The sequence below is a fragment of the Papio anubis genome, chromosome 1 (assembly GCF_008728515.1).
Source record: "Papio anubis isolate 15944 chromosome 1, Panubis1.0, whole genome shotgun sequence".
Taxonomy (NCBI): domain Eukaryota; kingdom Metazoa; phylum Chordata; class Mammalia; order Primates; family Cercopithecidae; genus Papio; species Papio anubis.
In genome coordinates this window covers 163,441,300-163,661,885 of record NC_044976.1, presented here as the reverse complement: position 1 = coordinate 163,661,885, position 220,586 = coordinate 163,441,300, and the positions used below count along the sequence as shown (strand labels likewise).

The window sequence follows — 220,586 nt, the reverse complement described above, 5'->3', positions numbered from 1 at the left end:
TCTTATGCCTTCACATCCTTATAGCTTAGCTCACACTTATTATATATATATATACACACACACATATATATATCACTGTTTCTAAGTTTATAGCTTAGCTCCCCCATATATATATGACCCATATATGTATATTAGATACATATATATATCTCCCACAATTTCCTCATCCACTTGTTGATTGATGGGCATTTGGGCTGGTTCCATATTTTTGCAATTGCAAATTGTGCTGCTATAAACATGTGTGTGCAAGTATCTGTTTTGTATAATGACTCCTTTTCCTCTGGGTAGGTATACAGTAGTGGGATTGCTGGATCAAATGGTAGTTCTACTTTTAGTTCTTTAAGGAATCTCCACACTGTTTTCCATAGTGGTTGTACTAGTTTACATTCCCACTAGCAGTGTAAAAGTGCTCTCTTTTCTCTACAGCCCTACCAACATCTATTAGCTTCTGATTTTTGGACTATAGCTATTCTTGCAGGAGTAAGGTGGTATCGCATTGTGCTTTTCATTTGCAATTTCCCTGATAATTAGTGATGTTGAACATTTTTTCATATGTTTGCTGGCCATCTGTATATCTTCTGAGAACTGTCTTTTCATGTCCTTAGCCCACTTTTTGATGGGATTGGTTTCTTCTTGCTAATTTGATTTCCTTGTAGATTCTGGATATTAGTCATTTGTGGGATGTACAGATGGCGAAGATTTTCTCCCACTCTGTGGGTTTACTCTGTTTACTCTGCTGATTGTTTCTCTTGCTGGGCAGAAGTTTTTTAGTTTAATTAAATCCCATCTATTTATCTTTGTTTTTGTTGCACTTGCTTTTGGGTTCTTGGTCACAGAGCTGTTGCCTAAGCCAATGTCTAGGGGTTTTTCCGAAGTTATCTGCTAGAATTTTTATGGTTTCAGGCCTTAGATTTAAGTCCTCGATCCACCTTGAGTTGATTTTTGTATAAGGTGAGAAATGAGGATCCAGTTTCATTCTCTACATGTGGCTTGCCAATCACCCAGCACTATTTGTTGAATAGGGTGTCCTTTCCTCACTTTATGTTTTTGTTTGCTTCATTGAAGATAAGTAGGCTGTAAGTATTTGGCTTTATTTATGGGTTCCCTATTCTATCCAGTTGGTCTATGTGTCTATTTTTTATACCAGTACCATGGTGTTTGGTGACTATGGCTTTATAGTATAGTTTGAAGTCAGGTAATGTGATGCCTCCAGATTTGTTCTTTTTGCTTAGTTTTGCTTTGGCTATGTGGGCTCTTTTTTGATTCTATATGAATTTTAGGATTTTTTGTCTAGTTGTATGAAGAATGATGGTACTATTTTGATGGGAATTGCATTGAATTTGTAGATTGCTTTTGGCAGTATGATCATTTTCACAATATTGATTCCACCCATTCATGAGCATGGGATGTGTTTCAATTTGTTTGTGTCATCTATAATTTTTTTCAGCAGTGTTTTGTAGTTTTCCTTGTAGAAGTCTTTTACTTCCTTGGTTAGGTGTATTCCTAAGTATTTTATTTTATTTTTTGGCAGCTATTGTAAAAGGGGTTGAGCTCTTGATTTGATTCTTTGGTTGCTGCTGGTGTATAGCAGAGCTACTGATTTGTGTACACTAATTTTTGTATTCTGAAACTTTGCTGAATTCATTTATCAGTCCCAGGAGCTTTTTTGAAGGAGTCTTGTTAGTGTTTTCTAGGTATACAATCATATTATAAGCAAACAGCGACAGTTTGACTTCCCCTTTACCAATTCGGATGCCCTTTATTTCTTTCTGTTATCTGACTGCTCTGGCTAGGAATTCCAGTACTAAGCTGAATAGAAGTGGTGAGTGGGCATCCTTGTCTCATTCCAGTTCTCAGGGGGAATGCTTTCAACTTTTCCACATTCAGTATTATGATGGCTGTGAGTTTGTCATAGACGGCTTTTATTACATTAATGCATGTCCCTTCTATGCTGATTTTGCTGAAGGCTTTAATTATAGAGATTCTGGATTTTGTGACATGCTTTTTCTGTGTCTGTTGAGATGATCATGTGATTTTTTTGTTTATGTGCTGTATCACATTTATTGACTTGTGTATGTTAAACCATCCATTCCTGCATCCCTGGTATGAAACTCATTGATTCGGTGGATTATCTTTTTGATACGCTGTTGGATTTGGTTAGCTAGTATTTTGTTGAGGATTTTTCCATCTATGTTCATCAGAGATATTGACCTATAGTTTTCTTTTTTTTGTCGTGTCCTTTCCTGGTTTTGGTATTAAGGTGATACTGGCTTCATAGGACGATTTAGGGAGGATTCCCTCTTTATATTTGTGGAATAGTGTCAATAGGATTCATACCAATTCTTCTTTGAATGTCTGATATAATCCAGCTGTGGATCCATCTGGTCCCTTTTTGGATTTTTTGGTTGGCAATTTTTCAATCTCGCTGCTTGTTATTGGTCTGTTCAGAGTTTCTATTTCTTCCTGGTTTAATCTAGGAGGGTTGTATATTTCCAGGGTTTTATCCATCTCCTCCAGGTTTTCTAGTTTATGCATGTAAAGGCATTCACAGTAGCCTTGTATGATCTTTTGTATTTCTGTGGTATTGGTTGTAATATCTCTCATTTTGTTTCCAATTGAGGTTGTTTGGATCTTCTCTCTTGTTTTCTTGGTTTATCTCCCTAATGGTCTATCAATTTTATTTATCTCTTCAAGGAACCAGCTTTTTGTTTCATTTATCTTTTGTATTTTTTTGGTTTTAATTTCATTTAGTTCTGCTCTGATCTTTGTTATTTCTCTTCTTCTGCTGGGTTTGGGCTTGGCTTGTTCTTGTTTATTTATCTCCTTGGGGTGTGATCTTAGATTGTCTATTTGTGCTCTTTCAGACTTTTTGATGTATGCATTTGAGGCTATGAACTTTCCTCTTAGCACTGCCTTTGCTGTATCCCAGAGGGTTTGATAGATTCCGTCACTATTATCATTCAGTTCAAAGAAATGTAAATTTCCATCTTGATTTCATTGTTTACCCACTGATCATTCAGGAGCAGGTTACTTAATTTCCATGTGTTTGCATAGGTTCTGTGGGTTCCTTTTGGAGTTGACTTCCAATTTTATTCCACCATGGTCTGAGAGAGTACTTGGTATAATTTCAATTTTCTTAAATTTATTGAGACTTGTTTTGTGACCTTTTATGCTCTACCTTGGAGAAGATTCCATGTGCTGATGAATAAAATGTATATTCTGCAGTTGTTGGGTAGAATGTTCTGTATCTGTTAAGTCCATTTGTTCTAGGGTATAGTTTAAATCCATTGGTTTTTTGTTGACTTTCTGTCTTGATGACCTGTCTAATGCTGTCAGTGGAGTATTGAAGTCCCTACTATTATTGTGTTGCTGTCTCTCATTTCTTAGGACTAGTAGTAATTGTTTTATAAATTTAGGAGCTCCACTGTTAGGTGAATATATATTTAGGATTGTGATATTTTCCTGTTAGACAAGTCCTTTTATCATTATATAATGTTAATATATAATGTCTTTTAATATATGTTTTATATATAATGTTTATTTGTTTTTTTAACTGCTGTTGTCTTAAAGTTGGTTTTGTCTGATATAAGAATACCTGCTCTGCCTCACTTTAGGTGTCCATTTGCATGGAATAGCTTTTCCCACTCCCTTAACTTAAGTTTATGTGAATCCTTACGTGTTAAATGAGTCTCTTGAAGACAGCAGATACTTGGTTGGTGAATTCTTATCCTTTGGTTGGTGAATTCAAGCAATTCTCCTGTTTCAGCCTCCTGAGTAGCTGGGATTACAGGCATTCGCCACCATGACCTGCTAATTTTTTTTGTATTTTTAATAGAGATGTGGTTCACCACGCTGGTCTCGAACTCCTGACCTCGGCCTCCCACAGTGCTGAGATTACAACGTGAGCCGCAGCGCCTGGCCTTTTTTATTTTCAATGTTTTTCTTTAAGTCCAAATCTGTCTCATTGATAGAAATCACAATACAATTTGGAATGGTACAAAACTTCCAGCTAGGAACTTTGACATATTTGTGGGCCTGAATTGTTTCAGTGCCCCCTTGGCATGTGTTTACAGTGGCATAGTGTTTCTGGCTATTAGATAAAGTATAAAATAATACTTTCTATAACCACTTTAAAATTTCTGATATTAAATTTTTATCCGTTTACTCAGGTATTTGGAGTCTCCCTGTTTAAAATACTAGAAGTATTATTCAGTGTTTAAAGAAGAAAAAGGAAAAGAAAAAAAAACTAGTAGAACTTTCCCAAGACTTTATTATCCTGTGGGATAGACTGTTTCGGAAGTTAAATTCTCCTTCCTTGTTTCCCAACACATCTACTGGGATCTCTCTTAAAGGTGCGGTGACTAATCTTTTACCCTTGAAAAAAAATGATCATGTTAGTGAATGCTGACTCTGCCTTTCAGTTTCTTAGCCACAAATGTCATTTTGCTACTGTATCTGAAGCCATTGCTTTGACAGCTTCAAATTGTCTAGTACAGTGCACAGGAAGTTTTCTTGAATTATTGATAAATCTGCATAATTTAGGGAAGTAGAAAATGGCAACTCAGGAGAATTAACAGTTGTTCTAATCCTTTATTCGGGGATATGGCATTTTTACATGTGTTGCAGAGAAGGAAGATCTCATAACTAAATAGCTCATTTTATAGAAAGACTATTTATATAGGGAGACATAAAGGACATTTGGATGAGAAATCTTATTCATCAGTGTATGCCCTGGATACTTTGTACTTTATAGTGAGTATTCAACAAATATTTATTGAACACTCACTATAAAGTACATTTGTTGAACAATATGGCTCTATCTAGATATACATATATATATATATAGGGCTCTCTCTATATACAAATACTTATTGAACACTCACTATAAAGTACATTTGTTGAACAATATGGGTCTATCTATCTATCTATCTATCTATCTATATATGGCATTCTCTCTCTATAGACAGATAGATAGATATAGATAGATAGATAGAGAGCCATATTGCTTGCTTTCAATCTCAGCAGATCCCTAAAATTCAGTTTCAAGTTACGATGTCAGCAAAAGGAATGGAGCTTGATCTAATGTTCAAACTGTAAACTACCTCAAGGTAGTAGTTCATAAGATGTCTGAAAAATATTGAGTATTACTGTAATTCCTTCAAATATTTAAAATATTCTTAAATAGTCCTACATGAGGCCTTTTTGGCAATCTCATTCACAGTTTGAGCAAATAATGTGTTACCAACAACAGTTAGAATACTGAAGTGTGTTAGTCCATTTTCACACTGCTAGAAAGATACTACTTGAGACTAAGTAATTTATAAAGGAAAGAGGTTTAATTGGCTCATAGTTCCACATGGCTGGGGAGGCCTCAGGAAACTTTCAATCATGGTGGAAGGTGAAGAGGAAGCAAGGGCTGTCTTCACATGGAGGCAGGAGAGAGAAGAGTGAAAGTGCAGTAAAAACGGCCATTTATAAAACCATCAGTTCTCCTGAGAACTCCCTCACTATTGCAAGAACAGCATGGGGAAACCACCCCCATGATCCAATCGCCTCCCACCAAGTCTCTTCCTCCACATGTGGGCATTAAAATTCTAGATGAGATTTGGGTGGGGACACAGAGCCAAACCAGACATGAAGGTACCAATAATTTTCTTAAGAAAAATAGATACATTCAGTTATATTTTAGAATAACATCAATCACTCATTGACTTTCTGATAAGTGTTTTTGGAGCTGGAGGAAAAGCAATGGCTATAACAGCTAAGGATATAGTAATTGAACATAACCAATGCTTATCTAATCTGTGCTCCAGCATCTGAAAATGACTATCATTCATATGTTTGGTAATTATGACTTAAGGCAATATTTTTATCACAGGCAAAATTTACATATGTGTACATTTCAATATCTGGATATACTATTACTCTCTTCCCCCATGTCACAAAGGTGGACATCATCCCCAGAAGGGAAAAAAAATCTGGTCAAGACAGTGGTTTTGAACCTTTCTATGTATTATAACCACCTGGGAAGTCATCAAAAATGCGGATTTCTGGACTCCTAGGACCAATCTCTGAAATTTCATAGTCTTGGAGTTTGGCAATGATAGTTTTAAAAAGCTCTTCAGATGATCTGATACAGACCATCTTTTGAGAAATATTGATTCAAGGGACTACAGTTTTGCACAGTGAAACAAGTAACAAGATAAATGAGTATCTTTTATATATGTCTTATCAATGTGCTGTCTGGCATGTGTGTGTACATACAGAAGGTTCACGTGCATTCTTCCAATATCTGAAGATGATGTTATTAAGCCAATGCCAGTTGTACAAGCACTTAGCATGATAGTGGTAGAATTTATGGTGGTTCAAAATCATATTATTGAATGTTTTGAATGTTCTTTATATATCTTATTCTTTTTAACTCCCAGAGGACTTAACTTTATCCCTTAACACTTTATATCACCTGGAGTATGTCATACAAAGTGTCAGCCATAAGTAGTAACTCAATGAATATTAATTAGTAATGGTTCTTAACCTAGGTGGAACATTAAGATCACCTGGAAAACACTGAAAAGATACTAATGTCAAGGACACTCCCCAAACCAATGGAATCAGAATATCTGCAGATTGGGGTCTGGTACAGCCAGGGTTGAGAATCACTGAGCAATACACTTTCCCTAGATCTCGAGTGTTACCAATTGCATACATTCCAAATTTATATGATTGGGCTTATGAGTATATGTGTGTGTATGTGCATACGTGTTTACATGGGTTTTTTTCCTGCCAAAATTCATAATGACAGATATATAAAACACTATATTTTTTTCCTTTTCTTGGATGCATGAGGAGAGCGTTCTCCAATTTAGCCAAATATCTATTTGAAGTAAAAATTTTGGTCCAGAAACCATGCCTTACTTAACAGAATCTTAAAAGATCTTTCCTGAAATGCATACACTGTTTAAAATGAAATATTCACTGTTCAATTTAGAATTTAAGAAATTATAATTCTTTTTTTTTTTTTTTTTGAGATGGAGTCTTGCACTGTCACCCAGGCTGGAGTGCAGTGGCACGATCTCGGCTCACTGCAAGCTCCACCTCCCCGGTTCACACCATTCTCCTGCCTTAGCCTCCCAAGTAGCTGGGACTACAGGTGCCCACCACCATGCCTGGCTAATTTTTTGTACTTTTAATAGAGACGGGGTTTCACCATGTTAGCCAGGATGGTCTCGATCTCCTGACCTCATGATCCACCTGCCTCAGCCTCCCAAAGTCCTGGGATTACAGGCATGAGCCACCACGCCCAGCCAGAATTCATTGTTTTAATAACTGACATAATAATTGAATGAGTTTACTGATGAAAATATGATGACTTGAATAAAAATAAATATTAAATTAAGAACACAATGAACTATCACTAGCAAAAATCCTGGGATGGCATTCATTTAGCTAGCTGGAATTACAATTGTTTGTTATTTCCATCTGTTCTGGGCACACCCACTAGAGTGGCCAAAAATAAAAAGAATGAAAATATCAAACATTGGTTTGGATGTGGAGCAACATTGCTGGTAAGAGACACAAAACTGTACCTATTGTAAAATCCAGAATACATAACGCTAATTTATGGTGATAGAAACCATGTAGGATGAGGGAACTGGCTGGGAAGAAACTTTCTAGGCTGATGAAATCTATATTTTGGTTAAACCAATATACATATTTGTTAAAAATAATCAGTTATAATCTCCACAATAATAGTCTGTATAATTAATATTTGTACCTTTTTCTGTAAATAATCATATTTCAATATAGTACTCTTAGACATATTACGTGAATCAAGTTCTAACTATTTTATAAAGTAAAAAAGTAATTATCTCCAAGATTTTAAGACTGGGGAAAGCCAATACGTCTATTTTCTCTTTTATAATAATATTGATTGGGCACTCTACATTATCTCATTGAATACTTAGAAATGATTTGTGTTAAGTATCATTAAGCCTATTTTTGAGATGAGGAAACTAAGACTTGATGAATGTTCCAGGAGGCCATGAATTGGCTAGGAGGAGGAAGAAATGGAGCCCCTGATTTAATGGTCATGATATTTAGCAGCAGAGGTAGGCAGTAAATGTCATCCTTCGAGAACTCTCAGGCTAAAAAACTTCAGGATATTTTTCTGCTCGGGTCTGCTGCCTAGGCCAGGTGTAAGATGTCGTAGGGCTGTAGGTTCCCTCTGAGGCTTCTGGATTTGGGGAGGGTTCAGGAAACTCTCATCTTGTTCTCACTAGGTCATATTACCAAAGGCTTCAGTCTTATAAATGATTTTAAGTGTATGAAATTGCCTAAGTACTCCTGCAGAAGCAGCTTTTACATTTCGTCTGAATCTATCTGTTCCAAAAGTACACTCACTCTGAAAGCAGAGACTTGCAGGAGGTGCTGAGCACACAGAATGAAGAAGTGGGACAGTCTACCATCTTATTTAAGATGACAAATTACAATGGAAAACCAGTATATTGACTTGTGTAACTGAGAAGTCTACCGGAGTCTGACTTCAGGCATGGTACAATCGAAGGTCAGGAATCTGTCCTCCTCCAACTTTCAGCTCTTCTTCCTGTGCATCACGTTGTTTTCAGGCAGGCTTCTCTGGTTCTATGGCTGAGACGGCATTGAGGAGTTCTGGGGTTACAGTATATTCTTTCTGGATGGTTCCAACAAAACTCTTGGGGCCCACATTCATTGAGCTAGCTCGAATAACAATTATTTGTTATTCTCATCTATTTGAGGCATTTACTATTTTTCTCACTTCATCTGTTGGAAATGTGGAGGTATAGTGTGTCTCACCCTGCACTACTTGCTATCACTTGGAAGAGAGTCTGCTTGGCAACTATTATCATTTTGTTTTTTTCTTATATATGCTTCCTCATAATTAAGCTACACAGTCACTTGGCAGTGAAAGGTGCTTTATTCATAATGACCAAATTACTAGATGTGCTTTATGAAGTGTTATTTTTTCATTAAAGACTTTCCATTATTTCAGATTTTTAAAAATTTACTGAAACAATGAAATACAGCAAACATTGAGCTGTAAAGTATATAATTCTAAATAGAACAGCTTGTGCAAAAATAAGTAGACTCAATTTAACGCCTTACTCACATAATCCTTACAGAAAATTTATTTACAATTTGCATTTGAAACCCAGATTTTGATTAAAATGTTTGTTTCTCTTAAAGTGGATTCACTGTAATGTACCATTGTATCATAGTTCATTGATTCTAGTTCATTGAACATAAATTGCATTCTAACCTCACAGATGTTAAATGCTAAAAAAAAAATTGACTTAGAAACGATGAAACGTCGTATTTGCAGATTCCACTGGATTTGTAATGCATGAGAATAAGTTAATAATTATGTCTGGGGAAAGAAAGAAGGAAAGAAGGAAGGAAGGAAGGAGGAAGGGAAGAAGATTGTGGAGAGGGAGTAGGAAGGAAGGAAAGTAAAAAATAAAGCAGAAAAGAATAAACCACAGGCATAGTTCTGAGGTTTTCTTGGTGGAAAAGTTTTCCAACTTTTCTTTTCATGGATGGAAACTTTATTAGGTCAACAGCAATTTGGCTGCTCCCAAGTTAATGAAAATGAAGCCACTGAGTAGACATATACGTATTTCCAGGACTATGAGCTCCTGCATGCTTTTCTTCCATGTGTAAGGAAGGAAAAACAGATGTAGCTGCCTCAGGACTTCAGTGTAGGTGCTGTACCATGCTGGTTCCTTTATACCCTTCAGATATTACTTTAAATGTCACTTCCTCAGATAAGCATTCCTGGACTACCCTATCTAAACTATGTACCTTCTTATTATTTCCTCTTAGAGAAACTTATCCTTTGTTCTCTTCAGACTGTCTACTTATCCCCATAGGGGGCTCACTAAGTAGGCTTAGAGTGTAACTCATTTCCAAAAGCATATATAATTTGACAGAGATCTCAAAGATCGAAAAAACATTTAAGAACCAAAGGAATTAAAGTCTATGTGCAAGTTTCAGATCGAAAAACAAACACATGCACTAAGAGTTATTAACCTCAAAAACAGAAAACTCAAATTGTATCATTACTACATGATAGTAAATGAGAACAAAACTCTGTACCCAAGGCAATGAGAGTGAAGGAAACATGGAGGTCACCTTGACTTACCTACATGTTTCCCTGGTGCTGTACTGCTACTAAGTTATATGTAAGATTATGTGATGCTAGCCCATCTTCTTACTTCTGGACAGGTTACTTTTAAACCAAGCCAGAGAGATGAGCTGTATTCCTTTTAATATTTTATTAGAGAGGGTGAGAGCCTACCCTGCAAATTTAGGAACTCTTTCTTAGACTAAATTTGAAGCCATATCTTTTGTAAATTTTTAATGTAATGTTTCACTTTAAGACACTTTATTACACTGTTTTTACTGATGAAGGAGAGGGGTGAGTTTATTAGTACATAAGTTTGTTCTCCTCTTGCTATCACAGGACATTATATCTGGGAAAACACCCATGTAGTTTGTGATAGTTGGCACCTCTGTTCTCAACTTCAGTTCCACCATCTTTTTCCTTTGCATCAGTTACAATCTATCATCCTAGGTAAAATCCAGAGGGAAAAGACTCCTGAAATTCCACCCCAAAGCTGCACTGCCTTTAGAACTAATTCATGAGGTATTGCCTCATCATAGTGTGAACATCTCTACATATAGTAACTGATACAAGTTTCAGATGATATGTTTCAGATGATATGATTATTCTGACGATGATGATGTTTCAGATCATATGATTATTCTGACGTAATATAATCTCACGATGGGCGCAATGGCTCACTCCTGTAATCCCAGCACTTTGGGAGGCCAAGGTGGGTGGATCACCTGAGGTTGGGAGATTGAGACCACCCTGACCAACATGGAGAAACCCCGTCTCTATTAAAAATACAAAATTAGCCGGGTGTGGTGGCACATGCCTGTAATCCCAGCTATTCAGGAAGCTGAGGCAGGAGAATTGCTTGAACCCAGGAGGCGGAGGTTGCGGTGAGCTGGAGATTGCGTCATTGCACTCCAGCCTGCACAGCAAGAACGAAACTCCGTCTCAAAAAAAAAAAAAAAAAAAAAATATATATATATATATACACACACACACACACACACATATATATAATCTCTCTACATATTTATAGTTCAAGACAGCATGATAACCTCACTAATCATGTATTAATAATAAAGGTTTGGTTATGTAGCAACTACAGGCATGTATTTTTTAAAAAAATTATACAGGAAGTTAAAATTAACTGATACGACTTAGTTCATTTTCATTTTTCCAGTCATCTCTATTTACATTATATTTTCAAACATCCTATTGTAAAATAGTAAAACATACCTGACTGTACTCTTATATAGGAGTCATAGGATGTAGACCAGATAAAATACTAATTTCATTTAATTTAGAACATAAAGAAGTAATATTTTTGTTATTTACTTGTCTTCAGAAAAAAGTTATTTTTTTATCTTTCAATTTGAACAAGGAGAGGACAAATAAAAACAGAGGTTTAAACAGTTGCATATTTTGGTTGCTGAAATGGTACATTATATTAATATATATACACACATATATTTTAGAAACATATATAAACACCTTTATAATAATTTAAAGGCTCTACAGATTAAACATATTTTATGCAATAGGTAATAATTATGTAGTAATAAATAATACTGATTGGCAAACACAACAGTATTGTCCAATTACGATTGTTTGCAGTTTCCATGAAGTGACATTCTACTGTTTGTCTTCTACCACTTGAAAGAACAGATTATCCCATAAGCCTATAGATAAATATTGCCTGGCCTTCTCCAGTGCTTGAAGATTTATGAATTTAAAGGTTCTTGCCCTTACTTTTAAGGAAGAGGTGGCACTTCATGAAGTTTGTAATCATATCTCTTACTTTTTCCCCCAGATTCTCAAGCTTTGGAAATGACACTGTGTTAATTCTGGAAAATGTTGTTCCAGGTGCTCCTTCCTCTACACAATGCTAACATTTGCCTGGAAAAGTTGGAGGAGTGATTAAATAATTAAAATATCTCTATAATTTGAATCTTATCTAATGGTGATTCCATGGCAGAATTATGGAGAATGTCTAGGCTGTTTATGATTAACTAGGTTTGTTATTATAGTGTAGCGCCTGCTTTCAGCATGTCTTTGGATTCGATGTGGCATGATTCCAAATCCGTTTTTACTCACATCCTTCCTGCATTTTCAAATAGACGGAACATTAACACTGCAAGTGAATTGCTGAAGAAATAATTACTGAGATATTTTAAAGCGCACTTCTGCCATTAAGTGGAACAACTGAAAAAAGAAATGGAAGAGATATATGTTTTAAGCAATAAAAGCTTAAGTATGAACAAAGAGGGTTCAAAAGATGAAAGTAGTACTAATGCAACTTTTCACTTTTTATATTTTTTGGGATATACTTTTGGCTCTGTAGCCGAAGGATGGCCTCTGGATTTAACTATGAGGAAATACTAAAAGTAAACCGAAATACTTATAATCTTCTATTTTCTTTTCTATTAAGAAACAGACAATTGTTTCTAATGCTCAGACCTGAGTGGATCTGCTGCAACCCAAGACTGAACTGAGGAGCACGGAAGAGGGTATGTCAGAAGACAGAGAGAGAGAGAGAGGGAGGGAGAGAAGGAGGGAGGGAGGGAGAGAGAGAGAGAGAGAGAAAACAGAGAGATGATACAGGACTCTAAAATCTTTATATTTAGCTTTGTGAAATCACAATTAACATCTCTACCAGGTAGACACATGCACACATACCAAATACGCCAAAGAAACCTATAATTTAAAAAATTATCTTTGGGATTTGATTACTGTCTCACCACAGCTCTCTGTTAGTACAAGAAAATTGAAGGGTGCTTGTGAACACTCGTGACTGAAAATGCCACCATTGTTGAGGATATTAGGTTCTGTGAAATGGCTTCATGGTTTGGCTCCACATCAAGGATGGGGTGTGCAAGAATGAAAAGGGAAATAATTTCTGAATATATTTCCTTCATTGCTGTGACTTATTGCTTACTGCATATTGGCCCTTTGGCTTTTATACTATAAAAAAACATAAGTTCAGCTATATTCTGTTGGCCAAAGGAAATCATGACATAAACTGCTAGTTGTACTGTTTCTTTCCTGTTTTGCAACCAATATAAAATACTACATTTCTCTACATTAAAAATATACATAGTATATTGAAATGCTTCCTCAGTTTTATAACTACTATAAAAATAGCCAGGAAAAGCCACTGGCGGTAATGCCACTATTTTTAACCATGAACTGTATTCTCAAAATACCATAACTAGATAATTGGGACATAGGAGAGTTGTCTTTCTGTGATTTTGAATTCTAGGGATTTGATGTGAGAATAAATTTTAGGTTGATTTTATTGTTTTAATGGGAAGTTCATCTGCATGATCCATTAACAATGAAATGCAAGAGGCCATTAAAGGTGAAAAAGTAACTTTCCACTATTTTTCATGGGTGTTTTCAAAGTAAGATAAAGATTTATTTTCTGACACTGTACAGTGACCACAGCCAGGGCCAGAGAAAAGTGATCTCCCTTGAGTTGTCTGCAGTCTGCACTCTGACTTCCTCCTCTTGGCCCAGTTTAGTCCAGACATTTCAACAGCTTGACTAAGCCTCATCACCAGTTAGCTGCCAAATTCAGTGGCTGCCAATACCACTAGTAGCTTTTTAAATACACCTGTTGCCAGCACTATGTTTGAGTCAAGAAGGCTAGACCTTTCTGGTCTACCCCAGTGGCTAAGATCTCTTTCAAAGGAGAATTATTTTTAGTATTACCTCATCATTTTTCCTTAAGAAAATGTTTTTCTGGGAAACTTCTCTCCTTACAGAGAAATTGCATTTACACTGATCGCAGTACATAACATCCCATCTGGGTTAGCCTAGGGAGAAAGAGTTGTTTCAATAATTGATATTACCTCTAATTTTTAATTTTGTGGGGCCAGTAAGATATACGAACAATAAAACATAACAACTTGGTGTAATCTGAGAGGTTTCAAGTGTAACAATCAAAAACCACTTACAGCAAAGTTAATCTGATAGTTAACGGTATGTATTGCATGGTAATTAGGTATAAACACTAAGCAGTTCGTATAAAGGAGTATAATTAATGTGTTTCATGAAGCCAAACAAACATTTTTGGAGCAAGCTTGGTGGGGAGATGAATAGAAAAGCAGTTAAAGCTAGATTCTGCTCTAAAGATCCCTGGATCAGAGATCCTCTTTGGTCAGGTTTTTCTGGGTTTCCATTGGCATTTGCTCACAGCCAGGAGGCCAGTGGCCAGGAACAACTTTCCCTATCCACCACAAAGGTGATAAAAAGCTAAAGAGAAAAAGTGTGGTGGATTCAGATCTGACAACCTTCCCAACCTCTGAAACACTGTATGACTATTTAGCTCTAGCTTAGCAGTACTTTAAGGTGAAGAAATAGGACATATCAGAGCATTTCAATACTTTGGGCACCGTATAACCACTGATAAGGATTCTTCCTAGACAGTCTTTTCAGCTAGTAGGACTTCATGAGCTCATTTTGATCCATTTGACTATGAGTCAGTGTTCTCAAGGTGTATGTGTTTTGCTTTTACCAATGGAATACTTGGTCATAGATAATCTGTAGTTTATTAAAATACAAACACACCAAAAACACCAAACTGGCTGGGCACAGTGGCTCATGCCACTTTGGGAGGCCAAGGCGGGCAGATCATTTGAGTTCACGAGTTTGAGACCAGCCTGGTCAACATGGTGAAACGCTGTCTGTACTAAAAATACAAAAATTAGTCAGACGTGACAGCACATGCCTGTAATCCCAGCTACTCGGGAGGCTGAGGCAGGAGAATCACTTGAACCCGGGAGGCGGAGGTTGCAGTGAGCTGAGATCACGTCACTGTACTCCAGTCTGGGTGACAGAGCAAGATGTTGTCTCAAAAACAAACAAAACGAAAACAAAAACAAAAACAAAAAACCTTACACATACATCTGGTCTGAGGTTGACATGTCTTTACTCTGAGGATATCTGGTTATTTTTTTCCTGCAACATGTGCCTGTGTATGACGCAAGTGACACTGTTTCTATTTGACTGACAGATTTGGTGTGACCTGATAAAATGATCTGGTTCAAGTTCCAATTTCATTGACTTCATTCTTGCCTCCTTTCTTACCTGACATTCAATACATCAGCAAATTTTGTTTGCTCTTAGAGATGGAATCTCACCATTTTTACCACCTGTACTCTGGTCTGTCATCAATGTATTTTACCTGGATCATTACAATAGTCTTCTAACATCTACTTGCTCTTATGCTCAATCTGTTCTCCACTGTGTAGCTCTTCTCTCCCAACCCAAATCAGATTTGGTCACTCCTCCAATGGCTCTCTTTTTCCTTCAGAATAAATTTTAAAGGTTACAAGGTTTTACAACTATACCCTCCTTGTACTCTACTCCCTCTTCTGATTTAGTCAGCTGCTCTCCCACCGCTCACCGAATTCTAGCCTACAATGACCTCCTGCCTATTTCTCAAACATGCCAAGCCCACTTCCACTTAGGGTCTTTGCATTTGCTGATCCTTCTGTGTAAAATATTCTAACCCTGGGTAGCCAAATGGCTCATTTTCTCACTTCCTTAGTTCTCTGTTAAAATGTCAGAGAGATATTCCCAGACAAACATATTTAAAATAGCATCCTCCCTCCCCATGTCTCCTTACCCTGCTTTATTTTTCTATGACTCACCATCTGGCATAGTAGGTATTTATTGGCTTTTTTTTTTGGCCTTTCCCACTACAATATAAGCTCTATTGGAGCAGGCACTTTATATCTTGGTGAGCTGTTGTATCCTCATTCCTTAGAACATTGCCTAGCCCATTTACGAATACTTGTTGAGCCACATGAATCAAGGCCTCCTCTTGAGATCGTGAACATTTTCATTTATTTATTTATTTTTTTGAGACGGATTTTCGCTCTTTCACCCAGGCTGGAGTGAAGTAACACGATCACTGCTCACTGCAACCTCCTCCCCGCCTCGAGTTCAAGCGATTCTTCTGCCTCAGCCTCCCCAGTAGCTGGGAGTATAGGCGCCTGCCACCACGCTCGGCTAGTTTTTGTGTTTTTAGTAGAGACAGGGTTTCTCCATGTTGGCCAGGCTGGTCTTGAATTCCTGACCTCAGGTGATCCACCCCTACGTGGCCTCCCAAAATGCAAGTATTACAGCCGTGAGCCACCGCGCCCGGCCGTTTTTCTAAAAATAAACTTTCCAGATCTTAACTTCAAGGCTTTAACATTTTAAATGTTTGACCTATAACCTACTCATTCTTGGCTCTAATCTTTTTGGCAGGGAAGTTAAACTAGTGAGGCCTATGAACAACAGCAACCATTTAATGAGCATGTCTTATATGCCAAGCTTTGTGCTGAAGCACTTTGCTTTATCTCACTTAATTCTAACTATGGTCCTAGAGGCTGGTATTACAACTAATCTCCTTTTACAGAGGGTTACTGAGACTTGGAGAGGTTAAATAACTTGCAGCTAGGTTACAAAATTAATCACTGAGTTGAGATGAGAATTTAGGCATAGCCGACTCCATACTGCCTCCTAGCCGTCTCCTCCGGTAGTTCATGCCCTGTTACTTAAGTAGCGAAGTTGCTGGTGTCAAAGCATTCCTTTTGCAGTTTCCTGTACTAGGGTTCCGGGTGATTTTGCACATATTTATTTCAAAGATCCTCCGTACCACACCAGGGAGTTTACCTTTTGGAATGTTGTAAAAGCCACTGTCCTCTATGCTGGGACACTTTCATGCAACGTTTGCTTAGCCTAACTCAGGAAAACGCCTTTTGTTTTTGTTTTTTCTCATTTCCCTGCACTCCACATTAAACACAGAGGTAGTTTAAATCACCTGGTAAAAGAAGATGGGATCACAAACGCTGTGGTCCAGAAGAAAGGGAACCCATCAGTGTCTGTTACCGCTTGCAAGTGGGGGCACTTACATATAAAAGAAGAAAAAACAAGTTCTTAAAAAGCAGCGGACCCTGGGTTCGGTGGGAAGTTGGCCTGAAGCCGGGGAAGAGGGCTCAGGGGGCCAGACGCGGTGCCCCGCACCACGCTAGGCCTGACAACCGGAAGAGAGGGGCCCAGGCTCCAGTAGGGAAACCGCCGAGGCTTCCCACACTTCAAGGAGCGCCAGGGACGCAGGCGGGAAGCCTCCATCGGGCAGCCGGCCGGGACCCACGGCGCGGGGAGGGGCCGGCGCCCGCCCCGCCCCTCTCCTCGGGGATGCCGGGATGTTTACACTCCTGACAGCGGCGGCCGCAGAAGGAGGAGCGGGAGTCGCGGGAGGATGGGCCGCCGCTAGGTTCGCACTCCGGACGCGCCTCGCAGTGCGCAGGGTGGGTGCCCCGCGCCTGCAGCGTCCGCCGGGGCGGCGCGGCGGGAGGTGGCCGATCGGCTCCGGGCCTTGCAGCCTCAGCCCCCAGTCCAGCGTGCTTTCCGACGGCGGCGCCGCGCCGAGCCACCCGCCCGCCCAAGGTCCCTCGCGGGCGGGAGAACGGAAAACTCCCAACTTCCTGGTGAGTCGCTGCCCAGGGTTCAGGCGCCCGGACCGGCCAGCTCCTGCCGGGAGGAGCCGCCTGCGGGAGTCGGGCCGGGAGAGGGAGGTCGGGACCGCGCGGGGCGGCCTCCTGGATCCCCTCGCTAGGAGTAGGTGGGGCGGGGCGCGCCGCGCTCGAGACGGATGGGGGTTTCGGTCTTGTTCGTTGGCAGCGGTGGGAGGGGGCGGTAGGAAACTTCATACCTGGCACCGGCTCTGGAGGCCCGAGGCCGCCAAGGGCGCCGCGGTAACTAAGAAACTCAGCGGCCACTGCGGCGGCGGCAACAGGTCTTTGGTTCCAGGACCTGAGGAACTTAAGCGAAGTCCCGCCTCCCGGCGGATGCTCATTGGCGACGTCGGTTATTTATCTCTCGCGGATTGGTGAAGTCCATCTGTCAGGATTCGGCAGCAGCCTGACTTAGGAAAGTGAAGTGCGCTGGGAGAGAGTGGGTGGTGGGAGCCGGCAGATAGGGGAGAATTCGAAGTGGCCTCAGAAGTACAGGGAGCGTGAGAGGTCTGTTGGAGAATGAACTTGGAGAGACTCGGGATTACAAAATGTCGGAAAGAGGGATTGCGAGGCAATAGCGAACTTTGCTGGTGATGGTGGCAATGGAAAAGAAATTGAAAACTGAGGCCAAAGTCAGAAAAGGGGAGCCAAAGGAAAACAGAGAAAAGTGACAAGACCGTATGACCGCAGAACAGTGTAAGGAAGCGGGCACAACCTAGAGGATGCTGCCTTGAGAGCTAAAGAACTTCTGTTGCCTCCTTTACACTGTAGGCCTTCACTCCTAAAACCGCAGCATCCTCTAGTCTTGCACTGGGAGCTGACTGGGGTGGCGGAGAGATGATGTATTAGCCGATGAATCGTGTTCTCGCCTAGCTGTAGTCCTCATTGGGGAGAAATGCTAAAAATATACTTAGTTTACAGTAAGATACATGCTGCTGTCCTTGCGCAATTCTGGTGACTGAACTGAAAATCAGAAATACACAGAAATAAAATGGTTATTCTCCTTTGAGGTTAACGAGCTCAAGGATGCAATTGAAAACATCAAATTTCCATAGTTTGTAGAGCCTAATGTACCCATCGTAATTGGAACCACTGTTTCTAATTCCTCCTCCAAGGAATTTACAGTTTCAAGGGTATGCACACTCCCTCCAGGCGACAGCAGTATGTCTTGTCAGGTTGCATTAGAGAATTAAAAGTACAGAGTATGTGTGTTATAAATATGTTTTGTTCAGGACCTTAAGCTGCTGGTGGTGTGGTCGAAGAATGGCATAGTACTTGCACTAAAAAACTACAGAATGTTTGGGACAACCGGTCAAACCCTGAAAACGGTGAACAGTAAAACAAGAGATACAGTTAACCCTCCAATGCTTTGTGGCAAGTCTTGTTGAATGGCCGCTGAGTATTCTTGGTTTGTAACACTTGGTGATGGCCACGTGCTCTTGAAACAGTTAACTTAAAATTTCAGCAGTTATTTTAGTTCCAGAGCAAGGAATCTTCTCTCTTTCGGCGAGATCCAGTCCACAGCTTGCTTCACTCCTAAAACAGCGGCATCCTCTATTTGGTCTCGCACGGGGAGCTGGCTGGGGTAGGGGAGAGGTGTTGAAGCTTTGAAAAAGCTTTGCCTCTCGGAGGACTCAAGGGGCAGAAACTGTATGGGGCGAGAGGAAGGCCTGCGAAATAAAAAGGCAAAGGAACCCTTTGAGGAGGCTAGTTGCCTTTTCGGGGCCAGTGTGTGTGGGAGCTCGGGGACCCTCCCGGAGGTGCGGGCCTGAGATTCCGCTGGGTGGCGGGAGACTCCGCCCTCCAGAGGATTGACGGCCTTCGCAGCCAAAGCGCAGCGAGGAACTCGCGTTCGGGAGGGCGGATACTTCCTACTCCAGCCCGGGGCTCGGAGAAGGCCGCATTAGTTCTTTCTCCAGGGATGTGTGCCGAGGGACATTAGGCTGAGGGCTAGCCGGGAGAAATAAATACATAAAGGGGGAGGGGGCTTAAGTTTTCCCTGAGCCATCCTAGGTGTCCCGTTTCGTGTTTCGGCTGCACCTAGAACTTAACTAGTTCTACTGAAAGTTTATAGTAGATAAGAAGCGAAGTTGTTCAGCAGACTAAATATAGTCCATGTGACTGAGGGGGTTTTACTCTGCAATTATCTGAAAATGAAAACCACTAAATGTCAGAATCTAAATCGTTAGGCGTTTTCACAGCTTCTTGGGAATCTTTCCATGGTTAAAAATCTTACCAATTTAACAAGAATTTTATTTCCAAGCGTAGACTCATTTTATAGTCTAAACTACTATTTATTTATTTAGATAATACATGTAGCACCCACCATTCTTTTCCCTCTTTCATATTTTCCTGTCTGGACAAATTCGAGTTCGTTTCCATCCCAGTAAAACAGCATTTACCTCAAGATTGAGGAAAACACGTATGGTATGATGGCTGTGGACTAGTGGAGGAGGGGAGATTTGATGACTCTGTAGCTAACGTACCTGATTAATAAATTAAAAATCAGCATTGCATTGTAATGACCAGAAGTCCAGTGCAGTTACAGTTTGTGTAAATAAGTGCTTAACCTCATAACGACCCTATCGCCCCAAATCTTTCCTGGTGCTTGCAGTTGATAGTTTCGGGCTCTTATTGTAAACGTTTAAGTATTCTTTTTTTCCCCTCAATTACTGCGAATTTATTGAAATATAAACTTCTTTTTTTCACTTAAATATGTGGTCTGAGATGACATTAGAGACTTTTACGGTGTTTCCAGAACCAAACACTATTTTCCTAGCAACTATCTGATGTTGTAAGAATGTATCTCTGTAGTATTACAAACATCGCCACCATTCAGGGTACCTGAGAACTGGGCCTGAGAGCAGGGCCGGTAAGTGTTAGTGATTATGCACTTTTGGGCGGAAAAAAAAAGTTAAGTAGGTAATTCCAAAATTTCTTTCAGGTTTTGTTTCCCTTGATTTTTTTTTTAATAGGCTTTAGTATTTTAAAAATGCACAGTGTAGTATTTAAAAAAAGCACAGTGTAGCTGCAGCTGCAGCTGCACAGAACAGCACTCTGTCCTCATTCCCGGTTTCATTCACATTAAAATATTTACCCCTTCGAATAGTTGTTGGAAAATTACGAGGGTAGATATTTCAGTGCATCGTTTATAAAACATATCAAACTTAATGTACGACTTAAGGGTGTCTTGGAAATGACATGTATGATTACTGTTTGCTCAGTAATCATACTGAATTGTTTTGTCAGCACTTCAGCATTTATATAAATATATAGCAAGATGTTTTAAGACGCATTTCTTTACTCTTTTGAGACTTTTTCAATTTAATTCTCCCCCCCACCCATTTTTATAGGGAATATGGATGAATACTGTTTGGTTACATAATTATAATCAAATATATGTATTTGTAGAACATAATGGTAGTTCAGAAATTTTAAATTGATACAATTCAATCTCAGAGTTATAAAACTTCTAAACTGCTGAGTTCTCCTTTGGTAATTAATAGTTTGATTATTCCTAGGTGTTATGTATTTTCACAAATTTTCTTTTATTCTGAAGAAAACACTTAGAGAATATACTTCGTGCTTTTCAGTGGGCAGTGGGAATGAGGACGACAGATGATCATGAAGCGTTCCTTAATTAATATTTTTGAGCAGGGTAACTTCTTTTTTAACCTTTGTGAAAATAATTGCCCTGCCATACTATTTAGGTAATGAGGTTATACAGTGAGTGGTTTTGTTGTAATAGCTATCAAAGTGTTAAGCAGAACAATATATACATGAACAAAACTGATTTTAGCGGTCTATAAAAATGATTTAGAAATACGTGTTTTAGGTTATGTAATGGAAATAGGCCTTTTTGTAAATCTTGTTACTACTCTTCTGTTGGTAGTAGGTAAGGGCTACTTTTTCAGTCCAGTCTGCTTTTTTGTAGACTAGTGGTTCACAAATTTTTTCTCTGAAGGGTCACATAGTAAATATTTCTGGCTTTGTGAGCTCTGTGATTGCATCTGCTGCCATTGTAGCCAGATACAGTACCTGACCAAGTGGGCATAGGTGTGTTCAAATAAAACTTTATTTATACAAATAGGCTGGTAGCTTCCCCCTGCTCTAGAAGATAATACCAGAGGTCTAAATATGGTGCTATGCCATTGACGTTGGGTTGATATGGAATTTTCCACAACAGCGTTTTATATTTTGTTTTTGTCCTTATACTCTTGTGACAATTTGTTGATCTTCTACAGTTCCCTCAGAATAATGCCCAGCTATCCGTTTCCAAATTTTGTGTTTCATTTCAGAGTTTGTCAACATATGAACCTCTTTTAGGTTTATCCACCTTTTCAGGTTTCTTCACCATTCTTTGCTTCTGGGGGATCCCACTCCTATCCTGTGACATTGGATTAATGCCTCTCTGTGGCTCCCTGCTTCTTACTAAAGCGACATAGAATCTAATGTCAGTCATTTATCTTTACTAAATGAAAACTACTAGACAAAGAAACATACCAAAACTTACTCATCTGCTTCATTGTCTAGTAGTTTTTATTTTAAGCCTACTGGTATGACTACCTTTGTCTACTTTAGAGGAAATTTTTGACATGAGCAAGAGGGTAGGCAAATTTTTTTCTTTTTAGGAAACATTAACTTAGTCTTTCATAAAAGACTTCCCTCCCCACTCCACCCCCTCCCCCAGTAAAAAAAATACTGGAAAGAGCCTGTGCATTAGCAGAGGGCCTACAGTCAAGGCCTGGGGTAGAGGTACGTCTGACCTTTGCTCTGAAAAGAATAGGCTGTAGACTTACCTGGGTGTAGCTACTGAGCAGCATAGAGCAGAATGGAAAATGCAACAGCTTTGTAAAAATTACACAGTACACTTTCTCAGCTCTAGCCAGGAGTGGGTTTTGTGTGTGCTGGACTTTTGACCCCTTAGCCCTCGGGGAAGTCCAGGTAGGACCTGGGACAATGAGAATTCCAGTCTCTTCTCTTTATCTGATTCTGCTGCACATATGTTATCATTATCTGTGTTTGCCATTATGTGGAAAAGGCTAGGCACAAAACTCCAGGGTTGTCGTTGCCTACTTTATGACCTTGGTTGAGTTGCTTATTTTATTCAGACTGTAGTTGTCGCAACTCATAAAGTTGCTTTGAGGAGTAAATGAAAATATCTTTGTAAATGTGTGGTAGCAGGCCCAGTGTTAGTTTCATTTCACTTACCTCTCTGTTCTTAGGACCTTCACGGGTGGGAAACACATCTCCGGTTGTCAGTTTGTTCTGATGACAGGCCCTGTCACCCACTCTGTCTTGGCCCAGTTTTGTCTTAATGGTCTGCTTCCCACTTCTGCCATTCCCACTTCCTCTGCTTGAATTCTCCTTTTCCTTTGCCCTGTGATTTCCATATTAAAAATTTAATGGTTCCCACATTTGAGGTAGTTTTTATGATTTTCTTTGGAGGATGGGGAGAGCCAGCAATCCATAGTTTCTCAGACAGAAAAAGGCAGAAGAGGCTTGGGGGGGGGGGGGGGGTTATATTATGGACTACAAATAATGTGAGTTGCAAAAAGATCTTTAAATACAGATTCAAAAAAATGGCAAAATTAAAAATGTTCTTCCTAGCATGCTTAAAATTGTTTCTTTTTTTTAATTGTTGAAATATTTCCCCTATATCGTTATATTTACTTAGGCAAATTACTATACATTTTATTATGGTTATAATCATAACAAAGCCATATGTCCTTTATTATATTATGGTTGGAAAAACTGAATAGCTGTGTTTATGAAAAATTGTTATACTTCTAAAATGTAATGAATTCCTAATCTTGTATTGCCTTTACATCTAACTGCTGGACCATATAGTAAAATAATATGATACCAGGCACAGTGGCTCAAACCTGTAATCTCAGCACTTTGGAAGGCCAAGGTGGGAAGATTGCTTGAGACCTGGAGTTCAAGACCAGCCTGATCAACATAGTGAGACCCTGTCACTACAAAAAATTAAAAAAAATTAGTTGGGCTTGGTGGCACGCACGTGTAATCCCAGCTACTTGGGAGGCTAAGGCAGGAAGATTGCTTGGGCCTGGAGGATGGCTTGAAGCTAGGATTTTGAGGCTGCAGTGAACTGTGGTAATGCCACCGTACTCCAGCCTGGTGACAGAGTGAGTCCCTGTCTCTAAAAAAATAAAATAAAATAAAAATATAAAGACACCTAGAATAGGTCATTTGTTTTAGGCAAATAGTATATCTTTATTCCAAACAGTTTATTTCTAGGCGTGGTTTGTTAGTCAATAAATACATGTAAATTGAAAGGTCTTATATAAGAAGATTTTGCTCGGGGGAGGATTGGTTTATGGAACAACTTATTTCTTATTTTTCATGGCAACCTACAAATTGACTTCTTTGTTTTCATCACCGTCTTTGTTAGAATATGTTTAGAATAGTCTGGTGGTAGGTATGGTATTCAGTGAAAACTGCCATTTTTTTTCTATTTTCAAAATGCATTTAAAATGAAATTTTAATAAGGTATTTACTGTTAAGAAATATTTTTTAATGTTGAATGGCATACTGTTTTCACCCTCACTGTCTTATTGTATGACTTTGAGTATTTACAATATCAGCTGTTGGCTGGGCGCTGTGGCTGACACCTGTAATCCCAGTGCTTTGGAGACCGAGGTTGAGCGGATTGCTCGAGCCCAGGAGTTTGGGAACAGCCTGGGAAACATGGCAAAACCCCTTCTCTACTTAAAAATACAACAACAATAACAACAACAAATCAGCTGTCAATAAAGATTGTCTTTAGCTACATAGTTCTCCTGTTTACTCCTCTAATTTTTTTTTTTTTTTAAAGTGGAAAGGAATTTGTTACTGAACATTTAATAGTGTTTAATGGTTGTGAGGGAGTTTGAGCTTCCAGCAGAATATCCCAGTACCAGGACCCCAAGGGAGTTGCTGTCTCTTCTGTGATCAGAAGGCCACCAATCTAGGGCCATACAGCCACTGCTCTGATCAAGACACAGTTACAGTAAGAAAAATGCTGCTATTTGGGGGACCCTAGAACCATACCCTGCCCTATTATGGTCCTGGAAACAATGCTCTGGGCCCTGACTCTATACAGCCATTATTCAGAGAGATTGCAGGTTCTATTCTAGACCACTGCAATAAAGTGAATCTTGCAATAAAGCGAGTCAGATGAATTTTTTGGTTTCCAAGTGCATATGAAAGTTAGAGTTACACTATTCTGTAGTCTATAAAGTATGCAATAGCATTATGTCTAAAAATACACATAATTAAAAAATATTTTATTGCCAAAAAATGCTAATGATCATCTGAACCTTCAGCAGTTCGTAGTATTTTTGCTGGTGGAGGGTCTTGCCTCACTGTTGATAGCTGCTAAATGATCAAGGTGATGGTCGCTGAAGGCTGGTGGCTGTCGCATTTTCTTAAAATTAGCCATAAAGCTTGCCACATCAATTGACTCTTTCTTTCATGAAAGATTTCTCTGTAGCATATGATGCTGTTTGATAGCATTTTACCCAGAGTAGAACATCTTTTATAATTGGAGTCAATCCTCTCAAACCCTGCTGCTGCTTATAAGTTTATGGAATATTCTAAATACTATGTTGTCGTTTTAGCCATGTTCACAGCATTTTCATCAGGAGTAGATTCCATCTTAAGACATCACTTTCTTTGCTCACTTATAAAAAGCGACTCCTCATCCGTTAAACTTTTATCATGGGATTGTAGCAATTCAGTTATATCTTCAGGCTCACTTTTAATTCTAGTTCTCTTGCTGTTTCCACCATATTTGTAGTGACTTCCTTCACTGAAATCTTGAATCCCTCAAAGTCATCCCTGAGGGTTGGAATCAACTTCTTCCAAACTCCCATTGACATTGATATTTTGACTTCCTCCCATGAATGACAATTGTTTCTAATGGCATCTAGAATGGTGAATCCTTTTCAGAAGGTTTTCAGTTTGCTTTGCCCAGATCTATCAGATTGATCACTGTTTATGACAGCTATAGATTTAAGAAATGTATTTCTTATTCTTAGATAAGACTTGAAAGTGGATTATTCCTTGATCCATGGGCTGTAGAATGGATGTTGTGTCAGTAGGCATGAAAACAACATTAATCATCTTGTATATTTCCATCAGAGCTCTTGGTGACTAGGTACATTGTCAATTAGGAGTCATATTTTGAAAGAAATCTTTTTCTGAGCAGCCGGTCTCAACAGTGGGCTTAAAATGCTCAAAAAATCATGCTGTAAACCGATGTGCTGTTGCCCAGGTTTTGTTTTTCCACTTACAGCACACAGGCAGAGTAGATTTAGCATAATTGTTAAGGGCCCTAGAATTTTCAGGGGATGGTAAATGAGCATTGGGTTCACCAGCTGCATCAGCCCTTAATGAGAGCCTGTTCTTGAAGCTTTGAAGCCAGGCATTGACCTCTCTCTAGCTATAAAAGTCCTAGATGGCATCTTTTTCAAATAGAAGGCTGTTTTATCCATATTGGAAATCTGTTGTTTAGTGTAGCCACCTTTATCAATGATCTTAGCTAGATCTTCTGGATAACTTGCTGTAGCTTCTACTTCAGCAATTGCTGCTTCAGCTTGCATTTTTATATGATAGAGATGGCATATTTCCTTAGACTTCATGGACCAACTTCTGTTAACTCCATTTTTTCTTCTGCAGCTTTCTCACCACTCTCAGCCTTCACAGAGCTGAAGAGAATTAGTGCCTTGCCCTGGATTAGGCTTTGATTTAAGGAAATGTGACTGGTTTGATCTTCTATCCAGACCACTAAAACTTTCTCTGTCTCAGCAGTAAGGCTGTTTCACTTTCTTATTCATGTGTTCACTGAGTATCACTTTTTTCTTTGTCTTTTTATACAGATGTTTTACTTATTATAGAAGGTTTTAAACACATTCAAAATAAACAAAATAGTGTCATAGACCAGCTCCGAGCTTCAACAACCACTGATAATGTACCATTTTGGACTAGCACTTTGAATTTCCTTCGAGAACTTCTCTTTTGCATTCACAACTTGGCTGTTTGACTCCAGAGGCCTACCTTCTGACCTACTAGCTTCTGACCTGTCTTGACCTTTGACATGCCTTTCTCACTAAGCTTAATCATTTCCAGCTTTTGATTTAAAGTGAGAGATGGGTGACTCTTTCTTTCACTGGAACACTTGGAGGCCATTGTAGGGTTATTAATTGGCTTAATTTTCATTATTGTTGTGTCTCAGGGAATAGTGAGGCCCAAGGAGAGGGAGAGAGATGGGAACAGCTGGTGCAGTGAAGCAGTCAGAACATAACACCACGTATCATTAAGTTTACCGTTTTATTTGGACATGATTCATGGAGCCCCAAAACAAATCCAGTAGCATCAAAGATTGCTGATCACAGACCACCATAAAAGATATAATAATAGTGAAATAGTTTGAATTATTGCAAGAATATCCAAAATGTGACACAGATATGAAGTGAGCACATGCTATTGGAAAAATGACACTAACAGACTAACTTCACATAGGGTTGTCACAAACCTTCAGTTTATAAAAAACACAATGTGTGAAGCACAATAAAATGAGATAGGCCTTCATTAGTTTCCTGTAACTGCTGTATCAAATTATTACAAACTGGATGGTATAAAACGACAAATTTATTCTGTCACAGTTCTGCAGGCCAGAAGTCAGAAGTCAGGGTGTTGACAGTGCCGTGTTCTCTCTGAAGGCTTAAGGGAGAATGTGGCTCATGCCTTTCTCTTAGCTTCTGGTGTTGGCAGCAGTCCTTGTCTTTCCTTGGCTTGTAGACATATCACTCCATTCTCTGCCTCTGACATGCAGGTTCTTCCTATGTGTTCTCACTTGTGTCTCTTCTCTACTTATAAGGACATCCTCATGACCTCATCTCTGCTGCTTATCACTCTTACACTTAAAATTCAACAAGCAGAATCTATGCTTTTCTATTCAGATTCTTTACTTTGAAAATATTTTTCAAATTTCTGATGTTTTTGGTCTTAACAGCAGATTTTAAGATTGTGCGGGCGTTGTGTCTGAAAGATAAAGGCACCCGAGGCATCTTATATGATATGCACTCAGTAGCATGATAATGATAATCACAGGAGAGAAAATGCCACTTCAAGCAAGGTGAAAGAAAATAGTACATCTAAGTGTTAGTTTTAGTTCCTTCTCAACCAAACGGTCCCTTGTTACTGGACTGCTTAGGCTGTGTGCTGTTCTCACCATTTTTGGCATTTTTACAAAATTTCTCTCAACTGGGTGTGAAAGCTTACCACTTCCCTTGCTCCTGAGGTGTTTTTTTTTGCACACGGGCAAAAGCTCTTTGCCTTGCCACTTAGGGTTTTTGCCTCTAGTTACCATTACCTACCTGTGGTTCTCTATCTTGTTTCACAGCTCGACTGCACCAGACTTTCCTGTCTTGCATGTCTGGCCATGTTGGAAAGTGTTCAAGAACATTATGATGAGTAACCTGTTCCTTTTTCCATGACTGTCTTATTTCCATCTGGGACTTTGATAACAAGTGACAGGCACTTGAGTCCCTTCTAACTTCCCTCCTTGTCAGTAGATACAACCTTTGCGTCCAAGTGGTGATGCTCTTTATTCAAAAGCCTGTTTGACAATTTTAAAACTGTTTTCTACCAGCGATTTGTTTTCACCTTTTAAAAAAATTTGGAGTTTATAAACAGCACAAGCCCTTGTTGTTTATGACCATTTTCCCTTTCACTTTTATTTATTATAAGAAGATGCAGCTTGACATAGAAAGTTTTCAAATAGTGGGTCAAGTCCAGGTGTATTTTTTTTTTTATTTTTCAAATGCCAAACATAAGTTCTGACACTTAGTGTGAGCTAAATGTAATATATGTGGAACTCAGTTTAAGAATTGAGTGCCTGGTCTAGGGGAGAGTAATAATAGTGTGGTTAATGGTTCAGATAATATAAGAAGCACGGTCTGTAATGATGTACTAATGGTATCTGGTTAGAAAATATTGAGACTTTTGTCTCTTAGTGTGTGGTCCCTGGCAGGGCAGTACTACCATGCCTAGCCCCTTTTTTGTTTGTGTTATGGGTTGTCATCCCCAGAATGTCAGTATTTCCACATTTTCTAACTTTTGACTTTGTGGGGTATTTGCATATGCATTTTGAGAATGTTTGAAAGATGATACAGTTGACTGCACAGACTTGGTGTAAAGTCAGTTTCAAATCGAGCCGTCTCTGAACTTCAGAGGCATACTTGCCTGAAATTTGAGGATAGACCGTGTGATCTTTGGAGCCTTCTGGCAGCTGTAAGATGAGTGACTCTGTGATTACATTCCCTTTATAATTCGTCTTTTTGTTTCTTTATTTTTCTTCCCGTTTTCCTACTTGGTCTTATCAATTCACAGACCGAAGAAAGAGAAAATTGGGAGTTGTTGGTAGATAGCTGAAAGTGAGTGAAATGATTACAATTTAAAAAGGGACCACAGCAGATGTGAGGGAGAAAAACCTAGATAGCAGTGGCAATTTTAAGAGAGAGGTAATGGTTGGAATAAAGTAGGAGGAAGAAAAGAAACCTTTAAAAACAAAGGAGAGGACTATGCAGAACATATGGGAAAGGAATGTTGGGAAGTAGCTTTCTGTAATGTTTACTCATTTGAAAAGATTATTCTGAGATTTCTCTGTATTATAAAATTAGTATATAGGTTGCATAGTTGATTTATGTGCATAATTTATAGTTTAAAAGTAAAGTAGTCAGTACATACGGCTTAGCTTTATGTGCTAGTTTTTAAAAAAATCTACCTTATTTTGAGTGTTTGGTTATTAATGGATTATGGACATAACTGCTGCTCAGTAACTCCTTCATCTGCTGGAAGGAAGGTCAATTTTCAATCAATAGAAATAGGTAGGTAAATGAGATGCTTCTTATTTTGCTTGGAGGTGCCAGGTTTATTTGCCAACTTTCCACTGTTAGAAAGCACTTTGGATCACCACTATCAGATATTTAGATTTCTTTTTGAGTCTGGAAGATTGTATTTCTTATCAAAACAAATATCCAAGTTTATGCTTTAAAAATATTTTAGTTTTTATTAATTGCAGAATATGAGAATAAAGGAATGACCTAATGCTGTACCATGTTTCCTGACTCACATGTCTTCAGTGGTTCCTCTGCCACTAAATGGAACCCCACTTGATCCTGACCTGGCTTTCTAGATTATATGTTTCCTGTATATTCCCCTACATTTTAGTCACATCTAACAAGTTACTGATTTTTTTTCTTTCTTTTTTTTTTTTTTTTTTTTTTTTTTGAGACGGAGTCTCACTCTGCCGCCCAGGCTGGAATGCAGTGACGCAATCTCGGCTCACTGCAAGCTCCGCCTCCCGGGTTCACGCCATTCTCCTATTCTGCCTCAGCCTCCCGAGTGGCTGGGACCACAGGCGCCCGCCACCATGCCCGGCTAATTTTGTATATTTTTAGTAGAGACGGGGTTTCATCGTGTTAGCCAGGATGGTCTCCATCTCCTGACCTCATGATCTGCCCACCTTGGCCCCCCAAAGTGCTGGGATTACAGGTATGAGCCGCTGTGCCCAGCTGGGTTTTTATTTTTATTTTTTTTATAGAAAATTTTGTATCTTTTCTGGCTTCTCCAATCTATGCTTTTCTCACCGCTTTAAATGTCTGTTTTCCATACGTCACTGTTCAATCTCAGTGCATTAAAGTAGTATTTATCCTTTATGGCCCTGCTCAAGTACTATACAAAAAAATACAAATAAACCTCTTTCTTCTGCTTCTTTAAGCCTTTAGTACGTATTGAGTCTTGTTGTAGTTATACTTAGCTTCCTCTCTGGAGCATAAGCTTCTGGAAGGTGTGAATCATGTCCTGTACAGATTTGCGTTTTCTGTAGGGCCTAGGACCATTCTTGTCAGAACTTGCCATTTAAAGAATGGCAGATGACTGCTTCCCAGAGACTACACTTGACAGGAGGTCTAGGCAGGTCCTAGCAGTAAGAGAATGTCCAGAACAATTGAGCTGTTGGTTTCAGGGAAGGTCTAGGATGAATGCCAGGCACATGTCTCTGCAAGGCCCAGAGAAATGGTATGAAGGAGGTCTTACCGTTTGAAATAGGTAAAGATCTAATCTGCAAATGGTCACTCTCAGGATATTCAGGGATCTAGTCTGAGATGCTTGGTTTTATATCTGAATTCTGAATTCCAAGGTCTGAAAGATGTTAGAGTGGGTTGAGATAGGAATCAGGACTAGGAAAAGCGAGTGTGTCAGACATGAACTTGGTGTGAGTGGGGAGGAGTGTGGAGACCAGAGAGAGACCAATTTGGCAATTAAGTCTAAGTTAGAGGCTCAAGCAACAGGGAATAAAGTGAGAGATAAGTTCCTGGAGTTAAGACATGATATTAAAACATGACCAGCAGTTAGACTAAATTGACTTGAAGCTGATTTAGTAAGCTGTTCACTGAGTGTACTTTAATTTCCTTTCCTTAGGGCCCAGTTCCTTCCTAGTTCAAGTTAAGTGGTTTGGCTTTCTGTAAAGGGGTAGGAACCCTTTTACTCCTTAAAGGTATGGCTATCTATGTGCCAATTAATTCCATGTTCCAAGAATTCCCTCATTGAGAAAATGTTGCATTGAGTTAAATAAGGAAATAACTAGACAAATATTTGAGATTATTCCCTTCATAAGAATAATTACTAATTGTGAATTGATGGTTTGAATACCATGCTAAAGAGATTGAACCTCTTTTGTGAAGTGATTGTGAAGTTACTTGTACCTTTATGTTTTCAAAATTTGATGGTAATAGCAATAAAAGCTTTAGTGCTTTTATGATCTCTTTATTTGGTTGGTAGTTATGGCACATCAGAAACTCGCATCAAAATAGAATCAAGATTATTGTAAAGGGGACCTCAAAGGTAGATTTCTTAAAAAAAAAACAGTTTTTTTTATTTTCAAGATGGAATCTTGCTGTGTTGCTCAGGCTAGTCTCAAACTCTTGGCCTCAAGCTGTCCCCCCAACCTTAGCCTCCTGAAGTGTTGAGATTACAGGCGTGAGCCACTGTACCTGGCCAAAACATGTTAAGTTTGGTTTATGAGATACATGAAGGAATTAAGTTCAGACTTGAAAATTCATACTTCAGTGAGACTATAGTGTACTTAAAAATTACCGAGAAAAGGGCTTATGTCTTTTTTATAAATAGAACCCTCTGTAATGTCTTCTTTCTTTTTTTCCCCTTTAAATTTAAAATTGAGTTGAATTTATTTATGCTTTTTAATGTTTTTAAGAAATGCTTCTCTAGCCAGTTCTAAGCTTTTTTCCTTGCTTAAAGTCCTTCAGTTACTGCCTTCAGAATAATTTCTAACCACTTAGTCTCTTAAAAATATTTTATGAGATGGGTGCAGTGGCTCATGCCTGTAATCCCAGCACTTTGGGAGGCTGAGGTGGGCGGATCACGAGGTCAGGAGTTTGAGACCAGCCTGACCCACATGGTGAAACCCTGTCTCTATTAAAAATACAAAAATTAGCAGGGCATGGTGGCACACTCCTGTAATCCTAGCTACTCAAGAGGCTGAGGCAGGAGAATCGCTTGAACCCAGGAGGTGGAGGTTACGGTGAGCCGAGATTGTGCCACTGCACTTCAGCCTGGGTGACAGAGCAAGACTCCGTCTCAAAAAAGAAAAAAAAAAAAATCAAAAACCTTTATGATTTGGGCCTTGGTACTTTCCTCTGCTGAATCCCGTGCTCCTGTCTTAGGGCATTGGTTGTGGTTCCCTTGTTATTCCATGACTGAGTCTGAAATGTCCTTCCTCTTCTCCTTTGCCTGGTTAGCTCCCACATGTATTAAGACTTACCTTGAGTGTATTCTCTACAAGGCCTGCCTGACCCTGACAGCTTGCTTAAATAACCCTGACATCCTTCCTGTGAACTCTTATAGTAGCAGTACCCAGTGATGGTGTCTGTCATCATACTTGTTTCCTTATATTATAAAAGTCTGTTTCTGTGTGTCTCCTCTGGGAATCACTTGAGCGATCGGAATTGCCTTAGTTCTTTTTGTATTCCCAGCAGCTCTGTAGTAGACATATCAGTAATGCTGAAGAACAAAACAAAACAAAACATTAAACAAACTAAACAAAGCAAAACAAACAAACAAAAGAAACAAGTTAACGAATGAGCTGGAGAAGGTAAAGAGACAGGAGTCTAGGTTAGCCTGCAGTGTTTTGGCTGGGGTGTGGGTTGGTGCTCTGAATAGATGATACCAGCACTCTCTTCTCCCTCCCCTTCTCCGTGACCTTTGAGTAGCTGTGACTTTTTATTGAATTGAAATGAAATAAAGAAACTAGAAACTTAACTTTCTTGCAGATTCTTTGGACATTTAATTTTTGTCAGGGTGTTTCCTGCCTCGTTGAGGACAAGGATGCCTTTTCACCAGAGATAAAGAGCTCTGCTCTCTCCTTCCATTGGAATATTTTCTAATTCTTTTTTGATTTTGACTCTGTAGTCTTTCATAAGCAGTAGGAGCATGATCATGAGACTTAGGAAGAACAAACTTTGTCCCAATATAGTTTAAGAAATCTCATAGCTTGATACAGAATATGTTTGCAGCTGACCTTTACATACCATCTTGGTCCGAAGACAGTCAGATTGGTCTTCCCGTGTATATAGTGCCTACAAATCCCAGGAATATCAAAATTGTACAGATTCCTAGTTGCTGGCTAGAGAAGTGAGAGTTGAGATATTCTAAGATATAAGGAAATGCAGGTTTTGCCTTAGTTATATATAAAGTTGTCATCACAGAGTCTAGTGCTGAAGAGCAAAGGAGAAGAAATATTAACCACATCAGCTTAGAGTTTAGAGTCCTATTTAAGCAAAGCGTTTAGAATAACTCCCTCAATTCTTGATTAAATCTATATTGATCATAACTAAGTAACAGGTAACAGTCTTCTTTGTGTGGTGGTGAGAAGATGCATGTGTGATGCTGAGTTTGGAATATCATGGGATATGTAGGTGACACTGTCTAACAGGCAGTTGGTTATATATCTCGTGCTCAGCAGAGAGGTCTGGCCTGGAGTAAGAGCTCTGATGTCATCAATAGAGAGACTGATGTGTAACAGCAGAGGAGTCTGTCTGGAGAAGGTGTGTTGGGGGCCTTGTTCATTCTTTCCCACTTAAAAGTGCAGTTTTTTGGATGTGGTGGCTCATGTCTGTAATTCTACCACTTTGGGAGGCTGAAATGGGAGGATCGCTTGAGACTGGGAGTTCAAGACCAGCATGAGCAACATAGGGAGACCCTGTCTCAGCAAGAAATTAAAAAATTAGCCAGGGTCATGGTATGTGCCTGTAGTCCCAGCTTCTTGGGAGGCTGAGCTGGGAGGATTGCTTGAGCAAAGGAGTTTGAGGTTATAGTGAGCTATGATTGTGCCACTGTACTCTGGCCTGGGTGTCAAAGTGAGACTCTGTCTTTAAAACAAACAAACGAAAGAAAGGACAGCTTTTTTGAAAGGTAAATAAATACCCAGTGAATACGGGAGGAAACTAAAATTTAACTTGTTACTTGCTGCCTGATTTAAATATAATATGTGAGGTATTTTTCTTGTCAACATAAAATAATCTCATTTCCATTCTTAATCTGTTTTTAAAGCCTCTTAGTGTAGACCATCTTTATGACATTTTACCATTCTTTAGTTAGAATATGGAGTTTCACAGATTCAGAAGGTTTCTGAAAACAAAATTTAACTGACTGTCAATTATATAATTTCATTTTGAAAGCCTATAGTCAGTATTAATTAGATTTTCTTTTATTTGGTCAGAGTCCTTTATATTTAAAGTTTTTTTTTTTTAATAGAACATCCTAGATAGCTTCATCAGCATAACATTATGTTATTCCTACTTTTAATTTTTCTTATTCTTTGGATAGTATTTCCACAAAATCATAGTTTTACATGTAAGTGTGCCAGAGAAAGTACATTTGTTTCTGGTATATGTTTATGTATGTTAAAAGACATTCATACAGAGTTTGGCATGATTTTATAGTCTGTGCTCAAAAGAGCAAGAGAGAAATTACAAGATAGTGCAGGTCAGAATTGAAATAATTTGGCAGAGTTTGGTGAGAAAGTTTGCTTAGCAGCTGCCTGGGTTAACTTTGCACCATCCATTCAAACCATAGTTCAGTTCTGAGATATAAAAATATGTAACCAATTAAATTTAGTTTCCCAGAGGTAAATTTTAAAACATAAAATAGAACTTTGAATCTTGTAAGTACATTGAAACATCTTGTTGTTAAGTACAAGGATAGTTTTATGTAACTATGAGGCAGTGGCTTTTACATACTTGCTTTTTTCCTTCCTTTCTTAATTTTACCTTTTTGAAATCTTAATTTGCATTGACGTTTATGCTTGGTTAAAAAAAAAAAAAGAAACAAACTCAAATGTACAAGTATTATGCCTCTTTGTTTTTTGTGTACATAGGAGGGGGAGGAAGGCAATGAGTTTTCCAAGGAGTAAAGTAACAGAGTAAATTTTTGTTGCCAAACATTGATTGTGTCCTACTAACCTAATTATACATTAAATAGACTCTTGTTATGACTAACTCAGGTCCTAAGAATGCAGTCAGGGCTTACGTGGGGGTTAGTGAAAAAGTTCATTGCAGAGGACATCAGAAGACTTGAGTTAGAGTTAGTCATTGCTATACCACTGAGATCAAGGCCTCAGTTTCCTTGCCCAGTTTTTAGCAGCATCAAGAGGAGTAATGGATAGGAAAGTGTTCTTTTTTTTTTTTTTTTTTTTTGAGACAGGGTCTTGCTCTGTCACCCAGGCTGGAGTATTGTGGCAGGATCATACCACTGCAACCTCAACCTCCTGGTCTCAAGTGATCCTCCCACCTTACCTCCCGAGTAGCTAGGACCACAGGTGCGAACTACTGCAGTGGGCTACTGTTTTAATTTTTTGTAGAGATGGGGGTCTGACTGTGTTGTTTAGGCTGGTCTCAAACTCTGAGACTCAAGTGAGCCTACCACCGCGGCCTCCCAAAGTTCTGGGACTACAGGCATGAGTCATTGTACCATGCCTGACAGAAAAGCTTTTAAAACTACTTTATGGTTTATTGTAAACTGTAGTATCTAAAGAAGAGAGGATTTTGAAAGTTCAGGAATAATCAATGCATAGAACAGTGTCCATAATAGAGTAGGTATGCAAAATATATTTGTTAAATGAATAAATATGAGCAGTTGATAAGTCTTTCTATAAGGATTAAATGTAAAACCATGTGTTAATTTTGAAAATTCCATGAAATTTTTCTTTTATATAAATGCATTTTTCATTTTTGGTGTGTGATTTTTCTGTTATTGAGTACTTGTTACAGACCAAAGGCTTTTAAAAACAAATGACCTTACCATAAATAATTCATACTAATGAAAATATTTCCAAGTACTAGCCTGTATTACATAAGGCCTTATCAACTTCGTTATGATAGAATTCATACTATGAATTATTTAGTACAAGGAATTCAATAGAATGTTTTTTAAATCTGGTTTTAAAGATGGGGACAAGCTGTTTATCTTAGCTCTTTATGTCAGTTTGGTTGTCATGATTTTTCTAGTATTACAGCTGAATGATTAACTTAGTGAGTGTGTGCTTTTGCCAGACTTTAGTTGTTGCTATGTGACTAACTGAATGACATATAAAAACATAAGGGGAATTTGTAATAGCATTCTATGTCCACAGTTAACCTAAACAAATACAAAGTCTATCAAAGGCTTTTTGGACATACTTTAAAAGGGCTGAATAAGTATCACTTGTCTTTCACATGCTTGTAGGGAAACTCTTCTGTAAAGATAAGCAGAAGAAATAATACTGTCTTGCATTTGTGTGCTGCTTAAAACTCTTGAGAACTGTTAATAGTTTATTCTTCCAGCCATTCTTTTGCAGTAGAAAGTGCCCTGCTTTGATTTGTTGTTTCAGAGATAATGATGTAAGACCTTCCTCTGTCTTCTCATGCTATGTACTCATTATGAACCTTCCTTTAGAGGGGAGGGAACTGAGACACAGGGCGGATATGTTGTCTTTAATCGAAAGTACGTGCTCATGTGAATTTAAACTAAGGTTTCCTGATGGTTAGACCTGTAGTTTTTTAATCTTTTGTTTTGTTTTCTAACTATGTTTAGTTATTCAACAAATATTTATTGGATCTTCATGTGTGCTGACGGTATAAAAATGAAGAGCAAACAGATTCAGCTCTTGAGTAGTAGTTGCTAATATATAGGTAATGGGTAAGGCCTAAGATGGACAGGCAACTGATTCATTTAAATACATGAGACAAATGCTCAAAATAGGTATTTTTAAAAAGGCTACTTAAGTACCAAGCAAGGTTGACTAGGCCGACTAGCTGGGTTGAATATTTTAGTAAGATGCCATAGTCTGTGTCAGAGACACATAGGCATTTGGAGGAAGTATACATGGTTCACATTAAGGCCAGAGTATGGTACTTATGTGGGGGAAAGTAGCTGGCAAGTAAGGAGTGAGGCTGAGGAGATTGAGTTTTATTCATTAAAGGGTTTTAAGCGGGCTTATGACATAGATTTTCATCTTAGATTTATCATATATATATATAATGGGTATGTAGAATAAGAATTTCATTACTAACATCAGGAAGAGCAGTTAGTAGGTTTTAATAGTAGCAAAGATCATGAGGTTCTGGCATAAGCAGAGTGACGATGTTTGTGAGGTACAATTAGTAGGAGTTGAAGACTTATGTGGAGGTAAGGGAGTAAAAGTTTCTGGTATGACCTAGGGACCGTAGGGGATGACTGGATAACAGTGTAGGGGATGACTGGATGAAAATGCCATTCACTAAGAAAGGAAATACAGAGTAGAAACAGTTTACAGTGGTCAAGATTTTAGACATGTTAGGTTTGGGATATCAGGCAGAAAGATACAATAGAATTGGAAATGAGATTCTGGAGCTACAGGTTTATGAATCATCAGTATGTAGGAGGCAGGTTTTGTGCCAGCTGAAGATGGGTGATTATTGATTTAAATAACCAAGGGACTTAACCATTAAAGGAAACTTAAGCAAGAGAATCAGCAGACTTGTTTATTGATCGCAGAGCAAAGGATGCATTTTGTGTAGAAATGATAAAAATAGATAAAATAATTTCCTTATTATGCTCTTTATGTAGTGATTCACATTGCTAACTTGATTTACTTCAAGCAAGTATTAGATTAAGTAGTAGTACATAAACACACAGTTCTGAACCAATAATTGATGAAAGTAAATTACTGTTCTTCAGCCAAGAATTTGAAAGGATCAAAGTGTTCTCTTCAGTATCACAAAATGCCAGAAGTAATGAAACAGTTACTTCAGAGACCTAACAAAATCAAAGCAGAGGATTGTGGCTAAAAAAGGGCATACACAGCTGAATTATTGTTCATGTATGATGGCAATAGAATTTTTTTTTTTTAAATTTTCAACGTTCAGAGAAAATGTATCACATATGAACTCTTTAAAAGTTATTTGAAAATGTACTATTAAGAGTTTGGGAAAGGGACATGTTTATACAAAATCTTTGAGAAAAAAGCATTGAAATAAATTAAATGTAGAAGCAAGACTACACAGTTGTTTTGCAAGATGGGAAATAGTACAAAATGTCAGAATAACTTAAAAAGAGTGTGGTTATAAAACTTATAATCTGAGAACTGGGAATGAAGTGTTGGGTGAAAGGGGAGAGTGATGGTATGATCAATTCCTCAGCTAACCTTGGGTTCTGTGCCAGAAGAAGGATTTCAGTTTTACTTTGATAATGAACAAAAGTCTGGTTAAAGGAGGCCTTTAAACAACTTGGAATCACCATTAGTGGAATTAAGATGAGAAAAGATAACATGTTTGTTTTCTAAATGGCTAGACAAAAGCAAGCAAACATCGTCCATGTGGCAAAAGATGAAAAAAAAAAAAAAAAAGCAAGGAAACATACGAATTAAAAATATAAAAGGCAAGTGTCAATGAAACAATTTGTATATGTTATATTAAATTTCCCATTAAAAGAAGGACTCAGATTAAAGAGAGATCCTCAACTATGTGCTGCTTTCAAGAGATATTCTTAGAACAAATCAACCTAGAAAGATTAAAAATATAAAGGTAGCCAAGATTTATAGGGAAAATACATCAGAAAACACAGAGGAGTAGCAATATAAAATTTAAAGTAGCGTTTAATGAAGAAAATCCTAAATAAGAGAAAAATCAACTTTATAAATAGACTCAAGCCCTAATAACTAATAGACTAATGACTATGGAAGAATTAAAGTAATATGAGCTGCCTTCCCACTTAGATTTATAGTCCTGTTTTTAACATTTTTTACTTTTAAATTGAAATGAATGGGAATCTTTCAATTTATGCTCTTGATATTAATATCAAAGCCTGCCAAAATTTGACCCAAAGGATGATATGTTGGTCAAATATTGACCAGACTATGTTCAACAGATTACCAGACTTTTCCAAGATAATAGAAATTCTGTAGGAGAATTCTGTGGCTAGACAAGTTTGGAAAAATCTGCATCGGGTACTCTTTTGGGGTTTACGGTGCACTTTAGTGTAATTGGATCCCTGAGAAGTCTTACAGTAAAGAAACCAACTTGACTTTATTTTGCCCAGTATTTACAGATTCATTTGACCATGGACGCTCTGAGCCCTGCCATTTTTTTTTCTTTTGTCATGGAATACAGATTAACAACTCCTGGAATTCTAGTGTTTTAAAGAGCAGAGTTTCAAGAGCCCTTATCGATGTAGATGCACAAAACTTCAATAAAATTAAAACTAATGGTATAGTTAAAGAGTCATCATGACCAATAAAGGTTTATCTGAGCATATAAAGATGATATAATGGAAGAGATCTAGCTGTTTGATTGATTATCTCATTTGGGTTAGTAAGAAAATTTGTCAGATAAGCTTAGTAGAGCAGAAAAGCATTTGATATCATTTGATACCCCCCTCTTTTTTTATTTTATTTTTTTAAGGAAAAGCATCTTAAAAAATTGAGACTGTCATTTGATATGGAATATGGTCAATATAAAAACATACCGTGATTTCATATAAGTTTGTCCTTATTTCTTCTCAACTGCTATAATTTAAACTCATTGAATATAGGAAATATATTAATCTTTACATTTTCTGTTGCCAATTCTAATATAAGGCCTTTCATTTTTAGGCATTCTATACTATAGTGATTTCTTAAATGAAAACATTATTTGGAAACATATCCTCATGTAGTTTTCAAGTTACAGTGGATTTTAGGAAGGGTGTGTGCGTCTGTGTGTGTGTGTGTAAAACATTTTTTAAAAATGTAAAACATACATGGCTTTTCAAAACTTAGACATTCTTCATTATGGGCCTTTATGTTTGCTTAATTTTTTAATCCAGCAAGCCTTGAATTCTCTTAAGATGGATTTAAATTTGGTTTAACAGTTAAGTGACAGAGAATTCATAAAGATTCTTGAACAGTAAAGTGGTATAATACGCTAAAAAAAGATTATTTTTGGTATAGAGCAAGATCCATGAGGATGGCTCCAACAGACTAGAAGTGTTGATGTAGGAAAATCAAGGGACTTTAGAACCTGAGGCTGGCACAGACTCTTCAGGATGTGGTTGGATTTTGGGCTAAACAGTCTTTCTGTGGTCTTGAGGACTGCCTTTATAGTCTATGAAACCCTAGCCTTCAATTGTGGCTTTACAGAGTTTAAGAAAATTTTGTTCTTATGCAGGTTTCTGCAATCTTCCTGTTGCCAGGAAGAAGCTACAGTTACACAGGAGTGTGTGTGTGTGTGTATGTGTGCAGACATATGTGTGTAAACACACAAAGTAGACTGAACTTAATCTTGATTTATAGGAGTCAGGAAACCTGAATTTCTTTGCTTTCTCCTTGTGTAATTTTGGTTAAGTTGTGTAACTTCTTCCTTTGGAGCTTCTTGTCTGTAATCTGGAAATTATTTCCCACTCACTCCACTGTGATGTTTTGAGAAGATATCTGTGGAAACTTTTTGAAAAGTACAAAATGGTAAGTGTAAAATGTCAATAAAGCATATTGATGCTCATTTTGCTAGAAGAGTACATATAAACATAAAATTTAGAAACCTTAAAAATCACAGCCAGAGAGAATCATGATTTCTACTCCTCCCTTTTTCTGGGGGGGGTGGGTTTCAGTTAAAAGTAAACACTCAGTTTGTACTAATATTTAAAAGCCTTTGCATTATAGAGAAAGTTAATCAATAATGAAGTATCATAATTTAGAATCATTATTGTTACTAACATTTTATTCTTTATTCTAAAGTAATTTATTCAGGATGTGTGCTGAGACCTGTTATTTTAACTGTATAGCTAGATGAAAATATGAGAGAAGAGGTTTGGATGAGGTTTCTTTCCTTTGTAACAGTTTGCTTGAGGAATGGGTAGGCTTTTCCTCACTTGACAGATGGTATAGGAAGGGCATTGAGAAGCTTGCATTTGCTTGGTGGTGATAGTGACAGGGCTAGAATTCATAATTTCTGTTGTTGTTATTTAACACATTTTTCCCCTTTGGGTACAGCATTTTCTTGCTGATAATTTTGACCTTGTACTAATTTTTGATAATTATCATAATCTTTTAGGAAGGTAGTCCAATGATGTGTTGCTTTTGCTTGTGGAAGAATTACAGTGAGAACACACATGGAGTATTTTCAGTAAGAGGACATTTAATTTTTACTTTGAGAAAACAAATTCATAGCCTTATTAAATAAATTATGTTCATATAGTCATTTACTAAAAATAAAAGTGTGAATAAGTAATGGGCTTGTAGCTCACACATTTTTCAATGTTGATTTCTAATAGGAAAAACTGTCTACAAAATGCTTTATAAAATGATGCCTTAAATATACATTCATACTATGACTTATTTTCTAATGTAAGAGAGATATCTATATGGAAAAGGTCAAAATGGGACAAGTTATCAAACTGAGGTCACCCATTTTATATAGTTTTCCTATTAACTTTAAACACACGATAATTACCATGCTACTTTGATGAAATAACTAATTATAAATTGGACTCTTAGACCATAGCATCATCTTTAAATAGTTCAGAAAAACAGCAACAACAAATCCAGCAAAACTAAGCATTATCTTAGTTTTTCCATTAGGTCAGCCATATACTTGACATGTCACTCTAAGCAGATAAAAACTTCTTGGTATTTTTGATTTCAAATTAATTGATCATTCTTTTCAATAGTGCCCTTTTCCATGAAGATTCTTCAGTAAGGGTGTCTTAGGAGTTAATCATGCATTACTAGTGAGGCTCTGCTCTGGGTGGTAACTAATTCATAGCATCCCTAAGTTCCTGTCAGTAAACTCTCAATGTATACAGCATGACTTGATTATTTATTTCAGAAGACATTAGAATTGAGTAAACTTTTGAGACTGGGTGTCTGTCATGGAATCTAATACCTTCACTTAGTATTTGAAGTAACCAAGACTCAGTGATTGATTACACATTACACAACAAGTTATTGGTAAAGTGGGTTAAGACGTTTATCCTCTGTATCATATTCCAGTGCTTTTTCCCCCCATGTTATTTATGTCTGTGAGACTCTCCTCGATAACATTGATAAGATTATTGAAGTAAACCACAAAAAAATGAAGTTCTAAACTTGTAGTGTTGTATGACTTTTAGATTTCATGTAGTGCCATTACTGAAGAAATGATTATTTGAAAAATTTCACTGGATGATGGAGTAATCTATGAACACAATTTAAAATGTATTTTGTTAACATTTGACAGAGTAAAGCAAATCAGTTCTTTAAAAATGACATGTGAGGGTAATTGGTTGAATTGAAGGAGAGACTTCATTAAACTTTGTCAGTTAATGAAATAATTTCATTTGTTAGGATTCTGTTTTTTCTTGTTTTAATAGAAAAAAAGTGATACATATATAATTTAAAATGGCTTTATATATTTGATATGTTCAAATATGGGTGGATATTCTTCAGGTTTACCTCTGTTGATGGAAATACAGAGTGAAATAATAAAAAAGGTAGGCAACAGGGAGAAGCGAATAGCAGGGCATCAGAATAATCAACTTCTCAATAGTTGACTGTAATGAATATTTTTTACTTCAAGACTGTAAATCCAAGAATTAAAGATGTGGATAATGATGGTCAGCTTTCAGTTAGAAAGATGTTCTTGCACATACATTAATAATGTTTTCACCATTCTGGATTTGTCTCTTTTGTTTAGATCGTATATTAAATATTAAGTAGGTCTATTTGCTTCTGTGTCTAAATGGACAAGGGTGTTTTAATCTCTTAGGCCTTAAACTGGAGAGAGGGAGAATGGATGTGAATAAGAGAGAGAGAGAGAGAGTGTGTGTGTGTGTGTGTGTGTGTGTGTGTGTGCGCGCGCGCACGCGCGCACGCACATGTGAGAGAAAGAGAGATTGAGCTTTCCTTTTACAGCCCAAAACCATGATTATGGTTCACGACCTGGTGTTGGTTTTCTGGTTTTATTCTTGCTGCCAGGCCTGTGGCCATTGATTTCTACATGTATCAAAAGTAATTAATCTGGACAAAAAAATGCAGGGATTTTAGAATTGTTTTTTGGAAACATTACTTCTGTATTCCGGATTTTAGAAGCTGTTACTTTCAAACTCTTTGTTCTTTGTTTTATTCCGTGCTAACCATCTACTTATAATTTTTACATACTTTAATGGCTCAGTAAAATATATTACAACTGATTACAGTTATTTGTTGTACTCTGAGAAGGCTTATTATGGGGGAAAAAACTGTGTTGGATATAATGGGAGATTCAGAGGAATCTACTACGGACTTTGTTGTTAAGGACTTTATAATCCCAATTGATAGTAGTCATTAACAATATAAGAAGGGCCCTTAGTGCCACAAGAGTATACCATAGTATAGGCCTTCTACAGGGGCATCAAAGGAAGGGGATGTCTCCTTTGGTTTGAATGAGATCTCATGGAAGCATAGGGATTTGTGCTGGGCTTTGAGAAGAGTCCATTGTGGTAGGTGAAATTATAATAGGATTTCTGAAGCTCAAAAATGGGCTAGGTTGGCAGAAATAAGTGGGACATGAGGTTCTGATTCATTCTCTTTATAGCTGCCAAAATGGTGGTATTGTAAAATGAAAAATCAACCCTATAACTCCCATCTGAAAAACCAATCTTTAGAGATTACATTGGTAGCCTGAAACTTCAGATTTTTCTTGATTTTTCATGTGGCGATGTATCTGGAAGACGTTTCGGAATACTACTACATCACTAGGCTGTGAGCTCTGTATTGGAACCATTCTGATTACCTGCCTGGTTCAAAGAAGTTGTTTAGTAAATTTCCGTTGTATAGATAGGGGCCTGTAATTCCAGGCTAAGGAATTTATTGTGAAGATTGTGGAGAATCATCAGGAATGTTTTTTTAAAAAGACTGATACAGTGAAAGATACAATGAAAGAGGTATTCTAGGATGATTTAATTGCAGCCAATTGAGTATTATGCATGCTAGCCCTCTAAATGTTATACTTTGAAATGTTTCTGACTTATAATAAATAAACATTTATAGTTAATAATGTCCTAAACATGTGTGTTAGTCGGTTGATACAACAAATGTTCAAATTTCTGCTGCTTTTTTTGGACTCTACATTAGTATTTAGAGACAGTTTTTTACCAATTATTTTTAAGTTTATCAAGATGAAACAAGGTTAAGCAGGCATTATTTCATTCATTCAGCAAATATTTGCGTGCCTGCTATGTGCCTATGGTGTTCTGAGCATTGGAAGCACAGTGGTGATAAATATAGCATGTGACTCTAGGAGACATTTTTAATGGTCTAATGTCATTCATAATTCTGAAGCAGGTGAAGAAAATGTAAAAACAATTTTTTTTTCCTTTCCTTTATTCTGTTTTATCCTAACAAATATTGTAAGTGGAAATCTTGGAATGTAGGTGCCTGCCCTAGGCTTACCTGAACATTATGTATGTTGGTGGTATCTGGTCAATTTAATAGTTGGATGTTTATTTAACAACAGCTTTCTTTAAAATGATTTTATAATGAGATTTGTACATGCCAGATTTTGGAGTTTTTGAAGAATGTTTTGTTATTACTGCTGTATAGTGTGAAAATAGTAATTTTTCACACCATATTAGGTACCCTCGTAGTATGCAAGGAGTTGACTTTATTCACTGGGCAATTTTCACAAATGACAAACACATAAATAAATATATGCAATGTTTCGCTTATTCAGACACAATAATTCTTTATAGCAATTGGTTTATGATTCAGTGTGATTTTCCTTGAAGGAGTAGATTTACCGTTCTAAATTTTATCTCTTCAGTTGATTGGCTTGACTTCCTGTCAATCTGTTTGACAGACAAATTTTACATGGCTATTGTTGGAAAATTTAGAATATATTTTTTATTTTAAATAGTCAAACTGCTTACGTATTCATACAACTGTTTCATTTTTCTAGATCTTTCAAAGATCTAGGGAATTTATGACTGATGTTTGATTTAATAATTTTTAAATGAAATGGATTTGTGTTTAAGGCATGTTTACCAACATGAAAACACACATACACACAATGCAACAACCATGGCAACAACAGTAACAGCAAGATTACCCTTACTTCCGTTAATGAAATCACAATATATATTCTTTTAAGATGGGATCTTGCTGCATTGCCCAGGCTGGAGTCCAGTGGTGCCATCCTGGCTCACTGCAGCTTCAAACTCCAGGGCTAAAGTGATCCTCTTGCCTCAGCCTCCCAAATAGCTAGGACCAAAGTTGCACACCACTATGCCTGGCTAATTGAAATTTATTTATTTATTTATTTATTTATTTATTTATTTTGTTAGTTAGTTAGTTAGTAGAGATAAGGTCTTGCTGTGTTGCCCAGGCTGCTGTTGAACTTCTGGCTTCAAGCCATTTTCTTCTCTTGGGATCCCCCACAAAATATTTTTAACCAAAATAGAAAGGTAGTGATGATTTTTGGAGAGTCTTGTGGCAAGACAGTTTTGAAAGGTACTAGGAAAACTTATAGTAAAAACAGTGTCTTCACTGTTGTTTTTAGTATACAAGCGAGCATCTAATGTAGACACTGCTGGACACATTTTTATAGATACCTACTTTTCCTCTCTGAGGCACTTCTTTTACATAGTAGTCCGTGCTCTCTCTCTCTCTCTTTTTTTTTTTTTTTTTGGTCAGAAGAGAAGCTTTTTGCTTAGTGATTCTGTGTTTGAACTTTGTTCTTCATAAATAGTGTCCACCAGTTGAGATAAGCCAGATTTTCTGGCAGATACTTGTGTTTTTAAAGAAGCGTTTCCAATGATCGCTGTCTTCTTTTGTATGTTGTCCAAATTTGTGAAATTGCATAAGAAATATATATATATATATAAACTTTATATTCCTCTAGCAGGGAGCAAGTAAATTATCTCATGTCTAAAAAATGCCTCAGTAGGGCTTTATTGATAGATCTATGAAAGTCTTACTCTGACTTGTAGAACTACGTATCTAATTTAAGTTATGGTGTTCTAATATTTTAAAAATTAGAAATTTAAGAAATACCTTATTTTGACATATTGAAAGTTGCCAGCCACCTCTGACCATCCATGAAATGCAAGCTTTATAATGAGTGTGAGGACCAAACAGTACCTCCCATCTATAGGTAATGCTGCCTGGAATGCCTTCTCTGCCCCATTTTCTCTTCTTTCGATTTTATTAAAATTGGGGCAAGGAGTGCTGAGTACCAGGCTGGCGAGGAGTACTGAGAGCTATGATTTCATTAAAATCGAGAGAAGAGGAAATGAGACAGAGAAGGCATTATTTGTTCAGTTTGATTGGTGATTGGTTGCTGGTTTTCTTCCAGATTAGTTGTCATTTCTATTTTAGTTTCATCAGGCTGTACCAGTAGGCGCATTCTGAAATATTAAAAGTGAAAATGAAAATCTATAAATCATCTTTTTTGCTAAAACTCATACACATAGTCTTGGATCTAGAAGATAATCTTATCTCGAAGGAGCTATGTAATGCAAAGAAAGAGATAATATATGCTGCAGCCCTTAACTAGCTGGAAGATTTATGTTAGCAGATCACTTTTCTAATGGTCATATTACTTAACTTATGGCAAATATGTTTAGAACAGTAAAATGGTTGACAGAAATTATTTTTCCTTGTGAAAGGATGTATTTGAAATGATTTCTATAGCTACTGAAATATTTCTGCTTGCTTATTTTCTGTTTAGCAATGAATTCAAGTGATGTAAAGTCATATCGGTTATATGTGATGTATGGCAAAATAGAATATTGAATCCATTAAAATAAATATTTAGATTTATTGAACTTCCCTTTACCTTTGGAATTTCCTTTAAAGGTTTCAAAAGCTAGGATATTGTGTAAAGAGCAAAAGAGCAAGTTTTTGTTTGTTTTGTATTGTTATTTGCCAGTTATCCTACAGGATGGCAAGGAATGCTGAGACCTACTTTGTAGTTCTTTGACCTATTGAATTGCCTACATAACTAGCTACAGAAGTAGCTCAAAGATAGAGGATGGCTGGTGCATGTGTTGTTTGGCATATTTGGTAAGGATGTACAAGGATGTTTGGGGCCCATGACAGGCAGCCTTTCCTGACAGTCCAACCTTTGCCCATACACATTCTTGGTTGAACTCAAATTTTCATATGAGTGTACCACCCCATCAGCAATTCAGATTAGATATCCTGTCAGGTGCTGAGACAAAATTCATTCAGTTTATCTCATACAGCACTTGATGAGGACAATTATCAACAGAATGAGGCCAACCTGCAGTATTCACCTCAACCATGTACCTTAGGATTCTGGACTCAACAAATTGAGTAAAGTCCCAGAGAGTACTAGTAGGTCTTATTTCAGATAATCATTTAGCTCCCTTCCTTATGGGAAGTATGGATTGTTCCATCTGAGCAGCAGTATTAATTCATACATATCTTGGTCAGCCAGGATGTAGTTTAGGCCAGTATGTTACGCATTATGACTTGTGCAAAGGAGTTTTAAGCTGACCTGCTGATTTTCCAGAGTTTGCACAGCCCCATTGACTGTGGTAACTAAAGTTAAGGATAGATTTCTGACCATTTGCTCTATGGCATGAACTCCACTGTCAGGGAAAAGTACTTGCACTGCTATGTGGAACGAGAAGTCTGCATGTCCTCTGGGTAGTTTAGCCTAAATGAGGCACATGTTGTCTTCAATAACTAAACAGGCCAATTATGTGCCAGACTTCCCTTTTGGTAGGTGGGGGCTGTCTCAGGGCAGCCAGCATTGCTCCTGAGAATATGACTTGGATGGCTAGTCCCTATATCTCATCAGGATTAATGAACCACCCCTGGGCCCTCATGTGAGTCAGCATCTCTTCCAAAGCCATTGCCAAGAGAGAAGGGCTTGTTCCACATCTCAGCATTGATGCAAACAGCAGGAGAATTCAGGTACTCATGTGACTGCTCAGTAAGTCTGTTTTGGAACTTGAAGATAAACTGATCTTAATTTTCTGGTACCCAAGGAATTGAGAAAGAGACATTAGCTATATCCAGGATGGCATACCAGGTGTCATTAGTTTGTGCAGTTGATTCAGTCATGGCCACAATGTCTGGAACACCCAGAGCAACAGGGACAACAACTGAATTCAGTTGGTGAGAATCCACTGTAGGCTGCCAGCTCTCCTTAGTATCAGTATCTAAAAGAACCATACAAGTTTGCATTGCCACCCTGACCTTTCTTCCTGAAGCCTTCCCTGAGGGTGGAAAGACTTTGGCTGCATCTGTGGTCCCCTTTATCTTTAAAGGATAGCAAATCAGGGTACAAAGGTACAAGGTTTTGTAATGGAGGCAATGAAGGAGTAATTTATTCTAAGATTGCCATTCAGCTTCTTAGTTCCTCTAATAGAGGGGATTGATTTCCATGGAGGAATCTGGCTCTATAGAGCACTTCTGGTTTTAATCAGACTGCTTTGCTTTCGACCAGCTACCTGCTTCAGGGCTCCCATAGCTCAATTTCTGGCACCAGTTTTTTGAGTGCTGATCCCATCTGTATTTGCTTAGGGAATCCTTGTTTTAATAGTCATAGTCACATTGCCTTTTGGCTTTCCAAAAAGTCATTGTCTGTCTCAGCACACTGCTCGCTCTACCTTTTTTTGTTTTGTTTTGTTTTGTTTAGGTGGGAACCTGGATTTCATAGAGAATGCAAGGAATAACACAGTTTTAGAGGAAATGAGTAAGTAAGCCGATTGGCTTACCACAACTTCATAGGTGATAAAAGTAGATAAGACTTAGTGATCAAAGCCAGACAGTTTTTTAAAGCACAGCAAACAGCAGGAGTTTCAACATAGTAGTACCAGTTTTCTTGCCCACAAGTTCAGTGGAGAGAAGTGATGGCCCTGCATGGTGGTTATGCTTGCATGAGTGTGTGGCAGCTGAGGAACCCAGAGCTAAGGGCACAGTACTTTCTGTAGCAGCTAGCAGGCAAGCCTGACACCCTTGGCCAGGGAGTGAGCAGTTGTACTGAAGTCCCTGTAGTTATCTTGACCTGTGCGTGCCACTAGCTATATTAGAAAGGGCTTAGGGCAGAAGATACTTAGACCTTGTAGTTTTGTCTGCTTCTTGAGGCTGTGCTGCAACACTTGGCTCTCCTGATATATTATTATCAATATGAAACACCTAAAATATTATAAGAATAGGTATTTTTCAAATAATGTGCATGAAATAGTATAGTAATACTATATTCGAGTTCTGCTTTCAGAGTTAATAAAACACTTGTATAATTTATGTCACTAAGTCATCCTGACTACTTGGTGAAGTAGGCCAGGAAAGTTAATCATCTCCATTTTGGAGAAAAGAAAACTGATGCTCAGAGAGGGTAAGTGGCACATGGCAGATTATATGTGAAAGCGGTGCAACCAGGCATTGAACCTCATCTGTTTTCTTTTACTATCCTGAATCAAGTGTGCTTGAATGAGTAGAAAATGATGATTTGTAGGTTATGTATAATATTTACATATCTGAATATTTCAGTAAAATTGTTACTCTCTTGACACTTCAAAGTCCTAAGTTAACAGTTTGCTTAGAAAATACATTGGTGTTAAAATTTAGTTCAGTGCATGTGTGGCATATTAGATATTTTGAATATAAGTCTGAATTAAGATTTTACTGGTATTAGTGTCATATAGGAAAAGAGAGTGGAAAAGAATGCTATTTGAAAGGATTTTTTTAAAACGTTGTTATTTTTGCTTAATTTTGATGTCATAAGTCCCCAGTTGTATGAACCGACATCTTACAATTTGGTAAGTTATATTTAAAGCACAATTGAGAGAAAAAGTTGATATTTATTTGCATCTTTCAAGATAAAAGAACTAAAGATTCATTCTAACTCTGAGTGGTATGAACAGTAAGCAATAGGATACTACTAAGTAGAAGATCATAGTAATCAGGCTAGTGTTAGGTCAGACTTTCCATTATTAATCCTTCTTTTGGTATTTATAACTTTTGGTTGAAAATTCTTTCCAAGGAACAATTTGTATACAAATTTTCGGCCTGGGTTGAACAAATATGTCATGACCCACTTACAGGCCTCATGAAACATTTGGATTAATGTTAAGGGCTTTTAAGATGAAGGCAAATTTTATGTTTTAGAATATGTTTTCAAAGTATTTTTTCTTTTGGGACAAACAGCTTAAAGTTATTTTATTCATTCCTTCTGGGGCTGCTTTATTTTTAGTGTTAAACTCAGAATAGCTACCAAGCTTGAGTGATAAACTTAAAAAAGTTTTAAATTGTAATCATTATGAATCAAAACAGCATTTAATCTCAAGAAGGTGTTGGATGTGAATAAAGAATTTGTGTATTAATTGATTAAAAAGTTAAACTTATCTCCAGGTTTCAATGATATTTTTAAAAAGAGAGGAGGGTGATTATTTTGTGGCTACTTCATTATTTAATTTGTATTGTCATATAGGCAAATGTTAATGCAGCATCTTGAATAATTATTTCCTTTACTTTGAGTAATTTTATTTTGAAAAATGCTTGCATTTTATTTGAAACACATGAAACAGAAATATTTTAATGAAAATATTACTGCAGTGTTAAGTTTTCTGTTCTTGAAGATGTATAAAAAATACCTTATTTTATCTCCCTAACACTATCAGAGTTGCCATCAAAATCCACTGTGAAAACTTGTCATTTATTGCATATTAAAGCATTCATCTGGGAATGTGTTGTCAGTTTTCAGTCAGTTGCAACAAACAACAGACTTTTAGAGACTCCTCTAAATTTCAGCATGTCTCCATCTTCTTAATTCTATACCCCTGATATTTTCTCACACAACAAGTAAGCCAACCTAAACTGGCAGAGAGGTGGAATTTTTATGCCAGTATTTTTCTTTAATGCTTTTGGATGACTTAAGCTTTAAGACAATGAATGTTTGTTAAGAGTATACTGTTTTATGGACTTCTAGAATAAAAATACAGTTTTACTAAATAAAATTGAACAGAATCAGATATAGAGAAGCCATGATTCTCTGTGTATTTAGAGGATACTCTCTAAAGTCCCTTGTAACTATGAATTTAAAAATCTGTGACTCATTCTGGTCCTAGATCATTTGTTTGCATTCTTATAAATTCAAATGTATTTGTAATTAAGTAATTGTTAATAGAATTACAAATTGAGAAATTTAGTACCTTTTCCTAGGAATAGTTTGTTTCTTTTTTATTTCTACCATTTATTAGGAGAGTGGCCCTGAAAGAGAAGGATGATAATTTTTTTTGTTTTACTTCCAACAAATGGAATTTGTTATAATCATATTAGAATCTTGGCTTTTCTAAACCAGTAGAAGGATTTTGCTATGCTTCCTGTTAGATAAACAGTAAAGAGGTGGTCATGAGTTTTATATAGTATTTTGTTTAGTGCATTTGCTTTTATTTCATACTTTGATGTATTCATGGTATCATTTTATATTTTAGAGTGTTTTGAAACAGGTAGTAACATCAACACTTAAATTTACAAAATTTGTTTTTCTAACTCAGTAGATCAAACAGGGAAACTAACACATCAAGGAGTCCTAGGCCTGTAATCCCGCTGAGTCCTGGCAGAAGTGAAATGCTCTTTTCACTATGTGGCTATTACAGACTGTGCTGTCCTGAACATTTTTGTGTGTCTTTGTGCACATGTTAGAGTTTTTTGGGGGTATATACCTAGGAGAAGAATTGGTGGGTTGTAGGGACGTTGTCCTTCAAATATTTCTGCTTGTAGTATATGTGAGTTCCAGCTGTTCCATATCCTGGTTTTATTTTGACAGAATTTAATTTTTTTAGCCCATCTGATGAGTATGAAGTTGTATCCTGTGTTTAATTTGCATCTCCCTGATTTGTGATGAGATTCAGTATAGTTTCATATGCTCTTCTACAAATTACTTGTTAATGTCTTTTGCCAGTTAAAAAATTAGGTTGACTTTTGCTTATTGATTTTTTTCATAAATCCTAGATATGAATTCCGAAATAGTTGTATGCATTGTACGTATTCTTTTTATTTATCAATTGATTTATTGACTTTTCTTTGTACTTTTAAAATTACCTCTCTTGAGGAACAGATATTTCTAATTTTAATGTAATTGAATTTGTCAGTCTTTTTTTAATAGTTTGTAATAGTTGTCCTGAAGTGTATTTTTCTTTACGTAGATGTTATGAGGAAATACTTGTCTATTTTCTTCAAAAAGTTGTAAAGTTCTACTTTTCATATTTAGTTCTTTAATCCGCTCTATATAGTACAAGGTGGTAATCCTTTGTTTCTGTGTGTATACATGGGTGTATGTATTTATTGATTCAAAACAATTGATAACAAACTATCCTGATACCATTGATTGAATAGTGTATACTTCATCCACTTGCTTGTAATGCCACTTCTCTCAAGAGATTTTTCGTGCTTGAGTAGTTCCAGTGTTCTCCCTGTCTTTTTCTGCTTCAGTTGTACTTTCAATAAGCTTTGATATCTATTTAGGAAAGACCCTTTACTTTGGTAAGGGTTTTCAAAAATTTCTTGGCTATTTTTGGCCCCCTTTTTTCATATTTTAGAATTAATTATTTATATGTACAAATACACATACATTTTTTCCAGAAGTTGTTCATTTTATCTACATTTTCAGATTTACGGATGTAAAATTTATTTTTTTATATTCTTCCTTTCTTCCCGCCACATTTCTTATTTGGCTGGATTTGTAGTTATGCTCTTCTATAATTTTTTTTATGATTTATTTTTGCTTTCTCCCTTTTTTAATTGATCAGTCTCGCCATAGATTTGTCTATTTTTGTTAATTTTTAAAAAAATAACCAGCTTTTGGTTTTGTTGAATCTGTCTTTGTTTTCTATTTTCTCTATTTCTGCTGTTTGCTTTTTAATTTATTGGTGTGGTGTGGAAATTGATTAGATATGGGTGAGATAGGGTCGAATGAAAGATTACTCCAAGGTTTCTTTGGTAGGGACCAGGTAGATGGTGGTATTTACCAGCTGAAGTGGAAATAGTTGGAGGCAATTTGAGAGGAAGAGGTGTAGTACTTCTCAGCAAATGCAAAATAACTGAAATCATAATAAACAGTCTCTTAGATCACAGTCCAATGAAATTAGAATTGAAGATTAAGAAACACACCCCAAACCACAACTACACGGAAATCGAACAGCCTGCTCCTGAATGACTCCTGGGTAAATAATGAAATTAAGGCAGAAATCAAGAAGTTCTTTGAAACTAATGAGAACAGAGACAAAGTGTGAGAATCTCTGGGATGCAGCTAAAGCGGTGTTAAGAATGAACTTTATAGCAGTAAGTGCCCACATCAAAAAGCTAGAAAAATCTCAAATTGACAACCTAACATCACAACTAAGAGCACTAGATAACCAAGAGCAAACAAACCCCAAATCTATCAGAAGACAAGAAATAACCAAGATCAGAGCAGAACTGAAGGAGATAAGAGACATGAAAAACCCTTCAAAAAATCAGAGAATCCAGGAGCTGTTTTTTTTTTAATTAATAAAATAGACCGGTAGCTAAACTAATAAAGAAGAAAGGAGATAAGAATCAAATAGACACAGTCAAAAATAATAAGGGGGATATCACCACTGACACCACAGAAATATAAACAACCATCAGAGAATACTATAAACACCTCTATGTACATAAACTAGAAAATCTAGAAGAAATGGGTAAGTTACTGGATGCACACACCCTCTCAAGACTGAACCAGAAGAAGTTAGTCATTTAACCATATATTTAACCATATTATGACTACATGGTATTCCATGGTATATATGTACCACGTTTTCTTTATCCAGTCTACCAATAATGGTCATTTAGGTTGATTCTATGTCTTTGTTGTTGTGAATAGTGCTACAGTGAACATACAGGTCCATATGTCTTTATGACAGAACAATTTATATTGAAAATTGTGGTATATAACCAGTAATGGGATTGCTGGGTTGAATAGTATTTTTGGTTTTAGGTTTGAGGAATTGCCACAATGCTTTCCACAGTCGTTGAACTAATTTACACTTCCACTAACAGTGTATAAGTGTTCCTTTTTCTCCACAACCTTGCCAGTACCTGTTATGTTTTGACTTTTTAATAATAGCCATTCTGACTGGTGTGAGACGAAGGTATTGATATTTGATATTGACAGTGGAGAGTAGTGGGAAGAAGGGGGAAGACAAAAGGAGGTTTTTTCAGAAGTTTTAGTGGAAAGCTTTCTGGCTTGTCACCATCTATATTTCTGTGTTATTAAAAAAAATTCTGAATTGCTAGGACACTTGGGCATATGTTTACAATAATTGACGTATAAGTACCTTTCAGTAGACTAAAAAAAACAGGGAGTCGCTGGGCGCGGTGGCTCATGCCTGTAATCCCAGCACTTTGGGAGACTGAGTTGGGCGGATCACGAGGTCAGGAGATCGAGACCATCCTGGCTAACACGGTGAAACCCCGTCTCTAATAAAAATACAAAAAATTAGCCGGGCGAGGTGGTGGGTGCTTGTAGTCCCAGCTCCTCGGGAGGCTGACGCAGGAGAATGGTGTGAACCCAGGAGGCGGAGCTTACAGTGAGCCGAGATCACGCCACTGCACTCCAGCCTGGGCAACAGAGCGAGACTCTGTCTCAAAAAAAAAAAAGTAATAATAATAATTATCATAAAAAAAAAAAATGACAGAGTCGTCACCTTCTCCTAGGGCCTGGCACAGCTGAAACTTTTTAAATGCATTTGTGGAATCAACCCTTGACTCTCCACAAGAGAGAGTCTGTTTTGTCATGTACACATGATTTAAAAGGAATGTATTATGGATGCTCACTTTAGAGGATTCCAGAAAATGACCCATTTAACCATATATTCCCCATTGCCTTGAACTGTTTAATGTAAATAGAGAGCAAAGATTGACTTTTTAAATCAAATTTTAATTTGTCTTTGAAATTTAACCTGAATATGGGCCAGGTGCGGTAGCTCATGCCTGTAATACCAGAACTTTGGGAGGCCGAGACGGCCGGATCACCTGAGGTGAGGAGTTCAAGACCAGCCTGGCCAACATGGTGAAACTCCATCTCTACTAAAACAAATATACAAAAATTAGCCAGGTGTGGTGGTGCACATCTGTAATCCCAGATACTTGGGAGACTGAGGCAGGAGAATCGCTTGAACCTGGGAGGCAGAAGTTGCAGTGAGCTGAGATTGCGCCACTGAACTCCAGCCTTGATGACTGAGTGAGACTCCATCTCAAAAAGAAATTTAACCTGAATATGCACTAGTATTTTAAATGTATTATGATTTATATTAATTATAATTTAATAAATAGAAGACATTTATTAATCTATATTTAAGGAAGATAAGTAATTTTCTTCCAGTGGTCTGAGATATTTCTTTTAATAAAAGGTTATCTATAAATATATCTTCTCTTATTGTTCCTGCTACCAGAAGACATTTTTCTTTTCAGATTTTGGTCTTAGTATGACGATTAAGATAAAGTTAATACTTTATTAATTGAAAGTGAGTCAGACTCATCCATTCCTATATTCTAGGAAAATTGGAAAGTTTAATGTTATTAATTCTAAAGCTTGATGCTTCTGAGAAGCTCAAAAGGCATTATTGCTTATAGACCAGTATCTACAAAGCTGTATTTAAAAGTCAGGAAAGGGTCATCACAAGCTTATTTAGTGCAGCACCCAAGTAAAAGATGCACGAGAACAGAGTTCTCAGGTGACTTCTTGATGTTTTTGTAAATTATCTGTCTGGCTTCGGAATGAGAACTTATTTGTGGAAAATGTATTATTTACAGTTTGGAGTAAATGTTCATAGCAAAGTTACCCAGTTTGATGCTTTGTTGAAAGCCGGATTTAAGTTTAAATCTTGATTTCCCACTTGCTAGCTGTGTGACGTATCTGTTAGGAATGGATTTAGCTTTAAATAACAACTACAAAGGGTTTTATTTTTCTCACATAATGAGAAATCTTTTTCAGTGACAGTGATGCCAGGGCTGGAATGTCTGTGATTCTTTGACCTTTTTCTCATTAAAAAACCTGGCTACTTCAGCTTGAGGCATCATATCCACATGGTGGGCTGGGAGAAAAGAGGGAAGGTCTAAGGCAGCCTTTATCAGGACAAGAGACTTTTGCTTATAGCTTTGGCCAAATCTAGGTTACATGGTTAGGTCAAGCTGAAAGACTGGCTGGGAGATGAGTAATTAGTTTTTTAGTGTTTGAGGTAGAAGAATGCAAGGAAGAGTTTGGGAATGGATGTGGGGTTGGTCAGTCTACAGAGTCTGCCACAGTGACCGTGAGTGCCACTGGTAACCTGAATAAGCCTCACTTTTCTCTTGGATATAGTAATAGAACCACTGGGGGTGGGACTTGGACTTTTTGTTTACCACTGAATCTCTAGCATCTAACACAAGGCCTGGCAGATGTATTTTGTTGGTGAATTAATATATTAAGATTATTATGAGGATTATATGAGTATATAAGGCACTTGGCCCGGTACTTAGCACATAGTAGTATACAAATGGTATCTACTTTATTGTTTAAGCTAGGTACGAATATAAATTTCTACAATGTAATTATATTTGTTTTATTAGCCACTTACTGTATAATATTGAAGTTTCATTAGTTTCTTAGCAGTTAACATTTCTAATAAAGAATAGTTTTTGACTGGTGTGGTTTTTACCTACTATGTAGATACAGTGACAAAGATAGAGAAATAATTAATGTATGTGAATACCAATATAAGACACTGTGAAGTTTCCTAATAAAGCACTTTTCTTTGAAAATGTAGATTGAATATAATTGTTTTTCTAAGAAACATTTTTTCTTAGAAAATTTTCTTCAAAATGCAACAGACAAATAGTACATTACATATTTAAGTGTACAGCTCAGCAATTTTTTTTCAAATACTTGTTTTCAACATTTAGTTCATTATCTTCAAAAGATAGCTCCCCTGCCAAACTCATTAGCTATATGATCTATCCAAGCATTAAGAAGATGGCCATGCCATGGCAATCCTCTTCCCATTTTCCCTAGCCACTCAGGGCTGAACAGCAGGGTGAGGCTCAGGTGGGGGTAGGGGTGGGGAGCACAAGGGCTGCTTTCCCCTGTTACAACATGGCATCTGAAGCTCGATGGGAGAACAGAACTGGTGAGACTTGAAGGAAAGGTCCAGGGCCTGTATTCAGTCAGAGTCACTGATGGAAGAGGAGGAGGAATGCTTGCCATGCTTGTGGTGCTTGTGCATCTTTTTATGAGCTTTCTTCATTTTCTTCTGCATCTTCTCGTCCACTGTCACTCCTCGTCCGACCATGCCAGGAGCCAAGGGATTCACAGGAGGCATTCCAGGGGCAGGTGGTGGGTATGGAGGAGGATAGGGACCCAATGGTTAGCATCCTGGATACCGTAGCTGTGGTACAGGATGAGGGGACCCACCTGAGGGGAAAGCTGGATTGCCCTGGGGGAGGAAGAAAGGGGCCTGGGGGGAAAGGGTGTATTGATAGGTGGTGGGTGGGCGGGATTGGAACTTCCAGGGTACTTGATGTTGGGGGGATATGGATTTGGCCTGGCTGCCTGGCATTGGGATTCCACATGTTTAGGTGTGTCCTCCAGCCTTTCCACCACCTCCTAGGCTTGATGCATTCTCCTCAGCTCAATAAAGTTTTAGAAGGGAACCCCCCCATGTGGCCACACACTAGGTGAAAATGTAGGACATTATGAGCACTGTGGAAGCTTTCCTTGGGCTTCCTTCCCTTGATCCTGGTTACTAGTCTGGGGGCCAGGAGGGGATAAATCCTGATGGGGCCTGTGTGTCCTATGAGGTAGAAGCGTCTGTATTGTCTTCAGGTGAAGGAGGAGTGTGCCTCTTCTGCAGGCCCAAAGAGTTTAAGGTGATCTGGGTTTCAAGGTTTTCAAGCCTGTCGACCCACATGTCCCTATGTAAAGTCTCAGTCTTGGTTCTTCCCAGACAGGATCCTGTGCTTGGAATAGCAGATTTGCCAGGATTGAGTATTCAATGTTGGTATTCAGGGTTTTTTGGCGATTTGTTGCCCTGATAATTAAATCCTTGGCCTGATTCTCAGCTTTCTGCTTTCTAACTGTGAGAATCTCTTTCCATTCTACATAGAGGCTTTTTAACCTTTCACATGTCACCTCAAATGATTCTCAGTTTTTAATTCCCTCTCCCCACAATTTGTCAGTAGCCCCCAGCAGAAGCTGATTCTGTAGTCCTTGTAATTACTACTTCCTGTCAGCCTTTCAGATGCCTGAGATATTTCACCTCCCAGTAAATTTCCTTCAGTTGGTATCCTGTCCCACTTCGTGGCTGGTTAAAGTTTTAATAATTGCACTGCTGCTTATGCGAGGGGCTATCCATACTTCCACCTACCATCAGTAATGGGACTCCTCATTGCCAACCAGTGATGGAGCTGCAAATTCCCATGTTTGAGTCTGCTTTCTGGACCAGTTTAGTAGCAGCTGTCATTTAGCTGAATTCTCCAGGAAACAGATTTTGAGATGGAGATCTGCATATATGGTGTTTATTGTATAATGCTTTTGGGAAGAGCACCATGAGGGAAGCAAGACTGGATAGAAGAACCTGAACTGATGGTTGCAGTAGAGGTTTCAGCCAGTCCCCTGGGGGCATTCTGCAGCTATAATAGCCCTTCAGAAGTGGTGTAGACCTTTGTTCCTTCACATTGACCAGTCATTGGTGCAGCTGCTTAGAGAGAGACACAGGTGTGAGCCATCACTCCATGCAGCTTGGGGAATGAATGCCTTAGTCCTGGAGGGTGATCTGCACAGCACACGATAGTATCCACTGCAGATGCTTAGATACTGATTTTCAGATTTTCTTTGTTTTCTAGTGCAGACATTTAATTAATTAGTTAATTGTGTGGTTTAACTCCTCTCTCTATACTATACTTTTATATATATATAATAGATATATATATTGCTTACTCTGTTTGCTGCTGGAATTTTTATCCCCTTTTAGTACTATTAGTTTTTGCTTTATATATTCTGGCTATGTTATTTAAATATGGGATTGTTACATCTTGCTGACGTGTATCTATTATTTTTATGAAATATTCCTCTTCTAATCTTTTGGTCTTAAAAACTACTTTATCTAATATGTAGTTACACGGGCCTTCTTTTGGCCAGGGTCCACATAGTGTTTCTTTTTCATCTTTCAGGAAATCTTTTTATGTTCTAATATGTAAGACACGTCTTACAAGTAACTTAGAATTTTAAAAAAAATTAGTTGGATAATTTTTGTTTTTCGATTGGAGCTGTTTTTTCATTCTGTGTCATACTAATATATTTAGATTTAAATCTGTCATCTTATTTGTTTTCTATTGTTCCAACTGCTCTTTGTCCTATTTTGCCTTTCTTGCTCTCCTTTTAAAATTACTTAAATTTTTTGCTACCTCTTGCCCCATTACCCTGCTCTTTGTGCATTCATTCATTCTATTGGTGAACACGCTAGAGATTTCAATGCATCTTTGACCTATAAAAACCAATATTTAATTAGGACTTTTATTGTTTTGTGGACGGTGCATTTGTTTCTTTTATACATTTCAGATTTCTGAGAAATTCTCTGTATTTTCATCTAATTTATAGATCATATTAATCATAATGATTTTACTTTCTGATAATTCTAAAATCTGGTTCATATATCGGCCTATTTCTGTTGTTCTGCTCCTTATTTTGGTTTCTGTATCCAATTTCTTGGCCAGCTTGCTTTTTTTTTCTACTAGCATACCAGATATTGTGTATGAAAACTTGTTGAGGCTATAAATGGTACCACCATCTCCAGAGAAGAGTCAATATTTTTTATTATAAGTGTATCCCCTTTAAGTAGAGGCTGGTCTGTCTTCAGAGGTCTTGACTGAATGACGAGGGTGTTTACACAGACCTCTGCTCTTTGGTGCTTTCTTTTCTTTTTTCTTTCTTTCTTTCTTTTTTTTTTTTTTTTGGAGATGGGATGTTGCTCTGTTGCCTAGGCTGTAGTGCAGTGGCATGATCTTGACTCACTGCAACCTCTGCCCTCCTGGGTTCAAGTGATTCTCCTGCCTTAACCTCCTGAGTAGCTGGGACTACAGGCATGTGCTATCATACCCGGCTAATTTTTGTATTTTTAGTAGAGATGGGGTTTCACCATTGGCTAGGCTGGTCTCGAACTCCTGACTTCAGGTGATCTGCCTGCCTCGGCCTCCCAAAGTGTTGGGATTACAGGCATGAGCCACTTTGCCAGGCCCTTTGGTGCTTTCTATGCTCCAGTTTTGTCTCCCCAGCACTGAGTCTGGCTTTGCTTTTTATCCTGTTAGCAATGCTTTTGCTTTGGTTTCTTGGATTACTTGAGATATTACAGACTTAATGGGTGCCCTCTCTGTGGAGATTATGTGTTTATGCATGTTGGCTTGTTGAGATTTATAGGATTTTAGGTAGAGAGTGATTTTTGTGGTACATAGTGTGTGGAGTATATTTTCATTGTATATAATTACTTAATTTCTACTTTTTTTTTTTTTTTTTTTTAAGTGGAAGAGGGTGCTGTTTTTGTGTGTTGTGTTGACGGGGGGATAACAGAAGCATAAAATGAGTCCCACCAGAATTTACTCCATAGGTCATATCTAAATTTATACAGTGGTTGGCTGCAAAGTATTTCAGTTTTATTTTAGGATACACTGAATGGGTCTGTATTCTGTTTATCTCTTAAAATTGTTTTATTCATTTGAAAAGCCAGGAGTATATAGTGGTTATTTATTATATAAAATGTTATGTACTGTGCCTGTTTTTGTAAATAAAGTATTATTGGCACATAGTCACTTATGTCCCCTTATATATTTTTATGGCTGCTTTGCCGTTAGAGTTGAACAGTTGGAACAGAGAGCATTTGATGCCTGTGAAGCTTAAAATACTTACTGTCTGACCCTTTACCGAAAAGTTGCTGATTCCTGCTTTAGATAGCAAACTAAAGTGATTCAGTTCTTTTTATAGAATCCATCGTTAATATTCTAAGGAATTGGCTGTAGCTTAACAAATATGTCTTCTCTCTGTTCTTTCCTTTTGTCCTTATGTAATTTTTATGCTTTTCTGCTCCCATTTTCTTCTCTTTCTGGAACCTCACCCTGTTGATAGTCTTTTAGGAAAATCCAGGTGACACCAAGACACACTTGGAGTTTTTGTACCAGAGATTTGTAAGTACAGAGGAGGAGGCATGTCTTTCCGACATAGTGACCATAAACAAGGAACACTTGGAAGGTCACAGTCAAAGTTTAGTTAAAAATATAGCATATATCAAGATTGGTTTGAGAATTGGGGAACCCTTTGTTCAGCAAAGGCTCTTAAACTATGTGGCAATCACAAAGAGCACTGTAGTTTGGATTTAGCACTAAGCTAAAGTTTCATGTCTTAGGACAGTTTATTACAATCATTCATCTCAGGACATCTAGTCTGCTGACTGTTTTTGGCTTTACCTAAAAAGTCAGAGATACTTCAGCCACGTCTATTTCCAAACCAGAAATAACTCAGACGTAGCCTCAGCAGCACTAGAGATCCACATTAGCTACACTGGCTTAGGATTTAAATGTTCACAGGCATCAATCATCATATTAATGTTTCAGTGCTATTGTAGGTGTTGTCAGGAATATTAAAAAAAAAAAAAAATGTGACCCAGCCTTTCGTCACAAGGAGGACTGCAGAGGGCTGGTTTGGTGCTTTCCTCACTTTAGCAATTCCCTGTCAGTCATTGAGTAACTTGCCCAAAATCCTGGGTGGAAACTCATTACTGTTGGAAGTGTTATTTTTGGATGGGAGCAAATGATTGTAGCACCTCTGTAATGCTGTATGCACAGCCTCTCAGGCAGGTGGTATTCTGCTTCCATGTTCTCCCTTCCAGTTCGCTAGGGAGTGTTACCAGAAATCACAGTGGCTATGCTGGTGCTGCTTTTCCCAGAATCTCTCTGTATTAGTCTGTTCTGAAAAAGAGGTCTAATGGAATCACAGTTTCATGTGGCTAGGGAGTCCTTACAATCGTGGTGTAAGGTAAAAGGCATGTTTTACGTAGCAGCAGACAGGAGAAGGAGAGCCAAGGGAAAAGGGAAACCCTTTATAAAACCATCAGATTTCGTGAGACTTACTCACTACCATGAGAGCAACATGGGGGAGTCCACCCCCATGGTTCAGTTATTTCCCACTGGGTCCCTCGCACAACACATGGGAATTTCGGGAGCTATAATTCAAGATGAGATTTGGGTGGGGACACAGCCAAACCCTGTAACTCTCCCTTATCCCAAATGACTCTAGGGTCAGGGATGGGAAGGCTGGAGAAAAAAATGGAAACAATAATACATTGGGAAAACACCTTTCTACCACTTCTTTTCTTTTTGGCCTAGAATTGACGTATTTGAATTACAAATGCTTCTGGAGTAAAATAAAATACTGTGACGTTTTCATGAGTTCTCACATGGCGTTTGTAACCATCCTTCCTCACTGCCAGTAATTTCTAAAGTCTGTTAACCTTTGTGATTGGGATGTATTTATATAAAATTGAAGGGGGTGATGTATTTATATAAAATTGAAGGGGGTGAAATAGATGATATGTCACAAGTCTTTAGGTAGAGTGTCACATTAGTTACATCTCATGTTTGCTTAGGGCTGCATTTCTCAAACCTGGTGCTGAAACTATCCACTTGGAGCATCAGTTCCACTAAAGATTTTTTAAAGAAAAATCTTTTGTATAATGAAGAGGAGCATAAAAACAACTCTTCATCTTTAAAAGAAAAAGTAGATTTTGAATGAATTTCTTACTTACATGGACTTGCTTCTAGTTGCACCTCCAGGTACAGGAATAGACTTTATCTTCATTGCTCATGGAAAAGTTTGAGAAGCAATACATTAAGACAAACACACAAGAACTCTGATACTTTAATGTCTAGGAGAAGTAGAGAATTCTGTCTGTGGGGACATTGGTATCTATTCAGAGAAGGGAAGCTGGTTCTGTTGTGACTCAGACAATCTTATTGAATTTTGGAGAATAAAGCCCCTTTTCATCCAGTGAGGACTGTGAGAAGTAACATCATGTGTTTGAAAACAGTTCCTGATCAGTAAAAACAGGAGCAGTCATGACAGAAATAATAAAACTAACAGAATGAACCTCACCCCCACATCTAAAGCAGGGGCTGCTAATAATGAGAGCTCAGAAAAAGAGGCATTGGTTTGACCTGTGGCCTAGAAAGTGACACAGGTTGAATTCATTTGGGTTTTTTTGGTTTCCTTCCTTCCTGTTTGCTTTTGTAAAATATTTTTTCATAGATCCTTTTCGGGAAAGTAGTAATCTTTGTATTTTGAGGATACAATGGAAAACTTTAGAGATGAGAGGGGCCAGTTGCAGTGGCTCATGACCATATCCCAGCACTTTGGGAGCCTGATGTGGGAGGATGACTTGAGGCCAGGAGTTTGAGACTAGCCTCGGCAACATAGTGAGATCCTGCCTTTACAAAAAATATTCTTAAAAATTAGCTGAGCATGTGGCATGTGCCTTGTGATCCCAGCTACCCGGGAGGCTGGAGCGGGAGGATCTCTTGAGCCCAGGAGTTAGAGGCTGCAGTGAGCCATGATTGCACCACTGCACTCCAGCCCATGCGACAGAGTAAGACTCTGATACAAAAGAATAATACAAAAATAAAAAATAAATATGAGAGCAAGTCATAACACTTATTTTTTGCTGTGCTGTAATGTTGTCATAGCTCCTAAACTGGCATATGTTGAGATGCTTGATTTCTTTTTGTTTTTAAAGTTCAATAGGTTGCATCTGTGTTTGTTATTTTAAAAATGAAACTCAGGTATTTCACTTACAGATATTGGCTGAAATAACTATTCCAAACATTGCAATTTGAGGAATAAAACACATTTCATTATAGATTTGTAACTAATGTGATTTGAGATCTGTTTTAAAAAAGGAATGGGGAGATATTCAAGAGACATCCACGTGTGCCTGGGAGGGATGTTTGAGCTCCTTCCCAGTTTTCCTTGTTCTTTTAAAATGTAACATATAATAACAACAATATTAACAACAACTAAAATGCCCCAGTAATAGTCCAGGCCCCTGCTACTGGTGCTGCTCCCCTTCCTCCCTTCCTTCTTCTCCTACTTCCACTAAGTCATCATTCATTGTCTTTGAATAAAAGCCCCATTGCTTTTTTTGGGGATCCAATTTAGACTCAGAAAGGCACTGAGCATGAGCTGCATCTTTCATGTTCTTTGCCTGAGTCTAAAACAGCTTTATTAGTGGGGCCAAAAACAGTGGCAGTTTTGGCAGGCATTGCCAAGTGCGCATCACTTTCAGTGATACATCTGGATGCAAAGAACTAAACTGAAAATAGAGTGAACTCCTATTAAATGAAAATACTGTGTCAGTCTCAAACCTAACTGTGCATGATAATCATCTGTGTACCTTTTTATTTATTTTGAAATACAGAAATGTAGGTTCTATCAGACTTATCTAGTCATAATCAGGGGTGGAGGTGTTGGGTGGCCCAAGCAGCTATATTTAAAATAAAAAAAGCTCCACGGGTGATTCTGATAGCCAAGCACGGGTGTGAACTACTTGTTCATAGTACGCACTCAGGATTACCTGGCCCAAAATAATTAGGTTTAAATAACTGTATTTGCTCTGGGAGAAACAGATTTAATGTGTAATTAATAAATGAATTAATAAATGAAAAGTATTTACTCATGACATACACTGCACACTTTTTTTTTTTTTTTTTGCTTTCTCATACACATCCTAAAGTACAGGTTCGGATTTGAGCTAATCCTTTTGCCTGTTTAATAATGGTATATGCAGTCTATTTCTTATTAGGTTTGCAAAGTTATAGAGAGTAAGAACCAGGAAAAATATAAGTAAAAAGGCAGCTTACTATAGCATTTTTCCCTTTAAAGTCAGTTTTTAAAATGTATATATTTTTTAATGTTAGGAATATGAAACAGAAGTTTTTAGAAAGAGGAAAGTACCACGTCTCTTCCATTGTGTTAGAGTGGGTTTAGGGGGAAAGAGGGGGGAAAGAGAAGGGAAAGAAGAAAGTAAAATTTTAAGGATTTAGTAAGGATAATATGTTATCTGTTGTCTTATTTCATCAGTATAGGATTTGGGATTTGCTTAAACAAACAAAAGTAGTACCTTGTGTAATATTTTTAAAGACATCCACATTTTTGTGTTTTTGAGTTCTATTAATATGGCCCACTGGCTTTTGCAGTTTAAGTTTAAAAAAAAACTGTAACTTTAGTTTCAGAATTAAGTCTCAGAATTAAGTAATGAGGCAGAATCAAAATTTAGGTAACAGAGACTTCGAATTAAGTACATTCATTAGGGAGTGAGTTACAGTAATAGCCATAACACTGATTTCAATAAAAATCAGTGGATACGGGAAGTGATTGGTTGATATGTGCTCATTTCGTTTTGGGGTCAGTGGTCCCTTGTTTAAAGATTCTGTTTTATGTGCTACAAGCCTTTGTATTTAGAACTCTTAACATATCAATGTATAGTAAAGAAGAAGATAAAATTGAACCAGCAGGTATCAGCAAGAACCAAAATAAAAAACATTAATCCTGATTATCTCAAACTTTATTTTATTACTTTTTAGTGATGCTGCAGTGTAAAACAACTTTAAATTGATATTTTAGTAACACTTGCCTGCATTCTAATGTAGAATCTTCCTTTCTCAGTATATTGCCTTATTGGGAAATGATCAGATGTTTTGGAGAATATGTCTGAAATACAGCAACAACTCCAGAAAGATTTAAAGAAAAAGACAAGTGCTGTGAACTGTTTCTCATTTCAGTGCCTTGAAAAATTTTTTTATATAAATTATCCTATATCAATAAGCTTATATTTAACAGTTTTAGTATTTCTATGGTTATATGTTATACATTTTTCAGTATTCCATTCATATTGATTAGTTAATAACCATAGGCATTTTATAGAAATAGGAGTAGGAATTCATAAACAACTGTCCTCATAGTGGGCTTAATTTTCTGATGAAAATATGGCATTTATATGCTTTCAGCATACAATTTAAGATTTCATTTTAAGTCCATTCTACTTCAGTGAATAGTCAGGGGAAGGTAATGTCTACTTTTTCAAAGAATTGAAAGGTTCATTACATTTCTCAATTTGTCACAATTTTTATTAGAAATCCTATTACTTTTTTCTTCTTTCTCATTTGATGAATTGATGAAAATACAAATTCAGTAGGCAAATATGATATGCAATATTTTTGATAATCTTATTAGAGTAGGAAGCAATAAAATAATGAGTGACAGGAACATCACTGAGACCGCAAAGAAGGTATGTGATAATTCAGGCCAGTCTGAGATACTTTCATTCTCTCTGTTTTGTTTCTTATACCAAATAAAGACCTGCTATTTTACATTTATCCTTAACTTATTAAATCTAATGCTGCCCAACAATTTGATTCCTAGGTATTTACCAGAGTGTAGAGTGCATTAAAAACTTATGTGTGGACCTGTATGCAAATGTTTATAATGGCTTTATTCATAATTATCCTGAACTTGAAACAATGCAGACCCCCCTCAGTTGGAGAATGAATATTGAGATACGTCCATTCAATGGAGTAGTACTCAGCCATAAAAATGAACAAACTATAACGTTGATGAATCTGAAATGCACCATGCTAATTTCAAGAAGTCACATTCAAAAGGCTTCATTTATATGACATCCTAGAAAAAATAAAACTGTAGGGACAGAATACAGATTAGTAGTTGTCAAGGATTGGAGGAGGGTTTGACATTGAAAGGACACAGGAGACTTCTATGGGCTGATGGAACTGTTCTATATTTTGATTCTAGTGGTTGATTTCATTACTGAGTTTGTCAAACTTGTAGAAATTGTACATTAAAATGGCAATTTAATTGTATATAAGTTATACCTTAATTTAAAAAGTTCTAAAAATAAATATTAAGAAAGGTACATAGACTGAAAAATAAAAATGAAATAATGTTAATATACTTTTTCTTTTCCCAGACATCCTAATAGAACCCTTAGAACACTTTAACTTCATTTATCTCTCTATTTATGTATTGGTTTCATGTATTTCAATTTTAGATACATTTCTAACATGGCAATCACTTTTATCTATGTTTTCATATAGATGTTTAATTAAATTTGCCTTGTTGCCATGCTCTTCATTTAACATTTCTCCCTATATCTTTAGCCTTCTATCTGAGGTCATTTTGATTCTGCCTATTCTCTTTGCTATTTTGTGTTCATGTAGTCTTACTTGCTTGAGTGCCTGGCTCTTTTTCATGATGTATTGGATATTGTATGTGCAAAATTGTTTGTACAAATAATCTGGAGCCTAAGATATTATCTTCCTTCAGATAATTTTTACTTTTTGTCTGGGTAGCTGGGGGCAGGAGCTATCAGAAATCACTTTAATTTTAGGGTTTGAATAAATGTATGAAGTATAATGTGTTTTGTTTGTTTATTTTGGGACAGGGTCTTGCCCTGTCACCCAATCTGAAATGCAGTGGTACGATTGGTACTGCAACCTTGACCTCCCAAACTCATGCAATACTCCCACCTCAGCCTCCTGAGGAGCTGGGACCACAGGCACCTGCCACCACGCCCAGTTAATTATTTTTATTTTTAGTAGAGACCACGTCTCCCTATGTTGCCCAGACTGGTAATGCATTTATTAATTAAATGCATTAATAATATAATAATAATAGCAGCTTGATTGAGCTATTGCACAATGTGTGCATATTTCAGAATATGTATGATAAATATATACAGCTTTTGTCAATTAAGATAATTTTAGTATTTGAGATAATTTAATGCTGTGAGAAGGCTTGTTTATGATGTTTAAGGCTTTCGAAGTCCTTAGCCAAATCATAGGGATGTTCACGGTGGCCCTTGTTGAACTCTAGACTACAATTTCTGTTTCTCTGTTTCCAAGAGAGAAATGCCATACAGCCTCTTAGCATCTCAACTGCATTTCCGCAATCTGCATAACAGTCAGTGGAAAAAACATGCTTAGATGTTGGGTTCGCTTTTCTTGGCTTCCTTCAGCCCTTCAATACTCTGGACCGCTAATTTGTCTCTATTTCTTTAGCTCTGTGATGCATTAAAGCATATATATATATATACGCACACACAAGTATATATGCACACACATGTATACACATAATATACACATATGACACATATGTATGTGTATATATGTATACTTTTTTTTTTTGGTAAAACTGTCCTTGGAGAACTTGTCTGAACTATCTTGTCACTATGAACGCAAAGATTGCCTATACTCTTCCATACCCATATACACATACAAATGTGCTTTTCTTAAAAACAGTGTTAAGATAATTTTGTACAATTCATTATGCAAAGTGCTGTTTTTGATTTAATATATTCCAAATTCTTATTAGAATAATTCAGCAAATATTTATTTACTATATGTTTATCCCTGTTCCAAGCACTGTAGGGATAAAGTGATACATAAAAGAATTTCCTAACCTTATTTGGCTTATATTTTGGCAAGGTAGATAGCTTCAACAAATAACTATGCAATTAACTAAATGTAATTTTGATAATGATAAGAACAATATCTTTTGAGTACATAGAATATGGAAATTTGTTTTTGAGTCTTAGTTTTTCATTTCATATTATATTTCATACATTTTAAAATATCACTAAAACATTTAATTTTAATTTTTCTTTCTTTTACTTTCTCTCTCTCTCTCTCTCTTTTTTTTTTAATAACAAAGATGGAGTCTCGCTATGTTGCCCAGGCTGGTCGTGAATTCCTAGGCTCAAGCGATCCTCCTGCTTTGTCCTTCCAAAGTGCCTGGGATTACAGGTATGAGCTACCATGCCGGGTCTAATATTTATTTATATATATATTTATTTATTTATTTGGAGATGGAGTCTGTGTCACCCAGGCTGGAGTGCAGTGGCATGTTCTCGACTTAATGCAACCTCTGCCTCCTGGGTTCAAGCAATTCTCATGCCTCACCCTCCCTAGTAGCTGGGACTACAGGCGCCTGCCACCATTCCTGGCTATTTTTTGTACTTTAGTAGAGACAGGGTTTCACCGTGTTGCCTAGGCTGGTCTTGAACTCCTGAGCTCAGGCAATCTGCCTGCCTGGGCCTCCCAAGGTGCTAGGATTACAGCTCTGAACACCATGTCTGTCCTATTTTTATTTTTTTAGAGATAGGGTCCTACTCTGTCACTTAGGCTGGAGTTCAGTGGTGTTATCATAGCTTACCGTAACTTTAAATCCCTGGGTTCAAGTGATCCTCCTGCCTCACCTCCTGCAGTTATACCACTGCAGAAACAACTGGGGCTTCTCCCACAGGAGCTCGGCGTGGGTGCATCTGTGGACAGCCTTCCTGGAACACTTCAGGGTTACTCTATCCTCAGGAGGAGCACTCTACACATTCAGTCTTGTGTGAGAGGTAGAGTCACAACCCCTCTCTACATGGAACATCAGCATTCCTGCAGATGAAATGAGGTGCCTGTCTGATCTCAATAGCCAGAACACTGGTTTAGGAGTGTTACTGGGAGGTGGATCGCTTTCCTGCTGGCCTGGAAGGAGTGCTGTGGTGCCTTCCTTCTTTCCCCCGAAAGACATCAGTGGATTTCACTGAGCACTTCCCCAGCCACCTCTGTCAAGAGTGCGACCTCTGCCTACCATTGAGATATTGCCCACTGTTGGGATATTGCATTTATCACCTGCTTTAGCTACAGCCAGTTTTACCCATGGGCATGTCCTACTAGCCTGAAGCCTGAACTGTTCAACCCAGTGAATAAAATATTGGAGAAAACTTTTTTTAAAAATGCACACCATTGGGGACTGAAATAAGCTTCATGAGACCTCCGCTATTCTGGCCCCACAGGAGCCAGTGAATCTGCTCATACACCCAGCACATTGCTACTATAACCATCATCTGAGAAAGCCAGCATCTTGCACAAAGGTTCTCTGTAACCAAGGAATTCATACAGTCTTTGCTACTGAAAGCCCCCAGAGCTGAAGCTAGATGACAGTGAATTCACATCGTCATGGGGGAAATAAAACCCAATGAATAAAAAATAAAATACAAAAATAATTAGTAGAAATAGTTTACCCAGTTGAGAAGGAATCTGAAAAATAATTCTGGGAATATGAAAAAATAGGATTCTATAACACCCCTAGAAGATCACAGTAACTTTCCAGCAGTGGATCCAAATCAAGATGAGATCTTCGAAATACCAGGCAAAGAATTCAAAAGGTTGATTATTAAGTTACTCAAGGAACTATGAGAGAGAGATGCAAACCAACATAAGTTTTTAAAACTATTCTGGATATGGATGAAAATTTTCTGAAGAGATGGATATTTTAATGAAAAATCAATCAGAACTTCTTGAAAAGAAAGACACATTTAGGGAACTACAAAATGCAATGGAAAGTTTTAACAATAGACTAGACCAAGTAGAAGAAAGAATTTCAGAGCTTGAAGTCAAGGCTTTCAAATTAACGCAGTCATACAAAAATAAAGGACAAAGAATTAAGAGAAATGAACAAAAGGTCTCCAAGAAATATGGGATTATATAAAATGGCCAAACCTAAGAATTATAGGTATTTCTGAAGGAGAAGAAAAAACAAAGTTTGGAAAACCTATTTGAGGGAATAATTGAGGAAAACTTCTCTGGCCTTACTAGAGATTTAGAAATGTAAATACAAGAAACGCAGAGAACTCCTGGTAGACTTATTACAAGAGGAATATCATCAAAGCATATAGTCGTTAGGCTACCTAAAGTCAATTTGAAAGATAGAATTCTAACAATGGTAAGACAAAAACATCAGGCAACCTACAATGGAAGCCATATAAGATGAACAGCAGAGTTCTCAGCAGAAACCTTATAGGCCAGAAGGGATTGGGGTCCTATCTTTAGTCTCCATAAAAAGAATAATTGACAACCAAGAATTTTGTATTGAGCAAAACTAGTTTTTATTAATGAAGGACAAACAGTCTTTCTCAGACACACAAATGCTGAAGGAATTTGTCAATACTAGACCAGCCATGCAAGAAATTCTAAACGGAATTCTAAATCTTGAAACAAAAGGTTGATATACATGAGAATGGAAACCCCTGAAAGCATAAAATTCACAAGGCTTATAAAACAATAACAAAATGAAGAGAACAAAGTCACTAGGTAACAACATGATGACTGGAACAGTACCTCACATCTCAATATTAATATTAAATGTAAATGGTTTAAATGCTCCACATAAAACAAGCTTGTCCAATCCACATCCCATGCGCTACATGTGGTCTGGGATTGCTTTGAATGCAGCCCAACACAAATTCTTAAACTTTCTTAAAACATTATAAATATTTTTGCATTTTTATTTTATTTATTTTTATTTTGCTCATCAGCTATCGTTAGTTTATGGGTGACCCAAGACAATTCTTCTTCCGTTGTGGCCTAAGTAAGCCAAAAGATTGGCTTACTTAGCCAATCTTGGACACCTCTTACCTAAAAGATACAGACTGGCAGAATGGATACAAATCAAAAGCCAAATAAGTATTGTTTTCAGGAGACACGCCTAACACATAAGGATTCTTGTGGACTTAAGGTAAAGGAGTGGAAAAAGATATTTCATGCAAATGGAAACTAAAAGCAAGCAGGAATAGCTATTCTTATATCAGATAAAATAGTATTTAAAGCAATAACAGTAAAAAAAGAAAAGCATCATTATAGGATGATGAAAGGGATCAATTCAACAAGAAGATATAACAATCCTAAACAAATATGTACCCAACTCTGGAGTTCCCAGATCATAAAGCAATACCACTAGATTAAAGAAAAGAGGTAGCAACACAACAATAGTGGGGACTTTAACACTCCACTGACAGTACTAGACAGATCATTGAAGCAGAAATTCAACAAAGAAACACTGGACTTAAACAGCACTCTAGAAAAAATGAAGCTGCACTGTAAACGAGTGAACCTAATAGATATTCACAGAACATTCTACCCAAGAACTGCAGAATATACATTTTTCTCATCAGCACAAGGTATAACACATTCTCCAAGATAGATCATATGATAGACCACAAAATTTGAGTCTCAATAAATTTATAAAAGTAGAAATCACATCAAGTATATTCTCAGACCACAGACCACAGCAAAATAAAACTAGAAATCAATTCCAGAAGGAACCGTCAAATCTGTACAAATACATGGAAATTAAACAGTCTGCTTCTGAATGATTTTTGGGTTAACCATGAGATCAAGATGGAAATTTAAATACTCTTCAAAATGGATGATAACAGTGGCACAAGTTATCAAAATCTCCAGGATACAGCAAAGACAGTGTTAAGAGGAAAGTTTATAGTGCTAAATGTCTACATCAAAAAGTCTGAAAGATCACAAATTGACAACCCAATATCACACCTTCTTAGAGAAACAGGAACAAACCAAACCCAAGCTAGCAGAAGAAAAGAAGTAACAAAGATCAGGGCAGAACTAAATGAAATTGGAACAAACAAACAAACAAAAGTACAAAAGATAATGAAACAAAAAGCTGGTTACTTGAAAATATAAAATCGATAGGCCACTAGCTAGATTGACCAGGAAAAGAAGAGCGAAGATCCAAATAAGCTCAATTAAAAGTGAAACTGGAGACATTACAATCAATATCACAGAAATACAAAAGATCATTTGATATTACTATGAACACCTTATGTGCACAAACTAGAAAACCTAGAGGAAATTGATTAAATTCCTAGAAAAAGACAGCCCTCCTAGATTGAATCAGGAAGAAATAGAAATTCTGAACAGACCAATCTCAAGCAATGAGATTGAATCAGTCATTAAATAACCAAAAAACAACTGCCAAGAAAAATAAGCCCAGGGCCTCATAGATTCACAGACAAATTCTACCAGACATTCAAAGAAGAATTAGTACCCAGTGTACTGAAACTGTTTTCTAAAGATTGAGGAGGGAATCCTTCTTAACTCATTTTATGAAGCCAATGTCACCCTGATATCAAAGCCAGGAAAGGACATAACTGAAAAAGTAAACTATGGACCAGTATTTGTAAAACACAGATGCAAAACTCCTCAACAAAGTGTTAGCAAACCAAACTCAACAGCACATCAAAAATAAATAAGTAAGTAAATATATAAATAAATAAATAAATAAATAAATAAATAAATAAAAATTCACCATGATCAAGTGGGTTGCAGGGATGGTTCAACGCAGTAAGTCAATAAATAAGATTGATCACATGAACAGAATTGAAAACAAAACCATATAATCATCTCAGTAGATGCAGAAAAAGCATTTGATAAAAGCCAGCATCTCCTTATGATAAAAACCCTCAACAAACTAGGCATAAAGAAACATACCTCAAAATAATAAAAGCCATATATGATAAACCCACAGCCAACATCATTCTGAATGGGACAGAGTTGAAAGCATTCCCCCTAAGAACTGGAACAAGATAAGAATGCCTACTTTCACCACTTCTATTCAATATAGTACTTGAAGACTTAGCCAGAGCTATCAGGCAAGAGACGGAAATAAAGCACATCCAGATTGGAAAAGAGGAAGTCAAACTGTCTCTGTGTGCTGATTATATGATCTTATACCGGAAAACCCCAAAGACTTCTCCAAAACACTCCTAGATCTGATAAATGAATTAAGTATCAAGTTACAAAATCATTGTATAGGAATCAGTAACACTGCTATACACCAACAATGAACAGGCTAATAATTAAATGAAGGAGTCAATCCCTTTTACAATACCTACCTACAAAAAAAAAAAAAAAAAAAAAGCTCCAAGCCTAGGAATATACTTAACCAAGTAGGTGAAAGATCTCTACAAGGAGAACTACAAAACACTGCTGAAATAAACAAAACAAATGAAAATACATCCCATGCTCAGGGATTGAAAGAATCAATATTGTGAAAATGACCATACTGCCCAAAGCAGTCCTATGAAATTCCTATGAAAATACCAATATCATTTTCACAGAATTAGGAAAAACAATCCTCTAGTTTATATGGAACCAAAAAGCCCAAATAGCTAAAGCAGTCCTAAGACAAAAGCATAAGTCTGGAAGCATTACATTACCTGACTTCAAATCATACTACAAGGCTATAGTAATCCAAGCTACATGGTACTGGTATAAAAGTAGATGCAAAGACTAATGGAACAGAATAGCAAACCCCGAAATAAAGACAGACACTTACAATGAACTGATCTTCAACAAAGAATACAAAAACATAAATTGAGAAATGGACATCCTATTTGATTAATGGCGCTGGGAAAACTGGATAGCCACATGTAGAAAAATGAAACTGGATCCCTATCTCTCACCATATTACAAAAGTTAACTCAAAATGGATTAAAGATTTAAATCCGGCCGGGCACGGTGGCTCAAGCCTGTAATCCCAGCACTTTGGGAGGCCGAGACGGGCGGATCACGAGGTCAGGAGATCAAGACCATCCTGGCTAACACGGTGAAACCCCGTCTCTACTAAAAATACAAAAAACTAGCCGGGCGAGGTGGCGGGCGCCTGTAGTCCCAGCTACTCGGGAGGCTGAGGCAGGAGAATGGCGTAAACCCAGGAGGCGGAGCTTGCAGTGAGCTGAGATCTGGCCACTGCACTCCAGCCTGGGCGACAGAGCGAGACTCCGCCTCAAAAAAAAAAAAAAAAAAAAAGATTTAAATCCGAGACCTGAAACTGTAAAAATTCTAGAAGAAAACCTAAGGAAAACTCTTCTGGACATTGACCTAGGCAACGAATTTATGATGAAGACTCCAAAAACAACTTCAACTGCAACAAAATAAATAAATGGTACCAAATTAAATTTAAAAACTTCTATACAGCAAAAGAAATAATCATCAGAATAGACATCCTGTAGAATGGGAGAAAATATTTGCAAATTATGAACCCAAAAGGACCGATATGCAGAATATACAAAGAACTCAAATCAGCAAGAAAAAAAATGTAATTAAAAGATTAACAAAACAAAACAAAAAAACATGAATAGACATTTCTCAAAAGAAGATATACAAGTGGCCAACAAATATGAAAAAATTCCCAACATCACTTATTATCAGGGAAATGCAAATTAAAACCATAATGAGATGCCACCTTACCCCAGCCAGAATGGCCATTATTTTAAAAGTCATAGATTCTAGCATGGATGTGGTAAAAAAGGAACACTTACACACTGCTGGTGGGAATGTAAATCAGTACCACCTCTATGGAAAGCAGTATGGAAATATCTCAAAGAACTCAAAGTAAATCTATTTGATCTAGCAATTCCACTGATGGATGTCTACCCAAAGGAAAAGAAGTCAGTGTATCAAAAAGATACTTGCATGTATATGTTTATTACAGCACAATTTATAATTGCAAAGAAATGGAATCAACCCAAGTACCCCTCAGCTGATGAATGGATAAAGAAATGTGGTGTGCGTGTGTATATATGTTTTATATATATCTATATATTAAATTTATATATATTTACATAAACATGTTTATAATTAAGTTTATGTGTATTTTATATAATAATATATTAAAATGTGTGTATATATATGTGTATATGTGTGTGTGTGTGTGTGTGTGTGTAGAATACTACTCAGCTGTAACAATGAAATAATGTCTTTTGCAGCAACTTGGATGGAACTGGAGGGCATTATTCTAGATGAAGTAACTGAGGAATCAAAAATCAAATACTGCATGTTCTTACTTATAAGTAGGAGCCTAGTTATGGGTACACAAAGGCATACAGTGTGGGATAATGGACATTGGAGACTCAGAATGGGGAAGGGTGGGAGGGATGTGAGGGATGAAAAACTACTTTTTGGGTACAATATACACTACTCCAGTGGCAGGTGCATTAAAATCCTAGACTTCACCACTATATACACATTTTAAAACATTATTGTATAAAATATATAGAATTTTTATTTGTCAATTTAAATAGTTGAAACAATTCATGGTTTACATTTTTGGCAGTAATATCACAGAGGTGATGTTTTCTGCTCAGTGCATTGTATTTGGAGGCACATATCTGCATGTCCCATTACTGGTGATGTTAACTTTTGATTATTTGGCTAATGTGATGTCTGCCAGGCTCTCTACTATGAAATCACTCTTTTTCCCTTTGTAATTAATAATAATAATTGCATTAAAATGTTGTAATAAAAATAATTGTTTTTGGGGGGAGGGTGGGAAATACTGTGAGACACTGTAAAAACTTTGCTGCACTAGTCATCCATTGATGATTCTTGCCTGAATTAGTTATTTCTGTGATGACCAGGAAATACTGAATTTTAAATCCCAGTGTTCTTTCTTTATTAGGTGGCATTCTTTTGTAAGAAGTAGGTTCCCCCTTTTCACTATTTATTAATTTATATTGTTATCAGCTCATGGGTTCTTACTTTATTCAATGGATTTGTTACTCTCAAATTGTGCCAAATGTGGCTGACGGGAACCCATTCAAGCTGGCTTTTGTGTCTTTTTGACATGTCCACATTGTTCTTTGAATACTACCTTGTCTTTGGCACAACAAAACGTTTCAGGCTCAGCTTGTACTTTCTCACCCTGGGTCCTGGAACCAATTATTTCTCCAAAGAACCCTAATTCCTTTAAGTGGAGAAGGGCTTTAGACACCAAGGTTGGTAGTAGGTTAGTTTAATGTGTTTAACTATAAATGTTGAGACTGGGATACTAGAAACATTCATCGTTCTTTTCAAAGATCTGATAGTTATCCTAGTAGTTCTTAAAAACTCATTCATCATAACACAGAAATGTAAGAATGAGCTATCAACTCTAAACACTTATTTTTTTGTGTTGTCTGATATAGACATGTCACTTGCTTGATTATGGGAAGTACTGGATGACTCAGTTAAATGGAGGCAGGAAAGTGAGGTCAGGAATATTCCTGCTGAATGGTGACTTGGGGCCAAGAAAAATATTAGTTCTGGATTTGAGTGTTCAGACTCTGCCAAGTATCAGTCACCATAAAGTTTCCATGATACCCTTTCATTTTTTAGGTATCACATGTACATATAGCTCAATCAATAATTTTCCTTTGGATGGGAGTAGTGTTGCTATTTAAATATGATTGATTTTTTTGTTATTTATGAGCTGTAGTTGTAATCAATGAAGTGTCTTATTAATATTCTCAGAATATTTAAATGGTACATATAACTGGAAGGAATATTGAAGAGTTTATTAATAACCTTGAAGGTTGAAAAGGCACTTTATTTCAAGAAAAGGAAACTATTAAATAAGTTGGGACTAATATGCGTCAACTTTTTAGAATTCTGAAAAAAATCAGAAAACTAAAAACTTCTGAAGCTCTATTTGAAATCTCTTCAAATTGGTAAGCACATAGTTTGATATTTAAGATTTCATACTATGTCAATAATTCATTTTAGGGAAACTTTAATAGCATCATGGAATTATTACTTGGAAGCATAAAGAGGAAGTCTGTTTAAATAATCTTTGGAAACATAAAGAGGAAGTGCATTTAAACAAATAGAATCTATGGATATTCTTGGTTAAATTGGATTTACTTTACATTTTAAGTTAAAAGTTGAATTTGAAAGATTATGAGATTAACCGCTCTTTAAATCTTTCTTCATTAAGTATATATAGCATGAATAATTTTTCTTTGGTTTAACATTCTTTAATATGATTATTTGTTTTCTGCCTAAAGTCCAATTATAAAGTTTTTTTGACAAAAATTATGATCACAGGTAAAATGCACCAATGATTTTTCTTAAAAACATATTTTTAAGCCTCATTAAAAAAACTTTTGTATTGCATGTTTTAATGCTATATAATTGGCCAAGAATCAAATTAATGTTTTGAAATGTATATTGGTTTATTTTAGGTCAATTTCTGCAAAATAAATTTCAAAGATGAAATTCACTGAAGATGTCTATAGATGTAGATTAAAGCTTCTTGTTTTGATTAAGATTTTAGCTAAGGTAAATATGTTAGCTGTAGTTTTTCAATTCAAGTAATATTCAGGAAAAAGTATATACTTAGCATGATTTAATTTGCTGGTAATTATCTTAAAATTTTAGCTTTAGAAAAATTAACTTATTAAATATGGGAACTAGAAAAGGCATTATTTTCATTTAGGGAACTGTTACAATGTTATTGCAGTTTTTACATGAAGATAGTTATCTAGTATAATGTTATCTAGTATAGTGTCATTGAGGACTGTATTATTTGTAATATATACAGAATATTATACTTTGTTTAATAGTTTTCTTATCAGGGTCATATGAATTATGAAAATTCAATCCACTGGCAAACAGATCTGATGTCTTTAAACTAAATGGTTTTGTCATTTAATTAGCGTTTGTATCTGATATTCAGATTCCTAATTTTGTTCTTTTATTTTCCATAAAATATGTGACCATATGCAATAATAGGGTAAGAAGATTGTTTTACTTTAATGTGCATTGAGTTTCTGGATATATGTGAAAATATTTGTAGTACTTAAAATATTTGGGGTTACCATAATATGCTTAAGAGAACTTTTGTCAATCACACTAAAAAGCTTTAGGTGATAAACAACTAATTGGTTTGAGAATTTCAAGACAATATATTGAACTCCCCTTCCCCAAAGAAATTTTGAGTATTATAAAACTGTTCTGTATGGTTTTTCTCCTAATAACTTAGGTTTTTCTGTGTGAATCTCATTATGTATTTTGTCCTTCCTGACACCTGCCCTATGTTTATTTCCCCTCTATTACCTACTTTCGATGGTGGTACCACCACGTGCTGTTTCCCCCAAGCTAAAATCGTGGAATCATTTTTAACTTCCATTTTCCATCACCCACCATATCTAATCAGTCACAAGTCCTAAAAGTCAAAACAAGCAATGCTAACATCGATCCTTTATTCTCCATTTCCTTTCATGTTTTATTCATTCAGCGATGTTTATTGAGTGTCCATTATATGCCAGCTGCTTGCTGATGAGTACAGCAGGGAACAAAATGACAGTCTCATCCTCTGCTACTTATATCATAGCAGAGGAGATACACAATAAAAAAGTAAATAGTAAGACAATTACAAATTGTTATAATTCCTGTGCAGAAACTAAAGCGTGAAGATATGAATCAAGCAAGGGTCAGGGTGGGGGCAGGACATTACTTTGGCGAGGGCAGTTCGGATAGAGCTGATTTTGAACTAGCCATTCAGGGATTCTGGGCCTAGAGGATGGTAAATACAAAGGTCTGATGCCAGAAAGGATTTCACAGATTTCAAGAACAGAAAGGAGTTTAGTGCTGATGGAAGGCATTCATTAAGAGAGACTGGGCTGGTAATGTGGGAGAGGCAGGCAGGAGGTTACTTACAGAATTCTACTGTTCTTCAGAAAGGAGTTTGAATTTTATTCTAAGAACAATGAGAGTGTTATAATTTCATTTATGTTTCAAAATATCACTTTGGAGAGAATGGTAGAAAAGGAGAGATCAATTAGTAGGCCATTATGGTAGTCCCAGGTAGAGACATGATGATAACTTGTAGGGTAGTATTAGTGGTAATGGAGGAAGATGAACAAATTTCAGGTATATTTTGGAAGTAGAACAAATGATGCTTACTGATGTGTTGAACGTAGGGAGCAAGTTTCATTTTAAAATGTCCTTGATGAAGTGGTAAAAGAGTATTATTCTTATCAAATGTCAGCTTTTGAGTATATGTCTTTAATATGATATGTGAAATTGGAAGTGCGCTTAAAGTTCTACTGCAGCAAATCAAAGTTCTCAAGGAAAAGCATTTGTGCAGTTGTTTGAAGAGCAAGGTGAGTAGCTACTGTTTTCATGGAACACCATGTTTACTTGAAAGCAAGACAATATTCAGACAGACATTTCATAGATATTTTTAGGAAAACAAACTGCCTGTCCTTTAAAGGAAAACGACTGACATTATTTGTTGTTAATGATATTTGAACTTTTAAAGTGAAAATTAGAGTTATGGAAAACCTGTATTCATCAGTATGACCTTGACATCTTCTTGGTATTTAAAGATTTTTTGGATGAGATTAGTGGTGATCTTGACTAATGTGAGTTTTTAAATGGTATAATGAAATAGCCAACATTTAGAAGATCTGAATAACTCAGTGGACTAAAAATTTTCAGATGACCAATGTAAAAAATCTTGTATAATAAAGATCTATGCAAAGGGCAAGATAGACTATTGGATTTTAAGAGTATGAAGGTTCATAGAAATGATTTGAGTGTGCACACTGCAGTTTGGGAACCTACCACCTGACAAATTTGGTATAGTATGAAAGAAGAATATCTACAGTGATATAAAATGGTTATTAAAATACTTCTGTTTTTTTCACCTGTACATTTGTGGAAGGACAGATTTTTTAATATATATCCATGCGCCACATAATGATGCTTTATGGACTGCATATAAAACTTACGGTTTCTTAAGATTATAATGAAGATGAAAAATTCCTATTGCCTAGTGATATCATAGGTGTTGTAATGTTTGTAGTGCAATGCATTACCTTTTCCATGTTTAGATACACAAATACCAATGTGTTTCAGTTGTCTATGGTATTCAGTATAATAACATGCTATACAGGTTTGTAGCCTAAGAGCAATAGGTTATACCATATAGTCTAGCTGTGTAGTAGGTTATACCATCTAGGTTTGTGGAAGTACACTCCATGATGTTCATACAGTGACAAAATCAACTAAGAAGATATTTCTTAGCACATGTCCTCTTCATTGAGCAACATGTGTCTGTACTTCAACCAAAACAATGTGTCTCAACAGATTGAATGCAGAAACTTTTTCTATGAGGATAGACATTAAGTTTGCAAAATGTAAGACACTTCTTCCCTTCTAACTAACTTTTGGAAAATGTAGCTATTTATAAAATAGATAGATAGATAGATAGATAAAATGGGCTTATGCTATTGGTAAATAAATTAGTATGTATTTTTTAAATTTCTGAGTTTTAATTCCCAATATGGAGAATATAGATGGATTTAACCCACATAAACAAAAGGTCTTTAGAGACCTCAGGTAAAGAAATGTGGAGACCTAAAAGTTTGAGAATTGTGAGGCTGGGTCAATTGAGTAGATGGTGATGCATGTAGAAATAAAAAAAAGATTGGAGGAAAAGCAAGTTTTGTAGTGCATGAGAGGTGGAATCCTTTATTCCGGTGGAAACACCAAGTGGACAGTTAGATATAGGTATTTGTAGTTCAGAGCTCAGGATAGATACCTGCAGTGAAGATACAAATTTCAGAGTAACCATATAACAGTAGTATTCCAAGGCCATGATCCTGGCCAGTCATGGTGACTCACTCCTGAAATCCCAGCACTTTGGGAGGCTGAGGTGGGAGGATCACTTGAGCCTAGGAGTTCTAGACTAGCCTGGGCCACATAGTGTGACCCCATCTCTACAAAAAATAAAAAATAAAAAATTTAAATGACATTATCCTGGACGACTTGAAAAGTGTGTAGGTTAAAAAAAAAAAAAAAAAAAAAAAAGATTCAAGTTTTGGAGGACTCCAGCATGTATAAGTTAAATAGAAAAGGGAACTTAGAATAGCTAGGAGAGAAACCAGGAGGATGTGAAGAACAGAACATTCAGGAAAGTGGGTTAGTTGTGTTGACAGCTGGTGGAGGATGATTAAGAGGTACCTCATGGTAACTCTTGTCATCTCTTGTCTGTATTGGTGCAGTAGCCTGTTAACTGGCTTTCTTGCTTGTGGTTGTGCCCATCTGTCCTATTGCTAGAAAGATTGTCTTTCAAAGATAGTGAACTTCCCTCTCTTTCAGCTGCTTAAAACCTAACAATATCTCTCTCATTTCAAATGGATATCATAATTTTTTTTTCCATAAACTGACACTTGTGTATTTTTAGATTAATCTTTTGCTACTAATTCCCCACCCACTGTCTCCCACAACTCACCAACTTTAATTTGAAATTACTTTTAAATTGGTGTGTACTATACTTTTTACTGTTTTGATGTGTTCTTTCCTCTTCTCAGAATTCCTCTCTTCCCTAGCTCATCTTTTCCTATTAATTATTTAAAACCCAATTCAGGCAGCACCTTCTTTGGGGAGTGTTTTGTTTGTTTGTTTGAAGATTGGTTGCCAGATTTGTTAAATGTGATGATAGTTTTTTGGTCATTGATTTTATACTTAATTTGTAGCAATAATTACTTGATTTTTCTTGACATGCATGTATTCATTCATTCATTAAATAAATATTCCTTCAGCCACCTATTTTGTACCAGGTATTGATGTAAGCACTGGTGATACAGCTGTGGATGACACAAATGTGTCCCTGAAACATAGAACTTACAATCTGGAAGATTGAATGCATATTAAAATATGTTATATATTAAAGTATATTTTTCTTTCCATTTATGAAAGGATTAGTGGTACAAGATAAACTATTTGGTCTTCTGAGGACATAAGTAATGGTGTTAAATCAGTATGTAAACATTGACATATTCTATAATAACATTAAGAACCCACTGAAGGCTGGGTGTGGGGGCTCACCCCTGTAATGCCCGCACTTTGGGAGGCCAAGGCGGGTGGATCACCTGAGGTCAGGAGCTCCAGACCAGCCTGACCAACATGGTAAAACCCTATCTCTACTAAAAATACAAAATTTAGCTGGGTGTGGTGGCACATGCCTGTAATCCTAGCTACTTAAGAGGTTGAGGCAGGAGAATCACTTGAACCCAGGAGGCAGAGGTTTCAGTGAGCCACGATCACGCCACTGCACTCCAGCCTGGGCGGCAGAGCAAGATTGCGTCACATGGAATTATGTTAGATGTATTATGCAAATAATTTTTATTCATTGTACTTACTGTAATAGGTATATGTTTTCATCCATAGTTCCTGCATATAACTCCCATAATGCTGTTACAGCCTTTTGTTCTAATATTGGGGTGCCTCAGGGCTCAGAAGCAGGTCTCAGAAAACAATCTCTCTCTGTGACCTTCTCCTGCCCTCTCACCTGCTTCTTTCTCTCCCGAAGGAAGGGGTCTTCCCCCACCTTTCTGTCTTGGAGACAGCCATAAAGAAATTTTCTGACCTGCTCTGTCTGATCATTTCAGAAGGGGTTCTGTCCCATACTCTGGAGGAGGAATGCTGCACAAAGAGGCCAAGAAGAAGCTGAACAGACAGGCCTCGCTGGGTTTCCCCACTCAGTCTGTTAGTATTTGATCATAGCTTTTTTGTCCAGTCACATTTCTGTATGTTTGTCAATCATGCCTAGCCAATGAAATCTCCACAAAAGGCCCAAGCGGCCGGGTTCAGGGCGCTTCCGGATAACTGAACACATTGGAGGTTCCTGGAGTGTGTTGTGTCTGCAGAGGGCATGGAAGCTCTGCACCCCTTCCCCCATACTTGCCCATGCATCTCTCCATCCGTATGCTTTGTAATATTCTTTATAATAGACCAGTAAACGTATTTCCCTTCCGGAGGTCTGTGAGCCGCTCTGGCAAATAAACCCAAAGAGGGGGTCATGGGAACCCCAGCTTGAAGTGGGTTGGTCAGAAGTTCCAGAACTGATGGAAAGGGGGCGGTGGTCTTGTGGGACTGAGCCCTTAGCTTGTGGGATCTGGTGCTATCTCCAGGAAGATAGTGTTGGAATTGAATTGGAAGAAACCCAGCTAATGTCCACTGCAGAACTGATTATTTGCTTGATGTGTGGAGAGAAACCTCTACACATTTGGTCACAGAAGTCTTATTGTGATTGTTGTGGTGTGAGAGCAGAGGAAAAACACAGTTTGTGGTTTTTTTTCACTCTTTTTAAGTTTAAATTCAATATGAGAAATTTATTGAGACTTTTATTTCTGTGCAGAGGCTCCTTGACCTTCTTTATGAGGATACCGTAGAAGTGAGTTCTTTATGTAGACTTCTAGAGTAAAACACTTTAAGTTTCCTTGAGTTTTGTATTTCTTTTTTCATGATTTTATTTACTTAGATATTGTCACTTATCAGTAGCTCTAGCAAACCCACTTTATTATAACCTAGCACAGAATTTCTCAGAATGTCTTCTTTGGATCAGTCAGACTGAGGGATATTTTAAAATGTTACACAAAGAAAACAAAGCAAAGAAGAAAGTTAAAAAACTTTTACTAATTGCAGGCCTGCTTGGATCCTTTGCTATGTTATTCACTATGACTCTTCAAGAGAGATTCATATAAAAAATAGTATTTCATAGGGGTCTTTGACCAAGAAACTCTTTTCTTTTTTTTCATGGAATATCTTGTGAAACTGTCTGTGGGACACTAGGTATGAAATGCTGATTTTAATATTGGATTTCATACTAAAAGGTATTTGGATTCACTTTTAGAATTATCCTTCATCCTCCTCCCCTCCTTGAATCCCATACTGTATAAACATGATTATTTATCATGACCAAGTGGGGTTCATCCCAGAAATGAATACTGGTTTAATATTCAAAATTGAATCAACATAATTCAACATTTTAACAGATTAAAAAAGTAAAAACATGTAATAATTTCCATAGACGCAAAATTTTTTATAAAAATCTAACATCTATTCTTTGTAAAAACTTCCAGCAAACAATAGAAGGGAATTATCAACCTGATAAATCAGGGCATCTATAGAAAATGTATAGCTAACATAATACTGGTGACAGATTTAATACTTTTTTCCTAAGATTAAGAGCAAGGAAAGGATGTCTGCTCTCTACTTCTATTCATTGTACTGGAGGGTCTATCTATTGTAGTAAGGCAAAAAACTACAGAAAAAGCTACTTGGACTAATATGCAAGTTTAGGAATTTTGCAAGATACAGGGGCAATATGCAAAAATGTTTTATTCCTATACATTAATAACCATCAGAAAATTGAATTTAAAAACTCTACCATTTATAGTAGCATCAAAAAATATAAAACAGTAAATAATCTGAAAAGAGATGTGAAAGACCAGTATAATGAAACTGGAAGCCATATTGAAAGAAACTTAAAATAAATGAGATATTCTCTGTTCATGAGTTTGAAAACCCCATATTATTAACATGTCAGTTCTCCCCAAATTGATCTTTAAGGTTGATGTAATCCCAATCAAAATCTGAGCAGTTTTTTAGAAAATTGAAACAAGCAGATTGATTTTACAATTCGTATTAAAATCAGACATGTAATTAAGTAGATATCAAGACTTTATAATAAGCTATAGTAATTAATACTGTAGTTTTATATAGAGTAGTAATAGTACGTGTAGTATGTACACTATAGGGCAGTACTACACTGTATAGTGTAGTATTGGTGTTAGTGCAGATAGACCAGTGGAACAGCAAAGAAAGTGCAAATACATATATGTGTGTGTATATACGTGTGTGTATATATATAAACACATGATCATTTGGTATATGACAAAGATGACATAGCAGCAGTGCAGTGTGGTAAAGGATAATCTTTTCAATGTATCATTTGAGGTCAGTTGGATATCCGTAAAGAAAAACAAAGATTGACTTTGACTTATATCATTAAAAAAACTTAATTCCAGATGGTTTGTAGATCTAAATATTAAAGGTTATAAAAATAAACCTTACATTAGAAAATAATGTGAGAACTTAGAGTAGAAAAATAATTCATAAATAGTACACAAAGCATTAATCATAAAGAAAAAGATTAATTACTTAGACCACATTAAAATTATGAATTTCTTTTTTTTTTTTTTTTTTTTTTGAGACGGAGTCTAGCTCTGTAGCCCAGGCTGGAGTGCAGTGGTGCCATCTCGGCTCACTGCAAGCTCCCCCTCCCAGATTCACACCATTCTCCTGCCTCAGCCTCCCAAGTAGCTGGGACTACAGGTGCCCACCACCACGCCTGGCTAAGTTTTTTGTATTTTTAGTAGAGACGGGATTTCACGGTGTTAGACAGGATGATCTTGATCTCCTGACCTCCTGATCCACCCGCCTCAGCCCCACAAAATGCTGGGATGACAGGCGTGAGCCACTGCGCCCAGCCATGAATTTCTATTCATTAGTTCATGGAAAGACACCATTGGAAAGGTTTTAAAAAGACAAGTCACAGGGTAGAAGAAGAAATTTGTAATACAAATGAACCATGCCCAGAATATTTGTATTGGTTTTTAAAGAGTATGATGAAGTGAAGATGTGTTTTAGTTGTTCCATCAGTTAATCCCATTTAAAAGAGACCGTAGTTTTTTGAGTCTCAGATTTTAGTCATAAAGTAACATTTATAAAGAACCTAGAAACACGTAGTACTGAGTAGAATCGGTGCAAATGTAGTTCCTGGAGTGTAAGGGCTGTGCGTGATTAATATTTCAATTTTTGAGTCTTGTGCAATACCTGGCACGTAATTACCTTCAGCCTAGTTTACTGAATTAATGGATGAATGTTTTATAATTACAAAGTATGCATAAAAGAGGAGACACTCATATGAGGACTGGCCTTTGAAGTTTAAATTAAAAAAATCACAGTAAACAGTTGGATGAAAGAATAAAAGTACTAACATTTTTAGGATAAGGTGCATTTTAGGGATGTAAAACATTGAACTTTATAGGGAGCGTACTCTGATACTTCTAATAGTGGCTGGATAGAGGAAAGTATCTTTGATTTAAAAGGCGGAATGGAGAAGAAAGAATTTCATCTCAGGAAAGGGGATTTTCTAAGCACATAATGCTTTTGAAGAAGTGGAAATGGTTGAGACTGAATATTTGTGGGAGCTAACATTGCTTGGATTTAGCAAATGGCAGAAGAGTGTGGTGTATCTCAGTGAATTTTTGAAGCATCAGGTAAATTTAGTATTTGAATGCATGCGTCAGGCGTATGATAAATGATGTGAATTGGTAATGATTACATTATTTAAATTTCAACTTTACATTTTTGCAGAGTTCTAAAGTTCCTGTTACTTCAGACAATGGATGAGCAATCTCAAGGAATGCAAGGGCCGCCCATTCCTCAGTTCCAACCACAGGTAATTTATCCTAATTAAGGTGGGCAGAAGTATATATAATCTATGTTAAATATGTGTAAGCAAGTAGTACATTTACAGTTGCTTTAGGAAATAAAGTAGCACAAAAGTACTAATTTTGAGTTTCCAAGTTTTAATCAGCATTTTTTTTTTTGCTTTGTTTTTCAGTTTTGTTTATGGCTTTTAGGTATAATTGTTTTAGGTGTAATTAGTACACTTTTTAGATATAATTATTTAGGTGTAATATATTATTTATTTTTAATTGATACAGTACAATTGCACATATTTTTGGGGTGCAGTTTGCCATTTCGATAGAAATATTTATTTTAAAATATTGTTTGATAATGCTTAGTTCCTGTTGACAAACATGAAAACAAAAAGGCGGCTTTAGCTTTTAACTTTATTTGAATGACCTGTAAGCTCTGAACATTAGTATTAGGTTTAGGGAAGGAAGACAAAAAAAAAAAAAAAAAAAAGATGAGACTGCGCCTAAGTTTGGGAGTGCCAGTACATTTTGTGCCTGCCCCTGCTTTAGTGGGCTGATCTTGCCTTGCCCACAGCTGCCTTCCACGATGGTTACTTTTCTCTCCCTCTCACTTGTAGTGTATTTCTCCTGTGATATATTTGCTTGTTTCTTGTATTTAATAACATAAAATGAGGTGAAAAAATCTTTTAGTAAAAAATGTACATATATTCATTATTTAGCATCCTGCATTCAGTGTGAATGCTTGTCATAAAGCTAATGTGTAATGACATGTTTAAAATAACAGTCGCCACCCCATGTCAGGGCGATACCTCATTTTTATTGCTGTTGTTCCTGAAGACTATATTTCTCAGCTTGGTGTTTGAGGCATTCTACAATATGTCTCACGTATACTCTGCTAGCCTTGTCCCAGTTTTGTTTGGATAGTATTTATGAAAACATTTGGGCAATTGATAAGTGTTCTTTCACAAGAGTTCTGTAGTCAAATAGGTTTAAGAGACTTGGGGAAAACAGCAACTTTGTGGCAGTAGTTCCTCAGAGCCTTTCCTACACTAGTGTGCATTGTGAATGAATTTTGAAGAGTGGTATAGGCTTTAGTGTTTTCCAAACTTAATTTGTCTATGGAATCCTTTTTTTATTTTTAGTGCATCTGTTGACTTCTCGCAGAAGCACTGTTTAGAGAATAACCATCTATAAAAAAAGATCTTTTCTGCTTCTGTGACTTTGTTCATTTTGTACCCTCCATCTTCCCCTCCAATTTTCTAAAACCTGCCCGTCCTTTAAGAACCATCAACAAAGCCGTCTCTACCATAAAACTTTGTCTGATCCTCTGAAAGCAGTATCTTTCCTTGGAAATGTGGTGGTATCTTCTTTGCATCTCTCTTCTGGTATTTCTGATACTTTGGTGTCATTTTTATATGGGCATTTTTCTTATCTCTCTTACTAGATTAAAATCTCCTTGAGGGAAAGGACTGTGTCTTACTTACCTTGGATGCCCTGTGGTACTTTAGTTTCTCACATGTAGCAAGGGCTCAATAAGAATATGTATATGTAATTGAAACCAACCAGGGACTCAATGAAATGAGTCCTTTACTTAATTGCACTATTACATTGCTTTTCTTTGTTATACCTGTCTGAATTTTCTATATTGAGTAAAAAGACCCCTTAGCTTAAAGTAAGGCCGATATTTTAATTTCAAGAAGATTTTTTTTTTAAAGTCCCCATATATATTTATGTTATGGTCATAAATTATATTATCAAGATTATAATAAACATATCTATTAAATATAGACCTCTTAGGACTCATTTTACACACATATGCAAACATTATTGTTTCATATTATATTATTTCCAGCAAAGACAATAAAATAACACCTCTAAAAATTAGGTAGTTCATGTTTTGAGATTTTGAGATTCACAGTTTTTAACAACCTTCTGTTTCAAAGAGGAAAAAAATAAGCACTTTCATTTTTGCCTCCTACTGACTCACCAACCAGGAAAGGTCGGAGTGGCAGTAGGAGGGAAAAATAAAAGTGATTGTTTTCCTGTGAGACACTGGGCTGCCCCACAGTATAAATTTCAGAATTATAGAAGCGGTTCTGCATTGCTTTTCACACTGTTCCTTTCGTTTATGCCTCCTGCTGCTGCTCCTGTGTGGGTGGACCTCTTTCCCTGTTGGAAACAGGCAAGTGTCATCCAAGGTTCTAGCTGCCTTGTGGCAGGTGGGGGAAGGGAGATACATTTCTTTTTCCTCCTCTCTGCATTCACACTGATGGTGTGAGACAGTGAAAGAAAGATTACCTGACAAGAGCTTATAGGCATTATTGCTTATTAAGTCTTTGAAAAACGTTACTGCTCTCAGTAGCATTATTTTAGAAGACTGGGAAAGGACAGCCTCTGCTCAGCTTTGACAACCTTTTTTTGTTTTGTTCCACACCACTGACCTGAGTAATGGGGGTGATATGGCAACATCTGGTTAGCCCAGTGACTTCTTTCACTTTTGTAGTAGAAGTCTGGGCATAAACAGAAAACTAAGGAAGTCAGGTTTCTGAGTGTCAAATACCAATTCCCTGTTATAATTATAAGTGATATCTTGGCATATCCATTCTTTTTCTTGTTTCAAAGTGAATACTGTCACTCCATAATGCATAATATGTGGACTCATTTTTAGTACAGTATAAGTTCCTTTTGTTTTGTTTTAGAATGTGAGATTTATGTTTCTTTATTAATGTATTTTGAAATTTTTTCTATCGGCTCCACTCTTTCCCACCCTCCCTTTTTTTCCTCCTTTCTTCCTTTCTTGATTCTTTCCACTAGCATCTAGAAGGTATTGAAAGGATATTTTGACTAGATTCTGGTTCTGTATATTTTCATTGCCTTTGGACTCTTGTTTGTGGAACAGTGGATTTAGGTTTAAAAAAAAAAAAATTCAAATTATATAAAAGGTGGTGACTGGGAAATAGTAAAATTTTTACTCTTTACTATAAGACTAATTTTAAACAATGGAAGTTTACAATTAACATTTTGTGAGTATTTTGATTTATGGTTATTGGCTGAAGATGGCTATGGTAGAGTCACATTTTTTCCAAAATGTTAATTATAAACCAATTATAATCAGAGTACAATTTTAAGAATTTTTATGAGTTATTAGAAGGAGGATTAATTTTCATTGTGATGTGATCAGAGGCCTAGGTTATGTTTTTTTTAAATTTGAAGATAGTGTAATACTTTGGCTACTTACGATAGAGAAAAGACATGTCACTCAGATCTGTGGGTAGAAAAACAAATATTCCTTATTCTTACAGTGTGGAAAGTATGAAAATCTTACCTTGGAGTCTTGCAACTTAACCTGTAAGGTAGACTGACCATTCCTTTAAGCTTCATGGCAGTTCAGACTGTAATCCATTTACTATTTTGCATCTCTGTGAAGTGAATGTGGAGGGATGAAATAAAGTTTACCTTGAGTAGCATGTTCAGGGTAGTAATCAGGGTTCATTGTAGGCCAGCCAGAAAGAAAGTATCCCACCCTATTGGGTATGAATTTTAGTCTCCATAACTATATTACCTTCTTTTTTCTCTAGCTTATCTTCTGGAGTTACTTTCTTTGTGAAATAAGTGTCATTTAACTTGTTTCTTTTGGTCAACTGATTTTACCAACGTGTTTGTCATAGGCATTGAGCAGAGTGCTTCTATTTTTGGAAGTCTTTTCAGAAATTTAGATGTTACATTCTCCTAGTAACAGTTTCCTTCATTGAATAACTTTATTGATGGTACAGAATGAACAATAGCTTTTTTGAGGGAAGAGGACTCTTGCTGTAGGTTAAATTTATGGCCATGAAACTCAAGTAAAGCCTAATGCTGCTCAGCAATCATCCTTAACTCATCCACTCCCTACTTTCCTGGCACCAAACTCTCCCACTTGATATCTTTTCTGTCCTCAAACCTATAACATGTCCTTTCCTCATCCTAGCTCTAAGCTGATGCCCTTGCTCCTATTTTACTGAAGAAACTGAACCAGCCAGTCAGAAGAGAACCTCCACAGTCTCCTACCATAGTTATCCTCCTCCCAGAGTCTGTATTCACACCGTCTGCCTTTTCTGTTGTTACCAGATGAACTATCCACACTGCTCTCAAGGGCCAACCCTCCCTTGTGCACCCCTCTACTGAGTCTGTGCTACTATGCTATTATTTCTCCCCTCTAAACAACAAAATGAAACAAAAGAAAACCCCTTAAACAGTCTAAGTTACTCTTCCTTCCAGTTGTTGACCTATTTCTCCACTCCCTTTTATAGCAAAGTTCCCAGAAAGGTTTTTCTGTAGTTCAGTCTCCCATTTCTCCTTTCTCTCTAAAATCTACTCTAATTAAGCTCTCTACCCCATTGTGCCCCCTAAGCTGCTCCTGTCAAGTCAGTTACCTCTCCTGCTCCATCCAGTGCCAGTTTTCAGGCCTCATTTTACTTAGCAGCTGCATTTGGTAGACTTGATTATGCTCTCTTCTTTGAAACCTGTTCTTCACTTGGCTTCCAGGAATCTTGTTGTTTTCTTGTCTTAATGGTCCCTCTATTGATTTCTTCTCACCTTCTGAGAAGGTGACACTTAACAGTGGAGTGCCCCAAGGCTCAGTTCCTTAGAGCTCTTTTCTCTCTATATCCCTTACTTTGTGTTCTCTTCCAGTCTCATGATTCTATGCTGGTGACTCTTAAATTTGTATTTCAACCTGGACCTTTGCCCCAAATTCCAAACTCATATATCCATTTGCCTACTTGGCATCAAATTTGCATGTTTCAACCCTAATGTGGCCCAAACTGAACTCTAAATATTTCCTTCCAGACTGACAACCCACCATCTTCTCCTTCTCAGTAGGAAGTCTGTCATTCCAGTTGCTGAAGCTAAAACTCTTAGAGCCATTACTACCTTCCTCCTGTTTCTCTGATCTCATATTTAATGTTAGCATTCACCATAGGCCGAAGCTTTAAAATACATTTAGAATTTAAGCACTTCTTTTCTTCTCCACTGCTGCTACTCTGAAGTTACTTTAATCTTTCACCTATCTTATTGCAGTATCTTCCTAATTGATCTGTTTTCATCCTTGCTCCTTTCCCCTTTAATCTATTCCCAACACAGCAATATTTCAGTCACATCTGTTTAAAGCCTTTTAGTAGTTTCCCATTGGCTTGCTCATTCATCTTCTTCAAGTATATACTTTAATATCACCTTCTTGATCACTCAATGAAAATGGAACCTTCCCACTCACGCAGTATGTCCAACCTGCCATATTTTTCTCCATAGAATGTATCACCTTATCACTTATTTTGTTCATTATTTTTCTTCTCTTAGGTATAAGCTTTCTCACTAGTCCCAGCGTGGTACACATAGTAGTCCCAGAATGGTACACACAGTACGCATTCAATAAATATTTGTTGAGTGAACAACTTGGTTTCAAATCAACCTGTCCTCTTTCTTTATGAGCCCTGTTTTTAAAATGAGTATTAAAATATATAAATATCTTCAGAATTTGTCTTTCATTATACATGTAACCACTTTTTTTTATTATATATTTGTTTATTGCCTTTTTAGTGTCTTTGTGCTATATCCCCCTCCAGTAATATTTGTGGAATAAATGAATAAATTGTTAACAACCACTTTTACTCTCTGTCTCTGTCTTTCAGTAAAAGGCTTTTTCTCTCCATATTTAACTTTATCAGGTATAGCTGGTCGTACTCATAGGGAAGTAGGGGAGATGGGAGTATCTTTGACATTAATTAATTATCTTGCTCATGATAACATAGAAGAGATAATCAGTATTTTTGGTTACATCATTTGGATGTAATAATTATTATGCTGGTAATATAACTAATGACAATTAAATGCTACAAATACCAGGGTCTTATAAATTTAATTAGATAACTGGTTATATTTGGTCACTCATTTTTCTTACACAATAGTAAAATTTCCTCCTTTGATAAAAGGCCAGTTTTAATGATTAATGGCATGTTGTCTAAACTGATGTAAGTCTCTGACACTTAGGAAACTTTAGGAATAGATTACATTTTACATAGTTAAAAAATTTTAGGGAGATAATTTTCAAATAGGAAGAAGCACTAATAATTAGGTCTTGGTGGCACATATGGTGTTTTTTTGTTTATTTGCCTTTTTTGGTTTCCAGTGAAGTCTGTAGATAATATGACAGAAAGTCTGTAGAATACATGATAGAAAGGATGTTCTGGTTTGTGCAGTTTGGAGGTGGGTAACACCTTTTTAAAGATAAAAGATAATAGCATGAGCTTTATTGCTAAATAAAATTTGAAAGTTATTTTAAAGTTTTGTTAGTTTTAAATTTTGGAGAAATGCAACAATATAAAATATAAGGTAGTTTATTTAATTAAGTGGCTCTGGAAAATCACCAGTAAGAGATGAATTTGCAGTAACAATGAAAACCTTATTAATGGTGTTAATTATTGTAATTAATACTGGCTTGTATATTAAATCATTGATAACAATACCTCGAGGAATTATCAGGACATAATTTTCTCTCTGGGGAGACTATTGAGTTCATGCTGTGACTCTTCTAATTTCCCCAGAGAGGATTATCATCATAATGTTATCCTGAATTATCTTATTGCTCAGTAAATGTCCTTGCCTTCAAATTTAAAGCAAATTAAGAAATTAATTTAGTCCTGGGAAGTTACTGTTTAAGGAGTCTGCACCTGTGAAAATAAGAACCAGTGGCAAACGGAATGAATTTTGTTTTCAAACGAAAAGTATCTGTGTGAAGGAAACTCAGTAAACACAGACCAATATGTAGAAGTTAATCCCAATTAGTTAGTAAGATCTCTTGTTAATGTGATTAGAGTGTATTCACATTAAAAAAAGTTTGTTAATAAGAACCCAGAACAGTATACTGATTCTCTACTAGATTCTACTTAGAGCTTGTAGATAATAATAGTCATGCCCTATGTATTTTGGGCCTTTTACATTCATTTAGTTCTTTTAAATACATTAACGGAGTTAGTATTTATTCTTTACTTCATGGCGTTTCTATAAAAAGCTAAGAAAAAAAAAAAACCCCTTTGGACTCTACCTTTGAGAAACTCAGTGTCTGGAAGGAGAAATGTATATACATAGTTGACCCTGGAACAACAAGAGGGTAGTTTGTGCAGCTAAAAACCCATATAAAACTTTTGACTCCCTAAAAACTTAAGTATAAATAGCCTACTGTTGACTAGAAGCCTTATTGATAACAGAAACAGTCAATTAACACATGCTTTGTGTGTTTTGTCTATTATATAATGTATTCTTACAATAAACTACAGAAAAGGAAATGTTAATAAGGAAATCATAAAGAAGAGAAATGATAGTTAATATTCATTAAGTGGAAAGTAGATTTTCATCTTTATCCTCATTGTCTTTGCATTGGGTAGGCAGAGGAGAAGGAGAAGGAGAAAGAGAAGGGGTTTCTTGCTGTCTCAGGGAGGGGAGAAGTAGAAGAAAATCTACATATAAGTGGATCTGCACAGTTCAAACTTGTGTTGTTCAAGAGTCAGCTGTATAAACAAATAATTAAAAGTGTGTGTGATCCAGGACCCAACATGGTGCCTGAGTTTGTATGTGTCTTGATAGAGTTGAATGACTACTGTCAATTGCTACAGAAACAGAGGTAGAAGCCAATAAAGCTGCCTGAGCAAGTTGAAGATGATTCCTTAGAAGAGCTGACATGGAACTGAATCCCAAAGATGAGCTGTGGTTTGCTGGGTGTGAAAAAGGAAGTTATTCAGAAAGCATGAGAATAAGCAAGTGCAATGCCATGGGCATGAGGCCAGAGTTCACAGTGCACTTGGGAAATACATGGTGCAGCTGGTGGAGGGGGCCATAGCGAGGTGCAAAAGTGACTTGAAAAGCCTTCTGTCGTAGATAAGGCATCATTATCCTCATTTGATAGTGGAAGAAACAAAGTGGGGTTTTACTTCCATAAAAGTTGAAGGTCGTCTAAGTGACTCATCTCAAATCTAAAAGCCATTTTGTGCCACTTAGGAAAAAAAAAACCTGGGTCATTAAGGAACTTCAAGGAACTGAGACTCAGTTTACACTCCAAACTGAGAACAGCAAAACGTCAATTTAAGTGATTTTATTTGGTTTATATTTCATGCTGATTTGAATCTCAGTATTTTGCTGAGTTATTTTATTCCCAGTAACTTAAAACATATGGGACATAGAACATCATTCAATAAAGAGAATATAGCTATTTCCTAAAAATAGTTCTTTACTTGAGTGGGAACCCATTTGATGATACCATTTTTTATTTAAAGCCCCTAATTTAATGCTACCTACAGTGGAATGTAACTCAGCAAAATGAAGTGTGGCATTGACAACAATATACTATAATCGCTACCGAAGTATATATGTATGTATATATTACCTGCCTGATGATCTGCTAAAGGAGACCTCCTCTTATACAAGCTTATTTTTATACAAATTGCAGTGTGGCAGAGAGACCCAAGGGTAGTTGGAGATGTGCAGCTATGCTCCTTCTCATGTCAGCTTTCCACATCTACACTGGGTGACAGGACATGGGAGCAGATGAGACAAGCTGTCACTCACCCACATTGCCCTTTGAAGAAAGGCCATAGGGGGAAAAAGGTGCCGCAAATGGGCTGTGAAGTTTACATACACTGCCCACTGTTAAACAGATTACGTCTAATGAAGTGTCTAATGCTCAGGCCATATCAACCTAATCCTTGGTGGCAGTTCATCCCTCAACTGCCAAAAAACACCGCCCTCTGGCCCTCTTTCGCCACTCTGGCGGCCAAGCACAGGGAGGTGCCCAGTCTTAATAAACCAAGACAGTGTGTGATCTGACATGCAAATGTAGGTCATTGCATATGTAAATGTGTGATTACAAACCTGCATGCCAAAACACATTAGTGAGACTTTGCTCTCAGCATGCGGTTGTCACACTGCCTTAGCAGTTCACGCTAATATTTGTCAAGTTATTGTGCAGACAGAAGATGGAATTCCCAGTCAAATTTAAAGTATCTGAATCGTTTGATAGTGTTCCTTCTAACGATGAAGCTGTATTTTGCTGTTGAGATTGACAAATCTTCATTAAGTGAAAGAATGATCTCTGTGTATAAGAGAAGGATTTATACTTATTAGATGACACAGACTATTCTAGTGCGTCAGTATAAACAATTATTAGGCAATCATAGACAATTTAAAACATGTTTCCTTTAAAAAAAAACAAAAACCTTTATTTAAAGTTAAAAACGTAAAAAAAAAAAAGCCAAATATCCATTGGATATATTTGAGAAGTGGTACTTTGTGAGTTTCTTTGTTACATATATATCATTTTGTCACATTGACACTTAATTGTAAATTCAATGGCTATGAAAAGAAATCCATTTGCAAATGAACATCATGGCAAGTTATCTCCCTTTATATGATAATTTTATTTTTGTTCTATGTTTCTTAGTGTGATATGCTTTTTCATCTTCATTTTAAACACATTTCTATTCCATTTTTGTCTTTATTTTTTATTTTTTTTAGTCAAAAGACTTAACACTGAAAATATCTGTGGATCATCATGTAGGTTCCCGTAATATTGGGTCATATTAAAGGTGACTTTGCTTAATAACATGGCAGTGTGGCATAGGCTATACTTGGAAATCAACTAGACATTCACTTGGTTTGATGACATCTGCATTATGGGATTGGTGAGAGAATTGAATTTGATGGCATTTAAAGTCCTGATATACAGTGCCTGCTAAGTTGTGGGGACGAAAATGGGACTTTCTATCATTGTTGTAGTAATTATAACAATTATCTTATGGTTCTATATTTATGAAATGAATTTGAAATTTGAAACGTTTCTTGTACTCTCGTTGTTTTGCATATTTTAAAGGAAGCATGATCTTTTTCTTGACGGTATTTTGGGCTTCTAGAAGAAGAAAACAATGTACAAAAACAAATTATTGCTTCTTTTTTTAAAGAGAAAACATTGGATTTGAATTATAGTGACTTTGGCAGAATTTTACAGTTTTTGTTAGCATGATATATATAGTGAAATTAAAAGATAAAATGTACTAGGGGTTAATGCAAAGTTTGGCCCATACATCAATATAGCCTTCTGCGTAAGTCCGGGTTATGGGGCCATCAGCCATAATTATCAAAGGTTTCTTTGAAGGCCTAAGAGTTTAAGCTGAATGTAATGTGCTCACGAACCAGTGCCATCTTTGCATTAATAGGTCTTAAATATTCAGTCTCATTAGAGGGTGCACTAGCCTGGCCCCACAAGAATGTCATGTTTGGCTTGGAGAGTACAGAGGGGACTGTGGGTGTGAGGGGAATGGTAAAAGGCATGGAAGAGTGTGCTCATCAGTACTCCAGGAATCTTGAAAAGGCTCAGGCATGTCTAGCCAAAAAAGAGAAGATATAAGGGCAAGTGATAGTTAAAATAGGCTTTTTTTTTGTATTTTAAATAGCTAGAGATGCTAAAATGATTGCCATCAGGAATGTAAAAGGTAATATTCCAACTTTAGCAATAGACAGTGTCTGACTGTAGTAGATGTTCAGTTAGTGTTTACCCCATAACTTAATATTGAATGAATGAGCCCATGAACAAAAAAGTGAACAAAAGAACTAAGACAATCGGTAAAATTTATAACCTGAGTTTTGTCTCAAAATGGGGATGGCCACTGTGCCCCTGCCCCCAATATCTTATAATTTATTTCTCTCATAGCATAGTGAAGAGCCTCTTCTATGTATTTACTTAAGCCATTTGAGACAGAAATCATATCTCATTCATCTCTATTTCCCTAGCAGCCAGCATAGTGCGGTAGTAAACTTCTTGCCACTGGACATATTCTTTGCAGAAGTTAAATAACTGTCAGGAAGTTAAGTATTTCATGCATTAGTTGACAGTTTGGACTAAATGATTATATATTATTGTAAGGTCCATTTCAACTCAAAGATCTTTGCAAAAGAAAAGAAATATCAGAGAAATACTAGGTTGGGTGGGACAAGTTTATAGTCTGTGAACTAAAGACAAGTTCTAAGGAGTTCCTATCTAAAAGTTCATGTTGTATCCTTCTTCTTTAATTAACTTTTTCTTTTTAGGCTTTCCTATCTCACATAATATATATAAAAATATATATTTTATATATGTTCTAATGTATTCCTTGTTTATTCCCCTCACTAGAATGTAAGTTCCTCAGGTGCAGGAATTATTGTCTCTCTAGTCTGCTACTGTATCATCAGTGTGTAGGACAGTGCCTGGCATAAGTTCAATAAATATTTGTTGTTGAGTGAATGGATGTCTGCAAACTTACCCTAGGTGTCACCTACATATATGAAAATGATCAGTGATTGTGTGTATTGTGTGTATATTGTGTGATTGAAAATTTTTCTGACATTTTTAATTACAGAAGGCCTTACGACCGGATATGGGCTATAATACATTAGCCAACTTTCGAATAGAAAAGAAAATTGGTCGCGGACAATTTAGTGAAGTTTATAGAGCAGCCTGTCTCTTGGATGGAGTACCAGTAGCTTTAAAAAAAGTGCAGGTAAGATGATTTTAATTATGTAAATCAATGTAAAATTATACTATGTGAATTATAGATGATAAAAGTATATCCTGAATGATTGGGTACTGATAGCCTTAAGTTGAGAATGCTGGGAAAGAATGAACGCTGTATTTTAAAAGCCAGAATCAAGTGTAGTATAGAATGGAAATATTAGTTTTAACACTATTTCTAGGCTTTAAAAATTTAGCTGGTATTGAACCTCAAAAAGCTTTCACAACTCTAGATTTTAAGAGACAGATTTGAGTTATCACCATTACTTCTACCTGGACATTTAACTAGCTGTGGAATACTCACTGAAGTTCTACAGCTGTAGGCACTGTAGTCAGAAACTAGAGTCACAAAATGTACTGCCCAAAGTTAGTAAATGGAAGTTAAACTATACCAGCAAAAAAAAATGAAAGGAAAATGAAGTGAACTTTATTTACTTGGAAATAAAAACGAGGCAGATAAAATTAGAACATGGATACCTAACTTTAAAATCCCTTATTGTATTTGTCATTCTGGAATCAGATTTGCTCTGTAATCCAGACCCTTTTCTGTCTTCTTGAATTCATTTATCTTGCTCCAGCTCCTCTTTCCAAGTCCTGCCCTAACCCTGGAGTTGCAGTCCCACTGAGCTACCCTGGAATGCTCACTTGCCAGAGCCCTGTAAGTTTCACTTGCCCTAATGAGATCCTCTGGCCTAGAAAGTACTTGTCTTTCTGCCTTCCAGTGTGCATGACATCAAACAATAAATCACACAGTGACTCATACACTTTTACTTCCCTTTTTCAATTATGGTAATAGTTATTCTTCACACGTGCTACAGCCTATTTTGCTTTTCAAGTCTGTTATCTTTTTTCTGCAGAGACCTGTGAAATCTAAATGTCCTTTTTTTTTTCTTTAAACTTCTTAAGGTGATTAGTATACTTGTGACAGCCAATATAGAGATGAACAGTTTTAATTTACATTTAAAAATGAAACAGTAATGATTTATAAAAGGTTTTATATGGTGTATGTGTTAAATGTAAATAATAATAGAGATATCCCCGTGTCCACAAACCAGCTTAAGAAATAAATATTAAAAATATTTTCGACATGTGTGTGCCACTCCCTTCCCTCAGAGATAACCATATCCTGAATGTAATGTTTATCATTCCTTTGTTTTTCTTTATAGTTTTTCCTACACTAGTATGAACTTCTAAAATAAAATTGTTTACTTTTGTATTTTTTTTGAACTTTACATAAATGAAGCACGTTTTATATATGTATCTCACACACACACACACACACACACTCACAGAGCCTGCTTTTTTTCAGATAGCATCATGTTTGAGGAATTAGTCTGTGTTGGTGCGTGTGCCGTAGTTTATCCTTTTTGCTACTGTATAATATTCCCCTGTTCTTGTTGATTGCTGTTTAAGTTGTTTACAGTTATTTGCTATTACAAACAATGCTTCTCTGATATTCTCATGTCTTTCCTAGTATACACATACAAGAATTTCTCTCTTGTTTGTGCTTAAGAATGAAAATGATTGAGCCACAGGGGATGCATGTGTACTGCAAGTTAATGCCAAATTGTTTTCCAGAGTTGCACTGGTGTTAGTTTTCACCAGCAGCATATAAGAATTGCAGTCTTCTCTGTTTTCATATGCCACTCAGAGCTTAAGAAAACACAATATGGAATGTAGTTATTAGTGTTTATGAAAGAGATTACTTTTGGAACAATTATTCCCTTACAAAAGAACTCTTCGATTCATTTTTAAAATGTATTAAATTTGTACTATGATTTCTGAGCACCCAGGGAAATAAAAAAGAAACTAGTGGTATTATTCCTGCCCTCCAGGGGAAAAAGAGTCTATCTAGAACAATTTAATGTTAAACCCTGTGGCATGGGTTCCTGATTTAAATAAGAGTTCACAGAATGGAGATGTCAATTTGAGCTGTTGGAATTGGTGGAATTGGAACTTAAGCCAGGCTATAAATGTGAGCCCAGATTGTGGTGAGCATTGGAACCAGGCAGAGGAATTTGAACTGTAGGTAATTGAGGATGCACTGTGGACTCTCAAGTAGGGTAACAATCTTCAAAATACATTATTTTCAAAATAACATTTCAAGCTCAACATACAGAATAGACTGGAGAGAACATAGCTGCCAATCTGCCACAGGTTGTCAAGATGGGAGGATGGATGGATTGAGATACATTTGGAGGTCTCTGGGGACTCTTGGATCCCTTCTCTGAATCTGAGTGTGGAAAGGAGGGCTCAGTTCTGTCTCTAGTGATTATTCTTACATTACAGAACCTTCTTATTAGAAATAGAAAGAAAGAATGGAGGAGGGGGTGGAAGGAGGCAGAAAAAAAGCTCTTGCTGCATTTTTCTATTGATTGGAAATTTGGATAAGTGTGAGTTAATTTGCACAATTGTATTTCCCTTCAGTATTAATTGGATATTACCCTCTAGCTGCCTCTGTTTACGCTGTGATAAACCTCAAATTACTGCAGGAAGTTAAAGTTTATTCTTTTGGATTATCCCATTCCTTTCTGCTTTAGTGTTGATATTGTGACATCTTCTAGTTTAAACCTAACTGCTTCATAGAAGAGAGAAATGATATTGTGAAGATATTCTTTGCTTATTTATGAGGGAGCAGTGCCTTAAATCTTTGTAAGGAGAAATATATTTGCATTTTAAACATATTATTGATACTTGTGATGCATTACACTTGTGCTGATCAGGAAAACCTATGGTTCTTTCTTTTTAAAAAATCATTTCTGCAGCTTAAAATTAAAAAAAATTTAAAATATTGCTGACCAATGCTTTTCCTTTTGAAGAATGCTAACCTAACTCTTTACAAAAAGCCTTAAAGAATTACATATTGAATTTTTTCATGCCACTTTTTATTTTAAGGCTATATTACTTGTCTCAAGAACTGTATTACCGTTCCCAGGTCCACTAGACTCCTTGAATACTTCGGTTGAGTTCATAAGCTAAATTATTGGTTTTATCATTCATTTATCTGCTTACAAAGTTTTAATGAGATAACATCCAGAATCCTCAGCTTAGTTTTTAAGACCCTTCCCTACTTTGTGCCACTCCATTTAGTTCACTTATTCAGGGCCGTTAACAAAGGATGTGCTCAGCTCTGGCCATTTTACTGCAAGTTTACCTGTTACCTGTATGGGAAAGAAGAATGTGTGTGCTAAATGCATGTTACTTCTTGGAAATCATAAAGGGATCTGAGAGCCTACAGTATATGGCAACATTAACCAATCTTTTTGAAAATGTACCTGTATCCCGTCATGGTTCATTTGCAAAAAAATAAGATGGTGCCTTAACTAATAGAACAACTGTGAAATTCTCTGTACCAACTTTTTCTCTCTTGCCTCCTTCTTTAATGCTTCCCTTCCTGCTGATCATTGAATCCATTCCTCCAGTATTTATTGACCACCTAGTGTTTATTGGTCAGTGGATAAGGCTTTAGGAAAATTAAGATAAACATAATGAGACTCATGGGATTCTAGTGGGGTTACAACAAAGACACCACTAACATAATGAGATAGGCACTGTGATAGGAGCAGCCTTGAAGAGAACAGGTGTGAGGAGGAGCTTAGGAAAGGGGCTTCACAGAGTTTGTGAGCTGGCTCTCAAAACTTACGTTCTTTATGTTGGAAGATTATCAAAAACTTTTTTTGATCTGGTATATACAATCTCTTATATTTTGCTCATTGATTAGAGCTATAGGATTGAAGTTGGTTTTTATTTTATCAGTCTGACATAGTGTTACAGTAGGGTGAATTTTGGGTCTCTCTGTTTCTTAGTTCTTTGACCATAGTTACTCTCATTTTTAAATAATACGTGAGGTATTTTGATCCTTTGTTCATTAATGCTTAATTTCTCTGTGCTTGCTCTTAACTATATTTCTAGATAACACTATTTTACTGTGTGGCAGCCATTGTCAGTGAGAATTCTTTTAGGAAGAAAAGCTAAAAAGAAACTTTATGTATTTATACAAATAAACATAAAGTGATAATATTGTTCAGATTCACATTTTGATTCAGGTGATCTCAAAAAGTCTTCCCCAAAGTATTCTTTGATATTGAATGCTTACCTTTTATTTACTTACGTTTGCTAGTTGCTTTCAAGTATTTTTCAAGCAAATAACTTTTTAATTTCTTTTAATAAGTTACTTTTTTACCCATGTTAATTTTAGATTCTACATGTTTGCATATAATTAGAAATTAGGATTATATATGATCAGAAATTTGTGGACAATGATAGCACTTCCATAATATATAGACTGATTTTAATATATTCATAACCTCTGTGGCTCTGTATTCAGTCTCTTTTTCAGTGTTCATTGTGATTAACAAATTTATCTTGTAGCTTTTATGAACTTCATCATTTACTCTATAGACTTCCTTTCAAATTTCCAATTGTTATTTGAATAAATGAAAACTAAGCATTTGTAAGAATAATTCATAAATGACATTAAAAAATACAGAACAATTTAGTAAAATAATGTTAGTTTTTACTTGTCAAGGTGGAATAGGCTTTTATCTTAAAAATTAAAGCTTTTTAATTTTAATTACTTGTACTTGCAATCTTAAGCATTTCTAAGCGGATAAGAAACAGAAGATTTCCAGTTTTGTGGAATGTTTAACATTTTGGGATTAAACTGCTATATGGCAGACACAGTACTCGACACTAGGGACGCAATAGTGGGACACAATAATTAAATCCGACATTTTTGTGTGGGAAATAGACAATAAATCAAATAATTATAGCAAAAATAAATCAAATAATTATAGCCAAAAAGGAAATGACCATACTGTGTTATTAGAGACAAACTAGATGGAGGAGAGCATTTTAGATGGAGTGTGCAGCAAAGGCCTCTCTGACAATGTGAAATTTAAGCTGAGGTGGAGGATAAGGAGTCGGTCATCTGAAGAGTAGTGATAGGAAGGTTCCAGCTGTAGAGCCGGGCGCGGTGACTCATGCCTGTAATCCCAGTATTCTGGGGGGCCGAGGCGGGCGGATGACGAAGTCAAGAGATCAAGACCATCCTGGCCAACATGGTGAAACCCTATCTCTACTAAAAATACAAAAATTAGCTAGGTGTGGTGGCACACGCCTGTAGTCCCAGCTACTTGGAGGCTGAGGCAGGAGAATCGCTTGAACCTGGGAGGCGGAGTTTACAGTGAGCCGAGATCACACCACCGCACTCCAGCCTGGAGACAGAGCAAGACTCTGTCTCAAAAAACAAAAATGACAACAACAAAAACAACACCAAAAAATTTGCTTAGTATATATTTTTGAGTACTTTGTTTTCTGCATTTTAAATGGTCTTTCTTCTAACAATTTGACATATGCCCTTTTAAGGGGATATTTCTGTTAAGTTACTTGAAGGATTTTGTTTCCTTTTAAAGAAATCTAGTGTTAACCTTTTCAGTTTCATTAGCTATGAGTAATTTTGGCAAAATTTTAAGATGACAAAAGAAAACCTTTAAAATGATTCAGAGAATACCAAGAATTTATCAGTCATTACTTGCCTAACCACAGCTCATCCCTTGCTCTTACCAAGTATAAAATGAGTTTAAAAACCTGAAGAAGCTTTGGTAGAGCTGAGTGAAAATGCTGCCTCCTGAAGACTTGTTTGTACATATTATATGCAAAATATTCTTACAAAGTCCATATTTTCACCCAAGACATACTGCTTTTTCTTGCTCATAAAATCATCAGACAGCTTTGAATCTTTGTTTGGGAATGACGTAATCTAAATATTCATTATTTATTTTCGTCTTGACTTGTTGGCTAAGAGAAAAAGAAAGATACTTCTGTATTTCCAGTTAAGTGTATTTGACTCAGAATTTAGTTTTGCTTTAGATGTGCCAACAATGCTTATTTCTCCCTGCGTTTGAGGAGTGACTTTTGATATTATTGAAAATTCAGTTAAAAATAAAAGTCAATTGTAATTCTAAATTAATTTTTGTAGCTTGAATTAAAGATTTTCTATGTAGCATGTTTCTATCTTGATATGTTGTATCTCATTATGGTTTCCTAAAACTCATACATAAATTATTCATTCTCATCTCACTCACCCTCTTTTGTTTTTTAAAAATGTTCCACATCATAGAGACATTGATTACTGAGAGATTAGATACATATATGTCTCCAAGTTTGTGATTTTCTTCATTTTAATTACTGGTACTGTATGGGCATTATTCTTTCTCTGTCTCCTAAAACAAACAAACAAAAATACCAGGAATTCCATCAAGATCTAATATAGTTTTGTGCTTTCCAGTATATCTTTGAGTTATCTCAAATTCCTTGTAAATAGCATTTCCTGAGAAGGGCATCAGCATTCATGATGTGTCAAGAATCAGTTATTTCTCATGCCATTTTGATTTAAAGTGCAAGTAGTCTGTGAGTGTGTGTTTCATACCTATAACTAATACCAAGTTCAAAGTTTTCTATTTCCATTAGTGTTTGTTTTATTGTTTAACATGTTAATATAGTAATCCCTTTGGGGGAATGAATGGCATTTCTATGTGAAATTGCTAAATGTAAAGCTTATTCCTTCAATTCAAGAACTTTTGATTTTACATATATATGTGTATATATATGTGTGTGTGTATATATGTGTGTGTGTGTATATATATATATTTTCTGAATGGCATTACGCATTCCTGCTTATATAAATCAGTTATTGAGAGCCCTTCCAGCCAGCCATACTCACCCCCATTAAGGTTCTTACATCACTTTGAACAAGTAGCACTTACAATTTGCGTGTTAATTTTCTGTGTTGCTGTCTGCATTCTGCATCTGACACTGTGCATCTTGAAGGACTGCAAGATGGTTTTCTTATTTGTACCTGTAATAAAATCTGATAGTAAGGTGGCATTCAGCATGGATTTTTATATGTAGAAAGGGTGGACATTAACAGTTTAAGCTTGTCTGTACTCAGGATCAGGTTATTCATATTAATCATTTGTGTGTAGAGTTAAAACTATGATGCTCTTGGAGAAAATTTCCACAAGATTTTTCCTTCCTCCATAAATGGTGTCATATGGTATGTTCTTTAATGCTGGTATTTTTTTAACCCCTGCTATTGGTGTCCATTTATATCTTGCTCATTTTGTCAAAACTTGATGTATACAACAGCTTAATGTTTGCCAAAACATGTCTCACTAGATAGTTTATGTGAACTTCATGATAGTGATTTGCCACTCATAGTCCTTTCCTTCCCCCACCAACCCCAGCCCCTTTTCCTTTCCTTGCTGTTGTTTCATTGTGTTGCATTCTGTTCCATTCTGAAATCATGGTAGTTAACATGAGTTCACTGTGGCTGACATGGTTAGAATTACTGCTAATGGAGAAACAAGTTCTCTTCAATGTATGTACTGGCATACATATTTCTTCTTCTGTTATTTGATTAAGTGGGAGAAACCTTGATGTAATCTAGTCTGTCTCTCTTTGTAAACCATTAACTAAGTTAAGGCTTTATATTTTTTCAAATCTTAAACAGTATGCAGTGCTCAACTATTTTACATTAAAAGTTGCAGAACGTAAATTTGATACTTGAAGTTTTCATTAGAAGTAGTAGAACCAAAATAATGTTGGTGAAAAAGCATATATATAGTTTTATTTTTTATTTTATTTTATTTTTATTTTTAATTTTTTTTGAGACGCAGACTCACTCTGTCACCCAGGCTGGAGTGCAGTGGTGCAATCTGGGCTCACTGCAAGCTCTACCTCCCGGGTTCACGTCATTCTCCTGCCTCAGCCTCCAGAGTAGCTGGGACCATAGGCGCCAGCCACCCCGCCCAGCTAATTTTTTTTTTTTTGTATTTTTAGTAAAGATGGATTTTCACCATATTAGCCAGGATGGTCTCGATCTGCTGACCTCGTGATCCGCCAGCCTTGGCCTCCCTAAGTGCTGGGATTACAGGTGTGAGCCACTGTGCGCAGCCTGTGTATCATTTTATATACTGCTATTTTCACTATGTAAAAGCACATGCATTTGTACAAGAAATAGAAGGGACTGAGCCAAAGCTAAAATTCTTTAAGGCAGTGAGTTTATGGGTTTTATTTTTGCTTTATAATCTTATCTAATATCTTCATGGTTTTTTTTTAATTAAGAAAAATTAGAACTTTGTGTATCTTTGGATAGTAAGAATGATATCTAGAAAAAGTTGCCTCTCATAAGCTGTAATTATATACCCTTATTCCATATTTACCTTTATGCATTAGATATCTTTTGTTTCTGTCTGGTAGAACCTTGTAATTCTTTCAAGCTTCACCTCTAATGCTGCCCCCTCCCTACATGGGAGGAATTTCTTCCTTAGGTCTCTAATGCTACATTTTGTACACACATGTATTTTAATACTTCTTAGCTAGTTGTGTGTGCATTAGACTTCATGACAGCCTGGCTCATTGAGAAAACACTGACTGTGGAGCTAGAACAACCTGGCTTCAAGATTCTGTCATTTACTAGTTTTATGATCATAAGCATATTATTTAATATTTTTGAGCCTCAATCCTCATTTTGTTATTGTGGCCAGTACTACCTATCTTATAAGATTGCAGTGAATTTCAAAGCATCATGTGTAAAGAGGCCAGCCCTCTCTGCTGGTGTCTAATAACTACTTCTCTAATTAAAAAGACTTGGATTCTGCCACTCCTTTGACATCGTACCTTTTCTTGGAATGTTAGCTGGCTGAATCAGGAAGACTTGATCAAGCTGATTACTAAAAATGTCATTTTTTAAAATTTGTTATGTCACTAGAGTTTTAATCACCTTGCAGTACTGACTTAGATTTTTTTTTTCAGTCTCTAAGATATTGCTTTTTTAAATGTTATTTTCCACACACTTAGAACCTTGAGAGATTTGTGTTTTCAGAGACACATGAAATACCTTTTTGATTGTATTTTTTATTTTTATGTTTTTAATAGTAGGTTAATATTTTTCAACCTTTACTTCATTATCTTCCCTCCAAACTGCCTTTTTAGGCATTTCTTCCCAATTACCTCTACCCATGAAATTTTAATTCCACAAATACATCTGTTTATGTGCAATACTGTATGTGTATCTATACTTTATACTTAATAGAGTAAAATTTTGTTACCCTTCTCCTCAAAGAACCAAATTTCACCCCCTTGAAATGATAGCACCCTTGTCAAAAATGCATACATCAGACCTTTTAGACATGATTTGATGGAACAGATTAATAGTTCACTGCTTGGGTTCTAGACGGATAATTCTAAGAATGAATTCTGCTTGCTCTGTTGATTAGCTGTGTGACCTTTTGTCAGTCTCCTTAGCTTTCTAAAGCTTCTCTTCTTCATCTGTAAAATGGGAATACTACTATTATCATCCTCATAAGGTTGTGCAGTACATTTAGCATATATTAATTGCTCAACATGTATTAGCTATTACTTTATCATCTTAATAATCACAACTTTAATTTTGTTCTTTGGAACTTAAGACCTTAGTGTCAAAGGATATCTAACTGTTCTCTTTATCCATTTTTTAAATACTGACTGCTGAAAATGTAAGTGTTGTTGGTAACGTAAGATACCTGCAGACCTCCATAATAAATAAAAGCTAATCGGAAAGAAAATTCCTTAGTGTACATATAATTACATGTAGAGTATTAAAATGAATTTACATGATAGCTTGAACCATAGGTTATTATTTTATTAAATAATTATGGGTTCTATTTTTAGATATTTGATTTAATGGATGCCAAAGCACGTGCTGATTGCATCAAAGAAATAGATCTTCTTAAGGTAATTAATGAACTATTGACTCTTTTGAACATAACATTGTGATAAAAGTGATTTACTAAAATATCACACTTAAACACAAAAAGGTTTTTAAGACTTACACTACACTGATTTTCAAGTAATATTATGTAAGGTTGAATTTCAGTATATTGAAGAATATAGTTATTTTTTGGATTTATTGTTAAATAATATAATCAGAACATTTGGTAGGACCAGCTTTTTTTTTCTCATTTCAAACTAGGAAATAGATAAAACAGGCATAAAACATTGAAAAATTTTTTTTCTTGACCACCCCAACAAGATATATTCTAAAGGTTAAGTAATATAAATGCAAATTAGTATTATCTCAACATGTATTATATTGAAATGGTTCACATGCATTTTCTAATGTTTCAAAACCTTTTTCCAGACTTAGACAGAGTGCATCTAAAGAGTATGCCAGGAATTAGCTTTTTAGTTTCTCATCTACTAAAAATATGACTGAGACCTCAATTATTTCTGCACTGATTCGTTTATAGTGAAGTTTCTTTTGAGAAATGCTGTGGCTTATGTTGTATTTTTAACTTTTAGTTAAGATTTGGCTGTTTTTTTATGCCATCCATTTGTGTTAGTGCCTAAAATGAACCAGATTTATGCAAAAAGGAAAAAAGTAAGGTCAAAGCAATGTTTTCTGACTATTTTGTTAGTTGTAGTTATTTCTTGGCACATGAAGTAGCTGGCTTAAATATATGTGAACTTTTACTGTAGAAATAGCACGTCATCATAGAAAATTTGCGGAGAAAACTTTAAGTAGAAAGAAGAAAGTCACCCATACTTTCTGCGTAATTTCTCAGAGAAACAATGCATCTCATATTAATGTGTTTAAAGATTGAACAAAAGGACTGTAAATGAGTAGGGACTGATACATGTATTTCTACAAGGTAAAATTTTTCTTAGGGATGATTTTATGAATTGGCTCATATAAATAAGTCCTGTATATTATTTGATATAAAAGCAATAGTTAGATATAGTATAGTAGATACCAGCTGTGTTTTGTCTGCTAGCTGGAGTTATTCTAGGACCAGCCATAACTTCTAAATAGGAGTAAAAAGGGCTACTTTATCATTGAGTGTTCCTAAATGAAAGTTCTCATTTTGAGGATGTAATTTTTAGCAGTTGGTGACCTAATTCTGTCATTTACTTCTTGCATCTGTTGATATACTTATTGGGCTTAGCAGTACTTTTAAATTAAGATTTAAATGTAAAATATATTATTTCTAATAATATTAAGGTGAAATTATACCTTTTACTTTTAATAATTGTAGTATTTGTTTCAAAATTCATTAAAGAAAAATATACTGTCATGTTAAGATTTCTATAATTTAAAAAATACAGTTAAGTTTGTTCTTAAGTTACAAAACTGTAAGTGACTCTTAGAAATTTACAGTAAGAAAACTTTCTGATGCCTGTTTTATTTTCTCAGCAACTCAACCATCCAAATGTAATAAAATATTATGCATCATTCATTGAAGATAATGAACTAAACATAGTTTTGGAACTAGCAGATGCTGGTGACCTATCCAGAATGATCAAGGTAAGTTTTTAAAAAATCGTCTTAATATTTTGTTTTGTTTTTTCTAATAGAATTGTCTGTTAAACATATAGGGAGGGATATAAGATATTTTAAACTAAAGACCTCAATGCAAGACTTATCTGGTAGATATGTAATAAATAGTAGATGATTAGTGATCATAATTCTGAAACTGGTTTACTTGGTGATGTTTCCACTGGTCAGCTTAAATATCTAAAACCAAAACCAACTTGGAAAGGGACCAAGATACTTGTCTTCTGTAAGTCAAGTTTTGCTGTTTGATTCTCTGAGCAGACCATGCTTGCTCCTGTGTCTCTGGACATGAGTAAAAGGAGGTAGAAAGAGACTCTAGAGCAGCCTGACCTATTTCTGGGGGGGATCCATCAAAGAAAGTGGGATTTGCAGTCAGACCTTGGATATCAACCCCACATAAAAATTGTTTTACCTTCTTTTCTAAGGACATATTAATTGGGTTTAAGTTCAGCTGCAATTAATAGAAACCCTTAAATAATAGTAGCTTAAAAACTGTTTGTCCTTGGGCCAGTTACTCCTCTGCGTCACATTTTCTAAAAAACAAAGTAATAATATGACCTACTTTATAGGATTGTTGTAATTATTGAATTAATTAACATTTATTAAGAGCTTAGAAGAATGCCTCACACATTGTAAGGCTATGTAAATGTATCTGCTGCTGCTATTATTATTATTGTTATTTTTATTACTTCTCTGTCACGTAAAAGTCTGGGGCTAGTATGGTAGCTCTGTTCTATCAAGAGTATTTTAGAGACCTAGCCTATTTCTAGCTTATCAAGTCACACTAGGCTTGAAGGGACAAAGAGTACATGCTGGCTTTATCTTAAAGCACATTCCTGAGTGCTGCCTGTCACACAACATTTTCAGCTTCATTCCCTTGGCCAGAATGTAGTCTCATGAACCTATCTAGCTGCAAGGAAGGCTGGAAAAGAAAGTCTTCATTCAGCTGGCCGTGTGCCCAGCTAAACTTCTGTTACTATGGAACACAACTTGAACCATCTAGAAACAAACAAGAATAACTGAATGAGAAAAACAAAAGCTATTTATTCGAGCTTGCTGTAGCAAGGGAGTCAGCCAATCATCACTTGCATCTTGGCAGAGAATTGAAAGCAGACAAAGGAATGAAAGATTTATAGTGGGAAGAAAAGGGAAGCCTTTGGGTATGCCCTGATGGGAGACTGCTGACAGAGAGAAGCTATAGACCAGCTGACTAGAAACAGGGTATCCTTGTGATTGGTTAGGAGTACATATTTGGCTTTCTCTGGTTGGTCCTAGTTAGAAGCAGGGACAAAATTAGGGAAGCTGTCAGTTGTTATTCAATTGTTATAGAAGTTACTGTTTGGCTTCCTAGATTGTCACTAGAGAGAGCAGTCTGGCTTCCTGCAAGTCTAACTTATAGCACGCTGACTTCCTGTGTTGTTTAGTGTAGATAAAGAGTTGATTTCCTGGGCAGGTAGGAAAGATTGATATGTGGTTGGATATATGTACATACACTAGTACATATGTCTTTAAGTAGATGGATGGATATGTGTACATGCATTAGTACATATGTCTTTAAAAAGTATACATATAAACATACTATATATTACTTAACCATCATAATAAAACTATGTGACAGGTATTACTGACCCAATTGTATTTATATGGTCCTTCCTTTTTCTCCCTCATTCCCATGTCCCAGAAATAACCTCTAACCGTTACGTGCATAAAACCTTCCCAACTTTACTTACTATCTTTATACCCATTTAAATATAAAAATATATACTGATACACGTATTCTTTCTCAGACACATCACGATTTATTTTATTACTTTGTTAATAGATAGTTGGATTGTTTTCATTTTTATTCTTACAGAGAAATCTCAAGTACAAAGCCTTATCTACATCAATACAACTATATCTATACATACTCCATTGTCTATTTCTATTACATAGATTCGTATAAATATTGCCGAGTAAGAGTATACACATTTTAAATAATAGCTATTGCCAAATTAGTCCCTTAAATAGTTAATACCAATTTGTAGCTTTTAAAAAATATCTCTATATTTTATTTTTTTATTTATTAGACATTTACTGTGTGCCAGGTACATGGTTTATGGCTTTTTGGAACTCGTCATCTAGTGGGATAATCAGGCATTTGACTAATACTAATGTAAAACTGTATACCTGCAGTTGTAATAAGTTATATAAAGGAAAAGTGCGGGTTATAAGGGATGATTATAACAGGACCTCTGAAACTACACTGGTGAATTCAGATGGCAATTAAAGGATTTTAATCAGTTGTCCTAGTTATTTAATCTTAATGATTGAGCCAGTTTCTACATCAATAAAATTGGGTCAGTAATACCTGTCTTACAGTGTTATTATGATGGTTAAATAATATAATATGTAGTATGTTTATATATATATTTTGAAGACATATGTACAAATGTATGTACACATACCCATCCATCTATCTGTGTCTTTATGCATGTATGATATCTCATAGGTATTCACATTTTCTTTATTCCATTTAAACCTCTGATCACTATGCTTCTAGCCTCCTTGCATCATACAAATCTACTCTTTTCTACTCTTCAAAGTTGTCTTTATTCCTCCAGTTTTACAGAGTATTTAAAAGTCACTAGACAGGAGCACCCTCACCTTCCCATGACTGAACCTGCTAGACCTACTTGTGTCTGTTACTGTTCTCTCCTCCTTCTCTCCTGTTACCATATTCTTGTTAGATAGGAGGTATTGGTATGTTTCCCTCCACCTGGGTTCTCTACCCTTTCTCTGCCTGTATTCTCAGAAATCTTAATTCCTATCATTATCTGTTCCCAGTCCTAGATTCATAACCATTGTGCACTTCTGAGTTCCTTCTCTCATCATTTAAATATGCTCAGGTCACTGTTATTTTAAACATATTTACATGTATATACATGCACACACACCTGTTCCCCATTCATTCATTCATTCAAGAAACTTATTTTCCAGTGGAGAAGTCAAATGCTAAAAGCAAGTAGAATACATGATATGCCAGATGTTGATAAATCAATTAAGAAAAATTAAAGAAAGAAAAGCAATAAGGATTTTAGGGGAGGTGTGTTGCTATTTTATTTTATTTATTTAATTAATTTTTTTGAGATGGAATCTCACTCTGTCGCCCAGGCGGGAATGCAGTGGTGCGATCTCGGCTCACTGCAACCTCTGCCTCCCAGGTTCAAGCAATTCTCCTGTCTCTGCCTTCCTAGTAGCTAGGACTACAGGCGTGCACCACCACACCCGGCTAATTTTTGTATTTTTAGTAGAGACGGGGTTTCACCATATTGGTCAAGGTGATCTCGAACTTTGACCTCAGGTGATCCACTTCCTCAGCCTCCCAAAGTGCTGGGATTACAGGTGTGAGCCACTGTACCCAGCCTGTGTTGTTATGTTAAGTAAGATAATCTCAGAAGACGCTCTTAAGTCCTACCACCCTCACCTCTGCCTGCTTTTTCCTTCAATTACTACCCTAGTTCTTTTTTTTCCTTCACAGTCAGACACTTACTCCTGACTCTCTTTCCAACCTACCACACATAATAGCTCTTCAATGACCTCTATCATGAAAGCCAAAGGACTTTGTCCAGTCTTCATTCTGCTTGATCTCTCAGCAGCATTTGGCCCTGCTTTTCATACCCTTCTTCCTAAAACACTTCTCCACCGGCTTATTGAGTCCCACAGTGTCTTGATTTTCTTCCTACCTCTCTGGAGACTATCATTTTTCTTAACTGAGTCATTCTCTTCTTCCTGGCCTTTAATGATGGAATTTTAAGTTTCAGTCCTTGACTTTTTTTTTTTTTTAGTTCTGACTCACATTATAGCTGATCTCATTCATACCTGTGTATTCAGTTACTGTCTATACTCTTGTTGACTTCCAATTTTTTATCTTTAGCATGGAGCACTCTCTAAATTCTGACTCTATATTGGCTCAATATGCCTGTAAACAAATTCCTTACAGACTACCCATCCTCCCATATTCCCTAACTCGAGGCCTGGCACCAATTTATCTAGTTGTGCACTCTGGAAACCAGGACTCTTTTTTGACATTTCACTCTCCCTTACCTCTTCTTTTCAATCTTACCAGATTCTGTTTATTTTTCCTTCTAAATCCATTCAAATTTCTTCACCTGGCTCCCTTTCCATTTCTCTCCCTATCATCTCTCATGTGGAGAGAGAGAGAGCTTTTTAACTGTCTCCCAGTATCCAGCACCCATTCCTTAAATCCGTTTCTCCATCAGTCTTTAAGACATTAGAGGGGAGAGAAACAAAGCAAAAGGAAAACCTCCTTTCAATCAAATCTTTCTAGGTTTTCACTTTAAGGGTAAAGACTAAAATGTTTGGCAAGATTCAGCAAGCCTGGTGTTCTATAGAAGATACGCTCCCTCAGAGAGGATCAGAGTCCGTTTTGTGTATTCACATATCCCAAGTGCCTAGAGCAGTGCCTGGCACAGAGCTTGTGCTCAGCATATATTTGCTATAGAATCTGACTCCTGCTCTTGCTGTGGCATATTGGCCTTTCATTTCCTTGAATGTGATTTTATTTTACCTGGGATGCTCTTCTCCATTCTTGGCTGACTTTATTTCTGCTTGTACTTCAGTTCTTAGGTATCACTTCCTCAAGCATTTTCCTTTCACTCATAGAGTACTTTATGGTGTAAGTGCTCCCAGAGTGCCCTTCCTACATAAGACTTAGTAATATAATCATGTATTTATGTGTGTAATTATTTTATTGGTGTTTGTATTTCCCATTAGACTTAAATTTATTTTGAGCACAGAGACCATGCTGGCTTTTCTTGCCTGGCTGTCTTCAGTTCCTAGCTCATAGTACCAACTTCGATAAATATGTAGTGAATAGATGTATAGAAGTTGGTTGTTTTACTTCTATTACACTTCTCTGTTCCAGGGCTCAGTAGATAACATGGGTGGTTGTATAATTGTCACAACAATTTCCTGCTGCTTTATGCTCTGGTCTCATAGAGAGTTGCTGTGATATTCAGTGTATTTTTTTACGGGAGTGGGGTTGGGTAGTTAAGAAATTCTAAAATTGTTTTCTGAACATGCTTATTAGTTCTGTCAGCAGTTCTTTATAAGATAGATTATATCAGGAAAAAAGTCATAGGAACTTCTTTTGTGAAGGAATAGAACAGTGGCTTAAAGCTTTGTAAAGGACAGCAGTGAATGCTTGAATTGTAATGAACATGATTCATTTCTTTTTAGTGAGTAATATTGTAAATCATTGTGCATCATAGCAATGTATTTCATTCTCTCAAGTCTTCAGCTTAATTGGGGTAGAAGAGGAAATATAGCTTCTGGTCTGTATTCCAGAAATGAACCTCTGGATAGCATTGCATCAAAGATTTTTACAAGTAAATAATTAATTGGTTCAGAGCAGACTGACAAATATAATTAAGCAATTTATAGTTGAAATATTCAGTATTTCTCTAATTAGTGACAAAGGAATACCTGAGGCTGTGGTCAGATGAAATACTTCCCAGATGAGTTTTAGGATAAAAGGAAATCTAGAATTTTTCATCATAATTTCTTCATTATCAGCAATCAGAATTTTAAAGGAAAATCGACCTTACAAAACAGATTTCAGTTAAATTGTGCTGTATATGCCATATATTTTCTTTATTGTAGTTAAATTGGACACATACATGCTCCATTTTGTAGTATGTCTTATTATACTGTTTATTTCGCTATTCTAATGTCAAGAAACATATTTGGTGATGAAGACCCAGTGTAGAGGAAATTAATCTCAAAAATATATAAATAAGATTTTAAAATTTCAACTTGTCAATAGAAATGTTACTGAAACATATTTTAAATTTTCATGGTTCATTTCACAATATATACTTCATTCATTGAACTATTTGTAAGTACATGTATTTATAACTACCTATTGGTAAGTCAATTTGAGACAAATAGAAGAAACTATAAATGTGTGTATTTAATATTATATATTTTTAAAAATTGTTTCGCCAGAATATCAATGAAATAAAATGTAACCTAATAAATATTTTGAGAAGAAACTCAGAGGTTTGTTATCTGCCAAGAGAATGTCATACCATATCACAGTGGCTAAGGAGGAAATGAGTATTATTCTTATAAATATTTTTTAGTTAAATATGCAATACGAATAATTTAAATGGATGTCTGTTTTCTACCAGGAGTTTGGCACTGCGCAAAATAAATAAATAAGACCATCGTTTCTTATTTCTAGGATATTTAGGTATAGGCTACCTTCTTAGATTGCTGACTTTGTGTTTTCTACCTTGTTACCACCTGTAGGTCTTTCCTTCTAAATTTGCTAGGAGCCTTAAAACTCCTTTTGTTTATATATACATAAAATTAATTTTACATATTGATTTTTCATGTGTTTACAGTTGTATTTTGTATTAATTTTTTATTGCTTCATAGCAAATTACCACAAATTTAGCAGCTTTAAGCAACACAAATTTATTAACTCTAGATTTCTGTGGATCAGGATTAGTGGGTTCTCTGCTGAAGGTCTTAGAAAATTGAAATCAAGGTGCCATCTGGGGCTGTGAGCTCACTGAGGTTCAGGGTCTTACTCCATGTTCACTGGTTTTTGGGGGAATTCAGTTCCTTGAAGCTGTATGGCTAAAGTTCCTGTTTCCCTCCTGGTTGTCAGCTGGGGGTATCCTTAGGTTCTTGAGGCTGCTAGCCGTTTTCTGCCCCATTTGTCTCCACAGCCTGCCATTGTGTTCCCTTAAAATCAGCAGGAGAATTTCTCTGGGTTCAGATCTCTCTTGACGTTTTTGAATGGCTCACCCAATTAGGTCACGACTACTCAGGCTAATGTCTTTCTTGATTAACTCAAAGTCAGCTGATTAGGGACCTTAATTACATCTGCAAAATCCCTTCTATATAACATCATATAAAATGGGAAGAGTAATTCATAATATTCACATGTCCTACTCACATTCAAGAGAATGGGATTATATAACAGGACTTGAGAATTTAGGGGAGTGATGTACATCTTAGAATTCTGCTTATGGCAGACATTAATATATTAGCTAAATGTCAACCATGTTTTGGAGATAACTGTTATTTTCAAATATTGTAACTCAAAAATCTTGTTCACCTACTTGGTTTGGCTGTTTTTACATTTGCAGACACATTTTTATTTGTACTTATCCAAATGTAGAGGTTGTATTGGAAATAAAATCACTTTGAAATGTCTTTTACACTCTTGGCCTTTGGATCCTTAAAGCAATAAAGGTTTCCCAGCAGTCCCATCTCTCTTTGATAACTCTGATTTATTGTTTACCAGGATACCTACACTTTCCATTTCAGCATCTGGACAAAGTATATAGCCCATGTCAGACAATTATGAGAACTGCCAGTGATTCCAAATGCAGTTTCTCACTAAGACTTTTGTATAAGATCGTCATCTGTCTTACATTTCATTTTAGAATTATTCTGAAGTCCTACAAGTTAGTAGCGCTATCTGAAAAAAAGCTACACAGGATTGAATATTCTTTTATATATATAAATTAAAAATATACATTTTATATATATACACACACATAGATACATTTACTTAGGTACCTATATAATATATGTACATCTATGTGTCTATATCTGTATAAATTTTTGTCTACATATGGTATGTATATGTAGGTGTGTTATATAGAATTTTTTTAAAGAGCAGTGTTACTGATAAAATATCACTTGTGTTTTCCTTGATACTTAAGTAGTTTGAAATTGAAGCAGTATAGAACTTAGAGATTTTAGGAAATTGAACACTTTATACCATGAAATGACCATTATTTAATTCTGTGAGCATAAATAAAAGGTGGTGTATGAACTTTGATCTTTGTTTGCTTGGAAAAAATTGAAGATAATTTTGAAGGAGCTTATTGCTCCTTACATTTGAAGATGATAGTGATATAAAACTCCCTTTTGTAAACCATGTAATAGCATCGCGAGCAGTAATTTTGGTAACTGTAGACACTGAAGTAAAGATAAGGATTCAGACACCATTATGTTAAGCATCTTAATTTCTCTCCTTTAGATTTCAATTGAGATACTTTTACTGTTCTGCTGTGTTTTCTTTGTTCATTATGAAAATTAAAATATCTCTTCAACTCTTACTGTTGTCTAGTATAACATAGCAAGAAAGAATTTATTAAAGAGGGAAATATTTCTGTTTCTCTTTGTGACCTTCTTTGTCTCCTCTAAGACTGACCGACTATTCTTTTTAATCTCACTTTATCACTAGTACTCTGATGCAATAGAGAAAACATTTTAAGTATTTCCAAGTATTTTCTTATCAGTTTTAGTAATGTGGAAACTTCTCTTAAGAATTATTCACATGGCAGCAATGCAGGGACCATTCTTTGTAGTAATTCTATTGCATTTGTGTGTTTTTATTGTTGATCTTTTAGTTTTTTAATATTCTAAATAAGTTCCTTGATATTGATGTACCAGTTTTCAGGAGGCAACTGTTTTGGGGAAGTTTTGTGACTTTATGAGTACTTATTTTTCTTGTTTGCTAAATAATTTAAGAGGTTTTTTTCCCCTCAAGGTGTAATTGCTCCCGAAAAATATTTTCTGTTTCACATTTTCTACCCTAAGATGAAATATATTTTTGGCTTGCATTAATAACCTGCATAATTTTAACTTTTGGGAATCAATTGATTATATTTATATTCTATTATAATCTAAAAACAGCTTAGCACTCTTAGTAGATTTTCAAACATTACAAGAAAAGACAAAGACTGGTAGACCTTGGATAAGAAGATAAAAAGATGCTAGTGATAAGTATTCTCAGTGATCTCATGACTGTAAGGCCCATTCTACTTTACACCTTCTAATGCAACTTAAGGTATCTGAATTTTATTCAGTGTGCCAAGAGAGAAAATACTTATGCACTGTAAATTAGTATTACATGCCAAAATTTTAATTTTATATAATTTCCCACAATTGTATATAGCAAATATTTGTAAAGTTTAGTTTGTTGATAACTCATTGTACCTTCCAAAGAAAAATGTTTCCATAGAAAGCTTAATTAAAAAATCACACTTAGAACTGCCCATTATACTTCCAGAAGCATCCTTTTTCATCACCCATTATCTGTGCATTTGATTCTTTGAAATAACCACGACAAAATATAGTCTTATAAAATTGCATTATAATTGCAATGCTGTGTTTGGGAACATCCCCTCTGATGGTAAATGTTTGACCTAATTACAAGCTTATAGCAAAGAACTCCTTGTCATCTCATGTTAAGACCTTTTATAGTATTAAATGGACCAGTAGGAATCTCTGAGTTTTTTTGTTGTTACTAATTGGATATATGAAGGATAAGGCATACCAGGAAACTATTATTTTTAAGTATGAAATGTGCCAAACAGACATTTATTATTTCTGTTTCATTTGAAACTAAGACTGTAGACCCACAGATTATATTTCAGAAGTGGTGGAGACTTCATAGATCATCTCCAAACTAGGAAGCTGAGACCCATCAAGGTTAAATGGTTTGTTCAAGGTCACACAACCAGTTACTGTCAAACCTTATAATCAAGTCTATTATTATAAGATGGATATGGATTGTGTTAGTGGCACATTTAAACATTTGACAACACTCCAAGCAGGAAATGCTTCCTTATATTTAACATAAATCACTTACTTCCTCTTACTAGATACTTGAAAGAAATGGAGAGCAGCTGGTGCCTGTAATTCCAGTTCTCTTATAACTTCATTATTTCTCATCATTTAATTAACATTTTTCCTAATCCTCTTCAAACACACCTTGCACACCAGGATTGCATTTTGTTTTGTTTTGTTTTTTATGTTTTTTAAACACAGCAGTACATTTCTAAAGGATGCTTAGTGTATGATTCTCTGGATTGGCTACACAATTACAAGTCCCTTTGTTAAATATTAAAAATTTTTTAAACGGCAGTAACAGGGCTTTAAACCAAGTGCCAGACCTGCATAATACAGGTTTCCTGCCCATGAAGCTGACCCTAATAGTTCCAGATATTTTGCCTGAAATTTTCTTTTTTAAAGATTAACATGTCAAACTATATGCTTAAATGTTTTGATATGCCACAGAGAATAATAATTTTTTTGTAAAATAAGATCATTTTCTATTCTTTCTCTGTTGATGAGGTTATGCTGGGTAATATCATTGAAGCTTTTCCTGAGATTTCTTGAGGAAGAATATTATAATTCTATAACTCAGAAATAAACAGTGTATATTCTACTTGGAGTTGTAATGTCTAGAATGCAGGAACCAAGTTACTCAATGGAGTTCAAAAATGGTACTTAGATATTCAGTGTCCACTATGTAATTGGATTTGATCTTGGTTGTTTAATTTGTAGTAGGGTGTTTGGAGATTAATAATTTTAAAAAGAGTGTATCTATTAAGATGTGACTATTTTCCCAAAATCTTTGAAAGGAAACAGCTTGGATCAGCTGTAGCTCTTTTTATATTAATATAAATCACTTAGATGGTGATGCAGGTGGGTTTTACCAGATAATGCTGAATTTCACCTAAGTGAAATGTTGGTAATCTTACACATAAGTCAGAAATAATATAATCTGATGTTTGTATATACATACATTTTGTATGTAAAGTGATTAACTTTTTGTCACATCTGATTTTTCTATTTGAATAATATCCAGTATTTATTTGAATAATTTTGATAACAGTAGAAAAGGTGCTTTTAAAGTAACTAGTATTTGAAGATTTGCATAGAGAAAAGACTAGCCTACTTAAAAAAAAAAAGACTAAACAAAATTATGTCCAAATTATCAGGTGTATATGGGTGTTGATTTTTGCCTGCCCATAAATTTTTGGATACTTTATTTTCAACTACAGAAAAAGTTGCAATTCTATTTCATAGCATAAATATGGTAAAGGCACCCTGTCACATATTCTTTCATTTTCTTATAAATATTTATATTAGTTCCAACTTTTAGATGTATTGGTTACATTATTTATTGCTATATTAAAAACTTGCTATATAACAAATATATGTACATTTTTACTTTTTACATGTTGGCATTAGATTTTTTTTTTTTTAATCAGAGCTAACCATTTATATAGAGCTGCCTTTTTTCAAGGGAAAACAGGATTTTCAAACAATAATGCTCATTGGCTAGATGATTAACTTTTAAGAAGATATGTGTTTATTAGAATAAATTTTAAGAGAAGGTTGTTCTTTCTTTCTTTTTATTTCTTTGGCTTTATAGAAGTTCCTATTTTGTAGTGCTAATATACATTTTACCCATAGTAAAAAGAATTCAAATTTTCATTGCCTTTTTGCCGTTCATCCTCTTTTAAGAGATAGCCAACAGTGCCACCATCAGAACAGACAGGCTCTTCTCATTTTAGGTGTTGGTTTTCTCGAAAAACAACAAAAAAACAAAACCCAAAAAACCCTATACTTAAAGAATGGTTTAAAAACCACATATGTTTAAGCAGACATTTATTAAAAATAATGAGAGATACTAATGGCATAATGAAACTGCCTTTATTTTATGAAAAAATCAAATTCATGTTATTCTTCAAAGGCCTGTAACTAATTTGGATACTTAACCCTTACCAGGTCATTCTGAGTAGTATTATATTGAATTCAGCTTATTGTCATCAGTTTTAACTTGTAAGCTACAGTCTCAAAGAATACAAAAACATGAAAAGAATCAGATCATCTTGGTCCGGTAATGTCTTCCCTATTGTGCAATTTGGGGGCAATTTTTAAATTATGCCTTTTCTTTTAGACTTGATTTCTTTTTTATAATGGTATTTAAAAAGTAAACTTCCAACTACATTATAATTATGATGATTTCAAAATCTGTATTAAAGCATAAAAATTTGTTTTCATGGTCTGATATGTACATGATATGGTATATTTATTTTTGAATGAAAAGAAACCTGGTCCCCATCTTCCTGTTGACATCAAACAGTCCTCTGATATGCTAATCCAGCATCAGGGAGAGCACACATATACAGGGTTTATTTGGACTCATTCCAAGTCTGAAAGAAAATTATGTGTAAAGAACTGATTTTGCAACATTACCCCCTTTGAATGAAAACTGATGTTGACACAGTCTGCAATTAAAAAGACATAGTCTTGAAACATGATATGGGAGGTTTCTAACATTTTAGTAAGACCCTGATTTGCTTTTTAATTACCTGGTCATCTAATTGTTTTTTATTCTTTGGGATATAATGTTACTGATATAATAGCTATTGAAATTGCTAATAAATTTATTTCTGTAGTATGTGTTATAAGAAAGATTAACCTAAGATTATTAGCTTTTCCTTAAAGATTTATCCTTTGGTTCATACGTTGAGTACATATGAGACAGTAGATATAATTTTTTGCTCAGTATGAAGTAGGGATATCAGCGGATTTCCTGTACTGTTTTTCCCTTCAGCCTGCCCTCAGCTGGTCACTGGTGTAAAAACTGAAAGGTAGCTGTTTTAGAATTTTCTGAAGTATAGTTCCTCCATATTCAATAACAAAAAATCAATTTAGTTGGACTTCTCAAAATATCTTTGGATATCTTTGGATAAATTGCATTAAAGTACATATTTAAATTTTAATATATATATTTTAAAACAGTTAAAATTATTAGAAAATTTTATGAAAACCAATTAAAATGCAGTATTCATGTTGGTTATTTATAAGTATTGTTAAATGGGAAACCACTTGCATTTTGTTTTTGAAAAATAATTTTTATGTATTGAATCTTTGTAAGTCTTACAAAGCTAAGAACTTTGTCCTTGAAGTAGTATATTATTAGTGTAGTCTTCTAGGAGATTTATTGTAGAAAAAATGAGCATAAATAAGTACCTCTGGTTTTACAATTATTGTAGTATTTGCCCTCTTATGTGCAAGGACCCCTCTCCTAAGTAGCCTGTTGGTGCTGTCAGCTTTTTGCCTGGGCATTCCTGTAAGGTTTTTCTTCCGTGGAGTTTAGTTTCATTCATTCAAAGCAGAGTACAAGTTTGACTTGCATTGTACAGTAGAAATATTCATGAAAACTTTCTACATAAATTCCTTTTATTTATTTAACTTTTAATAAATTGTTATATTTCAAATCACCAGGGTGGTTCAGTATTTAAAAGGAATTCTGTAGTGAAACCTTCTGCCAGGAGAAGAATTGTCTTTTAATGAATGTAATTACCTACAGGTATCTAGACTCTTTTATTCTGGCTCTTCTTAAAATCAAATTTGACATCTTCCTTTTAAGACAAGAAATTGTTTTAGATGTTAATTTTTTGAAATAGTGGGACGTCACAAAAATGTACCGTTACACAGTTTCCGCCAACCTTAGTTATAATAGGAAAAAACTTAAGCCATTATGTCAGATAAAATTCTTGGAGTCATTTCAGTATAAAGATCATATGCTTTTCAGCTGATAATGGTAGATAAAATTAGGTGTTTTTCTGACTTACAGATTTTTTTCCTATCAGAATCCAGTCTTGAGAAATTTTAGATTTTATAATTCTTATTTTTAATTTTCAAAAAGCATTTTAAGAAGCAAAAGAGGCTAATTCCTGAAAGAACTGTTTGGAAGTACTTTGTTCAGCTTTGCAGTGCATTGGAACACATGCATTCTCGAAGAGTCATGCATAGAGGTAAGATAAAATCATTAAGAACTTTTAATCTTGTTTTAAATGATATAAGTTCTTTAAAGTAAATGTCTTCCAGTCATTACGTAATACCATACTTTTTCAGGTAATTATTTTCAAATTGTAATTGTGCTAGAATGTTAAACCTTTAAATAAAGCACTACTTGATTTTAAATAAGAATGTAAATTAATCTTCTGCTTGACTCTTACGAGCATCTTACAAACCAGTAAGATGCTGTTGGTAAAGAGAAGACAGCAATCAAATATATTTAAGGAAGAGTTTTTTGTTTCTTCAGTTAAACAATGTATATCATAACCACTTAGATTTTTAATATTCAGTATTAGCTCAGCATTCTTATCAGTCAAGTGGTTGAGCAGAGTATGTGAAGATTACATCAATGAGTAAATTGATCCACTGATACTGAAGTGTGAAAAATTTTAATACAATTCATTTATGCAATTAAGATTTTTAAAGCCATCTAAGTAAATAATTATATGCCTAATAGTGTTGTGGTTTTATATTTTATGCAAATCTACCAGTACGTTAATCTTTAGTAAGATATTTTATTTAAAATTGATATCAAAAGGACACGTATATTTTGTACTTTGAATTTCACAGGTTTTTTGAGAATGGAAAACAAAATGCATTTGAAATAGAAATTAATAATCACATTCATCATAGTACATTGATGATTAGCTGTCTGTCAGAGAATCGAGAACTTCTAGGTATTAGGATATATCAGAATTATTCAAAATAAACTAATTGGTCCATAATTCAAACTTTCATGATTAAAATAAATTTTAAATTCTATCATGAAAAGTAGTTCTTAATTCCTTTAAAATTTCTAAAATGTCTATCATCTTTTACCTGATCCCTTCTTTTATTCACAGATATAAAACCAGCTAATGTGTTCATTACAGCCACTGGGGTGGTAAAACTTGGAGATCTTGGGCTTGGCCGGTTTTTCAGCTCAAAAACCACAGCTGCACATTCTTTAGGTAAGAGACACAATATAATTTCATTCAGTTACTTTGCATATGTGTCATTAGAAGATAAGAGGTGTACCAATTACATGCCAGCTCTTACATTCTTAATAAAACTATTTTGAAAATCACCAGGTCCTGAACAGATGCCTGCAACTCTCTATTAGGTATAAGGTTTCCTCTAATATGACAGTTGGATACTTCTGTTAACTTGACCTCAGGCAGACATTGAGTAAAAAAAACTGATAAATCTGGTGTAACTATTGCCATAGAAAAGTCCTTTTATTCTACATTTAATAATAGATAATATGGTGATTAAGCTGTCTCTTGGAAGACTTCACCGGACCATTTAAAAATACAATAGTAGTTTGTAAATTTTTATTTATTAAAATAACATATATAGTTTTGAGTGTTATTGTTTAGAAATAATAGAAATTACTAAAAGAGATAATTTTTAAATTGGGTAACTTAAAAGGAGTGATAGGGCTTATCTTAAAACTCCTCAAATCATATATTCTTCTTGTAAATACAGGACTTAGATCAAATGGTGACAATCAGAATTAAGTAAAAGCTATGTTAAAAATAAGTTGGCTTTGATTTAATGATGCTCGTCTTTGGTGTCATAATTTCATTGAAAGCTATTTTTTTTTTATAAAATTGTTTTGAGATATGAAATAAAAACCTTTTAAATGTCCTGATGAGGAATAAATGAGTTATACTAAATAACAAAGTAGTGAAATGAACATCTGAATTACTTGACTAGAGTTTTTAAGTTTTCCCGGCTTTGTTACCTAAGGTTCTGTGTGGCCTTGAACCTGTCATCGAATGTTTCTATATTTCTAAAACAGTACCTGAAACGTAAATAAGTACTCAGTATTCGCTGAATTACAAAATATTGTATCCTAATTTCAAGAGTGTTGGAAAGATAATGCTTTGCATTTTTAACGGGATTTCAATTTTGTCAAGTATTTTGAGAAAATGAAATTTCGCACTGATGCTGAATAACAGTTTTTTCTCCTTTCACTTCACATTTATTTTTATAGAGCATTGTAATTTTTCCTGAATAAAGAAATTTGACATGAAATTCCATAAGAAATGCATATAATTTGTCCAGCACTTTAATAAAGTTTTATTGGGAAAGTTGAGAGTGGAGGATTTCTATAGAGAAAACAAACCTTAGACTGTTTCAAGCCAGTGCCATTTGTCAGTAGTAGACAACGTTTTCACTTTATGTTACTCATCTGAATAGAAGAATGTCATAAAAGCATTCTGTCACTAGTTTAGATAGAAATGCCAGGCTACAATTACATACACACACCTGCACATTCCCCTGCTCATGCACACACGTGTGTTGTTTACATACTGCTTTGCAGACTGTCTCTGAGCCTGCTGTAGTCATCCAGCCCGAAGGATCCAGTGTTATATGAAACTCAGTTTCGTTTTGTTTGATTTGCCTGATACTGCCTCTTGTAAAAGTTCTAAACAGAATTTAAGAACATATATGCATCTCCAAATTGAGGTGATATGCTAGTAGAAATTATGGAGTAAAATTAATTTTAATAGATTTAATAATTCATTATGAGTTTCTAATACCAAGTTTTATCAAAACCAACTCACCTAGGGTCATGTAATTGTATATATGTAATATATAAACATTATATATATTTATATAATATATAATATATTGTTATATACATAAATGTGTGTATATATACACATTATAAATAAATAAAATATATGCTTATGCCCATAATTACTAAGCATTCTAAGACATACCTGAAATACAGCAGTGAAAAAATAGAAATAAGACTGTTTTCTTAATGGATGAATCATAGAATATTAATTTTTTTCACAAGTATTTTTTGTTTTACATATTATTTTGAGAAAAAAATATATCCTTAAAATAAGAAAATTTCTTTTATCCCTTCTTGTCTTCTCTGTGAACTGAAGATTTTGATTGTTTAAAACGAAAGTTCATTAAGCACAGTGCATTATATACAAATAATTAAAATTTGGACTCTAGTCTACTAAGGCTCTTTGGACCCCATAAAAATCCTATTTAGAAGAATCAAGAAAATTCTCTGCTAACATAATATATATAAAATAGCAAGGATAGAAATCCTGACAGACATTCTTGATGACAAATTGACCCTAATTTTTAATTGTATTACTCTGCTATGTTGTCATATATTTTTAAGAGCAAATTTAAGTTTTCTTCTCAGAATTGGCACTGCAAAGTAATTGAAAAAGTGGTGACCTATGCAAATTTATTTTGCTTATAGAAAACACAAAAGAACTATAGATTTTATTGTATGTTGATTCATTTTTTAATTTTACTGAGGATACAATCTATAGGGCATGATTCATCCATAGAGCAGGTATACATTTCAGTGAAACTATAGATAAATGAGATCTCTATGTAGTTCATAAGGAAAAATCTACATAAGTTTACTTTAAACAAAGTTTGTACTGGAGCCAAATTTCTTTTAACTTTGGGAAGGAGGTATTTTCAGGAATTTAATTTTAAAATGCAAAGATATATAGGATTTTAAAAACGTCTTACGCATTTATATTTTCAAAATACATTTTTGTTGAAAAATCAAGATACGGTTTTAACTTATTTTAATTCATTAATAGGATTGTGCACTTCCCTGTTTGTATTTAACAATCCTTAAGAGATTGGCAAGTCTTTGCATTTTCAATTGTCTGTTCATTTCGTGTCTCTTATTTTTATCTTTTGATTCCATGATAAATCAACATACAATAAAACCTGTAGTTCTGTCTTCTGTAGCAAATAAAATTGTGTAGGTGGCCACGTTTCCAATTAGTTTTCAGAACCAATTCTTAAAAGTATGACAGCATAGTAGTAATTCCTTTAATATAAGGATTGAGAATTACAAATACTAAATCTGATATTGTTGCATGTTCAAACTATGTTCAGATCTTCAAAACTGAAAAATATCCTAGCAGGTCTTTACCTGTTTTTCTTCTTCCTCCCTGCTACCACCACATACATTGTCTCAAAATATCTCTACTTTCCGTTCCCTCATTCCCTCCTCCTTACTCGATAATTATTTCACATTTGGACTAGGAGATTACCCTCTTTTGTTTCTGATATTTTTCTTCATAATCCATTCTGTATGTTTCCACTAGAGTTATCTTCCTCAGAGACACTATCTGATTGTGTTACTTTCCTCAAAATCCTCCTTGGTTCCCTGTTGCCTGAAGAATGTCATGCAAGGTCCTTGACCTGGCATTCAGCGCCCTTTACAGTTTGGTGTCCTCTAACTTTCCACTCTGATTATTGACTGACTGTATCTCCCCAGCTCATGATGTGCCAGCCATGTTTTTCCTCTTACTTTCTTCTGAAAGAATGAACACTGGGATTTGCATGCTCTGTGGGACCTTTATCAAGCCATTTATTAACTTTTCTAAAACTCAGTGTCTGGATTTATAAAACTGGAAATGCAGGTAATAACCATCCTATGTTGTCCCTTAACTCCTAAACAATTCCTGACCAAATAATATAATGAATGCAAGTGTTTTCTTAACACTGTAATAAGCCGTATAAATGTTCACTTGCTTATGGTGGTGGTGAAGTGATGAAGGTGCAGAAAAAGAAAGGGGGAAGTGGAGGAGTTCTCCATGTACAATTTATTTATTCTGCCTGAACTGATTGATTTAAAAACCTATTATATGCGGGTGCTATTCTAGAGACAAGGAATGTAGCCTGAGCAAGACAAGTCCTTGTCCTCAGGGAGCTTACCTTATGGTGGGAGGAAATAGATAATAAAGCAAACAAAAAACTAAGATGAACTATTAGTGATATGACAGAAAATGGCCAGTTGGGGAACTAATTTGTAGAGGGTGAGATGGAGCAAGTCCCCTCTGAGAAGGTGATATTTAAAGTGAGATGCAAAGGATGTAAAAGGGGCAGCTATGAAATAATGTCCCAGGTAGACTGAAGAGCATTTCATATAAAGGGTGGATACAGGATAAGCTCTGTCTGCTGGAACTGAGTGAAGAAAAGACAGGGCTGGATGTAGGAGCAATTCACATTTTATTCTAAGTGCAGTGGCAAGCTTTCACAAGGTTAAATGTAATGAGGAGAGCGATGTGATCTGGGTTGAAGGCAGCAGCCACAAACCTCTTCGTTCTTGTTTGGGCTGAGCATTCCCAGGATAGTGTTCTATTTTCAGGGTCTTCTGTGTCCTGCGAGTCTGCATCTTTTCCTCTCAGAGTACCCCTTAGTATGTGCTACCCAGAACTGAGCAGAGTACACCACATTGGAACTCATTAGCCCATAAAACAGAATGTTTACACTGCCTGTGATCTGTGATCTAAACAGTTGTTTGGTTTTTTTGGTCTCCTTATCCTCCTCCCATCTTCACTTTTTTTTTTACACGAAATTATGTTAAGGAAGATTTTCATTTGTTGTTTTTGTATTAATTTGGTTGGAGGTGTGACTAGGGAGACTAACTGTAGGATATATTATATACACATACACACACACACACACACTTATGAATTTTGCCTTGGTTTTATTTGTCAACCTTATAAAAATATATGTTAAGAAACTTATTATCTGTATCTGCATCTTTAAAATTTATAATGAGGGCACAGCTTTCTTAAGCTTTCTAATAGTGTATGTCAGTGACTTTCAAATTTCTTGACAATGATGCAACTGTATTACATTCTGATATTTTCTGTTCTATTTTATTTCGCTAGAAATCCCACTGGTTTCAGCCCACTAAATTGATTTCACAACTCATTAATGGGTTGTATGACCCACAGTTTGGAAAACATTGATCTAAGTCTGCAGCACCTTCATGCTGTTTCATTTACTTAAAGGCTAATTCCCATTTTCTCCCTACTTTTGGACATTCTCCAGACTTGTTATCTGGCCAGTTGAATTGGTCAATCATAAATTACTCATTTATACTGCTCCTTGTGCTTCCGGAGGGGTATGATAACATTTATCACAGTTCTTTACAGTTTGCAAATCATTCAACTCTCTAAAATCCTTACACATACATGTGAACTATGCACATGAGCTGTTTGTATTCTAAAGTTGAGAAAACGAAGCAGGGAAAGGTAAACAGCTAGAAGATAGTGGGTAGGTCTGTGGCTTCCTAGTCTGGGTTTACTCTTGCATGCAGTCTGTTTTTTCATTATGTCAGTTCCTTGTGGCATTTTTTCTTACTTTATACTGTTTTCTGATTTGTTTTATTAGATCTAGAAGTACTATGTTCAGCTTTGTTACATTGCTTAGGACCCTACATATGAAGACATAGTTTGCTGTCTCTCCTACAATTGACTACAATTACTGCTTCAAGATTCAGAAGTAAACAAGAAGTAGGTCTCTAGGATATCAAAATCTGTCTTCATGGCCATCTGTCCTTCCATAACTTTAGCTGATATTTCTAAAGAATGGCTGTTTTAGACTGAAAGCTAAAATTTCACCAAAACTTGTGAAATTGGAATATGGCAATCAAGTAGTATATTTTCTCATATCACAAGAGGCAGCATATACTTTTGGTATATTTCTATTTCTTAACTTACTCTGAGGTGTCCTTTCAGCAAATATAAACATTCTGACCCAGAGGCAGCTTACTAAGAGATTGAGTATCTTAATCGTTGAATATTTAAACATATAAACAGAATACCAGAACAATTTTTATATATTCCCAATGTATACTATTTCTAGTCAAATCATATCAAACTTCCCTTATTTCCTATAATAGTGACCCAGGAGAATCCTCTATTGCTACTAAATAGTAACAATAACAGTGGCAATGAATACGAGTACTGTATAACATTTAAAAATTGGTGAGCATTTTAAATCATGTTTTCTCCTCTGTTCCTCTGTGTTGTGGGTACAGTAAGTGTTACAGATTAGAAAACTGAGATCACTCTATTTAATACTGAACCTGACTGCCCCCACTTCATCCCTAGAACTCCTAAACCTTACCCTGTTTTAATTTTTCTTTTTTCCTTAGGACTTAGTATCTTCTGACATGCTATGTAATATTCTTACTATGCCTTGTATGTATTGTCTCTCCCAGCTAAAATGCAAGCTTTATGAGGACAGAGATCTTTGTGTATTTAGTTCCCTTATGTACCCTAGATACCTAGAAGAGGGGATTGCTCATAATAGATATTCAATAAATACTGATTGAATGAATGAAGCTTAGAGACAGACTACACACATAAAGGGTGAATTTGACTAAGTATATCAGTAAGTATAGGTTAGATTATGCTGCCAGAAGAAACAACACAAAAATTCCTCAATTGCTTAGCACTGAAGAATGTTCTAATCTTTTGTCAACCACAGTGAGTTGTAGACCTATGTTGATCTTTAAGGTAGCTGCCATCCCTTCATGTGGTGACTTGGCATTCCAGGCAGCTTCAGTCTTGTGTTATCTTCATATCAGCATACGTTTTTGTGATCCCATGAGGGGAAGACAGCATGGAGAATCACTTACTGGCTCTTAATTAAGCCCTTCTGCTTGAATGTAACACAGATTACTTCCATTCACATTTCGTTGGCCAAAACAGATCTCATGGCAATGACTATCTCAAAGGGACAGGGAAATGTAATTCTCCTAAAATGTCCAGAAAGAGGAGAATCAGAAATGTGAGTATAGACCATGGCTTTAAGATAGAGAAAAAATACCTAATTTAGATTTTTTTTTTTAAGATACTGCTTGTATCCTTTTTCTACTTGTTTGTTTTTGTGGCATATTTGTAGCTATTGCAACGAAAGGGTAATTAACTCTCTTAATGGGAATGGGTGGTAGTGGTGAATGAAGAGTAAGCCATTAGGAAATTTACATCTTTCTAAATTGGAAAATTCTGAGCAGAGAGATTATCTTTAAATCCAGAATGATTCATGAGGTTCACTGGAATATTGATCCCTGGTGACTTTTCTCTGGATCAATAAATCTGCAGTTATCCCTGCTGGACTTGCTTTTGATAACAGCTTATTTTGGTCAATGTGAAACATTTATAATAAAAAATAGTTACTTATCAGGCTTCAAATACTCATATGGACTAAGTGCCGTGTAGCACATTCACTGATTTCTATTCTGCATTTCTTTGAGATAGGTATGATTATCAAGTTTAGATTTCTATCAGTTAGTGACCAAGCCAGAGTTCATTTAAATTACAAAGGACCATAATTTTAACCTTTATACATTGCGTTATTAACCATATTATTATTCTTTTGGCGAATGTATTGGCTTCTCCTGCCCTGCCGCCCCTGACAAAAAAAGAGAACCAAAAAACAAAACAAAACAAAACAAAACAAAAAAAACACCATCCCAAAATGATCCAGTGAGCTTTTAGAAGTCAAACATTTTTTTGAACCATATACATTTTTCTCTTAACACCCTTGGTCCTTATGTAATCCTTGGTGTGAGGTAGGTCCATACCACATAGAACTGAGTGTTTCACTCTCCCATGCAATGCATGAATCATTAACACATTTGTATTTATTTTCAATTGCTGCCCTAACATATTACCAAAAACTTAGGGGCTTAAAACAACAGAAATGTATTATTTTTCAATTCCATAGCTCAGAAGTCCAATATGACTCTGACCAGGCTAACATCAAGGTATCTGTAGGATTGCAGGACTTCTGGAGGCTCAGTCCATTTCTTGTCTATTCAGATTATGGCAGAGTTTAGTTTTTTGGTGTTGTAGAACTGAAGTTCTTGTTTCCTCACTGGCTGGGAGCTGAGGGCCATTCCCAGCTTCTAGAGGCTGCCCTCATTCCTTGGCTCCTGGCTTCCTTCCTCCCTTTTAAAAGTTAGTGGTGGAGAGTTCCTGTCACACTTTGAATGTCCCCTGCCCCTTCTGTTGCATCTCTTACTGATAATCTAGCGTAATCTTCCTATTATAAAGTCCTCAACCTTTATGGTGGCAAAGTCTCTTGTCACTACCATAACATAAACGGGTATAGCACCAAGAGGCAAAGATCATGGAGACAGAATTTCTGCCTGTAACGCAATTTTAATAGACTAATAGACATTTTAATAGACGCGACAGCTGGGGAGACATTCATATCCTCCTCTAAAAGCCTAATTAGGTGAAATTGTTTAAAAGCTAGAGAGGTTCTAGGCTAGGCGCAGTGGCTCACACCTGTAATCCCAGCACTTTGGGAGGCCAAGGCAGGCAGATCATGAGATCAGGAGATCGAGACCATCCTGGCTAACACGGTGAAAACCCATCTCTACTAAAAATACAAAAAATTAGCCTGGCGTGGATCGCACCACTGCAGTCCAGCCTTCAGTCCAGACAGAGCAAGACTCTGTATCAAAACAAAAACAAACAAACAAACAAAAAGCTAGAGAGGTTCTGCGGAAGAGGTTCCAAAATTAGAGGAAGTTTACATTTACTGAAAATAAATATTTTGTTTTTTGAAGAGATACTTTGACTTTAAATTTTCTCATTTTTATTATAGGACTTTATAGGTACTTTATTGCATTGTAATTTACATTTACTTTTCAAGGGAGAAAATGCCATACTTGGCTTAATATAAATTTATAAACAAATCATTTTCTTTCATTGTTAGCTTACTGGCAATTGTTTAAAAAATTATTTGCAAATTTTTTGTATTCCTCAAGGAGCCTCTCACACTACTAACAATCATGCTTCTCAGGGGCTTACTCTACCATGGACTTCTGAATATAGACGGGGATAAAAAGTAATTTTAACAAAACTTAATTAGGATAATTAATCTGTTAAAAAATCTAAACACGTTATATACTCCAATGTATATAAGTAATTGGTGATAGTTATCTGCTATTCAGGAAAATCTATTTACACCAAAATTGTATTTATTAATACATACAGTGAAGGGTTTCACCTCTGACTGCCTGTTCTAGTGAAAGGAGAAAAACAAATAAAAACACTTAAATTAATAACCTATTGATATGACATTTTAATTGCTTTTACATTGTCTCCCAGAAAAAGAAAGTTTTCTCTTTGCATGTTTGTGTGAATTTACTTGTATGTGCTTGTTGTACATCCTAAAAATGAGATAGATTTTTGCTTAAAAAAACAAAGCTAACTAAAACTCTCTGATATTGATCCTTGTGCTAAACAAATATTTGAAACCCCTTGGGAGGAAATTATGTTCTTGTTTTTGTTTTTGTTATAGGATTTCTTGAACTGCTGTTTACCTTTTGCAGTGAGACAAATGATTCTTTGATTTTGTAAAATTGCCAGCAGATTAAATGCATGGCCATCATTCAAGCTAGATATCAGAATTTTCACACTGGAGTCTCTTGAGTGTACAATTCGTGTTCCCCACACTATTTCCAAGTGTGATATATGCTCTGATTTCAACTTAGAAAATTAGTGTTCTTGAACCAGGCATTAAAACAGTTTCATTTTTGGTGCCAGGTGCCACCTGTGGTCACATACTTGTTTTTCCCACACCTTTCCTAGCACCTCTCGATAGATCTTCGGCTTATACCCCTTCGTTGTTCAGGGTGGTTTAGAGCTGTAAAGGCAGCATATGTTCAGTCAGTACTATAGGCTGCTTTCACTGATTTATTTTTAACTTTCAGTCCCTTATTGACTTAAGTAATTGCTCTGGTAAGAAGCTATTATCTAATTTTAAACTGCACGTTTAACCTCCCAGCCGCCATAACAAGTATTTATTTAAATCAGCGTAGCTGCAGAGTAGCATAATTTTCACATGTGGCCCATTGAACTTGGACCCTTATTCCTGGTTTTTCATATGTACATGCTGTGACTTTTAGATTTCTCTGCTTCTTAATTTGGAAAGATACAGATATTTTTTTCAGTTGTATTTCACAGTGGTCAGTTATACTGAAATAACCATCTGCTTAAATGCAAGAGACAAGAACTACCTGGGTTTGAATTCCAAGTCTACAGCTTACCAGTTTTATGATCTTTGGCAAGTTACCCGACCGACTTCCTATGCCTTCTCTCAAAAGCAGTATAATAGTTGAAACATCTCATAAAACTACCTTATAATAGTTCCCGTTTCATTGGACTATGAGCCCCACAAGATCAAGGATTTGTCCTGTTTACTTCTGTCAGCACAGGACCTAGAATTGTGTGTGCCATGCAGCAGGGCATGGTAAACTTTTGTTAAAATTCAGCAAGATAATACATAGAATGCATTTAACACAGGGCCTGGAGCATAGCAACAATAACAATAAAATATGCTTAGGTGTTTTACTTCAGCATTATTAAAGCTCTTAAATGTTATCAGTTGTACTTCAAAGATGACAAATTTTATTTTATATATGTCTTTTGCAGAAGAAATATTGATCTCCTACTCAGCCATTCTATATTGACCTCAGTTAGTACTCCTTACAATGAAATAAATGTGCCCTCTCTCCATTCTGTCTGCCAACATAATTTCTGGGCTGACTCATGAGTATGAAGGAAAGAATGGAAATTAAGTCCTATTCCCTGAAGGTGTGTGTGTGTGTGTGTGTGTGTGTGTGTGTGTGTGTGTGTTTATATCAAACTGAGGTGAAAGATGACTTGTCTCCTTTTAATTTTCCCAAGAAGGAATATTTAAAGCTTTCTTGTCTGTAGTTTGCTCTGATTCTAAGAGAAATAAACTATATTTCTAAACTTAGTTCATTTGTGTGTACTCTCTGACTTAACACTCTCACTCAGCTTTCCTAAGTAATAGTTTAAAAAGGACTATTTTTTTTCCATTTTATTTTCCAGATGGATTTTTGTAGAGTTTATTTAAGTGCTACAGAATTTTAAAGCAAAAGGGACCTCAGAGATCAGCTCATCTTTCTCATGACTTTATCTTACAGGTGAGGGAAGGAAATGAAAAGAGAAGTTAAATGGTCCTAACTAGTTAGTGGCAAATGTAAGATGTGAAAGAGATTTATCTTTCACTGGTTTTGTGCTGCCTCCCTTGTTTAAAAAGCACACAAAAAAAAACAATCCAAAGCTAACCACATATGAGAATGCTTCAGTCATTCTGTTTTCTTTTTTCATTCAAATCTTTGCAGAGATTACAATGCTAAAATGTTAGCTAAACTATTCTGTATATAACCTGCTCTGATGAAAATTATTAATTTAGTTATATCTTCTATAATAACAACATGTTAGCAGAACTTGTTGATTCTCTTAAACATATTGCAGAACTTCTAGATACCAGTCCTCATTTTATTCAGGATAAAGATTAGTATATATATATTTATGGAGTATATACCATATAAAACTTTTCTTATATAGCTAGAATAAGTCAATGTAATGAAAGGGATTCTTACATGTGGATGACTGCCTTAGTATATTTTAATGTGATATTAATATAGAATAAAGAAAGGTCAGGTAAGATTTTTAGTTGTTACTAGTTTTCCTCTGTCAGCCTCTGTTTTTTATAATGTTATCATCCATTTCCTACTTTTATTCATGTCCGAAGGTTAAAGTGGCATAATGTCTGCTATTGCAAAATGTACTCTCATTTTACCTACAATCATAAATTCTTGAAAGATAAGTGGAATTACATGTGCTGTAGTCTTCAAGCTTCTGAATACATAGGACAGTAATTCACATGATCATTTTAATGTCTAATCATGTCACTCCATAACTCTCTTTTCTTGTACAACTGTTAAAAGAAGTCACAACATTCTTGAGGCAACAGAAATCATAGACACAGCTGTCATGAATCTCTGAAAAAGTTTTTTGGAAATAATTATATCTTCATTAATTTTGAAATGTTGAAAACATATCACTGCATTTAAATGTACTGCAAATTTTCCTGAGCACTTAAACTTTTAGGCCTCTCTGCTAGATAGAGAGAGGTAAGGACGAATCAGTTTACGTGATGGGGCTGTACCTCTTTGCTCAGTGTCAGTCAGCGTAAGAGTCGTTGTCCAGAATGGAGGGGCATATGAGGAAGCATGTCAGGGGACAGTAGAACCTCCCTCTTAGGCCTGTGTTCCCCAGTTAATTATGAATTTATCCAATTAATAATTATAGTGCAGAATACAAACTTACTCATCTTATATGACTTTTGGAAATATGTTGATCAAAGAGGTGAGTAGCATCCTTAGCTTTACATTTTAATATATACTAATGAATATATGTAGTTTAAATATTGAAATAAAACATGCTTATTTAATATAAAGAGGCTTGTTATTTATAATATTAAGCATCAGTATCTAAAGTATCAGTCTTAACTGAGTGTGTAACTTTTTGCAATGACCTCCAGCAGCTCACTGAAAAAGGATTTTTGTACATTAAGATTTTTTGCATTTCAAATTTAGCTTAGTAGAATTCCTAATCATTCTTTTCCTTTGCTCCCTTCACTTGGGTCGTCTTTGAGTTCAGTTTGTGTTGCAGTTAAGGTGTTATGCTGGGGCTAATCTCTGTAAAATGCTAGCATTTGTTCTTCTTTTTCCTTATCATCAATCTTTCACACTCATATCAAACCCCTAATGTATCAGCAGGTTTCCCAGAGCTACCGGTTAAAATTACCTTTGCTTTTGGTAAACTCTGAACCTTCAAGCCTCAGTGTTTTCAGTTGCCCCCCTGTGGATTCCGTGAAGCCTCTCTCTGCACATTCCTCACTGCCAGTCACTTGCTTTATGTCCTGAAACCAGGAGCAAAGCCCGTTTATTATTCTAACTGTACCTACCATCCTTCCTTAAATGGAGAGAATGTGTAAATATTTCCAATAATTGGTGTCACTTATGCAAACTACAGGTGAAAGTGGTTAGAACTCCCAAAGCTAGATAGCTTGTGTTTATTTTACACAGTAATAACACAGATTCTTTAAACCTAGCTGTTTTCCAAAGTTCTTTGCTTTTCTGACACAGAAATTGGCATATTTACCTGTTTGTCTTCAAAGTAAATGCTACAATTAAATAATCTATATCTTAAAGTTCGTCTCATTAATTTTCATATATTAATGGTTCGTATTTTATTTAAATTTCTTATCCTTCTGTTTGCATACTTTTTTTCTTAACTTTTCTTCATCACTTTCATAAATACTTTTCTTTCATCCAGTCTGACTAGGGCTATCCATGATTAGTAAAAATGGATTCCGATACAGGTAGGATATCCTGGGTCATGGTACATGATGTTTCCACCTTTAGCCTAGTATAGTTTCCACACATAACTATTAGGTTATAAATTTGTTCTTTTGGCAAACTGACTGCTGCCGTTGAGTATAGTGCTTTGATTATTGGTGTGAATCTTTTTGTTGCTTCTAACTAAAGACCCCTGTTCAGTATTGTTAGTCTTATTAAGATTTATAGTAAACACCTGGGGAGATCTTGAAAATTAATAGAAAAAGGGGACTGCCCTTTTCTCTTTGAGTAGCAACATATTTTTGGTGGCCCTTCCCTCAGGTAAATAAGATTCTAAATGTTCTTAAACTTTAATTTTCTATTTGGCAAAAAGCCTTAGACTAATGATGGTGAAATAACCATCTGAGTTTGAAATTAAAGATACTCACTTTGAAAGTCACTTAAATATTTTTACATTTCAAAGTCTAACATATATGCTTCTTTTTATTTTCAAGTGTTTAATAGCATTTTCTAAAACAGTCATTAAAAAAAGAAAAAATATTAGCACGTCAAAGCCAACAAACAAAAACAAAAATTATCTTGAGTGTCTTGTCTTTTAAAAGGTCTCAGTAGTTACAGTAACTGAAGACATTTTTCCAGAGATGCCAGTACCCTTTCACATTTGTTATTATATAATCCTTTGATGTACAAAAGTCTGTGGTATTCTTTCTAAAGTGGAAGTAAGGCACCAAGTGCTATATCATTTGTTAACAGCCACACTGTGTTCTAAAGGATGTTTCTGTAAAAGTTAACAAATATGATTTATTTGTGTGTACTCTACTAAATTGTTATATAATACTATTTATTTTAAAATTATCATGCTTAATTATTTGGGATATGCAAACCATATTTTTTTTTAAAAAATTAAAAAAATAATGCCAGTGTGAATCATTTAAGTAGGTATTCTTGTCAGAATTACTTTTTTTCCCTTAGTTATGCTCCCTAGATTCTTCTTGGATTGATCAGAAGGAAATAAAGTTTAACCTAGCACATTGTTTTGTACAGTTTTTAATGTACTATTTAAGGGTCAAGGAGTAAAGAAGAAATTTAAAAGTTTTTAGTATTCTTAAGAACAGCTTTCTGATCCTAATGAATTATTTTGGTGATGTTTTTAAATTCAAAATTTTGTATGTAATTTCTTACCACAGCTGCATCTGTATTTTTATATACCTCTTATTTTATTTGGTTTGTTTTTTTGCAGTTGGTACGCCTTATTACATGTCTCCAGAGAGAATACATGAAAATGGATACAACTTCAAATCTGACATCTGGTCTCTTGGCTGTCTACTATATGAGGTAGGTAATGTTGATAAATTCCAAATATTGATACAGTTTTACTTAGTATATTTCCTCTATCCTTATAGTATATACTTATTTTTTTCTGGATGTTTAAGAATCACCTTTTTAATTATGAAGAATTTTCATTGGGTTAATAACTTTGTGTAATGGAATTTAATAACTATACATTCCTATACATCTAATATATTTTTTGTGTTCCTTTGATGACAAGTTTAAAGCATTAACTTTTATGTTAATATAATACCTTTCTGTATATCTTGCATTTATAAAAATATACATTTGAACATCTGTAAATCTTGATCCATGCATTACAAGAGAGGTATAATGGATTGGATTTAATATATGAAAGCATAGTAAATATCTTTATCAATATTTTATTTCACTTTTACACAGGTGTTATTTAGCATTAAGTATAGTATGCAAACAGATAGTTCTTCTAGGTTATCAATTTAGTTTCCATGAGTAACAATTTGTAGTGGTAAAGCTCAGTGAAATGCTCTCTCTTTTGTTCTACTGGTGATCATTTATCAAAGGAAGATGGAATCATGTAGGTAGGTCCTCTAGAAATGGTGCACTGTAATAATTTGGATGGATAAAATAAAGCATGTTAGTAACACATTTTACGTCTGTGTTGATATAAAAGTATCTCAAGCTAGTGACTTCTGTAATTTTGTTTTTTTAATTGAATGATAAGTTTCTTAGGAATACAGGCTTCCAGTCAAAGCTGTTAATTAAAAATTAGTCTGTGTCTAAGTAGGTTTTAATAAAGTGAGGAAATGTAATACATGGAAGCATTTTCATATCCCTGTGTAGGAATCATTTTCATATCTCTGTGTATATAAGAGAAGTCTAAAGAGGATAAATAGAAACCAATGCATTTCCTACTATATATTTCGTGTCTCTTGTCCTCCTGACTTAAATGAAATATATGATGAAGTCATCTATTTTAATTGTGCCACCGTTACTTGGAAGTAAAGCAGCTTTAGGAGGTGTTGTTGGACTTTTCAAAAATGTGTGTCATGATCTTTTATTATTTTATTCATTGCAGATTCAAATTCCCTTAATTTAAGGAACCTGAAATTATTTGTTTTGTTCTTCCTACTGAAGTGACTAACAACTACTTAAAAATGAAAGGATTTTTAAATATTCTTAAATAAACGCATACTTTGGATAATTTTTGTTATGAAACATTATGAGTCAGTAATGTAACAAAACATGTTTTTATATGTACCCATGGGATTACAAGAAATTATGCTCACTGTTTTATATTTTGTTAATAATTTAGTACAATGCTAACAAGAACAAGATTGATTATATTGTTACTATAATGTTTAAAAGTTAGTCACTCTGTACATTTAAAATATTATCTGTTTAGTTAACCTTTAGATTCCTTTAGTCCATAGTCTAATATTATCAAAGCAACATTTTCTCTTCAAATCCCTAAAAGTAAACAGCAAATTGGTTTCCAATAACTAGATTAAATTTAGCAATAAAAAAAAAATTCTGTTGAATTTTGAGAGGAAGTTTGCATAATTATTTTAGGTCTAGCAGACTCATGTCAAAACTGAAATAATTTATCACATTTTGAATTTGCCTTTGAGAGATGGTGTCCCATTTTTAGGCGGACTTAAAATGCCACAAAAATAAAAATAACATCTTTGGACATTCCTACATCCATGAGTTATATGTATTGTGGATGATTTTGAGTTAAAGTATCTATCATGCTAACGTTAGTTTTCATCTCAATGCATTTTCTTGATTTCTCCATGCAAATCTTTTAGAAGAAGTAGAATTTTTCTAAAGCTTTAATTTAACTTTATGTTCTATCTCCTTTCACTTATGTTTCAGTGTATTGTTAATAGAAATACCTAACAGTTTGGCTTTTAAAAATTGGTCATAACAGCACATATTTTGTATTGTACGCACTAAAAAATTACTATTAACAATGAAGACATAGGAAGCCTTTTTTGAAAATGTATTTTAAACTCAGAAAATTAGACTTTCAAATATTCCTGAAACCTCAAAAAAAAAAAAAAAAAAAAAAAGCAGTACAGTTTTAATTGATATGCAACAAAGTAGACTTTACTAATTAAAATCAAGATGCTGTGCTTTTGCTACACGGACCTTTACATGGAAAAGTAGGTTTTACACATTTCCTTTATTGTTCAGCGCAGCAATTGCATCCTTACAGGGTTGTAGGTTGGTGGCTTACAGTTCAAAAAAAAAGAGAGCTGCCACCAGCCCCGAAGACAGACAGTGGGCTTTCGTCCCTCCGACACCCCCAGAATACTAATCAGGAAAGTCAGACCCTGGAGGTCAGGGAGTAAGTCAATCATTCTAGCGATCGTCTCAGTGTGGAGGATCAAATTAGCCTGAAAAATTCAGCTGCTGGGAGGAGAGGGCGAGCAGCTGTCAGGGGCAGCATCGAGATGCACTAATGAACCAGATGAATAGTGCAAAAGCTTGAAAATAAAAACAGGACAGTTGACATTTTTCATCTGTCAAAGCAGGAGATGCATGAAAATATACTATTCCTGTTTAACTCCTTAGGGGACATTCAGATTTTTTTTTTAACACTCTGCAGTACTGAGGAAAAGGACTATAATGAACGCCTAGAATATGATAATGAATTATGTACATTTACTTAAGGTTTTGCAAACACAGAGAGACTATAGTTTATGTATACAGTGTATTTTTAAGGTAACATTTATCTTAAAGTGTCCTTGCATTTAAAACAAAAACCATTATTATTATTATTATTATTATTGTAGTTCTTCTAGAAATTTCCTCTCAAAGTGTTTTATATGATTAGGGGCATTCAGATTGTTTTTAACTTCTTTCTCGTCATGTGAAACAACTCTTCCTAAGGTACTTCTATATACTTGTGTGCACGTTTTATGTAAAACATAGGCAAGATAAAAATGTGTTGAGCTACTTGCCAGTTTTGATTTCCAATCCCATCCCCTTCTCATCAAGGCTCTGAAGGAGTTAAACCTCTGTCTGGAGCACAGAAGACAGATGAGAGCCATTTTCAGCTTGTCCTGTCCCCACTGACGCTCACTGAGTAGCACAGCATGGACTAGCGTGTTTCACACACACTCTGCCTGTCTGGGGAATGTACACATTGTCCTTCCAAAATCAAACTTATTAGCACATGTAGAAAAGGGTGACTGACTTTGGGGCAGCCTGGCACTCCGTGTTGTATTCTTGCTGCTGCGGTTCAAAGATTTAGAAGGTTTTGAACAGGATGCGAACATTTTAAATTGAATTTCTAGTTTGTAACCCTGCTTACCACAGTACTTGCTTGCACTTTAAATGTCAAGTTAGAACCTTGTCTTAAAATAAATTTAAATTCAATAATGTCTTTTTTAAAGTTGTTCATCCTTTGGGTCACGTTTTTCTGCATGAAAATCTCATTTGGAAGCCTTGAATTACAGCTATGACTCGTAGAGCTTTTGAGCATATTTAATGTTTTTGAGACATTATCAAAAGAAAATAGTTCTAATTCATTGTAAACTATTTGGGGATCTGTTATTGCATTTAAATTGAGAAGACTGTTTTTTCTCAGAATAACCTTTATCTTCAGAAACTATTATGCAAGACAAAATGCTCTGCATTCTCTTCCCTATGCTAGATTATAATTCAGTTTTAACTTCAGTTTCATGTTTGTTCTATATGGTTGAGCTATACCTTGTGATGACTGTTTTGTTGTAAGATACAGTAGTTGTTTTTATTTCATTATAGGTACAAAGAGTTTTTAAATTGTGTTATTTTTCTTAATATTGTTTTATGTTGCATTTGTATATAAAGAAATATGTTAACTAATTCTCTATTTTAGGGCATTTTAAATGTCGGAAAAAAAACAAAAGTTGCAGAAAGATTTTTAACTCTTAATAAATTTTCTCAGACGGGGATATTCATAAAAATCAAAATGCCCAGATAACTTTATTTAAAATATTTGTAATTATTTTCTACCCCTGTATAATATACTTGATGAAATCACCTTTTAAGTTACCATGTAACTATATCAGTTTCATTGGGAGCATTTTACAGATGGCTGCATTACAGAGTCCTTTCTATGGTGACAAAATGAATTTATACTCACTGTGTAAGAAGATAGAACAGTGTGACTACCCACCTCTTCCTTCAGATCACTATTCAGAAGAAGTAAGTCATTTTCAGTCCACGTGTTCGTCTGTTGTCCATTTTGCTAACATTTTTATTTTATTAAGAAATTTTACTTTATCCAGAAATGAAAATGAATGGTATACGTAGCAGAACTAGCACATTTTATTCTGTTTTCATTCTCTTGGAGACTTGCTGTCTAAAGAGTTGACTCTGCAATTCATGATGTGTAGTAGACCACAACCCAGAATGTAGTGTAAAATTGGCCACTTTCTAGGTGTGATAAGAATAGTAGCTGACTCTACAGTGTACTGAATGGTGCAAAGGGCAGAATTAATGCTCATACCTAGGCTCTAGTTAATCATCATGTCTGATGGCCCTTTGTAACAGGGCTAACTCCTTATTCTCACAGTCCTAGACCGGCACACAGTTGTAATTTTCTATTTTGGCAGACTCCCCTTTCATCCATGTTTTCCAAAGCTCGAAACATGCATCTCTTAACTACGTATCTCTGACCCTTATTCTTTAAGCTTTATCTTCCCTCCTTTGACAATACCTGTCCTATTATCATCTCACTGCTATACCCAGATTCTACTGGGGAAATGTTTTGAGGTTATCATTGTAGACATGTTTAAAAAGTGTGTTAGCTGTGGCTGAAAATCTTAGAAGGCTACCTTATTAAGATCTGAGTCTGAATACTTGCTTGCTTTGGTAACCCATTGAAGTGAGTTGTTTTGGCTCTACCCAGTGTCCAGTCTTTCATTGAACAAAACATCTCCCATTTTAGCCTAACGTATCATGATTTTACCAATATTTAAGGAGGATATATGCAGAATAGCAGTATCTCAGGTCAACTAAAATGTTTCATATTAGCACTTTATGGAATACTCATCAGGGACCTACCCAGAGAAAATAGTGTCTTGAGTTAGGACATTGCACCTTCTCATGAGCAACAGATTTTTTGCCTCAGGAAAATGGAAAGGAGAAAGAATAAATATAAAACAATTATAATGTTCACTTATTAGGTAATCATGTCAGTCTTCCTATTGTGAAACGAATAGCATTGGGTCTTAGTATTATGTAAGGAAATTTGAGTTTGTGTAACTTGAATAATAAATATCTCTAAAGAATTTTCACCACATGTAAAGCATTTGTGTTCCTATAATATAATAGGCACTTTTTCTTCTGGTAGTTTTGATACTGATAATCGGTGATGCCTGTTTTTTTCTGCATAACATTCGTATTCAGGTAATTAGAATAAACTGTTACACAGCAGTGATGATGATTTAAAAGTATTATCTTTATTTGATGTTAGTACTATTATGTTAGCCATTTTTAATTACTATTTTGGGTATAGACTATAAATATGGCATTTCACAAAACCAACTTCAGAACTATAGGCCTGGAAATACAGTAGGGTGTGAACAATAATGCAAAATGATAGCAAGAATGTCAGGGGCCTTTCTTTGTTGTGTCATTCATGCTGTCTTCTTTTTTCCATGAAGCACATGAATATTTCACATATCTGCATCCTCATCCCCTATTCTTCTTGACTAATTTTCAGACTGTCTGAATTTGCATTTCACATGGTAGCTGATTAGGAGATGCCGAGTGCAGCAGTGAAGCCTCAGCAGGCGGTTACCATGGTGACCTTCAGCAGGATTTTAATGATGATACCACTAGTGGTTCGTTGAAGTCGGCCTGCCTGCAGGGCTACTTCACTGCAGCTAAGTGTGAAGTTGGATATGCGGATTCTCAGCCAAGGGGCAAATATCAAAGTCTGGCCCAGATAGAAGGTCTTAGAGTTGGGAAAGGAAAATAGATTCCACTTTTTACTTCACTCTATATAGTTACCAGTTTCGAAAAGAGCTATAAAGCAAAACACATTATTATATGGTGTACTTTCCAAAAAAGTGTGATTCCTCGTATTGGTAAAATCTGTTGTCATTCCCTGATGAAATAGAAAGCTGTAGTTTCTAGGTAAATGTGGAAAATAATTCTTAGTAAAGAATTGAATATAAAAATATGCAGACTGTATAACAATGTTACTTTATTTAGTTATGTAGAAGAGTTCTCAAAACAAGAGCTTTGAAATGCAGATGCACTAATAAATATTTTCTGTCCTTAAGTAGGAACTCGTTATTCAGAATTCATGGTAGCCAAAAATCCCACGTTTGGTAGTGCTATAATGTCTTAAATTTTTTTTTATAAAGTAGACTTTTTAGATCTTTTAAAAAATCCAAAATACCATTTAATTTGTTAGTATGGCAAAATACAGGAGCCAATAAAAAGTGAAGTACAGAGTTTTTCAACAGTGAACTTTTAATTAAAAGACAGTTTATTTTGTTAATTTTATAGCTAAATGATAACAGACTGTGTAACTATTTGAAAAATAAGCAAATCAACTTATCAAATATGTATTTGAGAGCTTACCAAATTTATGTAACTACTGCCAAATTTTTAAGGTTACTGCCCAAACAAGATTTTAAGGGAAGATTTCATGAGAATACTAGCTATACCTGCCAATCAGCCTCAGTTGATAGGAGTCCTAAGGAACCCTACACAATTTATTTCTAGATATAGTCATTCTATTTAAGAACCCAGAGTTTAAAAGCTTGGAATTTTTCTTTTAATTTCCTATCTTATATTCTAAAACATATATAACAGTTAAGCATTAAAACAAAAAATGAGAAGTTTTAGAAAAATAAGCCTGTATGTCAAATCTTTTCTTTTGAATTATGCTAGTCTTAGTCTATACAAATAATTAGGGTTCTAGATTGATTTATTTCAGCTACACATGAATGATACTAGGAAATCTATATTTTATGGCTGAAATATTTTAATTTCTGATTTCTTTTGGTATTTTTTGTTTTTTCCTTTTCTAGTAGTGATCTCATCCATGTATCAATGGGCAGTTACTATATTTAACACGAGTCCTGGGTTAAAAAGATAGATATCTTTCCTTAGATGTCTCTTAGTTTAAATGAAACTTGGTATTGTTGGTGACAGTGAAGCAAACATTTACTTATGTATAAGGAATTGTGGCTCAAAAGGCCTGTCGTAAACTGACCTGGGCTCATCTCTCAAGAATTATTGATCATTGGATATTCTTTTCTTCTTTCTCTAACTCTTATCAATGCAAGTTCTACTAGAAGTTCCATGAATTTTCATGCTTTTATAGATGATGTTTCCTCTTTCTGAAATACCTCTTTTCCTGTTCTTTACCAAAGAAACTCATTCTTTCCCTTTCAAACATAGTTTGGACATAAAGTTTTCCTGCATAGTTTTCCCTGACCTCCTTTCTTCTCTCCCCAACGCCTCCTCCCTTGGCAGTTATGCCATGTTGTAGTAGCTTCCTTGCATGGATGCCTCCCCCTGCAGACTGTCAAGCTCCTGCCCTTGAGGATCAGTCACTCTGCTGCTTATCTGTGTATCTCTAGGGCCTGGGGCCTGACACATTTTTAAAGCCTTAGTAATTGATTGATTGATTGATTGAGGGAATGAGCGTGGAAATCTCAGAGTTAGATTAAAGGATGAACTAATAAATGACAATTGAATGAGTGAGAGAAACTTCTCCAAAGAACTCTCTGTAGAGTAAGGCAGAAAATTACTCACAAGATAGGCCAGAGGACGTGGATAGTTTTCTTTTATTGATATTACTTCCTATTTTACATAAGCACCATTTTCTCTATAATGCTGGGTGTCCATTTACTGGAAAATAAGATAAATATGCTGTTTTCCTTCAATTTCAGTATTTAATTTCTTTGAGAGATATTGGAATAGTTATCAAAATTATCTATTTGTTCACGAACTTGTCTCATGAAACTCTGAAAAACAATGATAAATAGCTATATTGTTAATTATTTAGAAATTTGACTGATACTGTTAAAATGTCGGCATTAATATCAAACAAAATATATACTTCGTTTCTTTCAATACTTTTTATTTGTTATTAAAAATTCCTAGCTTAAATAGAGAAGTCATAAGAAAGGTTGACACAGTGGTATCTCAGTGGTTGCTTTAGCATAACATTTCTGGACTGGGTGCAGTGGCTCGCGTCTGTAATCCCAGCACTTTGGGAGGCCGAGGCGGGCGGATCAGGAGGTCAGGAGATTGAGACCATCCTGGCTAACACGGTGAAACCCCATCTCCACTAAAAATGCAAAAAATTAGCCGGATGTGGTGGCAGTCACCTGTAGTCCCAGCTACACGGGAGACTGAGGCAGGAGAATGGCATGAACCTGGGAGGTGGAGCTTGCAGTGAGCCAAGACCGAGCCACTGCACTCCAGCCTGGGCAGCAGAGTGAGACTCCATCTCAAAAAAAAAAAAGGTGTAACATTTCTTTTCATGTTAGGTTTGAGGAGATAGATTTGGAAGAAAGTTCTGTAAGTTGAGTAGGGGGTTTACAGATGAAAGTTTAAGAAATGGAAATGAGAAGGAAGGATAAAGGGTGCCCTTCATTGAAGAAAATTGAATAGAGATAAATTGAATACTAAAAATAATGCTTTGAGTGAAAAGGAAATTTAAGCACCTGTCAAACATTGGAAAGATAGTTAAAATGTTTTTAATAATTAGACTATTAGTACAACAATGCTTGCTGATCTGAACTAGTGGTTATGGCAGATGTTTATTTAGTAGTAATTTTAAATGTATTATAAATAAGAAAAGACTGTTGAAGGATACAATATTTGTGGTTACTGTGATTATATTCTGATTATATTTTCAAAAACTTGATAGTTTAGTAAGTCTCATTAATGCTTTTTGTAGGTGAAGAAACCAACAAAACATGATTTTGGAATTGGAATTATTAACCCAGTGATCAGTTTGCACATTACTTAGTGTCTCTTTTGTTTTACACTAAATTTCTGTTCATTTTATGACTTTATACCTCCAGCCCACAGATAGAAAACTATTTTTTTTTAAATCAGGTAATGAGCCTACTCAAAAAAATTATCCCATAAAATATCAGCCTGAAAGGTCATATTCAATCAAATAACTAACAGAGAATGAATGAATCACAAACTTTTACCTCGTAAATGCTAATAAATATATTTTGGTTTTATCTCCTATTATTTTTGACTTTCCTTCTTAGGTGGACGGTGTCCCTCTCCTCTTTTTTTTTAAAAAAGATAGAGAAATGGAAGGCAGGAGGGGAGGGTTCTTTCTGGCTTCTCCTGGAATAGGTTAGCAGTGCAGCCTGATATCTTTCCTGCTGCTTCATTCAAATGTTTAAGAATTTCTGGCATCATTTCCTATATTGTTGAAACCAGAAAAGTGTTGATTTTCTGGAGTATTTAAAATGAACACAGGGATTAAAAAGTACAGGGTTTTTTTCCTATGGTTGATTATGTATGAACAGCAAAAATAGTAAATTTTTAATTGAACTAAACTGATTTCAAATATTTATAGGTTATTGGAGAATATAACGTATTTATGTGACTTTGAATAAAATTATAATACCGAATTTTTTTTTAACTTTTGAAATCATGTTTTCTTTAACGCAATTATGAATTTTCCTGTTAAAGAAGGGCAATGGTATCATTCCCATTTTACATATTAGTAAGTAGAGACCTAGACAATGTTTAGAGCAAACATTGGACGTCACAATGGTGCCCATGCGGCATGGCATCCCCCCGTTTGTGTTACAGGAACACAGAGCCCAAAGTAAACTCAGATGTTTTATGAATGAGCATTTCATGAGTTTTACTCTTAGACTTACTAATTCTTTATTTTTCTCCTCTCTGTTCTTAATCCTTTCACTCACCATATTTATCTGGGATCTCCTTCCCTAGAGGCATAGCAGGTTAGAGGGCAGAGGCACGATGAGGCATTTGCTTAGAACACTCTTCTGGCTCATGGTAACTCAGGGGCAATGTGTCATTGAAAGGAAAGAATGAGGAAATGGCAGAAGGGTAGGAATTATTTCTATATATTTGACTATGAAAAACCAAGCATGTATCTCAAGATAGCAAATATGTTGATCCATAATATATTGAACAAAAAACGTTACAGTTTGTCATAATTTTACTAATACTTTGTTTTCAAATGTCTACTGTTAAGGAAAGGAAATCACTAAATGAAAGCTTTAAAAATATAACTGGATTTCAAACTCAATATTTATAAATAATTTTTATTTTTAAATTTAGAATATATTTAAAGAAGATTTTTAAGGGAGTTAAGTCAGTAACAAAAATGACCTTTGTTTTGGTTCATGAAAAGAACTGCTTTATGTAAATAAGAAAAAAAACAAGATGAAAGTGTCAGGTAGATTATTTTTGCATTTTTGAAGTTAAATTAAGTTTATAAAACTTTTTTATTCATTTGAGCAGTCCAGATATTTTTAGTTTTGATTGCTAGATTTACAAATGTTAATAGATCTATGCAAATTTTCTGGAGTTGTTACTGGAAATTAATCAAAGTTGTTTAAGTTGGTGTTAGAGGATTTTTTCTAATACATTTTCCCAAGATTATTTAAAAGAAGGACATTGTTTTATATGGCACAAATAATGTCTGAAGGTAATTCTGTACAAATATTTCTGCAGCCTCTGCAACCGTGTAATCAAATTCTAAGGTAAGAATATTTTACTTTAAAATGCAGAGAGAGATATATAATAAAATCAATAATATATAATTGAGCCATTATTTATTAAAATTAACAGTGTTATCTCAAACACTATTAATAATGTTCGATTTTCTTTCCTATAAATTGTTTCAGTAAATTTAATATTCTCATCACTTACAATATCAGTTGGCCACCTTGCTGAAAGTTGCCATGTAAGATTAGATCTTTAAGCTTTGAATGTTCTATTTTTGTTTAAAAAATATAGTTAAGCAGTCCCTTTGTTCACCTATGCTTCTGAAGTGACACTGGGGACTTGCTCCTTGAAGACATGAATCCAAAACGGTGTCCTATATTTCACATGTCCTGTGGGATCCTACAAAATCATGTAACTTCTATAAGACTTTCACGGTTTTCAGAAGACACTGAATGATCTTCAGCTGTGAAATGTAGACATTACATTACCTTATATCTGCGTAAGATTACTTTCTTTTCCCTTTCCCTTTACCCCCAAGTCAATCACTAGTGACACTTTGGTGTACAAGTTGGATACGCCTAATCATTTTGTATAAATATCTAAAGCTCCAAAATATAGTGTACTTTAATGTATTAGACCCACTTTGGGGTGCTAAAATGTGTCCTTGGGTAGATGGAAATTGGGTATATCCGGGAGGCTGACATAACATAATTGGTCTCAGAGGGATTAAGATGGGGGTGAAAAAGAAACAGTACCAATAGCACTAGTCTTTATTATTCTGTTGAGAATTGTGTTAGTGACCTAAAGCTATAATGCACAAAGAGCCCTATTGTTATTACCTGTACGTGCCTGAACTTGATCTGTAATTGGGTTATCACCCTGACAACAATGACTGTTAACACTGTCGTCTTTTTAATATTTCTGGTATCAACCTATTTGCTTTGATATCTCTTTAGAAATATATAGATCAAAATATATTAGTATTTTCTCTGCTTTATTGAGAACATTCATTAATTTCCTTATGGTTAATGACCTATAATCCCTTAGGAATGTTATAGAAAATCCATTTTTTTTTAACTTTATATACTTTGTTTCATTTAAACGTTTCTGTGTTGCTTTTTAAATTTTTGTGAAGCATCTGAATTAAACAGTTTTCTCTGATTTTGCAAAGGCTTTTGTATGTTCAGACCTTTACTTTTGCCTTATTTTTAACATATTATATAAAACAATTTTTATAAAAGCAACAAAGTGGACATTTTTTACAAACAAGTAGAAAGTGATGCAAACTAAATTTTCTGAGATAACATAAACCATGAAATGCTTACTTAGTTGTATTTATTCTTATTAATGTTGTAATATCTACTGATATTGGAATTATTTCTAAAATTTAAAGCAATAAATGGAAAACTAACTCCCTCGATTTAAGGACAAGAAATGTTTTGAACAAGTGATTGACTAATATTATTAGAAATTGAAACCTGACGTGAAGAAATAGATAGGAAATTCTTAATGTTATTATCTGATCACATTTTCCTTGAACATGGTTAATAATGTAGTACTTAGAATCATTGCACAGTATTGGATAAATGTTAAAAGTTTTTAAAATAACTTTATTCCTTCCAGAGGTTAACAGAAACTTTTTAAAAATGTAAAATAAACACTGAGGGAGATGTCTAAGATCTTTGTCTCATTTTGATTATTTGACATCTGGGAAAAAAAAAAAAAACTTAGAGGCATTTCTTATGTTCATCAGGTCACTATGTAAGTTTAAAATCCAGAGTAAAGAAATTGTTCTGGGACAAAAATCAAGTATATTTCATTTGGAGAGAGTTTACTGGCATTTTCATGAGTCAGATTAGAAATAACATTAAAATTATCCCTCTAGTCATAATATCTGAATATTTTGGTGTCATCATTTAAATGTATCTCTCACAGATAAAGTGGGCCGGTATCTTATTGGGAGTTTTGCAGAACTGTAGAGAAAATTTTTTGGTTTGTTTTTTGATCAGAATTGGCCTATGAAATGTGAAGGCATATCCATTAATTTTAGAAACCCGAGGAACTCTGGTGTTAGAGCTAACATTCTTTTGAAAATCTAATAGCCCAACAATCTATCTTTGACTGTGTGGAAGGTCACCCCACCTTTGTGCAGAGGTGGCCGTGAGGGGCCCTGCAGATCAAGTTAGAATTTTCCCCAGCAGTATAATATAGTACTGTATATAAAAGCTTGGGCGCTGGAGCTAGACTGCTTTGGTTCAAATCTAGGCTTTGCCTCTTATGCCTTTGTGGCCTTAGGAATGTTACTACTCTCTAAAATTGTACATACCAGTAGTGTCCACCCCATAGAGTTTTTATGAAGGTTGAGTAAATTAAATCATGTAAAATGCATAGAATGGTTCATAAATATTAAATATTAGCTTTTAGGAAATAGTTTTTCTTTACTCGAGCACTGGAACTAGCATTTAGTTGAAACCCTAGAGTTATCTCAGAGAGCATAAGGAGATATCTTTTGATCTGAAAATGTTCAGGGGACTGTATTTTCAGTTTTCCACTGGAGTCTTAGAAAAACTAATAATTCCGTGGAATATCTAAGTACTATAACCCCAGATATGTTCACTAGCTGCAAAAAGTGACCCCTTAGTAACCACGAGTCAACCTATTACGTGTATTTAACATCGTAAAAATGGGTTTTTCTCTTCTTCCAATTAATAAATTTTAAACCCTAGCTCTTAATACAATTCCTGGTTTATAATACACAGGTGACTATTTTATCCTCCTATTCATGATGGCAGGGGCACAAATAACTCTACCATCTTCAAGTGGTATTATAATTTTGTATTCATTGAAAGAGGAAGGGGTGAGATGTGACCTTGTTTATAATTGTTATTTAGTCTTACAGGAGACTATTCATGGATCCATATGAATTCACATTTTTAAACCAAATTATTAACATTAAAGGCATGAAACTTAGTCTGTGGTTGTTTATAACATAAAAGTAGGTTACTCGTGATTTTTCCCCTTATGATACCAAAAGAGTTTTTCAACTTATTTTCCCCCCCACTAGAGTAACAGGTCTATTTAAGTGTATCTTTAGAACAATAAATCATTATCTCATAAATACCGAGGAAAATTACATCAGATTCAGAATTCAGCCTATATAAATCTCCTATTATGTAATTTACAATCCACTTTTCTTTAAAAATATTTGAGATAATTTATTGCAATGGACTTGACTTACCTGTTGTTTAAAAGGATATTTAAGTAAAATTCAGAACCAGGGATAGAAGGGAATGTAAATGTGTACCTGTTATGACCAACAGACTTGCTGTGATTGAGGTTCTCATTTAGTTATTGCTTCCTTTATCTCATGGCACAAAGGGAAACATAGTAAGCAAATTAGTTTCTGCTTATAAGGGGGAAATATACTATTAATAGTACCTCACAGAAGACAAGTTTTCTCCTACTAAGTTATGGTATAAATATCTCGTATGAAGATCTGTGAGTAATGTTGAAGACACTGCTTAGTACATTGCCGCAAATACCTAAGTGATAGTTGATAAAATCCAAAAGTAAGTATCAAAGCACAGTTTTGGAAAGGCACTTTGTCAGCAGGATAAACAAATGTGCTCCCAGGATGCAGCTTTCTGGTGGTCTAATTTAATTAAAGGATAGAACTTAGATTATCCAAAGTTGTAAAGATGACTTTTATTCATTACAGAGTCTTCCCTAAATGTTAATTCTCAAGAAGAATTTGATAGGACCCACTACATGGCACACTATTTAAGGTTATATACTCTTTGACAAGAACCTGGGTTCTACTCTGCTGATTTGCTTAAGGGAAAACAAACAACATGTCAGGTGGACACCCTTAGTGAAATTTGAGCCATCTTACCTCTGTGTTCACTGAATAAAAGTCAGACCAATCTCTCAGTGGAATAAACTAACTATGTTACTTTCTCCATTCTGTGATGACCTGTTGATATCTAGTCACTCATGTCTCCTGACTGGAACTCAGATGATACCTTAAATCAAGTGGCATCCTTTTATAATGGAAATGATTTGAAATTAGTGTTACTAATAATCATCATGTATATATAGCTGTATTAAGCATCATGAGAAATTCAAACCAAAAGACCAAGTAGGTAAAAGTAAAAATAAACAAGCTATCAACAAGGCAAGTGGCAAAAGACCTGCATGAAAAAAATCAAATACCTTGGGTTCCAACTCAAGTTCCACCATTAATTTTTTAATTCATTCTTGGATTTTTCATCTATAAAATGAGACTGTTGTGGGAGATTACAGTGCTTTAAAAATAGCTGTTAAAATTATATGGAAGATTTTGTAAAATGATAAGTTCTATATAAATATGGTATAATACAGAATGATACCTGCCATTAGGCAAGACTAAATCAACACATGAGTATTAAGAGAACCATACAATTAAAAATGATTGTTTAATGTAGGTTAACAACTTTTTACTTGAGCTGTCTCCTTTATCTTCATAATCTAGATCTGGTAGAGTCACAAAAGCTATTTAATGTATACAATTCAGTTATCTCGATATGAATGCAGAATTAAACCCAAAATTCAGGAATTCATATTTCTGCCCAAATCCCAGTGTGTCAGTATCTCAAATGTGATGACTTCAAAAACTCAAAGTGTCCTTCTTGCCCTCTCCAGGCCACACCTCTTTTAGCATTACCACTTCTGCTATCCCATTTCAGATACCCTGGTGAATACTTCTGATGAATGCTGTTTCTTGCCTGAAATCTTAGAGGAACTTAATTGAGCATTCTGCTGGCATTGTTCTCTTTTTGCCTGTATTTATACCAAGAAAATATGTGCTGAAGCACAACTCTAATGATCTCTCCCTCTTGCCTTAAATACTGATTTCCCATTGTCTATGTGAATAGATTTGAAATCCCTTAGGTCTTTTCTTTGACCTCAGCTTATCATTTCATCTCTGTTGCTCCGCAGTCATGCAGAAGTACTTGCCATGCTTTCACACACATCATACTTTCTTTGGCCAAGAATCAAGGTTCATTCTGTTACCTCTGCTTAGAATTCTCTCCACCCCTTTTATATATTAAGATTATGGTCTTGCTTCAAACCTCAGCTCAGATGCCACCTCCACAAAACCTTTTCTTTTTTCCTCAGCCAGAAGTTACCTATTCATTCTTTCATTCATTCGGCAAGCCAGTGAGTACTTACTGTTCATCCAGTATCCATCCTCTAGATCTTACAGTTTAATAGAAGAAAACAGACATTTAATGAAGTACAATATAGTGTTATAAGGACTTTAATACGAGTATGTAAAGGGTACACTGGGGGCCAAGTAGAATAGAGTAAGTTCCACGTAGCAAATACAGTAATGAGGAAGGACTTTAGAGAAGAGATACTCAGCGAGGAGATGCATGGGTCAGGCAGACAGGTGAGAGAGTTAGGGGATTTGAGGGAGGTGTTATAAGCAGAGGAGCAGCGTACACAAAGATGTAGGGGCACGAAGCAGTTTGGCAAGCACAGAACTACAAGTGCTTTATTATGGTTAGAAAATAAAGTGGGGTGGGGGAAGGGAGGAGGAATTTGGGGCTAAATAGGAGCCTGGAAAGGGAAGCAGGAGACTGATTTTAGTGGCTCATATTATGCCATGCTAAGGGCCTTAGCTTTTCTAAGCGGTATGGGGAGCCACTGAAATGCTTAAAGTTGAAGCATCACCTGGCTAGTTAGGCAGTGCTAGGGAAATTGGAAGACAACCAAAAGCAACGCGGTCAGTTGGAAGACGTTCCAAGAGTGTGGCAGTGAAGGTGGTGTGGCAAAAACAAACACAAGATTTAAGGAGCCTGGGACCAATAGGACTGGTTGCTGACGGTTAGGCAGGTAGGAAGGAAATATGATGAGATGTTTGGTATGAATTCCAAATTTTTGACTTAAGAAGTTGGAGGTGCTGTTAGGAAGAGCTGGTTAGGGGAGAAAAAAAAAACTAAGATTTCAGTTTTCAACATGTTTAATGTGAATATTTACGTGCAGCTGTACTCAGAAGGCAGTTGGAGGTATGGGAACAGAGCCTGCAAAGAGGTCTAGGCTGGAGACAGATATCTGTGTTCCTCAGCATGTTGGTGGTTATTGAAGGTGTGGGAGTAAGTGCAGTTGTTGAAGATAAGAAGGAAGAGTGAAACGGGAAAAGAGTTAAGAAAAGGAAAATATTCAGGGCATATCAACATTTGGTAGATTTTTCAAAGGAAGATAAACCTACAAAAGAAACTAGGAAGAAAACGTCACAGAAGTTAAGGTCTAGGCCGGAACTGAATGATGTAAATCCAAAAGGATAGGACTGACCAGGATGAAGGGGATTGGAAATGGTCCTAGTCAAATCAAACACAACCATGGGAGGAAGGGAGGGAGAGACCCATAAGGACAGGAGCGTGTGCTTACATTTCTGATGTGACACAGCATTTTAAGAAACAGGCTGTGTCCTTGGAAGACAGAGACTAAATTGGTATGAAAGTGAAGATTACAACCAGATAATCAAAGAGATTTGTATTGATTCACATCAAATAAACGTGAAAGTGACCCAAGATGAGGGTTGCATTACTTGGAATGGAGAAAGATACTGTCAGCTGTGTGGGTATCAATACCTTCGTGAACGAGGTACAACAACTCATAGTTAAACAGATTTTAGAAAAAGAAAGGTAATTATTTTCCTCCTCTGGGCAGCTACACGTAATCTTTTACCTTTATCTCACAGATATCTCATGAGATACCTATCAATTTGTAGTTTATAATAGAATTATTTCTATGATTTCCTACAGTCACATTTGTTTCTTTGTTCCTTCTATCTTCTGCTAGATTGTAAGCTGTTTAAGGCCCTGTGCTGTATATTTTTCATTATTGCTTTATCTTTACCACCTAACAAAGTGTCTGGTACATAATAAATACTCCATTAGGGGAAACTATTGAATGAACAATTGAATGAAAGGATGAAAATGGAAGAGAGGGGCAAAAAGAAAGAACGAAACAGTCAGGTGGTTGGAAAGGAAAATGATTCATTCTCTCACTTCTCATCCTGGACCGCAAGCCTTCCATTGTGGACAGGTCCTTTGTCTTATCTGGTGCCACCAGCATAGTGTCTCTTGCAGAGTAGATCATCTAGAAATGTGACTGGAGTGGGTAAGTGGGAGCATTCCCAAAGCATATTTTAATTTCATAGATTTTCTTTCTTTTTATATTTTAATAATTTTTAAAAGTAGCAAATAATTGAAAAGTTATCAACAGATTATTTGATTCATAAATTATGCATGTTCTATATTTCACATATCTGATTTTATATGGTGATATCTCTGTTGATTCTTCTGGAAAAGGAAACTCTTCATGACAAAATACACTTCGTATTTGGTGGAGATTGAATCAATAAGTGGGGGAGGGAAAAACAGACTCCACGGTGCTTTCGCTCTGCCTACCCCTAGGTCTTCAATTGACCTGTCATCCCTTTGAAAGGCCATCCTTAAAGGAGCAGTTAAGAAGCAGCTGCTCACTGGCACTCCCACTACCTATTTACCTTATTCTTTGTCTTTCTCCCTTTTTGTTATTCCCAATTCTTGTCTTTTTACTTTGGTGAACTAGAGAATCACTGTCTTCTTCAACTAAAGTTGCATCATTATATCTCTAATCTTGGTTTTTCCTTGTGCCAGGAGAACTTAAGGGCCAGTCATTCATTCTCAGTGGATGTTCTACCCTGTTCTGAATTATTACACAGGAAAAGTAAGGTTTCTGAACCAGCTTGAAGGATGTGGCAGTGTTAGGAAGTCAGAAAATTGTTACTGCTTGCATCTACTTGTATTTTAGCTAAATATAATGAATTTTTTTGTACCACGGTTTTCTTTTCCTGCCATTCTTTACTGTTTTCTTTCTTGTTTTTATCTCTGAAGAAAATATCTGACAGCTAGATGACCCATTAGAACACATTATCTTTTAAAATATGTGTCATTATATAAGTGCTTTTTCCACTTTCTTCTGCATTGTGTATGACTGGATATATTTATTTTTGTTTGTTTTTTTGTAACCTGGTAAAATGCCATTCGCTTTCTGATGTAAATTTCTCTTAGATCACCATAATAAAATGCCTTGTGTATAGCTGTACCCCTTAAGGGTTTTTAATGCTGTTCTCTGCTCTTTTGCAAGAAATATAAATTAAAATCTTCAGGCTCTCCCAGTGGGTATAACATTACTATGAAACATTGTTGAATTTCCAAGTGTAGCTAAAATTGATTCATTAAATTTCATTCTGCTAGAATCATAAAATGTAAGAGATTAGGACTAGAACAGCCCTTATAGGTCATACACTGCAACCTCGCTATTTAATAGATGAAGAAATGAACCTCCAGAGACAGTGACTTACCCAAGGGCACAGGGTTACAAAGTGCCTTCAACAAGACTGGTTTCCATTTCACTGTACTCTTTACCAAACCCTGACCCTTCATCTGGTAGACTCTTTTATCCACCTCCTCTTTCAGAATGACATTTCTCAATGCCATTAGCCTTCTCCATAGCACTAGCAACATATTCAGCCCACACTTTTTAATCACCACTTGTGTTTCCTCTGGTTGAGAGTTGTTTTATGATAGAAATGGAGAACTATGAAGAAATTGTGCTAATTTGAAAATTTACTAAGTGCTAATATCGTGGCCAGAAAGAGTTAATGTAAATTTTTGAAAATGTCTAAATCGTTCCTAAAGACAGTCCTACAAAGCAAAATAATCTAGTTTTTCCTCTTAGTTTATTGTCTATGGAAGATCATATACAATGTTATAACACATAGTTTCGTAAACTGATGGAAATTAGAATTGAGAATAAAATCCTGTATTCTTCTACCTGATGGATTCAGGACCATATAGGAGGGTACTTTCTTAATTTATTGAAATCTGCTTTTATTCTATGATATAAATAGTATAAAATAGTAAACATCAACTCTCATCTATAAAGTGACAACATTTAAATACTCTATACACAATTGAAGATTGGGATAATACTTATAACTTCCCTTATAATTTATTATAATTAGTTTAAAGGAGTGTTTTTTTCTCTAATACAAAATTTAACATAAAACTTTTCGTCTATATTTGTACAAAATGGTTCATTATAAATGTATGTCTACTCTAATTGCCTTCTATTTAAACTTAGAATTAAGTCTGTTGTAGTAGATTCTTGATCAAATCTACTACATGTATGTAGCACATACATACTAAATATGTATGTGTGTATTTACAGTTAACTTGGAGACTTACAATTACAAACCTAGTGTCCTCAGTGACTGCTATCTTCTGATTAAACTCTGAAAAAAAAAAAAAAACAGAGTCCATTTTAAAGCCTCTGATTGTGGAAAATACTTCTTGGTTGTCATTAATACTGTCCATTCAATGAACTTCATAGAACGTTTTACTTATTGTAAAATCATTGGCAGCAGTCTTTTATATATTTCTAGTACAGTAAATGTTTAGTCAGAAAATGTACTTTCCTTGTAAAGTCTATAGCTATTCATAATTTCTTCCTTTCAGTAAGCTAACCAAAAATGGTTGTCTTAATCAGGTTTTGTTTTTCCTTCTTCACAGCTCCGACAGTTAGTTAATATGTGCATCAACCCAGATCCAGAGAAGCGACCAGACGTCGCCTATGTTTATGACGTAGCAAAGAGGATGCATGCGTGCACTGCAAGCAGCTAAACATGCAAGATCATGAAGAGTGTAACCAAAGTAATTGAAAGTATTCTGTGCAAGTCATACCTCCCCATTTATGTCTGGTGTTAAGATTAATATTTCAGAGCTAGTGTGCTTTGAATCCTTAACCAGTTTTCATATAAGCTTCATTTTGTACCAGTCACCTAAATCACCTCCTTGCAACCCCCAAATGACTTTGGAATAATTGAATTGCATGTTAGGAGAGAAAATGAAACATGATGGTTTTGAATGGCTAAAGGTTTATAGAATTTCTTACACTTTTCTGCTGATAAGTTGTGTTTAGATAGACTGTCAGTGCCAAATATTTAAGGTGCAGCTTGGCACACATCAGGATAGGCTCAAACCTGAGAAAAAGTATCTGAACATGTGACTTGTTTCTTTTTTAGTAATTTATGGACATTGAGATGAACACAATTGTGAACTTTTGTGATGATTTTATTTTTAAACCTTTGAAGTACTAGTTTTAGTTCTTAGCAGAGTAGTTTTCAAATATGATTCTTATGATAAATGTAGACACAAACTATTTGAGAAACATTTAAAACTCTTAGCTTATACATTCAAAATGCAACTATTAAATGTGAAGATTGGGGGACAAAATGTGAGTCAGACACTGAAGAGTTTTTGTTTTGTTTTAATATTTTTGATATTCTCTTTGCATCGAAATGGTATAAATGAATCCATTTAAAAAGTGGTTAAGGATTTGTTTGGCTGGTGTGATAATAATTTTTAAAGTTACACATTGCCTAAGGCTTTTTTGTGTGTGTTTTTATTATTGTTTGTACATTTGAAAAATATTCTTTGAATAACCTTGCAGTACTATATTTCAATTTCTTTATAAATTTAAGTGTATGTTACTCATGATTGTACACTATAATATAAGCCTAAGTTTTTATTCATAAGTTTTATTGAAGTTCTGATTGGTCCCCTTCAGAAATTTTTTTATATTATTATTCAAGTTACTTTCTTATTTATATTGTATGTGCATTTTATCCATTAATGTTTCATACTTTCTGAGGTATAATACCCTTTTAAAAGATATTTGGTGTATCAACACTTTTCCTGGATTGAAAACTTTTTTTTTAACTTTTTAAAATTTGGGCCACCCTGTATGCATGTGTTTGGTCATGTTAAAGAGGAAGAAAGGATGTGTGTTATACTGTACCTGTGAATGTTGATACAGTTACAATTCATTTGACAAGGTTGTAATTCTAGAATATGCTTAATAAAATGAAAACTGGCCATGACTACAGCCAGCATTGTTATAAGATTAACATTTCTATTGAGAAGCTTTTGAGTAAAGTACTGTATTTGTTGATGAAGATGACTGAGATGGTAACACTTGGTGTAGCTTAAGGAAATGGGCAGAATTTCGTAAATGCTATTGTGCAGATGTGTTTTCCTTGAATGTTTTCGTATTAGGGGCGACCAGTTTCTCACAGAATTGTGAAGCCTAAAGGCCAAGAGGAAGTCACTGTTAAAGGACTCTGTGCCACCTTACAACCTTGGATGAATTATCCTGCCAACGCGAAAACCTCATGTTCAAAGAACACTTCCCTTTAGCCGATGTAACTGCTGGTTTTGTTTTTCATATGTGTTTTTCTTACACTCATTTGAATGCTTTCAAGTATTTGTAAACTTAAAAAATGTATAAAGGGCAAAAAGTCTAAACTGTTGTTTTTTGAAATCTAATCAGTTATGTATGGTTTCTGAAGGGTAATTTTATTTTGGAATAGGTAAAGGAAATCTGTTGTTTGTTTGTTTTTTTCCTGAGGGCTAGATGCATTGTTTTTCTCACACTCTTAGTGACTTTTAACATTTATACTGAGCATCCATAGATATATTCCTAGAAGTATGAGAAGAATTATTCTTATTGACCATTAATGTCATGTTCATTTTAATGTAATATAATTGGGATGAAATGTTCTCTGGTTGGAACAGATACTCTTTTTTCTTGCAATCTTTAAGAATACATGGATCTGAAATTGATTAGCTTGACCCCTCAAAGTGACTAAGATTTAAGCTTGTCTTCTCAATGAATGTATCTGCTAGAAGGAAATAGCTGGGAAGAATTTAATGATCAGGGAAATTCATTATTTCTACATGTGGAAACTTTTTGCTTCAAATATTGTTATCTTTTTAAATCTAAATGTTCATATTTTTCCTGAAGAAACCACTGTGTAAAAATCAAATTTTAATTTTGAATGGAATAATTTCAAAGAATTATGAAGATGATTTGCAGCTCTAATTTATATAGTCACCTGTAAAATGTTCTTTATATGTGTTCATAAGTAAATTTTATATTGATTAAGTTAAACTTTTGAATTGATTTGAGGAGCAGTAAAATGAAAGCTATATCTATTCTAAACCTTATTTAGACATTGGTACCAGTTACCCAGGTGAAAATATGGAGTAACTTTATTTTGTGTGGTAAGGTTTAGGAATGGTGGATGAAGGGTATCTCTATATAAATAAAGTGCTCAACAATGTGCAATGATTGTAAATTTAGTAAGACATTACAGCCATTTCATGAATGCTTTACCATTCGACATAGTATCTATTACAAAACACCTTTCTTGTATCCATATACTTCAGGTGTTGCTGTTAACATTTACTATGATATTTATTTTAACCAAAATGTTATTCACATTAAATGTTTATTCTTTAAAATGAATGTATTATGTTTTTAACCCACAAATGCATACTTACTCTATGCCTCATATTTCAATAGTACTGTAATATGGACATCTTTTGTGAAATACTTTTATTTTGTTATGCTTTAAATATACATACAAAAAGAATTTCTGTCATTAGCTTTGAAAATTGTACAATATCCTAATATAAACAAAAACATAAAAATAAAAATGAATACAGTAAAATGTCTGGGTAACTATGATTTTTTCCCCTAAAGTTTTCCATTTTTTATTTTACTTAATGTACAGAAACAGTTCTTACACATTTTCATAACTTTGCCATTTTGGAGAAGCGTAAGAATTGGAATAGACGAGGATGATAACAGAGATTACACGAATCCTAAAAAGTAGTTCTATCAACATGCATTAAATTAAGGCACATCTTCATGTTCTCTTCAGGACATCATTTTCTGTTTTTGAATGAGAAAAGTTTTCTAAAAGGTAAAAAAAAAAAAAAAAAAAAAAGGAATATTAATCTTACTGTTTGAATCTTTACAGCAAGGGTGTCCAATCTTTTGGCTTCCCTGGGCCACATTGGAAGAAGAAGAATTGTCTTGGGCCACACATAAAATTTGCTAAGACTAACAATAGCTGATGAGCTAAAGAAAAAGAAATCGCAAAAAAAAATCCCATAATGTGTTTTAAAAGTTTACAAATTTGTATTAGACTGCATTAAAAGCCATTCTGGGCCACATGTGACTCATGGGCTGTGGGTTGGACAAGCTTGCTTTAGAGTCTAAAATTTACATGACAGGTTCAATTCCTGTCATTGTAATGGGCTGCTAAGAATGTTACAGACGATTTATGTTGAGTGTTATCTTCACATAATAAATGAAGGTTACTATACCTGAAAATGTGAGTCTGAAAGATCTTAGCGGGATGAAACCTACCAGACTGGTGGTAGAGTGAGTGGATATGCCTTACACATCAGAAGTATATTCCAAATATACCATCATGAAGAATGGCCCATTTTGTAATAATTTTAGTCACAAGACAGTGGGGCTAGTTATGAATTTTTATTTCAAAAAAGTATACTTGTTTTTAGGCATTTATGTTTACATGTATTGTTACAGCTGTAAGTACCACTAAATTGATGCAATTTTTAAAATCAGAATGATGACATTATTAACAAAGACAACTGCAGTGAATCCCTTGAGTTATCAAATGACTTCCATGAAGCTGTTGCATTCTTTTTAACTACATGTGAATTTCTGGAAAATTAATGATGGTTAACAGACAAAGACGTGAATGTTTTCAAATTTATATTTAATTGAGATTTATTTGAGGGAGTTTTCTTTCTGGTCTTCTTAAATACCAATTTCAGTGTTCGCTTGGGTACCTAAATCTATTTTTAAACCTTAAAAAAAGAAAAAGTCAAAGGAAATTAAAAGTTAGGATTTGTAACCGGGGGTGCGAGTACCTTATTTTTACTATGAGTGTTACAATGCATAGGAAATCATTTTTTCACTCCTTTGTCAAAGTGAAATCCTGTGTATAAATTATTTAATTGGTTGAATCCTCACTTTGTCACATATATTATAGGGATATCATTCCTTAACTCTACAGGATAATTGTAATACAATTTATAATGACTAAATGCAATGCTGCATATTCTCTTCTACACTCGCATAATAAGAGCTACATTTATCAAGCACTAATAGTGATAAATGTAGCTCTTCATACACGAATGTAGAAGAGAATATGTGTGTTACTTCTCTCGCTATACTTCCATCTACTTTTGCCTTGTTCTCTCCATTAGTCCCACTGGCCTAGTTTTTCAAAGGCCCCAAGCTCTTGCTCACTTTAGAAACAGTGTAGCTTAAATGGCTCTTCCCTTTTTGCTAGCAAAAGAATCCAACTAATCTTTCAAAGCTGACTTTAAATACCCTTTTTCAGGAGCCACCAAGACTACATTCTGTACTTTTCCGTTAGTGCTTACCCCAACTGTAGCCAAATGATTACTTGTGTGATTCTTTAATTTCAATCTCCCTGATAGATAAATGATAGAACGAAAAATACGTCCTGCATTGTTCACTAGGGTGTTCGACACTTAATAACACAGTGCCTGATAGTTTATTTTTGCTGAATTAATGAGCATTATCCAAGCACCACAGACTGTTGAACATAGATGCAAAACATCAAAAATCAGGAAAAACTGGGACAAAGAGGTAAGAGATGCAAAAACAAGCTAAACCAAAAGAAAATTTTGAAGTTATCATTGTCATGGGTTGCAAGGAAATTAAAAGTGATAAGGACTGAGATTAGGCCCCTGGACTTAATGAGAAACACATCATAACATCTACAGAGCAGCAATATCAGGAGACGAGAATAGGAAACATTGGGGTAAAAACAGGAATGATGGCATATGGAGAAAAATCAGATGATAATCAGAAGTGGTAGCTGATCATTTTTTAAATAATAAAGTTTAAAAGTTAAGAGAATTAGCAAATGGAGAAGAAATTGAAGGTTTTAGAGAGGGAGTGCAAAAGATGGTAAAGAATGGGATGCACAGAAGGGATTGGTCTATTAACCACAAACAATTATCGAGTAACCTGTCTACTAGACCAACATGTGCAGTCTTAAGCAGAATGACTCTGTTTTTATGGACTTAAAAATCAAGTCAGGAAGAAACACATGTAACAGAAATATAAATGTATAAACAGAAATTTTGATGAGTGCTATAAAGGAAGAGAGAGACCGAGAAAGTGACATTTAAATTTAAGATTCCTAAAAGGACTCAGCCAAAGAACGAACAAGGGGAAGATCGTGCCAGGTAGAGGAAGAAGACCTGTGAACATCTTGGGGTGAGCAGTAACTCTGCTATCTGAGATGCAAAAGAAGATGAAAGTGGGTGGGCAGTGGGTGGAGTAATGCAAGGTAAGTTTGGAGGTGTACCTTTCCTCTCTACTTGCAATGATCAGTAATTTAAATGGGGGGAAATCGTGATAGTTAAAATTATAAAATGCTTAGAAAAATGATCAAGAAAGGTGTAAGACTTCTATGAATAAAATTATAAAATCTTGTTGAAGGACACAAAGCAAATCCTGAACAAATAGAGGAAGAGATGATGTTGTTGAATGGGAAGATTAATACAAATATCAAGCATTATATAATATTAGTATTGCAGTATCAATCTGATTCCCACTTTTTTTTTTTTTTTTTTTTTTTGGAACCAGATAAAATGGTGTTAAAGTTCATATGGAAAAATATATAAAAAAGAATAGTGAAGAACATTTTTAAAAGCAAAAGTGGACTGAACTTATCGAATGTGAAAACTTACATAAAAATACTTTAATTAAAACAGTATGGAATCGGCAAGGAATACAAGTGGGTAGAGTAGTGGGGCAAAAAAGGTCAAACACGCCCAAGTATTATTGGATCATACATGAAAGAGAGGACTTCTGTTTATGGGAAAAGCTTCTATGTGTGTTTTATTAAAAGGTACTGGTGCAACTGTTCATTGAAAGAAAAAAAAAAAGATACACTATGCAGAAAAGTAAATACCAGATAAATTAATGATGTAATTTCACTTAAAAAGTAGAAATTATTAGGAGAAAATTTAGAAAGAATAACCTTGGGAGTGAGTGACCTGTATAAGGTAGACAGAAAACTCAAAAAAAATGAATAAATGGCAAAGGATAAGCAAAATCAAAATACAAAGAATAAACTGGGAACCACATACAAGTCAATATCCTCAGATTGGTAAGTGAAATAGGTAAGTAAAAAGGCAAGCAAATAGAAAAGAGGAACAAAAGATTTAAGTGTACAATTCACAGTGGAAGAACATCAATAATCAATAGCAGAGGAAATCAGTCAATAAACATGAAAAGTGATGTCTTCCAGCGTTGGAGAAGATGAAGGAAATGTACTCTTCTGGTTGTTGGCAGTGTGAATTGTGAATAAAAAGTAATCTGGCATTATGTGTTAAATACACGTATTCACTTTTGACATAGCAATCTGGAGAATCTATTCTACAGAAACAAAAGCAGCAGCTTATAAAGATTCTCTATTTCTCTATTTTTCCACAAAGATTGTTATTGCAGCATAGTATACAGTGCAAAAAGAACTGGAAGAAGAGGAACGCTGAATGTCTGTGAATAATAGGGCATTGGCTGAATAAATTATTTTATACTCATGTTGTTAATAAAAAGATGGATTTGGTTTTATATCTTTTCCTTAAGTCCATGATGCTTCTGTTCCCTAATAACATGAGTTCCAAGCCAGTAGCTTGGTGGTTCCCTTTAAAAAAAAAAACAAAACTAAGCACACTTATGTTTGAATATGTTCACATTAACATACAGGAAGGTAAGGATGGACACAAACTAAGCTGCTAACATTAATCACCTTAAGAGGATAGATGACAAGGAACATGACCAATATAGTTATGTTCTTCTTTATCCATCTTTGTAATTTTTTTTTTTTGTGCAGCACGAAACATGGGTGTTTTTTTTTTTTTCCTAATTAAAAAAACTCTTGGCTGGGTACAGTGGCTCACACCTATAATCCCAGACTTTAGGAGTTCAAGGCAGGAGGATCACTAAAGGCCAAGAATTCAAGACCAGCCTGGGCAACATAGCAAGACCCTGTCTTTTTTCAAAACATAATTTTTTTTTTTTTTCAATTAGCTGGGCACGGTGGTGCATCCCTGTGGTCCTAGCTATGCAGAAGGATCACTTGAGTCCAAGAGTTCCAGGTTCAATGAGCTATGATCACACCACTGCCCTCCAGCCTGGGTGACAGAGACCCCAACTCTAAAATAATAAGAAAAATAACTCATTTTTAACTTTCAGTTGAGTCTATGCCTTTAAACATTTAATTTGGAAATATTTGCAAACTTATAGAAAAATCACAAGACTCTCATAAAGCTCTCCCACAAATATTTTACCCAGGTTCCTAAAATGTTAATATTTGCTTTATTATTGTTTCTTTATATATACATTTTTTCTGAGCCAACTGAGAGTAAGTTGCAAACGTGATGCCCATTACCCCCAGGTATTTTAGTGTTTATTTCCTAAAACACCGAGACCGTGTTTTACACAACCACAATACAACCATAATAATCAGGAAATTAACATTGATTCAATAGTTTTAACCTACATATTATGTTCAGATCTCATCAACTGCCCTTTATAGCAAAAACATATTTTTGTTGTTGTTTGTTTTTCATCCAGAATTTAGCCAAGGCTCATGTGCTACATTTAGTTGTCATATCTCTCTAGTCACCTTCAATCTATAATAATTTCTCAGTCTGTTTTTTATTTTGCATGACCTTGACATATTTTAAAATTGGAAACCACTTTTGTAGAATGTCCTTCGATTTGGGTTTGTCTGGTATTTCCTCATGATTAGATTCAGGCAGGAATGTCACTGAAGTGATGATGTTGAGTTTATCTCAGTGCAACCTACCATGAAGAAAGAATGGCAATGTGTCTGTTATTGGTGATGTAAACTTTGATCACTTGGTAAATTGGTGATCTTAACTATAAAGTTATGTTTATTTCTTTGTAATTAATAGTATGTAGTGGGTTAGATACTTTGAGAATATATCAATATTTTGTTTCTCAATAAACATAAATAGTTTTAAATAGTTCTAAATAGTTTTACCATCTATTGATCATTCTGCCAAATGGTGACACCAACAAAGTCATTCCTCCTACATTTATTGGCTAGCATTCTATTAAAATTTCTCCTTTCCTCCAATTTATGTTTTATTCCTTTATTACTTATATCAGTGTACACACAGATTCCTGTGTTATTCAATGGGTTATAATCTGTTACTATTATTACTTCTCTGATGCATAAATTGTCCCTTATTTTGTTAATGGGAGCCCCTACAAACTGGCTCCTGTATCTTTTTGACAAATCCCCATCATTTTTTGAGCATTTCCTTACTTTCTGTTCATATATATATATATATAAAAAGTTAATCTTATATCCTCTCTTCCTCAGGCCTAGAATCAGGTTTGTTTTTTGTTTTTGTTTTTGTTTTTGTTTTTCCCCCAAAGTACCCAGTTTCTTTTATGGAAGAATGGTATTTAGAAATCCAGACCTGGGTGCCAGGTGTGCTCATTTGTACTGGGCTGGCGTTGCTTCTAGGCCTTTTCAATGGACAGAATTAGGAAATGCACATACACATTTACATATATTTCTGTATCCATCTGTCTATATGAAAAAACTATGAGGTTACACTAAGACTTTCAGTTCTAATCCAACACCTTAAGTTTTTGTTTTCTTGTTTTTATTTTTCTGAATTTTAACTCTCTTTTCAGACAATGAGAAACCTGGGTCTCAATATCAATATTTGCTCTTTCCCACTGTACGTAGATAGTCTTCTGACCCTACTGACTACTGCTCGGCTCGGACAACCTCCATGGCGCAGACTTGCAGACTTCTACCACCTCCTCTGTCCCAGCCCTGGACGCCCTGTAGGCCCAGCTGCTTCCTCATCCCCAATGTCCTCTGGGGCCATAGTCCTGCAGACAGCTCCAGTCCTATCTATCTTAAAGGAAGGGAAATGAAGCAAGAAATTGTGGTTTAAAAGACAGAAAAGGGAAGGGAAAGATATTAGACATTTAAAAATTACATTTAAGGGCTGGGCACGGTGGCTCACGCCTGTAATTCAAGCACTTTGGGAGGCCAAGGCAGGAGGATCACCTGAGGTCAGGAGTTCAAGGCCAGCCTTGCCAAAATGGTGAAACTCCATCTCTGCTAAAACTACAAAATTAGCTGGGCATGATGGCACATGCCTGTAATCCCAGCTACTTGGGAGGCTGAGGCAGGAGAATCACTTAAACCTGGGAGGCAGAGACTGCAATGAGCCAAGATTGCACCATTGCACGCAAGTCTGGGCAACAGAGTGAGACTCCGTCTCAAAAATAAATAAATAAACAAAATTTAAAGAGTCAAATGTCATAAGAGTAAAGTTAATAACTAATCATCCAGATATATGCATATAACTTAAATACCTGGGACCATAAATATTGAATCAGTAAATTTCTCAGAATGAATTCAACAAATGGCATCACTTTCAATGATATCTTACTACATAGCTAGATGTTGTTTCCATCCAATATTTTTCCTTTTTTTTTTTTTTTTTTTTGAGACAGAGTCTCGCTCTGTGGCCCAGGCTGGAGTGCAGTGGCCGGATCTCAGCTCACTGCAAGCTTCGCCTCCCGGGTTTACGCCATTCTCCTGCCTCAGCCTCCCGAGTAGCTGGGACTACAGGCGCCCACCACCTCGCCCGGCTAGTTTTTTGTATTTTTTAGTAAAGACGGGGTTTCACCGTGTTAGCCAGGATGGTCTCGATCTCCTGACCTCGTGATCCGGCCGTCTCGGCCTCCCAAAGTGCTGGGATTACAGGCTTGAGCCACCGCGCCCGGCCTTTTCCTTAACTTTCATAATAAGTATGTATTTCATTTAGTAAGCTGTTAATGTGCAGCAAATATCAAAAAATGTTGTTCCAGTCTGTTGTATTAGTTACTCTTGACTTTTAGTATTCTGTTATTCCCTGCATTATTTCACTTCTATGAAACAAGTTATTATTTCACCTCTATGCTAATATTTATTAATCTAACATAACACTGCATATTAGGTGTCATAGATCATGGAACTCCTATTGTGTTTTCTTTTTTTTTTTTTTGAGACGGGGTCTTGCTCTGTTGCCCAGGCTGGAGTGCAGTGGCGCCATCTCGGCTCACTGCAAGCTCTGCCTCCCATGTTCACGGCATTCTCCTGCCTCAGCTGGGACTATAGGCGCCCGCCACCATGCCCAGCTATTTTTTTGTATTTTTAGTAGAAATGGGGTTTCACTGTGTTAGCCAGGATGGTCTCCATCTCCTGACCTTGTGATCCGCCCGCCTCGGCCTCCCAAAGTGCTGGGATTACAGGCGTGAGCCACAGCGCCCGGCCTCCTATTGTGTTTTCTAAATAAAACCACCTTACCTCTACAGGTCCAGATGTGGATCTTACTTTGCAGAACACCTCCCCTTTGCTCACTTCACATCAGCCTTGTAGTGAGACTGGCACGTTATACAAATGGACTTTTTAAAAGGTTATCCTGATGTAAAAGAACATGAACAATATATCTCACACTAAGAAACCACAGTCTTTCAAATGTAGAATGCCAAATTACTATTTTATTGTATGTAGAGCTGATAACCTCAGAGTACGGAAAGGACACTAGGTACTCTCCCCAACCTTAAACATATATGCCACCTCATGCAATCAACAAGGTATCAAATTAAATTTGATTTTAAATCTAAATATTGTTTGAGGATAAAGTTTATAGGTTCCTTGTGCTGCTAGGCTTTCTTTCTCGCCTCTCCCACTGTCCGAGTCTAACCCACTATCATCTGACTCCCCCAGTTGTTCTACCTGTTTCCACTCTTACCTTTCTACAGTCGGTTTTCCATGCGACCATCAACATACACTATTCACAATATAAATCACGTCATTTTTCTTTATTAGCTGAAAATCTTTCAATATCTTCTTCTTGTATTTAAAATCCAAACTATCATGGCCTGAAAAGGCCTGGAGAACAATGTAGTACCTGGTTCTCTCTCCTACCCACTATGCTCCCACCATCTTGATGTTCTATTTTCAGGATACACCTATCTAAGCTGCCTCAAAAACCTTGCCCTGTTTTGGGTAAAGGTAAACTTACACCCCTGTCCCCACCTTTTCCTTTAGCCAATTCCTTCCTACCATTGATGTTCAAAGGCTCCCTCCTGAAGAGGTCTTCCCAGACTATGCTATCTAATATGATGTCACCAACTACCCTCCCTCCAGCATCCCTGACCTTGTTGACTTGGTCACTCGCTAAAATAGCACACTCTAGAATCATCTCAGAATCTGCCCTCTTTATTGTGGTTGTAGCACACACATGAATGCGGTTTGTGGTTTCCAGTAAGTACCTCAGCCTAGGTACACTCTCACCTCAATCCAAAAGCAGTTTGAGACAAGGGGTTGCCTGCAGATCATTTATTTTGGGAAGTGATCATATGAAATGAGAGTGAGAGACCTTGGAATTATGCATTAGGGAAGGAGAAAAAGGCAATACAAGAGTATTTCTGCAGTTCATCACAACTGAAGGAATAGAACTCAATCCTACTGGGAATTTCTAGACTAGAGAAGGCATGCCTGGAATTGTCTACCTCAAGAATGGAAGAGGGAAGCACTTATGCCTTGGTTCTTGTCTTGTGTTGTTCAAGCATGGGAATGTCACCCTGCTCACGTAGAGGCCATGCATGCATAAGTTCCAGGCCAGTTTCCCAGGCACCCCTTACCCTAGCATCAGAGAAGCCCCAGGCAGACGGGAGAATCAAGTGCAGCAACTGAGGTCAGGTGCTGTGTGGCTCACCGGGGTGAAGCTGGCTGTCTCAGCAAAGGCTGGAGTAAAATGCAGTGCAAGAGGATATGAGGCAGCGTTCTTCAAGTACCTTTTTCCTTGCCCTTGTCTGCCATCTGGAGAGAATCCAATGAGTTGGCTACTGAGGGATGAGTTGTTTTGATTTTAAAAGGAATTTGGCTAAATGGAAATTTTCAATGAAAGACTGCAGTGTGAAGGCTCAGGAAGAACAAAGGGAGAATGAGGGAACAGAAGGACAGAGATCTCATTCTGTATCGAAATGAATATTTGTGTGGAAACTCAGTGAATGAAAAAATGTTACGAAGACAAGAATAAGGAGATCTTGCAAAGAATATTGAGATATTTATAAAAGTTTAAAGAAAGACGTTCACTGAAAAGAATAATGGCTCTAAAGTGTTGGGTGTGCCTTAAAGTTATGACTTACAATTTGTATGACTATCAATTTGAATTCGTACTCTATTCCACCAAGATTGTAAAGAGAAGTACAGTTCTCTACTTTTCTATTATTACCACAGGGCTACTTTGAAGCTAGTTGGGTCTGTTTTAGCAATTTTCCAGGTGTCTAGTGAGGGACTGATTTACTCTAATGCATAAAAATAAGCATAATGCATTTTTTATTTGATTCAGATTTAAGGTGGACTATGACGTAGAGATCTGAAAATATTCATAAATGCTATAGATATAATGTGAATTCCTTAATTTTAGGCTGCATTGTGTTGTTTCAGAGAAATTGTGCCTTAATTTTAATCCTTGTGACATTTAGAAACACGTCTTGAAAAAGATTTAACTGCTTCATAATTTTACTTGCCAGCACAAAGGCAGTTGAAGGAAATTCAGGAAAATTTAAACATGACATGGATATTCTGAGTTAGGTCTGTCACTTCCATTTGCCTTTTAACTCTCAAGTGTATGCCAGATACAGCATTTGGGAGGGGTGCCCTGCTGAGGCTCCCCCTTAATAATGAGGCAATAATTAGATAAATTAGGTGTAAATCACATCAGTGAGTGTTTTTTCCCTGTGTCTATTGATTTGTCAAAACACTTTATTATGAAAAAGCACAAATGAAAACAACTATTTTCTCTCCGTAACTAAGACAGCATGCTTTTGGGTGAGCGTTTGCCCACTGAGCCTGCGATTCCTTGACTATAAAGCCCTCTTAGCAATTCTCCCGGAGTTCTGTGAACCAGACTGCCTTGCACAATCTCTTTCTATCATGTTTGACTGTGTTTTGTGCAAGGCTCTCTTCCAGTTAAGGATTTAAAGCTTGCTCTCATGTACACAAAAAAAATCAGATTTATATCTTTGTACTGCAAAATGAAGCAATTATTTTGTCTTCCAATAGATTCTGCTTCCTCTGCATTGGCACCAGCGCTACCCACTGTTGTCAGCAAGGCGGTGACACTGGTGTACGCTTCATTAAATAGAGCCCTGCTGATACTGACCATTGATCCAGCAGCTAGCTCAGGTGCATTTAGCCACAATATTTTCTCCCTCTGCTCTTTACTTCTCTCCAGGGATAACCAATCAGAAGAAATGACCCTCATGCCTAGTGTTTTGAGAAGCAGAGAGCAGTTTGATTTCAATTGCCAACCTGTCCACTAGCTTGGTAAATCAAATTTCAATCTCTAAGGGCAAAAGAACACATAGCCTGCTTATGTATATCTATGTATGTATGTGTATGTGTGTGTGCGTGTGTGTGGGCATTGTACTCTAAGATCTGGTCTTTCCATATATTACGCCACAGGAATTCACCTGGTAGTGTAAAAATGAAAGATTCAAAAGTATTCACTCTTTAGAAGTGAGATTAATATTATTTAAACATACCATTGTTCCCTGAAATCGAGAATTACACACCAGCTATGTAAAATGAGCAAACTGAAACCTGATCCAGGTCATTACAGAAACTGTTCCCCTTGTTGGGTATTTGGTGGCAATGTGTACAAAAAAAGGATGATTTTTAAAAACTTGTATCTCTGCTAAGTCATCAGTCTAGAATGCTGATTCCTTTCAATAATATTTCAGATAAAAGCCATTTTTCCCAACCCATGCTAACTTTGATATTCTGGAAATAACAAATCTAGATACTAATTTTATTGCAATACACCCAGGACACGTGGGTATGAAAGAGGTGATACTATACCAGCTTACCTTGGGCTTTATATACTTTATTCATTCTCTTAAATGTATTATCTGCTTGAATAAGCCAATGTTTTCTCCTTAGTGTTTCACAGGCATAACACAGTTTAGATATGGAAATCTGTCAGCTCTGCTTCTTTGCTAGGTGACTCTATGGAACGTGTCTTTAGAGAGTTGAACTAGTTTCCAATTTTATATGATGATATTTATCATTTTCAGGCTGTGTTATTCCACTTTTAAAGAATTCAGAGATTTGTAAATAATATTTATTTGAAAACATCGAGCACACGCACTGTTCAAAACCCTTGTCATTATGTGTTGTAAATAAACCCCAAAGTTACTCTGGCTATGGAAGGAATAAAAATGATATATAATTCAGTAGTTCCTTTAGAAACTCCTTTTTCCTCTCCCCGGTCTTCTCACACTGTTCCCTCTCTGGGCATTAAGCACTTTGTAAGTAAACTTATAAAACTAAAAATGGGATTTTTATGTATCTTTAACATTTTATGTGACATCACACATTTTACATGCCAGGTAATTTAGTCATCAACCTATTTCATGACAAAGGATTAAACTTTCTAAATCTCTCTGCACCTACTGTTCTGTGATTTGTAAAAATCTTATTCTTGATATTATATACAACATTTGTATAATTTTAGGTTGCTTTTAAGATTTGCCCTGTTTTTGGTATTTATACGTAAATGTCCTTAGATTTAGCTAGAATGGGTCAATAAAATGATTTGGGAGAGTGGCTGACAGAATATATATATTTTTATTATTATTATTATTATTATTATTATACTTTAAATTTTAGGGTACATGTGCATAACGTGCAGGTTTGTTACATATGTATACTTGTGCCATGTTGCTGTGCTGCACCCATCAACTCGTCAGCACCCATCAACTCGTCATTTACATCAGGTATAACTCCCAATGCGATCCCTCCCCCCTCCCCCCTCCCAAATATTATGTTGTTTCTAGAAATTACTAGGATTTTTGGCTGGGCACGGTGGCTCACGCCTATAATCCCAGCACTTTGGGAGGCCGAGGCGGGCGGATCACGAGGTCAGGAGACCGAGACCATCCTGGTTAACACCGTGAAACCCCGTCTCTACTAAAAATACAAAAAATTAGCCGGGCGTGGTGGCGGGCGCCTGTGGTCCCAGCTACTCAGGAGGCTGAGGCAGGAGAATGGCGTAAACCCGGGAGGCGAAGCTTGCAGTGAGCCGAGATCCGGCCACTGCACTCCAACCTGAGGGACAGAGCGAGACTCCGTCTCAAAAAAAAAAAAAAAAAAAAAGAAATTACTAGGATTTTTAAAGTTTTATTTTCTGACTATGAAGATGAAAGGGGTTGGTTATTTCAATGAAAGGTCTGTGCTTAAAGTTCAATAGGTAGCAAACTTAACTCTGAGAAAATTCCCCCATGCCCCACTAATGGAAACTGTTTCCTTCACCAAGTCAATAATGAATAGAAAGAGAAACCATGAATTACAAGGTGACCTTATACCTCCAATTTTTTTTTTTAAAGTTTACATTAACACTAGTCATCACTTAGGTCAGTGAGTCTCAACCAGTAATATTTTGACTCCCCAAGGACATGGCAGTATCTGGAGACAGTTTTCGTTGTCAAACCAGGTAGAGATGGGTAGGGAGAAGGTACTGCTGGCATTGAGTGAATGGAAGTCAGAGGTGCTGCTAAATGTTACAATGCACAGGGTATTCCCAACAATAGAGAATTATCCAGTTCAAATGTCAACAGTGTTGAGGTTAAGAAATTCTTATGGACACTAGAGAGGTATAATAGAATAGTGGAAATTAGTAACTAAGTTAACTCATCCATTAAGATAGTGTCTACAGAAATTATCAGTGAGAGCTATTAATGTTATAGAAGAGTTCTTATAGTTGTCATTTTAAAATATTGTTCATTATTTGATTACAGCCAGATAAAAGGCACTTTCTCTAAGATTCCTATTAATATGGGTTTCTGTCTCCTTCCCAATTTATCTTCACATAAATTAGGATGCATTTCTACAAGGATACATGTATAGTTAAGTATGCTAATCTTCACCAAAAGGGCAGACTGATTATTTAAAAGTCAGTTATTTCAATTTTTTCGTCTTCTCAGCTAAGCCAATTAGATTCTGTTGGTGAAAACAAAAAAAGAAGGTATTTTATTTTTCAAGAAATGGCATTCTCTTTAATATTTTGCATTAAATCCAAATACAAAATATAGTTTTGAAGTCAAATAATGAAAGAATGTGCTTCATTTCTTCAGATGTTTGTGACTTAAAATCAGCTGGTCAATGTGTCATAAGTATATATGCATGTGTATTTCTGTGTAATGGCTCAAAAATAACCAATTTTACTAAACTACACATAAACATTTGCAGCCTTCTGCATTTAACTCTGTACGTCATTTTTTAAAAAATTTAATGTCTCATTTATTGCTGAGATAGTATAGTCATTTCAAATTATTTGATGATTTTAAGTATTTCTAACTAGTTCATGTCCTTTTGGCAAACCATGCTCAAAAATAAAGTCGCTCAATAATGTCCTTAAGACAAAATGAATTTCCTTCCTTTTTTCAAATTTTATTATTTTTTAATTTAACTTTTATTTTAGGTTCAGGGGTACATGTGCAGACTTATGATATAGTAAACTTATGTCATGGGAGTTTGTTGTGCAGATCATTTTATCACCCAGGTACAAAGCCTAGTACCCATTAGCTATTGTGTCAGGGGGTTTGTTGTACAGATTGTTATATCACCCAAGTACTAAGCCTAGTACTCATTAGCTATTATGTCATGGGAGTTTGTTTTGCAGATTATTTTATCACCCAGGTACTAAACCTAGTACCCATTAGCTATTATGTCATGGGAGTTTGTTGTGCAGATTATTTTATCTGCACTGTACTAAGCCTAGTACCCATTAGCTATTGTGTCATGGAGGTTTGTTGTGCAGATTATTTTATCACCCACGTACTAAGCCTAGTACCTATTAGCTATTTTTCCTGATCCTTTCCTTTCTCCCACCCTTCACCCTCTGAAAGGCCCCAGTGTCTATTGTTCCCCACTATGTGTCCATGTGTTCTCATAATTTAGCTTCCACTTATAATGAGAACATGTGGTATTTGGTTTTCTCTTCCTGCATTATTCTGCTAAGGATAATGGCCTCTAGCTCCCTTTATGTTCCTGCAAAGGACATGACCTCATTCTTTTTAATGGCTGCATAGTATCCCATGGTGTATATGTACCATGTTTTCTTTATCCAGTCTACCACTGATGAACATTTAGGTTGATTCCATGTCTTTGCTATTCTGAATGGAGCTACAGTGAACATAAGTGTATGTGTGTCTTTATGATAGAAGGGTTTATATTCCTTTGGGTATATACCCAGTAAACGGGATTGCTGGGTCAAATAGTATTTCTGTTTTAGGTCATTTGTTTTTATTACCTCTGCCAAGTTCATTGTTAGCTATTCATCCTCCTCATCCCTTCTAGAAGTTCTTTCTAAATAATGTTGTAGAATTATTTACTCTTTTTTAAAAATTCGTTTTTGAGTACTACTTTATCTCAATAGTAAAAGATCCTGAAGTTACTTATATAAATGCATTATATTTTTGTGAAACACACACTAAAGAAAAATTGATTCAGAAATTGTCTGTTTTTAAGATATGGAGTATGGTTTGGAGACAATATAATAGAAGGTAAGTGCCTTGACAAGAATCTTCCTCCCTATTTTATACTTATTTCTACTACAGTTTTCACTTGGTTTAGAAACCTGTAATTCCCAGACTATCATCCTCATTAGGGCAGGAAGGGGTCTACTTTGCACACTGTTGTAGCTTTAGTATTTAGCCCAAGTGCTGACCCAGGGTGGCACTCTATAAATATTTATATTCATTTTCTATTGTGGCTATAGTAATTTAAATAATACAAAGTTATTATCTTACAGTCCTGTAGGCAAGATTTCAGCAGGGCTGATTTCTTCTGGAGGCTCTAGGGGAGAATGTGTTCCTTTGCCTTTTCCTGCTTCTAGAGGCTCCCCACTTTCTTTGGTTCATGGCCCCTTCTTCCATCTTCAAAGCCAGAAACTGCAGGTAGAATCCTTCTGATGCTTCCATCTCTCTAGTTGTCTGCAGCTGGGAAAGATTCTCTGCCTTTAAGAATTCATGTGATTAGATTGGGCCTATCTGTATAATCCACAGTACTCTCCCAATCTCAAGGTCCTCAATCTTAAGCACATCTGCGATGACGCTTTTGCCGAGTAAGATAACATGTTTACAGGCTCCAGGGATTAGACCATGGACATCTTTAGGGGGACCTATCATGATGTCTATTAAATGAAAAAAAAAAAGAAAAACCTGAAAAGGTCTCATCATTTTTTATCATCAAAACTAGTCATCTACTTCTAACCATCTGTTAAGCTCCACTTCCATTTCCAGTGTGAGCACTGACATTCCAATGGGCATGCCTACCTTTTTTCCTAAGAATCCCTTGCTTTGATGGGTCATCCTTCTTCTTTGGTGCACGATTCTGCCTCTGTTCATTATCACTCTACCATGTCAGTAGTCTACCATTAGGGATCACTGTCAATAATGAATGGAATTTGATGTGGTTTGGCTCTGTGTCCCTGCTCAAATCTCATGTTGAATTGTAATTCCCAGTGTTGGAGGTGGGGCCTGGTGGGAGGTGATTGGATCATGGGGGTGGTTTCTAATGGTTTAACACCATCCCCCTCACACTGTCTTGTGATAGAGTTCTCACAAGATCTGGTTCTTTTAGTGTATAGCACCTCCCCCTTCACTCTCTTTGCCTGCTCCAGCCATGTAAGTTGTGCCTCTTTCCTCTTTGCCTTCTGCCATGATCGTAAGTTTCCTGAGACCTCCCCAACATGCTTCTGGTACAGCCTGTAGAACCAGGAGCCAATTAAACCTCTTTTCTTTATAAATACCCAGTCTCAGGTAGTTCTTTATAGCAGTGCAAGAATAGACTAATACGGGAGTGAATCTTTCAAATTCCAGAGCTTCAAGATGAGTCTGGGGCAAAATGGGAGAGAAGTAAAGAAAGGAGAGGTTGCCCATCTCTCCACGTTTTGAGCTATACCTGGTGAGAGGCGTTCCAGAGTTTTGTTGCTGACATCCCATTGTACAGAGTTTCTAATATAGTGTTTTTGACATCAATTTATGGTCCAGTAGATCCCTGACATGAGTCTATGAGACTGGATGAGAGTTAGAATCAAGTTACAAACATAAAAATGTACTGTCAAGCTTAATAAATGACCCAATTTGCTGTATTTGATTCACCCTTTCCTGAAAATGAATTTTTTTCTTCATTTCCCTGGTCAAATTGATTTTTGGTGGTGTTTGGACATGTGTGCATTCCAGCTAAGGCTACGTGTGGACCCACCCACATTGGATCACTTGGTTTTCTTGTTCTTAGCAGATTACAAGCAACATATTTTGTTGTTTGATACTGGTACACAGCTATAATGGCAAAAGCAAAGAAGGGGTAGTTTCTTCATCCTTTCAAAAATATTTATTGGGCACATATTAAATTCTAAGGTCTACTCTATTATTGAGGCTATAACAGTGAGAAGAAATTAAAAGACATTTTGACAAACATCCTGACTTATTAAAAAGAAATCAAATCTACAGAAAGCCAGTAGTAGAATTCCAAGAGTATAGCCATCAGATGAAGACGATAGGCCAGCAGCTAAAAATATCTTTTGAATCTTTTATATCATTGTGTATTGTATCAATAATAGTTTAATCATGCATTTTATGTACTATTTCTCAGTAATAATAAAAGCAAATATTGTTGAGCATGGATTTTATGCCAGGAACTGTTCTAAGCACATTTATTCCTCACAACAACCCTACAGAAATGTTATTATTAGTATCCCTGTTTAACATATGAAGAAATTGAGAAAGGTTAAGAGAAAGGTTAAGTGTCATGCCTAACAGTGACAGATGGTGGTTGGCAAAGCCAGGATTTGAACACGGACATTCCAGAATAAAGTCTACACTTCTAAACACCATGCAACACCATAAGGAAGTGTAATATGTGTTTTAAAAGTGTCTCTCAGAATTGTTAGCATGTAAATGTCATTACTTTAAGATAATTCATTTAACTGCATACCATTAGGATGAGTGTACTTTTCTGTGTGGTGTATGCTAAAGTTTTAAGGGTTGACTATCATGGTACCTAAAAGGTTAAATCTAAATAATCAGTCAGTTCTATGGAAAAAACATATTATTATGTTGTTATTGGACTATTACTATACTTATTCACAAGCAGATGAATGGGGATAGCATAAAAAAGGAAGGTACAATCTGTGAGGAAGAGGTGGCAGTCTCTGGTGGGCAAGAAGATCCTGCCCTAAATCATACCTCTTTATTTTCTGTACCTCTGATGTTTTGACATCTGGGGCATCGTTGCCTCTCTCCAGACTGGCCAATTCCTAGAGATTGCCAATGGGTTGGCCTGCTGGTGCACTTTTCATATGAAAACTAACCAATCCATAGTTCATATCCCCCAACTGCCTTCTTTATCCAGCTCTTATACTCCAGGGCCACTATTAGCCCGCCCAAATCACCACAGGGTGCCAGGTATCAGAGAACTAGGGCCAACTCCTTCATCTCTCTTCCCCTGTCTGTCTCCCCTGACACACATTATGATGAAACTATTCAAACTAGCCAATCCTAAACCTGCATAGCCTGTCTACCTCTCCGACTCCTTCTTGCTAAGAAAAACAAAATAAAGGCTCTAGCCCACATTTTTTTCCCTCTCTGCCTCCTGACTGACCCTGTGCTTTCCTGTGTGGTCCCCCTGTGGTGTGGCATGCCCCCTCCTTTTGGAACTGTGAATAGGAAACAATCTTTTCAATGACAGTTGTCTCCAGGTGGGTTGGCCTCATCATAACTGAATAAAAATAAAACCGATGTTTTAAAACAGACCTTTTGTATTTCCTCCACATATTTTTCTAATTTGTGATACACTTGGACAAGTGTCTTACAAAAATAAATTCAAGATTTTTTGAAGACCCACTAGAAAAAAATTAGTTCTAGATACTGTGGACATTTCAGAAATGAATGGCATGGCATTTGTGGGCAAGGAATATATTTTCAACCACAGGAGATAATATAATACATTGATAATATACACTATAAGACAGACTATATGTACTAGTGAAGTGGACCAAAGCCTTTAGAATTATAAGAAGAAATAACTATTAAAACTTGTCAAGAAGGTTAGGGAAGTCTTCATGTAAAAGAAAGTATCTAAATCGAGCTTTGAGGGTCATAGAGCATTTTGACAAATAAAGATGATTTCAGGCAGAAGAAAAACTATGAATTTTAATTGAACTATGCAAAGGTCCAGGGACAGGAGGACAGAAACTTTGGGTATTTCCACTGGGTAGAAGAATAGGATGCGTGTTTGGGAGACATAGATATCACAGAGATAGATGGTAGAGTTTTAAAAGACCTTGGCTAAAGAATTAGAACTGAGTTGAGGAAAATGCCTGTGTTCTTCTTTAAGCTTAACCAGGTTGTATAATTACTAATTATATATGACTAGTATGAAATATTGGTAAGTGGGAAAACCTCTTCCTTCTTTTGTGGTCAGAGACAGAGGTGCATAATAAGCCAGTCTCAGGCTCTGAAACTGGGCAGAATCTTAGGTTGCAGGTTCATGCCCTCATTACCATTTCCCAGAGTTGGCTGGTTCTTCTAGAAGAGAAAGATCTTACCTCATAGAGCCTAGAAATCCTGAATTTCCACTTTATTAGCCATGATATCAAACAGACTTGAGAAGTATGAGTTGTATTCTATAGTCTATGAGTGGGTGCTAGAATGGCTATTGCTTATTTATAGAATTCAGAACAGGGCTTGCATTTGGGCTTTCAACAGAGCCATTGGGAAGTTTTCAGTGAGAACTATTGAAAACCAGCACAACACTATGCTTTGTTTGATAAATAGGGTAAATTCGCTTCTGAAAGTCTGGGGTGAATTACCATCTCAGTGTGCATAACTAAGCACCAAACCTCTATCAAGCTCTCAGTAACAGGAATCTTAAAGAGGTTGGTAGTGGTTTGTGAAGAGTTTTAGAGGTCTAGACAGTACACAGGATTTGGGGTAGTCAATGTAGAGGAAAGATTGTTAACTTCGGAGTGAGAACCATGTGGAGTTGTTTTGTGGCTTAGCCACTGAATTGCTCTCTAAACTTGGCCACTGTGAGGTAATGAACAGGGTTGTTCAGTGGTGATTCTGGAAACATTCTGGGCTGCCTGAATGGTGAGCTGGGATGGGGCACTCCCACCTCATCCCAGAGAAAAGGGGTGTTCCCAAGCTCAACTCCCTATAGTTTCAGGAGCTTCTTCCTCCTGGTAGATGTGCAACATGCCATGAGCCCCAAGTTCTTGAGTCGCTGGGCAGCTGCCATTCCCAGACTACTTCTGTAAACAGCTGGTACCCTTGATGGTGGTGGAGGTGATGAGGAAGGAGGAGGAGGAAAGAACTCTTAAAACCCTGTTTAGGTTTAAATTACATTATGAATTTATAAAATATTTAAATTTCTGCTGTGGGTCCTGGGAGTTAGGGGAAAGAGGAGAGGGAGAAAGAAAGAGGGCAAGGACTGAGGGAACTGGGAACTGGCATAAGGTGGTAAAAATTTCTCTTCCTAAGAGTGAACACTGAGTTTGGAAACACAGATTTAGAACATACCTTCCATATTCTATGATAATTATAACTAACATTTATCTTATTTATCGCAATGCTCCCCAACCGTTTTGGCACCAGGGACCGGTTTCGTGGAAGACAATTTTTCCGCAGACGGGCCTAGGACAGTGGTGGGGGAGGGTGCGGTAGTTTAGGAATGAAACTGTTCCACCTTAGATCATCAGGCGTTAGTTACATTCTCATAAGGAGTACACAACCTAGATTCCTCCCGTGCTCATTTCACAATAGGGTTCGCGCTCCTCTGAGAATCTAAGGCAGCCCCTGATCTGACAGGAGTCGGAGCTGAGGCAGTGATGCTCACTTACCCACCCCTCACCTTCTGCTGTGTGGCCCGGTTCTTAACAGGCCACTGACCTAGTAGTACTGGTCCACAACCCAGGGGTTGGGGACCCCTGATTTATAGTTCACAAACTTGTACAAATACATCTTCCCATGTGATTCTTCTACTAGTCCTGTAAGGTACATATTATCATTCTTTGAAAATGGAGAAAAAGCAGACTGAGATGAAGTTAACTTTTTTTCAGGGGCACTCGTAGTGAATAATAGGATTAGGCTTTGAACTCAGATCCTTAGACTTTGCCTATGGCTAATGGACATGCTGCCATCTCTCTACTAGCTAACATAGACTCCCTCAGTTAGAAGAACAGTCACTTTTACATTAACCCACAGGTTACAGCGAATGCCCCTTGTTTTCTACCTGGACATCTAGGTCAAAGAAGCATGGTATTCTCTGCTCATAAACAATTTTGGTCTAAATGAACACATGCTTGTCCGATTTCTACGGGAGTTCTCATCAATATTAGGCTGTGTTTAGTGTGTTTTTTTTCTCTCTAGGTCTAGGAAACCAGTCCTCCACAGCTTTTAGTCAGCTGAAAATATTTACACAGAAGCAGTGAAACAGCTGTAATTCTACCAAATTGAACAAAATATCATGAATAAATTTCATATTTTTTAGAGCAAAGGACCTTAACATTTAATTATTTTATCACATCTCTTGTTCCATCTTCAGCATATGCAACTGGGAAGAAAAGAAACCTTGTGTAACGTACAGGACAAACCGATGATGCTACCATTGTGCAATGCCAGGGATTCTCAGAGCGAAAGCGGTGGTGGAAGAGATAAAAGCACCAGAGACTCGCAGAGTTAGTGGGAAATGCTTGCGCCTTTGTGATTGGCTACCATGTTCTGACACAGAGTAGCCATCAAGTATGTATTATTTAATTTATTTCTTTAGAGAGACTGAGTCTTGCTCTATCACCCAGACTGGAGTGCAGTGGCATGATCTCAGCTCACAGCAACCTCTGCCTCCTGGGTTCAAACAATTCTCCTGCCTCAGCCACCCGAGTTAGCTGGGATTCCAGGCGCACCCTGCCATACCGGGCTAATTTTTGTATTTCTAGTAGAAAGGGGGGGTTTCATCATGTTGGCCAGGCTGGCCTCGAACTCCGGACCTCAAGTGATCCGCCTACCTTGGCCTCCCAAAGTGCCGGGGATTACAGGCATGAGCCACTATGCATGGCCAAGTATGTGTTATTTTAATGAGCACATGTTTGTAAGAGCTAAAGTATATAATGGGCCAATATACATCTATGTATCTGTCCCCCAGAAAATTGACAAGAATAATTTAAATTCATTTGCTAATATTTTCTCTGAAATAGCAGAGGAAATCCAGTTATTATATTCTGTAAACAACTCCCTTAAAATACTTGGAAATAGATGTCCTCTTTATTCCTCTTCTCTTCTCCTCATAAAATTTTCAATCACGGAGTCATCATTCATTTGACCAATTTATACCTGTTCGGTCATTGGCTGTCTTCCAAATCATGCTTGAGCACTTCACAGTTTTGCCATGAAGTTAAAAATGCTCCACACTGCATAATGTAGTAAGAATTGTGACAATGAGCTATATGCTACACACCTTCAGGGACAGGCATGATTTGTCAATGACTGATGTATGTTGCTTACATCTTTAGACTGTGATCCAATTTATTTTCTTTCCAAATCTTGACAGTTTCTATCTTATATTGATGCAATTTCATTGCACCAATTACACAGTTGTCACAATTATAATATTGTATTAATCATATTATTATAATTATGTAATTATTACAATTTCATTGTATCTTCATATTATTGCTCTGATTCATCACTAAGAATTGTATGATGTTTGTTTCTGATTCCAACTCTGACATACTTCAGCCATTGAGATTCAACTACCTCACTCTCTCCTTGGATTTGTTTTCTTTTTTGGATAGAATGAGGAAGCTCTCCTTTCCATCATTTGACCTAAGGCATTGATGAGCCTCTCATCATCACTTGCCCTAGTAAGGAGCCATACAGAATACTATTATGTTTCCCCTCAGTGTCTCTTGACTGCATTAAACTACTCGCACTCATTTAGATGTAGCTTTCCAGCTGAAACAAGAGCAACTGCAGTTTCCCCAAAGGAGCTGTATGTTCTAGAACAATTTTTTTATTCAGCTTAACAAGGGACAATACTAATACCAAAGCTTTGCCAAAGCTGCCTGCAATGAAGAATGAAATAAAAGGAGAATGACTATACATTTAGCTGCCAACACTGAATGTGAGAACACTGGTTTTTTTTTTTTTTTTTTCCAGAAAATGTCATGTCTGTACCCAAGAATAACATTTTCCTCTTCATACAGATTTACAGGTGCAGAGCAATTGTTTCCCTCATTTTTAGTAAAAAAATCAAATTAATAATTTGAAGTTAGACTCAAATAAATCTATGTATTTTGAAATAAAGAATGATTTAGAGTCCAGATTTAACAGTTTTTATTAAAATTGGAGTTGGGACTTAGATTTAAAACATAATCTGACAGAAAATAAAAAGTCGGTTGTATAAGCAGTGGTTATTAGCTTTGGTAGCTGGTTTTATTTGAGAGCTTCTGATAGCTACAGGCTGGGAGAGTCTTTGGCAACAGTCAAAAATGATTGTTTATTTGGTTGAATAACTTGACAACATATAAAAATAACTGCTAGAAATGTGATCTTCCCAAATTCAAAAGAGAGCCAAAGATTTTCTGGCAAACAAGTCCAGTTGTTGAGACGCTTGTGTGCCTCCTCTCCTGTGTGATCAGTGATCACCGCGATTCTGGCCCTCGCCTGCATCGCAGGCAGGCAATGTCAGAGCCCATCATGACATCCCCCTCACTGTGCTATGTTGCTAAATCATCCTGTACTCAGCCACAGGGAATAGGAAAAGAAATAACGAAGCTTCTGAAGAAAGAAATGCTTTTCTACCCATCTACCCTCCCCTTAGCTGTTAGAGCCAGCATGGAAAGGAGGTTTTGAAGTGACTGTATACCAAATTGCAATAAACAAACAGAAGAAATTTTATTGATTTCCTTATTCTTTGAAGGGCTAAGAAGCAGTATAGGAAATTGTGAAACAGCAATATCACAGAGCTCAATAAGGCTGCTCTTAGAGCAGAACCAAACAGACGAGGGAATTTACAGATCACCTGCTGCCCAGAGACCACTGGGCTTTGTGTATGTATTCCTGAATACAGAAAAGTTGAGCAAACAGGTATGCATCCTTTGCATCGCTAGGTGGGAGGCTGGAATGGACTTGCTTTCTTCTTTAATTCTTTCACCCATTTATATCTGAGATGCCATGCTGGCTGCTGTCATTCCAAAGAACTGCCCATGACCAAAGTCAACATCCCCTTCTTGCTGACCACATTTTTTTTTTTAAGTTTTACTGTCTCTAAAGAATCCCTTCATTTAGAGAGATGATCAAGTTTTTAGCCAAATACTCTGCTACAGATTACACTCTTTGCTGAAGCACAGATAATTTTGTGATAATGAAGCTCGCTGATGTAAATCCTTTAAATTTATAAATGTGATCTGATTTCTTGGGATATCATCATTAGGTGACATTATCTGAAGCATAGCTCACTCTAGGGGGCCAAGTCATGCATTTTAATAAATTGGTACTAAAAATGACTGGCCCTTAGAATCGCAGTGGTATAAGTTGCACTTTATAGGACTCTTAATTATTGTCTTCATATCTTTTCCAAAAGCCCTATGAAGTTGAAATGCAATATTTCATTTTTGACACTTAATCTATGAGGATGTCCTTGGAGATCTATTATGTCTTTAAAATAATTTACATACATTCTGTAATGATTGTACTATGCTGAAGATGCTATAAAATGCTTTGGGTTTTATAAATAGGTTCAACGGGAAAGTTACAGTAAAACTTTTATAGTTATAAGTCAATGTAGAACAAGACTTCATCAGAAAAAAAAAGCAGCTAATTCAAGTGTTTAAAAATACTGTCAAAGTGTTATGGATGGATGAATGCTTCCCTTTTTATCATTAACTAAACATTTCTGATAAGATGGAAACAGCATGGGTTTGTAATCACACAAACTTTGTTCTTATTTCTTACCCTGCTACCTAGAAGCTATTTGACTTGGGTCATCTCTGCAAGCCTCAGTTTATCTCTAAGATAGGAATAAAAATACTGATTTCAGTTTGATTGTAATGGCAAAATAAGCCCCCAGCACAGTACCTGTTACATAATTGGCAAAACTAGAAACTTGTTTGCTTTCAATTAGGTTAGGGATCAGAGTTAACTTGCTCCTCTCTCATATTCTTTATTATGTAACATTTTCAGGACATGTCCAGGCCAAGTTCCTACACTGGTCTCTAGACTCTCTCCCAGGGACAATCTGTGGGCAATTATTCTACCTATAGTGCTTTCTAGCCAGTGAATATGGGATAATTGGCCAGCCATTTTCCAAAGAAGCAGAAAGCTCAGCAAGCTACTATGCTCAAACTGTCCTTTCTTGCCTGATGCTCATTTTATGGTTCCTTATGAAATCCTGAAGCCTGCATAAAAGCTTCAGGATGGCAAAACCACGATTCTTAAGATTCAAAGTGGAAATGATTCTCTCTACATGGAATGATGTTAACCTGAAGTTACACCATGGCAATTTGATCTTTCAGGGCTTCCTTAATTTTCTCATAGTACACAATCATTTGATCTGAGAGGGCAAATGTCAGAATGTCTAGAAGAAGTAAGGCCTGAAACAACCAGGGGAAATAACAATGGTTACACTGAATTGGAAGATAAAACTGCCACCTGGACATTTTGGGCTCCTTATGCTCTTAACCAACAGGTGAAAAATGGATTCCTTTGATGAAGTGGACAATTATTTGGAAAGCCAGTAATTTCTTACCTTTAGGAAGCCCAGATTTTTAGTTACACTTGATACTGTCTATCCCTATCCTAATAACCTGGGATGGCAAGCCACCAGGGCCTGTCTCATAATAGCAGAATGCCAGAAAACCAATTGCCAGATTAGGCTTAACTGGAATTACTTATTGTCAATTAAATACAACTAATTCTTATTTGTTCAAATACGTAGAATTTCAAATACTCTTGAGTTCAAATTTCTACTTGACATAAACAATAACTCTGCTGTATTTTGCTAAAATAAATTATCTTTCCTGTAGCTGAGCAAGGCTAGCATGATAGTTAATTTTAGCATTTTAGCATGTCAACTTGACTGGACTAAAGGATGCCGCCATAACTGATAGAACATTATTACTGGGTGTCTGTGAGACTATTTCTGAAAGAGAAGAGAATTTCAGAAAGAAGTATGGGTCTATTCAAAAGGTACAAAACATAGAAAAGGCATAGCCATTGGTTCAGTGCAGTTAAAGCAAGGACATCTATGGGATAACATAGTAGACGTGCTGTTAGACAAAGCTGAAATCTGATCAAGAAAGACGTAGTATGTCAAATTAAGAGCTTTCAATTTCTTCTTGCAGATGAGGGGAGCTACTCAATAATTTTCAGCTGAAGAGTGACTTGACCTGACATGAATTTTGGAAAGATTGCTTTTACAGGTTGTGGAGGGTGGATGGGTAGAAGACTGAAGTTTAATATCTGAGAACACATGAGAAGCTTTCAAGTAAAATGAAAGTACTGAGATAGGTTTGCCACCATTTACAAAGAGACAATGACACTCCTCCTTCTTCTGACTCCAGGTCAAGTAAAACAGAATGAAAATGATTAGGCAATAAAAGAGTGGAGGAAGCTAGGTGAAGCTCGTTTGGGGCCTCCTGGCATTGGTAGGCGCCCGCCAAGTACTACGCAGCTACCCATGTTCATTTAGTTAAATATTCTCTGCTATGGCAAGAACTACGAGGAAACAATCTAGGAAATTTCAAACAAAATAATGATGGTTTCCTTTCCCTACACCTTTTCCCCCAACATGTCCCCAAAGACCCACAGTCTGTTGTGGATAACTTTCTACCTCCCTCAAGAGTTCAAATATTTTTTGTCCATGCTTTTGAAATCTCTTTTCTCTCCTGCAACCCATCTTTGTAATGGTTCTCCTCAGTCCTTGATTACTCATTTAGGGAGCAACTTATTTTTAATATAAATTTATTTTAAGATAAATAAGTAGATAATTTACTAATTAAATTACCAATTGAAGTCCTTTTACCCCTGTTTAGCACAGTGATCAGACATTCCAGCCTTATGCTTGTCTCTATTTGCATTCCGAGCCAGTGGGTTATTGTTTTCTTTTCCCTGCTTATGTAGATTATATTTGGTTTTATTTTTCTCCACTCACATACCGAATTGTGCTTGTTGATTTTTTTTTTTTTTTTTTTTTTTTTGAGTAGGTGACTGTTCTCCTAATAGATCCTGGAGCAAATTGCATAACTTTCCAGTATCTTTCTGTTATGAAAAGTTCAGTCTAATTCAGTTTGAATTCTACTTTTACATTTGATTCAAAGTTGTATAATTTTTCTTAGCTCTATCAAGGGCCAGGCTGGAGATATAGTAGATTTAAAGGAGGTCTATTTTTTCTATTCCCTCTCTACTTCTGCCCCTTGAAGTAGATAGAGGTTGATGGAGCCATGGTCAGGTTTGAGAATCTCTTCCTTATCAAGACCTAATTCTTTTGCTGTTGGATGCTAGGAAAGGGAACAGGGAAGGAAAAACAAACATCATTTTACTTAATGACGCATGGTGGTGGTTTTCTCTGTTGATTATCACCTCCCCTCCAACACTCACTGACCATCAGTGATTTTACAAATCGTCAATGATTTGCCTGGATGCCCACAAACAAATGGGAATCCAGGTTTAGTGAGGCCTCCGCTGAAACAATTTCAGAGACATGAAAATGATGAAAGCAAAACTGTGAAATTAGGTAAGAGAGTAAATGTTTATTTAAGCTGAGGAAGGAAATCACATATTGTGACAATTAAGAAGCTGACAAATACAAAAAACATGATAGAATTACAAAAAAATTATTAATTGTTTAACACACATTTATTACACTGTTTTTCACAGCCTTTTTGGTTTTCTACTCTTTTTCACTTCTCCACATGAAGACAGTTTTATAATTTCATTTCATTTTCTACAGAAAAATGTTTGCTCAATTTTTTAATTATGATAGTACATAAAAGCTTTCTGTGGCTTCATAACTTGTATTTAGTCACATCAAGTATATTTTTAGGGCAGTGATTCTATCCATTTACCTTCAAATATGAGTTATAATATTTGAAAAGAAATTCTACATCTAGTTTCTGGCTTCAAATATTTAAAATTTCATTTCTCGTCCATGGCTTACAGACTTTCTATGATGAGTTTTCAGGACACATTCATATTATGACATGACCTTTGGCCCATACCTTCATACTACAGCTTTGCAGAGTGAGAACACTAGATGCTAGGAGTATTTATGGAAGCCATTCTTATATTAGGAGAGTCAGCAATAACCTAATTGTGAACAGAAATGGCTGAGACCCACATGAATGTATCTCACTAACCCCAAACTAATTATATCCCTAAGTTTATTTCCTCTCAACTGCATCCCAACATGCTACCCAACCTGAAAGGAAATGTGACGGAAAGGAAAATGAAGTACAAAGAGACAGTGATCTTGAGACATTTTGGTTACAATAGCTGTCTTAGTCAGTTTGGGCTTCCATAGCAAATACCATTGACTGGGTGACTTAAACAATAAACATTTACTCCTCACAGTTCTGGAGGCTGGAAAGTCCAAGATCAAGGTACTGGCAGGTGTCTGGAGACAGCCATCTTCTTGTCATATCCTCACATGGCCAAGTGGGATGAGAGAGTGGGGACAGTCATTTTCTTGTCATATCCTCACATGGCAAGTGGGATGAGAGAGTGGAGTCAGCCATCTTCTTGTCATATCTTCACATGGCCAAATGGGATGAGAGAGTGGGGACAGCCATCTTCTTGTCATATCTTCACATGGCCAAATGGGATGAGAGAGTGGGGACAGCCATCTTCTTGTCATATCTTCACATGGCCAAGTGGGATGAGAGAGTGGAGTCAGCCATCTTCTTGTCATATCCTCACATGGCAAGTGGGATGAGAGTGGGGATGGTGGTGGGATGGGGTGGAGGGGAGACAAACTGAATCTCCTAATACATTCTTGAAGGGATATTGCTCTTCCAATGTTAGTGTTTAGTTTATAATATGTCTTTTATTTGGGAGTCTTAGTTGTCAATTGGAAGACAGTAGGAGAAAATATGTTATAAGTCAATGGTTTCTTTTTCAACCCAATTTAGCACATTAATTAGGAATGAGAGACTTACTCCTCTCATTTTTTTCTGTTAGCTCCGCAGTTTGTTCCACTTTCAGTCCAAGCTGTAGATTGCTCTCCTTTCCTCTTCTATGTTCTCTTCCTCTTTTTTCCACCTCTCTCGCCTTATGTCTCCTTCCTTTAAGTTAGGTCATATTGCATTGACCTAACTTCCTTTAAGTTAGGTCAATTGCATTGACCAAGGAGCTCCTCAATTAAAAAAAAAAAAAAAAAAGAACCTTAAATGTCATCTGGTCCAGTAGTTTCATTTCAAGCAATAAAAATTAACTCTCCTATCCAGACAAATATTTTTGAAAGGACCCTTTCTTGACCTCTGGTACACTGAGCAACCCCTTGATTTCAGCCTTTTCTTACCTGCCTTTAACAAGTAGCCCTTTATTAAATTGTTCTTCTTTTACTCAAAGTTTTTTCTAAATATTTTCATTTTCTTCTTTTATCCTTGACCCTCCCCTGTCCACTGGCACACAAAAAGGTCACTTGCATTTATATTTCCAACTGCACTGCCCCCAAGGTGGCTCAACATTCATGAACTGAGCATTTCTAAGGTAATTTTACATTGGATAACCTTTTATTTGTTGGGTAAGATGAGACTATTCTTTAATAGGTGGTAGATTTTGGAGGGAAAATATGTTTATTTCCAACCACAAATTCTGCCCAGTTTAGTAAAGTCCCACATATGGCTGAATTACTTGCTTCAAATAAAAAATCCCCAAAAAACAAAAACAACCTTTTCCAGAACCCCAACACACATGCATGTGCACACATACACATACGCACACACAACATATCCTAAAACAACAACAAAAATTCAAACTGAGTATGCACAATAAGACTATGCTAATGGGAGGGATAGATTATTTAGGAAAAAGTTGTTTCAATTTTTAAGAATCCTGTGTGGGGTAGAATCACAAAACATCAGGAGGAAAGAGAGCATTTTCCAAAGAAAGTCTACCTTATTGACTGGCATATTGAATCAATGGCAAATAGATTCTTCAAACTTCTAAATTTTTTCCATCAAAGATGAAAATTAAGTACCAGCAGTATAATTTATAACATTCTTAGAATTTAAGGCATAAGAAAAATGGCTTCATAAGGAGGCACTCCCCTGTCAAATATCTTTAATGTACATTATAGAGCTTTTTGGTTGGAAATAAGACTTTTTAGTCTAATCTGTCAAGTATGACATGTCAGCAAAACTTGATCAATTATGTGGGTATTTTATGCAACTAAAATAATAAAGCGACTGATACTAATCTTCAGTTAAAAATGACTGATCTTACACATCCATTCATAGTCTTTTAGTTAGGCTGATGTCTGGACTTTGTACTCTTCAAAATCATTTTCATTTCTCTTTGCACTTGATGTTACTCTCAAAGCTCTCAGCTGCACACTGCTTTTAAAGTCTCAACCTGCAAGTCATTTCTGCTGTTTGTCAGCTTTGGTTTTTCACTCTTTTGTTCTCTAGTACTTACTTCATTGTTTATAACAACACAGGACCATATGAAGATTAATTTTTATAGAACCACCCACTCACTTTTCGCATATGAAAATTCTGGGTTTCTGAACCACCTAATATCTATCATATGTATATAATCATATAACTGCATATGTTAAAAGAAAGACTAGAAGTTTAATAATACCAATGGCAGGTTCAGACTGATATTGCAGTCAAGTCATATTGTCTTGAATATTTTTAACCCTATTCAGTGAATGTTTTGTTTGAAGGCTACCAGTCATTACAGTTTAATGGATTATTTATTTTCTAAGATTTGTATTTACTTAATACAGAAAAATACCCCTTCACCAAGGAGACAGCAAGATCCTCCGTGAAGAAGTAATAAGGTGCTGCCAATATGTGTCCCCTGTCCCCATCCACGGTGTAACCAGGATAAGATAGATTATCCCCAACTCCAGGTAGCTTTACAAGTTGCCAATCTTATAGAATTAATTTGCATCTGAGTTTTAGGTTAAAATTATAATGTAACTGAAGCAGTTTAGCATGACCAGTAGCTCATATAGTGACTCTGTGTAAATCAGTTTAGATTTTAGTAAAGTTTAAATTTTCTTTTAAGAAATATACCATTGTAACAGAAGGAACTTAAAGAAAGCCAAGACCTTTTCTTTTGTCGGGGGTGGGTGGGGGTGGGGGGAACTATCTCAGGGAAGAATGTAGTCATTGTTGATGGAGTATTTTCATATTAATTAGAAGCCTTACATTTGTTTTTATTGCCTTAGGATAAACAAAGCATACATCTCAGACTCGTATGTAACTATCTATATAAATAATGTTTGATTTTAAACATGTGTGAGTATTAAAACATCAAGTTTATATGTAAGTTACAAGACCAATCTTTGCATGTCTTATCACTGTAGGGTTAGATTCAAGTGTGAATGGTCCTGGACCTTCTAAAATTTTGGAAAACTTTTAAAGAGTAATAGACAAAATTATCAATATAGAATTAGATAAAAGTGAATATGTACTGAGAATGAATAAAGAAAATGCAAGAAATGAAAAGGTAAAAGGCTGACAAATCTCATATCACAAATTCTAGAAAAATAACAATATTTTAATTAATTAGCTGCTTGCATACTCCTAATTTTCATCTTCAAATGATAAGAATTTTGTTATAATTCTAATTGAGAAAATAGAACCATAAAGTTAGACTTTTTTTGCCTATGTTGTTGATAAAAATTTGTTTTTTAAAAATTATTGTTAGTTGTGTTTTCACAGAGAGACATTCTTGCCATTTGTGGGATTGTCAGGGGTTTGTAACCTACAAGTAAAGGAATGCTTGTTTATTCTATTTCACTTGATTTTTATAAAAAAGAAAAAAATTCAGTGTACACTTTTATATGCTTCATCATCAAATATGGAAGAGAACTTTCATTTTGACTAAGTATCTATGAAAATTGAATCATCTACTTACAAATATACATGTTTGATAACTGTAGGGGGTTTCTACAGATTTGCTTCTGCCTTTGCATATTTTACACTTTGTTTCTTCTTTATTGCTCACAGCTCACTTACTTCCAGTACTGGTTGCCCCAAAGTTACACTTTCTGTGATATCTGGCCAGGCAGGTTTGTGTTACAATGTTCAGTGAGTAAGCACCATAAGTCTTGGAAGTTATTCCTACACAAGAATGATTAGTGGTAAATCCATTATACCCTGAAGTGATGAAAACCACATAAATATATCTAGGTATTTTATGAAATGACACTGAAAACCACATAAACATATCTAGGTATTTCATGAAACATCACCTGTCTTATGTAGAATGGATTTGATGAGCAGGAAGTAGCAAATACTTCAGGTGCCTTCATGACACACATGTGAATGACAGAGTGGAGTCCTGCAGAAATTCAGGGGTCTGCACCTTAGTGAAGTTTCTGAAAGTTCAATACTCCGCAGCGTGCTGAAACATCCACTTCAAAGTGAAAAGCAAATTACTGTATCTTGCATCACCTGTGAAAAACAGAGTGTTTCTGGAATTTTGGGGGCACTCTATACCACATTTGAATGTGCTACTTAAATTACTTAATGGGTACAATGCGTGCTATGCCAGTGACCGATACCCTAAAAGCTCTAGCTTGACCACTGTGGAATCTATGCATGTATTAAAATTGCACTGGTATCTCATACATTTATACCAGAAAAAAATCATTCACAAGACTGCCAGTTTTGAGTGGGTAGTGAAGGAAAAACTGAGCTCTGCATGTTTAGAGTTCTTAGTCCTTGACATGGAAATGCTTCCACCAGAGGACATAACAATTGTTCCACTAAATCAGATGATGAGACTAAGACCTTGGCATACAGGGCTTGTTATGCACGGAACCAACAGGCAAACAAAAATGGGTTAATTCTTAAGTAACTTCACCTGATCACCAAGAACAAATTAGGTTGCTGCTATAAAATGTGGTCAAAGAAGACAATGTCTGCAATTACAGGTGTGAGCCACTGCCCCCAGCCTAATTTTTGTATTTTTAGTAGACATGGGTTTCACCATATTGGCAAGGCTGGTCTCAAACTGCTGACCTCAGGTGATCCACCCGCCTTGCCCTTCCAAAGTGCTAGAATTACAGATGTGAGCCACTGTGACTGGCCAAAAATGCTTTACATTAAGTTTTTCCTCCTTAAGTTACTGTGTGATTTTTATGTCTTCATTTGACCCAGACTGATAATTCAAATTAAATGTACTCTCAGTTTCTCCTTAGCTGTGTACCATAAATGCCTATAGTCACTCCAGGTTTCCTGATGTGAATGTGAAATGAAAAAGAGGGAAGGCTGGAGTGGTAGAAGACCATAATCTTAACTGATTGTGGTTAAAATAGCTAACTTTTGCAAATTGTACAAAATTATTGTACCACATGAATACCTTCTTGGAAAGGCTTTGCAAGTGAGGATACTTTAGCTTAAGCTTAAGCTTCTTGGCAAATCTAAAGCTGTAAGTGATAGACAATATCTCCTTTAGAAAAAATGTATTTCTAATTTTCCTAAATCTTTCATCTTTAACTCATCATTACTCCCCACCTTTCTCCTCTTTTTATTGTTTGAAGTGGGTTTGATCTTTTTCCTCCTTTTCCCAACCAATTCACCAAATTGGTGGCTAAAAAGAAGACACTGCATGGTGTCCCTATTAACTGTAACTGGACATGACCTGCCATCGAAGAACTCATTGATATACTAGACATCAATGTAGCATTTTACTAAATATCATAAAAAACAAAAGTAATCCACTTCTGCTCCCATCCATCCATTTCTCATAAAAAAATTCTCTTCCCATAAAGAAAATATTGTCACATTTTCATTTGAAGAATTCAAATCTTCATTTTTTCCCCCAAGAAAAGTATTTTACTCTTCAAATTTACATGTCTTGGGAAATATTCTTGATAGGAATGTATTCTATTTACCTCTGTATATTTCAGGTGTCATCTGGTCAACTAGTCTCTCTTGGATTTGAAAACATGTTAGTTATCTATTTAAAGTTTGATTACCATTAGTGGCTTATGTGTTTTCTTGGGTAAAGGAAAAGAGCAATTACTATTTATTTTAAGACATTTATATGTGGACATAAATTTAGTAAAAAAATTATTTTCTTATGCCAAAAAGACCTATTAATTCTGAGAGTAATTTATTAATCATATATGGAATATTTGGTGAGAATTATTAGCACTTCTGGTTGAAATCTATGGCTTCTCTCTGTATTTTCCATTTCTACCTTCTCCCAATTACCCTTGCTATTTTTATGCATTCTTTTAACTGAATGATCCAGAACACGTCCTCTAACCTTTCATCAGGCTGTGGCTGAGCTGAGGCATTTTCCCTCTTCACCTATCCCAGCAAGTTCAAACACTATCCTGACTTACATCTTTCATCCTTACACCTGACATCAGCTAATGAAAAAAGAAGTTTCTTTGGGTAATGTTTGTTAGTTACCAAAAGCACACAGGTGTCAACAATAGTGTTCATGAAAAGTACCCCCTTAATTATATTCACATAATGATTGAAAACCAGGCAAACATTTTAATACAGTAAAAATGTAAATTACTGGTATTTCTTGGGTGAAATATTTTGAATGCTAACTTTTGAAGGAATATAGACATTGTTTTCTAATTCTTTTCTGCATTGTAAGTCACAGAAATTTAGATGACAACCCAAAAGTGAGCAGTTTGGGAAATACATTTGCGCTTAGTTTGGTTGCTTAAATATTTTCCCAGTCTTACTTCCAACCTAATTTCAAGAGACTTTACTGTCAGAAATTTCAGAAGTTCAGGACAGATCAGTATTGGAAAATAAGAAATACCATCTCTGTATATAGTGATGCCATGTTAGACGGATGGGGTGAGATTGGAACAGAAGGGGAAAATGATTTATTACATAATGTTTAGGGTCTGGTTCTTGTTACCTTGTAGTTGAGAAAGGTTTTCATTGATTTGACTGAAGTAAATACATCAAGGAAAACTGAAGAGAAAGCTAAATCATGGATGTATACCTTTTAATATAGACTGTATGGATAGTTCAAATTCTCAAAATAATTTCATGCCATAATAGTAATATTACCTAAAAAGGAATACTGCCACCTGTATGTGTGGAAATGATCAGAAGGTTTGCTTCATTAAAGAAAAAATTGTGTGTTTAAATTTAATTGTGTAAACGTTTAATTACAAATATTTTTTCTGTAATAACCACAAATAATCTGGATTAAAGAGATAATATTAACTACTAACAAAACGTTTTCACAACTAAGTGAAATTCTAGACTAATTTACTCATAGGAGTTAAGAAATTATTTTTCCTTACATACCTGTCAGAGTTGTTATAAGGATTAGAAAAACAGGTAAAGTACCCAGCAAACAGACAAGCTCAATAAAGTTATAGCTATTATAATGTGAACTGCAAGGATGAAAGTTGTAAAAAGAAATAAAAGTTTGAGTGATATTACAGTGAATAAGATAAGTATGTGATTTTTGTATATGTAATAAACAGTCTATTTATGAGCATGTTAGAAAAGGGATAGGCTACTTTTATTTATCTAAAGGAAAGAAATGCTGTATTCACAGGGATGGTGTTATGGTTAGTCTTTGTGTCTCTACCCAAATCTCATCTTAATTGTAATCCCCATAATTTTCAGGTGTTGAGGGAGGAACCAGGTGGAGGTAATTGAATCACGAGGGTGGTTTCCTCCCTGCTGTTCCTCGTGATAGTGAGTGAGTTCTCACGAGATCTGATGGTTTTATAGCCGTCTGGCATTTCTCCTGCTGCCTCCTGAAGAAGGTGCCTGCTTTTGCTTCGCCTTCCGCAATAGCTGTAAGTTTCATGAAACCTCCCTCCCCAGGCAGGCAGAACTGTGAATCAATTGAACCTCTTTTCTTTATTAATTACCCATTGTTGGGTATTTCTTTTTAGCAGCATGAGAATGGACAGGACCCATTCAAATGTTAAAGGTGGAAGTATGGGTCATGAACTCCTAAAAGAGGCTAGATGGCGTCCTGAACCACCTTGCATCTCCCCACTGTTACTAAGCGTCTGTGATGATTCAGCAACACCAAAGGGCCCACATTTCTCCAGAGGTGAATTAAGTCTATGATCGGATGTTCCTGGGACGGATTAGAGTCTTTGAAAGAGATTTTTTATATTCATGTTCTGGTGGATCAAAACTTTATTTTTCCCCAAAAATCCTTTATTTCAGATTCAGACGTCAAATTGATAGGGCATATTTTCCCCCAGAGGATGAGGAAAAAGGAGAAAAGATAACCAGAGGTACAGTTATTGGTGTTCACTTTCTCTTCCAAATATCAGGTTCCCGCTGGCAGGAGGGAGAAGGCTGGGGAGTGTGCAGACACCTGCCTTTGGGAGTGTTTCAAGTCATTTCTTTGTGGGGGAAGTAGCACTGTAAGGTGGAAAAGCAGAATTTGTATCAAGTCGGACCTGAGTTTGAATCCTGTCACAGCTCATAATAATTGCCGCCTCAGCCAAGCTACTTGATATCTCTGGCTTTAGTTTCAGTTGCATAATGGGGATAGTATTGCATATCTTTAAAAATTATAATCTGTAAAACAGATATCATATAAAAGTACCATATACTAAAGTATGTTCTAGAGATCACTGGACTCCAGGAGATGTAAATCTGTGCTCAACAACTGAAATCTCTGTGGTCAAATAAATGTGGGAAAAACTACTTTACTTAATCCCCTTCTTGGAGGTTCACAGCATACACACTGGCAAATACATTAATAGCTCCTGATAATTCCACAGTAAAAAAGGAAACCTAGTTAACAGTTAAACATGTCACTTTATTTGTTTGGGAAAGACTTGTTTTTTCTTGGATTATCTAGTTACATCCCATAGAACATTTTTACCTTAATATGGTTTGGGAAGCCTTGGGCTCGTACAGCACATGGAACGTGACAGATTTCGACAAATGATAGCTATTATCTGTGGATTTCTAACTGTGTAGCTGGAGGATAACCAAGGATAGAAGGGGCATCTTTAGTCCAATATAAAGCTAATAATTAAGATGGAAAGTTCCTGTAGGGAACAAGGCTAATGTAATTAGGTCAAGTTAATTTATGTGGCTATTTTCTTTTTGTCTGTTTATAGTGAAGTAAATCAATACTGGAAGTGTAAGAGTTTGAATATGTATTTTGGACTCACATAAATGGCCTTTGACAAATTACACACATACTCACATGCACACACATTCTTCTTAAGTTAAAGACAATGTAAGATATTCTCTGTATTGATTAATTTTAATATAGGCTTGTTTAAGAACTCATTTGAAGCTTATTAAGTAATGCCTTTAGTTCTTTAATGATGAGTTCCTCCTGTTTTTAGGAGAATGGTTATCAGTTTTCTAATTAAGCGTGGGGGCTGGGTTGATTCTCACTTCCACAGTTTATCAGCCATGTGGCCATGAGCAAGTTATTTAATATCTCTAATCTCAGTTTTCTCATCTGATACCTACTTCAGAACTTTATTGAAAATATTAAATAAATTAATCCACATATTTACTGTAGCAGTTGGCACATGGTAAGCAGGAAATAAGTTTTAGTTATTAACTGTAATACAAATATTTCTATTTAGATATGCAACTAGGCTGGGCACAGTGGCTCACGCCTGTAATCCCAGCACTTTGGGAGGCCGAGGCGGGTGGATCACGAGGTCAGGAGTTCGAGACCTGCCTGACCGACATGGTGAAACCTGGTCTCTACTAAAAATACAAAAATTAACCGGGCGTGGTGGCACATGCCTGTAATCCCAGCTACTCAGAAGGCTGAGGCAGGAGAACTGCCTGAATCCGGGAGGCATAGGTTGCAGTGAGCCAAAATTACACCACTGCACTCCAACCTAGGCGACACAACGAGACTTTGTCTCAAAAAAAAAAAATGCAACTAAAATATTTATTTATCAAAAAACGAATCTACTCTGGGCTGAGAATTATTCTAAGTGCTGTGCAAATAATTTAATTCTTACTGAGGTTAAATAACTTACCCAGAATGACACATACTTAAGGAAGAGATGGGGCCACTATATTCCTTCTTATATAAGACAAGGTTACTGATTTAAAAAAAATGAGAAATGCAGTGACTCCACAATTTCCAGCATAAAATGAATATTTGTATCCCATTCCTTCGTTCAAGTCTTGAAATACAAAGACTTTGCTATCTTAGGTTATAAGATCAGTGGTAACATTACCTTTCTTCAGTACCTATTCACTTCTATGACAACTAAGAGATTTGTCATTATAGATCTATGATTTTGATGAAACTTGAGTTTCAAGCGTATTATTGTTTTTGTTAAGACATTCTGAAGTTAAGTTTAGTTTTTTTCTATCCCCATTCTTCACATCGGCGACATATATTCTTGAAGTGAGTATTTCATTCCTCTAATCATTGTCTATTGTGTTTACAAACTTAACTGTACATTTTCAAGATTTTCTGTTTTCCATGTACTTATGTATCTTTGATTGTGGTGCATAGAATCGTGGAGATATATACTTTGTCTTCCACTTTGTGGGAAAATTCCAGATACTTTTTTCCAAGAAAACATTTTTTTTGGTAGATTTCTGAGTTCTAATTTCACAGTGCCTTAAAAAAACCCTTTGATTTCAGAGACACATCTTAGACTGAGGAGATGTCTGCTTTGTAGTCAGAGGTGAGATCCACGTTCCTTATTTCTCTTTATAGCTGTGACATTTTGTGCAAATAATTAACCTGTCTAAGCTTCTGTTTTCTTCTGGAGTTCTGAGGATTCAATAAGACAACACACAAAAAGCACTTAGCATGTGTGAGGCACATAGTATGTGTTCAGAAAACATGGGTGATTGTGTTATATTAATAACAATAAAACACAGATCTTTTTCCTCGTACATAAAACCTATTCAGATAGATTCTTTGCTTCCCTTTCGTGTGAGTACTGCATCGAACACTTTGATAGCAACATTATTTTTTCCTTAAGATTTTTAATGGTTTTTATTTAGTTTTGCTTTGGAAAAGGTGTTAATTCTCTTTCTGACCTGTGAGTTGTTTCCATAATACCACAAGCAAATCAGATCTAGCGACAAATTTTTAATCAGAACATTTATTGAGAATAACCCACCTAGTCATCCAGAAAAGTAATTTGTGCTTCTAGGTATTTGCCGACTAATTTATTTGTATACAGAGGCTTCTGAAAACTTAGTAGACTAATGTTTCACTTTAATGTTATATAGCCCTGGTCATATATACATCTCTCGTGTGCGTGTGTGTGTGTGTGTGTATATGTGCATTTCTATGGTCTTCTCAAAATTTATAAGGCAATTAAAAAAAATATTTTGTCAATTTAAGCTTCATACACTGCCCCCTGCAGGAATAACAAGAATCATGACTGTTTATTGAGCCCTGTTAGGTGCAATTCACAAATTATCTTAATTCTCATATCTTACAGCCCCCATTTTACAGATGAGAAAATGGTGGTTCAGTGTTTACAAAATTTAAGGAGGTCTCCACAATTTCCAGAACCAGAACATAAATCTCCATTCTTATGTCCACAGCCTGTGCTGTCTTCACTGCACTGCTCTGTGACCACTGCTGCCTCTGTTAAAACATTTCTGCTCATTCAGAATGTACGTGCCAAATACCCCGGGATGGCTCTGTTCAATGGTCCCCAAGTGTTTTCATTTTCCATATTAAAAGTTTGCTAGTAATATTTAACATGTTTGTCTTTGAATATCACACACAGTCATAAAAGATTGTTGAAAAACTAAATTGACAAGTGATAAATGCAGTCTGACAAAAGATAGATGTAATTGGTTGATTACGAGGGAAAAGTGATTCCAATGAAGTAGCAATACTCACAGCCTATCCATAACTAAAACATTAAAACAACAGCAGATTTCTCTCTATGCATTAACACAGTATAGGGGAATAGTTGTATCCCATTCTTTGCCATTAAGTTCTCCCTAAATTAATTCCTAGAGAAATTACAGGCAAATAGCACCTTCCCCGCAGCACTTTTTTAATGCAGTAAGATAAGGATTAAGAAACCCTGTGGCCCAGTAAGAAACCTATTTTGTAGTCTCTTTGTACTGATAAAATTTCTTCTGGCACTGAACTCCCACTGTCAAAAATACTATAACATTTTACTAGTTTGCAAAAGATGAAAATGTTACCAGATGTTAAATTCAAGGAGCAAGTTAACAACTTCTGTTTTCAAATGGGTAGGTTTCCATCTTAAAAAGAAATAAAAAGGGACTCCGTTCACCAGCCATAGTATGAAAAAGCCGAGTCATTTCTGACTTGAATTTTATAATTATTTAGTCTCACAGGATTGAGCTTTTGCATAATGAGATATGTGCTAATTACCTTAATTCCCAGTAGGCTTTATAAATGCCTTCTTTTGAACCAGAAAGGCTTGGGTTTCCAGAACAAAGTAATTAAATAACTTTCACCCAGCGACATTATGGCCATAGATAGCACATGCCTTAATGCAGGAAATCTTACCATTATTCATGTGTTATGTATCTTTTGCTCTTCCATGACGATGTCTCTCCCACTCTGGCCTGGCTCCTTAGCATAAAAGGTTTATTGAAATGAAAGCATTTCAGAGGTCATTTTCTCACCTGACTCGTTAATCAGGGCTGGCATTTTTATTTAGTCCAGCTATACTCCACGTGAGAAAGATTAGTAGATCAGCAGCCACACAGAAAATGTGAGAAAAGAATAGGAGAAATGAATACACTTATCAAGTGAGTGTAGGCCTGTGTTTTTATTAGTCTTTTGATGGATCGCACCGGATACTTGGGGGAAACACACATGTGGTATTTTTCATCTGTATCCCAGAAGGATTTTTCAATGTTTCACCTTAGGTTCTTCAAAGAATAACTCTTTGATTCAGTAATAGCTATAGAAACCTCCTCCTTTGATATCTAAGGGTGGTGCAGAACTCTTCTTTTGATTAAGAAGCGCTCAGGCAATTGAAGAACATTACAATAGATGAAATAGGGAGAGGTTGTCAATCATCTTACATTAAGTCAGGCCTATGCTAAAGACAAAATTGAGTTAAGTGTGAAAGAATATTTGATGCTACATATTCAAATATACAGAGTGATTTTTATTCACCGTGTGCAATTCATCCTTTCTCTGTTCTTCCTTTATGCTGATTTCAATCCTTATTCTAAACAGTTGGTAGAGACAGTATCAAAATTATGAGAGATGAGCTCAATATTTTAACATCAGATTGGCCAATTGATAGTTGTTGCTTGAATACAGCATGTATGCTTTTGTTGTAAGTCCTGAAAACTTTAGTTTCAGGGATCCATCTCTCTGTGTCCGCTAGACTGTCTGTGGTTTTCTGAATACTTGCCCCTTATTACTTGAGATGGGACAGTGAAAATAGTATTGTTGAAGATGTTCCAGTATTCCATATGGGAATTCAAGTAAAGACCTGTTAGTTTGCTAGTATGATTTCAGGATGCTTTAAAATTAGCATAGGATACTACTTCAATTACAGATGCTACCTGAAGTATTAACAATGTTGATGCAACTCCACTGGCAATAGAGATAAGCTTATGTAAAAAATACTCTGCAACCAGGAAGCAATATGTTGATTTTTTTTTTTTAAAGTCTATATTGGAACAGAAGTTAAAACTGCAATTATGCAACACCACTGATTCAATGATTTTTGAATAAAATATGGGTTTTATGCCAGTGATTCTACATGCAGATCTGTGCACTTCTCTCTTGAACTCTAGACCCTCTACTACTGTGTCATGACTGTCTCCCTCCTGCCCTTCTTCCCTTCCTTTTCTCCCTCTTCCTCCCTCTTCTCTCCTTTCTGCTTTATGTTTCTCTCTTCTTTCTTGTTTTCTTCTCTAAATAAAAACTGAACTCTTAGTTTGTACCAATAATTAGGCTATGGGATATAAAGCAATAAAGAAGGCATTCATGGAATTTGAAACCTAAAGGGGAGCCATATTAAAGATGATTTTGTCCATACATATACATTACAATAGATACAAATGGCAGACATAATTTTCTCACAGAAACCTGATCCTTCTCTTTTCTTTTTTCTCTCCATTGTTGGTACTTCCATCCATCAAATCGCACAAACATGAAATCCAGGAATTCTAGGCTCTTTCCTTTCTCCTTAAACATCCAGCCTCTAAACTAGTTGAGTCAATTATACCACCTTAGTGAGTGGTCAGTTTTTTTTTTTTTTTTTTTTTTTCTGTTTATTTCTCCTGCTCGTATCTGTGGGCTGTCATTATTCTTTCATCCATATTTCAATAATTGTAAAACTAGCCTATCTTTCTGCAGTGTGTCTTTCTTTAATACAACCTTCATATTCATTTTTCATTATCAAATACATACTGAGTGCCTATTAGTACCAGACACTGTGCTGGAATTCTTTTCAACACACATATCTGATATTGTCTCCCCTTTTCCCAAGCTTATAAACTTTTGATGGGTTGTCATAGCCTTTGGAATAAATGTCAGACTCTGAAGCATGGTATATACAGTTCTTCAACACAGGTTTCAACTTTTTCTTTCTCTTTAGTTTTATTTTAGTTTTTTTTTTTTCTACCTCTCACTAGTCAGCCTTTACCACAATTTCTTATCATATCAAATCTTTTCATTACTCTGAATCTTTTCAAATACTGGGTCCTGTGATTCTCACCTATTCTTCAATTGACAAATTTCTACTTATTCTTTAAGACCTAGTTTTAACTCTTCTATCCTCATTGAAGCTTATCCTGACTTTCCACCATGTTTATGCCTCTGTTTTTCACTCTTATGTTTACCATCATTAATGTCACTTGCATTAGATACTGAGTTCTGAGTCCAGAGATCGTGCCTCATTCATTCTTGGGTCCCAGTGTCTGTCATTACTAATGCCCATTAAAAACCGAACACATAGCTCAGTGACTTAATTAACCAACATTTAGCTTGTTTTCATTTATCAAGCAGTCAATAGTCAAATGTTCCTTCACATGATGACAGTTTAACTGGTAAAAGCTATTTTATTGTTGATTTTAAAATAAATACCTTATGAAAGTAGAAATATAGAATCAGTGCCACACATAAACTGTTAGGTTGTGGAAGTTTATCGGGGATTTTTTTTTTTTTTTTTGTCCTCTCTATCCTAGTTGGAAGGGATTAAGCTGTTAGTGAACATCTGATGTCTCTGGGAGATACAAGATGAAGACAGACTCAGGTTAAGTAGTAGTGCTAAATGAAAAGATGATCTCTGGCTACATAGTACTTAGAATTCATATTTTCTTCCCTTCGTGAATGCCTTCCCACATTTGCCTGTTTTCTCCTTCAAAACTTTGCACAATACGCTTACGGGTTAAGTTGACTTACGGAAGTTTTCTGTCATGACTCTTTTAAAATTTAATTCACATTATAATATTAGGTATGTACAGCTATGCTGCCTTGATGCTGTTTTCATGATACCTGTGCGCATGTACATGCTTTTGAATTGGCAAAAGAGAGATCCACAGTGCCTTCTCCTTTGAGATATATGGCAGAGATTCAGTACCTATGGAAGAAGGAATGCGACCTCCCTGCTCTCCAAAGATTAGCCAACCAACTGAGGATGCATTTCCATTGGTCTATTGGATAGTCTCTATAGGTTTTTCACTTAGTTGAAAAAATACAATTGTGTGCTGTCTTTTAGAATGTAGGACATAGATTTCATTAAAAAGTAAATGTAGGGGATGCAGGATTACATTATTGTTGCTCAGAGCCATTCCTGTGTCATTTGATTGGTATATTACATGTATCTGGTTCATTGAAAAAAAGGTGATTGGCCAGGTTCAGGATAAGTGTGTGGTTGAAGCACAAATACGCAGACCAGGAACAATCCCTCTGTCCTACAGGATTGCTCTCTAAGGTCAATATTGCATTTGAAAGCAGCTTTGCTTTGAATATGACAGATAGGTTACACAGAAGACCAGAGGGAATCAGTTGGTTCCTGGAATAAGTAATAAGAACTGAAACAGTAATCTTTTCAAGTGCAAATTTGACAACTGAGCTATGTCTGACTAATATCGAACATCCATATCGACCTGTTGAGGTCAATAGTTGGGCTTAGTTATGCTCTGTATTGACTGCTTACACTTTCTAAATGAGAAAGAAATGGCCAAATGGGAAAATTCAATTGCACCTGGAGAAAAGTTTTTTTTTTTTTTTTTTAAGTGGAATTTAATTTTATATGGTAAACGAAGGCAATCTTTTGAAAATTTGGCCTTCGTTTTATTTTGATCTTATGAATTAATCCTATAGAAATCAATGTGTTTTTAAAGTAAGTGAGGATAAAATAGGTATGTATATACAACTATAAAACTATGGCCTAAGTTGTTTTTATAAACCAAGAGACAGGGCAGCATAATGACAAAAGTCTTTGGCTTTGGATCCATAGAGATCTGTGACTAAGTTTTGGCTTCTTTTGTTCCAGATTCCATCCTTGGATAAGTGCTTTGAGCTATTTGGTTCTCATTTTCTTAATTATTAATAATAATATAGTAGAAGCCCTTTAATCCAATGCAATTAGGACTGTTTTTTGATTAATGAAAAACATAGTTTAAGTGAGGAATCATAAGATGACATCTGTACAACACAGTTTTAATCTTACTTAGAATGTCTAAAAGTACATTCATTCATTTAACAGTCTTTTGATGTCAAGCCAATGTCAATTCTCTAGATAGAGTCTGCAGTCAGCATGAAATTTCTTGACCTAAATAGCCATAATGTTCTGTATATATTTCTAGCTTTTATTTATGTAAAGTGGAATAATAAAGAATCTTGCAAAAGAAACTCAATACAGTGACCTTTGAGATATTTTACAATTTGTCTCTATTTTTTACATTTGTCATATCTGTACCTAATGCAATAGCAATTTATTTTAGCAGCCAGCCTTTCTCAAGTCTTGTTTGGAAATAAGCCCCTTTTTGTTCTCATATCTTAATATTTAACCAAGTTACACAATTACAATAACAAGTAGAATGGATAATAAACAAATATGTAAAGAAATGCAGCTGATTTCTTGCTAAGCACACATCACTGTTGCTGGGAGAAGAAGACCCTTTCTAGAACAGTGCTGCCATCCCATACAATATGTGAGCCACATATGTAATTTTACATTTTCTGGAAGCCATATTAAAAAGGAAAGACAAAAGGTGAAACTAATTTTAATAATACATTTAGCTCAATACAGTGTATTATTTCAATAGGCAATCAATATAAGATTTATTAAGATATTTACACCCTTTTTTCATATGAAGTCTTCCAAATCTGGTGTATATTTCACACTTGCAACATATCTCGGTTAAGACTAGCACATTTCAAGTGTTCAGTAGTCTCATGTGACTAGTATCTACCATATTGGACAGCAACGTTCTAGAGATTAACCTATTCAAAAGTGACATAAGCTTTAGCCCCTATTTGTGCCAGGGGAATAAGCAATATGGTTAATTCAATGAGACAGATAAGGGAGTGTTTACTGAAGTAGCTTACACTGGACCTACCTCATGGGCTTGTCATAAGGATTGGTAATATTGTGAAGCTACTAGGCATCACTGCATTTTGTGCATTCCATATACCTTGTCATTTAGTCCTCACTAAAGCATTGAGAAACAACTACTAGGCTGGTGCAAAAGTAATTGTGGTTTTTGCTATTACTTTCAATGGCAAAATAATATTAGTCAGATTTGGAAAACGGGGGCTCAGAGGGGTTAACTGGGAGATAGCTTGTCCCAGTTCTGAGAGGCTGAATATATAAAATCAATCAATCTCTATATCTAATAAACCAATGAGGGGTCTAGCTAAGATGGAAATAAGAAGAAGGGATAGATATCAGCCTGGCAAAGCCTATGACAAGAGAGAGAGTTGGCAGAACAACACCCCAGGCAGAGACAACAATTTCCTGTGCAACATTTGAAGACGAAAGAATCTGCCAGGGATAAGGGAATGGAGCAACTATCCATGTTAGAGATGAGAGATTGTGAGGGTGAAATCATGATATAAATGTTTATATTTGAGGCTTTTAACCTAAGGCTTAGCATAGAATAGACATAAACATAACCATTTAATTCACAAACCAGTGTATAAAGAATTAAATATACATAACACATGGTATATTTTATTGTTGTTGATTTTTTGGATTTTTCCAAAAGTTTTTGAATGTATGTGACAATGAATTATATAAAGTTTTCACTGAAAACATCTAGGGAAAACTAATTGTCAAGGAATTAGGAGCATCTTTGTCAAACTGTACTGCATGTCATGATCTTTGACTACTCAGACAGCAGTCTAGGAACTTGCAGTACCTCAGGCCCATCAGTACGATCATAGATTATCAGTGAACTGAAAAAATTGCAAGTCCTTGTTAACAAATTCCCAGCTGATAGATTCCTGGGTGATAGTTTACTGTTTTGTTTTGTTTCTTTCATTAAATAAAATGCTTTCTTTTTAATATCCATATCCAGGGCTGCCTTGGAATCAAGAAAAGTTCTTGGAATCAATTTCTAAATGCAAAGCACAGTGATTAAATATAAAATAAGATATGCTTGGGGGCCTATTTTGGTTTGTTTTTAGCCACAGCAGTAGCTGATTTTTTTTTTCTTTTTTTGGGCTGTCAGGAGATAGTGAATGGTGAACACATGAAAGGCGGCTTTTAAAGTTTTCCTTAAAGAGCCTCAGCAATGTCTTGAAATTGCTTCAGAAGAGGATGGCTCTCTTCAGAAAGCAAGGAAAAGGTAAAAGGGGGATGAAATCAAAGTAAGGGAGAAGGGAAAACATTGTAATAAAAGGCTCATATATAAAGGAATGCCATTTGGATTTAGGGGATGGAATGTGAATAAAAAGATGAAATGAAGGAATACTGAAGACTACACAAAACAAAAGACCTTTGAAAAAACGACTGGCATCCTGAAGAGTGCATATCTATTTGCTTAAGAAGGAGGCATTACATTCCATCTAAATATTCATTTAGACCACACAGTAAAATAAAGATAGTAAAAGAAAGAATTTACTTCCACTGTGTTTGGTGGATATGGACTTTTGCATTAGCTCAAAATCTCTCTGTCACACAGAAAAAGCTCAACCTTCAATTGTAGTTTAGAAGATCTAACATGGCCATAGCCCTGAATTCAAACCATACAACTGACTTTCTGAGAGACCATATGTAGAATCCATTTGTATTTCTCCCTTTTCAATTCATTGTCACCTTTGGAAAATGGGACTTGTGTTGATGCATTAATTCAAAACCCAGCTCAAGAAAAATGGGGAAAGTTTCATAAACATTTTGCAAATGGAAATTGGAAAATAACTCTGGTTTTAATTCCACAAAGACCATATAGCAGTGTAGAAATGTTTGAGGTAATGAGAAAAGAAGTTTGCATTGTACATACAATATGACTACAGCTCAGAAAAAAAGAGGAAATAATTGACGCAGTGGAGACAATGACTAATTTCTTTCTTTGTGATATAATTCATACAATTCTGAAAAGGCAATAGAGTAAAATATAAATTGTTACACAGTAATGTCTTCCTCCTTCAGTTTGTCAAGTTCTTACCCCACCCACCATTTGAAAATATTGAGGTGGCAGCTTTCTTGTACTCACCATACATCAGAGGGAATCTCTGCTTTGACAAGAGGAGATGAGATGCTGCATTTTTTTTTTTCCTTTTTCAACTCCAGCTCAAAGAAGAGATGAGATTCTTCAGAGAAGAAGCTGGGGGCAATTTCATACATTAACATGGTTTTATCCCACTTGTATATACCCATTTCTATTAATAACTCCTTTAACCCCAATTTCAGTACAGAATTAAAAGCCCAGATCACAAAGAATCTCCTAAGGAGTATGTTTTAACTAGCTCCAGGAAGATATGCTTCCAAGTTATTTCAGTTGTTGAGAAGTTATTCCTTTGTCCTAAGAACACCCTTTCCTAAAAGTCTTCTTTTAAAATGTAAATAATCTTAGGATTATTTAATCTTAGATTATTTAAGTGTGGCAATCTGATGTCAAGAACACTCTGCTTCTTGCTATCTTAACTCTAGATCTCCCTCCCAGACTACTGCACCCACTCTTCTAACCAGACTTCCTGCCTCCAGTTCCTCCACTTTCTAAACTGTCTTCTACTCTTTCACTCATTCTCATTCCAAATATCAGATTAGGTGTAACATTCACTTGCTAAAACCCATTGCCTAGAGCAAATTTTCTTTCAAATTGATGTCACAATCCATTTGGCGGATCATAACAGACACAGAATAGAACAAATGGGAATAGAAAATATCAGTGTTGCACATACTGAAAGAGTAAATGTTTCATAAATATCAGTGTTTCACAAATTGAAAGGGTAAATGTTTTACACATACCAGCATTTTACAAATTGAAAAGGCAAGTTTTGTTATGTGAAACTTTTATTTTAATATATGTATCTTTGTATTGGGCTGCATGTAGAAAGTATTTCTTTTTTTGTGCATTGTGATAAAAATTTTGAAAGCCATTGGCTTATAAATCATAGCTGTAAGCCAAAAGTAGAATTCTAAGGCCCCTTTCCGAACCATCTGAATGGACTCCTCCTCTCTGGCTAGGGCATTCCAAAGTTAACCTGAAAAAGTGATTCAGACCCTGACAAGAAGGGAATTCAGGAAAAGTGGACCAGCTCTTAACATCACCACAGACCCCAGATCTGATAAGAAACATATTCAATCTATTCTCTCTGAAGTCTACTACCTGGAGGCTCCATCTGCATGATATAAACTTTGGTTTCCACAACCCCTTATTATAACCCAGACATTCCTTTCTATTGATAATAACTCTGTCAAATAATTGCCAATCAGAAAATTTTTGTAAATCATCTACTTATGACTGGACCAAACCATTGTATACTTTACATGTATTAGGTTGGTGAAAAAGTAATTGCAGTTTTTGACATTACTTTCAATGGCAAAAACAGCGATTATTTTACACCAGCCTAATATTTAATTGATGTCTCACATCTCCCTAAAATGTGTAAAACTAGACTGTGCCCCAACCACTTTGGGCACATATTCTCAGGATCTCCTGAGGGCTGTGTCATGGGTCATTAACGATTCATATTTGACCCAATAAATCACTTCAAATATTTTACAGAGTCTGTCTCTTTTCATCAACACAATTCATCTTGAGTGTGGCTTAGAGGTCCTTTCACCATTGGCTTCGTCTCTACCATCCCAGCCTGTCTTGCCTTCTACTGATTCCTTTAAATGTTATCTCTCTGCTGTAGGCCTCATACAGCTCCCTGAACATATTTTTATGCCTTTGTGCCTTTTGTTCATGTGTCTACTGCATTTCTTTGCTTGATGAGCCTTCGAGGCCCAATTCAACTATTATCTTCTCTGTGTTCCTCTGAGGCAGAATTAAGCGCTTCATGTTGTATTTTTGTTTGTTTGTTTGTTTGAGATAGAGTCTTGCTCTGCCACCCAGGCTAGAGTGCACTGGCATGATCTCGGCTCACTGCCAGCTCTGCCTCCCGGGTTCATGCCGTTCTCCTGCCTCAGCCTCCCGAGTAGCTGGGACTACAGGCGCCCACAACCACACCTGGCTAATTTTTTTGTATTTTTAGTGTAGACGGGGTTTCACCATGTTAGCCAGGATGGTCTTGATATCCTGACCTTGTGATCCGCCTGCCTTGACCTCCCAAAGTGCTGGGATTACAGATATGAGCCACTGCACCCGGTCTTCATGTTCTGTTTTAAATGTATCTCTCTCAGAGGACTAAACACACAGTGTTGTATTTAGTATATCATCTCTCTACAATTAGAAACTTCTCAGAGAACGGCCTAGGAAAATGTGAAATGCTCAATGTCCATTGAATAAATGAAACAGAAACACAAATGAAATAATAACTTTTGTCAAGTATAGAAAAGGTATTTTGACTACAAAATTATGGGACACTGAGGAAATCTGGAAAGAAGCAACACGATTAAGGCAACAGATTAGGAGGGAACTTCCACCAGCTAATAGTGGTTGAGAATTCCATGAAGGAGTAAGGTGTGAAGTAGATAAATCATAGACTGTTAACTCTGAGGGTAAACAACTTTTACATAAACTGATCATTTGTTTAAAAAATCCAAGTCAAGAATAGTTCATTACTTTTCAGTGTTTTCACTGATTAGTAACAAAATTATCTGTGGCATAATCAGTAATAATTACTGATGGACCAAAGACCACCCACCCAATGAATCTTATTATCTCAAATATTTTGTCAGTTTCATTTTCTGATTTCTTAGAATTTTTTCCTTCAAGTTACAAATGTATTTTGTTTACTTCTATTTTCAATTTTTATTAATTTTGGTACAGAACATTAATTTCCATATAAAAGTATATAATTTTTCTGGATTCCACAGTTAATTTCTCAGGAGGAAGGAAACTGTTAACATAAGGTTAACCAATAATCATTTCTACACCTGACAAACTTATTCCACATCAGAACTTTAGTTCACTAATATCTGCATTTATGCTCATTAACACAGTTCACTAGAGATTTATGTGTTTATGGGTTTTCGCTGTCATTGAAATGTGCTATTCTTTCCATTCCTTGCATATTGATAATCATCAGACCTATGGTTTATCTAATTTGAGTTGAGCGAAGCAGAACTAGATTAAGTCCAGAGGGAATTAGAATTAATAAGGACGAAAACCTTGTGTTCAAATTTTTTTTATAAAATATTTGAACAGGCATGACATAGAATATAAGTATTGCATACTGCTCAGTTCAAACCACTTTAAGGGGAAAAATAACTTTGAATCTTTGATAGAAAAACGGATCTCTTTATCTTTCTTGACCTAATACACATTGATAAAATATGGCTGATTTTTGTTTCTGTTTCCTTTTGCGTTCTTCATCCACTATGAGTTCTTTCTTTCCCTCATTTGTAGATGTAGTTCTTAAATGTTCCCCATTTCTTTCTGGTCCTTTTTGCTTACCTTCAATTTTCTATCTTTTCCCCTGTCTTGTTTCCTCTGTTCTCCTCCTTTTTTCTTTTCTCTCTTTCCACCTTACAATGTTGTTTAAGCATGCTGTAAACTTATTCATTCCCCAAAGGCAAAAACAGCTATCTGAGCAACACTTTGTCAGCATAATACATTTACAGAATGCATATTTATGAACCTTTGAGCTTTTATTGTTTCAGAGGGCAAATAAAAAACATGAAAAGTAGCAATATAGTGTTTCAAAGGTCCCTCAAGGAAAACAAAAGTAGCTGGAAATAAATTTGGAAAAAGGTTCTTCTGTAAAAACAGAACCTTGAATTTGTACATGCAAAAGGTTGAATAGTAGAAACCATTTTTGCTCTTCCTCCTAAACTGAGACTTAGGAAATTTTAAACTTTTTAATAGGTCTAGCCTCTTAAAGTCTGGAAAATAATAATTTTAAAAGAGGATTGGATATAAATGTTTATAATCCACAGAATCTTAAAACAGCATGTTGCATTTGGCTGTAATAAAAAAAGGAGGAAGGAGGGAGACTTAAATTGAAAAGCCCATCTTACTTCCAAATTACAAGTTTGGCTTCCAGCATGGAGTCTTATACTAAATGAGCCAGATTAAAGAGTTCAGGACTAGAAATGAAACTCTAATAAAATGTCTTTTGAAAGGCTTATTTTAATTGATCTTAGCAAATTTAATTTCTCATAATTAAATTCTCATTGTATTCCCCAGCTCTCCAAAATGAATAGTTGATTAATATTTAATGCTTGGTGGGGAAGTGGCCAAATACACCACTGTCCAGACAGAATGGCGTAACCTAGAGCAAAAGAGAAGCCTAGAGGTGAGAATTCTGAAGCATTTTGAGGGAAACCTGTGAGCCTCAAATCTTCATGTGTACATGAAGGGCCAGGGGTGTGGTTTTTTCAGGGTCATCTTTGTCCTTCAATGTATTCCATTTATCAATGCTATCAGTTTCAAGCTCTTAATAAACAAAATAGTATATCTCCAAGGTCTGTATCTAAAAAGCATCAAAATGGACCTTCCAACTTTGAAGGTCTGCAGTTTGAATAGTTAGGAATGGAAGATTATCTCTAACTATTACCCTAAAATCAACCTTTTATCACTGGGCAGTTTCTGGCAATGAGCTGAGCCTAAATCAGGGAGTTTAAAATAGAATAAATTGAAATTAAGCTCCAAATCCTATCTGCAGTGGAAAGAGGTGGATTTCTTAGATTGAGAATTGTTGTAGTGTTCAATTTCCATTGAAGAATGTGTGCTAGAGAGAATGGTACATCCCTAAAGATCCTGTTCATCCTGTCATGTACACTTTAGATGTAAGTCCATAATAACACTCAGAAATTTCTTCTGTAGAGCATAGAAAAGAAGCCCTAGTCCCCAGCTTATTCCACATTTGTCTTCAACAATAGAGTTTTCTTGGCTCCACTGAATTTCAATCAAGTTATTGCCTTACTTTTTTTTTTTTTTTTTTTTTTTTAAGACGGAGTCTCGCTCTGTCGCCCGGGCTGGAGTGCAGTGGCCGGATCTCAGCTCACTGCAAGCTCCACCTCCCGGGTTCACACCATTCTCCTGCCTCAGCCTCCCGAGTAGCTGGGACTACAGGCGTCCGCCACCTTGCCCAGCTGGTTTTTTTGTATTTTTTTTTTTAGTAGAGATGGGGTTTCACCATGTTAGCCAGGATGGTCTCGATATCCTGACCTCGTGATCCTCCCGTCTTGGCCTCCCAAAGTGCTGGGATTACAGGCTTGAGCCACTGCGCCAGGCCTGCCTTCCATTCTTAAGAAACCCCATCCAGTTACAATGTGAAAATCCAAATCATAATGGAACCAAGACAGGTAACAATGAGCTTTTAATGAATTCTTAAGTTTTCCAGGGAAAGTTGCATTCCACCTCTCTGACTTTATTAGTGAGAAAATCAAGTATTGGCAATGAATCATGAGGTTTCTATCAAACACGAATTGGGAGAAGAATGGTAACTACTAGAGAGCAGAAAGAGATCTATTTCATTTATTATTGTATATCTAGTGCCTATGAATGATAGTTGGTAGATGATGGATATTTGGCTACATTAATGAATGTAAATAGAAGTGTGGTCTTTATGCATTGCCCTCCTGATTGCCACTCGACTGTCTCTATTGCACATACGATGTTTATTCTGCTGGGGTGCCAAATAACTGTTTATTTCATTGAGCAGAGCAAATAATTTGATTTTTATGTTTTTGACATTGAGACATGTTACATTTCCTTTTTCTCTCGATTTTGTCTGCTTCTTCCACTTTTTAAATTAACCTCCATTGCACCAATTCAGGTTCTTTGTGGAATATTAATAATCCTAACGGTGCCTCCAGAAAAGCACACACACTAGGCCATTGCACATAAATATTTATAGCATCCCCATCATGTAAAAACCAAATTTAGGAAAAGATTTTAAATAACAATAATTAAATGATATTAAATAATTAAATGTAATATACTAACTGTTTGTAGTGCTATTCATTATAAGGAGACCCTAGAACTAATAGTACATGGAAGAAAGAAAGAAACTATGATTTAAATAAGAGTTACTTAGAAGTTCTTTTACTTTAGTGTCTCCTTATCTACACTGGTTAAAATACAGTATCCTTAGAATGACATATGAAGTCCTGCTTATATCTCTAGCTTTTTTAACAATTTATTTCCTCCACATACTCTCCCTGTACCTACTGAACTACTCTCATTTTTCTGAGTACTAAAATTGTTTATTGCCTCCATTAGTTTGTATAAGTTTTGTGTACCCAGTAAGCTCCTACTCATTTCTCAGGATTGACTCATGTTCTTTCTAGGAATCTAACACCATGCCCCTGCAGAGGCTGAGCTAACAGCTCTCTTTAGTACATCACTCCTTTGTTGTAATTACAGATTTTTGAGTGTTTTGAAAGAAATGACTGTGTATTGTTCATTTTTAAATCACTGAGGTCTAGCAAAATATCTGTCATATAAAAGCTACTTAAAATATGTGTTGAATAAATGAATATATGGATGGAAGGGTAAATTAATGAATGATTAAGGACCCAGTGGCATATTGTCACTAGAGTGAGAGATTAAAATATTTGATGATGATGAATATATAAGACAAGCAAAGTTAGAGATAGCTGGAAATGCATAGTTTTATCTTCTCTGGCATATACCCTATGTGTGCCTTTCACCTTTTTTCTTTGGCCTTACACATGTCACCATATCTTTGTATGAAGTTTCTCTCCCTTTTGTTTAGAAATATTGCTAAATCCATTTTTGAAATCATCAGTTGGTTAGCATTTCAGAGAGAATATTCATCAACACTAATGGTTACTGTTTTCCAGAGATAATAAAGTATACCATTTTCTTTCAAACCCCAGGTGGTGAATTAAAGAGGGCCACAGATTCTTTCTAGCTCTTCTCATCTAGAGGTAGGTTCTATTTCCCTCCTCCTTGAATATGAGCTGAATCTGTAACTTGCATTAACTAATAGGATGTAGTGAAAGAAGATGTGCCAGGTCTGTGTCTAGGCCTTCAGAAGCCTGACAGCTTCCAGATGCATTCTCTTGGAATCCTAGGCTACTATGTAAGCAATTCTGGCTACCCTGCTTGAGAGCTCGTGTGCATAGAGAGAGGTTGTCAGCATATTCTCAGCAGTCTGAGCCATCTGGGTAAAGTAATAGACACGTGAATGAAACCATTTTGGATTTCTGGGCACAGTCAGTAACCCCAGATGACTGCAGCCACATGAGTGATGTCAAGTGAGACTAGAAGAACCACCCAGCTGAGCCCAGCCTAGATTGCAGAATAAATGTTTGTTCTGCTAAACCACTGAGTTTTGAGGTTATCACACAGCAGCATATATTCCAGATAAATGGAACATCGAAGAACCCATTTGTGAATACTTAAGCTAGACTTAAAATGATGTTCTAAATGACATATTCCTCTGCAATGAGTCTGCCAACACCAAATGCATGTGAAATATTCATTATAATTAAAAATCCTACTGTCAGACACATTTCAGAGTTTGGCCTTACATGCCTTGAGATGTGTTCTTTTTTTCCCCACTGCTCTACTCAGTAGCTCTCTTTTAAGGTTGTGTTGATGCTTCAAAGATAATGCTTTTCTGAGATTTATAACTTAGCCATAAGACTTTGACCTAGGCTGCACTTTGGTATCTAAAGTGTCAGAAGGGGGCATTTTTATGTTTATCTTTTAATGGGCTCAGAGAAGTGTGCACTAATCTTATGTCTTTTTCAACGTGCACTTTGTCAGTAGAGCAGCTTTCAATGTCTGAGGGCATGTCAAAACATCTGAGTTTTATAGATCATGGATCTATTTGTTAGCCACTCAACTTTTCCATCATAGTTCAGCTCATACTATCTGGTATATTAAATGGGACATTTTGATGAAGAAGCAAGTTACAATTGATATGATTTTCCAAAGTGAGTGTGCAATGTCTTCTAAAGAACTACGTTAAAAGTGGCTTCACATTTCTTGGTCTGCATCCATCCCAGGGGAATAAAAAGGTTTTAGTTGATTAAGAAAGATTTCATATAAAAAACTTTTGCAGAGGGAAATGTGCTATGAGGCCTTCTGACAAAGGGAGGGGTAGAAGACCTTTCCTTCTGCCTGCCTACCACACTTAGGGAGGGAACTTCAATGGGACACTTGGAGAGTATGGGATGTATTCCCTGTAGTCATAGGGGACAGTGGAGCCTAACTCATGTTAGGACCTGTGACCACAGAGTGAGGGCTACCTCTGAGAGTGTCCAACACAACCTTCTAATAGCAAGTTAAATGTGAGAGAATATCAGGGACTAGATGTGAAACTCAGCTAGATTGTCAGTCCATTTTGAAGGAGATCCTGCCCAGTAGGGAAGATTCCTAGGTGCTAGTCTTCAGAAGTAAGGGATGAGGGTGTCTCAGTAGGGGATGAAACAGAGTGAATGTCAGGAGCAGGCACTTGAAAGAGTTACTGTGCTCTGCCTGCCCCAGGGGCTTGGGCTCCAGGGAAACTAAAAGAACTTGGGAGCACCTGGGAGAGAAAGTCAACTGTGACAGCTGCAGCCCAGAGTACGAAAAGGCAAGCTCTAACAGTCCCAGTCAGGTTAGAACTGTCTTTACTTTTCCTCCTTTCCCTTCCTCCACCCCTGGCTAGGACAAAAACAGCTGCCATTTGGGATGAAGTGAGAAGAAAGAGGGAAACCGCATCTTTTTCCTCATGGAAATGTCAAGCCCACAGCAGGCCCCAGATGAAAAGAGAAAAAAATTTATTTAAATCAAGTATAAAGTTTTGCTTATTACTAGAGCATGGACACTTTTCCTTGGTTGTTGACTTATGGTGACTGTCAGATGTTCTGTTACCCAAGATGAGCCAGAAAAGTCATGAGAATCAGAGCAGAGGAGAAACTGTTTCCACTAAATACATTTTAAAGGGGCAAGGGGGAGACAAAATAAAATTGCGTTGTGATTACATTCCAAGTAATCAGATATATTGTAATATTGATTACGTCACCCAATTGGTTTTTTAAAGAATTACTAGTTTCAAGTATTTAAAATGTAATTAAAATATTTTCTTACATCCTTTCACAGAAACATAACCTCATTTATTCCCTACATCTTTACTTTTTAAAAAAAATATATATAATGAATGCAGGAAGGAGGACACATTGGAATTCATTTGAACAAAAACTTTCTTAAACCTACCATTATTTATTAATATTAAATAATATGCTAAAATATTTCCTGGGATAACCTTGGTCAAAATCTATCATGATCTCATGTCCTGACTTCTTATTTGATGTAATTTATTGGTACATTATCATCAGTGATGAAATACACTTTTATGTATTTTATATCATAAACTGGTATACTGTATATAGACTACAGAGACAAGAAAAGCTTATCTTTTCAAAAAATTTAGTAGTGATTATTGATCTTGTAATAGAATGTGACTATAATAGTAAAACTTCATGAATGCATACATTTTCTATGCAAATATGAAGTAATACAATCAACAAGGGTGGCTGTTTGATAAAATTTGTCTAATTTTCTATATGAAAATGACAAATAATATTATTTAATAATATTTTTTCTCTAAGAATTTCTAAATTCTTGCTCAAGACATATTATTTTTACTTACAGGAAGAAGAAAAGAGTTATAACAAGGCTAACTGACTTGCATGAGGTTAGATACCAAATCAATGAAAGGAAACCCATAGTCCCTAACTGAAAGACTCAAACCACCAGACTAAATGCATGGTCTGGATAAAACATAAGGGATTAATACGGCTTTTAGAGAAAATGAAGAAGGAGGTATATACCCCATGGGCGAACTGTTAGGTCTTTTCTATTTCTTGTTTTTCAGCTTATTTGAGTCTTTATGGAGCTCTAAAAATAGATATATCCGATATGTATCTAATAAAATAGTCCCTGGATACACATTTTGGCATACCATGCCTTGCTTACAGTGTCTATAATTGAGAGCACAGAACCTATCCTGAATTTTGCCAACAGAAGTAAAGGAAATAAAAACCTCTCTTAGTAGTAAAACACAAATTGATGTCACAAAAAGGAGGTTTTAAAATAAATAGAAAATATGCAGAAAAATGAAGTAATGAGGAAAATAGTTCTCAAAGACTAGCTTTTAAAACACCATCAGCAAAGTTGTCTGTGGAAAGGCAGAAAAAACACTTGGGTCCTAATCCTGATGCTTCAGTCATCTACAGATGCTTAACAAATTACTGTAAAGTGAAGTGACTTAAAATATTTATGATCTCACAGTTTCTGTCAGTCAGGAATTCATGCATAGCTTAACAGAGTTCTTGTTCTCATGGTCTTTCAGGAAATTGTAGTCTGAGTGTTGGTGAGGGTGATGGTCTCATCTGAAGGACTGACTGAAGGAGGATCTGCTTCCAAACTCACTCATGTGATTGTTAGCGAGTCTCAGTTTCTTGCAAGCTGTTGAATTGAAAGCCTCAGTTTCTCACTGGCTGTTGTGCAGAGGCCTCTATCAGTTGTTTTCTATATAGGTCTCTCCATAGGGAACTCACACCATGGCAGCTGTCTTCCATCAGAGTCAGGTGACAGAACAAGAGAGATGAGCAAGAGAGAATGAGTAAGATAGAAGACAATATTTTTGCAGCCTAATCTCACTAGTGACATCTCCTCACTTTTACAGTATTTTATTGTTGGAAACAAATTACTAGGTTCAGGCCATATCTGGGAGGAGACTACACAGGGACATGAATACCAGAAGGCAAGGACCTTAGAGAGCTGTCTACCACACCTAATTCTGCAAACTAATGAGGTACATAAGTTTAGCAAGTCACTTCATACAAGAATTTTAGATTCTCCCTCTACAAAATGAGGGTCTTGGACTAAGTAATTCCTGAATTTATTTCCAATTTTTTAATTTCATTGTTCTGATTTGCAGTTTAGTAAAATATCAGTTATATATTGAGGACCAACTACATGGTAGGCATCATGCTGGATCCTGTGAAAACAGTCATTGTTTCTGCCCTCAAGTAC

The 220,586-nt window shown here is 35.8% G+C and overlaps 1 protein-coding gene across 7 annotated transcripts; it reads left to right on the top strand.

Annotated features, from left to right (window-relative positions):
- Window positions 1–17,355: 17,355 nt before the first annotated feature.
- NEK7 (NIMA related kinase 7) lies at window positions 17,356–162,403 on the top strand. 7 transcript variants are annotated; one of them, XM_021929003.2, is made up of 12 exons: window positions 17,528–17,634; window positions 83,344–83,440; window positions 84,093–84,128; window positions 87,116–87,200; window positions 98,601–98,741; window positions 108,467–108,529; window positions 109,989–110,099; window positions 123,670–123,778; window positions 124,664–124,771; window positions 139,037–139,131; window positions 143,188–143,301; window positions 159,402–162,403. In XM_021929003.2, the coding sequence occupies exons 4-12, from the start codon at window positions 87,144–87,146 to the stop codon at window positions 159,510–159,512; spliced, it is 909 nt and encodes a 302-aa protein (XP_021784695.1). In that variant the 5' UTR covers window positions 17,528–17,634; window positions 83,344–83,440; window positions 84,093–84,128; window positions 87,116–87,143; the 3' UTR covers window positions 159,513–162,403. The 7 variants fall into 7 exon arrangements, with proteins under 7 accessions (XP_021784689.1, XP_021784715.1, XP_021784695.1 ...); XM_021929023.2 differs by lacking the exons at window positions 83,344–83,440; window positions 84,093–84,128 and having other exon boundaries at window positions 17,524–17,634; window positions 159,402–159,542; window positions 160,947–162,403; XM_003893351.5 differs by lacking the exon at window positions 84,093–84,128.
- Window positions 162,404–220,586: the final 58,183 nt, after the last annotated feature.

What these genes read in the sequence shown, in the direction of transcription:
- NEK7 (XM_021928997.2), top strand. Translation starts at nt 87,144, where the DNA reads ATGGATGAGCAATCTCAAGGAATGCAAGGGCCGCCCATTCCTCAGTTC. An exon ending in ACCTATCCAGAATGATCAAG is followed by an intron (nt 110,100 to 123,669) that starts GTAAGTTTTTAA and finishes ATTTTCAAAAAG; the next exon opens with CATTTTAAGAAGCAAAAGAG. An exon ending in CACAGCTGCACATTCTTTAG is followed by an intron (nt 124,772 to 139,036) that starts GTAAGAGACACA and finishes GTTTTTTTGCAG; the next exon opens with TTGGTACGCCTTATTACATG.